The sequence below is a fragment of the Mytilus galloprovincialis genome, chromosome 3 (genome assembly GCF_965363235.1).
Source record: "Mytilus galloprovincialis chromosome 3, xbMytGall1.hap1.1, whole genome shotgun sequence".
NCBI classification, from domain to species: Eukaryota; Metazoa; Mollusca; class Bivalvia; order Mytilida; family Mytilidae; genus Mytilus; species Mytilus galloprovincialis.
The window spans coordinates 54,892,886-55,149,687 of NC_134840.1; the positions used below are offsets into that span (position 1 = coordinate 54,892,886).

General features: G+C 32.0%; 3 protein-coding genes across 14 annotated transcripts; 2 read left to right on the forward strand and 1 right to left on the reverse strand.

The window, feature by feature from the left end:
- The first annotated feature begins 4,240 nt into the window (after positions 1-4,240).
- LOC143068347 (hemicentin-1-like) lies at positions 4,241-170,603 on the forward strand. Of its 10 annotated transcripts, XM_076242320.1 has the most exons (58): positions 4,241-4,278; positions 8,703-8,811; positions 9,949-10,263; positions 11,008-11,319; positions 12,055-12,366; positions 100,704-101,015; positions 101,686-101,997; positions 102,733-103,044; positions 104,756-105,073; positions 106,476-106,781; positions 109,077-109,382; positions 113,523-113,828; positions 114,090-114,395; positions 114,659-114,964; positions 115,233-115,538; positions 116,609-116,914; positions 117,977-118,282; positions 118,593-118,892; positions 119,985-120,290; positions 123,058-123,363; positions 123,708-124,013; positions 125,123-125,428; positions 126,603-126,908; positions 130,819-131,124; positions 133,121-133,426; positions 134,575-134,880; positions 135,212-135,514; positions 137,317-137,616; positions 138,346-138,648; positions 139,257-139,556; positions 140,412-140,717; positions 141,274-141,573; positions 142,054-142,359; positions 142,899-143,201; positions 144,510-144,815; positions 145,525-145,827; positions 146,365-146,670; positions 147,293-147,595; positions 148,406-148,705; positions 149,287-149,583; positions 151,656-151,958; positions 152,615-152,920; positions 153,703-154,005; positions 154,201-154,497; positions 155,059-155,364; positions 155,955-156,257; positions 156,882-157,187; positions 157,948-158,247; positions 159,151-159,450; positions 160,402-160,656; positions 161,123-161,431; positions 162,068-162,316; positions 162,800-163,063; positions 165,817-165,939; positions 166,379-166,451; positions 168,382-168,432; positions 168,895-168,930; positions 169,310-170,603. In XM_076242320.1, exons 2-58 carry the CDS (start codon positions 8,739-8,741, stop codon positions 169,542-169,544), a joined length of 16,017 nt encoding a protein of 5,338 aa, XP_076098435.1. In that variant the 5' UTR covers positions 4,241-4,278; positions 8,703-8,738; the 3' UTR covers positions 169,545-170,603. The 10 variants fall into 10 exon arrangements, with proteins under 10 accessions (XP_076098435.1, XP_076098436.1, XP_076098438.1 ...); XM_076242321.1 differs by lacking the exon at positions 11,008-11,319 and having other exon boundaries at positions 4,242-4,278; XM_076242323.1 differs by lacking the exons at positions 9,949-10,263; positions 11,008-11,319; positions 12,055-12,366 and adding exons at positions 92,094-92,396; positions 97,531-97,848 and having other exon boundaries at positions 4,243-4,278.
- A 6,736-nt stretch (positions 170,604-177,339) lies between these two features.
- On the reverse strand, positions 177,340-192,667 carry LOC143068349 (uncharacterized). 3 transcript variants are annotated; one of them, XM_076242333.1, is made up of 6 exons: positions 192,627-192,667; positions 189,305-189,420; positions 188,307-188,502; positions 186,490-186,623; positions 185,580-185,683; positions 177,340-184,071 (listed from the first exon to the last, which is right to left on the reverse strand). In XM_076242333.1, the coding sequence occupies exons 2-6, from the start codon at positions 189,311-189,313 to the stop codon at positions 183,876-183,878; spliced, it is 639 nt and encodes a 212-aa protein (XP_076098448.1). In that variant the 5' UTR covers positions 189,314-189,420; positions 192,627-192,667; the 3' UTR covers positions 177,340-183,875. The 3 variants fall into 3 exon arrangements, with proteins under 3 accessions (XP_076098448.1, XP_076098449.1, XP_076098447.1); XM_076242334.1 differs by having other exon boundaries at positions 185,580-185,668; positions 192,594-192,666; XM_076242332.1 differs by having other exon boundaries at positions 192,594-192,666.
- Positions 192,668-192,901: 234 nt separating this feature from the next.
- Positions 192,902-223,617, forward strand: LOC143068348 (mitochondrial import inner membrane translocase subunit TIM50-like). Its single transcript, XM_076242331.1, has 10 exons — positions 192,902-193,318; positions 197,219-197,250; positions 201,155-201,176; positions 209,541-209,599; positions 210,161-210,280; positions 210,887-210,994; positions 211,684-211,782; positions 212,271-212,427; positions 219,963-220,066; positions 220,629-223,617. The coding sequence occupies exons 1-10, from the start codon at positions 192,928-192,930 to the stop codon at positions 220,716-220,718; spliced, it is 1,182 nt and encodes a 393-aa protein (XP_076098446.1). The 5' UTR covers positions 192,902-192,927; the 3' UTR covers positions 220,719-223,617.
- The last annotated feature ends 33,185 nt before the right edge of the window (positions 223,618-256,802 follow it).

Below are 256,802 nucleotides of genomic sequence, written 5' to 3' on the forward strand. Positions count from 1 at the left end.
AGCCTTCGTAATCCATCGTGTAGCCTTCGTGATCCATCGTATAGGTTTCGGCTGAGTTATGAAGCTTTAATACCCGCCTTCGGTTAACCTTCGTATGTCCATCTTTTGCTATCGTATATAATTTCGGCACCATCGTATAGACTTCGTTATTCATCGTACTTGCTTCGGTCACTTTTTGGTATTTTAACGAGATCGGGACCAACTTCGTACGAACTTACAATTTTCGCATTCGGGTGTCCATCGTATATAAAAATCGGGACAGTGTGACGCGGGCATTATGGTTGGGGCCTGTTATCTAACTCCCACGTGAATAGATATTTTTCGTATCACACCGTACGGAGTGTGATATGAAAAAGTGATATCAAAATTACGTTAATTTGATTGGCTTATCTCGTAAATTTCCAATATTTTCATTGGCCGTTGATCAGGTCATTATTCACTGGAAAAGGTCTTGACGGGACTACTTTTTTTCTTGACAACTGATTGTTTACCTCCGGTTTTCGCGATTTTCGTCTGCTTTATCGTCTGCATTATCTAATATAAATCTTATCATGGACGAAGAAATAAAGAAAGGAACCCGTGTACGGTTATGTAACGGAGCAAAGGGCATTATAACTGGCACAACTTCCAATTTCAATTTCCCTCTGTATGCGACAGTAAAACTACCGATTCTCACTCGTTATGAAACCTATAAGTCTCAAAGAAATATCTGCTGAACGTTAAATGGAAAGGAAGCCGATTTTTACGATTCAAAAGAAATTGGAAACAATGAAGTTGAAAAATTCTAGATCGAATAGCCTGAATGCTGAAAAATAACTATATTCGTTTAAAAACTGTCATGCAATGCGTGTAATAAAATCGTATTACTTCAATAGAAAACAGAGTCAAAACTTTTAAATGATATGTAGAATAATTATGTGCATCCAACATCAGCAATATGATAAACAAGATATACCAGTTTCTGATAATCAGTTTGGTTTGGTATCAGGTATTAACTGACTGATATGGAATAGTCGGCTGTAACAACAATACTTTTATGTGCATATATATGAAAGGTCTTTCTTTGTCTTATTGTTTTTCTAATGTTTTTTTAAAGGTCTTTCCGCTACGTTAGGAAAGACCTTATTATTTTTCTAATGTTTTTTTAAAGTCTTTCCACTACGTTAGGAAAGACCTGATTGTTTTTCTAGTGTATTTTTTTTCTCGAAAATGTAGGCGAATGAGGTCATTATGATAAACAGCGAAAAGTTTCATAGGGTATACTTGTCGTATATCAAACGAAAGGTCGTAGAAAGTACATTACGAAAACATCACTATTACAGGAAAGACCTTTCAATTGTTTTACAAACAATTGAGATATAAGTTTCTTTTTTTCCCTTCCAGCATTATTTTTGGCACGCCCTCCTACCCCTTCTATTTGAGTTACCAATACCATTTGAACCATCGATAGACCTCATCATGAACTTTTACCATCCTTTTTTCAAACACAACCAAATCACCCACCATGACAGCATTTTGTCCAATCACAGAAAGGATTTTCGAGCATGCGTATTCTGTTGCCATAGTTAAGCGTCCTTAAGTCCAAAGGGCACAAACCGAAACTATACCGACTACGTCGGAAAAATACTGAAATATATATATTCTAGCGTCGAAGGTGTATAATTATATTTTTTGTAATAGTTGTAAAAGAACGTTTTCTTTGTGACATAGTGTTTTACCTGAAATCGATATTCTATAAATTTTCAATAGAAATTTCGAAACATGGCTTAATTTTGTACTATCAAACAAAAACCTTTTACCCTCTTATCTCTCTCCCCTTTCTCCTTGATCACTTCTCCCTTTACGCTGTCCCCACCCCCAAACAGTGTTGCATACTGACAAAAGTTAAAAATAGATGTATTAATGTAGATGTACGTTTATGTCATTGGTGAATTAAAGCAGTTGTACGACTTTGCCCCCCGCAGAGCTATAGAAAAACAGTACATTAACGGGTGTTACACGGACTCTTTTTAGTTGTTACACGGACACTTTTTATGAATAGAATCACTCGTGCATGATCAGTGAGTTCATGGGCACTCTAACTTTCAATTAGATTTGAACTTTTTGATTCACCGACTTATTTCCTGTTTTTTTTTATTGAACACAATATTTACGTTAGCATAAATATCTTTTTTCAAGCATTTCAAGTAAAATATACTATTCATATCAGTATACTAAGGGATTAGACATGTAACTTAAAAAAGGGGAGGGGGGTATGGTTTTTCCTAAAAAAGATATTTTGATCTCAAATTTTACGAGAAAAAAATTATTATGGTCAAGCAGATGACAAATTAATGTTTTGCATGATTCCTGATTTTTCGAATACCGTAAATAGTGCTAATTTAAACAAAAACATTTGGGTGATAGCGTTGAAAAGTATATAGTTGATATACTCAAAAAAGAACATACCGCCCCCTTTATGAATCAAAATATTCGGTCAATAAATGTTTTATTCAATATATGGACATGAATAGTATTTTGGACAACACTTAAAGTAAAGAAATGATGATACTGATGTGTATATTTCAATAAAAATAAGACAGGAAATAAATAAATAAAAATAAAATCTTATCAAAAGATAAAATCCCTATCATATCACCAATGCACGATTGATCCTATAAACAAAAAGTGTTCATGTAATACGTCCAAATAAGCAGCAAATCTAGAAGAAAACCATTCGACTTATGTCATCAATTTTGGGCGGTAAGCTGCGATTGGATCATAATGTAACACGTGTTTAACTTCCGATCAAAACTAACAGATCTAGAGACGAGCATGAATTTAAACAAAAATTAAAGTATATGCCTGAATTTAAATAATATTAAGACAAAATCTATTTTTTTCATAAACATTTCATTCACTAATGAAGTAGGAAATTCATTCTTTTGATACATTTATATTGTTATCGAATTTATATCAGTGGCGGATCCAGGTCCAAATCAAGGACAAATAAAGGGGGCAACTGTATGTCCCCATTTAAATGATTGATCATAAAAAAAAAGGGTTGTTCCAACCCCCGGGAACCCCCATCACTGAATGTTAAATTCATGTATTTGGCAACAAACGTGCGATTTTTACGATTTTTTTAAGGGGGAACGGGGGGGGGGGGGGGGGTAATGGCACATTCTGCATTTTTTCATCAAAAATAAAGGTCACAGCCTGTTTATTTTAAAATGAATTAGCCTCCCCCCCCCCCCCTTTCCCCGCTATCTGTTTCATCCATAAAAATTAAACGTTATCCTACTTACCACTAAAATATTTCTTTAATATATTACTTTTTTACGAAGTTGCATTCTAAAAAGTCTTAAATGTGTACAACATTCATCTTTTACTTGAAATGGTTCTTTTTTTTATCAAATTATTATATTCCTGATTTTTTTTTCTTGAAAACAAATCTCGGTTGAAGGGAAATGAAAAAAAAATAAAGGAGTTTATACTGTAACTTACATTTACTGCTTTATGGCTATCTAAGTTTCTTAAATGTTTAGTCTTGCAAATTTATTATTACTTTTTTTGAAACGTCGTACAAGTCAGATAAAAAACAAAAGTAACAAAAGAAACAGGCCGGTAACAACTAGCCGAATAGTTTTTCTGCACTTGTAGTCAGGTCAAGGTCCTCGGCTTTCGCCTCGGACCTTGACCTGACTACTCGTGCAGAAAAACTATCCGGCAACGGTTGTTACCGGCCTGTTTCTTTGTTACCTTTGTATTTTATCTAATACATTTCACGTGGCGGTAAAGTGTTTCATATAATGGTGTGATTGAACGAAAATACCTGTTATCAAGTTTAACTTGTTATTCTTAATTGGTCATAATTGAAAATTAAGTTTGGTACAGGACTTTGTTGTAGAAGATTCGTAAGTGCTAGGGGATGGGAGGGCATTTTTTGCATTTGTTTTTAGTATTACTTACAGACATTAAGGAATTGAAATTTTTTTGAGTCATAATATCATGATGTAGCAATCTCATTGACAAATTATCGAAATATTCGCTGGACTGAAACAAACCAACTGTAATCAATCAAAAGTTTTGAACTTGACGACTTATATGGAATATGGGACTTTGTGTTATAAATTTTCGTTGTAGTTCGGCATTTTTTTTTTTATTTTACTGTCTATAGAACCGGTTGTGCAAGTTATTGTGGGCTTTGATGAATAAAGTCAGATATATTTTCATTTTTAGGATTGAAATATAATACCTTTGACAGCAGCAACATAGATCTATTCATTGGCATTTGATGTAAGAGTAACTTTGAATTTAAAAGTTGGAACATTTGTATACCAAAAAGGGCTACTTGATGCTTAAAATAAGCTTGTCTTTCGTCGGTTTTTATACGACCGCAACATTTTTTTGGTCGTATATTGGTATCACGTTGGCGTTGGTGTCGTCGTCGTCGTCCGAATACTTTTGGTTTTCGCACTGTAACTTTAGTTTAAGTGAATAAAAATCTATAACACAAGGTTTATGACCACAAAAGGAAGGTTGGGATTGATTTTGGGAGTTTTGGTTCTAACAGTTTAGGAATTAGGGGCCAAAAAGGGCCCAAATAAACATTTTCTTGGTTTTCGCACTATAACTTTAGTTTAAGTAATACTGAAATTTTGACACAAGGTTTATGACCACAAAAGGGTTGGGATTGATTTTGGGAGTTTTGGTTCAAACAGTTTAGGAATTAGAGGCCAAAAAAAAGGGCCCAAATAAGCATTATTCTTGGTTTTCACACAATAACTTTAGTATAAGTAAATAGAAATCAATGAAATTTTAACACAAGGTATATGACTACAAAAGGAAGGTTGGGATTGATTTTGGGAATTAAGGTCCCAACAGTTTAGGAATTAGGGACCAAAAAGGGCCCAAATAAGCGTTTTTCTTGGTTTTCGCATCATAACTTTAGTATAAGTAAATAGAAATCTATGAAATTTAAACACAAAGTTTTTGACCATAAAAGGAAGGTTGGGATTGATTTTGGGAGTTTTGGTCCCAACAGTTTAGGAATAAGGGGCCCAAAGGGTCCAAAATTAAACTTTGTTTGATTTCATCAAAAATTGAATAATTGGGGTTCTTTGATTTGCCGAATCTAACTGTGTATGTAAATTCTTATTTTTGTGTCCCGTTTTCAAATTGGTCTACATTAAGGTCCAAAGGGTCCAAAATTAAACTTAGTTTGATTTTAACAAACATTGAATCCTTCGGGTTCTTTGATATGCTGAATATAAAAATGTACTTAGATTTTTAGCTCACCTGGCCTAGAAGGCCATGTGAGCTTTTCTCATCACTTGGCGTCCGTCGTCGTCGTCGTCGTCTGTCGTCGTTAACAATTTTTCAAACATCTTCTCCTCTGAAACTACTGAATGGATTTGAATGAAACTTAAAATGATTGTTCCTTAGATTATCCTGCACAAAGTGTGTGCTTCGATTTTTGATCCGTCAAAAAACATGGCCGCCGTTACTTAAAATAGAACATAGGGGTCAAATGCAGTTTTTGGCTTATATCTCAAAAACGGAAGCATTTAGAGCAAATCTGACAGGGGTAAAAATGTTCATTAGGTCAAGATCTATCAGCCCAGAAATTTTCAGATGAATCAAACAAACCATTGTTGGGTTGCTTCCACTTAATTGGTAATTTTAAGGAAATTTTGCAGTTTTTGGTCATTATCTTGAATATTATTATAGATGAAGATAAACTGTAAACAGCAAAAATGATCAGCAAAGTAAGATCTACAAATAGGTTAATATGACCAAAATTGTCAATTGACCCCTTAAGGGGTAAATGTCCTTTAATGACAATTTTTCACAATTTGTTCATCATATTTGCTAACTTTAAAAAATCTTCTCCTCTGAAACTACTGAATGGATTTGGATGAAACTTAGCATGATAGTTTCTTAGATTATCCTGCACAAAGTGTGTGCTTCGATTTTTGATCCGTCAAAAAACATGGCCGCCCTTACTTTAAATAGAACATAGGGGTCAAATGCAGTTTTTGGTTTATATCTCAAAAACGAAAGCATTTAGAGCAAATTTGACAGGGATAAAAATGTTCATTAAGTCAAGATCTATCAGCCCTGAAATTTTCAGACGAATCAAACAAACCATTGTTGGGTTGCTGCCACTTAATTGGTAATTTTAAGGAAATTTTGCAGTTTTTGGTCATTATCTTGAATATCATTATAGATAAAGATAAACTGTAAACAGCAAAAATGATCAGCAAAGTAAGATCTACAAATAGGTGAATATGACCAAAATTGTCAATTGACCCCTTAAGGGGTAAATGTCCTTTAATGACAATTTTTCACAATTTGTTCATCATATTTGCTAACTTTAAAAAATCTTCTCCTCTGAAACTACTGAATGGATTTTGATGAAACTTAGCATGATAGTTTCTTAGATTATCCTGCACAAAGTGTGTGCTTCGTGTTTTGGTCTGTTTTTCTTATACTATATGCAATAGGTCTACTAAAATTGGTGTATAGAATGATTGTAAGGTGTACATGTCTAGCTGACAGGTGTCATCTAACCTTGACCTCATTTTCATAATTCAGTGGTCAAAGTTAACTTTTTTAGTTTTGGTCTATTTTTTTAATACTTTATGTATTAGGTCAACTATATTTGGTGTATGAAAATATTTTATGATCTATATGTCGGTTACGCAGGTTTTATTTGAACTTGACCTCATTTTCACAGTCCATTGCTAAGTTTTAAGTGTTTGTGTTTTGGTCTCATTTTCTTTATTTATAAACAGTAAGTCATATATATTTGTAATATTGAAGAATTGTTAGCTGTACATGTTTGCCTGGCATGGTTCAATATGTTCAATAAGGCATTGTTTACCAGGTGATCGATTCAGGCTCTTGAGAGCCTCTTGTTTATTATTGGCCCAGTTTTCAAGTTGGTCCAAATCGGGGTCCAAAATTAAACTTTGTTTTATTTCATTAAAAATTGAATAATTGGGGTTCTTTGATATGCCAAATCTAACTGTGTATGTAGATTCTTAATTTTTGGTCCCGTTTTCAAATTGGTCTACATTAAGGTCCAAAGGGTCCAAAATTAAACTAAGTTTGATTTTAACAAAAAGTGAATTCTTGGGCTTCTTTGATATGCTGAATCTAAACATGTACTTTTGCATTCTGGGCCCAGTTTTCAAGTTGGTTCAAATCAGGATCCAAAATTATTATATTAAGGATTGTGCAATAGCAAGAAATTTTCAGTTGCACAGTATTCAGCAATAGCAAAAAATCTTCAATTGCACAGTATTGTGCAATAGCAAGAAATTTCAAAAGCACAGTATTGCGCAATAGCAAAAAAGCTTCAATTGCACAGTATTGTGCAATATCAAGTATTTTCAATTGCACAGTATTGCGCAATAGCAAGATATATCTAATTGCACAATATTGCGCAATAGCAAGAAATTTTCAATTGGAGTTATCTTTCTTTGTCCAGAATAGTAGTTGAATCAACTTAAATCATTGTTTTATACAATATACAATGTATATTCACTTTTACTACCAACTGATAAATTAAAACAATCTTTACCATTCAGTGATTACAAGCACTTTTTTTACATTTTAATATTTTATGATGTATTTAAATGAGTAGTTATTGTTGCAAGCTGCATTAGAAATTTGAATTGAGATCAGTTTTGGAATAAGGGAAAGGGGCATGTGAAAAAAAATTGGGGAGAGGGGGGGGGTGGGGGAGGTTGTTCAATTTTTCTCATTTCAGATTTCATAAATAAAAAGAAATTTCTTCAAACATTTTTTTGAGAGGATTAATATTCAACAGCATAGTGAATTGCTCAAAGGCAAAAAAAAAAAAAAAAAAATTAAGTTCATTAGACCACATTCATTCTGTGTCAGAAACCTATGCTATTTAATCACAATCCAAATTTAGAGCTGAATCCAGCTTGAATGTTGTGTCCATACTTGCCCCAACTGTTCAGTGTTCAACCTCTGCGGTCGTATAAAGCTGCGCCCTGCGGAGCATCTGGTTTAAGTTTTAATTGCAAGACAGTTTTAGTAATCAGATTGCTCCTATGTATCATAATGTAAGTATATGAATATTAGAAGTTGTGGTATGAGTGCCAATGAGACAACTCTCCATCCAATTCACAATTTGTAACCATCATAGGTCAAAGTATGGTCTTCAACACGTAGCCTTGGCTCACACCGAACAGCAAGCTTTGAAGGGCACCAAAAATGACTAGTGTAAAACTATTCAAACGGGAAAACCAACGGTTTTATCGATAAAAAAAAAAGAAAAACGAGTGACACTTATGAACAACACCAACAAACGACATCTACTGAACATCAGGTTCCTGACTCAGGACAGATGCAAACAAATGCAGCATTAAAACATTTTAATAGGTACCAACCTTCGCCCTTATCTGAAACAATAGTGTAACATCACAACATAGAATAACACACTATAAAAGATCAATTGAAATGGATTTACTCAATTAAAAGATATACAAACACAATTAAACATACACTGAACAAACAAATTCGATCTATTACACATTGTAAATATAAAATCAATAAAATGAGGGGTGAATAAATAAAGGCAACAGTAGTATAACACGGTGAGATGTTAAACAATTTCAGAAAAAAAAATCTTGAACAAAAAGCCACCAAATATGTATGAATGTATTATTATTTCTAAATTTAAGATAATCAGAAATTGCCGGTTTTGGTAGTCTGACACAATGATGTGCACTACAAAGATGCTACCACTTATGATGTTAACAGTGATGTTCTTACAACCATCATATGCCCAAGGTTTGTTAGTCTAAAACATATCAGGTTTAGTGTGTTTGTGTGTCAGTATATAGGGAGAAGGTGAAAATGATGCTTATTTTTGGCCACAAGTATTACTATTTGTATTGATAACATGTTTAACTGCTTTTTAACGAAAAATTTAAAGTCATGAAGCAGCCAGCTTTTATTAACGGAGAAGGCATGAGTGCCCACAAAGGACGATCGATCATCGGCAATTTAAATGACATTGAAGTCGAACGCAATTGTCATATGTGGGATTCGAGCTAACAAACTTGTGTTGACAATCTAGTGATACAAATTTGATAACTTCTTTTCAATAAGATCAGGCACAAACAGTTATTGTAGAAAACTATTCCTCCGTCAAAATACCAGTAACATCCGCAATTTTTAAATCATGTTTTATTTCTTATCTTCATTTGTGACTTATCTGACTATGTACATCACTGTTACTCCAGGCTCGTTGCTGACGACAGTATCATTTAATGACATACAAAATCGTCTTCAAATTGATAAAAATTGCAAGTACATCTTGCAGGGGCAATCAAAGATACCAATTGTTAAGGATTTGAGTTGACACATAACACAAATTTTAATGTTCAACAAAGTTCAAATTTTCTATAGGCTTGTAGCCTATGCCAACTTTGACAAAACCATGAATTCCAAAATCTACGAAAATAAACCGTTTCCTAAATCCATGAAATTGAAAATGAAAAAAAAAAATGAATTAAGAGTAGTAAGAATGAAATAAAGATTCTTAGCAACTGAGTAGTTTTACGTTTGTCAAGACCTTCTTGATAATGTACATAAAATAAAATAAAAATCTGTCGAAAATTTATAAAAATCGCGATTTTGAGTCATACCTTATTAATTGAAATCATTTATAAACTGTAAATTTTAAAAGTGTTTCTTCTACACTCTGAGTCATGGTTTATTGACTTTGAAGTTATAGCATCATTTGCATGTTAAAGTATTGCCATTTTATTTCAGTTCAATTTCTCATTTGACCCTTTGATGCACAAAAAACTAAAATTTTAAATAGAATAAGGGGTAAATTTGCAATAAGATTATTTAAGTGATTACAGTTCAGTAAAATATTCTATAAATTTCTAAAATATGCAATCTTTCCTTCTGTTACAGCTGTCCCTTCAGTGACCATTACACAGACATTCTACTCAGTCAATTCCGGGAGTTCTGTTACTTTGGCATGTACTGTCTCATCCAATACAGCTGTAACAAGTGTTTCCTGGCAGAGAACAGTCAATAATGGTCAAATCACTACAATAACATCCAATACCAACAACAACAAATATAGTGGCAGTAGTACATCTGTTCCTTCACTCACCATATTCAATACAGATTCAGGTGATGCTGGAACATATAGATGTTTTGCTTCAAACAGTGCTGGAACAGGACAGAGTTCTAACACAGCAAGTCTGACTGTTACCTCAAATAGTAAGTAACTTTGTTATTTATTCTGTATTAATCTATGTTAAAAAGTAGTTATAATCAATATTTAGTACTGAATATCTTTTTTTTTATCCTTTTATGCACAACAATAACATTTAGAATAAGTTTCAATTCGGCAGAATAAAAAATATGTATTTCATCTCAACTTGACCACAAATCATATTTTCCTGCTATTGTGCGTCATTGGAATAGAATTTTGCATGTAGAAAGGATAATTTATAAAAGGATCTTTTAAAATTTGTTATGTACATTTCCTCGTCATGTTTTTTTTTTACCTTTTAAGAATACATTGTGATGTCACAACTTCCACAACATGCATAGAATGACATAAGATATCTTATGATGACCATAAAATTATATCTGTCAAAGGCAACACTGTTGTAGGTCTTATTGGTATTCTCTTGACTTTTCAAGATGTTATCAAATGACTTCATTTATGCAAAAGATATATAAAAGTCCAAAACATTTTTATTGTTATTTCTTCATAGACAGAAAATTATTAGTCTTTTCTTCATTGGTAATAAACATATTGTTATATCATCATTTGCATGTTAAAGTATTGCCATTTTATTTCAGTTCAATTTCTCATTTGACCCTTTGATGCACAAAAAACTAAAATTTTAAATAGAATAAGGGGTAAATTTGCAATAAGATTATTTAAGTGATTACAGTTCAGTAAAATATTCTATAAATTTCTAAAAAAAACTGCAATCTTTCCTTCTGTTACAGCTGTCCCTACAGTGACCATTACACAGACATTCTACTCAGTCAATTCCGGGAGTTCTGTTACTTTGGCATGTACTGTCTCATCCAATACAGCTGTAACAAGTGTTTTCTGGCAGAGAACAGTCAATGGTCAAATCACTACAATAACATCCAATACCAACACCAACAAATACAGTGGCAGTACTTCATCTGTTCCTTCACTCACCATATTCAATGCAGATTCAAGTGATGCTGGAACATATAGATGTTTGGCTTTAAACAGTGCTGGAACAGGACAGAGTGCTCAGACAGCAAGTCTGTCTGTTACCACAAATAGTAAGCAACTTTGTTATTTATTCTATATTATTTTATGTTAAAAAGTAGTACTGAATATCCTTTTTTTTATCCTTTTATGCACTACAATAACATTTAGAATAAGTTTCAATTCGGCAGAACAAAAAATATGTATTTCATCTCAACTTGACCACAAATCATATTTTCCTGCTATTGTGCGTCATTGGAATAGAATTTTGCATGTAGAAAGGATAATTTATAAAAGGATCTTTTAAAATTTGTTATGTACATTTCCTCGTCATGTTTTTTTTTTTTTTGCCTTTTAAGAATACATTGTGATGTCACAACTTCCACAACATGCATAGAATGACATAAGATATCTTATGATCTGACCATAAAATTATAGCTGTCAAAGGCAACACTGTTGTAGGTCTTATTGGTATTCTCTTGACTTTTCAAGATGTTATCAAATGACTTCATTTATGCAAAAGATATATAAAAGTCCAAAACATTTTTATTGTTATTTCTTCATAGACAGAAAATTATTAGTCTTTTCTTCATTGGTAATAAACATATTGAAGTTATATCATCATTTGCATGTTAAAGTATTGCCATTTTATTTCAGTTCAATTTCTCATTTGACCCTTTGATGCACAAAAAACTAAAATTTTAAATAGAATAAGGGGTAAATTTGCAATAAGATTATTTAAGTAATTACAGTTCAGTAAAATATTCTATAAATTTCTAAAAAAAATGCAATCTTTCCTTCTGTTACAGCTGTCCCAACAGTGACCATTACACAGACATTCTACTCAGTCAATTCCGGGAGTTCTGTTACTTTGGCATGTACTGTCTCATCCAATACAGCTGTAACAAGTGTTTTCTGGCAGAGAACAGTCAATGGTCAAATCACTACAATAACATCCAATACCAACACCAACAAATACAGTGGCAGTACTTCATCTGTTCCTTCACTCACCATATTCAATGCAGATTCAACTGATGCTGGAACATATAGATGTTTTGCTTCAAACACTGCTGGAACAGGACAGAGTTCTAACACAGCAAGTCTTTCTGTTACCACAAATAGTAAGTGACTGTTATTTACTCTGTATGATTTCATGTTAAAAAGTAGTTATTATCAATGTTATATTTGTTATTCTCATAGGATTTTGTCTAATGCTTAGTCCGTTTCTGTGTGTGTTACATTTTAATGTTGTGTCGACAGTCGTTGTTCTCCCCTTATATTTAATGCGTTTCCCTCAGTTTTAGTTTGTTACCCCGATTTTGTTTTTTGTCCATGGATTTATGAGTTTTGAACAGCGGTATACTACTGTTGCCTTTATTTAGTACTAAATATATCTTTTTTTTTTATCCTTTTATGCACTACGAAAACATTTAGAATAAGTTTCAATTCGGCAGAATAAAAAATATGTATTTCATCTCAACTTTACCACAAATCATATTTTCCTGCTATTGTGCGTCATTGGGATAAAATTTTGCATGTAGGAAGGATAATTTATAAAAGGATCTTTCAAAATTTGTTATGTATATTTCCTCGTCTCATGTTTTTTTTTTTGCCTTTTAAGAATGCATTGTGATGTCACAACTTCCACAATATGCATAGAATGACATAAGATATCTTATGATCTGACCATAAAATCATAGCTGTCAAAAAAAGGCAACACTGTTGTAGGTCTTATTGGTATTCTCTTGTCTTTTCAAGATGTTATCAAATGACTTCATTTATGCAAAAGATATATAAAAGTCCAAAATATTTTTATTGTTATTTCTTCATAGACAGAAAATTATTAGTCTTTTCTTCATTGGTAATAAACATATTGAAAAAATATTGCAGCCATTAATTGAAAAATGATAAGATATCTATAATTTTTTAAGAATCCTTAGTAAAAGTTAAGAAAAAAGAAAAAAAAAGAAAAAAAAGTGAAATAAGGGAAATACATTTAATTTATTGCTAATGTTCCCTGTCAAAATGTCTTTTTTTAGGAAAGTTTTAAACAAATGTATTAATAATTCACACTATTTATGACTGTCTAATTATATATTCTCTCCTTCCTTGTGCACATAATTTTACTGTTATAAAACCCTTTCATACATATTTGAGCATGCCCAGTAACTACTATGAGGTGAATGCAACATTTAAAAAAAAACATTAGATAAAATCAGTAATGTTCAATGAACAATACTACATAAAACTTCAGTGATTCCTCAAAAAAGTTATTAATGGGCATACTTTGAAATTGATAAAGGAATAATTTTATTCAATGTTCCATTTGCTATAAATTACAATTTTTTGTTCAGATTGGTTAATTATGATTTGTTTTGTATTTTTAGATGTACTATTCTTTAGTAAATCAATTATTTATAAAAAGTGGAACAGACTTTAATTCCCCTTGTTATCAGACTGTCCTTGTTTGCACAATTCATTATTAAATCTTCTTGTAACAACTGAGTTATTTCGTATCTTTTATCACATGTCTGGCGTTTATGTCTTACTTGGTATTCAGTAGTTGCATAAAACCTTTTATTATGTATTTATGATTGAATTAAATGTTTCCAGACAAACCTTTGTACTTACCATATGTTTCCAGATTCACCAACTGTAACCATACTCAATGATGTCATTAATGTGGTGCAAGGAAACTCTGTAACACTTGATTGCACTGTATCCTCCAACCTGGCACTAACTTCTGTTTACTGGCAGAGAAACACAAATGGTGCTATAACTACTATAAACCCTACTATAAACAATCCTAACAATAAATATTCTGGTAGTACCACATCAAATCCTGCATTAACCATTTTTAATGCTGACATTGTTGATGCCGGTGACTATACTTGTTTTGCTGTCAGCAGTGCTGGAACTGGACAGAGTAATATAGTCACAAGACTTACAGTTCTAGCTCAGAGTAAGCACATGCACACTTGATGTTATAAACATTAAAAAAATACTAACTTTTTTATTTACATAATTATGAATCACCATATACTCTCACATTGTCATTTGTTGTCTTTATATCACTTCTGACATAACCTAACATAATGGCAGTTCTAATTTCATAACCTGCTTTTATGTATCATCATTCTTGTGTTTATTTGCATAAATACTATCAAAGCTGAATATACTGATATTTTTTTAATACTGTAGTCTTTGTTTTAACTATCATTGCTAATTATTAAACTTATTAATTCCAAGTTATTAAACTTATTAATTCCAAATTATTAAACTTATCAATTTCAAATTATTGTCATTTCAGAAAATGTGTGTTTTACAAAAAACGAAACTATACAGTTTGACCAACTTATTTTTACATAAGTGATTTTGTTATGTAGTATACAAATTCAATTCATTTAATTTACATTTCCTTTGAGAATTCATTATAAAAAGACTCCCTTCCATATTTTCAAAATGAATATGAACAAATGATTAATGACTCAAACCTCTTTTCAAAATTAAATATTTTTGAGTTGGATTTTTTTTTGTAGGGGGGGGGGGGGGGGTTAGAGGAGGAGTTTAAGAGGTATGAATGTACCCTGATTTGCTCTTAATTGACTAAAAAGTAAGATCCCCTAAATACAGAACTTTGAGGAGAATTTAATACGGAAAGTCCCTAATTGACACAATGAAAAGTTTGAGATCTCAGAAACTATATTCAAGTGCTTTCCTGATTATTGTCATTGGCTGTCTTATGCTATATGTTAATGCTTTTGCTATATCTTGATGCTTTTGCTATTTGAAGAATTCAGTGTTTAGGCAGATTTTGTGTATTTATTGTCATTTTTTATTTTTATTTAAAACTTGACAATTTTGTTTAACTTTCCAATAGATTTGATTTACAAATTATAGTACTTGTGCTGCACTGGATCAGTAGAACTTCAAAAGCGTGCATTGCACTATAAGTGTTATGTATGACTCATGTTTTTTTATAACATGATAATGAAAAGATAGTAATTTGGCTTTGAAAAAAAATAATGAATTATATATAGTTGTATTTTCTTTATTTATCAGACATTAACATACATTTTTGGATGGAATACCTTTATTTGATCATTGTAATATTTATTAAACATTGATGATATATATTATTTTTTACACTATTACGTAAATAGAGTTCATAAATCATTTTTTTTACTTTCTCCTAGTATTAAATTCAATTAGAAAAAAACCTGTTTATAATATATTCTGAAAATTACTACCTTAATATATTAATACTTGCAAAATTTGAACAATTGATGATTATTTTGATTTGAAAATTCACTGAATTTTTACAGGATTGTGTACAGGGTTGTGCTTTTATCTTGAATTGGTTGCGTATTTGATTTATTTTGGTTCCTTTTTAAACTTTTAAAATATTGTACATTTCATCTCTCAAAAGGTGTACCAACTGTTGCTGTACAACAAGCATCCTATTCAGTGTCCACTGGTAACACTGTGACCTTGTCATGTACTGTGACATCTAACCTTGCTGTCACTGATGTTTACTGGCAAAGAAATATTGGTGGAGCCATAACACAAATTAGATCCACAACCAACACCAACAAATATAGTGGCAGCACTACTAGCACACCATCTCTAACCATCTTTAATGGAGACCAAAGTGATGCTGGGGTTTACACATGTTTTGCCACCAACAGTGTAGGAACAGGACAGAGTTCAACTACTACACTGTCTGTTACTGGAAGTAAGTGTTTTATATTGTTTTTTGAAAGATTTGCATGCTTAGTAAGTAGTCTGGTATCTTTAATGAGTTTGTATGCACTTTTTATAACTGTCTTTTCAAACTAACATTTGAAATATTATGTCTTTCCCTCTCTCAGATGGGAGATTAATGTAAAAAAATTGTAAAATGTTCATGTGCCTAATTCAATTTTTATAAAATGAAGTCAACAGTAAGAAATATTTTAATTAAACTTTACCCCATTGCTATTTTATACAATATCTAGGTCTGATTTATATATTTTTGACATGATCCAACACTGTTACCAGAGCTTTTTCGGAATAAAATATTTGGTTTGCAATTACATGTACTATGTACACAATCAGAATATTTCATAAAGATATAAATGTCTTTATTTATATAGGAATTTTAGTACTTGTGAATTCATTTTTAAATTTGATTTCAACTTCTAAAATATTTGCTTTACATCTTTGTAGTGCAATAAGAACGTTCTTGTAAATTTTTGATGTGCCAAAGAATTAAGTAACAAAATTATTCAAAGTTTAGCATTTAAGATTTTAAGATAAAGAAATAATTACAAATAGGAAGAGAAAAGACTTTAGGTTAAAAAACATACATGAGCTAGTTCGCAGAGGTTCTTTAATTTTTTTTGTATAACTGTGATAGATTTTTTGTATATGATGATAGTTTTTATACGACCGCAAATTCAATTTTTGGTCGTATATTGGTATGATGTTGGCGTCGTCGTCTGTGTCGTCGTCGTCGTCCGAATACTTTTAGTTTTCGCACTCTAACTTTAGTAAATGTGAATAGAAATCTATGAAATCTTAACACAAGGTTTATCACCACAAAAGGAAGGTTGGGATTGATTTTGGAAGTTTTGGTCCCAACATTTTAGGAATTAGGGGCCAAAAAGGGCCCAAATAAGCATTTTCTTGGTTTCCGCACTATAACTTTAGTTTAAGTAAATAGAAATCTATGAAATTTTGACACAAGGTTTATGACCACAAAAAGACGGTTGGGATTGATTTTGGGAGTTTTTGTTTCAACAGTTTAGGAATTAGGGGCCAAAAAAGGGCCCAAATAAGCATTATTCTTGGTTTTCGCACAATAACTTTAGTATAAGTAAATATAAATCAATGAAATTTAAACACAAGGTTTATGACCACAAAAGGAAGGTTGGGATTGATTTTGGGAGTTGAGGTCCGAACAGTTTAGGAATTAGGGGCCAAAAAGGGGCCCAAATAAGCATTTTTCTTGGTTTTCGCACCAAAACTTTAGTATCAGTAAATAGAAATCTATGAAATTTAAACACAAGGTTTATGACCATAAAAGGAAGGTTGGGATTGATTTTGGAAGTTTTTGTACCAACAGTTTAGGAATAAGGGGCCCAAAGGGTCCAAAATTAAACTTTGTTTGATTTCATCAAAAATTGAATAATTGGGGTTCCTTGATATGCCCAATCTAACTGTGTATGTAGATTCTTAATTTTTGGTCCCGTTTTAAAATTGGTCTACGTTAAGGTCCAAAGGGTCCAAAATTAAACTTAGTTTGATTTTAACAAAAATTAAATCCTTGGGGTTCTTGATATGCTGAATCTAAAAATGTACTTAGATTTTTGATTATTGGCCCAGTTTTCAAGTTGGTCCAAATCGGGGTCCAAAATTAAACTTTGTTTGATTTCATCAAAAATTGAATAATTGGGGTTCTTTGATATGCCAAATCTAACTGTGTATGTAGATTCTTAATTTTTGGTCCCGTTTTCAAATTGGTCTACATTAAAGTCCAAAGGGTCCAAAATGAAACTAATTTTGTTTTTAACAAAAATTGGATTCTTGGGCTTCTTTGATATGCTGAATCTAAACATGTACTTAGATTTTTGATTATGGGCCTAGTTTTTAAGTTGGTCCAAATCAGGATCCAAAATTATTATATTAAGTATTGTGCAATAGCAAGAAATTTTCAATTGGACAGTATTCAGCAATAGCAATAAATCTTCAATTGCACAGTATTGTGCAATAGCAAGAAATTGTCAATTGCACAGTATTGCGCAATAGCAAGAAATCTTCAATTGCACAGTATTGTGCAATAGCAAATATTTTCAATTGCACAGTATTGCACAATAGCAAGAAATATCTAATTGCACAATGTTGTGCAATAGCAAGAAATTTTCATATTTTCAATTGGAGTTATCTTTCTTTGTCCAGAATAGTAGTTGAATCAACTTAAATCATTGCTTTATACAATATACAATGTATATTATTTTTTACTACCAACTGATAAATTAAAACAATCTTTACCATTCAGTGATAACAAGCACTTTTTTTTACATTTTAATATGTATTTAAATGAGTAGTTATTGTTGCAAACTCCATTAGAAATTTGAATTGAGATCAGTTTTGGAATAAGGGAAAGGGGGATGTGAAAAAAAATTGGCGGGGGGGGGGGTTCAATTTTTTTCACTTTAGATTTCATAAATAAAAAGAAAATTTCTTCAAACCATTTTTTTGAGAGGATTAATATTCAACAGCATAGTGAATTGCTCAAAGGCAAAAAAAAATTTTAAGTTCATTAGACCACATTCATTATGTGTCAGAAACCTATTCTGTGTCAACTATTTAATCACAATCCAAATTTAGAGCTGAATCCAGCTTGAATGTTGTGTCCATACTTGCCCCAACCGTTCAGGGTTCAACCTCTGTGGTCGTATTAAGCTGTGCCCTGCGGAGCATCTGGTTATGGTTTTCATAAAAGACGAGACACATGATAACTTTAAGAGCTAATGATTTGAAGGATTTACCAGTAAAACCATTTATGCTTTTATCCTTTTTGGGGTAGAATTTTTTTAATGCATTACTTGAATATTGTGCTTTTACTTTGTAAATAAATATCTGTAAAAGTGCTAACAAATTACATCATGACAATCACCAAAAATTTATTTATCAGTACCCTAAAGTTATGCTTGTGCACAAAAAATAAAAATAATAATAAAGATAGAAAACCCAACAAGAACAGCACTTTAAGTTAAGATTCCACCATCTAGTAGTGTTTTTGTAGTGTTCTTCTTTTGCTTTAATATTGTTATTATTACTTGCTTGCTTACTCACTCTTTGCATGTGCAATGTTGTTTTTGACAGTGACAACTTTTAGAATTAAAACATATATATATATATGTTGTTGAGATGAGAAAATGAGAAAAAGGAATTAAGACGTTTGCTTGCATTGTAATCCACAAGTTTCCCATCTGATAATGCTTAGATTAACATGTGCTTTATTTTAGCTGTACCCACTGTTCAGATACAACAACCATCCTATTCTGCTATAACTGGCAACATTGTCATCCTGGTGTGCTCTGTGACATCTAACCTTGCTGTAACTAATGTTTACTGGGAGCGAAATGTTGGTGGTACCATAGCAACCATTTCAGCTACAACAAACACTAACAAATATGGTGGCAGTTCTGCTGCAACCCCATCTCTAACCATCTTTAATGCTGCCCAAAGTGATGTAGGAACTTACACATGTTTTGCCACCAACAGTGTAGGAACTGGACAGAGTACAACTACTACACTGTCTGTTACTGGAAGTATGTGATGTTATTCTTTATAGAGAAATAAATTTGTACCTGAGAAGAGGCATCTGTTATAAGAGAAATCATCTGTGACATTTTTCTCAAAATGACGATTTAAATATATAGGTCAATATTTCTTCATATAGGTATTTGGGATACTAAGGTGGTACCATATGACATATGATGTTTTTATGATAGAAGAGGGACATTTTGTTTACTGGTCTGTGGGTCTGTTCCTTCCTCCATCATCCCTCTGTCCGTCCATCTGTCTGTCCCACTTCAGATTAAAGTATTTGGTCAAGGTGGTTTTTGAAGAAGTTGAAGTCCAATCAAATTGAAACTTGGTACATATGTTCTGTATAATATGATCTTTTTAGTTTCAATGCCAAATGATCCCAAAATCAAGGTCCACTGAACACAGAAAATGAAAATGCTAGTGGGGCATCCATGTTCTATGGACAAATTCTTGTATTTCTATGTTTTTGTCATTGTAAAATTAAATATACCACTAAGAAATATCTATCATGTTTGCAATAATCTATACTATGCAAAGCGTATAATGCTCAGATAATATTAGAGTCTAGCAATTGATAAGAAATGTATTGGAATTCAGCTTTTGCATGATGAATCACTCAGTAGTTTGATCTATTATCACTTTGTATTTTTATATACAACCCTTAGTCTGTTGATAAGCAAATAATGCTGTATCTGATGCTTAACCTTTTCGTTTTAACATTTTAGACAATATTGACGGAATCTGACAACTAATATTTTAAAGAAGGCCTTTTTCTAAAATTTACTTTTAGCAGGACTGCTGCTTGTCATGAAAACTGTTTTAAAAAAAATTGTGAATCTGAAGGGTATCAAAGTTTGTTGTATGCTAGATATTTGCCTCTCTGTAGATATTTTCATTCCCTATTTTTCAATCTGATCGAACTAAAACGATCCTGTGTCAACTCTTCCCTTACTAGGATCTGGCAGTGCTCCTTTATGCTAATGTTCTGAAGACCTTACATGTTCCTTGGTTTACTCTTGATCCTACACACCTTCAAAAATTTAATAATGTAATTAATAACAGAATAGAAAGAAGAACAAAGAGTTTTCAGATCATTATAAGCATTGACAAAGGATCTGTATTTCAACCACAATTCCGTCCCCTATTCATGAATGTGACCTAGATTTGTTACCGGGTTTGAACTAATATCAGCAACACTGCAACATGTGGACCAGGATCTGCGTACCCTTCTGGAGCACCTGAGATCACCCCAAGTTTTAGGAGGGGTTCCTGTTGCTTAGTCTTTAGTTTTCTATGTCTGATTTAATGTGCTATTGTTTGTCTTTTTCTTTCTTAGCCATGTCATTGTCAGTTTATTTTCAATTAATGGGTTGAATGTTCCTCCGGTACCTTTTGCCCCTCTTTTCCTTGTCAATTATTTTCCTTGTTCTTTTCCATTTTTGCCTGAGTTTTGCAAACTATAATAGACAAAAGCTTTTAAAATAGCTAATATAATAAGGAGGAAATGATTTACAAATAGTTCAAACATCATCAAAATCTCCAATCTACTCCTTATTGCAGTTATTGTCTTTAAATTATGATTTTTTTCCAATTTCTATTATTTTGAAAGGAGCAGGTTCAGTAAGACCCCTTTTTGACCCCAAAATATAGCAGTTTTACAAAATTGTTAAAATGTAAACTTTTAGTTATTTATTGGGAACTAGAATGCTTCTGCTACATTAATATGGGCTGTTTTAGACAATACAATGCACATATATCGGGTACTAGCATCATCAAGTCATGCTTAATTACTGAAATCTTCACAATTTTAGCATTTTAGTTAAATTTTAGACGGTTTCCATCTGAAATGAAAGTGGCCGCATTTGTGTTCATTCTTAATATTGAAATGTAAGTTGTAATTTATGATAATACATAACATATAAAGGTTGAGGATGAACACAGATGTGGCCACTTTCATTTTTGACAAAAAAAACATCTGAAAAGTGACATATTTTGGCATATTTGATAGATTTTTCATATTTAAGCTATAATCGGAGCGTTTTGAATGACTAGATCAGTTAAAATCTTTTACATAAACTAATTAAATCACTTAAATAGACACTTAAGTGTTTAAAAAGTGTCCAAAATCTGTCGTCAGATGAACCTGAAATTTGAGGCCAAAAATCGGCCCTTACCTGACCTACTTCTTTGTAATATTTAGATTAAATTCTATTATCAAAATTGATTGACAAGACAAAATCTACATTTCAGTCAACATGACTCCTTATTGAAGTTATTGCACTTTCTTCATGAAGTTTTTCCCTAATATTCAGCATTTTTATGCCACATTTAAAGGCATTATATTTTCTGGTCTGTGCGTTAGTCCACCCGTCTGTGTGTCACGCTTCCGGTTAAAATTTTGGTTTAAGTTTTTGGTCAATGTAGTTTTTGATGAAGTTGAAGTTCAATCAACTTGAAACTTAGTACACATGTTCCCTATGATATGATCTTTCTAATTTTAAGCCGAATTAGAGATTTCCCCATTTTGACAGTGCACTGAACATAGAAAACAATAGTGTGGATTGGGCATTCGTGTACTGGGGACACATTCTTGTTGCTTGTTATCTTAATAATGAAATAACTTATTAATAGCAAATTGATCAATACAACAAGATCTACTAACAAATGTATGGCTGTAATCAGGAGTTGACACATTATTTGAGATATTGCAGTTTAATCATAATTTCAACCATATTTTGTCATGATCTGTAGGACCAGATCAACACTTAGGTCAACATAACTGAAATTGTCAGTTTACTCTTCCATAGAGTTACAGCCCTTTAATTACTAATTTTTGTCAAAAGTGACCTTTGTTGCAGACACAAGTGAGGAACACAGACTCTCTTAGCCTATAGATTTAGCTTTTTATTGCAATTTTAGTTTTAGAATTATTTTTATTGCTTTAACTTTTCCCCCTCTTAATATAGATACATTTGTGTATAATCATTTATGTACATTGATAAAGATTTTACAGGAGATAAATAAGAATAGATTCACTGATTACTTACCTCCAAAATATGAAGTCTGTATTTAACATAATGCCCTTCATTGCTAGGGGGTGCATAAGATTTAGAATAACTTTAATTTTTGTTAGAAATAAAGTCAAAAGTTGTATTTCACTGTTCAAAAGTCATAAATGGATTCAGAGAAAATAAATCCAGGTTACAAACTAAAACCAAGAGAATCATTTAGAAGTGGAAAACAATGAAATAATATTGTATTAAAAAGAAAATGGATCTTTAACTAAATGGACTTTTTTATTTCGATAGAATTCTTATATATAACTTTAAAATCACAAGCTATATACAAACAAAAATACCAAACTACGACAAAATTAAAAATGGAAAGTCCTTAATCAAATGACAAATTCAAACACTTAAACATTTCAAACAAACGGATAAGAAATTGTCCTCAGAGTTCTGTATTTTTGTTAGTTTACTTTATACAGGGTTTAAAAACCTAAAGTTTTGGTAGAATTAATTTCAGAGAAAGATAGAGATTGAAAAGTATCCAGAAGTTCATATGAGTTTTTTAGAATCCACAAATGGTTAATACAAATTCTACAAATAGAAACAGTTTCACAGTATTTTCACTGCAGACCTAATTTTTGTAAATCATGCATATATTTGATGTTTGTGTCTGCTATAACCAAATATACCATATAGGTTTTTCTCATTGTTGAAGACAGTACAGTTGCCTATAATCTCTTTTATCTACTGTAAACCAACAAATTTTCGCGAGCAATTTATTTCGTGACTTTCGCAAGAAGAAATATAACGCGAATATGTAAAACTTTGATTTTTTCTTATCTATATTCATTGGGACAATTTTAGAATTGCGAAATTAAATCGCCGCGAAATGGATTAGGAATGACTAAATGGGAAATAAACTATCCGCGAAAATAAGTTGGTTTACAGTACTTCATTTGAACTATTGTGGGTCGTTATAACATCTTCATGCCTTATATATCATGTACTGTATTACGACGCTAGATTAAAACTGACGAAGAAATGTAACACCCGGCCACCGAAAGCTTTCTTATTGTGAAGCCCAGGTGGTCGAGTGGTCTATCGCGCCGGATACAGTGCAAGCGATTTGGTGTCACGATATCTCAGTAGCATGAGTTTGAATCCCGGCGAGGGAAGCACAAAAAATTTGCAAAAGCAAAGGAGTAGGTTCAGTAAGACCCCTTTTTGGCCCCAAAATATAACAGTTTTACAAAATTATGAAATTGTTATCTTTTAGCTATTTATTGGAAAGTAGAATGCTTCTGCTACATAAATATAGACTGTTTTTGACAATACAATGTACATATATCGGGTACTAGCATCATTAAGTCATGCTAAATTACTGAAATCTTCACAATTTTAGCATTCTAGTTAAATTTTAGACGGTTTCCGTCTGAAATGAAAGTGGCCGCATTCGTGTTCATTCATAATATTGAAATGTAAGTTGTATTTGATGATAATACATAACATATATAAAGGTTGAGGATGAACACGGATGCGGCCACTTTCATATTTGACCAAAACCATCTGAAAAATGACGTTTTTTGGCATATTTGCTAGATTTTTCATATTTAAGCTTGAATCAGAGCGTTTTTAATGACTAAATCAGATAAAAACTTTCACAAAAATTAATCAAATCAATTGAAAAAGACACTTAAGTGTTTAAAAAGGGTCCAAAATCTTTCGTCAGATGAACCTGAAATTTGAGGCCAAAATCGGCCCTTACCGGACCTACTCCTTTACAGATCTAACATTGTTGGGTTGATGTTTAGACGAGTTGTATATACAAAATGTACACAGCCATGTACGTTTCACCATCACTGCTGGTGATCCGATGGATACATCTGTTGTAGAGTTGTCACTTGTTCAGACGTACTTATAAATATAATTATTTCTGTGACTGTATCTTGCATTAATTTGCAGTATCCTTTACAATAAAAATTTAACCTAATCTGTAACAATAACATTTTCATGCCGTATATATCATGAACTGATTTACGACGCTAGATTAAAACTGACGAGGAAAGGTAACATCCGGCCACCGAAAGCTTTCTTATTGTGAAGCCCGGGTGGTCGAGTGGTCTAGAGCGCCGGATACAGTGTTGGCGATTTGGTGTAACGATATCTCGACGATGGAAAAACAAAACATTTGCGAAAGCAAATTTACAGATCTAACATTGTTGGGTTGATGTTTATACGAGATATATATATATATATATATTATTTATCATTGCATTTTGTCAAATTCTTTTAAGTGCATATTAAATCATATTTAAATGAAATGTTTTAGATTTACCTGCAGTCACCATTACCCAGTCTTCATACTCAGTTAACTTCGGTGGAACAGTTACTCTTACCTGTACAGTATCAGCCGATCCTGCACACAATACTGTGTATTGGCAAAAAGTTGGCAATGGTGTTTCCCAATCAGTCACAATTGGTAACAGATATACTGGATCAACAGTTTCAAGTCCTTCTCTTACTATCTCTAGTGCTGTCCAGAATGACGAAGGATTCTATGTGTGCTATGCCACGAATATTGTTGGCACAGGAAACAGCCAGCAAACTTTCTTGGATGTTCAAGGAAGTAAGCAAAAAATCTTGAAATCCGTGTTTAATATGTCTAAAAATTTATGGTCATTTTTTGTTCTTCCAGGTATAAAAAGGTATACTGAGGATTCATTATTTTGTTAGTATAAATTTTTGTGGACAACAATCCTCCAAAATTCATATGAAGTGAAGGTAAGCAATAATATGCAACCGTTCGACCTTCAACAATGAGGAAAAGCCATACCGTATGGTCGGTTGTAAAAGGCCTCGAAATGATAATATGAAACAATTCAATTGAGAAAACTTACGGTCTAATCTATAATAAAACAGATTATGAAAATTAATAATGACAGACATGAACTACAACAACTGAACTAAAGGCTTTTGACTTGGGACAGGCACATAAGACAATCTTATTTTACAGAGATTTTTCTGTAGATTATACCTTTTCTAAAACTAAAACATTCTTGGTTATAATTCAAGAAACATTTACAAAGTGTTTTGTTTTGATTTGGTAAAAATATTCTTGAAAGTAAAGGAAACCAACCAATGTGATACATATATTTAGGGTCGAAAAACACAGAATTGCTTCAGGAGTAATATTAGATAAACAGAGAATTACAACTGTCAAAGGGTGTATGATTGGCGTGAAAATTATACTATATCTGTAAATAAAATTGAGAATGGAAATGAGGTATATAATATGTATGAACGGAAATATTTCTGTATAAATATTTCAGACCTAAATAAGTATGATTTGTTTTTCCAAGAATATATGTACACTGTTGGTATATGCATATAAATTGTCAAAAATGTAATTTTAACACACTGTGTAGTATGTAAATATAAAAATGGAAAAAGATTTTACAATGAAATAAAATAAACGCACTATTTCGCTGGACAAACCATATCATAGGGCGTGTATCTCTCTTTTCATTTTGCTGCTCGATGAATTAATTAGATGAAGTTCAATTGTTTTTGATATATTTCAGTATTGTAAGTTTGAAACTTCCATTGGCCATAATCACAGAGATATGAACGACTATTTCACATTATAAACTTATTCTTTATTTTTCCTAACCTATCTTTTTCTTTGAGACTATAAGGTTCTAAAGTATGGAACTTGTGGATTCAAAAGTGTTCTCTTCTTAATATAAATATATATTGTTCTTATCTAGAAGCATGAATCAATACAATATTTTGTTTTGGTTCTTTAGCTTAATGCATAATAAATAGTTTTACTGCTTCAGCTTACTGCATACATATAATGCTTGGGGCTTTAGCTTAGAACATTAATATTTTGTATGTGTGCTGTAGCTTGAAACATATATAATTTATATGCTTCTTAGTTTGAATTCTTTGAAATTTATATGAATTGTGTATTACGTATTGCTATTGATATATGTATGATTTTAAAATGAGTATATTAATCTGTACTGTACATGATATGTTATATATATGTGATATGCATTAATGTGAAGTATCTATGTCAGTTTTAAAAGCTCTCATGAGATTGTTTTGTATAGTTTTATATTTAGGTACAGAGGGTAGGTAAAGCTTTGGTTCGATTCTAGTATTTCTTTTAGAAAGAAGAGTTCCTGATAAATAATTTGTTCTTGCTTCCAGGTATTAAACTCAATCGGGAAAAAATATTGTTGAAAAGTAGTTTAAGTTACGTTAAATCTATTTAAGGAGGCTCGCAGGTACAAAAATTTCAACCAAAAAATAAATCTTTGTTTTTCCATAGCATATTTATTACACTATTAGTTATCTTTTTATGATATGGTACAAAAATCAAACAAAAAAATCGATTCGATTTGGCCCGAGATGACTTTTAAAATGTTAATATCATTGAAAAAGCTCCAAATGATCTCCCTTTGGTGCAAAAATGCCATTTTTTGGCATTAAAATTGAAATATCTCTTGAAAATCATCGGTGACCTATATTTTCCATTATTGTTTTCAAATAGACTGTCCATAAACTAAATAATTGTAAAATTTAAGCGATTTCTGTAATTTCTTCTTTTTTTTATTTCGATATAACCTCTATTTCTCCTATTAGTTCAACAGAAAAAAAGTACATAAACAAAAATGTATGCTTCTTTCGGAGGCAATAATGAACGGTGACCCCATTTTTTTATTTAATTTTTTTTATTAAGTATATGATAAAGTTCATTTATAAGAAAATATAGCGAAATCCTATATTACAAAAAAAAAAAATGATTTATACCCGCGAGCCCCTTTGTTTTTATAATCTTGAAAGGGACATGTATTCAAATCTTTTTTTTGTGGTATGAGTTGGGTATGTTCTTTTGGTATCTTTCGTCACTTTTCACATCAACACCAACAGTGGCAGTACTTCCGGCACACGAACATTACCATATGAAATGCAGCACAAAGCGATGAAGGAATTTACGCATGTTTGCCATCAAGTTGACAACAGTGTAGGAACAAAAGAGAGTATAGCTAATCAGCCGTCTGTTTCTGGAAGTAAGTACTATTGTTGCATGATTAAACAATATCTTAGTCTTTGCAGTAATGTCAATGGTTTTCTTTTGGTGTGCTTGCAAGTCACTTAATTTGAAAACAAAAAATTGTAGTGTTAAATTAAGTTACAACATGAAGAAATTATGCGATTCTTAAAATAATCAATAGAAAAAAAGAAGACACAGATTTTGCAAATATATACTACGGCGAAGAAAACATTTTTTTCAGGGTTTGTTTACTAGCATGTACACGAAGGTCTGTTAACAGAGGAAGGTGGGTTAAACAACGAAATTCTGATAAACTATACATGGGTGTGTAGTTTTGCCGCTATACATGTTCATATATTATTTTTGATTCAATTGTACTAGTTTAAACCGATCTCTGCGTTCACATTTAAAGTAATATCGGTTCAGTTTACATCGATTCAAAATAAAACTTACTATACTGGTGTTTTAGTTTAGACAGCTGGAAGATCGATTCAGAGCATTAACATTGGCCCTTAAATCGATCTAAAGTGAAATGATCTAGTTTAGATCGATCTAAATATCCTAGTGTTAACGGGGTCTTACTTTGTAAGCAATGCTCTGTATCGTCCACTCAAGCTGTAACAAGGGTTACCTGGCAGTCCGAAGTACTATTACTAGAATTTCATCCAATATCAACACCGACAAATATATCGGCAGTACTTCATATTCTCCTTCAATCAATGCAGATTCAAATGATGTAAGCCAATATAGATGTTTGGCTACAGACATTGTGGGAACTTCACAAAGTTCTACAGCTACAGGCAAATATCAGTAAAATCTCCAAGGGCTTAACAAATTACTGTAAAACAATTGATTTCAAATTCCGAACTGCTTAAATCTTTAATACAAACAGAGTAAATACAGCCTATATAATTCTCTTTTATTTTGTTCTCTTACAGTGGCATTACACAATTATCCTACTCAGACAAACCAGGAAGTACTGTGAGCTAAGAATTAATGTATCGTCCACCATAACAGTAACAAGTGTTACCTGGTAAAGCACAGACAACATTCAACACCAACAAATAGAGCGGCAGATCTTCATCTGCTCCTTCACTCACCATATCTAATGAAGATTCAAATGATGTTGAACATATATAGCAAAAGATGTAATAGTGTGTATTAAAATTATTTTATTTATTTATTAATAAATAGAGTTTGACTAAGCACAATATGCCTAGCTTGTTAAAAAAACACAGCAAACTATTCCATAATAAATATCACACATATACAATCCAATTAATGGATAATCGGATTTCACTTGATAAAGATATTGCAAAATTTCAAATTAACGAAACAACATGATTATTTCATAAAGTACTTCAATTGAGGAAAGCACGGATTCACCTTTTCCCTGTTCATATTTTTGTCCTTGATCCTAATCAAATGGCAAACGCTCAAACACATCAAACGAATAGCTAACAACTGCCATTGGTACAGGCATGACCAATGTAGAAAATTGTGGATTAAACCTGGTTTATAGCTGGCAAAACCTCTTAATTATATGATTAATATGGCTAAGCAATAGCTAATAATACATCTTGTAAAGCCTTGTCCTCACCAATTGCCATTATTTACTTATTTTTGTTGTTAGGAAAATGTATTGAAATGGTATTAGCAGTTATTTTGTCTCTTATAGTGAATACAAGTCAAAATGTTCGTGCAAAACCGTGAAAATGTAAACGCCAATGACTCGTTAAATCTCTTTATGAAATTCGTTTTTAAAAATGCAGAATAAAATTACCGAACTCCATGGAGAATTCAAAACAGAAAGTTCCTTCAAAATTTCAAAATCAAATGATCAAACACATGGAAAACAGCTGTCAAGACTTGGTACAGGTAATTTGTTATGTGGCAGTTTATAGATTAAATTATGGTTCTATATCTAATTAACCTCTCACTTTTATGACAGTCGCATACAATTCCATGATATCTATATCAATGATTGCGATGTTAAATAAGAAAAGATTTACACAAAATGTATTCATAGTTCAAGAAATTACAAGAAAATCAGAAATTAATTTTACATTCCAATGAAATCATTTAAGGACCGTTTTCTATACCCGACTACATTATTCTGAACCTTTGCAAACATGATTTTGATCTTGCTCCTAAATGCCACTGTCTTAGCCGGAAAGCTGTAAATACAGTAGAGTAAGTTAGAAAATTGTTCCCTTTTCGGCATACAAAGATAAAGTATAACAAAACTGGTCGAATTTAGCTTTCAAGGTATTCGTTTAGTATGAGCAAAGTCTAAAGTGTCACATCTTTTAAATATCATCAATATTTTCTACAAGAACAAAAAACAGACAGAATTTGCCAATTTTCACACAAAATTTGTTAAAAATATTGAGGGCATGTAAGTATCGCAAACATATCTGCTCTTGTTCTTTAAATAGACACATTTTGTGGTAAATTATTTAATTTGTACTTGTATTCGCTATATATTTGTGGGTCCGAAAATTGGGGACGTCGAAACTGCATTTGTTGTGACGTCGAGAAAACATTCTTAGTTAAAAAGTGAAGACCACAAGCACACATACACAAGTAAATCGATTTTTTACTTAAACGGTCATTATGATCTAAACTTGTATCTTTTGGGATATATGCAGTACTTGTAAGAATTTTTTGAATTCAATAAAGATTTACTCTTTTCATGTTCTTGTTCTTGTTCTTCTTCTTCTTCTTGTTCTTCTTCTTCTTCTTCTTCTTCTTCTTCTTTTTCTTCTTCTTCTTCTTCTTCTTCTTCTTCTTCTTCTTCTTCTTCTTCTTCTTCTTCTTCATCGTCGTCGTCGTCGTCGTCTTCTTCTTCTTCTTCCAAACATGTACTCTTCTTTAAAATCACATTTAGGTTAGCGACAAGGAAATCTTCACATTTTATTTTATTACTTTTTAAGTATTATCCTTGCAGTACCAACCTCTTTTACAAAACAATAGGGGTACAGTTCGACATCTAATAAAATAATATTTTCACGTCCGTATACTTTTGTTTTAATTTTATACCATAAGTACCATTAAAGCTTGTAATCAGCAAAAACAGAAAAAAAAACAGATTGAGCAGAATTAGAAATAAGACGGAAGTTTCCTTGTCGAAGTAATGTATAAAAAGTTAAATATTGTAGGTTTACATTGCCTTCTGGTAATACAGTCATGTCTTCAATGTTTCTTTGGTGTGTATCTGTAATTGTTGTCTACAACTACCGTTCTGTTCAGTCAGTAGTTGCTTAATTCAGAATTTACTCGTGAATACTTGTTGTCACTTGTATAAAATATTTTTATATTTTGATCTATTTTGAAATAACAATATACCACTTTTTATGGAACCATTATACTGAGTAAAACAAGTTTACCAAGATATCACATAATTACAAAACTGTTTCCCGCTCATAATAATCACAAGTAAAACAGAAACAGGTGACATTTTTCTTTCATTTGTTCTTTAAGGTGACGTCATCGTATGCATATTTAACAAATATAATAATAATTTCAATAAAATATGTGTTTTACTTCCTAAATGGTAATAACATTAGTGGTAAGCAAATAACATTAACGTCTTGCAGAAAATGATTTTATTTAGAATGACCTCGACTGAAGTCATTATTCGATGTGTGATACTTGTTAATGGTGTTATTGGTGTTTAAAAGTTAAATATAAATAGGTTCTGTTTCAGATTTGATTTTGGTAAAATCTGGCTACTTGGACTATAACTAAAATCGATAAAAAATAATGCATTTATCTCCTTTATCATCTAAAATATAACTGATTGAATTGTTTCATAATAGGTAAACATTTCTATAGAAAACACAAACTATTGGCGAAAAACCTTCTTAGATTTCTCTTTAAATCATCAAATCTCGAATTTCTAATACATTGATTTTTTAAAAAAAAAAACTATATGTTGTTGATGCATAAATTTTCGTTTGAATCGTGTAAAATATTGATAGGGTCGCCTACTTCGTTTTTAAGGTATGTATACATTATTCCAAGTGGTGTTCCATGTGAAAAATACCACATAACGTGGAAATAAGCGTAACGTCATCGCGTTGCAGGCCGTAAAATGTAAATTTTTGACATTTTTCAGTACCAACGATAACAGTTTATTAATAAAAATAAAATAAAATCGGTGAGTATTATGATTATCAAATAACAGAAAATCATGTATAAACAATATACAGTTTTTTAAGAAAAATCTGTGTATTTGAAATAACAGATTCGATGATTTTAATACATAATTAAGTAGGTTTTTCGCCGATGTTTTATTCTTTCTATACAAATGTTTAGCTATTTTTAAAGCATTCAATCAGTAATTTCTCAGATAATAAAAGAGATTAAAGCATCATTTGTTTTCTTTTCTCAATTATTAACAGTTCAACGAGCCAAGTTTGTATGCAAAATGTTTTGACCTTAACATAGACTGCTTCGGACTTTAAAAAGTTTATTTGCAACTGAATCGATCTAATATCAATTATCTGCATCAAAATTACCTACATTACCATAATACTGAAGATATATTTTTGTTTCAGATTGAATATGCAAGTAGAGGCGGATACAATGTTGAAGTAGATAATGATCAAGAGGATTTACGGTTGGTGTCAATCCTTAAAGGTATTGTTTTGCAATATTATCATTACAATTATACCTGCCTTAAACGTAAATGCCTGGACTAATGGTGGATTGGTTCTGGTAAAATGTAAATGTAAATATGTAGATAGTAATGTCGATACCTCAAAATGAGACTATTTGAGCAGGCTATTCTAACATCGGACTCGAACTTCATTTGAAGTTACTTTATTCCACATTGGCTAGAGGTAAAGGGGGAGGGTTGAGATCTTACAAAACATGTTTAATCCCGCTGCAATTTTGAGCCTGTCCCATGTAAGGAACCTCTAGATTTTGTTAGTTTGTATTTTTTGTTTTATATTTTAGTTTAATTGTATTCTTTAGAATTTAGTGTTGCGTTCATTTCGTTGTTATTGTCCTCTTGACTTTTTATACCTATGTCTGTCCTTCAGTCCATCAGTCCATCGGTCCATCAGTCCATCGGTCCATCAGTCCGACAGTCTATCTATCAGTCCGACAGTCTGTCCGTCCGTCCTATGAATATTTTTTTTCGCATCTTTCTCAAAACTACAATACAAGAATTTCTTAAATTTTGTTACAGATTTTATATAAGTCAGTTATACTGTGTGATGCGTTTCTGATTCATCACTCAACAACTTCCTTACCGAACACTTGTATCATTTTACACATGATAGCCAAGTTAAAAATTGTCGTCACACTTTTCTCAGGAACTACAATATAAGGATTTCTAAAATTGGTTTCAGAGTTTATATAAGTCAGCTATTAGTATACCGTTTTACGTCTTTTCAGATTCATCACTCAACAACTTCCTGATGTTAAGACGGAATAAACTGATACAAAACGTTTTTCAAATTTACATTTGTTTATTGTTCTTTTCTTATCCAGGCGAAGTATGGATTGGCTTTACCGACAGGCATAGGGAAGGACGATGGAGCTGGCAGATTGGGCTTCTAGTATTTATACCCATTAGCAAACTGGTGCACCAAATGGTGGTAGGGAAGAAAACTGTGCAAACTATTGTGAAAAGAATGCCACAAAAGCTATTATGGTTTGAATGATATACCTTGTACGGTTCCAACTGGATATGTTTGTGAAAGAAATTTAGATGATTAAAGCTCATTTGATACATCCATTTTAAGATTGTTTTTTAACATTTGATTTAACTTTTTTTCTACAAACACTGTCATTGGCCCTTCGTAAAGATTCAAAGCATGATGTCACCACTGGTTCGAGGTTTGAATACAGCTATCATATCAGATCGGAAGTGGTATTTTCTGAACAGGAAATGGGCAATTATCGACCTTATTTCAGGCAAAAGTATGCAAAATTCATATATTTACTGAATTAGTAAGAAGAAACCTATGATTGAACGCTAAAAGTAACATTATGTAAACCAGAAGTAGCCTCTTATCACTTATTTTGAAAATTGATGTGGAAAGAACAACTGGTTTTTAATTAATGATAATGTTTCTGACCTGTGCCAGCCACAGGAATAAGTGGCAGGGTTTAAAAAGAATCATAGAAAACGTTAGGTCTAAAGTTTAAAAAATGAATTCTATCGGATCTGAATCATAGACAACCGAAACCCAAGTACAAGGACAACAAAGCCAAATAATAGTTTGTTAAAGAATACTCACAGTTACTCACAGTTACTCACAGTTACTGAAAGCAGGCTCGAAGTGCATAACCTCTCGATATAGGGCTTAGTATAGTCGTCTTGTTTTACATACTCAATTTTAGCTGATGTATGTCCGCGTCATTTCATATACAAACGTGTTGATCTGAGGTACAATAACACACTCTTGTGAGCTTTATAAACGAATTTTAAAAAAATGGAGTGGAAATCAAAGTTTTCTTAAATTCTATTATAGTTACCACAATAAACTATGTTTGTAATAAACTTAAGTAAAAGTTTGACTTACTAACGATTTCTGTATCCCAGTTGTGATCTTTTATCAAAAAAACATTATGATACCATTGAAATCTTGAGAAGTCAATAAGAGCGTGCACATATCGGATCAAAGTGTTAAGCGTAAACAGAACACCAACATCAAGGAAAGGAAAACAAATAGGTCACTTGGATTTCATAAGCTTAAATATGTGTTTTAGCATATATAATGGACAAAAAGAAAAATATGAAGATGCACTGCAATATAATTGCCAGTGAGACAACACTCCACCAGAGAAAAAAATGACGTTTAAGTTAACAACTATTAAGTCACCGTACAGTCTTCATCAATGAACAAAATCATAGTCATCTATAAATGGCACCGAAATAACAAATTTAAAACACTTCAAACGAAAAATTTAAACAAACGACCTAATTCATGTACAAGGCAATGAGCGAAAAACGAACATGCAGAAGCAAACGACAACCACTGAATTACAGGCTATATGGCCACATACAGAATACAGAATGTAGCAAAACAACTGCATTCAATACTATCAGACTAAATTAAGGTGAAAATATTGCATTGATAACTGTAGTTAATCCCGGAATACGAAAGGTGTCAGACCACCAATTACTCCCTCCAATTTAGAACGTATGTACAAGAAGCCCTACTCTGACACAAAATAGTGCTTTTGGTGTCCTTGTTTATTTAAACTAACCAACAAATGTGCAGAAATGAAACTTTTTTTTTTTTTTATAATGAATTTTCTTTATTGTAACAAATAGACTGGCACAACATGTATGAACAAAGGTGTACAGAATGGCATTTTCACACAAAAGAAGTATTAGATAATAAAACAACAATTGAATATATATGATGGTGCAATAGTAGCTTGAAAATAAATAAATATCTTATAACATTGAAGTCTTACTTGTTCTTGCGATATGCATAAGTGGTGTTTCAATCAAATTTTAACATTTATTATTTATTCTATGATAGGGGCCCAGGGACTCCAGTATTTGTTATATTCCTCTACAGAGAGGTTTTTAAATGAAATGTATTTTTCTAAATTCAAGTGTTCCTTTAAATAGTTTTTTAAAGCATTTAAATTTGGCAAAACTTCTTGTAGTTTTGTTCGGTAGATGTAGTATTTTGAAAAAAGAATAATCTTATTTTTAACAAAATTCAATTTAACATTTTCTAAGATACCAAATAAAATAATCATAATATTCAAAGGCAGTTCAATATTTGTCATTTCAAAAATCCAAATGTTTAGTGCATGCCAGAGACTGGCGACCATCGGACAGCTCCAAAATAAATGTTCTATGGTCTCTGGTCCTTCTTTACAAAATGTACACATGTTGTTACTATTTATTTTCATCTTGTAAAGTAGTGAATTAGTTCCCAAAATTCTATGGATAATTCTATATTGGAACCAGCTAAGCTTAGTGCTTTTACTATATTTTGTACACGAAGTGTGTATTTTTTTCCAGTTAATACCAGTCATATTAAGATGGTTCTCCCATTTTTCCTTTGCAGCAAATGTAATATATTTTTCATTCAATATGTTGTACATGTCTTTTGAACCTTTTTTTGATTCAAAAAAGATACTTATGTTAAAAGGTAGTATTGCATGAATTTTTCTCTCGTTTACTTCAATATTTATCGTGTTTAACCACTCATTAAGCGAGTGTGCTATTCCATAATAATGTAAAATATTTGGCCTAAATTGATATAATTGTTGGAAATTTTGAAATGACATAACTTTGCCCTGGTCATCTAACAAATCTTGCACTGTCCAAATTCCCGCATTTGCCCAGTTTTTATAGTAGACTCTTGAACCACCAATTTTAAAGTTTTCTACCTCCCATAAAGAATAAGATAGAATTTCATCAATACATCTTGGTTTTCTAATTTGATTAAGGGTTTTCCAAGCATCAAAAACTTCTTGCCAAAATTTATTTGATGACCTTTTAATAGGCCCAATATAACTTATTTCAATAAAATTTATTTGCTCCACAATAGAGACTAATCTCACCCACTTTGAATTCGAATTATACAAACGTCTCACCCATGTAAGTTTTAGTCCCTGTATAAATGCTTTTAAATTTAGCATTTTTAAACCACCCTTATAATAATCTTGACATAAAAGGTCTCGCTTGACCTTATCTGGTTTATTATCCCAGATAAAAGCATACATTTTATTTGTTAAATTAAGTAACATATTCTCATCTGGACTAGGGATAGATAGAAACAGATGATTTAATTTAGCTATGACCAAAGTTTTTAAAATGGTAATCTTTCCAAAGGGGGTGAGATACTGTTTTGACCATTTTTTCAAAGTGTTGTCTATATTATCTAAAACTGGCCTATAATTTAAATTAATCATTCTATCTAGGTCGACTGAAAAAGTAATTCCAAGTAGTTTAAATGTACTGGAGCCCCATTTCAATCCCCACTTTACACAAATTTGATCCTGACTATGTTTTTTGCTACCTATCCAAATAACACTTGTTTTTTCTATATTTATCTTAAGTCCCGAGATTTCAGCATACAGTTGGAGAACACGAAGAGATGCATCGAGCGATTCTGGCGAGCCATCTAATATCAAGGATGTATCATCTGCATATTGAGAAAGTACAAACTCTGTATCATCTATAGTAATACCCTTTATCTCCCTACTATTTCTTACCAAAATGCCTAATATTTCTGCACATAGCAAGAAAATATAAGGGGATAAAGGATCTCCCTGTCTACAGCCTCTCTCTATAGTGAAGAATTCTGACAGACAGCAGTTTTGTGTCACCGCAGCTGTTATATTGTTATAGAAGGTTTTAACCCAGGATATAACAGATTCACCAAAATTAAAATATCTTAATGTATCATAAAGAAATGACCAAGATATGGAATCAAATGCCTTCTCAAAATCAATCAGCAGGAGAATTCCTGGAATATTATTTTCTTCAGTAAAATGTAGAATATCATATATCAATCGACAATTTTCGCCTATATATCTACCTGGAACAAAACCAGTTTGATCCGAGCTTATTAATTTTGACAAAACAGATTTTATTCTCTCTGCTATACAGCTTGATGCCAATTTATATGTAGAATTAAGTAAAGTAATAGGTCTCCAATTTTTAAGAAATTGTTTTGGTTTACCATCTTTTGGAATACATGTAATCACTCCCTGCCTCTGGGTGACAGACATTTGGCCCTTCCCATACCCAAAATTTATAGATCTAAGGACAAATTTACCAATATCAATCCAAAAAAATTTAAAAAATTCTGCAGTGTAACCATCAAATCCAGGACTTTTGTTCTTTTTTATCCTCTTTAATGCTGCAGTTAATTCAGAATAATTAATATTTCCCTCCAATAATTGCTTTTCATCCTCGCTAAGCTTTGGTATCTCGTCATAACAACATTCCCGTGTTAAATCAACCTTTTTTAAACAATCTTGTTTTCTATAAAGTTTTTCATAAAACACCTTTGTCTGATTTAAGATGTCTTTTTGTTCCTCCACTATAACACCATTTTCTAAAGTAAGTTTTTGAATAGTCTTATTAATATAATTTCTAGTCTCTAGATTTAAAAAAAAATTAGTAGGTTTTTCTCCTTCTTCAATCCACTGACTTCTTGACCTAACATATTGTCCCTGAACCTTCTTTTGTCTATACATTTTAAGTTCTGCTTTTTTCTGATCAATCTCTTCCAGATTTTCTACTGTTAGAGCATTTTCTTCTAATTGTTTTAATTTTGAAATAATTTCATTTTCAATTTTTATACACGCCTTTTTTTTATAAGAGGCATATGAAATAGTTTTGCCACGTATTTCTGTGAGTAGAGTTTCTAAAAATAACTGGTCATCAACAGTAAATTCAATTTCAGAGTTGTCAATATTTTGTAAATTTTCATCTCTATATATCTTGACGGCATATTGTTCTTTTACTATACTTATGAGGTTTTTTATCTCTTTAACATAGTCAGTATCATGAAGAAGGGAATTATTAAACTTCCAAAGACCTCTGCCTTTTATAAATTCATTAATCTTGAAAGAAAAGACCACAGGTGAATGATCAGACCTGTAACTATTATCAATTTTAACATCATTAACAAAGTGAAAAATATTATCAGAAATCAGAAAAAAATCTAAACGAGATTGTTTAAAGGGTTTTTTTTTCCTCCAAGTAAATCTTTGCAGATTGGGGTATAATTCTCTAAATGGATCAACTAGATTAAAGTCTTCCATTAGCTGTAATACTTTTTCTCTAGACTTTGGGTTGTTGATATTAACATAATTATGGGTATCAAGATTAAAACTTTGAATGAGGTTAAAATCTCCACAAAGAATACAAGATTGGTTATCAAATTCCTCAATAATGTCAGCCACCTTTTGATAAAAGCAAGGAGTGTCTACATTTGGCCCATAAATATTTACTAAAGTAATTCTTTGTTCTTCAATTGTAATGTCCAATCCAAGAAGATTTCCACCCTCATCTTTTTTAACTTTGTGAATTTGAAGATCAAAGTTTTCATTAAAAAAGATGGCCACACCTCTCTGATTGGATGTAAATGAATTGAAAAGGCATTCTCCTTTCCACTGATTTTTAATATTTAATTCATCTTGTTCTGTAAAATGTGTGTCCTGAAGACAATATACATTAAAATTCTTCGACTTTAAATAGTTCAAAACATCTCTCCGTTTCTCCTTTGTATACAGACCTTGACAATTATAAGAAATTATTTTAAGAATATCACCCTTCATGCATGCGTTTAGCTTTATCAATATTTATAACTCTAATGATTAGTGAGTATACATAAATATACCATGAAATTTGTGAAATCAACGGACTTTTAAAGTTCTTTTCCTTTAAAACTGTATAGTTTTTCCAGATCTGTGAAACCTTAAGACATATTTGTAATTTACAATAAATACATATATAAGAAAACATAAAATACAATAGCAAGACAAAGTCCAACATTAAAATCAAATACTAAATTTGCACTCTGAGACATTCACTGTTGTTGTATAGGATAGTCACTCTAAATGGTCTATGGGAGATAACTCAGAAGAAATTTCAATAAATACATTGGATTCAGATGGAAATTTAATTTGAGCAAACCCAACAGTGAATATCTGTATAGTTCATGTTATGTACATATTTTGAAAGATTATTTCATTCCTATAATTTCATATAACATTTAATTTTCTTACTGTCATTCTTTGGAACACACACAGATACTTTTCCATTATATGTGGTTATGGCAAAAAAGAAAAGATCACACAAGAAGCACAAGTATACAAATGTCCATTGTTCTGCCTTCAAATCTGATCCAGTCAGATTTGTCAATATTTTTATCATAAGATGTTGTCTTTATAACGCGTTCATTCATTTTGAAAAACAGTTTTAGTTAAATGAACTATTAGATGCATTCTAAATAAGCCTATTATGTACAATATTTCAAGACTGTCAGAGTTGATCAATTGACTACATGTAGATATTGGAATTTCTATGTTTGTCCTTTGTATTTATGTATTAAAACTCCCAAGTCAAATGCACAGATTTATATAATCCTATGTCTATTTAAGAAGGCAGAGATGTTTTATACTCAATATATCTCTGATACATTTGTACCATTAAAGATCAATATTCTTTATGATATTATGAGGTGCAGTTGTAAATATATAAGATTTATCTAAATATTAATATTTCTTGCTTAAAAGAACAGTGCGTAGTTGAGAGATGATTTCAAAAAATTAAAAACTCTGACTGACTTCAAATGTAGTGTCACTATATATATGTAGCAAAACTTCTGTATCACAGTGTAAATCAGATTAACGCATGATCAATATATCTTAAAAACTAACAAAACTATCTAACAGTCAAACACAGACTGCACATTCTGAGTGTGTGTATGCATATCTTATTAATGAGTAAGTTTCAGCAAAGATTGTGTAAAACTTACTACAGTAATGTCATTTCATTATAATGTACATGTACCATAAACACAACCAAGGAAAGATAATTTTAAACAAGCGTCTCATTCTTAAATCTGGAATAAACATCACTTTAAAAGTGGTCTGTTCTTTACATATTCTAACTTCAACTCATTTGTGTCAGTCTGTATTTGATAAAATAAAGTAAAGCATATAGCAACCACAGCATTAAGCACATTATAGCAGTTCAGAATAAAAGTAAATAACTAGCAATAGCAAAATTATAAATAACTATACATGTATAAGCAGCAGAGAATAAACATATAAATGAATAATAAAGGCAAAAATTTTAACTCAGCAAATTGGAAAATGAGTATATGTATATATAAATCAGAATTAGCATTTACATTGATATGTGTCTGCCAATATATTGCAGATAATCATGCAAGAAAGCATAGAGAACAAGCAAAACTAAAGTAATAAAAAGCAAATAACAAATAAAAAAAACACAAACCAAAAATTAAGTATTTGCATAAATAGATTATAAAGCTGGAATGAAATTCCCTATTCTATACTTACAATTTGGTATCAATTTATTAATGGTATCTGTGAAAATATGATGAAGAAAAAGGTTATACATGTACATGTATGTATTTAAACAAATAACTATGGCAATGGCTTATTGTTTTACAAGTAAAATTTTGTATAAAGACATGTTAATAATTAGAAAAAGGTATATTGTTTTGTATCGCTGATCATTCTCTTGTGCTCCATGGTTCAACTCTATTTTTACGGGTTTCAAGTGTCATATGTGCCCCGACATCTCGAATAAGTGTTTGCAATTTTTCTTTTTTGCGTATTTTGTAGGCTACGTGAGACAGAAGGAATCTTTCCTCTTTCATGGATACCGGTAGATCATCTAGAATACGAATTTGACTACCTTTTAAATTGTGGGCACTGGACATAATGAGTTGTTTATCTCCATAGTGGATTAATCGAACAATAATTGGTTTGGGTCCACTACCCCTTGTTGGTACGCGGTGAGCATTAGCAATCGGAATGGCATTTGCTTTTCTCTGTTCAATTTTTAAATTTTCACTAAACAACTGACGAGTAACAGAATAGATATTCTCGTCTGCATTACTGTCATCAATACCATAAATCATAACATTATATTTTCTTTCGTGCTTTTCAAGCAATGTAACCTGATCCTTTAACTCATTCATCTGGGTTTGAAGCTCATATTTTTGTTTTTGTAATTTTTCACCTTCAATTGCTTGTATTTGCAGATCCATACCTGCAACACCCTGTTCCAACTCTGTAAAGTCTCGTCTCAAAGTGGTTATTTCTACCTGAGATTCATCGTATTTTGTTTTCAGTACATTAACGTCAGTTTTCACTTCATTGATCATGCCTGTTAAATTATGTTCAACTTTTTTAAGTTGCTGTGAAAAGTCACTTACTTTTTTATCAACTCCCATTATGAGGCTTTTGAGCTCTTTAAAGTCAGCTGATGCCATATTAATATTAATATGTAATTTGGATATTCTTTAAATTGTATGAAGAGATGCTATATTAGGTTGCTTACTTTCAAATATTTTCACACACTTGAAACTACATGTAAACAGTTGCTACTACATGTATACAGTATTGTTCATCTATGTACGACACCGGAGTTTAGTCTAGATATATATGGTTCGTTTCTCAAAGTTATGTGAATTCTATAATTCATATCAAGTAGTCAAAAAAGTCAAGCGTAAATTACAAAAACACTTTCAATAGTCACGATAGTGTACATGTAACATTGGCATCATAGCGATTGGGAATATCATTGAAACTCGTAAATTATATCGTTTTTTGTACTGTATTGTTTTTACACGCACTGCATTAACTGCACATAAACATATCTAACACATACATATGTGTCTCTGCCCCTCTCAACAGTATAAATGCCTCAAAAACTAACTCTTATAAAAATATCATGGGCGCATCCATTACAGGGGCGACAACCTTTTGAAATGAAACTTTTTGTGAAAGAGAAATATATCTAGATCATTTTGAGCCAAAATTTACCTGTCTATGAGTTTGCATTAAAAATAGAGGATTAATGCGCTCCATAGTATACTAATTTAAGATTTCCAGAAAACCAGGGGTTATTTTTGGAGTGTCTCTGTTCGAAGGTCAGTTATTTTGTTAGAAGGCTTTAAAGGTATGGTGAGAATTGGCATGTAGAAAGCTGATACATGTACAATTCAGGATATACCTGGTTTCTATGAAGTTAAACTTAAGATAAAATATTTAGAAAGCTCTGAAAATAGCAAAATTTAGTTGAACAGATTGGGATTTTTAATTGGTGGTCTGACACCTAAAAGGAAAATGTAGTCTTAAAATATTATTAAAATTGTTTATTATCTGAGAATTTGGGTTTTATTCTCACACAAAAACACCGCTGGAAGACTCTACTTGCAAGACAAGAATTCGACCTCATTTTCGGTCTTTATGCACTTTATGATTTGGCCCTTTCAGGGTTACTTGTGTGCTGCTCATGTCCACTGTTGACCACTGTTTGAGATAAACGTCAGTTGAAAAGTGAAACTAGCGAAGACAACATCCAGAATACGGATTTCGTTGTTTGATTCAATCCGAAAAAAAAAAATACAATCTAATATACAACATTGTATTAGGTGTCAGAAAATCTATTTATCTATTCCAGTTAAGAGCATGAAAATAGCGCTACTCTAACAAATAAGAGTGCCTTTGGTGTCATTGTTTACTTAAAACTAACTTATGTACTTATCTAAGATTTCAAGAAAACCAGGAATTATTTTTAGCCGTAGTTGATTTCCGAACGGTCGTATTTTATAGAAGTTTTAGGCTTTAAACATTTGTTGGACATTGGATTATAGAAAGGTGGTAAATTTACAATTGAGGATATACATGGTATCTATAAAGTTAAACTTAAGGTAAAATATTTAGAAAGCTGTGAAGATTGGGAAAAAAATAGTTGAATATACAGGGGTTTAGGTGATCGAATGATGTACATTTGATTTTTATCTTTTAATCTATGACGTGTAACCCAAAGATTTATATTAGACTTTATATATATCATTGGGTATGTGAGACCAAATAGATCATATCTAAGAAAATCGACATTGTTCATCTAGTTATCTGTCTATTCTTATGTTCACCTGCCTGTTTATAATGGGTCACATGCCATTCGACAGTTTCGATTGGTCATGTTAATGGATTATTACATATAGCCAGTCAGGAAAACAAACGAATGCTGATTCTTTATAACGTTTCAATAATATGACAATGTATAATATTTTCGAGTGTCCTTTTTGTTCCGAATTACGATACAATATTATATATTAAATCAAATTTCAAAGTTTGGATCAATACCGAGGGCATTAATTTGGCAGCTCATTCTTCCTTTAAATACCTATTATACAAGGTCGTTTACATAAAAGGAATTTTCCACAATGAAATACATTTTTAAAATACCATAGTTTATGAACTTTTCTATTATATTTAAAATGACATAATCATCTTTAATTGTGTACTTCCTTTATTTTATGTAACTTAGATCTAGTTCTTAATTATTTCGCACATTTAAAATTTATAGTTAAATATACGTTACATAGAATAGGAAATAAATTCTTTTCAATATGAAACGGTGAAAGATAAGATCTCTATGACCATGTTATAACAAGGAACTGCAACATTGTTCGACCCGAGAGGTTATAAACTTCTGAAACAGGACCGAAACGTCGTCCGCCATCAAAAATAGATTGAAAAGAGTGTCTCCAGGTTATCAAGATATTATTTGATCTTATTGAAAAATGATCATAGTAAACGGAAGAATATGATTTAAAAAATATTTGTTTTCAAAAAACGTATACGTATGAAATGGCCTTCAACTTTTATCTGCTCTTTGGTCGGGTTGTTGCCTCTTTAACATATTCCCCATTTCCATTCTCAATTTAATATCGTTTAGAAATATATGACGAGGCATGAAACAAATGAACAGAGAAAACCAACAAACTAATTTATACTAAATGAACTGGATGACAAACGACAATCAATGACCAAGACTCGATTACAGGTTCCTGTCTTGAAATATGCACGTACTTTGACCTACCGGTATAATGGTTTACTTTCTACAAATTGTGACTTCGATGGAGAGTTGCTTCATTGGCACTTAATATAGCACCATCTTCTTATATCTACATAAAGAATGTTGCTTGGTTGACATTTTTCTTGGCGCTCAACCCTACCCTCAACTGGGAAAGTGGCGATACAACACAACATAAAACAAAATTAATGTTTTGACTCATCAGTTAGGTAGGTACTAAGTAAAAACAACAAAATCAAACAAGTAACAAGAAGACGAGAAACAAAATAAATATCCGAAAATACTCGCTATTACTGAAAGCTGTTCGAAGCCCAAATTTAGTCAAAAAACTAGTCATGTTCTCAATGAATCTATTTGATCTATTTTTCTCCGGCGGATTAAGTGCAAAAACTGTTTAAAACAGACTTACAAAAGCATGACCAAGTGCAATGCTGAAATATATGTGAGAATAGATATAGAACCATAAGTGATAACTCCTTGATAAGAACGCATTTTAGTTATATATTACACTATATACGTGCATTGAAAAAATAAAATTAATGGTAGTACCGATAAAGAGAATATCTAAGGATCTTACTACAATGTTCAATTTATATACTAAAAAAATCAAAAGACCTGTTACTTACTTACTTAATTCTCTTCGTGCTTTGATGCACATAAGGCCGACACTAGCTCTCTCCATAACACTCCGTCTTGTGCTTTCGTCTCTACTTCTCCCCATGCATACCAACCTCCTTCATCTCGCTTTTAACTGTTCTTCTCCATGTTTCTTTTGGTCTTACACTTTTCCTCTTGCCAGTTGGAGTCCATCTCAGTGACACTTCAGCGATGTTTGCTGGTTCCTTCCTTAAGACATATCCATTTCCATCATCTTGGTTTTATTTCATCTCTTATGTCTCTTTGTGCTGTTACTTTAAATAGTTCCTGATTGGATTTTTTGTTGGGCCAAACGATTTACATATTCTTCTCAAGCAGGTATTGTGGAATGCAGCCAGTTTGATGAAGTCAGTTTGTATAGTTCTCAAACATTCTGAGTCATAAGCAGTACAGATTTGACATTGCTGTTGAAAATTTTAAGTTTTGTGTTTCTGGCAAGGGATGACGTTTTCCAGATTGGTCTGAGTTGACATATAAGGATGTTCTAGCTTTACTCAGTCTTGCTTTGGTGACTTTGATGGTCTCATTGTCACTGCTTATTACACTGCCTAGGTATGTACAGTCTTCTTTTTCCTTGATTTAAAATGATCCAATCTTCATTGGAATTTTATTTGATTGGTCGTTGATTGATATGACTTCTGTTTTCTCTATGTTTATTTTGAGCCCCAGTTTATTTGACATAGTATTCAGTCTTGAAGTTTTCTTTTGCATTTGTGTTCTGTTGATGGATAGTAAGCAAATATCATCTGCAAAGTCTAAATCTTTAAGAAAGGAGCTGAGTGTCCATCTTGTTCCAGTGTTTCCATTTCCTATCTCATACACCAGTCAACAACTTTCAAGAAGAGAAGAGGAGAAATTATGCATCCATGTCTGACGCCTGTATCCACTGAGAACGAACCAGAAAGCTTTCCATTGTGTAATACACCACATTCATACTTGTCGTAGAATATCTTTATCAGCTTGACTATGTTTGATGATACTCTATATGCTTTTAGTATGTCCCAAATATATTCTCTTATTACACTGTCAAATGCTCTTTGGGAGTCAATGAAGTTTACTACTATTTTGTTCTGCCACTCTTTGGATTGCTCTATGATGTTTCGGAGGGTAAATAGATGGTCAATACAGCCTCTGTTATTTCTAAAACCTGTCTGTTCTTCAAGCAGCTTACTGTTGATAGAATCAGTAATTTTATCCTTGATGACTCTGAGCAATACTTTGCTAGGGGTTGAAAGTTGTGATATTCCTCGCCAGTAGTTGCAAAGTTTTAGGTCTCCCTTCTTTTGCAGTTTATAATAATGCCTTTGTCCCATTTAGCTGGTATTACTTCATCTATTCGTATGTTGGTAAATAGATAATGTAGTATTGCGCTTCTTGACTCTATGTCTGATTTTAGTAATTCTGCATTGATGTTATATATGCCTGGTGCTTTACCCTTTTTTAGTTGTTTTATTGCCTTTTGCATTTCATTTTTGTATACAGCTTCTGTGTCTATTTCAAGTGCATCTCCAAACGGTTCTATTCAGGATATTTTTTAAGTGTTCTGCCCAACGATCTAACTTTTCCTTGTCTGTAGTTAGTAGCTTCCCCTCTTTGGATAGTACTGATGCATCATTATTTATGGACTTTCCACAGAGCTACCTAGTGATTTTTGTATACTACACTGAGCTCTCCATGCTTTGACGCTTCTTCAGCTTCATTTGCAAGTTTTTCAACATAGTTTCTGCAGATCAAATTTTTTCCTGCTCAGCTCGTTCATCTTCTGAGCTTTCTTGCGCTATATATAGATAATGTTATCTCCCTAAATCTATTTCAGAATTTAAATTATTGAACGATTCTTTCCCCTATCGACCTTGAAAAGGGGATACAACAGATACAAAATAAGCATATACCTCATATCATAAATTACATCTAGAAATTGGATCGCTTGATAACAAAACTTTACGACAATGGAGATTTTTAATCTTCAAAATTGTGAACTTTCAATTTCTATGCAGCAACATTCAGGCGGCGCCTGTACATGGAGTATATATCTCAGAATTGTTAAGATTTTCAATAGCTTGCATTAAACATCCCTCATTTCCCAAAAAATATCCATATAAATTTTATGATGATTTCCAGGATAAAAGTTGGCTGCTTACAAAGTTATCAAACCAAGTGTTCGAAGGTGTGAAGTTGACATCAATCCTTACGGACGATCGTATGAGTTGGTTGACCGTTATGGAATATCTTTACAACGATTGTCAACATATACATTCCAATAGCCACAACCATAATCCTGTCCTCTTTACCTCGAATGTGACCTACCAAAATAGATTCATCATGGTGCAGGATTTGTTTAGCCTTCCGGTGCAGCTGAGATCACCACTAGTTTTTATTTGCAGGGTTCCTGTTGCTCAGTCCTAAGTTTTCTATATAGGGAGAAGAATCCCGCACGGTCACCCCGAAGGTGTGCTTCAGTTGGCCCCTAAACAAAAATGTGTACTAGTTCAGTGGTTGATAGTAATATTTTATTTATGAGTTTGAATATCACTTTGATATTTTTCGACTCTATTTGATATCATTTCAGAATTAGTTATTTCAAACAAACAACAAACAGAAGTTTATATGATCAATATCTTAAAAGGTACGGATTCTATTAACCGTATCAACATAAAAGGTACGGGTTCTATTAACCGTATCAACATAAGATGTACGGGTTATATTAACCGTATCTCACAGAAAAAGTACGGGTTCTATTAACCGTATCAACAGAGAGGGTACGGGTTCTATTAACCGTATCAACATAAAAGGTACGGGTTCTATTAACCGTATCAACATAAAAGGTACGGGTTCTATTGACCGTATCAACAGAAAAGGTACGGGTTCTATTAACCGTATCAACATAAAAGGTACGGGTTCTATTAACCGTATCAACAGAAAAGGTACGGGTTCTATTAACCGTATCAACAGAGAGGGTACGGGTTCTATTAACCGTATCAACATAAAAGGTACGGGTTCTATTAACCGTATCAACATAAAAGGTACGGGTTCTATTGACCGTATCAACAGAAAATGTACGGGTTCTATTAACCGTATCAACATAAGAAGTACGGGTTATATTAACCGTATCAGCAGAAAAGGTACGGGTTCTATTAACCGTATCAACATAAAATGTACGGGTTCTATCAACCGTATCAACAGAAAAGGTACGGGTTCTATTAACCGTATCAACATAAGAAGTACGGGTTATATTAACCGTATCAACAGAAAAGGTACGGGTTCTATTGACCGTATCAACAGAAAAGGTACGGGTTCTATTAACCGTATCAACATAAAAGGTACGGGTTCTATTAACCATATCAACAGAAAAGGTATCAACATAAGAAGTACGGGTTATATTAACCGTATCAACAGAAAAGGTACGGGTTCTATTTACCGTATCAACAGAAAATGTACGGGTTCTATTAACCGTATCAACATAAAAGGTACGGGTTCTTTTAACCGTATCAACAGAAAAGGTACGGGTTCTATTAACCGTATCAACATAAGAAGTACAGGTTATATTAACCGTATCAACAGAAAAGGTATGGGTTCTATTAACCGTATCAACATAAAAGGTACGGGTTCTATCAACCGTATCAACAGAAAAGGTACGGGTTCTATTAACCGTATCAACAGAGAGGGTACGGGTTCTATTAACCGTATCAACATAAAAGGTACGGGTTCTATTAACCGTATCAACAAAAAGGGTACGGGTTCTATTGATCGTATCAAAAGAAAAGTTAGGACGTGATATTCCAAGTTTTGATACAATTTCTATTGGTTTAGCTAAACTTGCGAAACAAATCTTTATATTGAAGTTGATGAATGTTTAAAGAAGTTTGTGCTAATGAAATCTATGACTTAATTATTTTTCAAACCAGGGTAATCTGAAATTAGGAAACTTATTGGGAAATATAACCACTGTTAGAAATTGGTAAGGAAACATCACTAAAAATAACGATAAGGAACAAAAAAATCGTCTCATTTGTCATATATTTTCGTATTCAGTTTCCCGTGTGAAACTGGCATTCCAAAATTTATTGATGTTACTGTTCGATTTAATTACAAGAACATATTTGCTATAATATATAATATAATATAATATAATAACGGTCGAAATTGATGACCATAGAAAACCCTACAATTAACTAGTCGATAAATGTTAATGCCCAAACGATTTAGAATATAGTTGTCTAGGGGGAAATGTTTAGCTCTATTCATCTAACTACACCTCATTAATATCATCACAGTTCTAGTGAGTATATCTCACTTGTTCATTACAGAAAAAAGCTTTATCTGAATTAAAACAAATAAATTTGCATTCAGACTTTGACAAACTTTTACCAATCTGCTTATATAAATGACTTTTCTCTCAAAAAAAAGGTTAGGGGGAGGGTTGGGATCCAGCTAACATGTTTAACACATTATTTATGTATCGAGTTGAGATGACCAATGATAATCTGTTTATCGCTATTTTACCGATTTCGACGTTGTCAATTTTATTAGCAACGTCACGTGCCTACTTAGTTTCTAGCGATACTTTTCCATCTCAAGCGAGTAGCATGATATGGAAAATTATCACAAAAAAAGATCGATGGGAAAATGCACCAAATAGCGATAAACATGTTTATCATATCGCGTTTCCGCTCTTTATGTATGAATATTATACAATGTTCTATTTGTTTGCAGTACTATAACTGTATTTAATGTAACTGTAATTATACAAAAAAATCTACAACTGATAATCTTCATTGCAAGAATGGGATTAGAAAAACATTCACAAATCCTGTTTAATATTATGATTTGCTGTGTGCTTTATTGGGTAGACAAATCATAACAGTCAACATGCAGTACTTATCAATAAATTCGAAAGATTTGTGAACACTCCAGAATAAGGCGTCACTGTTATTAACTCAAAACGTTCTTTTACAGTTGTAAAACATAAAAAAATAGTAGTTGCACGTCTACTCACTGTTTTAATAGAAAAAAGGTGTAAGATTTCTTGCGTAATTGAAGAAGACAGAGCAGAGTTAAACATTGTGGTGGGCAGTTGCAGTTTTAGTTCAGTCATATCTTTATGATATATTATTTGATTCATAATTTGTATCTCAAACTCTCATTTTAAATCTTTTTGTCGCAACATTGGCAACTTTACTGGAGTTTGCATGTAACAATTAGGATTTATACTCGGCGTCTGTAAAGTGTAAAATTAGGATTCCTCCTTTTGGTCATATACTTTCGCATATTATATATGAACTTGAATAGTATAACCACTTTAAGCGGAATGCTAACCCCGGTTTGACCAACTATCATGGATATCACGTAATTACCATACTTGGAGATTTTACTTTTAAAAAAGTGAAGCCTGTCTTTTGGAATTTTGAAATTCACCGTTCAGGTGTGAACCAAAAAAAAAGATTCACAGAAAATTTAAAACGTAATGTTATTTTTTAAGTTCTATGCTGAATTTAAATTATGTAAGGAAACGACCATTAAACTTCGAAAAAGGGGGGATACAAAATATTATGATCCTTAATTTGATGGAAAAAAAATATTCTGGTCATATTCTGTATGCAAATTCCCCCAAAACCTTATAGTGTTAAAGTTTGAAAAAATAATCTGATCCAAAATTAAATAAATTTGTAATAACAAAATCTGAACAAGAAAACCCCCTTTTGAAGTTGAATGATTGTTCCCCAGTGGCGAATCCAGCATTTTTTATAAGTGGGGGCCACTGACTGCCTATGAGGAGGCCCGCTCCAGTCATGCTTCAGTGATTCCCAATATAATCAACCAATTTTTTCCCAGAAAAGGGGGCGGGTCCCCTGTACCCCCATCCCCCCTGAATTCATATATGTTCCCTAATGAAACAAACTTGGACTATTTTATATCAAATGTGTGTCAATTAATACGCTGTAAAACGCAGATGTGCCACTTCGATCTGAGCATATTTTTTTGACAGCCGATCCGACGCAAAAGATGCAGACTCTGTATTTACTAAAAGATGCACGAAATTTGGCTTTGAACTGTGATGTATGAACTGTGAAAACTTAGTTATTATTTTTTTTTTGTGTATAAAAATCTAATTTTTTGTTTTTAGTGTTGTTTGTAAAAATTAGAATGTGCAAGCATTAATTAAGTCTATTTATAATGATTAATGATTTTAGATATATTATTGATATTTTTTAGTTATGTTATCACTCTTATTATCATATTCATTGGTTGATTTTATGCATTTAGTTTTTTGTGCTTATTTCTTGTAGTAAACCACTTACGATTACGGTTATGTCAGAAAACCCTGAATTCGATACGCTTGCTAAGACATGTATTGTTACAGTCCTAAGTCCATCTTAAATCATACCCCAGGGCTGATTTTATGACAGCTACAATAAACAGGCCCCATGTGAATATGATATTATCTCTTATATAGATTGAAGTTCAAGTTCAAGTTCAAAAGCTTTATTTACAGACGAGATAATTATACAGAAAACAAAAGCTCTATTGAAATTTTATATCGTCTTATTACAAACAAAACATTTAAAACATGCACGTGTTAAACAATTCAAGCATCGTTCATGTTCAAGTTCAAAAACTTTAGAATGCATTTCTTTCTAACAAAAATTTTGTATAAGTAGAAACAAATACATCTTAATCAGTGTTTACTGGCCCGGTTTGAACTTTCAACAATGCATGCACATGTTGTTGGTAAACAGACTTTTAACAAACGTAGAAACAAATACATCGTTTTATCGTGGTAAAGTTAGAAACAAATGTAGCGTTTGTTCTAACAAACGATGAACGAAAAACTGTAGACGTATTATTTAGCGAGTGGTTTGTCAAAGTGTATGTACACTTTGCAAACGCATGTTGGAAACAAATGATCAAAAGATGTGCGCGCTAAGCCGTTTGCATCGTTTGCGTTAAAAATAAAGAAAAACTTAAATAAACTTTAAAAATCAACCTCAATCAGGCAAGCGCTAGAATGTAATCTTCAAAATGTTGATGGTTTCTGTAACTACAAGAAGAAGAAGAAGAAATGCAATTATAGCACATTAAGCAGAAAATAAAGCATTAACAACTTGCAGGCATTGCATTGGCATGAACTACCATTCAAGGTTACAATAAGTTAAGAAAATTGGTTAAAATTGTTTTCATGTCTGAAACTCTGGGGTAGTTCATTCCCTAATTTTGCGGCTGTGTATCTAAAAGGATTGATGCCATAGCATGTTGTTCTCACCTGGGGCTGTTGACATGTATTTTTTTTATATCTGAAGGAATATTTGTGATTTTTTTTTTATATTACTAAAATGTAAATAAGATAGACTCTTTGGTGTATAATTTTTAAACTTTTACTATTGCTCGTAATCTTCAGACTTCAAGGATGGAAGTTTTGACTTGTGTTAAAGATCTTCATATGAGATATCTGTAATCTTCATAAACAAATCTCAAGGCTTTTTCTTGGATTTTTTTCCATCTTAACTGCGTTTTTTTTCACTACAAAAATGCCGGGTGACTGGGCAATGACTATAAGTAAGATTAGACAAAAATAAAAGAATAATAAATTGTAAGACGACCAAGTCTTTTCAGAATTAATTAAAAAATATATAAAGCAGTCTTTATCTTTATCTATATCTGGATTCGCTTTCATTTAATTGTAATCAAACCAGTCCAACATGTTATCCCTTTCTGAATTATTTTCACATACTGTATATCAAAATCAGCATAGGATAAGGTGTTGTTTTCTTGGATTTTTTTCCATCTTAACTGCGTTTTTTTTCACTACAAAAATGCCGGGTGACTGGGCAATGACTATAAGTAAGATTAGACAAAAATAAAAGAATAATAAATTGTAAGACGACCAAGTCTTTTCAGAATTAATTAAAAAATATATAAAGCAGTCTTTATCTTTATCTATATCTGGATTCGCTTTCATTTAATTGTAATCAAACCAGTCCAACATGTTATCCCTTTCTGAATTATTTTCACATACTGTATATCAAAATCAGCATAGGATAAGGTGTTGTTATCCGCATAATCTCTAATCATCGTTTTCTGTTTTGTGAGTAGCTCTGTAATAAATCTAAACAACTATTTGATTTTTTTTAAATAATAATAATTCATGCAGTCAAATGCCTTTGATAATTCCATCCATATTGCTGCGACAAACTTGTTATCGTCCAGTGTCTTTCAATCCTCAAAACTTTAAGGAGGGCAGTTTGACATCCAGAATCTGATCAAAATGCACTAAGACAGTTTATCAAAAATAGCACATTCGTAGAATTTGAATATACATTTTGTACTTGGCAACACACTAACTTAGCTATAATTTCTTTTCTCCAGCATATTGTTTTTCTGAAATAGAGGTCTAACTTATACCACCTTTAGCTTATCTGGAAAAACTGAAGTTTTAATACTGTTATTGATATGTGTTTTATAATATACTAGGATGATCAATAATAATATTAATAACATTACCAATATATATGTTTTGCCACATTTGAAATGAAGTTGCCGCATTTAAAATGAACAAGTTGTTAAATACCTCAGATACTTTATGGAGATCATTAATGATTTCATCATTTTTTGCAGATTGTAATAAAAGTTTACGGGTCGAGTTCCCTCCTTTGACAAAAATGGCTTGCTAATAGGCCAGAAATCGGTTGCTTTTGGACCGCCAATGCATTGTTAAAAAAATAAGTATCCACCGATTTCTTTTGTAACCAAGTTTATTTGCTGGATCTATGTTGGAAAAAACTATTATGCAACATTTTCTTTCTGCAAATGAGATTACCTTCGCTGGATTTGGCAACACTTTGAGGAATTTTGGTCCTCAATGCTTCAACTTCGTACTTTATTTGGCCTTTTCAACTTTTTTCTGGATTCGAGCGTCACTGATAAGTCTTTTGTAGACGAAACGCGAGTCTTGCGTATATACAAAATTTAGTCCTGGTATCTATGATGAGTTTATTTACAACCACTAGGTCGATAACACTGCTGGTGGAGATTTATTTCCTCGAGGGTATCACCAGCCCAGTAGTCAGCACTTTTTGTGCTGATATGAATTATCATTGATATGGTTATATTTATAAATTAACTGTTTACAAAATTTAGAACTTTTGAAATACTAAGGCTTTTCTACCTCAGGCATAGATTACCTTAGCTGGATTTGGCAAAACTTTTAGTAATTTTGGTCCTCAATGCTCTTCAACTTCGTGTTTATTTGGCCTTTTTAACTTTCTTGGATTCGAGCGTCACTGATGAGTCTTTTGTAGACGAAACGCGCGTCTGGCGTATATACAAAATTTAGTCCTGGTATCTATGATGAGTTTCTTTGCATGTCGTAATGTTTTGTTCATTAGAGGGGTACTATTTTGTATAAATGTTCTGGTCTTTTAAGGGACATGCTTATTGACCATTTTTTTTAAAAGATTTTTCAAAATTTTCATATGATGCATCAGTGTCAGCATGTTCAATTATAATTTCGGATTGTTCTGATTTATAAATCCTCCAAAATAATCTTTATGATCAAAATTTCTAAAACTTCTATAATTAATTGTAAAGACATGGATATTTTTTTTTTATCTTTGAGACTTAAAGTTCTCCTTTTATCGAATCTGATATTAAATTATGCACATCACTCAAGCCACAGTTAAAATGTGTTACATTTTGGCAATGTTTAGGCTTGTTTATCAGTATTACATCATTTAATGTTGGTAATGCGTCTTTAGAAAACCTGATGGCATTCTTTACGAAGTTAAATTAATTGCCACAAAGTCAGCTCTAAAGGTTCATGTGCGAAAAATATAGGCGAAAAATAAAGAAGGTGCTTTGCATCCACGCAGAAAAAAATAATATCCAATTATCCTTTGAAAAATGCTCTGGAGGTATGAAGTTTATAAGACCAAGCCCTTTTACTCATATGATATTGTTCTTTTGGATTAAATATCATGTAATAATTTACTACTTTATATTTGGTCAATGATTATCATTTAAATCATTGACCAAGTTATACAACTTTGCCAAAAGCTATTTAATTTAATATTTCTAAAGCTTAACTCTTTGTGAAATCATGTTTTATGTTAGCAGGGCGTCGCCCATTACAGCGGATAACATTTTTGCGTATTGATAGGTCATTTTAACGAAAATAATTGGACGTTTTGGCGCAAGAGTAGGACCCAGTTTACCGCCATTTTGAGGAAAAGTGAAATAAATGATTATTGCCCATTTTAGCAACAGATATTAAGGACTATTCATTTAAAGCAGATTAACTAACAAATTTATGTGATATGAAAATTGCACATTATAAAAATATGGTGTCTGTTAAATACAGCACTAAATGTAAAGAAAAGTTAGAGCACATGTCACAAGTCCGTTTTAGCCTGGAATTTATATAGACTGACGAGTGCTGTCCCTTGGTTTGATACCTACGCTCGACCAGATTTGAGACATTTATCAGTCTAGCAATGTATATCTCAGTTAATGTACGCAATGGGCTCTTGATATACTCTTTGAATATGACTAATGCTCATTAAATTGTGATAGGAGCTGTTCCCTCATTCTGTTCATCATGTATATATTGGAATGCAGACTCATCGATACTTTTATTTGTATTTGTATGTATGATGCTGTTTGTATTTTTTTTTTTTTTTGACAATATTCAACAAATCATCACATATTGCTACTTAATTTCAGTTTTTTTCAAAAACATTGTTTCCATTTTAAACCAAATTGTAAATTGCTTTACAAACTGTTGCTGAGCAGTATGGATGGAATAAGATGCAACTCTATTAAAAATTTCTTTTATGCAAAAAATATAAAGTATTTAATTGAATAATCAAATGCCCAATTGGCTTTTATGTAACTTTGGTGTAAAACAAGGTGATAATTCATCTCCGACATTATTTCTATTTTTATTGATGATCTAGTAGATGAAATCAATAAAGTTTGACATGGTATAACTATTGAAGAATCAAAATGGTCTTTACTTTTAAATGCGGACGATATCATCTTGATGACCGTGAATGAATTTGATATGCAAAAGATGCTCGATAAATTACATGATTAGTGCAAACAAGGGAGAGTTTTACTGAATACCGACAAGTGAAAAGTTGTACATTTCAGAACATCCTGTACAAAGCAAAATTATAGACAAATATAAATACCTTGGAGTTATTTCAATGAGAAAAAAATACTATACGTCAAACGCTGAAAATACTTGAAAAAATACCGCTGGTGGAAGAGCACTCGGAATTATTTAGTCAAAGATACACAGTTTCAAAGAATTTGTCATAAAGTCTTATGAAAAACTATACAGTTCTTGTTATGTGCCCAAAGTCGACTACTCTTCTTAAGTTAGGCGTTATGGAGAATTTAATTGTGCCGACACTGTTCAAAATAAGGCAATATGATACTTTCTAAGACTTCACAAGTTTGCTCCAAAGCTAGTTATCAACGGAGATGATAGATGGTTACCTTCAAAAGAACGTCGATGGTATAATATGGTAAGGTACCGAAACAGACTGATAGATATTGACAATACTAGACTTGGAGAAAAGGTGTTATGATGGGACTACGAACTATGTATGAACAATTGTTCATCTAGTGTAACAACAAAAATGTCTTTAGATGGTAATGATAATAACTTTCAACAAATGCTAAAATGTGATGTTAACAGTGTCAGAAACAATCTTATGAATATATGTTCTACAAGAGGGTATACGCATATACATATATTCCGAAACTGTGTATACACAGAACCTAAGATTGAAAACAAGACGTTTTGTTGGTGAGCCAGAATAATAACGAATTTGTGGAATGTGTGACTCCAGTCAAGTTAAATATGAATCAATCTCCGGCGCAGAGTTCATATCCGTTCCATACATGCTCCTCAATACTGCACTTAAGGTAGCAATAAACAGTTAGGAAAAAATATTAAAAAATGCCCTTATAAATTTTACCATCCCCTTTTCATCGCTTTCTTACAATATAAGGCTTACTGCTTGTGTCATATATGGGCATATGTATGTAAACAGAATCTTCCATAGATTTTATATCCAGTATATAAAATGGTAAAATATCATTTCTTTTGGGTGTATCTATGGCAACAATCTGCATTTATTTGTTATAAAATATTGCAAAAAGGGGGGAAAAGATGTCACATATTTCCCCAAAATTTGGCTCAAAGTAGAATTTTAATCGCTTGAAGACTCAAGTAATACCTTTTCTGAAACTGTGTACATATATCATTCAGCAAATCCAATGAAATCATATGTCTTTCGTCTCATTTTTTTGTAAAATTGCGTCAAAAACTTCGTGTTTTTGCAAACATTACATTAATTTCTGGACCGATGGCCGGTCTAGCTATGAAAATACGGATTGTCTAACAGAAAACAGCCCATAAAACATATAAAAAAAATCTTGATGCTCTTATAAACCATCTTTGAAGGCTTAATTAGCACTCAGCTGTCTAAAAATGAATTTTATTACACAATAACTTTCCTATTTGAAAAATCCATAGGGGCCAAAATGCGAAACTAAACTCCTAACTGTGTATTGCTACCTAAGTGGCACGGTAGTATTTGCATTCCAGTATTTAGGTTGTGTATCCGCTCTTTTTGTGTACCCTACTTAGGTCAATGTATCTAAACAGTGTGATTGGACAAAAAATACAGTATCAACTGAACATACTGTGCCAAACTGAGGGGTGAATCAGGTGTAAAAAAATATGAAATAATTTTACATACAGATGAAAATGAATTTTTGAGAATTTTTTTAAATTTTGTATTCACTGCACCATAAAAGACCTAAAAGTACCAGTGGCCTTAGGTTTTTAAAAATAGCAAAAAAGTAAACGGTCATGATACATATTTAATATAAAAAAGAAGATGTGGTATGATTGCCAATGAGACAACTATCCACAAAAGACCAAAATGACACAGACATTAACAACTATAGGTCACCGTACGGCCTTCAACAATGAGCAAAGCCCATACCGTATAGTGAGCTATAAAGAGCCCGATAAAACAATGTAAAACAATTCAAACGAGAAAACAAACGGCCTTATTTATGTAAAAAAATGAACGAAAAACAAATATGTAACACATAAACAAACGACAACCACTGAATTACAGGCTCCTGACTTGGGACAGGCACATACATAAATAATGTGGCGGGGTTAAACATGTTAGCGGGATACCAACCCTCCCTCTAACCTGGGACAGTGGTATAACAGTACAACATAAGAACGAACTATGAAAATCAGTAGAAAAAGGCTTAACTCATCAGATGGACAAAAATACAAGTGGACGTGGCCCGGTACTTATATACATCACGACACAAAAAGACACAATAAACAGATCTGAGAGTACTTGCAGTTATCTGACTTAAATTCATTTCTGAATAGTAAAATGAAAGTACTTCAGTTAACTGTGAATGTAGAATTTTTTGCAGTGTTATAAAGTGGAGAAAATTCTAAAAAGGCTAGCATTATCCCTTATGAGCCAGGAAATACTACCGTGCCACCTTAACTTTAAGGGGGATATATATTTTTACACTAAATCAATAAAGGATTTTTTTTCCCTATGCAATTTGTAAGTTTATCAATAAAAAGTTGATTAAGGGCAACTATGATAAAAACAAGCCTTAAATTCCACTCCTGAGAGTAAAAATTGCTGATTCAGCAAATTTTGCCTGATCTGTGGGTAATAATGTAAAAATTCATCTAGAAAGTAAAACTTCCTTATTTTTATGTAACTTGCAATACATTTTTAATTATAAATGCTCGATTTAACTTTTCGCAGTGTCTGACACATGTGCAATTATGCGACATTCTTCGGTTGCATCCTATTATTTTCACCGAAATAAATAAATTGCATAATTTATTATTTTTTTCAACACAAGTACAGCTATACTAGTTTCCTTTAGGTTTAGTTTGTAGTTTTGAGGTGACATGACACCAGTGGGAGCTTTTGGGGAACGTTAGAAAGTGGTGAAAATTCTAAAAAGGCTATCATTATCGCTTATGGGCCAGGAAATACTACCGTGCCTTTTTAATATTGAGTGTAGTGTTACAAAGTATTGAACGGAAACCGACCGTGCAAGGGCTGAAAAGCCAGTCAAGGTCGTTAAACACTTCCATATATTGAACGGAACGGATATGATCTCTGCACCGGAGATTGAATATGAATAACACTTTCTGGTTGAATGCCAATTTTACAGCGGTCTACGCAATCAACTATTCTCTGGATTTAGTGAAACCATGTTGAATTTGTATAACATTGAAAAGTTAAAAAAAAATGTCTGAATATCCTCGGAATCAGATCGATACTTAGAATAGTCATTAACAAAATGCAAACAACACATACATTGGAATAATTCAGATATGTATATACTGCCATATAGGTCCAGTGGGCAGGTGTAATTTAATTGGAATATTTCAATATTGTACTTATTTTTGTCATACACAATGTAACTATAATAAACATATTTGTATTGTATTGTAATGTATTGCATTGTATAGATGTTCTATTTTCAATATTAGTTATCAGACCATTACAAGGTTAAATAAATATTTAGAGTACATACTTATATGGTTGAACTGTTTCATTGAATTCATGTATTCGGCTATTAATTTCTGATGTCCATTGCGAGGAGATGAAATAAAAACATTTTATTGGTTATATACACAACTTGAAAGCATTAACATATTTTCTGAGCAGATATTTTAAAATACACAAAAATCAAAGCACAAACAAATATGCAGTGCATGTGTTTTCAATAAATAAGTTTAATATAAGGAGGAGGCATCCCTTCAAAAAACAAATTGCCATGTCAGGTGCAGTGTATATAGAACAGTAGACTAAAAAATTAACTTCTGAAATGGATTTATTTGTTGGGGTATTCAATTATTATATTATACTTTTGGGAACATCAGATTAGAAGGTTTACGAATAAGTAAAACGAAAATCTTTGTTACAAAATATATAATAGAATATGCTTATAGCGTTAAGTATGCGTGTATTAAATCTATTTGTTTCTTGATTCATAAAAGGAATACTTCATAAAGAGCTTACGAAGAATGTAAAGAAGCTCGCTATATATAGATGATGTTCTTTCACTAAATATATTTCAGAATTTGAATAATTGAACGATTCTTTCCCAGCGACCATGAAAAAAGGATACAGCAGATAAAGTTCCATATGCCTCATATCATAAATTACATTTAGAAATTGGATCGCTTGATAACAAAACTTTACGAGATTTGTAAGCTTCACAATTGTGAACTTACAATTTTTATGCAGCAACATTCAGTCGGCGCCTGCACATGGAGTATATATATATATATATATAGAGAGTCTATAAGAATCTACCAACCAGTAAACTTAATAGGTATTGGATCATCAAAATTGACAATACTACACAAACAGGAAAAATTATATGAGTCTGAAAGATTGTGTAACAATCTTTCAGACTCATATATATATATATATATATATATATATATATATATATATATATATATATATATATATATATCTCAGAATTGAAAAGATTTTCCATAGCTTGCATTACACATCCCTCATTTCCATTCTCAATTTTATGATGATTTACTGGATAAAGGTTTGCTGCTTATAAACTCTTATGAGTTGGTTGACCGTTATGGAATATCTTTACAACGATTGTCAACATATATTTTACAATAGTTGTAACCATAAACCTGTCCTCTTTACCTCGAATGTGACCTACCAAAATAGACTTATCCCCGGGTTTGTGCAGACATGAGCAACACGACAATTCCCACGTGTGGGGCAAGATTTGTTTACACTTCCGGTGCATCTGAGATCACCTCTAGTTTTTTTTTTCACAGGGTTCCTGTTGCTCAGTCCTAGACGTTACGCTCTTGACAGTGTTCGACTTCTGTACAAAACGTTAAAGCTTTGCACTATTTTTAATACATCTGGAATTTTGATGTTTAACTACTTTTTGAAAGAAAAAATAGACTGTAAACATGACTGATTATATAATTTTGACAAATACTAAGTAAACTTTATTTCCTTATAACCTTAACTTATTGAACGTTTATTTCAAATATTTGTCACTGACAAGCATGTCAATTGTTGCAAAATCCTTATCATCTATGATGTTCAGGATTCCGTCATCACAAGTATCTGAGTCTAGGCATATATATCGCGTGGGAAAAGCCGGTACCAAAGTTGTTTAGTGCTTTAAGAGTATAAATGATATCAACCCGCCTTCAATTGTAGTTTTCGAATTAGCGAATAATTTTATGGTCTTTCTATCCGTACTACCAACATCCCAAATATTTGTCTTTCGAGAAAGTTATATATAATGAAAAAGAATCCTCGTTCTGTCAATGACAGCAACAGCTACTATATATCCTCTCTTTGCTTGTTTGAAATATAATTTCAATTGCATCATCAGCTTTTGGAAAGAAAACGGCAGTTTTGAATTGTTCATTTTATTTAAAATTAAAAAGTGATCTACAGAGGTTCGGTATTATAAAAAACTTATTATTTATCAAAAACTTCGACGCCTTTAAAATCAGCACATGGTTTACAAAACTTTGAAGGAAGTCAAATTTTCTTGTTGATTTATTACCTTTTAAAAGAAATTATTAAAATTTATCTCCAAAAAATATATCATTACACAGAACGTGTCAAAATTAATGCTAAAGACACAAACATGCTAAACTTTTAACGGCAAAATAAAATCATATATATATATTACGTTACATTGACATTCCGTGCAAATAGTTATCAAAGGTACCAGGATTATAATTCATTACGCCAGACGCGCGTTTCGTCTACATAAGACTCATCAGTGACGCTCATATCAAAATAGTTGTAAAGCCAAACAAGTACAAAGTTGAAGAAAACGTTCAATTTGGACGTGGTAACATTTTGGGGAGACATGACATGGACAACTTGATGGAAATTGATGAAAAAAATAGCGTTTCCTTGACATTGAAGGCTTGAACAATTCTAAAAAAAAATCACATTTCAGTAGTTACATTTGTTTTCATAGCTTATTTGTCTGTAACAAAATTACAATACCCTAAATTATCATGGTACTGTAAAAAAAAATATTGCACAATGGCTCTATGGTAACATTTAAGGGAGACACGGAAAATACTGAAAAAAGAAATAAAATGAAAGAAGCTGTGCTAGAAATAAAAAATGTTTTCGAAAAATTCAATAAAATCACATTTACATGTAGAGGTGGTAAGCCTTTTCTATGATTTAAGTGAAAATCTTGTAATATCGAAGTGCTTGCTTTCATATTTGTTTACTCGAATTTTCAAATCTTACAGCTCTATGGAATTTCGAAAATGGTCACTAGATTGCGAACTAACATGCTATTTTTCGTAACCGTTTCACACCATGATTATGACCATACTATATCCCACCTGTACAAATTTCATAATAATCCATTTAGTCTTTTTATTTTTTCTTCGTTTATATTTGGATGGTTAGTTATTGTTGTTACGTCTTACAAGGCCAAAATGGCATTATGATCACCTTAATATTGCTTAATTATGTAATAATACATAACATTAAATTTATTAAAATCGAGTTTTATCTAATTTCGATTCAAACCATGAATCAAGACAAGTAATTATATAATAATACGCAGAATTGATTTATTTTTGTCCTACTTATGCATTAAGAAATGGTCAAATGGAATATATATATACCGAATACCGTGCGTAACGTACTAGACGTTTTCTATAATAGCGAGAAAAACCCCGCACCCAGAGGCGTGCTTCAGTTGGTCCCTTAACAAAAATGTGTACTAGTTCAGTGGTTGTTAGTAAGATTCGACTTATGAGTTTGAATATCACTTTGATATCTTTCGACTCTATTTGATATCATTTAAGAACTAGTTATTTGACTTAGTTCAAACAAACAACAAATAAAAGTTTATATGATAAATATCTTAATCGGTACGCGGGTTCTATAGGGTAATCTGAAATCAGGAATCTTACTTCAGACTTATTGGTAAATATAACCACTGTTAGAAGTTGGTAAGGAAACATCACTAAAAATAACGATAAGGAACAAAAAAATCGTCTCATTTGAATTTATTGAAAAACTAAGGATTTTCTTATCCCAGGAATAGATTACCCTAGCCGTATTTGGCACAACATTTTAGAATTTTGGACCCTCAATGCTCTTCAACTTCGTACTTATTTGGTTTTATAAATATTTTGATATGAGCGTCACTGATGAGTCTTATGTAGACGAAACGTGCGTCTGGTGTACTTAGTATGAAATTCAAAACAGTGTAGCTGTGGCCATTGATTGACACATTAAAATCATTCATTGACTGGGACAATTTAGGTGAACGTTTGTATGTAACGACAAATGCTCACTATGTACTTTTTAAAGACACTTAAACTATGGGGTCACCAAAGGTTCTCAACACCTAAATAAAGTAATTCGAAAAATTAATCAGAAATAACACGATATTTTGATTTATATCAATTATATAAATCAAAACACAAAGGTTATTCCTGATTAATTTTTCGAATTATTTTATAATTAAAGGCGTTAAGAAACCTTTGTTGACCCCACAGTTTAAATGTCTATCGTAGGTACGTCATGAACAGTGGTTGTTACAGACAAACGTTCACGTAAATTGTCCCAGTCAATGGATGATTTTGATGGGTCAATCAATGGCCACAGCTACACTGTTTTGAATTTCATACTAATTATAATCCTGGTACCTTTAATAACTATTGTCATATATTTCCGTATTCAGTTTCCCGTGTGAAACTGGCATACCAAAATTCATTGATGTTACTGTTAGATTTAATTACAGGAACATATTTGCTATTAAACGGTCGAAATTGATGACCATAGAAAAAATGTTAATGGCGAAACGATTTAGAATATAGTTGTCTAGGGGAAAATGTTACATTTCGGTTTTGTGTTTCTGTTGTGTCGTAGTTCTCTTATATTTGATACGTTTCCCTCAGTTTTAGTTTGTAATGCGGGGTTCACACATTGCCGATTATTGTCCCCGTTTGAGATATCCACAATTATCTGGAATATCCTATGATTGTCTGAACGTAGTTCGTAACAGATTCCTACTGGTCGGGAAGGGTCCGAATAGTTCGGCAAAGCACCCAAACAGCTAGGTGTGTCCCGTAACATTCGGGGAATTAAAAGTCAATGTCCCGAAAAGCAAAATAGTATTTTTTTCTAAAGGTAGACCACTACAAAATGTTAGTTTCAAATATGCTGATATTGAGTTAGATATTGTTGAAGAATTTACATATCTTGGTGTATTATTTTCTAGAACAGGAAGTTTCACAAAAGCAAAAAAGGCACAGGCTGATAAAGCAACAAGGGCTATGTACGATATTCTAAAAAAAGGAGAGATTACATAATTTGAATATTAAATGTCAACTAGAATTATTTGACAAAGTAGTTAAGCCTATATTATTATACGGGTGTGAAGTCTGGGGAATGGGTAACACCTCTGTTATAGAACGTGTTCATCTAAAATTTTGTAAATTACTGCTTAATCTTAAAAAATCTACGCCTGATTATGTGATATATGGGGAACTTGGCCGATTCCCACTGGATATTTTTATTAAATTACGTACTATTAATTATTGGGAAAAGCTTGTAACTGGGGAAAATAAGAAACTTCCTGTTATTCTATACAATCTTGTTACTGATAGTTATAATGGAGATATAGCTTGGTGTAAGAATGTAAAATCTGTGCTTGATAATTGTGGACTATCAAATATATGGAACTCTAAATATTTTATAAGTAAAAACTGGTTGTATGATACTGTTGAATTAAGATTAACTGACCAGTTCAGACAGACATGGTATGCTACTGTACAGAATTCTTCAAAAGCTCTAAATTATAAATTATTCAAAAATAGTATAAATTTCGAAACCTACTTTGATATATTAGATGACAAAAACATTGCTTCTTTTTGTAGATTTAGAACGTTGAACACAAAAATTCCTATCGAAATTGGTAGATGGCAAAACATTCAGAGAGAAAATCGTATTTGTACTTTGTGCAATTCCGGTGACATTGGCGACGAATTCCATTATATTTTAGAATGCTCGGCAATAGGCGATAGTAGACAACTGCTACTAAAGCATCATTTTGTAAACAGACCAAATATTTTAAAATTTCAAGATCTAATGAATAGTAGCAACCCGTCTAAGCTAAACAATCTGTGCAAGTTTATAAGAATTATTATTAAATGCCTAGAATCTCCTGGGTAATCATTTTATGTCTCTATTTTACATTTGTATTTAAAATTTATACTATGTTGATTTATTTGTATATGTCTCTGTACCATTGTACTTTGGTTTATGAGAATAAAGATATATATACGGGAAACTCAGCCGATTTTGTCTAGTCGGATTACAATCGTGACTATGTCGTAACAGATTCTGCTGTATCGGATCGAATTCCTAACAATATTATGTGTATTCGGGAACGGGAATGGGAATGATCTGGAGAAATTTTTCATTGCTATTTTTCTGCCGATTGAGTCCAGATTGCATCCAGATCTTGTTGATTGCGAACCGTTTTTGCCGAAACCGTTCCGAAACAGTTCCGTTATTAATTCTAAATTCGTCAATGATACCCACGTCAGAGTCCCGACAATTACAGAATACAATACGACTGAGACCAGACAAAGCCGTTTGCAATGAGATAGGGCGGACGTGATAGGATTACGTTCCGACAGTACCTGATCATCCCGAGGTTCATCGTCGGTTCACTGTCTTGTCACTATCTGATCTCTGTCGGATTACATTCGATAGAATCGGGACGCAGTCGTGACAGATTCGGTCGAATTTTACCTAGCAAAAGATACAAATCGGATTAGAAGCGGATTTAGAACGGGATTATTGGGATAAATTCGCTTGGAAACGGTTGAATATCGACGTTTCCTGAACAATATCTGATTGTTGTCGTGATTAAATATTTTTTTGTACAAATTTTAATTAAAGTTTGAATTTCCATCCACGATTCATAGGATCTTGGTCATACTTTTAATAAATTTTAATCGGGAATGGTCCTGTCGAGGACGGCAGTAAAAATCGTGAATGTGTGACCCCAGCTTAACCCGGATTTGTTTTTTCTCTACCGATTTATGAATTTTGAACAGCGGTATACTACTGTTGCCTTTCGACTCTATTTGATATCATTTAAGAATTAGTTATTTCAAACAAACAACAAACAGAAGTTTATATGATAAATATATATTCTGAGATATCTGTATGATCAACGATAATCTACAATTGTAAGCGCCAGAGGTTTAATATAACAACTTCTGAAAAAAATCAGAAGTTTATATGATAAATATATATTCTGGGATATCTGTATGGTCATCGATAATCTATAATTGTTGGTGCAGTACCTTTGAACAAGATTTTTCAGAATTTGTTATATTAAACCTCTGTGGTTGAGCGCTTACAATTATAGTTTTTGTCGCTTGAGCCGGTACGGTATGGACCCAAAAAAAAAGTAACAGAACATTTAAAAAAAAATATTTCTTAAGTTCTAGGGAAGCTATGCAAAATTTAAATTACGTAAGGGAACGACCATTTAAATTAAAAAAAAAACAAGGGGGATACAAAAATATTCTGATCCCTAATTTGATGAAAAAAAATATTCTAGTCATATTCTGTATGCAAATTCCCCCAAAACCTTTAAAGTGTTAAAAATAATCTGATCGATTGCGTTCAAAAATAAAATAAACATGTAAAAAAAATTCTGAATATGACCCCCCCCCCCCCCTTTTGAAGTTGAATAGTTGTTCCCTAGTTGCGGATCCAGAAATTTTTATAAGTGGGGCCCACTGACTACCTAAGAGGGGCCGCTCCGGCCATGTTTCAGTGATTCCCTATATAATCAACCATATTTTTTCCAAAAAGAGGGGCGAGCCCCATGGACCCCCTAAATTCACCTCTGGTCCCTAATGAAACAAACTTGTACTATTTCATAACAAATGTGTGCCAATTAATATGCTGTAAAACACAGATGTGCCACTTCGATCTGAGCCTATATATTTTTTTTTTGGACCGCCGGTCCGATGCAAAAGATGCGGACTCTGTACTTATCTTAAAGATATTTGCCTTTGAACTGTGATACATGTATGAACTGTGAAAACTTAGTTATTTTTTTTGTATCAAAATGTAACTTTTTATTTTTAGTGTTGTTTGTAAAAATTAAAATGTACAAGCATTAATTAAGTCTATTCATAATATTTTAGTACATGTAATATTATTCATAATATTTTAGTACATGTAATATTATTCATAATATTTTAGTACATGTAATATTATTCATAATATTTTAGTACATGTAATATTATTCATAATATTTTAGTACATGTAATATTATTGATATTTTTTTAGTTATGTTTTCATTTTTTTAATATTATTATCATATTCATTTGTTGATTTTTTTTGCATTTAGGTTTTTTGTTCTAATTTCTTGTAGTAAACCACTTACATAACGGTTATGTCAGAAATCCCTGAGATTCGATACGCTTGCTCAAACATTTATTGTTACAGTGTTTAGTCCATCTTAAATCATTCCACAGGGTTGATTTTATGACACCGACGATAAACAGGCCCATGTGAATATGCTAGGTTTTTTTTCGTTAAGAAGGACATATTTTAATAATATCAATATGATATTATATCTTATATAGATTGAAGTTCAAGTTCAAGTTCAAAAGGTTTATTTACAGACAAGACAATTATACAGAAAACAAAAGCTCTATTGAAATTTTATGTCGTCTCATTACAAACAAAATATTTAAAACATGTACGTTTAAAAGAAATCAAGTATGATACCCACAACAGAGTTACACAATACTGATCATTTCAATGAAGCATACATAAACAATATACATGACTTGAGCATTTAAAATATATGTTATACAAAGCAGAAATATTAAAAGTAACATAAGCAACTTATTATTAAAACATAAATAAAAGACTTTAAAACACATAAGGAATTATAGCAAATTGGTAAGCAGTAAAAAAACGTTGAAAATTAAAGCAAAATTATTTGCAAATTTTTGTTTTTACAAATGTGCCAAAACCTGCAAAGCTATTTTAGACAGAAGGAGACGTTTTTTATTTCGCTAATTTTTCAGACTGTAAATTTAATAAGTTCATGTACATAGTGTTTATAAAGTCCTTTTATTGTTTGATGAAATTTTTACTTTTTATCTCTCATAATTCTTTTAAGAATGGCATTGATATATATTTATGTTTTATGATATATGTAAATATTGTATTGTGTATATTAATGGTGAGACGTTAATAATCTATCTATCTATCTATCTATCTATCTATCTATCTATCTATCTATCTATCTATCTATCTATCTATCTATCTATCTATCTATCTATCTATCTATCTATCTATCTATCTATCTATCTATCTATCTATCTATCTATCTATCTATCTATCTATCTATCTATCTATCTATCTATCTATCTATCTATCTATCTATCTATCTATCTATCTATCTATCTATCTATCTATCTATCTATCTATCTATCTATCTATCTATCTATCTATCTATCTATCTATCTATCTATCTATCTATCTATCTATCTATCTATCTATCTATCTATCTATCTATCTATCTATCTATCTATCTATCTATCTATCTATCTATCTATCTATCTATCTATCTATCTATCTATCTATCTATCTATCTATCTATCTATCTATCTATCTATCTATCTATCTATCTATCTATCTATCTATCTATCTATCTATCTATCTATCTATCTATCTATCTATCTATCTATCTATCTATCTATCTATCTATCTATCTATCTATCTATCTATCTATCTATCTATCTATCTATCTATCTATCTATCTATCTATCTATCTATCTATCTATCTATCTATCTATCTATCTATCTATCTATCTATCTATCTATCTATCTATCTATCTATCTATCTATCTATCTATCTATCTATCTATCTATCTATCTATCTATCTATCTATCTATCTATCTATCTATCTATCTATCTATCTATCTATCTATCTATCTATCTATCTATCTATCTATCTATCTATCTATCTATCTATCTATCTATCTATCTATCTATCTATCTATCTATCTATCTATCTATCTATCTATCTATCTATCTATCTATCTATCTATCTATCTATCTATCTATCTATCTATCTATCTATCTATCTATCTATCTATCTATCTATCTATCTATCTATCTATCTATCTATCTATCTATCTATCTATCTATCTATCTATCTATCTATCTATCTATCTATCTATCTATCTATCTATCTATCTATCTATCTATCTATCTATCTATCTATCTATCTATCTATCTATCTATCTATCTATCTATCTATCTATCTATCTATCTATCTATCTATCTAATCTAATCTATCTATCTAAAAGAATTGATGCCATACCATGTTGTTCTCACCTGAAACTGTTCAAATGTATTTTAAATCTGAAGGAATATTTGTTATTTTTTTTTTATATTACTAAAATGTAAATAAGATAGACTCTTTGATGTATAATTTTAAATTTTGTATAGCTATTGCTCGCAATCTTCTAATTTCAAGGATGGAAATGTTGCCTTGTGTAAAAAGATCTTTATATGAGATATCTGTATAAATCTTCATAAACAAATCACTAGGCTTTCTCTTGGATTTTTTTCCCCATCTTAACTGTGTGTGTTTTTTTTTTCAGTACAAAAATGCCAGGTGACTTGGCAATGATCAATGATTGTCATTTTGATTAGACAAAATAAAATCAAAATTGTATCTGTAATCTTGTGTGACTCCAAGTAGCTTTACATAATTTTCACATTTTATTCTATTGCCTTTTAGATTAGAAAAAAATCATGTTTAAACGTTTGTTTGACAATTGCCAGTGCTTGAATTTTATCTGGATTAGCTTTCATTAAATTGTAATCAAAGAAGTCCAACATTTTAAGACTATCACTTTCTGAATTTTTTTTGACATTCTGTATATCAAAATCAGCATAGGATAAGGTGTTGTCATCCGCATAATCTCTAATCATCGTTTTCTGTTTTGTGAGTAGCTGTTTTATAAATCTATCAACTATTTGATGTTTTAGGGGATTAAAACGTAAAAAAAAAAACCTAAGCTAGTTGATTAAAAAAGCACGTTCATAGAATTTGAATATACTTGGCAACACACTTACTGGGCGATAGTTTCTTTTGTCTAGCATAGTTTTTCTTAAATAGAAAAATTGGACCACCTTATCTGGAAAAAAAATGAAGTTCTTTGTCTTCACGTTTACAGCATGTAATTTACTTGATACTAGATGTTCAACTACAGAATTAACATTAGTACCATTATTTTTTGCCACATTAATGAAGTAGTCGTTAAATACATCAGATACTTTATGTGGGTCATTTATGGTTTCCTCATTTTTGCAGATTGTAATACGTTTTTATAAAAAAAAAAAAAAAAAAATGCATATGATGTATCAGTGCCAGCATGTTCAATTATAATTACTAATTGTTCTGATTAAAGATCATCCAAAAAAAGTTTATGATCAAAATTTCTATAACTTCTATATTTAACAGGTTCATTCTTTTTTCTTGGGGACTTTAAGTTCTCCTTTTATATATGGACTGATTTTATGTTGTGCACATCACTCAAGCCACAGTTAAAACTTGGTATACTTTGGTATGGAGCGGTTCTCGTGATTTATACCAGAAACCGAAAATTGTAGAAGAAACATATAGATTTACCCTATATATTCAATGTAATTTAATACCCTCTCGGACCATTTTAAAAATGGATTTTTTTTTAAAACGAAGTCGGTGACATATACTTTTTTTTACATTTTCTGATGTATATTTTCAATATCTAATTGAGTTCTAAGTATAAAAAAAATCTATGGACTAGTTTATTTACTGATCATTGACCTTAATGTTGGCAATGCGTCTTTAGAAAATCTTGTGGCATTCTTTATAAAGTTAAATTTATTGCCACAAAGTAGGCTCTAAAGGTTCATGTGCGAACAATATAGGCGAAAAATAAAGAAGGTGTCTTGCATCCATGCAGAAAAAATACGGACGGTAGAACAAGATTTTGAAGAATATTTTTGATGTCTTATACATGTATATTGAATACTCTATCTTCGTTTCAATGAAACCGTACTACTAGATGTATTGTGGAGTTTTCAAGACTAACTGGTCAGATATATTTGAAGCGTAGGTTGGAGATTAATCGAAATGTAAAATAAAAATTAAAAGGTATGAACATTTAGGTATACATAAGTAATATCCAATTATCCCTTGAAAAATGCTCTAGGTGTATAAAGTTAATAAGACCAAGCCCTTTTAAGCATATGATATTGTTTTATTGGATTAAATATCATGTAATAATTTACTACTTTGTATTTTAACTAACCAAGTTGGTCCATGATTATCATTTAAATCATTGACCAAGTCTTACAACCTTGACAAAAGCTGTTTAGTTTAATATTTCTAAAGCTTAACTCCTTGTTAAAGCATGTTTTATATTAGCAGGGCGTTGTCCATTACAGCGGATAACAGTTTGTCGTATTGACAGGCATTGCCGCAATTTTACCGCAAATAATTGGACGTTTTAGCGCAAGAGTAGAACCCAGTTTACCGCCATTTTTGGGGAAAGTGAAATGATTATTGTCCATTTTAGCGACGGATATTAATTCAAAGCAGATTAACTAACAAATGTATGTGATATAAAAATTGCTAATTATAAAAAATATCTTGTCTGTTATTGACAGTACTAAATCTAAAGTAAAGTTATCTCACATGTCACAATTCCGTTTTAGCCTGCAATTTATATAGACTGACGAGTGCTGTCCCCTGACTCGATACCTACGCTCAACCAGATTGAGACATTTATCAGTCTAGCAATGTATATCACATTGGACGTACGCAATGGGCTCTTGATATACTTTTTCAATATGACTATATAATGTTTATTAAATTGTGATAGGAACTACTCCCTCATTTTGTACATCATGTCTATATTTGAATGCAGACTCATTGCTACTTTTTTTTATTTGTATTTGTATGTATGTTGCAGTATGTAGTTTTTTTGACAATATTCAACAAACCATCACATATTGCTTTTTAATTTCATTTTGTTTCAAAAACATTGTTTCAATTTTAAACCAAATTGTAAATTGCTTTACAAACTGTTGTTGGGCAATATGGATGGGTGAAGATGCAACTCTATTAAAAGTTTATTTTATGCAAACATCAAGTATAAAAAAAGGTGTAGAAAAATATGAAATAATTTTACATACAGATGAAAATGAATTTTTGAGATTTTTTTAAAATTTTGTATTCACTGCACCATAAAAGACCTGAAAGTACTAGTGGCCTTAGGTTTTTAAAAATAGCAAAAAAAGTAAACGGTCATGATACATATTTAATATAAAAAAGAAGATGTGGTATGATTGCCAATGAGACAACTATCCACAAAAGACCAAAATGACACAGACATTAACAACTATAGGTCACCGTACGGCCTTCAACAATGATCAAAGCCCATACCGCATAGTCACCTATAAAAGGCCCCGATAAGACAATGTAAAACAATTCAAACGAGAAAACTAACGGCCTTATTTATGTAAAAAAATGAACTAAAAACAAATATGTAACACATAAACAAACGACAACCACTGAATTGCAGGCTCCTGAAGTGTAAATTTTTATTAAACAATGAAATGTTTAATTGGCTTTTGTGTTACTTTGGTGTAAAACAAGGTGACAATTCATCTCCGACATTATTTCTATTTTTATTGATGAACTAGTATATGAAATCAATAAACTTGGACATGATTTAACAATTGGAGCATCAAAATGTTCTTTATTACTCTTATATGCGGACGATATAATTTTGATGACCGTGAATGAATGTGATATGCAAAAGAAGCTTGATAAATAGCATGAGTGGTGCAATCAATGGAGAGTCTTACTGAATGGACAAGTGAAAAGTTGTACATTTCAGAGCATTTTGTACAAAACGGAGTGAATTTCAATTCAGAATCGAAGGAAATATTTTTCAAGTTACATGGTTACCTTCAAAAGAATGTCGCTGGTGTAATATGATAAGGTACTGGGACCGATTGATGGATATTTACAATACTAGACTTTGTATAAAGCTGTTCTGAAGGGACTACGAACTATGTACGAACAATTGGTCATCTAGTGTAAGAACAATCATGGCTTTAGATGGTAATGATAACTTCAACAAAGATAAAATGTGATGTTAACAACGTCAGAAACAATCTTATGAATATATGCTACAAGATGGTATGAGATGGTATACGCATAAACAAACATTCCGAAACTGCGTTCAAACAAAACCTCTAAATCTACATATTCAACAGAATCGTATATCAAACTCAAATTAAAACGTAGTGAAAGATCGATACTGGTACAATTTATATGTGGTATTCTCCCACTAAGATTAGAAATAAGACGTTTTGTTTGTGAGTCAGAATAATAACCAATTTGTAGAATGTATATGACTTACTACGGAGCCCCTCTAGGGACATGCAAAGAAAACAAATTATATTGTGCGCACAATTTAAATATATTGTGCGCACAACTTAAATATACTGTGCGCACAACTTAAATATATTGTGCGCACAACTTAAACATATTGTGCGCACAACATAATATAGTGTGCGTTAAATTCTTTGACCTTACACATGGAACGGGGGTTCAATGTCTTCTTTTTAAAGTGACAGAACGGATAAATGCATAAGGTTTTCTTTTTGAAATGGGACTAGATTACATGGAAATACTCTAGCAAAAAATCATCAGTGCATTTGTATCGACTCCTGACATGAATACTGAATAAATTACGTTTATTTCGTCTGAAACTTGGTTTACCAACAGACGCGTCGAAAGCCTCCGAGTTTATTGGAACGGTTTGAAACATACTTGGCAATAGAGCGAGGACACTATCGAACCTATGTAGACTTTCTTGTAACAAATATACAACTATTATTTGCACTTATGCATTATACTTTATTTCTGAAAATCTCAAGATTTTGTTTTGATTGACACAAGATTGACATGTTCCTCAATTCACGACTTTGACTTTGTTATGCTCCGTCGACGATAGAGATGGCCATTATATTTAAAAGTCTTTACGTCTGTTCATCCGTCCGTCTCTGTTTATGGTAAATGATTTGGTTATAGTTTATGATGAAGTTTTAGTGTCATCAACTTAAATGAATAATGTAGTTTCTCTAAACATCTCATTGTAAAAGTGTAAAGTAAGTCAAATTCACTGACAACTGAATACACGTACACACGTTTTTTTATCATTAAAGATGATTATGTTTGTTCATGATTAAGTACGGTTTTGACCCAAAATGTACTGTTCGTTATTGAAATATGACGATGTGTTCAGTCTTAGAAATTCACCATGAAGTTATGATCAAATAGAGATAAAACTGAGTACATATATAAATCAAAAGATGCAATATGAGTGCCAATGAGACAGCTCTCCATCCAAATCATAATTTATTAAAAGTTAACAATTATTTGTTATAGTACGGTCTTCATTACGGAGCGTTGGCTCACACCTAACAGCAAACTATAAAAGGCCCAAAATGACTGTAACAAAACGATAAATAAATGAACCACACCAATAAACGACTACTACTGAATAACAAGTTTCCGACATAGAACAATATGCTAATTATGATTTAGAATTTTTTTAAGAGTTGTGTACAAATGGCCAAGCTATAGATTCATTCTGATTAAAAGAAAAGAGGGCAAGAGGTCACTGATAGTATCTATTTTTGATCGATTCCAATATACAATTTGATGTTTGTACTCATTATGAAACTGAAATGTTACGAAGAAATTTAGGAATAGTCAATGAAAAAGTATTCCTAAGTAGCATATTTTGAAAACAAACGAAACAATTTTGATTCAATTTTTCCAAATATGGTCTGTTTTGGGGCATCATTTATTCAAAGACTTGTGGGCCGATTGATCGCGATCGATGCGAGTACCAATGAGACAACATAATACATATACACCATACATGTAGCTCATACAAATACGGGTTATATTCTTCTCTTATATTTTATGATGGTATGATACGCAACCCGTAACGGGAGGGATTGTGCTTGATATTCAAATAATTAAGACAGTCATATTCTTTCAATCAGTTTAATTGAGGTGTGGAGCTGGCATCTCAGTAACTGCTAGTAGTCCTTTGTTAATTTATGCATCATTGTCATTTTGTTAAGTTTCATTTGTTACCTTTTCTGACATCGGACACGGACTTCTTTTAAACTGAGTTTTACTGTCGGTATTGCTGTTTTTTTTTTTATCTTCATTGGCTATAGGTACAAAAGGAGGGTTGAGATCTCACAAAACATGTTTAACTCCGCCGCATTTTTGTGTCCGTCCAAGGTCAGTAGCCTCTGGCCTTTGTGTTGGTCTTGGTCTTCTATGAATTTTAATTTTAGTTTCTTTTATATATTTTGGATAGATAAAGGAATATGTGGTATGAGTGCCAATGAGACAACTCTCCATCCTAGTCACAATTTATAAAAGTGAACCATTACAGGTTAAGGTATGGTCTTTAACACGTAGCTCAGGCTAACAACAAACAGCAAGCTATAAAGGGTCCCCAAAATTACTAGTGTAAAACCATTCAAACCGGAAAACCAACGGCCTAATCTATATAAAAAACGAGAAACGAGAAACACTTAGAAGTTTAGTATGACGTCCATTATCGCTGACTTAGTACATATTTTTGTTTATGGGCCAGCTGAAGCGCGCCTTTGAGTGCGAGATTTTTTTGCTGTATTGAAGAACTAAATGCATCTGAGAAACAAACCTTGTAAAACATGCTCGCCTTTATAGAATGAAATTCAAAACAGTGTGGCTGTGGCCATTGATTGACACATTAAATTCATCCATTGACTGAGACAATTTACGTGAACATTTGTCTGTAACGACCACTGTTCACGACGTACCTACGATAGACATTTAAACTGTGGGGTCACCAAAGGTTTCTTAACGCCTTTAATTATAAAATAATTCGAAAAATTAATCAGGAATAACCTTTATGTTTTGATTTATATAATTGATATAAATCAAAAAACATCGTGTTATTTCTGATTAATTTTTCGAATTACTTTATTAAGGTGTTGAGAACCTTTGGTGACCCCATAGTTTAAGTGTCTTTAAAAAGTACATAGTGAGCAGTGGTCGTTATATACAAACGTTCACATAAATTGTCCCAGTCAATGGATGAATTTAATGTGTCAATCAATGGCCACAGCCACACTGTTTTGAATTTCATTCTAATTATTTTGTTCATTAAATACATTTAAACTATACCTTTATTATCGTATCTAAAAAATAGACCAATTCTGAGATATTTAAAATTGACCAGTAAACCATGAAAATAAAGTCAAGGTCAGACAAATATATCGTCGCTGTTATGCAAAAACCTCGTATCTAAGGTTTTGATAATTTTACACCAGGCAGTAAAATCTGAAATCTTTTTTCGATTATTTAGAATTTAATATGTATGTTCCGCTGTATGCGAAAATATCTGATCTTCTAACCAATCAATTACCAAGACGAGCAAAAATTTCTGCACCTATATTGTATTTTCATTATTTTTAAGCTAATATATTAGCTTTGAGAACCTAAAATTGATAAAACTGTACCTGTAATAATGTCAGCTGCCGTGCAAAATTTTTTTCTTTTGAGATACGATATTTTTGCACAACAAAATGTCTCACCAATCCGACTACACTTTTTCGTCACATGTCAGAATTCGGGTTGATAATTGGTTAGAAGGTCAGATATTTTCGCATATAGTGGAACATACATATTTAATTCTAAATAATCGATAAAAAGATTTCCGCAAAATATTGAGATACGAGGTTTTTGCATAACAGCGACGATATATACATTACAATCATTCCATAAAACAAATAAAGTTCACTTATTCCTTATAATATCTGAAAAACAGACCAAACAAGAATCAAATAACACGAACCATGAATATAAAATCAAGGCCAGATTAATATTACTGCAAGATAGACAATTACACCGTACAAACATTCTGCTCGTAATATATATCTAGCTAAATGCTTATAGTATCCGAGAAATACACCAAAACAGAAAAAAAAATACTTTGCCGGACCGCTTTACCCTGGAAATGAGGTCAAGGTCAGATGACACATGTCAAGTTGACATTTAGACATTAAAATCGTTTTATACAACCAAATATAGAAGAACTATTGCATTTGGTATCTGAGATTTCGTCTAAACCACGAACATTTAACCTCGTTGAATGATCAATAAAATGAGTTCATGGTCAAGTGAAAACTGTTGTCCTAATTTTGGGCGCACACCATATCATATTGTGCGCACAATATGTTTAAGTTGTGCGCACAATATATTTAAATTGTGCGCACAATATATTATTTCGTGCGCACAATATATTTAAGTTGTGCGCACAATATATTATTTTGTGCACACAATATAATTAAGTTGTGCGCAGAATATATTATTTTGTGCGCACAGTATATTTCATTTTCTTTGCATGTCCCTAGCGGGGCTCCGTAGACTTCAGTCAAGTTGTATATGAATAACACTTTCTGGTTGATTTCCAATTTTGCAGCAGTCTACGCGATCAACTATTCTCTGGATTTAGTGAAACCATATTTGTATAGCAGTGAAAAGTTTAATTTATTTTTGTCTGAATATCCTTGGAAACAGATTGATACTTGTATCACCTATGCAACACGACGGGTGCCACATGTGGAGCAGGATCTGCTTACCCTTCCGGAGCACCTGAGATCAATCAAAGTTTTGGGTGTGGTTCGAGTTGCTTATTGTTTAGTTGTCTATGTTGTGTCATGTTTACTATTGTTTGTCTGTTTGTCTTTTTCATTTTTAGCCATTGCATTGTCAGTTTATTTTCGATTTATGAGTTTGACTGTCCCTTTGGTATCTTTCGTCCCTTTTTTTAGAACAATTATTTACAAAATGCAAACAACACATAAATTTGAAATAATTTACATATGTATATATACTGCCTTATATAGGTCCAATAGGCAGGTGTAATTTAATTGAAATATCTCAATATTGTACCCTATAATAAACATATTTGTATTGTATTGTAATGTATTGTATTGATTAGATGTTCTATTTTCAATATTAGTTATCCGACCAATACAAGGTTAAATAAATATTAAGAGTCCATACTTACATCTATACTTATATGGTTGAACTGTTTCATTGAATCCATGTATTCGGCTATTAATTTCTGATGTCCAATGCGAGGAGATGAAATAAAAACATGTTATTGGTTATATACACAACTTGAAAGCAAATTAACATATTTTCTGAGCAGATATTGATACACAAAAATCTAAGCACAAACAAACACGTGTGTGTGTTTTGAATAAATAAGTTGAATATAAGTAGGAGGCAACCCTTCAAAAAACAAATTGCTATATCAGGTGTATATAGAACAGTAGACTTAAAATTTAACGTCTGAAATGTTGTTGTTTTTTTTTGGGGGGGGGGGGTCTTCAATTATTATATTATTATACTTTTGGGAACATCAGATTAGAAGGTTTACGAAAATCTCTGTTGTAATTAATAGAATATACTTGTAGCTCTAAGTATGTGTGTATTTAATCTATATAGCTATTTGACTTTTATAATATGGTATTAAGGATTATAACCCAAAAAAACTAAAATTACTTTTTATAGTAATTTAATTAGTTATTACCTATTGTTTATAAATGCTTTTTCTTTTGTTATGAAACACAAAAACAGTAGAACCGTTCAACTAAGGTGACATATGGAGTATCAATAAAAAGGTGAAAAGTTGTGACTTTAACTCGTAAACTGTTAGACTGAAACATACAATAATGTCCACTATATGCAGATTTTCGTGCTGTGTTGTTTAGTCATATGCTATTTCTTTTTGTCATGATTTTAATAGTATGTCAGATGACGATACATTTGTATTTTTATTTAGTGATGAAAATGTTTACTTTAATACTGCCAAAATCTACTATGATATTTTACATAAAAGAAAATGTTTATTATATTCTTAAAATTTGTATACTTTTAAATTTTTTTATGTTTTATATTTTATGTGTGTATATATATATATATATGTAAATAATTATGTAAATGTATATACCATTTTTTTATAGTCTCTCATAACTCTTTTTAGAGTGGCTCTTGTTTTATATTAGAAATTGTAATATTATGTAAATGTTGGAAATTGTAATATTATGTAAATGTTTTATAAGAGGTGAGACTCAAATAAAATATTGTCTTGTCTGTCTACAATAATAAAAGATAAAAAGAAATTATCATTCAAGCTACCATATTTGACTGAACTCGTCCATCTCAGTTTTGTCTAGTTGACAGCTGTCATCTGACCTTGACCTCATTTTCATGGTTCAGTGGTCAAAGTTAAGTTTTTGAGTTTTGGTCTCTTTTTTTTTTACCTAACACTGTATGCAATAGGTCAACTATATTTGGTGTATAGAGATATTTTATGATGTTCATGTCAGTCTTGCATGTTTTTTTTTTTGCCTTGACCTTCTTATCAGGGTTCATTGATCAGTGTTAAGTTTTTTTTTGTGTTGGTCTGTTTTTCTTAAACTACCAACAATAGGGCAACTAGATTTGTTGTATGGAAGAATTGCAAGCTGTTCATGTCTGCCTAGCATGATTCATCTGACCTTGAACTCATTTTCATGGTTCATTGATCATTGTTTAGTTTTCTTGGTTAAGTTTGTTTCTTAGAAACTATAAGCAATAGATCAGCTATATTTAGTGTATTGAACGATTGTAAGGTGTACAGGTATTTTTTGCTTGGTTTATATGACCATGTTAAGTTTGTGTGATAGTTGTAGTTAAGCTTTATATTTAGGACTATCAACATGATATTAATGATAAATAAAGAAGGTGAGACATTTCAGCGTGTGCACCCTTGTTATGGTAATTTTCACTGGTTCTATTTTGTAGAATAGACTTCATAGTCATGGTTAGTATATTTTTTTTCTGATGGAACCTGCTATCTGAGACATGAAATATTTTTCTGTCGCTATCTACATCATAGTACCGAGGTCAAATGTTCCGTTTGCAGTGTAATGTTAATCAATCATCAAAGCACTAAAAAAGATTTCGTCTCTAAATTGTCAATTGAGGTTATATAACATTACATGGATACTTAAGCATTTTAAGAAGCGTCTTTAATATCTCCTTTGTTCTATTCAAACGGCTATTTTTTTCTTTCAAAAAATATTTCAAAACGGAGATTTCTTGAATGGAGAATAATTAAATACAGCTGGTATAATCACAAAAATAAAGGACCTAATTACACTAAATATAAGATCAGAACTAGTATTACGTAAATCTTTCCGCAAGAGCATTTAAAAACATTACGAAATAAATAATCCTTAGATTTAAAACGAAGTTGAAATACCTTATACCCACTACATTAAAGTTTCTTTTGAAAACAAGTATTGGATCTAGATCTATATATTGTCATTTGACACATTGTTTGGTGAAGGTATAGTGGGCGTGTATAGTCACTTTCAGGATCAGGTATTTAAATTCACAGTCATCGGGTGGTAGTCGGCTAGATCTAACCGGTAAGTTTTCTCTAAATTAATACAATCATTATTTTTATTAACGGAATTATATTTTTACATTAAAAATAAATCGTGAGCTATTGATTACCACTAGCAAACTATTATAGTCTTTGAAAATCTGAGATCTACGACTCCTTAAAATTGGCTTAATGCTTTGCAAAATTCAATGAAACTCAATCTGTGAGACAATAATGGAAATGAGTCTTAAAAAGTAAAGATGCTATCTTACTCTGTTGTAATATTTTAAGCTTTAGCATTTTTATAAGTTGGCTACATAATTTTGTAGTAAAAGCATTGCAAAGAGTTAACACTACAAACTTCCACCATTATCATCATCAATTGTATTGTATTATATGACTGTTACCATATACGAAAATGGGAGATGTATTTTGGCTTTTTAAAAATATATGAGATTCTAAGAAACAAAGGTAGAAAGTAAGCATATTACAAAAGTAAATATTGTCTAATTAATTACCATTGCCAGTGGTATAAATGGAATTTGCTGGATAAGATAAAATGTATACAGCTAATAAACAGTGAAAAGCAATACTAATATCAGCAAAACTTGATGTAACAACTTTGCATGGACTGTCTTGTTTATGTAAAGTATAATTTGAAGTGTGCTGCATAACGAAATGCATATTTAAACAAGTAATCAGCCATTTTCTCTTACTTGATCAAGTTTTTACTTTTGTAGTATTATGATTATAGTCAAATATGCATCTGTGAAGCATATGATTTTTAAGAATTTTAATCGTATTCGAATATAATTTTGTTTGTAAGAAAGCAGCTATTCAAAAGCAAGTTCAATTTAACAGCGTATTATTTCAATGATTCTACAAATATTTGATATTGGAAATATTTGTTGAAAGGAAGGAAAACCGGTTTTTAGGATTTAATAGACATTTAAAATTTTGTTCCGGCTCAATGAGTTTGCTCTATTTTAGTTTCACTGACCAGAATGCTGACAAATCAATTAAAATTTATTTGAACTGTGTCATTCAATATGTATATTTAAATCTCATTACATCAGAAGAAAACACAGAAGAACCTCCAAATAACCGATTAAAATCCAATGAAGACTGATTATGTAAACCCAAACTATGTTATATCATTAACAAGGTATAAATTAAATACAATCTGAGCAGGCATTGCTATAAAAAAATATTATTAACTTCAATTGTATTCGTGCTTGTGGCCATTATGATTAAACGGGAGTTTGATTTTTTTATTTCCTCTATTAGTTGAAAACTACACTTATCATGTACGATGATGTGTTATTGGCTAGAAACTTTAATATTTTGAATATATCAGCAAATTGGAAATCTTTAATGCAATAGTTTTTAAAGAGATGTAAGGCTGAATATCAATAAATGTAAAGGTATGTTGTGGGCAGGCTGGTTGTTCCTGATTTTGTATTTTGTTACTGAAATACTCAAAGCCTACGTCGTACTCAGTATTTTAACTCAAGCAGCAAAAAGAGCCATACATAAATGTTTGATCTTTTGACCCAATATACATGTATCTCGAAATCCATAGACACACCACGACCCGTACTCAGCATTTTTCCTTCACGTTTCTAAAAATAAAGCCATTTTACATGAGTACTTTTTTTTTATCTTTTTACTCAAAATATCCCAGAAGTCAATAAACAAACATATGTAAAGGCAAACTTAGTTATAAAACCAATCCAGTAACACATCAAACTTGTCTAAAAGTATGCATGAAAACCAGATTGAAATATCTTAAAAAGGGAATTTCTGTTATTGAATGCAATGCTAAACATTTTTTCTCTGAAGCTCTATTAACTGCTAAAGATATAAATCATGTCTTTTTCTAACACCGCATTGTAAGTATTTTTTGGACATGCTGTGTTTTATTTTTTTTATCATTAAATTGCAGAAATGAATAAATGCTAGATATATAGTACTTAAGTATTTGTTATTTGTATTTTATTGAATAAGTCGACAGTGAAATAGATAGTTATTTTGAATGAATATGAATAAAAGCAATCGAATATATACCGGTTATTTATCAAAAGTAAATTTATTGTACTTTTAGTATTACTCCCTACTATGTGTGTACTGTCAAAGTTAAGAATACATGTCTCGATATGTCTCAAAAATCTTTTGCCTCATTGTCACGGTAGGTGTACAAAAATGACCAACGTTAATGTTAGGATAATCAAAAATACAAATGTTAAGGTATCTTCTTATTTGAATTGTCTTTTTTAAATCATTAAGGCTGGCCAGAATTGAAATTGAATAAGTTTGTTCACATGATTTTGTGGTACTAGACATAGGAAGATAAATTTTAAATAATAACCACCTTACCTTGAATTTCACTTCTAGGTCTAACCATGAGTGTAATTGGTAATTTTCGGGCTTGAACGTGTTTTTTTTTAACTTCCAGTTCAACACTAGAGTCCACTTTTAAATTAAAATGAAAAAAACAACCTAGCATATGTAATGTTCAACGCTTTATAATTTTGATCACCACTTACAAACATTAAGAGACTGAAAACCGTATCTGTTTCATTCGGTTATACAACTAGTGCATGTATAAAGAATGTACCAAACACAACACAATTTGAGACATAAAATAACCGTATATTTATCATTGCACTAAAAAAAGTATTTTAAATAACTTTAAAAAAAAAAAGTTTCGATATTGCTGAAATGTAACTAGCTAATAAACTATACATATGTAATCAGGAGTCTGTATTTCTGTGGTTACCGTGTGTTGCTGTATATCAGAATTAGTATCGTTTATTGTCTTGTAAACATATATAGTTTGCTCTCTCGAATTGTTAAAGCATTTGTCATTTCGGGGCGTTTTCAGGCAAAGCTAACTAAGGGTTTGGTCATTGCTGAAATCCTTATATTGACCTTGAAATGTTTACTTCTACTTTATTTGGTCTCTGGTGGAGAGTTGTTTAATTCAGTGGCAATCATACCATTTCATCTTATATATATGGTTTAAATCAAGTTTTTTATATAGATTAGACCGTTGTTTTTCCACCTTTGAATGGGTTGACACCATACATTTTTGTGACCCTTTATATCTTTCTGTTCGATGTGAGCCAAGGCTACGTGTTGAATATCGTACCTTTTCTTTTACAAATTGTGACTTGGATGGAAAGTTGTCTCATTGGCACTCATACGGTCATACAACATCTTCTTATTTCTACAAATGTATTATGTATAGACAAATATGTTAGCTAAACATCAATGAGACAGCACCAAAACGACACAAGCAAATAATAACTGGTTATAGTCTGTTAATTTTATAGGCGTATTTACAATTTCAAATTCAGAAGGAAATAACTTCCTACAAAAGTAAACTAAGCTTAACTGTCAATTGGTCTACTGTCTCCAGGTGAAAAAGTAGCGATTTGAATAGTTATGTGTCGCAATTTAGTGTAAAATGTGTTGTAGTGTCGAGTTTAATATTTCCTTTATGACAAACAAATCACCTGTCCTAAGTCAGGAATCTGATGTACAGTAGTTGTCGTTTGTTTATGTAATATATACGTGTTTCTCGTTTCTCGTTTTGTTTATATAGATTAGACCGTTGGTTTTCCCGTTTGAATGGTTTTATACTAGTAATTTTGGGGCCCTTTATAGCTTGTTGTTCGGTGTGAGCCAAGGCTCCGTGTTGAAGGCCGTACTTTAACCTATAATGGTTTACTTTTTTAAATTGTTATTTGGATGGAGAGTTGTCTCATTGGCACTCACACCACATCTGCCTTTATCCAATTAGAACAGATTGTAATACGCCGGGATTAATACAAATAATTATTCACATGTTTTATCAAACAACAGTAAAAGATGAAAGAATTTATAGACGATAATCAATAGCCAATACAAGCAGAATTATTAGCTTCACTGTAACTTAATAATTATATACAATGTATATATTTACCATGTTTTATTATTTTTTTATTTCGTGAAACTATGTTAATTCACCAAAATCATTGGAGTTTAAACATCTAGTTTTCATTGTTTAATATTATAGTTATCAATTACTTGTCTTAAATGTCCCAGACTTTCATTGATACTCTATTTACTACTATATATTGATTGTGTCCAGTGCTTAAATAAAGTGCTTGCTTTCATATTGAATCTAGCCCCAGGGTCAAACTATAATGGCTTTTAACCATACATTATGTATGGAGGCGTATATATATATATAAGTGCCACACATGTATTGTTCTTCACTATATTCTCCATGTTACGTCTTAAGTTAAATATCGGCAAACCATGTGACCTTTAACGAATGAGAAAAAAGATGTGTAATCAATATATATTTTTTCATTCGAATGGGGGAAAAAATCTAGAGCTTTGAACTGATTATATGTCACACACACAAAAAAAGTATTATTTTGTTCGCTCTTCTAAAAAAAACAGGTTGACAGTCACTCATCTTAACAAACTTCAATCATAATAAGTGACAAATTTCTAATGTATTGACCTTTGGGGTATTTTCAGTATTTGTATTTTCTTAAGTACTTATACCTTCCATTTTAAAAATTTATACGTTTGAAACATGTTTGCGGACATTTAACGCCCCATAGAACTGGTTCTGAAAGTAACGGTGGGCGTTGTTGAATAGAGTAAGACAGATTTCTGTTTTGGTAAACGGAGTCGGATTTCTATATAATTAATTTTAAAGCGGTGAATAACAAAGTTATATTAGTTGGTTTTCTTCTGACACCAAAATGTATTAATCAATTATAATCACTCAATACAGAAGCCAAAAATTGGGACGTTTATATCTTATAAAAGGCTCATTTATACATACAAAAATCTCGTGTTTAACTGATTCGTCAGATTTTCCCCCGATACCCACATGTACGAATCAATTTTAGTTACACATACACAAGTAAAACAAATTGGGACGTTTATTTTATATTAAGTGCTCATTATGCACAAAACAATCTCGTCTTTAACTGAATTAAAGTTTACGTCCATCTAAACATTGCATGGCAATTTTAGGTTCCCATCTGTTGTAGAGTTGTCACTGGTTCAGACATACTTATAAATATAATTATTTCTGTGACTGTATCTTACATTAATTTGTAGGATCCTTTACTATAGATCATTTAGCTGATCTGTAAAAATAACATCTTCATATCATGTACTGTAGTACGACGCTAGATTAAAACTGACGTGGAAAGGTAACACCCGGTCACCGAAAGCTTCATTTTTGAAGCCCAGGTGGTCGTGTGGTCTAGCGCGCCGATTACAGTGCAGGCGATTTGGTGTAACGATATCTCAGTAGCATGGGTTCGAATCCGGGCGAGGGAAGAACAAAAAATTTGCGAAAGCAAGTTTACAGATCTAACATTGTTGGGTTGATGTTTAGGCGAGTTGTATATGTATATATATATATATGTATTACTACTTTTTAGGTTAAAGTGCTGCAAAAGAAAGAGGTCAGAAATTGTCATTTTCGATAGTCTGACAAAATGGTGTGCACTACAAAGATGGTGCTGCCACTGGTAGTGTTGATAGGGATCTTCTTACAACCAACGTATGCCCAAGGTAAGTCATACCAAAAAATACCGTGCAGATTTAATGTGTTTGTATGTATATGTTACAGTAAATCGTATAATCCATAAAATTATCAGGGGAATGTATAATCACTGGTAACTGTATAGTAACTAAAGTTTTAAGGAATTATGTATTATCACTATAGAAAAAATATAAAAGATTATGCTATAATAACTGTAATGAGACGTTGAATAACAGTTTAATAATTTTTCTATAAATCATCCAAAACATTTTTGTAAACAAAGATATTAAAATTTTAAAGCACAATTTTCAATTGCAAATCATTTATTTTTTAAAAATCAGGGACGATTGTCGTTGTATTTCATAACAATTCTGATCCATCGTGACTCGCTTACTTGTTGAAGCATAATGAAATCACTGATAAGTCACAATTGTTTGAAGTGTTTTAAATTTTTTCCTAGAAAAGATATAAAATGACGTGGTAGAAGTATTGTTTAAAAATGTATGCACATTCTATAGAAATTTAAAGGTTTTAAAGATTGATGGGTTATTTTTGATAATAGAAGTGGAAGCTGACACTACATCCTTTCTACATGGTGTTGCTAGTTTGGGTTACCATTAGTTTCTTGGTGTGCCATCCGTCCAATAGGTGTAGATTTGTCAGACCCTGAAGTCAGACCGCATGTAAAGTGGTGCATTTTGTTTACATCCTTTCTACGTGGTGTTGCTAGTTTGGGTTACCATTAGTTTCTTGGTGTGCCATCCGTCCAGTAGATGTAGATTTGTCAGACCCTGAAGTCAGACCGCATGTAAAGTGGTGCATTTTGTTTACATCATTTCTACATGGTGTTAATAGTTTGGGTTACCATTCGTTTCTTGGTGTGCCATCCGTCCAGTAGATGTAGATTTGTCAGACCCTGAAGTCAGACCGCATGTAAAGTGGTGCATTTTGTTTAAAAAAATAATGCAACCGTTCCGAAGTAAATAAAATTGAGAATGGAAATGGGGAGTTGTCAAAGAAACAACAGCATATAACAGCCGAAGGCCAAACATAAGGCTTCAACGCAGCGATAAAATCCCGCACCCGGAGGTTGGCCTCAGTTGGCCCCTAAATAAAATTATGTACTGGTTCAGTGAAAATGAAACATATAAATGATCTAAAACTAAAAAAACATACAAGACTATCAAATGCCAGAGTCTCCTGACTTGGGACAGGCTAAAAAATGTGGCGGGGTTAAACATGTTTTGTGAGATCTCAACTCTCCCCCTATACCTCTAGCCAATGAATAAATGCTGTCCGGCAGACACACTTACATGTTCTGTTTATGTCACTATTGGTGTGATACTCTCTAAACGTTTTTATGTTTAGCTTTATACTCTCTTGACCTCGAGCGTACGCTATGAAGTTAAGCGCGTTAATTAGTATCGCCATCCTTTTACCCAATCGGTATCACTGTTGATGGACACTACGATATAAAGGGAAACTTCCAAGACTCAGTTGCCAAAGTTTCGGCACGTGTTTCAACACTTTGTCTTGTAAAATAAAAGCTCATAAAGTTTAAAATTGTACTCAGTTAATCAGGAAAAATGTGTCTTTGATACATGTTTCTATTTTTTTGTGTGGGCAGTTTTTGATTGTAATCTCTCAAGCGATCTTTGTGTGTTTTTCTTTGGTAGTAGATGATCATATAGATATGTAGAGCCCAGGTGGTCGTGTGGTCTAGCGGGACGGCTGCAGTGCAGGCGATTTGGTGTCACGATATCACAGTAGCATGGGTTCGAATCCCGGCGAGGGAAGAACCAATCTAACATTGTTGGGTTGATGTTTATATATATATAGTCACCTTATAGTAAACAATCGACAAAGAGGCATATATATTGAGCACGTGTATAACATGTATAATCAGACAATAGTTTATTTCAGTGACAGATCCATGCGTATTGCGATCACCGGACGTTTACGAGGAGGGTCACGCTAAGGTCACTTTGAATACGGAAAATATGTCGGCGAATTGCTTCCTGGAAGCAATCAATTAAAAAAAGTTAACCACTTCTCTCGGGAAAAAGGAAGAAAGACCATTCACAATTTGTCTTACATTTGTTTTTCTCTCTTTTAATTAAAAAAAAAAAATATTCTTTCACATGTAGAGTTCATAAGATAAAAACATTCCATTTGGACACCCCCCCCTCCTCCACCCCTTTTTTTGTGTTTTGTGCTGTCTATTTCCAACCTTCAAATTAAGGTTTCCGATTAAATCAAAACCTTGCTTTCTAACCGATCTATTCATGTACCGGACAGGAAACTTAATTTATTTAATAAGAAAATCTACAATGCCGTTATATACATGCATGTTGTTTGCTGGGAGTCCCCGCCCAACAAAGAAAACTCCAAGATACTATATTCCTGCATCACGTGATTTTTACCACGCGGAGCTTACATGAGAATAAATACCTAATATGGAAAGTGAAACTACACTTCATAACATAAAGTTCGAAGGCACATAAAAGAAAATAAAGGGTTTTTTTGGCAAAGGATGCCGGGTTAATCCTCTCTATGTTTGAAATATACACGAAATATTTGCCACTGCCCTTTTTTTCTGTTCTATGAATTCTAACTCTGAGTTTTCATGTCAAGAAATCCTCGATAAAAATCCCGGTCGACCTCCTACGGCACCCATTAGTAGTTAAAGAATTAATTTCATTCAACAAATTAATTTACGATCTTCATGTAAGTGTCGTTTAGAAGGTAAACGGACAGAAAGTCACAGGACAAAAAGTCACAGGACAAAAAGTCACAGTCACTGTGACTTTCTGTCCTACATTCATTTACAATACGGCAATATACCAAATGGTCAATTATTAATCATCCATGTAATTTGCTTCATGGATATTTTCAAAATTAAAACAGAGGCAATTTCTTGGCATGAAATGTGGACAAATTAAAGAAAAAAAGTATATGTACATAAGTTTAATAATGACAACTATTCAACTTTGTTATACAAAAAAATATGCCGGATCATTTTTTATTATTTGAGGTTTCATATGACTTTAACCAAACATAAAGCTCATTTTATAACCCCGCTAAATCTGTCTCTGGTCTACGTTTGGAAATAAGTGGCGGATCCAGAACTTTTCATAAAGGGGGCTCTGACTGACCTAAGGACAGGGGCGGATCCAGCCATTTTAAAAAGGGGGTTCCCAATCCAGGATAAAAGGGGGGGTCCAACCACATGTCCCCATTCAAATGCATTGATCGTAAAAAAAGGGGGTTCCAACCCCAGACCCCCCCTGGATCCGCCTATGGAACTGAGTGCCGTACAGCGGGGGCACGGTCTAGTCCGAGATAACTCTGACGTCCAACGGTTATTATGCCAGTCCCACGGCCCCAGCTTCTCTGGCAAAACAGCCGTTGGACGTCAGAGTAATCTCGGACTAGGCACGGTCATAGTACCGAGTTCATGACGCGGAATATTGACTGCCGTCTTTGAGTTTGCTTATTAGAAAATAGATTTCCGGTTGGTGAAAAAAGTGTTGTAGATAAAATTAATACGATGCACATAGCTGCTTTTTGTTCACAGCAAGCAGAGGTCAACCAGGATCACGGTCATAAAAGACACAAAACGTACAGAGCATGTATATTATCTGAGGGTGGTAAAGGGGGGTACTGAACACGGAAACACGGGAAATAGAAATTGAAAAAACGTTGCACGAAAAATAATAAAAATTTGGAAAAACGAAGCACGAGGAATAAAATCGTAAATATTAAGGAAAAATTACCATAAGTTATTACTCAGTCGTTCTTGGAGATCATGCAGCCTTTATTAATAGACATGGAGACCTTACGGTCAACTTTTAATAGCGTCCGCTACTTGCATCTTATTTGAAAAAAAAAAAATTCATAGAAATTTGATGGACTTCATTGATACCATACATATTGCAAAAGTAGAATGGTAACAACATAGATCAATTACAGCTTTTACATTAATGCTAGCAAGACAATTCTTTGTTTGACTTGCTTGCTTTGTTTGTATCAATGTTTGCTCATGCATGGCAATTAAGATAGGCGGGGCTTCAGCTTGTATACATCATACTTAAATTTTATTGGACGTTACGTTTGAGGTTAAGGACACTTAATTTTAAAACATCACATGACAAATATTTCACATGTTTCATCACCTGTAAAAATACAATAATTGGTCAATGAAAGAAAAATTAAACTGTTTTCTTGAATGATGATGAGAAACTACACTTCCACAGTTTTGCGCCGAGTGAAAAAAAAAGTTATATATTTTTATGACATTGACCTTATATTGTTTTTCTTATAACATATCAATCTATTAGTTCAGTTATTTCCGTATCTGCCCTTCCATTATGTAACTCAAGAAAAAATTCCAATAAATGGGTAACAATTGTATCGGAAAGAGAAAATCGAGTCCACCTTTTTTATGTTAGGGTGTGTTTGAGATGAATATTTTGTCTTGAAAACGTACAAAGAAAGAGTATTTGATACATCATCTCGCTTCAGATTCTATCATTTTTATCATGTTTATATAGCAAAGCTACAGGTTGACTTTAGTTGGATGATGAAAATGAAAAAAAAATAATATTGGCTTCCATTTCTACAATTGTGAAAATGAACTGCCGTAATGGGGAGATAATTTTGACGAAGTAGAATCCTGCCTGAGAATATTTGTCATGTGATGTTTTAAAATTCAGTGTCCTTAACCTTAAACATAACGTCCACTAAAATTTAAGTATGATGTATACAAGCTGAAACCCAGCCAATCTTAATTGCCATGCTTAAGCAAACATTGATACAAACAAAGCAAGCAAGCCAAACAAAGATTTGTCTTGCTAGCATTAATGTAAAAGCTGTAATATTAGATTACACAAATTTCAATAGGTATTCAGTATAACACACTGACTTTTTAATCAAATGCGGGACATGCACGAGAAATTAAGAGCACAGACAGGAAACACGGAAAATAAATAAGGGTAAAGACGAATCACGCAAATTGAGCCAAACAAACATGAGAAAACGAGAAATAAAAGGTCAAAACACCAAAATACTCGAAATAAAAAGGCTGAAAACGTTCACTGTTACTTGACCTTAATTGAAATTATAATATTGTCAGAGACATGTGTTATAGGGGGTCTCATTGGGGGGTTCCAATCCCAGATCCCACTTACTGTTTTGTCAGATTCCTGTATCCCGCTTACACTATGTACGTAAGCAATTCTCATTTTTTCGTCATTTCCCGGTTCCCGCTACACCTTTTTTTCCCGTTTTCAAAACACAATAATTTGACTTTTACGTATCACGCTTACAAAAAAATCGGCAATCCTGCGTCACGCTTAGACCCCAATGAGACCCACATTATAGGTCTCTGATATTGTTATATAGGTGGGGTGGGGGGGATGTCCTGATCCGAAAATCCGGGGCTTAAAAACACGAAATCCTGAGGTCCAGAATTTAAATAAATTTAAATCCTGTCATCCCGAAAATATGTGTAACCGTAGAGCATGAATTTCATTACAAAAGCTTGTTTTCACCAGGACTCAATCCCGGGATCTCTGTTATGGCTGACTAAGTATTTACATTTCATTGGTACCACATGTTCTAAGGTAAGCAATCCTGTCACACTTACCCCACCTCGTCATACCATTATGACTCTCACACAAACATACCCTAGCTAGAATTCCTCTCTAACCACCTTGTTTTTTTTTGGTTGGGCTCCAATGTATCTGGAGAGGATGCATTTCATCACAAAATTGCTTGTCTCCACCGGGACTTATACCCAAGATCTCTGTGTTACAAGGCAGGGTGTTAACCAACTGAGCTAAAGAAGTACTTCCTTAGCTCAACCGCTTACGGGTAACAATCCTGTCACACATGAAATGAAACATACATATTTAGTCAAAGCTTTTTTTTATTTAATTTCTTGCTTTTTTGTTGTAGTTCCATCAGTCTCTATTCCACTGACATCTTACTCTATAAATGCTGGAGGACAAATAACATTAGCTTGTTCAGTAACGTCATCATCTGCACTTAACCAAGTATTTTGGCAGCGAACTGTGAATGGATTTGTTACCAATATTTTTACCAGTACAAATACAAACAAGTACAGTGGTTCTACTACATCTGTACCAGGACTTACCATATTGAATACAGACAGCAATGACCAGGGCACATACCAATGTTTTGCAAGTAATGCCTTTGGAACTGGACAAAGTTCTACTATTGCAACCTTGACTGTAACCAGTAAGTATGCTTTCTTTATATTAAACTTTTTATGCCCCACCTACGATAGTAGAGGGGCATTATGTTTTCTGGTCTGTGCGTCCGTCCGTCTGTCTGTTCGTCCGTCCGTCTGTTCGTTCGTCCGTCCGTCCGTCTGTCCCGCTTCAGGTTAAAGTTTTTGGTCAAGGTAGTTTTTGATGAAGTTTAAGTCCAATCAACTTGAAACTTAGTATACATGTGCCCTATGATATGATCTTTCTAATTTAAATGCCAAATTAGAGTTTTGACCCCAATTTTACGGTTCACTGAACATAGAAAATGATAGTGCAAATTTCAGGTTAAAGTTTTTGGCTTCAGGTTAAAGTTTTTGGTCAAGGTAGTTTTTGATGAAGTTGAAGTCCAATCAACTTGAAACTTAGTATACATGTGCCCTATGATATGATCTTTCTAATTTAAATGCCAAATTAGAGTTTTGACCCCAATTTTACGGTTCACTGAACATAGAAAATGATAGTGCAAATTTCAGGTTAAAGTTTTTGGTCAAGGTAGTTTTTGATGAAGTTGAAGTCCAATCAACTTGAAACTTAGTATACATGTGCCCTATGATATGATCTTTCAAATTTAAATGCCAAATTAGAGTTTTGACCCCAATTTTACGGTTCACTGAACATAGAAAATGATAGTGCAAATTTCAGGTTAAAGTTTTTGGTCAAGGTAGTTTTTGATAAAGTAGAAGTCCAATCAACTTGAAACTTAGTATACATGTTCCCTTTGATAAGATCATTCTAATTTTAATGCCAAATTAGAGAATTTATTCCAATTTCACAGTCCTTTAAACATAGAAAATGATAGTGCGAGTGGGGCATCCGTGTACTGTGGACACATTCTTGTTTAGTAACTGTTTTCTTGTTTACCAGATACTGCTGAGTGCCACATTGACCCACCTATCATGCCTATGAATCAATAATTATTATAATTATAGACTCAATTAAAGAAAGGATATTGTATAAATTGTGTATCAATACATGTCACAAAATGATTAAATCACTTCACACACATGAAAAAAACAAACAAAGGAACAGTAAACTTTATTGCTGTTTTCATCTCAAAGTCACAGTGGCTCCTTTAAGGGAACATTATATATAATTAAGGTAACATTCTCACCTTACTGAAATTTCAAGCATTTCTTGAATTTGAAATTTTAAGGTTTCTTTAACTGGACTGAATACAATTACATGTAAAATATTTGCCTGTAAGCAAATGAAAGTCAATTAAACTGTACTTATCCCAGCTTGAATGTTAAGTGGATCAGTACAAATGGACAATTATAAAGAATTACAAGATGTAGTTGTAGGCAATTAAATATACATTTTATCTTTGTTAATTTTGTTTGTCTTCTCGTTGTTATTTTATCTCCTCTTCTCTTGAGTACCAGCTTTTTTGCATATTTTATAAAAAGTTGTACATTTTTCATGTATTTTTTGGAAGGGAAGGGGGCGTGTTTATCACACAAGCAATAACATGGCTTTGGATACACTATTAAACCATCTTGTTAACTGAGATACCATCAGCTTTAAAGGAAATACATAAAGTGTTGTAATCTGTGATAGAATCAGAATTCATTATATTTTTAGATGTTAAAATGAACATCTATCTGTATAACTGATCAAAAGTTCAAAAGTGAAGCTTTGGTTAATAACTTTATTCAGAAATCCTAGCTTAACATCCCATTAATGCCATTGAAATGTTGGGGAATTCTTTTGTATGCATGGCCTGTCTGCCAATTAGAAGGTTTAAATTTTTCTAGTTTGTGTGTCCTCAGAGTAAAGGCATAGTGACATGAAAGAGAAATCATTAAAATTTTTGTAAATAAAAAAAACTCTATCCTTTGAATGTTAATTATATCTAGGATATAAAATTACCAGGCTTAGGGAAAATTGAATATTAAGCACTGTACTACAAAAGTAGTTTATGCATATATATATATGTCATTTTCTTTTCTATAGGATATTGAATTTCTCATCCAGTTTGACAGAAATTACAAAAGTTTTTTTACCTCCTTGTGAAAGTATCTGTTTCAATGATTCCTATTACCAAAAAAAGTAATATTAACCATGGCATCTCTCAAGAAAGCTCATGTACTGTCATGACTGTGCAATTGTAAACTAAGGATTTTCTTATTCTGGCAGGCATAGATTTCCTTAGCCGTATTTGGCACAACTTTTTGGAATTTTGGATCCTCAATGCTCTTCAACTTTGTAATTGTTTGGCTTTATAAATATTTTGATATGAGCGTCACTGATGAGTCTTATGTAGATGAAATGCGCGTCTTGCGTACTAAATTATAATCCTGGTACCTTTGATAACTATTTATGGTTATCTTGGGGAAATATTTGCAAGAAGTTTAGGCTTTCATATAATTGTGATCCATTTGATTATGAAAATTAGTTTGTAAACAGATGAACAGTTTTTCATTACTTGATATATTTAGATGCAGGAGGTCACAAGTTAAAAAAATTAGAAAATAAACCAAATTAAATCTATGCCTGGATACCTATGAAAAAGGAATGTATGTGATAATTTTAAGGTCTGTTAAATAATAACTCATTTTTATCTAGATGTTAGTCTAGATGTCACAGTCTGTTCTTTTGAAGAGAAATTTGGCCTTGTAAAGAAAGCAAATAAGAGGTCAATTGGAGCAAACCTATTATAGTAGAATTTGTTTTTTATTATTAAACTTGAATACATGCTGTGTGCTTTGTAGAAACTTCTATTGTTGAATAAATCAGGACAATTTCTTTATAGTTCAGTGGATGAGGAAAATATTGTGCTTACCTGTCATTCATAACTATGTTCATTAAACAACTGGCCGGAGGCAAAATGAACTCCCTTTTACATCTCATTTATGGACGTAATGATTGTTTATTACAGCTGATTATCACAGTTAAATATACAATACCCAAAACTATACAATATCATGTTAAATTTATTTACTGTAATTAAAAAAAAAAGCTGCAAGCATCTTTATTTTGGCATTTCAAATGAGTTATAAGTTCACCATGACAAGCGTAAGCTATTGTAACCATGTCATCTATTATCATATAACCAGCACACGCTTTTTAAAAATGTGTCTGATGCCCCACCTTCCAACCAAAATATCTGAAAATAGAACATAGGGGTATAATTATGTGTTGTCAAGATTGAATATTACTATACAGAAAATCTGACACAGCAGAAATTTTTAAAATGTATCTATGAACTCTCCATTTACACCAAAACTGTCTTAAAGGAGTTTTTATTGCCCTTTTATCATTTTTTTTCTCCAATTTTGCCAGTATAAATCTTGAAAACTATATAAAAAGAGACAAATTTTAAATTGCCCTTAAAAGTACTAGCGCATCTTTCCAAAATGATGGAAATTATTATAAATTAAGGAATGTATCTCCCTCATGCAAAGCTCTGATTCCTTTCACAGATTTGGCTATACTTTTTGGACCTTTTGGATTAAAGCTCTTCATCTTTTATATAAGCTTTGGATTTCAAATATTTTGGCCACAAGCATCACTGAAGAGACATTTGTTGTCGAAATGCGCATCTGGTGCAACAAAATTGGTACTGTTAATTTTATTTCCATCTTCTCTAGCATTGAGCGAGTGCAAACTATTCAATAAGGTAAAACACACATTTTTAATCTTTACTATGGTACTGAGGTATACTATATATGACTATATATATGCCAGTACTGCCAATCTATGGGAACTTAAAACTAAAACAATAAGTTTATAATTCCTTCACCATGGGTAGGGACTTTTCTTGGAAAAGACATTGTTTGTTTCATTGAAATGTTCTGTAAAGGTAAATTTAGTATTTCCACTAACCAGTAGATTTAAATCTTGGAAAATCCACAAAATGTTGTGGTGTTATAGAATATTCAAATTAAAAGAAATTCATTCATGCACTGAAAGACATTTTATTACTAAATATTTTACATTTAAAGGAAAAATGAAAGAAAATAAAAGATGATAACAGCTAGCATACCTGAGGCTAAAAAAATCTTTATATTGAACAAAAAATTTCCCCAGCTCTTTAATTTTTTTAGGTGAAATATTTTTTATGAAGTATTTTGAAGTCTGGCTTTGTTAATAGACTTATAGATATGAATAGTGCAGAATTTATTATTGACATTTATTGGAATAAAGATTGGTACAAACTCGTACATTACTAATGTAAACAAAATATTATTCAAGGACATATGGAGATGTCAAATACCTTAGAATTACTTTATGCATTATGAAATTTAACACTAAGTTACTCAAATTTTGAGGCAGAATGGGTCATGTGACCTGTTTATTACAAAATATCTTCAACCAGAAATAAGAACTTATATTTATATATATTCATGTAATACTTAGAAAATCTCAATAAAATATTTGTTAATTAAGAAACAGTTAGGAAAAAGTAAATGTTACTTTGCTTGATTTTTGATCTGATTTTTGTTGAGAAAAAAGTTTGGATTTTTAATTTTAGACATTATATTTTAAAAAGGACTTTATAAAAAAACATAAAATAAACTGTCTATCCTGTGACTATGGTTAAAGTAAGAGTATAAACAATTTTTATACATAAGTGACTTTGTAAAGTACATAGATATAGATATATTTGTATACACATAATGAAATGTTTGATTATTTGAAGATCTTCACAGATCATAACACCTTGATCTTTGACAATTAAGTACACACAATTAGTAGCAGGAAAGACAATACAAAAACAGGATAGAACAAAACATTGAAAGTCAATAAACAATCTATTAATTCACAGAAAGAAAATAACAGAAGTCTTGTTCTTGAAAACCTATATAGTTCATAATCTTTTTAGTATAACCCAAACTTCTTTGGAAAATGAAATACTGATCATCTATCAAAGAATAATTTTGCAGATATTCTTGTATGATTTCATAAAGATTTGTATAGTTATCAAGGTGTATTGTTTGTCTTGACTTTCTTATAAAGATGATAATTAAAAAAACTAAGATCTTTTATTTGATTATGCAGTTTCAAACATCATTGTTTTTTTTTAAATTACCATTATCATTGAATGTGATAAAGTTACAAAAATTGATGAAATTAGGTTTAACCTGTTTATTATTTTTTAGCGCCAGGCACACCAACTGTGACAATTCAACAGTCATCCTACTCTGTAAACAATGGAGGATCAGTTACATTATCGTGTTCTGTATCATCCACTTCAACTGTAACAAGTGTTACCTGGCAGAGAACAGTCGGAAGTACTGTCACAACAATAACATCTAGTACCAACACCAACAAATACAGCGGCAGTACTTCATCTGTTCCTTCACTTACCATATTCAATGCAGATTTAAATGATGCTGGAACATATAGATGTTTGGCTACAAACAATGTGGGGACTGCACAAAGTTCTACAGCAACAACTCTGAATGTTATTACAAATAGTATGTATTAAAACTGAGATTGAAATGAAAAAATCCTGCAACATTGGAAGTCATGGAAAGTAAATGATATTCCCCACTAGCTATGAAGTTGCTTTGTCATATTTTTAATTATTATTATCATACCCTATTACCAGCTATTGGTATTGCAGATGCAAATGGTAACAAATATACAAAACTAAATAAATTTTCAACATTTTGTTTCAATTGGATGAAAACCATAGTTGCTAGAAGCAGGTGTTGATTAAGATTTGTTAACTCTAAATAATCCTCTTCTGAAAGTTACTTGAAAAAGGCAAAGTTTTTTAAATGATGAATAACTCTAAATAATCCTCTTCGGAAAGTTACTTGAAAAAGGCAAAGTTTTTTAAATGAAGAATGGCAGAGCTTAATTTTATGCTGATTGAGTTCATTAAAACGAAGTGGCAATGATGCCACATAAGTTTGAATTGATTCAATACTGCATTGTTAAATATCATTTTAATCGTTTTCTCTGAAATGGTTGTGTCAAAGCTAATTAAGGAATAGCATATATATATAAGGTCAATTACAAGAATTTGTCATTGATAAAAAGGATCATTTTATTCAGAATTATAAAATGTTCCTCAGATCTTGCCTGGTGCTCCAACTCCAAATTTTTCTAGACATGACAACCTAATGCATTGGCATTTTGAAGTTGGATACATTTCCCTTGAGTCATATGGGAAATCTTTAAAACAGAGATCTAGTATGAAAAAATGAAGTTGATAGGATTAATGCAATGAAACATAAGACAATATCACCATAGCCAGAAGTATTTCTTAATTCTGCTCTTCTAACAGTGCAAAGAATTCAAACTAAAAAAATATCTGTAAAAAAACCAGGAAAATGATGCCTTACCTACATGAACGAGATCGAAAAGGTTTGATCAGTTTAAGGAATGGTCATTGGGGATTTTTTTCATAGATCCATTTAGAGATAAACATGTACAATAATTATTGTGTTTAGTTTTATCAATGGTTGAGTAATCGTTTTGCATACTTTACAGTCCTATCTAAAGCCTCGGTCACACCTTACCGGATAGCACGAACAGAAGCCTAACGGATGAAAATAAAAGTTGTCCGTTGACAAAATTGTTATCCGTTGGGAGTCCGTTGATGTACTGAACGAATAAAACGGACGTGTAAAGGATGCATTACAGACACACACCGGATATGCATCGTTAGAGAAACGGAAACGTACCGGACAGAACGGATGTCGAACGTACATCCAACGGACGAGTACCGCATAAAACGGACACCTAACGGAAGCGTACCGGATAAAACAGATGAACAAGATTTACAGAAAAATCAAAGGTGACAATAATAATACATGTAAATCACATAAATATTCAAAATGTTTCTGTGTAACTGGTTTTGGTTTGTTCTTCAAAATTCCGACAAAGGGCAGTGTCTGGCTTGAATAAAAACTGCTTTATTGTGAAGACATGCCTATACTCTAAGATCGATTATGAATAATAAGAATTCATGAACCATAAGAAATCTGACATACCAATAATTGGCATTTCTGACGCGAAATTTTCAATTGGCATTTATCCGTTTCAGATCCGTTCATTGTCCATTTTATCCCTTATACGTCCAGTAGAAGTCCGTTTTTCATCTGTTCAACATCCGTTTTATCCGTTAAACGTCCAGTGGAAGTCCGTTGGTGAATTTATCTTCCAGACCTCCAACGGATGTATAACGGACACGTTACGGATACAAAACGGAAACGAAACGGATGAGTACCGTACAAAACGGACGTTCAACGGACATTTTATCCGTTGGACGTCTGTTCAAAGTTTTGAACATGCTCAAAATTTTCCACCGGACAGAACGGACGTCAACGGATAAAACGTACGCTTAACGGACATGCAACGGATATGGACGGACGTCTAACGGATAAGAACGGACGTCTGACGGACATGAACGGATTGAAAAAAAGTTATCCGTTAGTCGTCTGTTCGAGCTATCCGGTAAGGTGTGACCGAGGCTTAACACTATTTTTTTTTATTGAAGATTCAGCATTATTTTTGAAGGCATCATTCTTTCTTTGATACATTTTTGACAAAACTATCTAGTTTTTTTTATTATTAAAGTGCAGAAATTGATAAATGCTAGATATATAGTACTTATGTATTTGTTAATTGTATATTATTGAATCAGTACACAGTACATATGAAATAGAAAGTAATTTTGAATGAATATAAATGTAAGCATTCAAATAATACTGGGTATTTATAAAAAGTAAAATTGTTGCATGAACTACTGATTTCAGTTTTGCCCTTACTAAGAGAGATTATTTTCCCCTCCTCCACATTCATCATCTATTGACATTGAAAGGTGTGCTTAGAGTAAATTTCCAAATTTGTGACCTAGTCAGTTTAAGGTAAACCACTAATGGTAAGACAATGATATTTGGTATGCATTTGATAATAATTTGCTGGTATCATTTTCATGAATATTACATGTCCCATCTACATTATCATTGTTCATTGATTTTGTATAGTATGCATAGTTTACATATTAAAATGTTTGTTTAGGTTAGTTTTAAGGGAATCACTCATAATAAGTCTATGATATTTGATAAGCAGTTGTATTGGCATTGGCATTGCTCTTTTCTCATAAAGAGTGTTTCCTCTACACTCTGAGTCATGGTTTATTGACTTTAAAGTTATAGCATCATTTGCATGTTAAAGCATTGCCATTTTATCTCAGTTCAATCTCTCATTTGACCCTTCGATGCACAAAAAACTTAAATTTTAAATAGAATAAGAGGTCAATTTTGCAGTAAAATTTTCTAAATATTTCTAAAAAATGCAATTTTTTGTTCTGTTACAGCTATCCCAACAGTGACCATCACACAGACATTCTACTCAGTCAATTCAGGAAGTTCTGTGACCTTGGCATGTACTGTATCGTCCACTACCACTGTAACAGGTGTTACCTGGCAGAGAACAGTCAATGGTCAAATCACTACAATAACATCCAATACCAACACCAACAAATACAGTGGCAGTACTTCATCTGTTCCTTCACTCACCATATTCAATGCAGATTCAAATGATGCTGGAACATATAGATGTTTGGCTTCGAACAGTGCTGGAACAGGACAGAGTTCTAACACAGCAAGTCTGACTGTTACCACAAATAGTAAGTTATGTTAATATTTATTTTGTATTATTTTATTTCTTGAAGTAGCATACATTTGTATAACTCTGTATTACTGTTAATTCCAAAATGATTGCATGTAATTATTATTCTGAATTTTTAAAAATAGACAAAAATGTTCAATTAATTATTACTATTTAAAGAATAAAAGTGTGGATATAGATATATGCATGAAATATCAAAGCATGAGTTCGTTTTATACATAATAACCCAGTTGCATTATTCACATTAATAAAAACCATGCAATAATTTCTGATTTAGTTCTGAAATACCTTATTTTATCCTTTTCTGCACAACAGCATTTTTAACAAAATTGAAATGATTTTGTGCAATGAAATGATTTAAGTAGTTTCAGTACAGTATTAAAACAATATTTGATCTCAACTTGACCAAAAGTCTATTTCCAGCTATTGCTGTCAGTCTTTATAATTGCATTTTTGCACATTTTCATTTTCTCTTCAATTCTATTTGGCAGTCTGAACACAATTTTGTTGGATAATTGCAAGCAATAAAAAAATCTTTTAAAATTTATTGTGTCAGATAAAAGCAAATTCTTCCAGAGGGCATATTTAGAATGTCCAAACTCCATAAAAACTTTATTTCACACAGAGTCAAAAATTCCTATGGAAATATTTTGTTTGTTTTGTTACAGCTATCCCAACTGTGACCATTACACAGACATTCTACTCAGTCAATTCAGGAAGTACTGTGACCTTGGCATGTACTGTATCGTCCACTACCACTGTAACAGGTGTTACCTGGCAGAGAACAGTCAATGGTCAAATCACTACAATAACATCCAATACCAACACCAACAAATACAGTGGCAGTACTTCATCTGTTCCTTCACTCACCATATTCAATGCAGATTCAAGTGATGCTGGAACATATAGATGTTTTGCTTCAAACAGTGCTGGAACAGGACAGAGTTCTAACACAGCAAGTCTGACTGTTACCACAAATAGTAAGTAACTTTGTTATTTATTCTGTATTATTTTATGTCACACAATATCATATATAGCACTTTATTAATATAAATTCCAAAAATATTGTGTTTACTCATTATTGCAATTTTTGTTTAATTAAGTTTTCATGTTTCATGTTTCATGTTTCATTGCAATTTTTGAAGAATGGACAAAAATACTCAATTTAAGGGAAAAAATGTCCATACAGATATAGGGATAAACTATCAAAGCATGTTGTAGGTCTTATTATTGCGATCATCACCCAGTCAAATTATTCACATTAATAAAAACCCTGCCAACATTTCTGAATTGATAGTATCTAGATTTAGTTCTGAAAATGACTGAAATGTCTCATTTTATCCTTTTCTACACAACAGCTATATATGCAGAAGTTGAAGGGATGTTTTGCAGTAAAAGGATTTAATAAGTTTCAGATCAGTAGAATTTAAAACAATATTTTAAAATAGCTTGACCAAAGGTCTATATCCAGCTTTTGTTGTGTGTCATTGTAATTACTTTTTGCTCATATTTATTTTCTCTTTAATTCTATTTGGCAGTCTAAACAAAATTTTGTTTGATAATTGCCAGGAATGAAAGAATCTTTTAGCATGTATTGTGTCAGATAAAAGCAAATTCTTCCAGAGGGCATATTTAGAATGTCCAAACTCCATAAAAACTTTATTTCACACAGAGTCAAAAATTCCTATGGAAATATTTTGTTTGTTTTGTTACAGCTATCCCAACAGTGACCATCACACAGACATTCTACTCAGTCAATTCTGGAAGTTCTGTGACTTTGGCTTGTACTGTATCGTCCACTACAGCTGTAACAAGTGTTACCTGGCAGAGAACAGTCAATGGTCAAATCACTACAATAACATCCAATACCAACACCAACAAATACAGTGGCAGTACTTCATCTGTTCCTTCACTCACCATATCCAATGCAGATTCAAATGATGCTGGAACATATAGATGTTTTGCTTCAAACAGTGCTGGAACAGGACAGAGTTCTAACACAGCAAGTCTGACTGTTACCACAAATAGTAAGTAACTTTGTTATTTATTCTGTATTATTTTATGTAAAAAGTAGTTATAATCAATATTTAGTACTGAATATCTTTTTTTATCCTTTTATGCACTACAATAACATTTAGAATAAGTTTCAATTCAAAATATGTATTTCATCTCAACTTGACCTCAAATCATCTTTTCCTGCTATTGTGCGTCATTGGGATAAAATTTTGCATATAGGAGGGATAATTTATAAATGGATCTTTTAAAATTTGTTATGTATATTTCCTCATCTCATGTTTTTTTTTGGCCTATCAAGAATGCATTGTGATGTCACAACTTCCACAACATGCATAGAATGACATAAGATATCTTATGATCTGACCATAAATCATAGCCACCAGAGGCAACACTGTTGTAGGTCTTATTGGTATTCTCTTGACTTTTCAAGATGTTATTGAATGACTTTATTTATGCAAAAGATATAAAAAGTCCAAAACAATTTTTTTAGGTCCTTAGTATATTTTTATGCAATAGCCTTTGCTCATGGTTTTCTTAGAACCAGTGTTTTTATAGTTCGTAAACAGTTAATGTTTGTAACTTGATAACACTTACTTCTTTTCTTTTATTTATGATTATTTTCGTATAATTTAATTTTGGATGTAGTATGTCTTTTGAAAGGCTAAAAGTTTTTGGTCTATCAGCTCATTGACATGAATTTATCATGTGACCATGATGTCATCAAATTTTTTTCATGATTTTCTCCTTAAAAATGGACTTTACAATTTAATTATAAGAAAGGACTGTAATATTTTTTTGTCTATTTGAATTAACCTACAAAATGTTGTGTACACTATTAAATAACTGGCTATGATTGTCATTAAGTGTGCACCACATTTTTGATGTTATTTCTTCACAGACAGAAAATTATTACAGTCTTTTCTTCATTGATAATAAACATATTAAAAAAAAATATTGCAGCAATTAATTGAAAAATGATAAGATATTTATAATTAATTAGAATCCTGGGTAAAAATTACGAAAAAAAAAGTGATGAAAGGGAAATACATTTAATTTATTGATGATGTTCCCTGTCAAAATGTATTTTTTATGAAAGTTTTAAACAAATGTATTAATAATTCACACTATTTATGACTGTCTGAATATTATATTCTCCCCTTCCTTGTGCACATAATTTTACTGTTATAAAACCCTTTCATACATTTTTGAGCATGCCCAGTAAGTACATAATGAGGTGAATGTAACATTTTTAAAAATAAAAGCAAAAACAAAAAAACAACATTAGATAATTAGTAATGTTCATTGAACAATATTACACAAAACTACAGTGATTCCTCAAAAAAGTAACTAATGGGCATACTTTGAAATTGATGAAGAAATAATTTTATTCAATGTTCCATTTTCTATAAATTTCAGAAAAGTTTTGTTGAGATTTGTTAATTATGATTTGTTTTGTATGTTTAGATGTACTATTCTTTAGTAAATCATTTATTTATAAAAATTGGAACAGACTTTAACTCCCCTTGTTATCAGACTGTCCTTGTTTGCACAATTCATTATTCAATCTTCTTGCAACAACTGAAGTTATTAAGTATCTTTTATCACACGTCTGGCGTTTATGTCTTACTTGGTATTCAGTAGTTGCATAAAACCTATTATTTTGTATTAATGCTTGAATTAAATGTTTACAGACAAACCTTTGTACTTACAATATGTTTCCAGATTCACCAACTGTAACCATAACCAATGATGCCATTAATGTGGTGCAAGGAAACTCTGTAACACTTGGTTGCACTGTATCCTCCAACCTGGCACTAACTTCTGTTTACTGGCAGAGAAACACAAATGGTGCTATAACCACTATAAACCCTACTGTAAACAATCCTAACAATAAATATTCTGGTAGTACCACATCAAATCCTGCATTAACCATTTTTAATGCTGACATTGTTGATGCCGGTGACTATACTTGTTTTGCTGTCAGCAGTGCTGGAACTGGACAGAGTAATATAGTCACAAGACTTACAGTTCTAGCTCAGAGTAAGCACATGCACAATTGATGTTATAAACATTAAAAAAATACTAACTTTTTTATTTACATAATTATGAATCACCATATACTCTCACATTGTCATTTGTTGTCTTTATATCACTTCTGACATAACCTAACACAATGGCAGTTCTAATTTTATAACCTGCTTTTATGTATCCTCATTCTTGTGTTTATTTGCATAAATACTATCAAAGTTGAATATACTGATATTTTTTTAATACTGTAGTCTTTGTTTTAACTATCATTGCTAATTATTAAACTTATTGATTCCAAATTATTAAACTCATTAATTTCAAATTATTGTCATTTCAGAGAATGTGTGTTCTACAAAAAAACGAAACTATACAGTTTGACCAACTTATTTTTACATAAGTGATTTTATTATGTAGTATAAAAATTCAATTCATATAACTTCCATTTCCTTTGAGAATTCATTACAAAAAGACCTCCTTCCATATTTTCCAAAATGAATATGAACAAATGATTAATAACTCAAACCTCTTTTCAAAAATTATTATTTTTGAGTTGGTTTTTTTTTTTGGGGGGGGGGGGGGGGTAGAGGAGGAGTTTAAGAGGTATGAATGTACCCTGATTTGCTCTTAGTTGACTAAAAAGTAAGATCCCCTAAATACAGAACTTTGAGGAGAATTTAATACGGAAAGTCCCTAATTGACACAAGAAAAGTTTGAGATCTCAGAAACTATATTCAAGTGCTTGCCTGAAGTCAGGATTATTATCATTGGCTGTCTTATGCTATATCTTAATGCTTTTGCTATATCTTGATGCTTTTGCTATTTGGAGAATTCAGTGTTTAGGCAGATTTTGTGTATTTATTGTCGTTTTTTATTTTTATTTAAAACTTGACAATTTTGTTTAACTTTCCAATAGATTTGATTTACAAATTATAATACTTGTGCTGCACTGGATCAGTAGAACTTCAAAAGTGTGCATTGCACTATAAGTGTTGTGTATGACTCATGTTTTTTTTATAACATGATAATGAAAAGATAGTAATTTGGCTTTGAAAAAGATTAATGAGTTATATATAGTTGTATTTTCTTTATTCATCAGACATTGACATACATTTTTGGATGGAATATCTTTATTCGACAAGTGTAATATTTATTAAACATTGATGATATATATTATTTTTTACACTATTAAGTAAATAGAGTTCATAAATCAATTTTTTTTCTTTCTCCAAGTATTAAATTCAATTAGAAAATAAAACTTGTTTATAATATATTCTGAAAATTACTACCTTTATATTTTAATACTTCCAAATTTGAACAATTGATGATTCTTTTGATTTGAAAATTCACTGAATTTTTACAGGATTGTGTACAGGGTTGTAACTTCTAAAATATTGTACATTTCATCTCTCGTAAGGTGTACCAACTGTTGCTGTACAACAACCATCCTATTCAGTTTCTACTGGTGGTTCTGTGACCTTGGCATGTACTGTGACATCTAACCTTGCTTTCACTGATGTTTACTGGCAAAGAAATATTAATGGAGCCATAACACAAATTAGATCCACAACCAACACCAACAAATATAGTGGCAGTACTACTAGCACACCCTCTCTAACCATCTTTAATACAGACCAAAGTGATGCTGGGGTTTACACATGTTTTGCCACAAACAGTGTAGGAACAGGACAGAGTTCAACTACTACACTGTCTGTAACTGGAAGTAAGTGTTTTATATTATTGTTTTTTGAAAGATTTGCATGCTTAGTAAGTAGTCTGGTATCTTTAATGAGTTTGTATGCACTTTTTATAACTGTCTTTTCAAACTAACATTTGAAATATTATGTCTTTCCCTCTCTCAGATGGGAGATTAATGTAAAAAAATTGTAAAATGTTCATGTGCCTAATTCAATTTTTATATAATGAAATCAACAGTAAGAAATATGTTTATTAAACTTTACCCCATTGCTATTTTATACAATATCTAGGTCTGATTTATATATTTTTGACATGATCCAACACTATTACCAGAGCTTTTTCAGAATAAAATATTTGGTACACTATGTACACAATCAGAATATTTCATAAAGATATAAATGTCTTTTTTTTATATAGGAATTTTAGTACTTGTGAATTCATTTTTAACCGGATTTTTGTGACAAAAATGTCGGTTATTGATTTTGGGATGTACGGCGGGCGGTCGGGGGGCGGGCGGCAATCAAATCTTGTCCGTGCATTAACTCATGAACCGTTCAACCAAAGCTTTTAAAATTTTAATATGTTATTACTGACAACTATACGAAGGTCAAGTTCAATAATGGCGATTTTGACTTTTACCGTTCAGGAGTTATGGTTCTTGAAAGGCGGCAATCAAATGTTGTCCGTGCATTAACTCATGAACCGTTCAACCAAAGCTTTTAAAATTTTAATATGTTATTACTGACAACTATATGGAGGTCAAGTTAAATAATGGCGATTTTGACTTTTACCGTCCAGGAGTTATGGTTCTTGAAAGATTGAAAAATGGAGTTTTCAGTCGTGTCCGTGCATTTACTCATGAACTGTTCTACCAAAGCTTCCCAAATTTTGATATGTTGTTACTGATGACAGAATGGAGGTCAAGTTCAATAATGACGATTTTGACTTTTACCGTTCAGGAGTTATGGTTCTTGAAAGATTGAAAAATGGAGTTTCCAGTCGTGTCCGTGCATTTATGCATGAACTGTTCTACCAAAGCTTCCGAAATTTTAATATGCTGTTACTGATGACAAAATGGAGGTCAAGTTCAATAATGACGATTTTGACTTTTACCGTTCAGGAGTTATGGTTCTTGAAAGATTGAAAAATGGTGTTTCCCGTCGTGTCCGTGCATTTTCTCATGAACCATTCAACCAAAGCTTTTGAAATTTTAATATGTTGTTACTGATGACTAAATAGAGGTCAAGTTCCATAATGACGATTTTGACTTTTACTGTTCAGGAGTTATGGTTCTTGAAAGATTGTAAAATGGCGTTTCCATTCACGTTGTTGCATTTACTCATGAACCATTCAATCTAAGCTTTTCAAATATTATTATATCAAAATGTTGATACTGATGACAAAATGGAGGTCAAATTTGATATTGATGATTTTCACTTTCACCATTCATCAGTAATGGTTCTTGTGATATTGCCAGGACACAAATAAATGTAAATAAATCCGGTTTGCTGTCGTTGTGACAGCCTCTTGTTGAAATTGATTTCAACTTCTAAAATATGTGCATTACATATTTGTAGTGCAATAAGAACGTTCTGGTAAATGTTTGATGTGCCAAAGAATTAAGTAACAAAATTATTCAAAGTTTAGCATTTAAGATTTTAAGATTATGAAATAATTACAAATAGGAAGAGAAAAGACTTTAGGTTAAAAAACATACATGAGCTAGTTCGCAGAGGTTCTTTAATTTTTTTTGTATAGCTGTGATAGATTTTTTGTATATGATGATAGTTTTTATGGTTTTCATAAAAGACGAGACACATGATAACTTTAAGAGCTAATGATTTGAAGGATTTACCAGTAAAACCATTTATGCTTATATCCTTTGTGGGGTAGAATTTTTTTAATGCATTACTTGAATATTGTGCTTTTACTTTGTAAATAAATATCTGTAAAAGTGCTATCAATTTACATCATTACAATCACCAAAAATTTATTTATCAGTACCCTAAAGTTATGCTTGTGCACAAAAAATAAAAATAATAATAAAGATAGAAAACCCAACAAGAACAGCACTTTAAGTTAAGATTCCACCATCTAGTAGTGTTTTTCTTTTGCTTTAATATTGTTATTATTACCTGCTTGCTTACTCACTCTTTGCATGTGCAATGTTGTTTTTGGCAGTGACAACTTTTAGAATTAAAACATATATATATGTTGTTGAGATGAGAAAATGAGAAAAAGGAATTAAGACGTTTGCTTGCATAGTAATCCACAAGTTTCCCATCTGATAATGCTTAGATTAACATGTGCTTTATTTTAGCTGTACCCACTGTTCAGATACAACAACCATCCTATTCTGCTATAACTGGCAACATTGTCACCCTGGTGTGCTCTGTGACATCTAACCTTGCTGTAACTAATGTTTACTGGCAGCGAAATGTTGGTGGTACCATAGCAACCATTTCAGCTACAACAAACACTAACAAATATGGTGGCAGTTCTGCTGCAACCCCATCTCTAACCATCTTTAATGCTGCCCAAAGTGATGTAGGAACTTACACATGTTTTGCCACCAACAGTGTAGGAACTGGACAGAGTACAACTACTACACTGTCTGTTACTGGAAGTATGTGATGTTATTCTTTATAGAGAAATAAATTTGTACCTGAGAAGAGGCATCTTTTATAAGAGAAATCATCTGTGACATTTTTCTCAAAATGATGATTTAAATATATAGGTCAATATTTCTTCATATAGGTATTTGGGATACTAAGGTGGTACCAACTTATGACATATGATACTAAGGTGGTACCAACTTATGACATATGATGTTTTTATGAAAGAAGAGGGACATTTTGTTTACTAGTCTGTGGGTCTGTTCCTGTCTGTTCCTTCCTCCATCATCCCTCTGTCCGTCCATCTGTCTGTCCCACTTCAGATTAAAGTATTTGGTCAAGGTGGTTTTTGAAAAAGTTGAAGTCCAATCAAATTGAAACTTAGTACACATGTTCTGTATAATATGATCTTTTTAGTTTCAATGCCAAAATCAAGGTCCACTGAACACAGAAAATGAAAATGCTAGTGGGGCATCCATGTTCTATGGACAAATTCTTGTATTTCTATGTTTTTGTCATTGTAAAATTAGATATACCACTAAGAAATATCCATCATGTTTGCTATAATCTATACTATGCAAAGCTTATAATGCTCAGATAATATTAGAGTCTAGCAATTGATAAGAATTGTATTGGAATTCAGCTTTTGCATGATGAATCACTCAGTAGTTTGATCTATTATCACTTTATATTTTTATATACAACCCTTAGTCTGTTGATAAGCAAATAATATTGTATCTGATGCTTAACCTTTTCATTTTAACATTTTAGACAATATTGACGGAATCTGACAACTAACATTTTAAAGAAGGCCTTTTTCTAAAATTTACTTTAAGCAGGACTGCTGCTTGTCATGAAAACTGTTTTAAAAAAAATTGTGAATCTGAAGGGTATCAAAGTTTGTTGTATGATAGATATTTGCCTCTCTGTAGATATTTTCATTCCCTATTTTTCAATCTGATTGAACAAAAACGATCCTGTGTCAACTCTTCCCTTACTAGGATCTGGCAGTGCTCCTTTATACTAATGTTCTGAATACCTTACATGTTCCTTGGTTTACTCTTGATCCTACACACCTTCAAAAATTTAATAATGTAATTAATAACAGAATAGGAAGAAGAACAAAGAGTTTTCAGATCATTGTAAGCATTGACAAAGGATCTGTATTCCAACCACAATTCTGTCCCCTATTCATGAATGTGACCTAGATTTGTTACCGGGTTTGAACTAACATTAGCAACACTGCAACATGTGGACCAGAATCTGCGTACCCTTCTGCAGCACCTGAGATCACCCCAAGTTTTAGGAGGGGTTCCTGTTGCTAAGTCTTTAGTTTTCTATGTCTGATTTAATGTGCTATTATTTGTCTTTTTCTTTCTTAGCCATGTCATTGTCAGTTTATTTTCATTTAATGGGTTGAATGTTTCTCTGGTACCTTTTGCCCCTCTTTTCCTTGTCAATTATTTTCCTTGTTCTTTTCCATTTTTGCCTGAGTTTTACAATAATAGACAAAAGCTTTAAAAATAGCTAATATAATAAGCAGGAAATGATTTACAAATAGGTCAAAATCATTATCAAAATCTTCAATCTACTCCTTATTGCAGTTATTGTCTTTAAGTTATGATTTTTTCCAAATTTCTATTATTTTGAAAGGAGTAGGTTCAGTAAGACCCCGTTTTGGCCCCAAAATATAGCAGTTTTACAAAATTGTTAAAATGTAAACTTTTAGTTATTTATTGGGAACTAGAATGCTTCTGCTACATTAATATGGGCTGTTTTAGACAATACAATGCACATATATCGGGTACTAGCATCATCAAATCATGCTTATTTACTGAAATCTTCACAATTTTAGCATTTTAGTTAAATTTTAGACGTTTTCCATCTGAAATGAAAGTGGCCCCATTTGTGTTCATTCTTAATATTGAAATGTAAGTTGTAATTTATGATAATACATAACATATAAAGGTTGAGGATGAACTCAGATGTGGCCACTTTCATTTTTGACAAAAAAACATCTGAAAAGTGACATATTTTGGCATATTTGATAGATTTTTCTTGTTTAAGCTATAATCGGAGCGTTTTGAATGACTAGTTCAGTTAAAATCTTTTACATAAACTAATTTAATCATTTAAATAGACACTTAAGTGTTTAAAAAGTGTCCAAAATCTGTCGTCAGATGAACCTGAAATTTGAGGCCAAAATCGGCCCTTACCTGACCTACTCCTTTGTAATATTTAGATTAAATTCTATTATCAAAATTGATTGACAAGACAAAATCTACATTTCAGTCAACATGACTCCTTATTGAAGTTTTTCCCTAATATTTAGCATTTTTATGCCACATTTAAAGGCATTATATTTTCTGGTCTGTGCGTTAGTCCACCCGTCCGTGTGTCACGCTTCCAGTTAAAATTTTGGTTAAAGTTTTTGGTCAATGTAGTTTTTGATGAAGTTGAAGTTCAATCAACTTGAAACTTAGTACACATGTTCCCTATGATATGATCTTTCTAATTTTAAGCCAAATTAGAGATTTCCCCATTTTCACAGTGCACTGAACATAGAAAACAATAGTGCGGATTGGGCATTCATGTACTGGGGACACATTCTTGTTGCTTGTTATCTTAATAATTAAATAACTTATTAATAGCAAATTGATCAATACAACAAGATCTACTAACAAATGTATGGCTGTAATCAGGAGTTGATACATTATTTGAGATATTGCAGTTTAATCATAATTTCAACCATATTTTGTCATGATCTGTAGGACCAGATCAACACTTAGGTCAACATAACTGAAATTGTCAGTTTACCCTTCCATAGAATTACAGCCCTTTAATTACTAATTTTTGTCAAAAGCGACCTTTGTTGCAGACACAAGTGAGCAACACAGACTCTCTTAGCCTATAGATTTAGCTTTTTATTGCAATTTTAGTTTTAGAATTATTTTTATTGCTTAACTTTTCCCCCCTTAATATAGATACATTTGTGTATAATCATTTATGTACATTGATAAAGATTTTACAGGAGATAAATAAGAATAGATTCACTGATTACTTACCTCCAAAATATGAAGTCTGTATTTAACATAATGCCCTTCATTGCTAGGGGGTGCATAAGATTTAGAATAACTTTAATTTTTGATAGAAATAAAGGCAACAGTTGTATTTCACTGTTCAAAAGTCATAAATGGATTCAGAGAAAATAAATCCAGGTCACAAACTAAAACCAAGAGAATCATTTAGAAGTGGAAAACAATGAAATAATATTGTATTAAAAAGAAAATGGATCTTTAACTAAATGGACTTTTTTATTTCGATAGAATTCTTATATATAACTTTAAAATCACAAGCTATATATAAACAAAAATACCAAACTACGACAAAATTAAAAATGGAAAGTCCTTAACCAAATGACAAATTCAAACACTTAGACATTTCAAACAACACATAAGAAATTGTCCTCAGAGTTCTGTATTTTTGTTATTTTACTTTATACAGGGTTTAAAAACCTAAAAATTTGATAGAATTAATTTCAGAGAAAGTTAGAAATGGAAAAGTATCCAGAAGTTCTTATGAGTTTATTAGAATCCACAAATGGTTAATACAAATTCTACAAATAGAAACAGTTTCACAGTATTTTCACTGCAGACATAATTTTTGTAAATCATATATTTGATGTTTGTGTCTGCTATAGCCAAATATACCAAATAGTTTTTTGTCATTGTTGAAGGCAGTACAGTTGCCTATAATCTCTTTTATCTACTGTAAACCAACAAATTTTCGCAAGCAATTTATTTCCTGACTTTCGCAAGTAGAAATATAACGCAAATATGTTAAACTTTGATTTTTCTTACCTATATTCATTGAGACAATTTTAGAATTGCAAAATTAAATCGTCGCGAAATGGATTAAGAATGACTAATTGCGAAATAAAGTTTCCGCGAAAATAAGTTGGTTTACAGTACATCATTTGAACTATTGTGGGTTGTTGTTTAAATGGTAATATTACCACAACTCCTAAATTTTATATTATTTCATGTTTTAGTTTATATCAGTCAGTCAAAGGTATGAAGACAATTCAAAATTAATAATTATAAAAGGAAAAGATCTGTTTTTAATTATATTTATTTTGTGTTTCATTGTAGCTGTGCCAACAGTTCAAGTTCAACAACCATCATATGCTGTCAACACTGGTAGCTCTGTGACCTTAGTGTGTACTGTTACATCTAACCTTGCTGTCACAAACGTTAACTGGCAAAGAAATAATGGTGGAGGCACAACACAAATTACATCTTCAACCAACACCAACAAATATAGTGGCAGCACTCCTGGAACCCCATCTCTGACTATCTCCAATGCAGACCAAAATGATGTAGGAACTTACACATGTTTTGCCACCAACAGTGTAGGAACTGGGCAGAGTACAACTACTACACTGTCTGTTACTGGATGTATGTTTATATATAGTGTTAAGTAGTAATCTATTTGATACTAAGCTTTCCTAATTTCTTACCTACGTCTAATGACCTCCACTACTAAGATGATAAATAAGTTATAAAATTGAAATTCATAAAAAAAATACTGAATTTAAAAAGAAAAAAAGTCTCTACTGAATTAATTTTATTTATTGAGTTCTCTTGTATATCTCTTAAATTATTTATATTTTAAAATCATTGAATGTAATATTTACATAGTATTATCATATATTATAGCTGTACCAACTGTTCAAGTTCAACAACCATCCTATTCTGTTACTACTGGTAATACTGTAACCTTGGTATGTACTGTGTCATCTAATCTTGCTGTCACTGATGTTTACTGGCAAAGAAATATTGGTAGTAGCATATCACAAATTAGATCCACAACCAATACCAACAAATATAGTGGCATTACTACAAGCACACCATCTCTGACTATCTTCAATGCAGACCAAAATGATGTAGCAACTTACACATGTTTTGCCACCAACAGTGTAGGAACTGGACAGAGTACAACTACTCAACTGTCTGTTACTGGAAGTAAGTTAATATTTAATGTACAGTATATATCTATTTGATATTAAGTTTTACTAATTTCTTACCTACGCCTAATGACCTCCACTACTGAGATGATAAATAAGTTATAAAATTGGAATTCATAAAAAGAATACTGAATTTAAAAAGAAAAAGAGTCTCTTACTGAATTAATTTTATTTCATTGAGTTCTCTTGTATATCTCTTCAATTATGTATATTTTAAAATCATTGAATGTAATATTTACATAGTATTATCATATATTATAGCTGTACCAACTGTTCAAGTTCAACAACCATCCTATTCTGTTACTACTGGTAATACTGTAACCTTGGTATGTACTGTGTCATCTAATCTTGCTGTCACTGATGTTTACTGGCAAAGAAATGTTGGTGGTAGCATATCACAAATAAGATCCACAACCAACACCAACAAATATAGTGGCAGTACTACAAGCACACCATCTCTGACTATCTCCAATGCAGACCAAAATGATGTAGCAACTTACACATGTTTTGCCACCAACAGTGTAGGAACTGGACAGAGTACAACTACTCAACTGTCTGTTACTGGAAGTAAGTTAATATTTTATGTACAGTATATATCTATTTGTTACTAAGTTTTACTAATTACTTACCTACGCCTTATGATCTTCACTGCTAAGAGAATAAATAAGTTAAAAAAACACCTCGAATTGATAATAGAAAACTGAATTTAAAAAGAAAAAGAGTCTATAACTGAATTTATTTTTATTTCATTGAGTCCTCTTGTATATCTCTTGAATTATTTACAATTTGAAATTGTTGAATGAAATAATAAACATGATATTATTATTTAATATAGCTGCACCCACTGTTCAAGTTCAACAACCCTCATATTCAGTCACCACTGGTGGTTCTGTGACATTGGTATGTACTGTGACATCTAACCTTGCTGTCACTGATGTTTACTGGCAAAGAAATATTGGTGGTAGCATATCACAAATAAGATCCACAACCAACACCAACAAATATAGTGGCAGTACTACTAACACACCATCTCTGACTATCTCCAATGCAGACCAAAATGATGTAGCAACTTACACATGTTTTGCCACCAACAGTGTAGGAACTGGACAGAGTACAACTACTCAACTGTCTGTTACTGGAAGTAAGTTAATATTTAATGTACAGTATATATCTATTTGATACTAAGTTTTACTAATTATTTACCTACTCCTAATGATCTTCACTGCTAAGAGAATAAATAAGTTAAAAAAAGCACCTGGAATTTATAACAGAAAACTGAATTTAAATGCAGCACAAAGTGATGCTTGGGTTTACACATGTTTTTCCACCAACAGTGTAGGGACAGGTCAGAGTACAACTACTACACTGTCTGTTACAGGAAGTAAGTGTTCTATGTATTATAAAGTATTATTTCTTTTAATAGTTTTACTGATTTCTAACCTAGCATCAATACCTTCATTGCTAAGAGGATAAATAAGTTAAAAAATTGATGTTTGAATAGAAATTTGAATTAAGAAAAAAAGGTGTATGTTTGAAATAATGTTTTAATTTGTTGAGTCTCCTTATGTTGTTTACAATGTCAAATCATGGATTGAGATATTACAGCACATTTAATTGAGTGTGTAGAAAAAGGAAGAACTTTTGGTTTGCTTGCTTGCTAGCTGAACTATGAAATCATTATAAGCTTACATTTTACCTCCCTTTGTCACTTTTTAATTTTAATCACTTTCCGCAGACATCTGTTCATTTATAATAAATTCAAAGATAATGTCTATCCTTATTATATATATAATATTAACATATATTATAAGAATATTAATGTTGAATAAATAGATAAAATCAATGAACAGTATAATAAATTTTACCCATGTAAATGATCAAGTTATAAATGAATAGAGTTTGATTGAAATAATGTTGTCAAAAAAAATCCCACCTGAAACAAGTTTGTGAGTTAGCTTATAATTGATGTAAGTTTTTAAGCGATAATCTATTTTTAAACTGACTTGTAAAACAGGTTTCACAATATATGTATACACTATCCCTACTTTTGATTGGTTCTCTGTTTAAGTAGTGACGCTGCCCAAAGAAAGGTAGAACCTTAGATAATACTGATTTCTTGGTTCAGCTAGCAAGCAAACAAACCAAAAGATTCTACCTTCACCTTCATATCCTAGTATATGTGCTGTAACATGGTATCATTATTCATTATAGCTATACCTACTGTTACTGTTCAACAACCATCATATTCTGTTACTACTGGTAACACTGTAACCTTGGTATGTACTGTGTCATCTAACCTTGCTGTCAATGATGTTTACTGGCAAAGAAATATTGGTGGAGCCATAACACAAATTAGATCCACAACCAACACCAACAAATATAGTGGCAGTACTACTAGCACACCATCTCTGACTATCTCCAATGCAGACCAAAATGATGTAGCAACTTACACATGTTTTGCCACCAACAGTGTAGGAACTGGACAGAGTACAACTACTCAACTGTCTGTTACTGGAAGTAAGTTAATATTTAATGTACAGTATATATCTATTTGATACTAAGTTTTACTAATTACTTACCTACGCCTTATTATCTTCACTGCTAAGAGAATAAATAAGTTAAAAAAAGCACCTGGAATTTATAACAGAAAACCGAATTTAAATGCAGCACAAAGTGATGCTTGCGTTTACACATGTTTTTCCACCAACCGTGTAGGAACAGGTCAGAGTACATACACTGTCTGTTACAGGAAGTAAGTGTTCTATGTATTGTAAAGTATTATTTCTTTTAATAGTTTTACTGATTTCTAACCTAGCATCAATACCTTCATTGCTAAGAGGATAAATAAGTTAAAAAATTGATGTTTGAATAGAAATTTGAATTAAGAAAAAAAGGTGTATGTTTGAAATAATGTTTTATTTTGTTGAGTCTCCTTATGTTGTTTACAATGTCAAATCATGGATTGAGATATTACAGCACATTTAATTGAGTGTGTAGAAAAAGGAAGAACTTTTGGTTTGCTTGCTTGCTAGTTGAACTATGAAATCATCATAAGCTTACATTTTACCTCCCTTTGTCACTTTTTCATTTTAATCACTTTCCGCAGACATCTGTTCATTTATAATAAATTCAAAGATAATGTCTATCCTTATTATATATATAATATTAACATATATTATAAGAATATTAATGTTGAATAAATAGATAAAATCAATGAACAGTATAAATTTTACCCATGTAAATGATCAAGTTATAAATGAATAGAGTTTGATTGAAATTATATTGTCAAAAAAAATCCCACCTAAAACAAGCTTGATAATTAGCTTATAATTGATGTAAGTTTTTAAGTGATAATCTATTTTTAAACTGACTTGTAAAACAGGTTTCATAATATATGTATACACTATCCCTACTTTTGATTGGTTTTCTGTTTAAGTAGTGACGCTGCCCAAAGAAAGGTAGAACCTTAGATAATACTGATTTCTTGGTTCAGCTAGCAAGCAAGCAAACCAAAAGATTCTACCTTCACCTTCATATCCTAGTATATGTGCTGTAACATGGTATCATTATTCATTATAGCTATACCTACTGTTACTGTTCAACAACCATCATATTCTGTTACTACTGGTAACACTGTAACCTTGGTATGTACTGTGTCATCTAACCTTGCTGTCAATGATGTTTACTGGCAAAGAAATATTGGTGGAGCCATAACACAAATTAGATCCACAACAAACACTAACAAATATAGTGGCATTACTATTGGCACACCATCTCTGACTATCTTTAATGCAGACCAAAGTGATGTTGCAACTTACACATGTTTTGCCACCAACAGTGTAGGAACTGGACAGAGTTCAACTACTACACTGTCTGTTACTGGAAGTAGGTTTTCCCAAAACACTTAAATAAGATCAATTAAATAATAGTGTTGTAATTTTTCCTCATATGTATGTTGGCTTTTTAGTATATAAAATATCTTTTATTTGGTTTCTTAACTTTCTTTCAACATTTCTTGAAAAGAAAATAGTGAAATTAACATTTACAGTACCAATGTTTATTCACTATATGTGCATAGGGAACCTTTTTGTTATATCATTTTGTCAAAGATATAACGATAATCCAAAATAAACATGGGGAGAAGGAAAATTTTTATGATTTAATGATCATTTATATTTGTTATGTTTCATTTTAGCTGTACCAACAGTTCAAGTTCAACAACCCTCATATTCAGTCACCACTGGTAGCTCTGTGACCTTGGTGTGTACTGTTACATCAACACTCACTGTCAACAACGTTTACTGGCAAAGAAATAATGGTGGAGGCACAACACAAATTTCAACAAACACCAACAAATATAGTGGCAGTACTCCTGGCACACCATCTCTGACTATCTTTAATGCAGACCAAAGTGATGTAGCAACTTACACATGTTTTGCCACCAACAGTGTAGGAACTGGACAGAGTACAAATACACAACTGTCTGTTACTGGAAGTAAGTATAATGCAAATGTTCTTGAAATTTTATTCTGATAGGTTATAGCTATGATATTATTTTGATATTTTGATAATTGATCAGATGTCAATATTGCATTTGCAGACAATATGTTTGGACTTTTGAAATGCAATTGAATACATTTTATACTATGTGTATTTCTCTATAATGTTAATATGCATGCACTATCCAAAATATAGCTTCATGGAAGTTTCATATAACAGTAAAGAGAAATGTTTCTTTTTGGTATGCAGTGTCATTTATCAGACAAATAAGCATAAGTGATGTGGTTTCAAATTTTATGATACTGTGAAGGAACTTATTCGTGGGGTACCAATTTTTCGTGGTTTTCGTGGATGACTTTATCCACGAATTTAAGTGTCCAATGAAATAAAAACAACTATTGTCCAAATCAAGACATGGAAAGATCCCCATGTAGATTTGACTACTGATATGATCTAGAGAATATAGTGAATAACGCCAGTATACTTTAATAGCAGTCACAGAACTACAACTGCATCCAGGATTTTACCTATTTAATCTTTAATAACCTAAACTGTACAACTTTAATTCTCATAAAAAATATTTTTTATTGATGAATGTCAGATTTCTGGTATTGATATGCTAGTATGATAAAGTGTTCAATTTATATCCTCATAGTTCGTGTACATATGTGAAATAATCATTTCATGCTGGACTTGATTTTGATAAGAATTATTTGACAATTCAAGATAGTTTATAGCATTTGTTTATGTTACTGATTTCTTTAGGTGACATGTTTATGGCCTAATTAATACCTTTGATGGTTTTTAATCTGTTGGACACTTTATCTTGAATTAATTAGTGTTGTCACTACGATCTACACAGGTCAATGTTTACTTTGTAATTTCCTTCAATCCAGACTATTTGTAACCTTCGTTTCTAAAGGCTTCAATTATTCAACTTTTTCTTTTTTTTTTTGGCCAGAAATTTAAAAACCCATGAACATGTAAATATTGCTCAAACCACGAAAATTGATACCCACGAATTAAAGTACTTTCACAGTAGTAGCATTTCAGTGGTACAAGAGATTTTGTAAAATTGTTTTTTCAGCTCCACCTACTGTTACTGTACAACAGCAATCATATTCCATTACAATTGGGGAATCTATCACTCTTGTTTGCACTGTAACCTCCAATCTCCCTGTCACATCAGTACAATGGGAAAGAAATATTGGTGGTTCTGTAACGACTATAACAAGCACAACCAACACAAATAAATACAGTGGTAGTACTCCTACCACTCCATCTCTGACAATATCTAATGGAGCACAAAGTGACTCTGGAGATTATACATGTTTTGCTACCAACAGTGTCGGAACAGGACAAAGTACAGCGACCACACTGTCTGTAACAGGAAGTATGTGTAGATGTGTAGACTTTTACATATTCCTGCAGTATTTATAAAAGCTTATATCCCTGTTCCAATCACACTTGCTTTAATATTGTAGTAGCACTATTAGATCAGGCTTTTTTTTTTTTTTATCTCAACTGGCTGAAAGGTGAAGTGAGCTTATCTCATCACTTGGTGTAAACGTCATTTGTTGTCATTGCTGTCTTCGTTGGCTTTTAACCCCTACAGCGTATGGAGTAAAAAGTGCTCCCCTTGTCCTCCTGTATGTCCCAAGTACATAACTGTTCTTTAACTGTAGGTAGCCTCAACCAATTGTATGTGAAAGTTAAAATGTGGGTGGCATCACTTTTAGCGTTCTAGAATTATGCCCCTTTACAAGTGGAAAAATGACTGTACTTTACTAAAAAATAGTCTCTTAAAAATTGACACTATCTATTTAAATGGGCTCACTTATTTCTATCTTATTGTTTTTTTTTGTACATAAAAAAGAAATGGGCTTAAAATATATATTTACAGTTGTACAATTTGTTAAAGATTTATTATAACTAAAATTAATGAAAATTTGTCATTAGAAAAGGAAATGATACTAGATGTTTTTCTAAGGTTTGATAAAACAATAAGGTTAAGTTGCTATGTAAAAGTTTGTTATCATCAAATAATTGTTTTTTGTCTTTATCAGAACCGAGAATGCTTGTTTTAGTTGTAATTGATTTTTATGAACATTTATATTTGGTATGCCCTTGAACATGAGATGCACTAGAACTTTAAAATTATTCATTTGTTTTAAGGAAGGCAGTAATTTTTATTCAAATTTGCCATTTTCTATTCAAATGTTGTTATTTTCAAAGAGAGATTATAGTGAGATATCACTGATGAAAGAGCCTTTTAAATATTTAATTTTTACTTTTTCTATCTGTCTCCATTATTTTAGCTTACCTGGCCTTTACTCATCACTTGGCGTCTTTGGTTCGTCATCTTTGTCTTCTGTTTTCCATTAAGTTTTACCTAAATCTTCTCCTCTAATACAACTGGGCCAATAAATTTTAACCACAATATTCATTGGGGTATTTAGTTATCAAAATGTGTCCAATGACCCTACCTTCCAACCAACATGGCTCACAATAGAAGATAATGATAAACTGCAAGTTTTGTATATTATCTTGAAAACCGCTGTATACCTATTTTAGACACTTATTATGTCTGTTTGTTTTGTTCACACATTGTTATCAATATAATGGAATTTGATAAAACTGTCATCCAAGTGAGAGATTTAGTTAGCTTTAAAATTAGGTTTAATCCACCATTTTCTACAAAATAAAATGCCTGTACAAAGTCAGGAATATGACAGTTGTAATCCATTCCATTGGTGTGTTTGAATTTTTGATTTTGCCATTTGATTAGGAACTTTCCTTTTTAGCTCACCTGGCCCAAAGGGCCAAGTGAGCTTTTCTCATCACTTGGCGTCCGTCGTCGTCGTCCGTCGTCGTCGTCGTCCGTCGTCGTCGTCCGTCGTCGTTAACTTTTACAAAAATCTTCTCCTCTGAAACTACTGGGCCAAATTTAACCAAACTTGGCCACAATCATCATTGGAGTATCTAGTTTAAAAATTGTGTCCGGTGACCCGCCAAACCAACCAAGATGGCCGCCATGGCTAAAAATAGAACATATGGGTAAAATGCAGTTTTTGGCTTACAACTCAAAAACCAAAGCATTTAGAGCAAATCTGGCGGGGTAAAATTGTTTATTAGGTCATGGTCTATCTGCCCTGAAATTTTCAGATGAATCGGACAACCCGCTGTTGGGTTGCTGCCCCTAAATTGGTAATTTTAAGGAAATTTTACTGTTTTTGGTTATTATCTTGAATATTATTATAGATAGAGATAAACTGTAAACAGCAATAATGTTCAGCAGCGTAAGATTTACAAATAAGTCAACATGACCGAAATGATCAGTTGACCCCTTTAAGAGTTATTGCCCTTTATAGTCAATTTTTAACCATTTTTCTAAAATTTTAGTATTCTTTTAAAAAAATCTTCTCTGAAACAACTGGGCCAAATTTAACCAAACTTGGCCACAACCATCATTTGGGTATCTAGTTTTAAAAATGTGTGGCGTGACCCTGCCAACCAACCAAGATAGCCGCCATGGCTAAAAATAGAACATAGGGGTAAAATGTAGATTTTGGCTTATAACTCTAAAACCAAAGTATTTATAGCAAATCTGACATGGGATAAAATAATCTATTAGGTCACATAGACCAAGGTGAGCGACACAGGTTCATGAGAGCCTCTAGTTTAATTTTCCTCAGAGTTCGGTATTTTTGTGATTTTACTTTTTGGATAGAGAAAAGCTGACAAGTGTAGCAATGTTTAGAATATAATTGTCTTGTGTGAACAATTATTTTTTTAGGAAGTTTACAAATTGATGGTATTTATTCACTCCACAAATATGTGTCAAAACTCAGCGGTTTTTTCTAAAATTTGGAAGTTTTTGCATCTTAGGGGTCTTACAATCTTCTTTCCTTGTGATGTTTCTATAATGGAAGGACCATAAGCAGAAAGGTTTACTATTTACAAATTGTGACTTGGATTGAGATTTGTTTCATTGACACTCATACCACATCTTCTGATATCTATTGTTAGATTGATTGATTGATTGTTGGTTGCTTAATGTCCAGTGGCAAATATTTCATGCATATTTAGGACGACCTCTATTGTTAGAAGAAAAAGATCTGTGATTTGCTGATCAATTGTGTATTTGTGTTTCATTTTAGCTGTGCCAACAGTTCAAGTTCAACAACCATCATATTCAGTCACCACTGGTAGCTCTGTAACCTTGGTGTGTACTGTGACCTCTACACTTACTGTCAATGATGTTTACTGGCAAAGAAATATTGGTGGAAACATAGCACAAATTAGATCCACAACCAACACCAATAAATATAGTGGCAGTACTACAAGCACACCATCTCTGACTATCTTTAATGCAGACCAAAGTGATGTAGGAACTTACACATGTTTTGCCACTAACAGTGTAGGAACTGGACAGAGTACAACAACTCAACTGTCTGTTACAGGAAGTAAGTAGTTTTGTTATAATGATTAATCTCACTCTTTTGATTATTATAAGAAGTTTTGATTTTCAGATAATTGATCAGTTGTCAATGTTGCATTTATAAAAATGTGTTTGGACTTTGTCAATTAAAGGCATGCCATGCTGTGTTTATGCCACAACACAATTGAATGGCATCCACTATCTAAATAAAAAGCTACATGGAAGTAAGCTATATTATAGTGTAGTGAATTATTCCTTTTTTGTATCAGCGTCATTTATCAGACAAATACACACTGGGGACCAAGTTTTATATTTTATGATTGTTGTATTTCAGTAGTAAAGGTGTTGTAAAAATTTATTTTTTTTCAGCTCCACCTACTGTAATTGTACCACAGCCATCATATTCCATTACAATTGGGGATTCTATCACTCTTGTTTGCACTGTAACCTCCAATCTCCCTGTCACATCAGTACAATGGGAAAGGAATATTGGTGGTTCAGTAACCACTATAACAAGCACAACCAACACAAATAAATACAGTGGTAGTACTCCTACCACTCCATCTCTGACAATATCTAATGGAGCACAAAGTGACTCTGGAGATTATACATGTTTTGCTACCAACAGTGTTGGAACAGGACAAAGTACAGCGACCACACTGTCTGTAACAGGAAGTACGTGTAGATGTGCAGACAATTACATATTCCTGCAGCATTTATAATAGGCTAAAACCCATGTTCCTATCACACTTGCTTTTGTAATAGCACTATTTGTTTAGGCTTTATTTTACATAGGAAAATTGAAAAATATAGACACATAAATAAAATACAGTAGTGTACCGCTGTTTGAAATATAGTTTTTATAAGCTGTATAATTTTTGTTACAAGCATACTTATGTCAAGTTTATTAAAACCTAAACAAAACACTAGAGTTTTCAAAGTTACGGTACAGTACAATATACCACATCAATTGAATTTTTCATTCTCATGCAAATTCTGCAATTCTGGGAGAACATAATTTTTTAACTGTTTCGGGTTTATCTATAAATGCTTAGATTTTAAAAGGGAGATTATAATTTGTCATTTTCTTTGGCTTCATAGTTGTCACTTTGTCAGTATAATGCTTTTCCTACAGCTTTGTTTAGATTGAGATGAAACCAAATATGTCCATAAAGTAGCCCAGTGTATGTGGACATTGTATATCTATTTTTAGTTTATTTGTTATTCACTGCTAATATATCCTGTAAAGACATCATTGTTAAGATTTCAACAGAGATTGGGGTCTATCATTGAACTCTGTAGGCTCTACATATTAAGATATTTAGATGCTTTTTGATTCATAGATTTTAAATACTCTAATTAATTTAAAACACATTATTAAAGAAATTATTTGTTTTTCAGTGCACAAAGCCATTAAATGAAGACTGAAATAAAATTAATACCCTGATTTTGACAGTTTCAAATATACTGCATATTTTTACTTTGTAAATCAAACATATATGATTTGTAACAACAAACTCTCAGAATTTTATCAAAATCCCATGTCAAGAGGAGAATATCAAAAGATGTGGTTATAGGTAAATTAACAGTTTCTTTTTTTTTCCTTAAATTTTTATTAAGATTAATATTAAAATTATGAATGATATAAATAATGATAATGCCACATGCAGTGAAAAAGTTTGATTAAACTATTTCTATATTTGTAATTTGCTGTCTTGTTGTCTACAGTAAAGAAAAGTTGATTATGAAAAAATATTAATTACCTTGGATAAATAATGTTTCAGCACCACCTACAGTTACAGTCCTACAACCATCATATTCTATTACTGTTGGAAACTCTGTCACTCTGGAATGTACTGTTACCTCTGTACTCCCTGTAACATCAGTACAATGGCAGAGAAATGTTGGTGGTACTATTACTACCATCACATCAACAAGTAACACCAACAAATATAGTGGTAACACTGTTACCACACCATCTCTCACTATTTCTGTTACGGCCCTCAGTGACACAGGAGATTATACATGTTTCGCCACCAACAGTGTAGGAACAGGACAAAGTACAGTCACAACTCTTACTGTTACAGGAAGTATGTGAAAACACCTTCTTAGTTCCCATGTTTACTTTTATCCTTACCACTTCATTCACAACTGCCTAAACATTTGTTTTCTACTTCTGTTTTTAATTCAGAGGAATCATAAATTTACATATACTTATTTTCTTGCATTCACATTGACTTTTATCCAATTTGTTATGTCACAGTTGCATGCTTACTTTCAGTTAATTGCATTCACCTTGCATGTCCAAAGCTATCACATACATTTATTTTTTATTTAGTTTGCTTATTCCCCAGAAGCATTTCATAACAGTTCATACAGGTAGAAGAGTGTTCACTTCTACACCCAAAATCATTATGTATATACTTATCTTTCTTTGTTCGCAGTGACTAATATCCAATTTTCAATGCTACAGTTGCATGAATACCTTTGGTTTAATGCACCCACCTTGCATGTCCCAAGCTATCACATTCATGTTTTATGTTGTTTATAGAATGTTTTTATATTTTTCTTTAATATTTGTAAACAGTTTCTGAATCTTTTAAAATGTAATTGCATCACAGATTATTATTATATGGATTGATTGATTTGCTGATATGGAGCAATTGTCAGTTAATCAATCAATCAATCAATCAATCAATCAATCAGTTAAATAATTTATTTTATTGATATTTATCTTCATTGATGATTTTCAGAAATGACTTGGACACTTAAGTTTTTAAATTCTTTTTAATTATAATGTTTTTAATTGCTATGAATTAGTTTGCAGGAACTACATGTGATAAATCAGTGATATTATCTATAATTTGCAATTACTATCAGTTTGATGACTACTTTTAGGCCTTGCCCCCTAGGTCATTGTCAAGCAACTTTGAAATAGTTAGCAATTTTACTATCCATCAAGTTGTCTTTTCCTGAATTTCGTGTGAATTGCCGAAATATATTCTTGTGTGAACATTTATTTTATTTTGTTAAGTAAATTCCACGTTGTTTTTTTTTTTTTTTTTTTTTTATCATTTTCCATGATTATTTATAGTGTTTTGTTATTTAAAGTTTGTATGGTTGTACTTTTTATTCAGTCTGCATGTTAATTTATCTTAATTTATTAATTAACTGAGAGAAGTAGTAGAAAGAGGTAGAATCATTTCATCCATAATGGAAATGTTTTGTCGGCATCTAATAACTTTCATTTAAATCGTGTTTCAGCACCACCTACAGTTACAGTCCTGCAACAATCATATTCTATAACTGTTGGTGACTCTGCCACTCTGGAATGTACTGTTACCTCTGTCCTCCCTGTAACATCAGTTCAATGGCAGAGAAATGTTGGTGGTATTATCACTACCATCACATCAACAAGTAACACCAACAAATATAGTGGTAACACTGTTACCACACCATCTCTCACTATTTCTGTTACGGCCCTCAGTGACACAGGAGATTATACATGTTTCGCCACCAACAGTGTAGGAACAGGACAAAGTACAGTGACCACTCTTACTGTTACAGGAAGTATGTGAAAACACCTACTTTTCATATTTGCCTGATCACACCTGATTATTATTACATATATATATGTTATTCAATGGAATCACATTTACATATTTACCTACCTACCTGCTGTGACTTATATTTCCATTTGTACAGTCACATTTGCATTTATTCAGCATATGTTATTGTTTACCAATGCTTCTTCCCGGCCTGTCGTCCCATTCAACTGTATTATATCTTACCTCATATATGATGATGACAATTATGATATTGGCACTTGAAAAATCATATCCTTGCAGTTTATTTTACTTTTATTAAGGTTTAAATCTTTTTATCTGTTTTAAAAAGCATGTTGAGGTATGCTACTTACTGAAATCACTTATTCACCATTGTGGATAGTAAGTAAATTTTTGATTGTTGTAATATTTTGTGAGAATACATGCTTTTAATAACTTGTCATATCAGTGAGAGGCTTAGCTAGCTATAAAACTAGTTAAAATCTACCATTTTCTACATAAGTAAATACTTCTATCAAGCCAGGAACATGGCAGTTGTTTTAAAATCATTGATGTGTTTGAGATTTTTAATTTAGATTTAAGTAACCTCTCACACTTTTCGACAAAAACATGAAATTTATCTTCAGCAGGTAGTGACGTAATGTGAAAACACCAACTTTTCATATTTGCTTGATCACACCTGATTATCATTACATATATACCTGTTATTCAATGGAATCACATTTATAAATTTACCTACCAACCTGAAAACACTAATGTATTTTATTTTATCTTATTTTAACATCATAAATTCCTTCAATGAAACAAAGTCTTTTGTAGGTTGAAGGTCACCTATTTATTAAATTGTCATCTCTGATCTTAAATTTTCTAATTTATTTTCAATGAAGGGATTAATTGCACAACAATTTTCTTTTTTTATGCCCCACCTACGATAGTAGAGGGGCATTATGTTTTCTGGTCTGTGCGTCCGTTCGTCCGTTCGTTCGTCCGTTCGTCCGTTCGTCCGTCTGTCCCGCTTCAGGTTAAAGTTTTTGGTCGAGGTAGTTTTTGATGAAGTTGAAGTCCAATCAACTTGAAACTTAGTATACATGTGCCCTATGATATGATCTTTCTAATTTAAATGCCAAATTAGAGTTTTGACCCCAATTTTACGGTTCACTGAACATAGAAAATGATAGTGCAAATTTCAGGTTAAAGTTTTTGGCTTCAGGTTAAAGTTTTTGGTCAAGGTAGTTTTTGATGAAGTTGAAGTCCAATCAACTTGAAACTTAGTATAGATGTGCCCTATGATATGATCTTTCTAATTTAAATGCCAAATTAGAGTTTTTACTCCAATTTTACGGTTCACTGAACATAGAAAATGATAGTGCAAATTTCAGGTTAAAGTTTTTGGCTTCAGGTTAAAGTTTTTGGTCAAGGTAGTTTTTGATGAAGTTGAAGTCCAATCAACTTGAAACTTAGTATAGATGTGCCCTATGATATGATCTTTCTAATTTAAATGCCAAATTAGAGTTTTTACTCCAATTTGACGGTTCACTGAACATAGAAAATGATAGTGCAAATTTCAGGTTAAAGTTTTTGGCTTCAGGTTAAAGTTTTTGGTCAAGGTAGTTTTTGATGAAGTTGAAGTCCAATCAACTTGAAACTTAGTATACATGTGCCCTATGATATGATCTTTCTAATTTAAATGCCAAATTAGAGTTTTGACCCCAATTTTACGGTTCACTGAACATAGAAAATGATAGTGCAAATTTCAGGTTAAAGTTTTTGGCTTCAGGTTAAAGTTTTTGGTCAAGGTAGTTTTTGATGAAGTTGAAGTCCAATCAACTTGAAACTTAGTATAGATGTGCCCTATGATATGATCTTTCTAATTTAAATGCCAAATTAGAGTTTTTACTCCAATTTGACGGTTCACTGAACATAGAAAATGATAGTGCAAATTTCAGGTTAAAGTTTTTGGCTTCAGGTTAAAGTTTTTGGTCAAGGTAGTTTTTGATGAAGTTGAAGTCCAATCAACTTGAAACTTAGTATAGATGTGCCCTATGATATGATCTTTCTAATTTAAATGCCAAATTAGAGTTTTTACTCCAATTTTACGGTTCACTGAACATAGAAAATGATAGTGCAAATTTCAGGTTAAAGTTTTTGGCTTCAGGTTAAAGTTTTTGGTCAAGGTAGTTTTTGATGAAGTTGAAGTCCAATCAACTTGAAACTTAGTATAGATGTGCCCTATGATATGATCTTTCTAATTTAAATGCCAAATTAGAGTTTTTACTCCAATTTGACGGTTCACTGAACATAGAAAATGATAGTGCAAATTTCAGGTTAAAGTTTTTGGCTTCAGGTTAAAGTTTTTGGTCAAGGTAGTTTTTGATGAAGTTGAAGTCCAATCAACTTGAAACTTAGTATACATGTGCCCTATGATATGATCTTTCTAATTTAAATGCCAAATTAGAGTTTTGACCCCAATTTTACGGTTCACTGAACATAGAAAATGATAGTGCAAATTTCAGGTTAAAGTTTTTGGCTTCAGGTTAAAGTTTTTGGTCAAGGTAGTTTTTGATGAAGTTGAAGTCCAATCAACTTGAAACTTAGTATAGATGTGCCCTATGATATGATCTTTCTAATTTAAATGCCAAATTAGAGTTTTTACTCCAATTTGACGGTTCACTGAACATAGAAAATGATAGTGCAAATTTCAGGTTAAAGTTTTTGGCTTCAGGTTAAAGTTTTTGGTCAAGGTAGTTTTTGATGAAGTTGAAGTCCAATCAACTTGAAACTTAGTATACATGTGCCCTATGATATGATCTTTCTAATTTAAATGCCAAATTAGAGTTTTGACCCCAATTTTACGGTTCACTGAACATAGAAAATGATAGTGCAAATTTCAGGTTAAAGTTTTTGGTCAAGGTAGTTTTTGATAAAGTAGAAGTCCAATCAACTTGAAACTTAGTATACATGTTCCCTTTGATAAGATCATTCTAATTTTAATGCCAAATTACAGAATTTATTCCAATTTCACAGTCCTTTAAACATAGAAAATGATAGTGTGAGTGGGGCATCCGTGTACTGTGGACACATTCTTGTTTATTTAAGTATTACCATTGTAATAGTGTGAATTTTGTGATTTCTATCAAATGAAATACCAACCATAATCTTTGGAATTGCCAGCCATTAAAGACTAAATAAATTTATTCATTTTTCTCCTTTTTTAATTGGACTCTAGTGGTGATAGATTGGTTTAACTCTACTTATAAATCATAACTGGGCCTTTTTATGATTTTGTTTTTGTGCGAAATCAAATGGTTTTATTGCAAATTTTTATGTCACTACAAAAAATTTAAAATATATCTATACATTAAGCACTTCCTATTAGTACCTTAATGCTTATTTTCTTTCCTTCCATACATGTAATAAGTATCACTTGTATAGAAAATCAACAGACATTTATGTAGTAGCGTTCATTATTTTATTTTGATTAATTTTATGTTTTTATTATTTGATTTAATTACATTATTTTGTTTTTATTGATTCATCAAAGCAGTGCTAGTATTAAGTTTTATCATATTTAATTGTCTCAGTTTTTCATTTTTCATGTATATAGTTATGATTTGAATGTTAGTGAAAAGGGCAGTAAAAAAAATTCTTGTAATGTTCTTCTTATAATGGTCTTCTAACTAAATCCAGCAAACTGAAAAATATCAAAGGTAACTTCGTAAACCTTGTGAGCAGTGATACTTCCTCTTATGAGTTTTTTGATAAAGAGGTTCTCTTATTAATTTGGCCCTAGAAAAACAAAATTAGACAGACCCATGTTAATTGCTTAGAATTATGGACAAGACACAACTTAAAATAATTACATTCATATAAAATTGTTTTCAGTCCTTTAAATATTTGACTTAAACTGTTTTCAGCACCACCTACAGTTACAGTCCTACAACCATCATATTCTATAACTGTTGGTGACTCTGTCACTCTGGAATGTACTGTTTCATCTGTCCTCCCTGTAACATCAGTTCAATGGCAGAGAAATGTTGGTGGTATTATTACTACCATCACATCAACAAGTAACACCAACAAATATAGTGGTAACACTGTTACCACACCATCTCTCACTATTTCTGTTACGGCCCTCAGTGACACAGGAGATTATACATGTTTCGCCACCAACAGTGTAGGAACAGGACAAAGTACAATCACCACTCTTACTGTAACAGGAAGTATGTGAAAACACCTACTTTTTATATTTGCTTGATCACACCTGATTATTATTACATATATACGTGTTATTCTATGGAATCACATTTATATATTTACCTACCTATCTGCTGTGTTCACATTGGCTTATATTTCCATTTGTACTGTCACATTGGCTTATATTTCCATCTGTACTGTCACATTGACTTATATTTCCATTTGTACTGTCACATTTGCATTTATTCAGCATATGTTATTGTTTACCAATGCTTCTCCCGGCCTGTCGTCCCATACAACTGTATTTGTATTATATATTACCTCCTATATGCTTATGACCAAATGTGATATTTATAATCTGAAAACCATATCCTTCAGGTTTATTTAACCTTTTTATTAAGGTAACTTAGATCTTTTTATCTGTTTTAAAGCATGTTGATGTATGCTACTTATTGAAGGCACTTATTGTGGATTCATTTTTTGGTGGGTATCAATTTTCATGGATTGAGGAAAACATGAAGTTTCGTGGATATTTGATTTTGTGGTTTTGCCTATCTCTGGATGCAAAACCTATAGAAAATTTGTAATTCGTTGAACATTTGAATTGGTGTTTCAACTGTACCCACGAAACCAACAAAAATTGGTATCCAACGAATAATAATGAATCCACAGTATTCATCATTGTGGATAGTAATGTATTTGGATTTTTTTATATTTTGTGAGAATACATGTTTTGAATAACTTTTCATACAAGTGAGCGGTTCAGCTAGCTATAAAACTATAATCTTTGGGATTGCCAAGCATTAAAGACTAAATAATTTTATTCATTTGTCTTTCTTCTATTGAATGAAACTTCATTGTGAAAATACCCAGAATAACAAATAGTTATTTCTGACTGAGTTTGAAGAAAAAAAGTAAATCATGTCTATTTATCATCTTGCCTACATAGAAAAGTTAGACATATAGCTATTTTGTCATCAATATTGTCAACATTTTGGGTTCAGTTTGTGGGTTAAGATTTTCTAGACAATCATTACTTTGTCAAACTTTCTTGGAAATTTTTCAAACATGGACAGAAGCTTCTTCACAGAAAACAAAAACCATCATCTCAATCAAAGCTTGTAAAATATTTGTTTTCAAATTATTATATGTGTTAGTAAATTGGCTAACTATTTTTGTTTTGAATTTATCATTTTTATAGTCTGTATTTCATGTTTTAGACATAAATAACTATATATAAAATTCATGGAAGTTTACAAAATTTGTTCAGAACCTTCTTCATGATCAGGACATAGTTGGCAGAGGAAAAGTTATATTTTTTCTATCTTCTGCTGATAAATGAACTTCCTGTTTAGATCCCCAAATGATTTATCTTCTTAAGGCTTGTACATCTGTCTCAAACTGTTGCCTTTCTTTTAGTTTTAACTTGACATAAGCATTCACCACAATGGTTTCTTTGCAAATTGTATGTCACTACACTGGTAGTAGTTTTTGCATAAACAATATTTGTATAAATTAAGCACTTCCTATTACATGTAGTACCTTAGTGCTTATTTTTAACTAAGAATCACTTCTAGAGGAAATCAACATACATTCATGTAGAAGCTTTCATTATTTTATTTTATCTTTTTATTATTTAATTTATTTACATTATTTTGTTTTTATTGATTCATCTAATTAATATTAAGAGTTATCATATATCATTGTCTCAGTTTTTCTTTCCTCATGTATACAGTTATATATTTATGATTTAAATGTTAGTGAAAAAGGGCAGTAACAACAATTTTCTTCTAATTAGTTGCAACAAATTGAAAAATATTAAAGGTAAATTTGTAAACCTTGTGAGCAGTGATACTTCCTCTTATTATGTGTTTTTGATAAAGAGGTAATTTAACCCTAGATTTTTTTTTAGACAGGCCAATGTTAATTGCTTGGAATTAAGGACAAGACACCTCCTAAAATAATTACATTCATATCAAATTGTTTCCAGTTCGTTTAATATTTGATTTAAACTATTTTCAGCACCACCTACAGTTACAGTCTTACAACCATCATATTCTATTACTGTTGGAAACTCTGTCACTCTGGAATGTACTGTTTCATCAGTCCTTCCTGTTACATCAGTACAATGGCAGAGAAATGTTGGTGGTAGTATCACTACCATCACATCAACAAGTAACCCAAACAAATATAGTGGTAACACTGTTACCACACCATCTCTCACTATTTCTGTTACGGCCCTTAGTGACACAGGAGATTATACATGTTTGGCCTCCAACAGTGTAGGAACAGGACAAAGTACAGTCACCACTCTTACTGTAACAGGAAGTATGTCATCGAAAAAGAAAACTCAATTCTCTGTTTTTTCTGTTTAACAGTTGACCTGATCCTGACTCCTTTGTTTTATAACTCATCTTATTTATCATACCATTACCTCACCTGGAGCATCTGTATAATTTGTTCTTAACTACCACTACACTATAGGCCATGTTTTAATTTACAGCATGCAAAGCCTCTAATAAATAGAAAGATCATTTTCTTTCACAATTCTCCTTAAACTTTGTCCTATATTCATGCTACTAATTGTTTCTAAAATCTTTAACTGTCCCAAGTTATTATCTACTATTGGTGAGGCTTAATTCATTATCTTGACTATCGGTTCCTGAACTATTTTACGGTCTCAAAATGTCTATTTATAATTGTCAAACCTTAACTATCTTCCCAAATTTCCTTTCTAATGACTGAATATTTTAAGTCACACATATATATATATATATATATATTTGTCATGGGTATTGGACAATGGTAAAGGACTGATCTTTTTATCTAAATCTGTTTCCTTAACTTCTTTTCAATGACTTCTGACTTCGCCTGAGGCAGTCTGAGACTTTCATGTCTTGCACTTTCAACAATGATTATTGTTCTTATCACCAGGTTTGCTTTAAAATAAAAAGCTTTTCACATAAATAAAGTTTGTGGTTTCCACCAGTTTGACCATGTCATTGTAAAGGAAAGAAATTTTCAATGTAGTCTACACTTTTTGTTTAATGAAAATATATTTTTCTCAGTAAGTAAATCATTTCTAGTTTATTGTTTTATATTGATTGGACAGATTGATTTCTTTTTAAATTGTGAAAAACTTTGTGCAGCAAACAAGTGAGATTGAAATAGATGAGAAATTGGTTTCCATGCAAAGATTTGACAAGCATTGTTATCATCTTGTTCTTTATGACAAAATATAAGTAAGTTCTTGCATGCTGGTAAGTAGATTTGTATTTTTGGAAATAACATTTTGGGAGTAAATCCATCAAAAAGTGTCTATTGCATACAGAACTGAGGTCTGCATTATTACTTTAAAGTTTAGGATACAAATCTTTTATTGATTTTTTTTTATTGATTTTTAGCTCCACCAACTGGGGTAGAAGAAAAATTTCTATGGTTTAGTGATAATTATGTTTGTTATGTTTCATTTTTAGCTGTACCAACAGTTCAAGTTCAACAACCAACATATTCTGTTACCACTGGTAACTCAATTACCTTGGTGTGTACTGTGACCTCCAACCTTGCTGTCATTACTGTTTACTGGCAGAGAAATATTAATAATGTAGTAACAACTATCACAACAACAAACAACAACAACAAATACAGTGGTAGTACTGTTTCCCAACCATCTCTTACCATCTTTAATGCAGCACAAAGTGATGCTGGGGTTTACACATGTTTTGCCACCAACAGTGTAGGGACTGGACAGAGTACAACTACCTCATTGGCTGTTACTGGAAGTATGTGGTTTTTTATAACTGATTACCAATTTCTTGTGCAATTTGTATCAGTTCTCCATAGTTTTGGGAGGTATTTTCTGATGTTTGTTTCAATGAAATACTGAAAAGTGTATAATAACCTTAACTATTTTCCATATATTTCCATGATAAAAATTTACATACATATAAAAATTAGCTACAAGATATACATAAAAAAATCATGGTTCAGTTATTAATGCAAGTGAAAAAGTAGATAAAATATGGGTCTGTGCATTCAATACAGTTTTTCAGATGGTTAATTTAGTAGAAAAATACATCAGGTAAATACCTTATTTTTTGCCATTTTTTTCAGGTATTCCTGTAGTGACTGTATCACAGCCAAACTATAATGTTGTCATAGGTAACACTGTAACATTGGAATGTACTGTTTCGGCAAATCCTTTCCAAACCAGTGTTTCCTGGCAGAAAATTCAGAATGGTGTTACAAGTAATGTCAATACAGGACTTGTCGTTAAGTATTCTGGTTCCACAGTAAACAATCCATCCTTGACCATAACTAATACAGATACAACAGATTCTGCAAACTATGTTTGTACTGCTACCAACAGTGTTGGAACGGGAACCAGTTCTCAAACTTCACTATCTGTTACTGGAAGTAAGTCATTTACTTAATAAACAGCTGCGCCATGAGCGCATGATACGCCCGACATCTTATGTGGAAGTCTTATGCAATAATCATAAATAGTTTATGAGAAAGTTTTAAGCAATGACCATATATTGTTTTAGAGACACGGCGGGACATGTGAAACCCCCCACCCTGTTTTTTTTTACAAAAACTAAATATTACCAAAATAAAATTTTGAATCAAAACCAAAAAGTATACAGATCTTTAGATTAATATATCAAAGAAGTGTTTAAAGTTTTAAGCAATAATCATAACTTATTTTTGAGATACGGCGCGAAATGTAAAAAACCCTCCCCTGTTTTACAAAATACTCAATAACTCAAAAATAAAATTTTGAATAATCACCAAAAAGTATACAGATCTTTAGATTAATAGAACAAAGAAGTGTGTAAAGTTTTAAGCAATAATCATAAATCGTTTTTGAGATACGGCACAACATGTAAAAAGAAAACTCCCCCTTTTTTACAAAATACTAATAACTCAAAAATGAAATTTTGAATCATCACCAAAAAGTATACAGATATTGAGATTAATATAACAAAGACATGTGTAAAGTTTTAAGCAATAATCATAAATAGTTTTTGAGATATGGCGCGACATGTAAAAAAATCCTCCCCCTTTTTTACAAAATACTCAATAACTCAAAAATGAAATTTTGAATCATCACCAAAAAGTATACAGATATTGAGATTAATATAACTAAGAAGTGTTTAAAGTTTTAAGTCATAATCAAGAATAGTTTTTGAGATACAGTGCGACATGTGAAAAAAACACACCCCTGTTTTAGTTATAAAGTGCCGTAACTCAAAAAGTTTAAATCTTATTTTCACCAAAAAGTATACAGATCATTTGACCATCATAAGAAACAACTATATTAATTTTCATGAAATTTGGATAAGTCGTTCTCAAGTTACGGTGCGACATGTTTACGACGGACAGACGGACAGACAGACAGACAGACAGACGGACGGACGGACGGACGGACGGACACCGGACATTTGTATACCATAATACGTCCCGTCAAAATTTTGACAGGCGTATAAAAATAAATCAATATTTCTCTTTGAATATTAGTTTAAATTATTCAGTTCACCAATATCAATGTTTAGTTCTATTCAACAGCAGCAGGAATTGTTATCCATAGTAAGTCCTCAAATAACTATCTCTGTTATTGCAAGTTTCCTTGGTAGATCCTTAGAAAACAGTGTCTGTTATTGCCTGTTATCTGCAGTAAGTCCTCAAGAAACTGTCTTGGTGTTGTTCATTCTTGTTTGTCTTTTGTTTGTACCTCTATATTTTCAGAGAAGTTTGGCGATTGTGGTTTGTTTTGTTCCTGTGATTCTTTATGTATTGTGACATTTAAAAACACATCCCAAATATAGAGAAAATCACAAGAAGACACCTTATGTTGTCCATTGGTAATTTTGGTTGTTGGGTTACTGTCTCATTGACAAATACCCCACACCTTCTTTTTTGAATAGGAATGGGCATGGTAAATTGAATGTCTAGTTTAAAATACAATCAGTTGCACATTTAAGTAAAACATGAAGTTTTCTTGCTGAATTAACATTTGTTATTTATTGTTTATTGTGGTGTAATGGGTTGCGTTAATTCTAACTGATGTAAATTTGAAATCTCTTGAAACTGATATTTTATGTTGAAATTATTGGTTTTTCACACAAGAGTCATCTTATTTGAAAATCGTGGTTTTATAAGATGTACAGAATTTTTTGTATTTACCTCATATATACATGTCTTGTATTTTCTTACAGGTATTCCTGTTGTACAAATACCCCAACCATCATACACTGTTAATCTTGCACAAACTATAACAATTACATGTACTGTAACTGCTAATCCTACACATACTAGTGTCCAGTGGCAGAGAACACAGAATGGTGTCACTACAAACATTGGTGTCGGATCTGGTAAATACAGTGGCGGAACTGTAAATTCACCATCACTTAGTATCAACAATGCTGACCTGAATGATATCGGACAATATGTTTGTTCTGCTACCAACATTGTAGGAACTGGAACCAGCACAGCTACTACTTTAAATGTTGTTGGAGGTATGATTCAAAAGTTAAAATATATTATTAAATTAAACCAGTGTTTCACACTATGTAGTGTCAAAAGTAGGAATTGAAAAAACCTTTCCTCAGCTTTTTTGTTGTTTTTCATTTTCCTTGGGATGTATGAGAGAGGGGAATGCTAGGGGAGGGTTAACAATATAGTTACTATAAAAGGAAGTATTATTGAATAAGAACTTGAAAATTAAGATCTGTAAAGAAGGTTATTAGATCATTCATCAGGATAACATACATCACATCTGGATTCCCATCTGTATGGCATAGGCAACACTCCATTATTGAGGCATTTATTTTTGATATGAAGTTTGATGTGACTGTATTACAAGATCTCTCATTGTCTTTTAATCTATAAAAATAGCTGAATTGACTGCTTTAGTTAAAGAAGACATTTTCCGAAAAGGAAACATGTGGGATTACAATTCTGACATTCAATTGTTAAAGGCTATTGATCTTAAGTTACTTGAGGGTCAACTTTTTTATTAATTCGGTGGATATGGTTCAAACTCCTAGATTTGTACTCTAACGTGTAAGTTAAGAGTCATAATGAGGGCTTTTGTATATTTTTGTAGTGATTAGAGCATGAACTTTTTTGATTCCCTCTAAAAACAATGTGAATATATTTTTATAAAAGAGAAATTTAATACAAATACTGACTTATAAAAAAATCCATAATAACAATTTGATTAATATAATACTTAAATGTTATAGATCCACCAACAGTTGTTGTACAGCAATCAGCATACAGCGTGTTAGTGGGTAACACTATTACATTAGTATGTACTGTAACATCTACCCCTGGAGCTACTTCAGTTGTTTGGCAACGTACCACAAATGGTGTTACAACAACAATCAGTTTAGCAAATGCTAATAAGTATAGTGGCTCTTCTGTAAATGTCCCATCTCTGACCATCTTTAGTTCTGCTGAGAGTGATGAAGGAAGTTATGTTTGTCGGGCAACAAACCAGTTTGGAACTGGACAGAGCACAGCAACTACACTTACCGTTACTGGAAGTAAGTAAAATACTTTAATAGAAACTTGATTTAGGCAAAACAAAAATAAATGTTGTATTATATATCTTTTTTGAATTTATTCATGGTTTCCTATGGATTCGTGACGTTTTTTTTTTTTTTTATGCAAATATCAGTTAAATGAAATTTTGTTATTGAGATACAATGTAGACATTAGCAGGCTTGATACATTGGAATATATTAAGGTTGTTTCTAAATATTTTAACTTTAAATATTTCCTTTTTTTGAAGGTTTTATTAAGGGAGTTTAAAATGTTTTGCATATGAAATTTCCATTAATTTTTCTGTATTATTTTGTTAAAGTTTTATAATGACTGAGTTGTTGGTAAAAGTTACTATTGACCAAGTATTACATAGACATTAATTATTGATGAAAAACATTTAACATTATTTGTTTTTAAAAAATGTGAATATTCTCTAAATGGAGATTTTATTTGAAAGTGCAGAACTTCAATCCAATTGACTGAAATTATAATGTCTTCATGTAACTTAAAGTTGTCTGAATTTAGAATCTGGGAATTTATCTCTGATAAAAGTATGGTGTAGACTCAGATAATGATTTTAATGATGCACATTCATATTTTTTCACAGGTATCCCAGTAGTACAAATTTTACAATCTACATACCAAGTAAACTTTGGCAGTAACAGAGTATTGGAGTGTACAGTTAGTTCAAACCCTGCCCACTCAACTGTACAGTGGCAGAAATTAGTCAACAATCAATTTCAGCCAATCAACTTTGCCAATAATAAATATGAGGGATCTTCTGTTTCTGTCCCATCTTTAACAGTTAATTCAGCTGACTTAAATGATGAAGGATTTTACATTTGCACAGCTACTAATAGCTTAGGAACAGGACAGAGTTCCCAGACCTTCTTAGATGTCATTGGAAGTATGATATTCGTTACAATTTTTCATGTAGAAATTATTACATGTATTTTATGTTGCAATAACTAAATGTCACAAAAAAATCAGAATTGTGTAAAATTGAGAAAATATTCAACTACAGACATGTAGATTCCACAACTGCAACAAGTGTATTACGATATTTCTCCACTCCAGACAGTTAAATTTTAATATTTAAAACGTGAGGCTTGCCAAGCTTTTTAAATAATTAAAATTTAACTGTTGAGAGTGGAGATATATCGTAATACACGAGTTGCAGTGGTTGAATCTGTTTCTCTTATGATTTTTATTCTTTCTTTTCAAAGATTTGAGGAAAGTTGTGTACTTTTGATGCGACATCATCAGGCATGGTCACCTTTTTTCATGACGCCACAATAAAAGAAAATTCAGCAGAAAACAAGAAAATTTAACATCACAATTAAATTTCAACCAATCATTTGCCGAGAACAGATTTTTCACTAGTGAGGAGAAATATTTTTCTCACACCGGTCAAGAAATGTGAAAATAGCACAAAAATTAGAGAAAAACAGTTCTGTATTTCAAGGGTAGCGTCTGTTCCTTGATTATTTGGATATCATGACAGTTCACAAATTCAGATTAGTATTACTGGTGATATTATGTGCACAGGCTTTGTTATGTTGTGAGAACATTATAAATACCAGATCATAATCATAGTTTGTTGGCAACATGATGTAGTTATATTTTGAAAATGATGTTCATAATTATGTATATATTAAAAACAAAAATCAAAAGCAGGGCAGTAATTTATATTTTATAATTTCTTAGGACTTTTCCAGCTTATTTTAAATGTCCAATTATTTTGTTTTTATTTATACTTCAGATATTTTAACTGTTACAATTCAGCAGTCACAATATGCTGTAACCATTGGTCAGACAGTAACCCTGGGATGCACCGTGACTGGTTCCCCTGCTGCTACCAATGTCTATTGGCAGAAAACAGTAAATAATGTTGTTACAACCATTAGTAGTAGCACCAACACAAATAAGTATAGTGGCTCCACTGTAAGCACACCATCACTGACCATTGTCAATGCTGACCAGAGTGATGAAGCCACATACGTCTGCTTTGCTACCAATGGTGTTGGACTTGGTCAGAGTACACAAACTTTCTTGGACGTTACTGGAAGTAAGCTATATTTCTTGATTGTTCTAAAAATGTTTTTGAATTTGTTCAAATATTTTTATTATAAAAATTTGAACTTAATACATGTGATGTAAGATATAGCATGTTAATATTTGTTTTTTAACAATGGCTACAAGCCATGTCTAAAGAAAGAACAATGTTAAACCCACTTGATCTGTAGAATAATATCTTCATATATTTATCAGCCTCTCTACAGTTTTGTAAAAAAAAATGTGAATGAAATAACTTGAAATAAATTTTTTGCCAGATTAAAAACTAAATATTGGAGGAATCTCACAATAGTAAAGTACCAGTAATAGACTTTAAAAAAACAAACTTATTTGAGGTTAAAGTCATGTGTTAAAATAATTAAGATGGTTTAAGTTGTTTTATGTTAACAAGGTTACAGACAATAATTTGACTGATTGATTGATGATCGCTTTATGATGTATCAGTGGACAGTAATAAGAGATTGAAGACATGAAACCTGAAAGAAAGCTGAATAAACTGAAAAGAAAACTATTAGTTTAAATTAGATAATCTATTTTGTTTTATTTAGATGTACCATCTGTACAAGTTCAGCAGCCTCAGTACAATTCAAACTTTGGTTCAACTGTCACTCTGGTTTGTACTGTTACCGCCAACCCTGCTCATACTACTGTACAATGGCAGCGTGTCATTAATAACCAGAGAAGTAACATCAACATAGGTCTGGCCAAATACACAGGATCTACAGTCAATACACCAACACTGACCATCAACAATGTGGAACTAAGTGATGAAGGCAACTACGTCTGTACAGCAACTAACAGTATTGGTACAGGAGAGAGCACACAAACATTCTTAGATGTTGTTGGCAGTAAGTTTTATAAGTTGAAACTAATGGTATCATAACAAAAAAGAGCTCATATCTATTATACATGTCTGACTTAAATATTTAGAATGTTGACATCTGTTCTCTATGTTTTCTAGTCCTATAATTAGATGGAAATCAGTACGATTTTGTCCAGTTTCGCAAAATCTCTGCTTTTAACCTAATTGAGATGTAAAAATCAACACTTTGAAAAAGACCTTTGTTGAACATAGTTCTATTTATCTTTCTCACATGTCTTTTTATCAACTTCAATATTTTTTTATCTTAAAACAATGAACTTAATAATTGGGGCCAAATATGACCTTTACCGATCTTTTTTTAAAGTGAACTTTATAAAATAAATTATCACATGAGAAAATAAGTATAGAAGTTTGACATACTGTTTCTGACACCAAATAATACACACATTTTATGATAGATATTGTATACAGCAATAGACTCTAACTATACTGGTTTATATTACAGACACCTTAACTGTACAGATTCCACAGTCTACATACTCTGTTCTTCTTGGTCAATCACGAACACTGGAGTGTTTGGTATCAGGATCACCATCAGCAACATCTATCTATTGGCAGAAGATTCAGGGTGGTACAACAACAACTATAAATAGTAACACCAATACAAACAAATACTCCGGAGGAACTGTTGGTACACCATCTCTAACTGTATTGAATGCTGTGCAGAATGATGAGGCTAATTACATCTGTTTTGCCGTTAATGCTGTTGGAACTGGCAACAGTCAACAGACTTTCTTGGATGTTACAGGAAGTATGTTTGCTTGTTATATTAGGCAATACCAGTTTTTTTTCCATGTTTATTATCTGTAAGTCTTGCCATGACATCTAATTTTGTAATGGTTGAAAAAAAGCATCCCGTTTGAAAGGTTTTACATTACTAATTTTTGGGGCCCTTTATAGCTTGCTGCTTGGTGTGAGCCAAGGCTCTGTGTTGAAGGCCGTACCTTGACCTATAATAATTTGCTTTTATGAATTGTTATTTGGATGGAGAGTTGTCTCATTGGCACTCATACCACATCTCCCTATATCTATGTATGTACTGTTGTAGTATTTCATCATATGTGTACCAGTAATGGTTAAATATGAAAAACTGAATCTGGGAACAAAACTGATAATCTAATCACGTAATCAGTAAACTAAACTGATAAACTAAATCAGAGAACAAAACTGATAATCTAATAAACTGAATCGGGGAACAAAACTGAGATGTCAAACATTGTTGAATATTTATTAGTTTGTATTCCTTCTTGCATATTTATGAAGTTAAGAAATCTTAATTTATTATTTCAGATGTACCATCAGTTGTTATTGGACAACCCCAGTATTCAGTCTTGATTAGTAACACTGTGACCCTAGGATGTACAGTGACAGCCAACCCAAGTCACACTACAGTTTACTGGAGGAGAGTTATCAATGGAGCCCTTACAGATATTACTGTTACAAATAATAACAAATACAGTGGATCTACAGTCAGCTCTCCATCATTAACCATCTTCAATGCTGATAATTCTGATGAAGGAAATTACATCTGTTATGCTGATAATTCCGTTGGAACTGGACAGAGCTCTCAAACTTTCCTTGATGTTTTTGGAAGTAAGTGATGATTTTATTAAACAATGCAGATATTTTTTGGGGTGGGGGATTTATAGACATGCACATATCCATCTGCAACACTTAGGTATATTTATTTTTCAAAATATACAACTGTGTCTCTTTAATTACAAAAGTAAATGTCCCTGTGCTGGGATATTATTTCATGACTTCCCATTTTATTTTATACATGTTTGGAAAAAAAAATGTCTTTTAATTCTTATATCAAACAAAGAGTTACTTGACTGCAAAAAAAGGATCTCCAACATAATGAAGTTTTTCTGAGATAAAATCAGGTACAGGCTTCAATATTTATGCAATTCTATAAAGTCTAATGCAAAGATATACAGTGAAAGAGAGGCAATTGATACAATAGGGACATTCAAACTCAAAAGTCAAAAATAAAATGACACCATGGCTAAAAAGACAAACAGACAAACAGCAGAACACAAAATGGATGAATCGAATCAGTATCATAATATATTTACCAATAATTGAACTATAGTATTTTCTTTTTTTATGTCCCATTTATGGGCATTATGTTTTCTGGTCTGTGTGTCTGTCCGTCCATACGTTCGTCTGTCCGTCTGTATGTTTGTCCGTGTGTCGCGCTTCAGGTTTTAGTTTTTGGTCGAAGTAGTTTTTGATGAAGTCCAATCAACTAGAAACTTAGTACACACGTTCCCTATGATATTATCTTTCTAATTTTAATGCCAAATTAGAGATTTTCCCCCATTTTCATGGTCCACTGAACATAGAAAATGATAGTGCAGATGGGGCATCCGTGTACTGGGGACACATTCTTGTTTTTGTGTAACTCGAATAATTCAAGCCCTTTCCGTGTCCGATTTTCTCCCACACGAGGGCTTGAACTCCTTATGATCATTGGCCGCATCGCCTGCTCTCTGTGAGAGAGAGCCAATCGGCGGTGATCAGGATAATTAGTCTGCGCAACTTTCTTGTAATTGTCTTTACCAAACTCGTGTGTTCAATTAACACAAATCCGATAATAATTAATTAACATCAATTAACATCAGTTTACATCATTTAACATCAATTAACATCCGGAACTCCTCCTTCTTTAGCTGCCAACTTAGTAAAAAATTCCCATATTGCATAGCGGTGTGAATTTTCCGGTTGACGGTCTTTATCGAGGAAGACGTTCAGGCGTTAATGTAGTCTTCGTAGATCAGGGGAATATAATGACTGAATTATTCGGGTTAGTTTTTGTGGTCATTTTCAGTACACTTGAATGTCATCTCTGATGGTTTTTCCTCATCATTAAAATATGTTTTTTCTTCTTTAAACTAGATGTACCAGTTGTAACTGTATCCAGCTCATCCTACAGTATCAATCTAAATAACCCTGTCACGCTTGGTTGTACTGTCACAGCCAACCCAGTTGAGACATCTGTGTACTGGCAGAAGATTAAAAATGGTGTGACCACAACAATTAATTTCAATACAAACACCAACAAATATGGAGGATCTAGTGTACAGAATCCATCATTACAAATCTTTAGTGTAGTGGAAGATGATGAAGCCACATATGTCTGTTTTGCTGTCAACAGTGTTGGAACTGGACAGAGTTCACAGACCACCCTTACTGTTATTGGAAGTATGTATAATTTGAAGTTGGGGCTACCTCAATCACTTATATCATCTTGAAAGAGGAACAAGCATCTGCATGTGATATACTGTTTTAATTTGTTTGGATCCCAGTTGACTTTCATTGTTCCATAGTGATAAAATAGAATTTAAATATGTCCTATTGAATGTTTTGACCTAGTAGAGTAATCAGTACCCTATTGAACCATAGAAAATATTGCACCATATCAATTTCCAAAAATGCTAGTTATTTACAGAGAAGTAGGCTATTATAAATATATCACAAAGGTAGACTCCCATACATGTCCTAAATGCATAATTTCCAAAAATACAATCCACTATTTTCCATAGCACCATACTTTTAAGAGCATAATTTTTTCAGTACGACAAAAAACAAGAAATGCATTGATAAAATAATGCACCTGGAATACATTTTTATTGTCTCATAAGTACATGAAGTACATATATTGTTGAAAAAGTAAAATCACAAAAATACTGAACTCTGAGGAAAATTCAAACTGAAATTCCCTAATCAAAAGGCAAAATCAAAAGACAAAACACATAAAACAAATGGATAACAACTGTCATATTCCTGACTTGGTACAGGCATTTCTTGCAGTTACCAGTATTTCATAAGGACCTAGATTCTAACAATTTTAAAATTAGAGTTCTATTTGCAAATCTGATAAAATTCTTAATCATATTTATTATATTTTCAGGTATCCCTTCAGTTGTCATTCCACAAAACCAGTATCAAGTCAATTTTGGTAACACTATAACATTGCAGTGTCAGGTAACAGCTACCCCACAACACACTGTAGTAGAATGGAGGAGAACAATAAATGGAGTCACAAATACCATTTCTGTTACAAACACCAACAAATACAGTGGTTCTACAGTTGCCACTCCATCCCTGACAATATCAACTTCAGCAAGCAGTGATGAAGGGTTCTACACATGTTATGCTACCAACAGTATTGGGACAGGCAACAGTCAACAGACATATTTAGATGTTGTCGGAAGTAAGTTTTTTATGATTTATGTCTCAATAACAAAACATGGTGCCACAAATTGAATTGCTCAATAAATATTTTTTATAGTTTCTTTGATAGATATACAAATACATCTAGCTTTAAAAAGTTATAAATAGATTAACAATGCTTGCATCTTTGATAACTGATATTATGTCAGCTTTCTTCCATGTGGTCACTGTTTAAATGATGATTGAAATTAAAGCGACCTGCTGGTTATTATGAAAATATGAAGATGTTGTTTGATTGCAAATGAGACAACTCGCCATAAGAGACCAAATGACACAGAAATTAACAACTAAAGGTCACAGTAAAGTACAGCTTTCAACAATGAGCAAAGCCCATACTTGCTGATTTTGCCTTCTTATTTTAAAATATAAATTTAAATATAACTTCTTGTGTTTAAACAGTTAAGCAAAAACTTTTATATACAATGTTATTGCTATTGTTTTTAGATATTTCTAACTAAATAAATCATTTTTAATTAAAGCATTCTTATTTTCACGAGAAATATGCGTATATTTCCAGCTCAACCAACAGTAACAGTACTTTCCAACCAGTACTCAGTTATCTTAGGTAATACTGTTACATTGGAATGTCAAGTTGTTGCCACACCTCAACACACCTCTGTACAATGGACAAGAGTGGTCAATGGTCAGTCAACAAATATTAACATGGGAACAGGAAACAATAAGTACAGCGGATCCACAGTGAACGGTCCATCTTTGACAATCTCATCAGCAGCTAATTCTGACGAAGGCTATTACACATGTACTGCCACCAATGTTGCTGGAACAGGATCCAGTCAACAGACATACCTTGATGTAACAGGAAGTAAGAAATGATTTTCTTGTTCACACTGTAAACCAACTTATTTATCATGGATGCCAGTTCATGGTTTATTTCTAAACATCTTTTGGGTGTTTATACAACAGAAATTCAAAGTTTAACATTTTCATGACTTGAGATTAACCATCGTTTTTGTCCTATCAAAAATACTTTGTTCTAGAAAAATTAGTTGATTTACAAGTATATACACTTATGTGCAGCTAAAATGACTTTAAGGTACATGCAATGAATGCTTTTTTCCTGATATTTGTAAGTTATATATGATAGCAATTTATATCATGGTGATAATTTGTTAGCAATATATAGGAAATAGTTCTGTAGATGTGGATTTATCTTAAATGAAACTTTTAGAATTTTTGTAATTGATATGTGATCAATCACTGCTGAGAGAAGACCATACAGAACTATGGTGACATTTAATTTCCTGAAATATTTATTCAACTTCTTGTACAGTCTCCAAGATGATTGTAGTTTCTCAAAAAGGGTATGTTTAGGTGAACAATTTTTTAAGAAACTTAATTTTAATTTTTTAATTTTTATAGATTTGACATTAGATTTTGATAATTGAGTAAAGATGAATATTTGATTATTTATTACATTTTTATAGATTTACCACAAGTGGTTGTTTCTCTGCCGCAATATAATGTTGATATTGGATCAACTGTCACACTTGGATGCACAGTGACTGCCAACCCTACTCACACTGTGGTGTATTGGCAGAGAATTGGCAATAATAATGTCGGAACCAACGTTGACATGAACAATAATAAGTACAGCGGTTCAACAGTCAACAGTCCATCACTGACAATCAATAATGCTGCTTTAAGTGACGAAGGAAGCTACAGATGTTATGCCACTAACAGTATTGGTACTGGACAGAGTCAAAATACTTTCTTAGATGTTGTTGGCAGTAAGTGTTTTTACTAACAATTTTTGATTGTCCATTTGTTTGATGTTACCAATTGGAGAATTGCTGACTATAGAATTGTTTACTATAATTGATTAATGTAGAATAATAAATTATTGAGATTATTTTTCTTCTGCAAAAAATTGTCAAGACTTAAACCAAATTTTGGGAAAAGAAACATGCCTTTTTGTCACTTTTAACGTTAGGTCATTCACTTGTATGTGAGATTATTTTTAATTATTCAGACAAGTTTTGTATTTAGTAATCTTTGGGCTTGACCAAATAGTTGATTTACTGTATCATTGGTTTCTTAACACTGAGGTTGTGAATTTGAAACCATGCATGTGGTAGGTGTGTTCTACTTCAATTTAATTGACTAGGATTGGTAGTTTTCCTGCCAAATGTAATTATTCTGTGCGCTCTAGTTTCACCACCAACAAAACTGACCACTAATAGTACCAGCACTGAGGGTCATCTTTGAAAACCAGCAATCAATCCCAATCAATCATTTAGTAATCTAATTTTTATCAATGATATCTCTACAATAATAGAGGGGGCTAAAAGAATAGAAGTTTTATTATTGTTATTGGATATGATATTTTCTATATGCAAAATGTTTGGAAAAGGGATTACAACTAGAAAACAAAGGTTTCTAATGGGAAAAGGAGAGGGGTTATTGAATGTTTACTCCTTGATCAGTAAGCACTCTAATTTCTGGTAAATTAACTGTTCTAATATTGTGGGAGTGGGCCATCCATGTACTATGGACACATTCTTGTTTACTGATATTAATTACTGCATATTTTTTTCCAGATACCCCAGTAGTAACTGTTCTGAGCAACCAGTACTCTGTGAATATTGGGGCCAGTAGAACTCTTGAATGTACTGTGACAGCATCACCCACTCATAATAATGTATATTGGCAGAGAAACATCAATGGGGTATCTACCACAATTACTATTAACAACAATAAATACAGTGGTTCCACAGTTAGTAATCCTTCACTGACCATTAATAATGCTGATAATAATGATGAAGGATTTTACATTTGTTTCGCTACCAACAGTGTAGGACTTGGACAGAGTGCCAACACATTCTTGGATGTTCTTGGAAGTAAGTTTATATACAATTACAACCAAAGCAATACATATTTTAACCAATCTTAATGCACTCATCTTAGACGGGAAACATTATGTCTGTTCATCAAAGTGTATATCAGTATGATAACTCAAATATCATCCACTTTTTGCAGAGCTGCTAATTTTTTTCTTCATTCCATGAAATCCATCAATTGTAATTTTGAAGACATTACATGTTGAAATCAGGTGAAAATGATTTTTTTGTATGAAGTCACATGAAGTAAAGTGTACTTATATAAGCAATACTAATTCAATAACCAAATACACATGTAATGAAAAATGATTTATTTTGGAAGATATATAATTTCACAATTTCAATGATGATATCTCTTTGCAAGGTTTTATATTTTCTTTTTCTTGCTCATGATTCTAATCTCCTTTAAACATCAAATTAACATACGAAGATATTAAAATTCACAAAATTTTATATTCATTAAAGAATTAAACACTGCTTTTTATTAAAATTTATTGCGGTGTAAAAATGTTGACTAAAGTACATTTTGTTTGAAACACAGAAGTAGAGTATATTTAACAATGTTTAAATGTTTTTTCCAGGTACACCTTCTGTTGTCGTACCTCAGCCTACATACTCAGTTAATTTCGGAGGAACTGTAACTCTTACCTGTACAGTATCAGCCAATCCTGCACATAACAGTGTATATTGGCAGAAGGTCGTTAATGGTGTTTCTCAACCAGTCACTATTGGTAACAGGTATACTGGATCAACAGTTTCAAGTCCTTCTCTAACTATCTCCAATGCTGTCCAGAATGATGAAGGATTCTATGTTTGCTATGCCGTAAACAGTGTTGGTACAGGAAACAGTCAGCAGACCTTCTTGGATGTTCAAGGAAGTAAGTGAAAAATGATGAAATCAGTGTTGAATATATGCAGTGTCTCTTAATGTGTTAACAGGAATAATTCAGTCCCTACCTGTAATCGATCTCTCCTACTTGCAAGGGCCTGAAGTCCTAACATGTGAAAAAAACTCTTCATGAATCCTTGATTTTGAATGGTGCCCTGTAGAAGAGGTGACCAATCAGCAATCAGCATAATTTTATTGAGATAGGTGAATCGTGAGCTAATTCTAAATGATTGATTGAAGATTTTTCTTTGTCTATGCATTCAGGTGTTAATGAAGTAATCATGGATAAGCAGAATATAACCACTGAATTATTAGGGTTATAAATGTGTATATATGATACTTTGTTTAGTGCAGGCATACTAAGAATTTGTTTATTTTCTTTTATTTCAATTTTTATGGATGGAGACAAATGACAAATATTTTGAGGGTCCTGAATTACATGGTTGAATCATAAAATTTTAGTTCTGATAAAGAGGGGGGGCAGGACCTTTTTCAGGATGTCTGAATCAGGTGTTTTTAAGCCCGGGATGTTGGGATTGATCCTTTCTGGATCCGGGAATACTTTTTGAGTTTCGGGATGTCAGGATTTGAATTTTTTTTAGTTCGGGACCTCAGGATTTCATGTTTTTAAGCCCTGGATTTCGGGATCAGGACCCCTCTGCCCACTCCATTCCCCCCCCCCCCCCCCCCCCAATAAAGTGACCTAAATTGTATTTTTTTGAGTTTTTGAATTTTCCTCCTATCGCACAAATACTTTTGAATCCACAGTATACCAGGTAAAAACACTTAATTGTGTACTTCATTCTTAATTAATTATACCCCACGCAACGAAGTTGCGGAGGGTATAATGTTTTTGACCCGTCCGTCCGTCAGTCAGTCCGTCCGTCAGTCGTCCGTCCGTCCGTCAGTCATCCGTCCGTCCGTCCGTCAGTCCTGTTTCTTGTCATCGCAACTCCTTTCAAACCACGAAACAGAATTTCACGAAACCTTTTCAGATAATAAGGACATACTATGTAGTTGTGCATATCGACGGGAAATTGCGATTCAATTTTTTTTCTAGGAGTTACCCCCCTTTGAACTTATTTACTTTAATGCATTACTGCAACCGTTTGTCATCGCAACTCCTCTCAAACCACACAACAGAATTTCATGAAACCTTTTCAGATAATAAGGACATACTATGTAGTTGTGCATATCGACGGGAAATTGCGATTCAATTTTTTTTCTAGGAGTTACGCCCCTTTGAACTTATTTACTTTAATGTACTACTGCAACAGTTTGTCATCGCAAATCCTCTCAAAGCACACAACAGAATTTCACGAAACCTTTTCAGATAATAAGGACATACTATGTAGTTGTGCATATTGACAGGAAATTGCGATTCAATTTTTTTTCTAGGAGTTACGCCCCTTTGAACTTATTTACTTTAATGTATTACTGCAACCGTTTGTCATCGCAACTCCTCTCAAACCACACAACAGAATTTCACGAAACCTTTTCAGATAATAAGGACATACTATGTAGTTGTGCATATCGACGGGAAATTGCGATTCAATTTTTTTTCTAGGAGTTACGCCCCTTTGAACTTATTTACTTTAATGTATTACTGCAACCGTTTGTCATCGCAACTCCTCTCAAACCACACAACAGAATTTCATGAAACTTTGTAGATAATAAGGACATACTATGTAGATGTGCATATCAACAGGAAATTACGGTTCAATTTTTTTTCTAGGAGTTATGCCCCTTTGAACTTATTTGCCTCAATGTACTTCTGCAACAGTTTGTCATCGCAACTCCTCTGAAAACACACAACAGAATTTCATGAAATTTTGTAGATAATAAGGACATACTATGTATATTGACAGGAAATTATTATTCAATATTTTTTCTTATACAATTTTTTTTTCTTATACTTATTTAATTTCTCCAATGACAATGTGGGGACGTGGGGTATGTGAGCGTGCTCACTAAGGTTCTTTAATTTTTTTTAGAATTGCGCCTTTTTCTTAATTGATAACCAAAACAGAGAGCTAACGATGGATTTTATTATATTTGTAGATGTACCTGTTGTTCAAGTGCTTCAAAACACATACAATGTTCAAGTTGGAAATGTTGTGACCTTGCAATGTACAGTGACTGCAAACCCTACACACACTTCAGTACAATGGCAGAGATTGGTTAATGGTCAAACAACAACCATCAACCTTGGATCTGTTGGCAAATACTCAGGATCTTCTGTCAACACACCGTCTCTTACTATAAACAATGCTGCTAACTCTGATGAAGGCTATTATATCTGTCAGGCTACTAACTCTGTTGGTACAGGTCAGAGTTCACAGACCTACCTTGATGTAACCGGCAGTAAGTATTGAATGTAATTGAAACTCTGAGAAATGCTATATTGGTCATCCAAACCATTAGTTCAATAAAGAGACATGTTATCTGATGATATTCACACTGAATTATTGAAACTTCGTTAGAGATGACCAGTAATGTGGTAGTTGGGCAGACTGGTGTTAAATTCCATTGGTCAGACATTTTTTTAATAAATGAGGATTATATCTTTAAATTAGAAAGAACCCAGCTATCCCTTTCCTTGGTAATGGAGCCTCTATGTGGTATTATAATTGAAAAGTTTGAAAAATTTTGAGTCTACCGTATGGGTCCAATTGGTTGTTCATTTCTTTGTCAATTGGTCTCTAGTGAATAGTTGTCTCATTGGCAATCATACCACATCTCCTTGTCATATAATAATAAAATTTGAAGCTAATAAAAAAGGATATAAAATTTGAAGCTAATAAAAAAGGATATAATTGTTGTGTTACAATTTACAACAATTTACTGTTTTTAAAGAAAGTTGCATTACAATTACCAATAAATTGATTCTTTTTAAAAGTGTATTACCATAACCAAAAAATTGTTTCTTTTTAAAAGTGTATTACATTATAACTTATAAATTGTTTCTTTTTAAAAGTGCATTATAATTTTTATACCAATTACTTTTTTTCTATTCAAAGGTATATTAACAGTTGTCGTTGCTCAATCACAGTACAGTGTTAATTATGGAAACGCCATCACCCTGGTATGTTCTGTCAGTGGAACACCATCGGCTACGTCTGTGTACTGGCAGAAACTGAAAAATGGACAAACAACTACCATTAATTCCAACACAAATACAAACAAATACTCAGGATCATCTACACAAAATCCATCACTTACCATCAATAATGCTGATGATACTGATAGTGCTACATACACCTGCTTTGCTGTTAATTCTATTGGTCTTGCAAACAGCCAGCAGACATCCCTCTCAGTTGTTGGAAGTAAGTATTATTAAAACTTATACATTTTATTTTATTTAGGTTAATTTACTTTATATGACTTCTCCATTACTGAATCTGATGTATTAACAAAATCATACTCAAACTTGTTTGTTTTGATTGGTTAACAACATTCTTGACAGTGAAGGATATCCAGATGTGGTAACAGTATATTATGTTTTACAAATATTTACAGTAGAATGCATTGCGTGTGTAGGTAAAGTTAGAACTTTTGGTTTTGTATTGTTCACACATGCTTGTAAAAAGTGTACCTTATAGTTATATTTATGTATGTTCTCTATAACTATGTAATTGTAGTTTTATGAGAAATAAAGTATTCATTTTGATCTTTTGTGGATAGTTGTCTCATTGGCAATCATACCACATCTTCTTTTTTATATTCGTATATATTCGTATTCGGTTAGTTTGCTTGTATTTTATCATTTTTTTAAACCTTTTGATGTTTTTTATGGATTGTTACGAAACTTGGACAGAATCTCATCTTCAACTTCAAGTTCAAAATAAAATATCTTAAAAAATGTTTGAGTTTTATTTAAAATGTACAGTCAACATTCCACTTTAACACTGATACAACGGAATCCTTTACCAATTTTTGAAAAAGTTAGATCTGGAATGGAGGTTATAGTTTGACCTACTGTATGATGAAAAGGGGCTACAAACACCTTGAACTGTTTTCTGGAATGTAATTAAGAGAAAAACACATACAAAAATTATGTAAAGAAAGATCTCTTCTATTAACATACATATCTCATTTATGTTCACAGATCTGCCAATAGCCACAATTGGTTCAAATCAATACGCTATCATTGTTGGAGGATCTGTAACACTAGGATGTAGTGTTAGTGGCAATCCTGCTGTCACTTCTGTACAATGGACAAGGGAAGTTAATGGACAGAATCAGAATATAGTCATTAGTGGTAATAACAGATATAGTGGTGGTACCGTCAACTCACCATCCCTGGTCATCTCTAACGTGGCCAATAGTGATGAAGGATATTATAGGTGCTCAGCTACAAACATTGTTGGAACAGGAGTATCTCAGCAAACATTCTTAGACATAACTGGAAGTAAGTCAACAATTATACACTGTTAATTCACAAATTATTGAGGCTTTTTATCATTTCGCATAATGATACTTTAATATTCACCTAGTATAGTTTTAAGCTGCATTCATATAATAATTGTGTGCTTTTATTTGTGATTTTATGTTGAGGAAGAAAGACTTCAAGGTAATAATTATAATCTTTTTTTATCCTTTTAAGGCATACCAATTGTCACTGTTCAACAAAGCCAGTATAGTGTTACTGTTGGAAACAGTGTGACCTTGACTTGCACAGTGACCTCTAACCCTGCACATACCAGTGTTAAATGGGTAAAAACATTGAACAATGCAAACACTGATGTAGAAGTGACCGGCAGGTTTAGTGGTGCTACAGTCAATGGACCATCTCTGACCATTAGTAACTCAGTCAATTCTGATGGTGGATATTATACATGTTATGCTACAAATAGTATTGGAACAGGACAGTCACAAAGTACCTTCCTGAATGTCATAGGAAGTAAGTCTTATTTATTATTACTTACATTTAAAACTTCCATCATTATTTTGAACTTTTTGCAATGGTTACAGAAAATGGACCAGTTCTTGAAACAGAAAATGAGATATGTATGTTAATAGAAGAGATCTTTCTTTACATAATTTTTGTATGTGTTTTTCTCTTAATTACATTCCAGAAAACAGTTTAAGGTGTTTGTAACCCCTTTTCATCATACATAGAGTTGAACCATTTCTTTTTAATCAAAGGAATATATTTAACTATCTTAATATGAAATTTATTTGTACATGCAAGGCTTAGAATAGAATATATCATTCTGCTACAATATCATTTCTGTTTCAAGAACTGGTTCAAATAAAATTTGTTTTGAGACAAAATATATGGCTATTCTCTTTCAACTGCAATTCTTAACATCTTTTAAAGTAAAATACTTTTGGTTAAAACCATCATTTTTAATTGATTTGGAAACAAGACCAGTGCTCCTATATAAATCCCATTTCTCTTTCATTTCCCAAGTCCAAAAATAGATATACAAAACTATATGATACACTGATTTATTTGCAGATGCTCCACAGGTTAATATTCTTGCTCCCACATATAGTGTTAATGTAGGAAGTTCCGTTACACTCCAATGTTCTGTATCAGCCAACCCTGTACACACATCAGTCTACTGGAAAAAGATAGTTAATGGTGTTGCCCAAGATATAAACATGGGCACAGCTAACAACAAATATGGTGGTTCAACAGTAAGCTCACCATCACTGACCATTAGCAATGCAGTTGTTGCAGATGAAGGATACTATGTATGCTATGCAGAGAATTCTGTAGGAACTGGCCAGAGCTCTCAGACCTTCTTAGATGTCATCGGAAGTAAGTTGTTTTACAAAATCAGAAGGGTGTCCAAGTTATCACATAATCACAAATTTTTGCGGATAAAATCACATAATCATTAATTATTTTTGAAATAAGATATTAAATCAAATAATCATAAATAAAGTCCTAAATAATCAAAACCTAAAGAGGAGGCTGAGACGTATATCTTTTTACAAGTACTGTCAGGATTGTTTTGCAATGTTTTTATTATTGTGAAAACTATACCTGGATAAGTTTTGAAAAGTAAAGTCTCACATTTTGACTTTTGAAAGCTTTATTTCTATGGAGTATTTTTCGAAATCTCAATATTTTATCTCTCATTTTGTCCATTATTCAACATACCACATGGTACCAATATTATCTTTCAAAAATTAATATTAAAGTATTAAACCTCTATAAGCTGTTCATTGTTTTCTATGATGTTGGAAGCAGGAAACCATTACTAATTTGATCTTGAAAGGACCACTGAATAGTATTAGTAGTGTAGCATATTTTTGTGGATTTTAGGAATATAACAAAATTCACATCCAAATGACGGTATAACTCTATATTTGATAATATAATTACTATTTCTATTTGTATTTCAGATGCACCTATTGTCAATGTTCTTCAAATATCGTATTCTATCAACATTGGAAGTGCCATTACATTGGGATGTACAGTCACATCCAATCCTGCTCATACTAGGGTATTCTGGCAGAGGATTATAAATGGAGCTGCACAAGAGATTACTGTGACCAACAACAACAAATATAGTGGATCAACACTGAATACTCCATCTCTCACTATAACTGGTACCACAGCAGCTGATGCTGGCAGTTACAGATGTTTGGCTGAAAACAGTGTTGGTACAGGACAGAGTCAGATAACTGTTCTCAATGTAGCTGGAAGTAAGTTTTAACAGTTACTATGGATTCATATTTATTCATTGGATAATATTTTCCATTGATTTTGTGGGTAAAAGTGAACCACAAATTTGAATTTTTCAATGAAGTAAAAATTTTCTGCAGGCTTGATGGCAGACTTTGAAAAAAAACACTCAATAAAATGTCTAAGCTTTATGTTTTTCTCAATCTAAGAAAATTGGTACCCATGAAAATAAATGAAACCTCAGTATGGCTAAGTCATTATAGTCCATGGCCTAGGCTATGTGCACTTTACAGTTTATAAGAGAAAAAAATAAGATTACCTGGCGTTATCACTAAAATTTGAAAAAAAATACTATTCGACATATAAATCAGGTAAATTGAGGTAATATGATACAATTTTGATATTTAATATGTGCTTAATGATCAACAGAATTATGATGATTTTGAGATTCTACATGTTTCATACCCCAGGCAATTTGAAAAAAAAAGGTTGTTTCATGTGAAAGGTCCTGATAAGGTTTTTTGAAACATTTATTAATGTCAGATCCTGTTTTAATATAGTACTGACTTAGTCCATAGATTGTATCTTTCAATTCCCCTATATAACAAGTGAAACTAACAGAACATTATTTGTAACATTTTCAGATGTTCCAACTGTTGTACTTACTCAGACATCATACACTGTTGGTTATGGTGACACATTGGTAATTGGATGTACTGTTACATCCTCTCCTGCTCATACCAGTGTATACTGGCAGAGAATAAGTGGTAATGGTGTCACACAGACCATCACTGTACAAAACAACAACAAATATTCTGGTTCTACCGTACAGACACCATCCCTCACTATCTTAACTGCTGATGGTAATGATGTCGGAGAGTACATTTGTTTTGCTACCAACTCTGTTGGAACAGGTCAAAGTTCAAGAGGAGTTGTAGCTGTTACAGGAGGTTAGTACTTATTTATTTATTTTTTTTTTTTTTTGGGGAGGGGGGTGCTTTTCTTATGTGTTAAGATAACTCTTATTAGTAATATTACTATGATTTATGAAGAAAAGTTTAATTAATGGAGTAAATAAGTTGCTGGTATGAGCTAATGTACAGTAACTAGTGTTGAACGGCAACAGTTTGTAACTTACCTGTACATTAGCATATTAAGGATATTGTAAATTAATTGATATGATGAACTGGAACTTGGAAGCAAAAAATATATTTGACTTTATAATATCAGATTTGTGAAAGAAAAGTGTAAAGATTTAAAACATGAGAATCATTTAGGAACATGGTATTTTTAAGCACTTTATAATGTTTATGAAATTAAATTAAGTATCTTTTAAAATTTGTAATACAATATGACTGTAAGATCAAGATACAGTATTTAAAAGGTAAGTATTAAGATTGAGATGACATTTTGACTGTAAGATCAAGATACAGTAGTCAAAAGGTAAGTATTAAGATTGAGATGACATTTTGACTGTAAGATCAAGATACAGTAGTCAAAAGGTAAGTATTAAGATTGAGATGACATTTTGACTGTAAGATCAAGATACAGTAGTTAAAAGGTAAGTATTAAGATTGAGATGACATTTTGACTGTAAGATCAAGATACAGTAGTCAAAAGGTAAGTATTAAGATTGAGATGACATTTTGATAGGGGAACATAACCATATGTGAAGTTATCATTAATTTTTCTCACTCTCTCTTTTAACAGCTGCTCCAACTGTCAGAGTTTTAAAGAGCTCCTATAGTGTACAAAGAGGTAACCCCATCACTCTAGAATGTGAAGTCACTTCCTCTCCAACTCATACAAGTGTTTACTGGACCAGAATAGTCAACAGCAATACTGTTACTCTCACCATGACAGGAGCTAAATACGGAGGTTCAACTATTAGTTCACCATCATTGATCATATTTAATGTGGAGGACAGTGATGAGGGAGCTTATATCTGTCATGCTACAAATGGAATTGGAGCCGGTCAAAGTTCACAGACTTTCCTCAATGTCGAAGGATGTAAGTAAAATGTTATATGAAATTACAAATGGTTGTGATTTTGATATTGATTGTCCCATTTGGCACCTAGAAGAGTCAGAGAAAGACCTCAACCCCAACCTCCAAAATTATAAAAAAGTGTATGTATATATATTTAAGGATGTACTTAGGTGAGGTTTTGGAATTTGTGTCAAATGTTCGGACTCCTTGGTGTTTTTCCATACAATACAATGTAAAATATTTTGCCCCATAACACCCATTAATTTTTTCATATAAAACTTAATAGTTCATGAAATGTCATTTACCAAAATTTTAGAAGATTCTTAATTTTCTTTCTTTTGTTTTGAGAACTAATAATACCAATGAAAATATAAGGTAAAAGTCAGAGTCAGCCTTTTCCCGCCATATTTTAAATCTCAAATATCTCGAAAAGGAGGTCCATGACCTGTCAATATTTTTAGCTTATTTTTATCCTTAATTGATGCTCTACCAGTTTATAGTATTAATTTTAACTTCTTAATTTATTAATTTTCACCTAACCTCACCTAAGTACATCCTTAAACCATTTTCATGCTTGTTGTCATTTTTGGACCCCCTTGAATACTTCAGTGTCAGACATTTGTCTTTGGAAATGGACTTGTATATGTGTTTAATGGTATGATGAGACATAAAGACATTAATAGTCTGCAAAGTACAAAAATTTAAATAAGCATGTTTTGTAGCAATGGAGTTAACTACTTTTCCTTTAGTATCCATTGATCTGGAAAAAATAAAAGAAAAAAATACCGAACTCCAATTAAAATTGTAAAACAGAAAGTCCTTTTATTAAATGGCAAAATTAAAAGCTCAAACATTCCAAAGTAAGGAAAACAACTGTCATATTCCTAACTTGGTAAAAACAAATATTTTGTTTAAATTTTTCAGATGTACCATCTGTATTAGCCAGCATTAAACCAACAGTTAATGTTGGAGAGTCTGTTGTTATTAACTGTGTTGTCACTGCTGATCCTAAAGAAACTACCATCACATGGCAAAAGGTGGTCAATAATGTTCCTACAACCCTGTCTATAACCAGTAACAATAGATACTCAGGTGGAACTGTCTCAACACCAGCTCTTACCATCTCTAATGTAGAAGACAATGATGAGGGACAGTATATATGTCAAGCTACTAACACTGTAGGAACTGGATCTAGTAACCAAGTCTACTTAGATGTTGTTGGAGGTAAGAATCATGTGACATTTAAGGAGGCACGCAGGTATAACAATTTCAGAAAAAAATTAAGCATTCTTTTTTTTTATTACACATGTTATTTATTACTTAATTAGTTGTTACTTTATCATATGGTTAAAAAATCATTAAAAAAAAATCAATTCGTCTTGGCCCCCAGATGACTTTAAAAATGTATATATCATTGAAAAAACTCCAAATTATCTCCCTTTGGTGCAAAAATTCCATTTTTTGGCATTAAAATTGAAAATCTTTTTTAACTCATCGGTGACCTATATTCCTTATTTTTATTTTCAAATAAGCTGTCCTTTAACTAAACTATTGTAAAATTTAAGCGATTTCTGTAATTTAGTTCTTTTTTTATTTCGATATTACCTCTATTTCTCCTATTAGTTCAACAGAAAAAAAGTACCTTTACAAAAACGTATGCTTCTTTTGAAGGCAGATTGTGAGGGTTAATGAATGGAGACCCCATTTTTTTTATTTGATTTTTTTTATCAAGTATAAGATAAAATTCATTTATAGAAAAATATAGCAAAATCCTATATTAGGGAAAATGTTTTATTAACTAAGATGACGATGAACATATAAGTAAGGCATTCTTTCAATGAATAAGTGATGAATTCTTACAACAGATTAGTAAGACTTTTTCACAACAGATTTAGGAAGACATTTTTACAACAAATCAGTAAGACATTCTTACAGTAAATAAGTAAGGCATTCTTACAATAAATTAATAAGACATTCTAACAACAAATACGGAAAGGCATTCTTACAAAAAATTAGAAAGACATTCTGATGTCAAATTAGAAAGGCATTCTAATAACAAATAATTAGTAAGACATTCTAACAACTAATTAGGAAGGCATTCTGACAACAATATTTGATTTCAGATATTACATGTTATTTATAAAAAGTTAAAGTTTGAATTATAATAATTTTTAGAGCCTCCAAGACTGACCTATGTAACACCAAGCAGAATCACAGTGACAGAAGGTGACTTAATCCTTGCCACATGTGTCAGCACAGCTAATCCAACACCTACATTCACCTGGTATAAAGATAACAGTGTTCAAACTTTCGCAACTGGTGATAAACTGAGGATTGACATCTCTGCCAGAACTGACATGGGAACTTACACCTGCCGTGCACGTAACAACTATGGTTTAGATGAAGCAGCTCTTACAGTTGATGTTCAATGTAAGTTGTTCAAAATTTAAAAAAAATATAAGAAAATGCTTTTACAGCTGGTTTTGAAGTTGTATATGTAAACATTTCATGATCAAATGAAGTCGAAACAGGATGGTTGAAGCATTGGCAAAATTTTCAGGAAAATTGATGCATTTTATAAATAACTATGTAGGTAAATGCTTTATTTCTTTGTATAGAAGACTGCTTTTTACTGAAATATTTAAGTAGACAAATTAAGTAGCAATTCACAGTAAAGAAATAACAACATTATAATTGACACCCATAAAGTTATGACCATCCTCTTTTTGTGACTTTCTACCAAATAAAGCTCTATATTTGTGTCATACATGTGCATATGTATGAATTCAATATCTATCATAGATTTGATTTCTTAAAATACTTGAAATGGTGAAATATGAATTTCTTTATTTTTATTATTTTGCCATTGCAACATTCTCAATTTATTTCATTACAGATAAGCCTGATGTTACTATTTCAACCTCAACTTCCACATTTAACGGTGTCGGTGGTGGTTCTGTCAACATCCCATGCACACACCTTGCTAACCCTGCCGTAACAGCAGTTAGCTGGAGGAAGGTGTCTGGTGGTGTGACCGAGACAATTACAGTCGGTGGAAACAAATATGCCGGAGGTGGATTATACCAGTCTGGTCTTACAATCTATAATCTACAGGCTAGTGATGTTGGTACATACCAATGTTTGGCTACAAATCTGGTTGGTACAGGAGAGAGTGAAATCGTCACTTTGAACATCAATACTCAAGGTTAGTGTAAAGTAAATGTTGGAAACATTTTTATATTATGTATTGTCATAAGACTTCTGTTGTTGAACTGTCATGTTCAGTAATTAGGCTACTGTTGTGGTTCTGTCAGATTCAGTCATAACAAAGTTATATTATAATTCAATTCAATAGTGAAGACTTCTCTCAATTTTTTTTTGTATAAACAAAAAGATAGTTATATAGAAAAAAAATTAAAATAAGGAAATCTTAAAGTTATCAATTATTGTAAGAATTCATTATAATTTTTAATATAAATAAGAAGATGTGGTATGACGTCTAAGGAGTTAACTCTCCATTAAAGTCACAATGTTTAAAAAGTTAACAATTAGAAATCAAAGTGCAGCCTTCAACACTGAGCCTTGGCTCACATCGACGAGCAAGCTATAAAAGGTTCCCAAGATTACTAGTGCTAAACAATTCAAACAGGAAAACCAGCAGTCTAATCTTTTTAAAAAAAAAAAGAAACCAACAAACAGCAACCACTCATCAAGCTCCTGAATCACTAGTTTACACGTCTTGTTTTTTTATCTTCGGTATAAGGAAAAGTGAAACTGAGTAATACAATTTTATGTATATAAATTATAGCAATTCACTGACTGGTTATTTGTATTTTTCCAGCTGCACCTTTCGATGTGAGAATTAATCCAGTATATGTGGATGTTATTGCTGGAGCTAGTTTCGATGCTACCTGCACATCTAAGGGAGATCCTGCTCCTACTTTTGCTTGGTACTATGCTGACAGAATGATTCAGACAGGACCACAACTGACTGTTACAAGCACTGTCAGTACTGATGGTGGACTGTATACCTGTGTAGCCACTAACTCACAGGGAATGGCCCAAGCTAGTATGGATGCTAATGTTAGATGTAAGTATTACTTCTAATTTGTATGAACTAGTATGATAAATCATATCCTTTTAAATCTGTATCTTATAATTTTCAACCATATCCCCATGTAAATTTCAATCTGTATTTTTCATTAATTTATAAGATAAACATATTCTACCACTTATTCCTATTGACAAATACAGGTATCTACTGTTGAATAGGTAAATTATGACATGGGTCAGTTAAAAAAAATGATATCCTTATCAATGTATAGATGTGATAGTTTTGTTACATGAGTCTTTAACTTAAATCAGCTGATGGCTTTGTTATATGTACAAATAAACTTGACTAATGCCATCTGAGATATTATTATTCTGTTATAACGGCTCCTTTTAAAGAGTGAGACAATACTGCTTTCTCTTTATGCAAATTCTCAACTCACCAGATAATATGGACATTTTATTGATCCCAGCAATAGAAACTGTTTTATAAGTACATGTATGTGAAAATTGCCTTTTGTAGTTGCACCAATCAGTACAGTCACAACAACAGAGTTCAAGAGGACTCTTGGTGACCCTGTTACTTTACATTGTGCCACTAGATCTAATCCTGCAGCCACAGAGTGGTCTTGGACAAAGGATGGAACAACACTACTCAATCACTACTCTGATACATTCTTGGTAGATATGGACAGTCTACAGGATGTTGGAACGTACACTTGTATGGCTAAGAATACTGTTGGACAGTCATCTCTTATAGAATTCCATGTTAAGGAAGGAGTAAGATGTATGTATCCTTTCATCCCCTCCTATGTACATATTCCATAATTTCTCATTACTTGATTATATTGAGTAATGTGTTCTTTGTATGTTTAATTGTAGAAAATGTATAAATTATTTATGTTTCTGAAAGAAAAGAGAATGTATTTTTATTATTGAGGTTTTACCATTCCTTCAATACTTAATTTAATGCACATTTAAGTTATCTTTTTTTTTTATGCCCAACCAACGACGGTAGAGGGGCATTATGTTTTCTGGTCTGTGGCTCCGTTCGTCTGTGCGTCCGTCTGTGCGTCCGTCCGTTCAGGTTAAAGTTTTTGGTCAAGGTAGTTTTTGATGAAGCTGAAGTCCAATCAACTTGAAACTTAGTACACTTGTTGCTTATGATATGATCTTTTTAATTTTAAAGCCAAATTAGACTTTTGACCCCAATTTCACAGTCCACTGAACATAGAAAATGAAAGTGGGAGTTTCAGGTTAAAGTTTTTGGTCAAGGTAGTTTTTGATGAAGCTGAAGTCCAATCAACTTGAAACTTAGTACACTTGTTGCTTATGATATGATCTTTTTAATTTTAAAACCAAATTAGTCTTTTAACCCCAATTTCATGGTCCACTGAACATAATAAATGAAAGTGGGAGTTTCAGGTTAAAGTTTTTGGTCAAGGTAGTTTTTGATGAAGTTGAAGTCCAATCAACTTGAAACTTAGTACACGTGTTCCATATGATACTTTATAATTTTAATGCCAAATTAGATTTTTTACCCAATTTCACGGTCCATTGAACATGAAAAATGTTAGTGCGAGTGGGGCATCCGTGTACTTTGGACACATTCTTGTTTTTTAATTTTTAGCTCACCTGGCCCGAAGGGCCAAGTGAGCTTTTCCCATCACTTTGCGTCCGGCGTCCGTCGTCCTGCGTCCGTCGTCGTCCGTCGTCGTTAACTTTTACAAAAATCTTCTCCTCTGAAACTACTGGGCCAAATTAAACCAAACTTGGCCACAATCATCATTGGGGTATCTAGTTTAAAAAATGTGTCCGGTGACCCGGCCAACCAACCAAGATGGCCACCATGGCTAAAAATAGAACATAGGGGTAAAATGCAGTTTTTGGCTTATAACTCAAAAACCAAAGCATTTAGAGGAAATCTGACATGGGGTAAATATGTTTATTAGGTCAAGATCTATCTGCCCTGAAATGTTCAGATGAATCGGTCAACCCGTTGTTGGGTTGCTGCCCCTGAATTGGTCATTTTGAGGAAATTTTGCTGTTTTTGGTTATTATCTTGAATATTATTATAGATAGAGATAAACTGTAAACAGCAATAATGTTCGGCAAAGTTAGATTTACAAATAAGTCAACATGACCGAAATGGTCAGTTGACCCCTTAAGGAGTTATTGCCCTTTATAGTCAATTTTTAACCATTTTTCATAAATATAAGTAATCTTTTACAAAAATCTTCTCCTCTGAAACTACTGGGCCAAATTAATCCAAACTTGGCCACAATCATCTTTGGGGTATCTAGTTTAAAAAATGTGTGGCGTGACCCGGTCAACCAACCAAGATGGCCGCCACGGCTAAAAATAGAACATAGGGGTAAAATGCAGTTTTTGGCTTATAACTCAAAAACCAAAGCATTTAGAGGAAATATGTTGTGGGGGTAAAAATGTTTATCAGGTCAAGATCTATCTGCCCTGAAATTTTCAGATGAATCGGTCAACCTGTTGTTGGGTTGCTGCCCCTGAATTGGTAATTTTGATGAAATTTTTGCCGTTTTTGGTTATTATCTTGAATATTATTATAGATAGAGATAAACTGTAAACAGGAATAATGTTCAGCAAAGTTAGATTTACAAATAAGTCAACATGACCGAAATGGTCAGTTGACCCCTTAAGGAGTTATTGCCCTTTATAGTCAATTTTTAATCATTTTTCGTAAATCTTAGTTATCTTTTACAAAAATCTTCTCTTCTGAAACTACTGGGCCATATTTATTCAAACTTGGCCACAATCATCTTTGAGGTACCTTGTTTGAAAAATGTGTCCGATGACCTGGCCATCCAACCAAGATGGCCACCACGGCTAAAAATAGAACAGGGGTAAAATGTAGTTTTTTGCTTTTAACTCTGAAACCCAAATCATTTAGAGGAAATCTGACAAGGAGTTAAATTGTTAATCAAGTCAATATATATCTGCCCTGAAATATTCAAATGAATTGGACAACCGGTTGTTGGGTTGCTGCCCTCCAATTGGTAATTTTTAAAGAAATTTTGCTGTTTTTGGTTATTATCTTGAATACTATTATAGATAGCTATAAACTGTAAACAGCGATAATGTTCATCAAAGTAAGATCTACAAATAAGTCCACATGACCTAAATGGTCAATTGACCCCTTAAGGAGTTATTGCCCTTTATAGTCAATTTTTAACAATTTTCATTAATTTGGTAAATTTATGTAAATTTTTACCAAATATTTTTCTCTGTTCCTAATGGGCAAAGTTCATTACAGATATAATTGTTAGAAGCAAGAATGTTCAGTAAAGTAAGAACTTCAAACACATCACCATCACCAAAATACAATTTTGTCATGAATCCATTTGTGTCCTTTGTTTAATATGCACATAGACCAAGGTGAGCGACACAGGCTCTTTAGAGCCTCTAGTTCTGGTTTTACGCCATGTTCTATATATCAGTTGCTCTGCACATCTTTAACACCATTGAAAAAAATTGTTATTACATGCTGATGTTTTTATTATTTTTTAGCAACCGTAGTTACTGTAGAATCATCTGAAAAACTGACAGCAGCAGAAATAGCAGCTGTTGTAGTTGGTATCTTACTTGCCATTGCCATCACTGCAGTTATCATCATCTGTTGCTTCACAAGAGGTCAGTAATTATATAGGCTCAAGGTCACTAATGAATTATGGGTAATAATATGTGTAACATGTTAAACTGCTTCTTTTATCTCATTTGTTTGCAGGTTGAAAACTTTTTGAAAAAAATATATTGAAATAATTGACACATTTTTAAACAAATAGTTTGAAGATAAAACTAAAATCAACAATATTTTTCATTGATCATGTTAATACATTCTGGGATCATTATAGCCAAATAAAGAGTAAAGAAAACCTGTATGGTCAATTAGAATTTTTCTTGTTAAAATGTAAAATGAGTTTTGTACTGTAAATTATTTTGTAAACTTTTGATTTTTATGGCATAAACACTTAAAGTTGTTATCTTTCAATCTGATTTGGTCAACCTGGATGCCAATAAGTTCAACATTTTTGTAAGTTGTATTAAAGTAAAAAGTTTTTATTATTACTAGGATTATGTGCAAGGAAAGCTTCTCCTAGGATGATTGAGGAAGTACCAGTCCAGAGACCAATGACTACTGTCAAGTAAGTACATTTTTTTAGCTCACCTGGCCCGAAGGGGATTTTTCGTAAATCTTAGTAATCTTTTACAAAAATCTTCTCCTCTGAAACTACTGGGCTAAATTAATCCAAACTTGGCCACAATCATCTTTGGGGTATGTAGTTCAAAAAATGTGTCCGGTGACCCGGCCATCCAACCAAGATGGCTGCCACGGCTAAATATAGGACATAGGGGTAAAATGCAGTTTTTGGCTTATAACTCAAAAATCAAAGCATTTAGAGCAAATCTGACATGGGGGTAAAATTGTTTATCAGGTCAAGATCTATCTGCCCAGAAATTTTCAGATGAATCGGACAACCCGTTGATGGGTTGCTGCCCCTGAATTGGTAATTTTATGGAAATTTTGCTGTTTTTGGTTATTATCTTGAATATTATTATAGATAGAGATAAACTGTAAACAGCAATAATGTTCAGCAAAGTTAGATTTACAAATAAGTCAACATGACCGAAATGGTCAGTTGACCCCTTAAGGAGTTATTGCCCTTTATAGTCAATTTTTAACCATTTTTCGTAAATCTTAGTGATCTTTTACAAAAATCTTCTCTCTGAAACTACTGGGCTAAATTAATCCAAACTTGGCCACAATCATCTTTGGGGTATGTAGTTTAAAAAATGTGTCCGGTGACCCGGCCATCCAACCAAGATGGCTGCCATGGCTAAATATAGGACATAGGGGTAAAATGCAGTTTTTGGCTTATAACTCAAAAATCAAAGCATTTAGAGCAAATCTGACGGAGTGAAATTGTTTATCATGTCAAGATCTATCTGCCCTGAAATTTTCAGATGGATCCGACAACCGGTTGTTGGGTTGCTGCCCCATAATTGGTAATTTTAAGAAAATTTTGACGTTTTTTGTTATTATCTTGAATATTATTATAGATAGAGATAAACTGTAAACAGCAATAATGTACAGCAAAGTAAGACCTAAAGATAAGTCAAACATGACAAAAATGGTCAGTTGACCCCCTAAGGAGTTATTGTCCTTTATAGTCAATTTTTAACAATTTTCATAAAATTTGTAAATTTTTACTAACATTTTCCACTGAAACTACTGGGCCAAGATCATTATAGATAGAGATAATTGTAAGGAGCAAGAATGTTCAGTAAAGTAAGATGTACAAACACATCACCATCACCTAAACACAATTTTGTCATGAATCCATCTGCTTCCTTTGTTTAATATTCACATATACCAAGGTGAGCGACACAGGCTCTTTAGAGCCTCTAGTTTTTTAAAGTAGTGAAAGTTAAAACAAGGAGTAGTAAAAGTTAAAACAAGAAGTAGATGTTGAAACAAGTAGTAATAAAAGTTAAAAGAAGGAGTACAAGTTGAAACAAGTAGTAGTAGAAGTTAATAAAGAGTAGCAGAAAATGCTTATCTGCATTTGTTAAACGTTGCTTAGGACTGTGTAACTTATTGTAAAAAAATATATTTAGGAAGGTTAAGCTTCTATTGAAATGATTACAATTATATATAACCACCATTTGGATTGATTTTTTTATCATGGCCTGCCATTTCTTAGTGAGTAACAATATTCTTTCCTGTCTGTATTGTCTTTATGATGTCAAAGAAAATTTGTGAATGTAAGATCCCCTGCAGAAGTTTACTTTGAATTGAATGAAACTCAACAGAATAATTTCTTACTTTCTGTACTTTATATGCAAGACATATTTAATGTTTTTGTGACAAAATATGGAGTTTTCTATACCTGTATAATAAATGCAAAGTCTCTCCCATTTTTTAGAAAAATGGAATGAAATATGACATTATATTATTTGATCAGATTTTTTTTTTTTTTTTAAACATTTCAAGGACTTTGCACTGAATATATACCTAAAGGAGTAAGTTAACATAAATTGAAAATCTATTAATGTGTTTTCCACTTTTTTTAGGGATCCAATTTACTTTAAAGACGTCAACTTACAAATGGTTCCTCAGTACAAGTAAGTATTTATATTTTATATCAATATTACCATCTTGTGATCTCATTGGTTCATTAATCAGAAAATTGTTTTGGAAAAGTGAGCCCTGATTACCTTTTAATGTCAAATTATGAATATATGAGTTATAATATTCCAGAAATATTATAATATTACCATGTTTACACTAAAACAATTAAAGAGCCAAGAACTGTCTACGTCCAGTTTTTTTAGTAGAGAAACTGTAGAGGTGATTACTTCACAAAACACCAAGGGTTTATGCTTGAATAGACAAGCTTCTTTTTAAACATGTAAAAAAAAACCAACATTATTTAAAGTTCAATTGTATTATATTCATGTGGATTCAAGACACTATACAAATAAAAGATGTCTTAGACAACTAATCCTGTCACCCAACTCTCTTCCAAAGACTAAAGGAACTCCAGATTTTAGTATTTCTAAATTGTGCCTTTTATTCTTTTACAGGACTATTGAATATGTACAACAAGAACCACAATATTTGTAAGTATCAAGTTTATCAGTCTTTGTATTTCTACAAAATATATGTATTAAATAAAAGTAAAATCACTGTGGATTATGACATTTTGTGGAGATTTTTTAGAGATTTAAGAAGTTTTTTTACTCAGCAAATGCATATGTGTAGGTTAAGAATAGAAGCAATGAATGCAACTTTGGAAAAAAGTTTATGGATAAAAAATTCTTTGACTTTTAATTTTTTGGTTAAAGTCAAAGGTATTTTCATGTGTTTCTTTGAAATAACATAGGACAACTGGCTAATAAACATGAAGTATTACCCAAAATCTGTTCTTTGATGACAGCTGACATAAATTGATGGTTTCGTTATCACAGAAGATTATAACTTGTAATTTATGTATTTTAGGCAATATGACTCTCCCAGAATGGCACAGACACAGTACCTTCCAGCTGTAGAATATATGCCTGATTACGATGAGGAACGCAGAAGGAGAAGGAAGAAGAATAGGAAAGCAGAGCAGGTTGTTCTCGAGGAAAGAGTTGTATCCGGTGGTGATGTTTACCAAACAACCAATGGAGGCAGCAGCGTTTACCGTACCGTAGATCGTTCAGGAGATGTGTATATAGATACCGCACAGTAATCTCATTAGACAGTTTCAGATAGAAGCTGTTTAACAGCAGTTTGCAAAGACTCATTGAATGAATGAACATTTTCGAATTGTGGTAGTGGATGAATTCACGACCGATTGTGCATTGAGAAGACTGCTTTGCTGTTCAAAATGATTCCATCATGAGTTGGCCTTGTTCAAAATTTATTAAAGTTTTTCAATGAAATTTATTTTCTACAAATTTGATTAATTAAAAATATGTTCTTTTTTTCTTCTCAATTCATTTGAAAAAGAAATTATTTTGTTAATATATTTACCCTTTCAGAAATTATTTGAATAATGTTTTAACCCTTTTAGTACAAATTTGATTAATTTTTAGATATATTGTTTTGTTTGTTTTGTTTTTGATAAGTTTATTTGGGTATAGATCATTCATTGAACCAAATTAAGGTCCGAAAGACAGATAAATTTGAATGTTATGTTATGATATGTTATGTACATATATATATATATATATTTAGTATTGTATAGTAATCATAGTTATATGATGTATATATAGTAAAAGATAATAGATCTTGAATATGTAACACATAGTCAATAAATGATATATTATCAAACATTTTTTATATACATTTACACAATTATATATATTTTTTATTTTTTTATTGACCAGTACTTATCGCATTGCATTTTAACATTTCTTTTTATATTTAGCATTTACAAAAATTCGAATAAGATTAAAAAATTATTTTTTTTTAGATTCATCCCTTTATTTACAATTTCAGTAATTAAATGTGGTCATTGTCTATGTTGTATTTCAAACAAATCAAAAGTCATACTTAACTTACATAATATACATATGGAATTATAGATTTAATAGCATAAAAGAATATGAAACTTGCTTGTTGTTGAAGGCTTTATATTGTTGAAAATGTTATATTCTTCACAGAATACTGACTGAACAATCAAATCTGTTACAGACTGATCTCTTTTTTTATTAAAAAGTCATAATGTCTTTGTTATAACATTCTATTGATATTCATTTGTTGTTATTAATACATTACAGGTATTTTTTAATAAATTTATACTCATTTTGTAGTTCATTTTCAATTATGTTTTCCATTACAAGTCTGCATATATAAATGCTTAAACAGTTCTTGTCTCACCTCACCAAAGTGAAAAAAGCAAGTCTAAGATGAACAGTTTCCTGCTGTGGCTCACTCAGTCATGGTTCATTGACTTTAAAACTTTTGTATAGTTTTCATATAAAAAAGATGTAGTATAATTGCCAATGAGACGACTCTCCACAAGAGGCCAAATGACACAGATATTCACTGGAAGGCCTTCAACAATGAAAAAAGCTCATACCTCATAGTCCGCTATAAAAAGCCCAGAAATAACAAATTTAAAACAATCAATCAAAACAAGTAAACTGACGGCCTGATTTGTGTACAACAAATATGTAACACTTCAACATAATGTCTGGGTAGCATGTAAAACTCACCCATTCACGAAAGGATTCAGAAAATTGCTGACACAGGTTTACGTTACAGAAGTCTCATAAAAGTAGATTGTTGTTAAACCATCTGGGCAGCGTAACATGTTGTAGTAAATGTATTATCAGGAGGTGATCCAGCACGTCCTTCCAGCTATAAGGACAAAGACTTTACTGATGCGATAGTGTGATCCATGATTGAATGAATTGTTATAAAATATAGTTGACTTATCACACTAAGTACAAAATGTATTTTAGAAACACAAAATCACAAAACCTTAAGGTTCATCATAACAAATGGACAAATATGGCCGTATTTTTCACCTAAAAAAATATTCTGTGTACAGACTTACCTGTGCTGTTTGGAAAGTTTTAAGGCCTAGCATCCACTAGATATATAAAAGTTAAATGCATTTTGTGTTTAAGAAAGATAAAATCTTTCTTGGTTTTTGGTGGGCATTTTTTTTTCCTTGTTACCTTGTTACTGAGTGTTTATCTTCCTCCTCTAGCAAGAGCTTCGCTTTTATAGCGTACTTCTTATTTGCACCCTATCCCTTAAACACGGGCACTCATAAAATTAGTAGACGTAGTTATTATAATTTATAACAGTAACATATATACAGCATGCGGACTAATCCATCACCATGTAAACAAAGTTAACTATATATATTACACAGTCCAATCGTTCATAACCGGTTCACTATTTATATCTCCATATCACATATTTCTACATATATAGCACTCCTGCCCTCGCATTAGCGTTTACTGTTCAAACACTATCCTCATTATCTTTAAAATCTAAAATATTTCCACTGTTCATTTGGTAAGCAATTATTCCATATATAACATGCATATAAAGTACTTAAAATCTAAAACCACTTGATATCTTACAAGCCTTGGATACGAGTTTTCAGTTCAAACACTATCCAACTCTTAAAATTGCAGAATAAGAATCTCTATATAAATCCTGACACAATCAGGTAAAATGCGGATCATAATGCATATATGTATATCGAATTGTTATCTATTATGTATTATACTTTGGTTTTTCTTTATACCGCCTATACTGAGAATAAATTTACTCCGACATTAATAAATGTTTGTGATATAGTTTGTAACACAGACCTCTGGTTAATGTCTCTATACGGACCTGTTCCTTATAGGTAAGAAAATGGTATGATGTGCAGTCTATAATTAGATGTAAAAGATTCTCCTTGTCATCAAATAGTTTTTGTATTAGCAAAGGTGGCTTATTACAATCTACGAGAAGAGATTTCAGCTCTTGGATAAAGCGATTTCTTATGCTTGACAGCTTTTCACATTTAAGTATAAAGTGAGTCATATCTTCTGGTTCAATGTTACATAATGGACAGTTTGCTGAGATAAAGTTTTTTGAAAATCTAGACCTCTGATACTGAAGAATCATTATTCCGGTGGCAATTTTAACTTTAATAGCGGCCATATTAACGGAATACGGGTCAGTCCCACTGCTTTTCCAAATATTATGCACTGTTCCTATGTTGGAATCATTAAAATTAATATATTTCAAGGATGACTTTTCTTTAGCTTCCTTCTTTAAATTTTGTAAAAAATGATTATTTATACAGTTATTCACATGTCTATTCCAGCTTATTTTTGATGGTGGATTCTCAATGATATCATAAGGTGATGGCAATCCATAAATTACAGTTAAATTGTGTAGTTTTGTAAACCAACTTCCAGATTTTTCATCTTTCATAGCTAATTGTCTAAAAGCAATTTCTCTTTCAACGGACTTATCATTTCTAATTATATTTCCAAATGTTTTCAGAATTTTCTTATGAATTTCTGCCTCTATAGGAATACGCCCTAATAATTATAAAGTTGCAGCTATTGATGTGCGTGTGGGCAAGTGCTGAATTTGCTTTAATAATTGTCTAAAGAATAATTCCATCTTTTGTATATCTGTATTTGAGAGCGATATGACATCTAAACCATATAGAAGTCTAGGTATAACATATATTTGTATCAAGTGTACAGAAACTTTTGGATTGACTCCATTCAAACCGTGTAACCCAGCACCCATAAGAGACTATACAGTTTTTCTTGCAGTAGTAATACACTTGTTCACAACTTCTTTAACCCCAGCATTTTTAGTTATATTTCTATCTATTCCAATGTGAACTGCAGATTCAGAAAGTGTTACTGATTTACCATTCAACGACCAAGACTTTGGCGATTTATCGTTATATACCAAAATAGTAGATTTTTGCTCACTGAGTAGATATCTCAATTTGTTTGCATGATCTGCCTGTACATTTAGCATTGTTTGTAATTCATATGGATCTGTAGAGATTAAAGCAACATCGTCAGCTACTGTTGGGATACCACAATAAATGGGTCCTATACATGCTCCTAATTGATTTCTTTCAAAAGTTTGTAAAAGTGAATTTATAAAAATCTTATAGGCTGTCGGTGGCCAGATACTGCCTTGTCGTACACCTTGTTGTTCCTCTATTGAATTTGAAAGCAATCCTTTCCATTTAATTTTTAATTTTCCTTTCTGCAGAAGGTGTAAAAATAAACAAACACATGAATTACTTTGATATTGTCCACTCACTGACTCAGATAAACTCTTTAACTCACCTATAGTTGTAAGATAATGAAACACAAAATACATTTAACTTGAATATATCTAGTGGATGCCAGGCATTAAAACTTTTCCAACTTCACAGGTAAATCTGTACTCATAGTAGTATTTGGCATGTAAATACAGCCATATTTGTCTGTTTGTTATGATGAACCTTAACCTATGAATAATGAGAATGAGGTCAGTCCTTTTCACCTAACAATCATTCTTTACACCTAATATAGTTGACCTTTTATTCAGTGACCTTATAAAAACTTTACATCAACAGATGAACCAATGAAATTACAATTCAAAATCAAATGAAATCTGTCAGAAAATTTAACACCTCAGTACAATCATTCTATACACAAAATATAGTTGAACTTTTGATTATAGCGACTGAAAAACAGACTTTATTATGTGAACTGAATGTCAACTGATAAACCCCTAAAAATAAGTTCAGATGAATCCTATCAGGAGGAATTGTACACCTGTTAATCTATACACCAAAGATAATGGACTTTTACTCAGTGATCAGAAACTGACAAACCCCTTCCTTTCAACTCTGGTGGATAGTTGACTCACTGGCAATTGTACCACATCTTGATTTTAAATTTATCATAAAATATGAACTTCAACTGTAAAAATTAGTTCAAGGTCAGAAGGACATGTACACCTTAATTCTATTCTACAGACCACATGTAGTTGACCCTTTATCAATCTACTAACCAGGTGCTCCGCAGGGCGCAGCTTTATACGACCGCAGAGGTCGAACCCTGAACAGTTGGGGCAAGTATGGACAAAACATTCAAGCGTGATACAGCTCTGAATTTGGATTGTGATCAAATTTTTGACATTACATGGTTTTTTTTTTACACAAAACAAATGTCAAGATTTTACAAATCAATTAAAGATTTCTTCTTCAAACTTTTTAAATCTAAAATTAAATAGTTGACACAGCATAGGTTTCTGACACAGAATGAATGTGGTCTAATGAACTTAAAAGTTTTTTTTTTGCCTTTGAGCAATTCACTATGCTGTTGAATATTAATCCTCTCAAAAAAATGTTTGAAGAAATTTTCTTTTTATTTATGAAATCTGAAATGAGAAAAATTTAAACCCCCCCCCCCCCCCCTTTTTGTTCACATCCCCGTTTCCCTTTTTCCAAAACTGATATCAATTCAAATTTCTAAAGGAGTTTGCAACAATAACTACTCTTTTAAATACATCATAAAATATTAAAATGTAAAATAAAGTGCTTGTTATCACTGAATGGTAAAGATTGGTTGGTAGTAAAAGTGAATATACATTGTTTATTGTATAAAACAATAAAAAAAAACTTCATCAGCAACATTTTATATTGGCAAATTTCCAATGAAGTTATTTACATAAAGTTATTGGCAAATAAAAATAGAAAATGACATCATAGTCATGTCTGGCAAATGTCCAACATACATTATCTAAAAACATTTTAGATAAGATAAGGAAAAAAAGCTTCATCAGCAACATTTTATATTGGCAAATTTCCAATGAAGTTATTTACATAAAGTTATTGGCAAATAAAAATAGAAAATGACATCATAGTCATGTCTGGCAAATTTCCAACATATATTATCAACTACTATTCTATACAAAGAAAGATAACTCCAATTGAAAATTAATTGCTATTGCACAATATTGTGCAATTAGATATTTCTTGCTATTGTGCAATACTGTGCAATTGAAAATTTCTTGCTATTGCACAATACTTGATATGGAATCCTGATTTGGACCAACTTGAAAACTGGGCCCATAATCAAAAATCAAAGTACATATTTAGATAAAGCATATCAAATAAGCCAAAGAATTTAATTTTTGTTAAAATCAAACTTAGTTTAATTTTGGACCCTTTGGACCTTAATGTAGACCAATTTGAAAACTGGACCAAAAATTAAGAATCTACATACACAGTTAGATTTGGCATATCAAAGAACCCATTTATTCAATTTTTGATGAAATCAAACAAAGTTTAATTTTGGACCCCCATTTGGACCAACTTGAAAACTAGGCCAATAATTAAAAATCTAAGTACATTTTTAAATTCAGCATATCAAAGAACCCCAAGGATTCAATTTTTGTTAAAATCAAACTAAGTTTAATTTTGGACCCTTTGGACCTTAATGTAGACCAATTTGAAAACGGGACCAAAAATTAAGAATCTACAATTCTACATACATAGTTAGATTCGGCATATCAAAGAACCCCAATTATTCAATTTTTGATGAAATCACACAAAGTTCAATTTTGGACCCTTTGGGCCCCTTATTCCTAAACTGTTAGGACCAAAACTCCCAAAATCAAACCCAACCTTCCTTTTATGGTCATAAACCTTGTGTCAAAATTTCATAGATTTCTATTCACTTAAACTAAAGTTATAGTGCGAAAACCAAGAAAATGCTTATTTGGGCCCTTTTTGGCCCCTTATTCCTAAAATGTTGGGACCAAAATTCCCAAAATCAATCCCAACCTTCCTTTTGTGGTCATAAACCTTGTGTTAAAATTTCATTGATTTCTATTCACTTTTACTAAAGTTAGAGTGCGAAAACTAAAAGTATTCGGACAACGACGACGACGCAGACGACGACGCCAACGTGATAACAATATACGACCAAAAAATTAAAATTTTTGCAGTCGTATAAAAATTAAATCTTTGTTGATGAATGGAGTGACCTAGCTTGAATAAGCTTTTATCACAGAGATATGTCTCGCCTTTTTGTAATTTTGATAATGCATATGTTAAAATTAAAATAGCAATACTTTAACATGTAAGTTATGCCAATTTTCAAAGTCAATGAACCATGACTGAAGATATATGGCTAAACAATCTCCATAGAAATGAGATGTGATCAATGCTAATACAACTGCATACCAAATACCAATTATTTATTGTGTCTTTCCCTTTTAACAAATCTAAACATAAATATTAACTTGCAAACTACCAGTATGCAAAAGTTTCAAAGTCAGTGAACCATGATGAGGGGTGGGGCTATATAATATCCATGGAAATGAGACTTGCAATTGCCAATAATTTTCATACCAAATATCATTGACTAAATATTAGTAGTTCATCTTAAACTGATCTAATCACAAACACGTACATTTTAACTAAGCAAAAGTTACAAAGTCAATAGACCATGACTGAGGAGGCGGCACCAAATATTTTGCCGGGGAATGAGATGTGCTACTGCTTATATAACTGCATACCAATTAACATGGGCCTATCACTAATGGTTCCCCTTGAACTGACCTAATCACAAACGAATAAATGTAAGTGAGCAACAGTTTCAAAGTCAATAGACCATGCATGAGGGGACAGAGCCAAATAATCTCAATAATCACAAACAAATACATAGTTGATGACACTGACGACGCCAGAAACAACATACCTTTGTCTTGCTTTTTGGCAATGTCAAGCTGAGACTAAAACACTTTTTCTTCTTGGATGCCTTTTCTGTGCTTTTTGAAAAAGTTTTTTGGTTGCTGTGTCATTAATGTACACATGATAATCTCCTAATTCACATTTAGTGATATACAGCATGCAAGTAGTATAAAAATGAGAATGGAAATGGGGAAAACCAGAACAATCAGCATGCAAGGAGTATGCACATTAGTTATCTGCCGAAAGTACCGTATAAATTCCATACAAACAATTGTGGAGTAAATAAACACATATAAATATAACAATATATTCTACAAATTCTTTTATTCTGTGACTGCAACAATAAAAAAAATAAACAAAAACAAAAACAAAAAAATATAATATTATTTATGACTTGTAATATCTGAATACATCAGATGTTTTAAAAAAAAAGTTTAAATAGTATTTTAGCAACAATGCACAAAAAAAAAGAAACACCAATAAGAGATTTTGTTTGAGTCCTTGACTGTTCACATGTGTTTTAGTCATTTCATAGCTCCTAATGATCTAGTAATAAAAAAGGGTCCTATATAAAAATAAATCATACATATATTCTTCATACATGAGACCAATTTCATATAATTTTACTTATCTAGATTTTTTAAGGAACCAGATTTTATGAAACTATAGTTTCACAAAAAAGCAAAGAACCCTTTAGATATGTGCATGAACAAGTATTTGGAAAGATGAAAGAAACTTTACCATGGAAGACAGAATGTTTTGCTTCATAAGGTTAAAGGTAATGAATGCATGTAGGTATGAACCCTAACATAATTCATTCAAATTTTACAAGCAATTTTAAATGCATGCATTTCTTGATATGCAGAGTAAAAGCCATTGAGTATCATTAAGATGTAAATGTATAGAATGCATGTAAATATTACAAAAATCATAAAGTCATATTTCTTTTACACCCTGTCCTTTATATTGTTTCAAGATGAGATTTTACTGTCACTTTTCATCAATGCAAATTTTGTAGGTAGTCATTTAAGTGAATTTGACAAACAGATAAGAATGAAATTTTGATGCACAATGCAGTCAGGATTTAACGTTTTCATGGGCTTTTATTTATTTAAATCTTTGGATTAGATTCAACTGTTTATACTTTAAATACCATTTTTGTTACCCTTACATATATTATGACAATAAAAGAAACATTTGATGGCAAAAACTTCTGTTTATAACCTGTAAACAATACACTGTACTGTTACAAAGACATGTATAAATCTCACTTTTAATACATTGCCTTCATAAATATAAAACGATAATATTCAAAATCGACTAGAGAACTTTAAGATTAACAAATATACAAATATAGACATAATAATGACTAACTAATATTAATTAGTCCTGTAGAGACTTCAAAGACTTCAAAAAATCATGAAAGAACAGAAAGGTTTAAGGGAAATTTAAGGTGCAAAAGCAATTCAGTTGGCTAATCAAGTCGAAAATACCTGAATATTAATGCATCACTTTGATGTCATGCTTTGAAGCTATGGTAAAAATGATTCATTCTCCTATAAATATAAGATTCATTCTATGAAATTTCAAAAATAAGATATCATAAATATAGACAAAAATTCATGCTCGATTTAATAGCATGTTCAGCATCATACAAACATTACTTTCACTTACTTACAACAAAAATTATCTTGGTGTCTCAATATTATGACATGATTTTGAAACATGAGCTCAAATATTCTTGATCAATACCTGTTGACACACACACACACACACATATATATATATATATAACAATATTCAAAATTTAATGCACAACATACAATATGTAAAAAAAAACCTAACAAAATATGTAAATACAAGATAAAATATAAATATCAGTTCTATTGCACTTATTTGAAAAAAAAAAATAAAAATAAAAAATGTAAAGTAAATGTAAACTTTTTAATGAGATTCAATTGGCCTCCAAGTTTATAAAGTTATTTGCTGATTTTTGTTTTTAGACAAATTTGTAATATATTTGTCCCATTAAACAAATCATGTTTGCATGAAATTGACCTGTTGAAAAGTCAATACTTTAATGTGTATCAATTTTCTTTTTTAATCCTGAACTTTTTAAAAATAATATTGTGATTTCCACAATGTATACTTATAAATTATCGTTGATCATCTCAACAAGATCGATTTTCTCGCATGAGCTGGGACGGACAAAGTGAAAAAAGCAATCAAGCTAAGATGACCAGTGATAATCTGTTTATTGCTATTTTATCTATGACGACATGTCAATTTCCTTAGCAATGCTACCTGCCTCCTTAGTTTTTAGCGTTAATTTTCCATCTCAAGCGAGTAGCATGATATGAAAAATTATCACAAAAAAGGATTAAAGGAAAAATGCACAAAAGAGCGATAATGTGTTTTATTCATGGTGTTCCTTTCCATGATATTCACTGTATTTTATTCAAAACTTTTGTTTTACACAAATGTAAAGCCTTTAATTTAATATAAAAGAAAAGAGACTTCTCTAAAATATATATATCAATATAAGAAATAAGATGTGGTGTGATTGCCAATATATGCTCAATATAACGAGTTGTTTCATTGACACTCATACCACATCTTCTTAGCTATATCAAAACAATAAAGAAAAACAAATATGTCAGACAACAACTAATGAGATACCTCAATATCTTAAAAAAGTGAGATACCTCAATATCTTAAAAAAGTGAGATACCTCAATATCTTAAAAAAGTGAGATACTTCAATATCTTAAAAAAGTGAGATACCTCAATATCTTAAAAAAGTAAGATACCTCAATATCTTAAAAAAGTGAGATACCTCAATATCTTAAAAAAGTGATACCTCAATATCTTTAAAAAGTGAGATACCTCAATATCTTAAAAAAGTGAGATACCTCAATATCTTAAAAAAGTGAGATACCTCAATATCTTAAAAAAAAGTAAGATACCTCAATATCTTAAAAAAGTAAGATATCTCAATATCTTAAAAAAGTGAGATACCTCAATATCTTTAAAAAGTGAGATACCTCAATATCTTAAAAAAGTGAGATACCTCAATATCTTAAAAAAGTAAGATACCTCAATATCTTAAAAAAGAAAACAACTATATTCAGATTATCAATGCGGGGAAAAAACTCATGTAAATAATAGGTTAATTTGTTCAAACCTAATACCATTTCTTTGCACAAACTTAATGCTTGTGATATTCAAATTCTCCTAAATATAGGTCTCCCCACATATTTCATGCAGTTCAATAGACATTTTCATGCTAACATGGCCATGGGATGTATTTTAGAACTTTCTTAAGGTAAATACCTTTTCATTAAAAAAATTAAGAAAAGGTCTATAACATACAGTATATTAAAGTAAAGTTTAAAGTCTGACAAATTTTACACCAAAAAATAATCTTAACAATCTATTCTAACAAAATAATCTACCATTAACAATGATCTATTTCAAAATATAATATTAATGATAAATCTGTTCTTTAAATATATTATGCTTTATATGAGTTGATGAAACAAGAGGTCCTATGGAAGATCTGACTTGACGATATTTCTTGCTCTAATTTCTCAAAGATTAAAGCCTAATTATCTCCCCCTGAAGCTGTCTGGCTAGAATTATTCATCTTTATGCACAACTACAAAGAATTGCACTATAACAGATGGAGGGACTGTGTATGTTGACTGAAGAAGATGATTAACATATCAAAAGATAATATGGTCAACTTGAAATGCAACTTTAATTATCATCATATTCCAGAAAGACTTTTGCAAAAGTCTCTTTGATTAGTACAAAATATCTCTTTTCACTTTTATTCATTGTTGCATTACAACCTATGATCCAATGCTGCATACACAAACCAATATTATCATCAATATCCTTGATAAACAATTTATCACAAACAATGCTTTATAATGTTGAAAACTAGAACTGCTAGTGAATACACCTAAGAATGCACCAGCTCCTAAACTGTTTATTTATTGAGATAAGTTTGATTTGTTTTCTCCTCTAAAGACATGCAAGACCAGGATCCAATTTATATGGGACAATATCCCTAATGCGCCTTGAAATGAGGAACTCAAAAGTCACGTGTAAACAAAAAATCTCTGTGTAGTGATATTTGACACATTTCTATGATAAACAAATGACTGAGCTGAACCATTTGTGTTAATTTAGAAAGTAAGGGAACACAGAATAAATGTGTAAAAACTATGGAGCCATTAAATGTGTTCAAAGTATTAAATTTTTAAAGAACTTATTGTGTCAAAAATGGGATTTTTTACCATGAGGAGCCACATCGCAAAAGGATACTCGGGGTTCGCTAATTTACGGAAAAATGAATCACACTTCGTACCCCGAAAATTTAACCACATATGTAAAAATGTCTCAGCTTCGAAACAAGCCATCATACATATACAAGTTTGTGATATGGGCTGAGCAACAGAAGAAAACGTTACCATTACCGCCTATGTAGAAACAATTGCGCATATTGCCCCATATGTACATCCTGTGTAAGGTTTCATCAATATCTGTCAAGCCATTAAGGTGGAGTTTTCCTTACAAGGCACATGAACAGATAGACAGATTAACATAATTAAATTTACTTTACCTTTTTAATATTGCACATACCACTGTAATTTCTCAAACTTTGAGTTTTTCATTACAAAATTAATATATTCATGAAAGGCACAGAAAATTTTTGTTCTATACATATAATAATTGTACTTAGTGAAAGATCTAAGAAAAATTCTAAACTTTCGTTGGGTGCCAGTAGGGTACTCCTATTTTTTTTACATTTTGAAGGCTTCTTTCTAGAAAAACCAACAGTAAAATATTAACATTATCTGACTGTAAGTGAATACAAAATATTCAACCTTTAAAATTACAAGACAATAAAAACTTATAAACAGCTTATAATTGATAATCAATGTGTTTAACTATTATGAAGAATGCTTTAACCCTTTGGCTTAGAAGGATGGTGTTTCATTTACTTATTAATTTCTTTGAACCTGTGGTTTGTTTTACTGTGATCCTTATGGTTAAAAAGTCAACGAGGACATACAATTTCTTTGCTTTTCTCTAGTTTTGACATAGTGATAGTAATGGTGACCATTTTTTGGCTGGTATTACAAACTAAAAAAAAACAAAAAAAAACATTTTTGTATCCTGAAAAATCACCACAATGTTTGACTGTACATGTACAACAACTAAAAGTTAAAAGAGAACAGATCAGTAGTCTCAACTATAGACAGAATATTTTTCATATTTTAAAACGCTATAACTCAAAGAATCATTTTCAGTGGAGAAGTAGCATATTCCACAGTACGGTGAAGTACTGACAATTTAATCAAAATCAATCTTTTCAATTTGCTCTGTTATATTTGTTTGTTGCTACATGTAAGATCTGATAACATCCCACAATGGGTCATGCTCAATGATCTTGTAGAATCCAATAAAAACATTCCCTGCATAATTTGCAATATTTCTTAACTGTCAAAAATATTGATGGATGAACTGAAATATTTGAGAATATAGTCAGGGAATTCTGTTTCCATACCATTTAATAATGAATCCACAGTAATCAATATAAAAGTTAAATTTTGATTTAGTATATTTGCAGGTAAAACAAGAATGTGTCCATGGTACACGGATGCCCCACTCGCACTATCATTTTCCATGTTCAGTGGACCGTAAAATTGGGGTCACACTTTAATTTGGCATTTAAATTAGAAAGATCATATCATAAGGAACATGAGAACTAAGTTTCAAGTTGATTAGACTTCAACTTCATCAAAAACTACCTTGACCAAAAACTTTAACCAAAAACTTTAATCTGAACTATGCACTATCATTTTCTATGTTCAGTGGACCATGACATTGGGGTCAAAACTTTAATTTGGCATTAAAATTAGAAAGATCATATCATGGGGAACATGTGTACTAAGTTTCAAGTTGATTGGACTTCAACTTTATCAAAAACTACCTTGACCAAAAAATTTAACCTGAAGCCGTATGAATGGACGCACAGACCAGAAAACATAATGCCCCTCTACTATCATAGGTGGGACATAAAAACCAATCTGTAATCAAACTGATTGGTTAATTAAAAATTTTGCATACAAGATCATCTGAACATGCTCAATTATGGGATGTTTTATCATAGGAATACATAACAGAGCAAAGTAAAAGATATGATTTTGATGAGACTGTATCACTAAGAGAATACACTACACACTGTCTTAATGAATACTACTTCAATGGTACACATAAAAAATATATAAATCTAAAACATTTCTTTTGACAACCATTAAAATAAATTTGATAATTAATTCATATTTATAATTTACACAAGTTACATAAGTTACTTTTTGATATGTTGCTTGTAATACTTGTAAATGAGTTGCTGACAGAACTCATGATGACACATAATTCATGTACATAAACAACATAACAAAAATTGGTGTGCATAAAAAATATATATCCTGTAAGTGATTGACAAAGTCAAATAGCTTTATGCTGGAAAACTATGGTCAACTCAACATTTCCTAAGTTTTTATGTTTCACCATTTGTTACAAATCTTATCCAGATTAAGGAATAAACAAAATTACCTTGAATAACAGAGTATGATTTTTTTTCCCCTACAGGTGACTTTTTAAATTATCATAACCTCTAGTCCTATTTTTAATTTCTAATGTCAAATTATTGATGATGAACTGATATTCCTTTACAATAAACACCGAAAAATGATGAATTACAACAAATCATATAACATATTGTACTTGACTTTTCCAATCACTCAGGCTTATTTTTATATAAGAATCATCATCCTGGTTGCCTTTCTGACATTTCTACATCACTGATGGAATGTTGTGAATCTTCTATTGCCTCTTCATAACTTGGTGGAGCCTCGTTTTCATCAGGACTTACAACTGGTACAACTACAGGGGGCTCTATACAACTGGTATCTGTAGCTTCTGTATAAGATGGTGGAGGCACACTTTCTTCTTGGTCTGGGTCCCTGTTGTTAATATACAGAAAGTCAAACTCTAGTTACATCATGCTGCATATATACTTGACTTGTGGAACAAGAGTGCACAAGCTGAAATGTCTCGCCTTCTATACTAATCATTGATATTATGTTGATAGTCCTAAGTATAAAGCTAAGCATTATTACAACTGTCGCATAAACTTAACATTAACCAAGACAACTAAACAAAGACCAATGAACCTTGAAAATGAGGTCAAGGTCAGATGAACCATGTCAGGCAGACATGTACAGCTAACAATGCTTCTATACAACATATATAGTTGACCCATTACTTATAGTTTAAGAAAAATAGATCAAAACACAAAAACTTAACACTGTGCAATGAACCGTGAAATGAGGTCACGGTCAAATAAAACCTGCGAGACTGTATCTGAGATATGGACTTGACCACCAAAACTTAACCTTGTTCACTGATCCATGAAATGAGGTCGAGGTCAAGTGAAAACTGTCTGACAGACATGAGGACCTTGCAAGATACGCACATATCAAATATAGTTATCCTATTACTTATAATAAGAGAGAATTCAACATTACAAAAAATTTTACTTTTTTTTCAAGTGGTCACTGAACCATGAAAATGAGGTCAAGGACATTGGACATGTAACTGACAGAAACTTCGTAACATAGAGCCTCTATATACAAATTATGAAGCATCCAGGTCTTCCACCTTCTAAAATATAAAGCTTTTAAGAAGTGAGCTAACGCTGCCGCCGCTGTAGCCGCCGCCATAGCTGCCGGCACCGCCGCCGCCAGATCACTATCCCTATGTCGAACTTTCTGTAACAAAAGTTGCAGGCTTGACAAAAATACAGCAGATTACTTAAAGAGACCATTATCAAATATTGCATTTATTGAAGTAGGTCAATTAGATTATCTCCCCTTAAAATGTGGGTCAGTGATTATGTTCCTTTAAGTTCTTCCTAAAGTGTTCTTGAACTATAAAATGTTTTATCAGTAATCATATATCTGAATAAGAGGAGTTGTGCTTACTTGAGACTGTTATCACATATTGCAATATTGAAGTAAATAAATTTGGATTATCTCCCCTTAACATGTAGGAATAGGGTATATTCCTGTATGCACATTTTCGTGTATTGTTCTACATCAGTGTGGAGTTTCATCAATATTCATTTAGCCATTAAGGAGGAGCTGAGCTTACAAGGCACACAGACGGACAGTTGAACACACAGGGTATTTCCTATATACACCCAATACTTTGTTTGAAGTGAATTTGAAACATTAAAATTGTTCAATTTTGAAATCAAGAATTTTTCGAAACTGATTATATGTGAGGATAAATGATATTTAACAGCATCATATCAATTTATTACCATTAGCTTTTCTATTCAAAATACCATCTTGGGGTAAAAAACTTACCAGTAAAATGTACACAAATAATTGTGCTCCTATAACCTATTTATGCTTTAAATTATCTCCCTTTGTTATAAGCATGCAGTTTATTATTTTTCTGTTCTTACCTCCAAGCATTTCTAAATTGTAAACTATCCATTATAACTGTAATAGCACCACCTTCTCCATTGTCTTCTTCTAAAACAACCCCTACTGTCTGAGAATTAAAATTCTGTAATGATTAACATTAAATATATAGCCTGTAATTATACACAATCTGGTCATGACAACAGTCTAAAACAACCCCTACTGTCTAAAAATTAAAATTCTGTAATAATCAACATTAAATATATAGCTTGTAATTATACACAATCTATATATAACTTATTTCTCTTAAACAAAAGTACAATGGTATAGAGACATACAGCTTACAAAAGTACACAATCTAACATAAACAACAGTCATGTTACTCAGTACTCATATTGAGTGGCATGCAAGCAAGGTTAAAAATTATTTCTAATCTGGTATTTTAACCTTTATAAAAAAAAATGTTGGCAACCTCTTTATTGTTAATTTTTTTTAAACAAAGCTGATTGATACAAATATATGTAATTTATTTCAAGAACTAGGCCATACATAATAAATTAACAAATTATGGGTTTAATGTAATTAAACACAAAGACTGCTATTCAAATTGCTTTCTGGTGAAAAATAATAGAGATGCCAGTGACTGGGAAAGGAAATTTAAAATGGTTTTATTGTCAAATAACAAAAGATTTGTATGTTACAGTTCCTAGGGCCATCAAATACATACAGTCCATGAACCCTGCCTTTTCCAGTCATTGTGATTGTCTATTTAATGAAAAATTATTTTTCACATCTTCAAATTAGTTCATTGTACAAATAAAATCACACTTGTAAACTTTTTTTTTCAAATATCAAATCATTTATTGAAGCACCATTTCATAAACATGAGAAATGTGCAGTTAGTAGCTCATTTGAAATACTGTAAAAATCTATATTTGTTGTATTTCTCACCTGTTGTTCATTTCTACTTTGGGCTATATGTTTCTTTGCTTGTACAAATCTTTGGATAGCAAGGAGTATTAATATAAAGGCTAAACCAAGAAAAACTGGTCCTGTTACTCTATTGCCAAATATATCCCTGAAGGCTAAAAATTAAAAAAAAATCAGACACTGCTTAATTCTGTATCATGGCACAATTAAGTACTGGAAAACTTCTTTACAAATGCATTTGAAAACCACAAATGAATTTTTTCCACTCTTTGCAACTTAAAAGTAATGTTTAAAAAGTAAAATACAGTTAAACACATATGATACTACATTATGTAATATTTTTTTTTATACATACTGGAATCAGATAATTTCAAACATGAGGATTAAGATAAGATGTCCTTTTGCATGAGAATTTCAAATTCCTGAGCATTCAGTATCAAGAAATTTTAAACAATTCTGTCCATTTTGTTGTTTATTTAATTACATATAAATTTTGTAACTGTAAATTAGCATTTATGTTTAGTACTGAAATCTTATATTTTTTTAGATAATGGTGTGTTGTTGTGTTGCTGTTTAATGGTCATCCACCATACAAACCCTCATATTTATATGAAAAAGAAATAAGCATGAATAAAATGAGATATTGGGGTCAACATCAATCATTGAGAAATGAAAAAATTCTAAAACAAAATCTAATGACCCAAATAGATGATAATGATGAATGGCTGCTTATTAACATGCATACTGAGGATGTGTTAATGTAATATGAATATTAACAATAACAACATCAACAACAACAACAATACTTTATTTTAAGAGGGTTACACAGTTAGCTACATAACTAATCTTCCCTGAGGCCCTCATCATGAGAAATCAAACAAAATGCAAACATATACATTGCATACAGTAGTATAAAAAGTCAAGTATGATAATAATGTTCAATACAACTTGAAAAAATGTGATGAAAAAATAAACATGATGACAGTTTTCAATATTATTGATACAGCTAGGTTGATTTCAATAAATGCCCTGTTATTTTGTATTTGAAAGAATTAACATTTGTAATATTTTTTAACGGTATTGGTAAATTATTCTACAAGAATGGTCCAGAATACATAAAAGATTTTTTGAACAATTCTGTTTTTGGTTTAGGGAGTATGAGGTTTCCTTGAACAGCATTTCTCAAGGGGTATGGATTTCTGTCTGAAAAGAATGGTCCAGAATACATAAAAGATTTTTTGAACAATTCTGTTTTTGGTTTAGGGAGTATGAGGTTTCCTTGAACAGCATTTCTCAAGGGGTATGGATTTCTGTCTGAAACATAATGAAACTTGTTAGTAAGATATGATGGGGCATCATTTTTAATGCACTTAAATGTCATCACTAACTTATGATATTTTATTCTCTGTTCAACTGTCATCCAGTTTAATTGTTTGAATAAAGGTGCAGAAGGAGCAAATGGGTCTGTTTCTAGTATTAATCTAGCCGCCCTCTTTTGTAATTTTAATATCCTTTTTAAACCCTCACTGCTACAACCACTCCACACTATACAACAATTAACCCGCTCTGTACAAGGCCGACGCACTGAGCCAGAATTTCTAAGCTGCTACTTCATCAGATAAGAGTCTGCACGAAGACATGTCACCTTAACCAGATACATTATTCTGAATCTGAGATGACTAGCCTTGGCTCTTACTCCTTAATGCCGTGTGCTTTGCAGAAAAGCAACAAATACCAATTTTAGTCTTTGGTTTGACTCTGCTAGGGTTCAAACCCACAAACTCCCACACTCAAGGAGAGACCCAATGTTTCTTGTAACTACATGGAGACATACTTACCAAGCCAGGTTAGTATACTGCCAACCAAAATAAATACAACAGCCACAATACAGAGAATGATGGCTCGACGTAATGTCTGTTTTCTATGTTGTACAAGACCAAAAAATGTGTGTAGTCCAGACCTGGTGTTATGAGCCCTAGCCACACCAGAATGTGTGTGAAACATAATAATTACACTATTTGTCTGCATCAAGTCCTAAAATGAAAAAAAAATATATATACAGTCACATCAAAACTTTACCGTAATTGACAAGTATTAGAACAAGCAGCAAAAGATCCTTTTTTGAGGAATTTTCTTGTTCATTTTGTCTTGACATTCATTATTAAATGCACCTTTATTCACATTCTAAATTTTCAGTACAAATTCGATTCACTACATGTACAAAAAAGAAGATCTGACACAGATGTAAAATTTAACTGTTGCAATGATGCAGGTTAATTGTTTTGAAATTAGATTTTTCATTAACAATTTAAATACATGTAAGCACGTTTTTCCTTGTATCAGTTCAGCTAGATATATTTAGCCTACTCACAGTATTCTTTTTTGTTTTCTAGAGGTGTGCCTGAGGTGTGCCTGAGACGAAGGTTTTATATATACCTCCTATATATATACTTATATATGAAAACTGTTGTTTCTTATTTGTGTTTGTAACTATGTATACTGTCATGACTGTATTGTTTATTATATTTGTAAAAGAATAATATCATAATGATATTATATTATGCTCCTTGTGAGTCCATTTTATGGAAATAAAGCATCTTTTTCTTCTTCTTCTTCTATCTTAAACTGTTACTGTCCAGAATCTTTGTACACTGACATGTATTAGTTTTCAGCTGACCCTATCATTAGGGTTTTATTATAAAAATCTAATTGAACAACATAAACTTGACTGTAAATTGGATAAATTCATTGTAAGTTAAAACTGTTCAGTGTGAACTATTTTTAGTAATGGTACGATGTATTAAAAATGGGAGACAATTCAATATATTATACTTACATTACTCATGCAATCATTTTCAAATTAAAATTAGTTCAGCTATATATAACACAGTTTCCAGTTTAACAATTCCATCTCTACCATGATAAACTGTTTTAAGGCATGAATCAAAAGACCTGAAACAAGAATGTGTCCAAAGTACACGGATGCCCCACTCCCACTATCATTTTCCATGTTCAATGGACCGTGAAATTGGATAAAAAATATAATTAGGCTTTAAATTAGAAAGATAATATCAAAGGGAACATTTGTACTAAGTTTCAAGTTGATTGGACTTCAACTTCATCAAAAACTAACTTGGCCAAAAACTTTAACCTGAAACATGCACTTTCATTTTCTATGTTCAGTGGACCGTGAAATTGGGGTCAAAAGTTTAATTTGGCTTTAAAATTAGAAAGATCATATCATAAGGAACATGTGTACTAAGTTTCAAGTTGATTGGACTTCAACTTCATCAAAAACTACATATTGTACCTTGACCAAAAACTTTAACCTGAAACATGCACTTTCATTTTCTATGTTCAGTGGACCGTGAAATTGGGGTCAAAAGTTTAATTTGGCTTTAAAATTAGAAAGATCATATCATAAGGAACATGTGTACTAAGTTTCAAGTTGATTGGACTTCAACTTCATCAAAAACTACCTTGACCAAAAACTTTAACCTGAAGCGGGACAGACGGACGAACGAACAGACGAACGAACGAACGAACAGACGGACGGACGAACGAACGAACGGACGCACAGACCAGAAAACATAATGCCCCTCTACTATCGTAGGTGGGGCATAAAAATAATCAATGTTAAGTGTGATAATTGTACAGATGACTGTGCACATAACAGTTTAAGAGAAAAAATAAAATTGAAATTGATTGATGTTGCCTATATTTTGTACCTACATCATTAAGCAGCCTACCAGAAAAATATATGACATATATATGTTTGCCTGATCTGACACAATATACAGAATGTACTAATATAAGAGATTTCGCAGTTACTGTCAGCTTCATCATATTCAGTATTAAATATTTGGTGATGTTTAAATTAAGATTTTAGAATTTAAAAATAGAATTTATGGAAACTGTATGTACATGTATATATCTGATGGGAAAATGAATCTGTTTGACTTTATAGTATAAAATTGATAAAATTTAGGACTTCCCAGAACTACGTCAGATTTATGGAAATTGGTAGCCTCTGACTGAAAAACTCTGAACTGCTAAAAAAATTAACCAAATAATTCTAATCATAAATAAATACAAGTTTTATCAAAAAGTAGATATATTTTTTCATATAAAAAGACCCTTTTTTTAATAAGTTTAATATATTTCATTTGAAGTGTTTTATAATGTTTTGTTAATAAGGGAATGCAATCTGTTCCATTTTTTTATTACCCTATTTGCATTCTGTATCATTCTGTGATGAAATAAATGCGATTTTAACAAATTTGTAGTGAAAGAATACAAGTTTGATACACTGGCATCACTACAAAACTTGCTCTTATTTTCATACCTTTCTATACACTAACCAACACTTATTTGCGAGGACGTTTTGAAAACATGTCCAATTCCGTATCATATCTTTATTAGCTATGACCCCGACAATAAAATAGACTACAATTAGGTAGTGTCAAGTCCAGTCAATATATGTTCCTTAAGCCTTCAATAAGGAAACATGATACATGTACATGTAAAAAATGTACACTTATTGATGAAACTGTTCAACAACAACACTGTTAATCATTACTACAAAAACATAAGTATGCCTTCTACATGTTCAATTTTTTTTAACAAGCTTTAAGGTTGTCATTGTATGAAGACCTTTTCCAATCATGGTTGATGGTGATGTGCAGAAAATGACTTCTCATATTATGAGAAATAGCACATGTATATGATAATTGGTACAATCCATCAATTTGTGGTTATTCCCTAATCTGTAATGCTGTAAAAAGGAGAATAACAATAACAATTCTTGCTAATTGATAATAATGGTAATTTTTAGTGCATGACGATAAAATAATCAAATGATTTCCCAAAATATTGACGTCATAATGCTGAAGCCACCATTTGCGGTTGGACTTTGAGAGCATAATTTGCTCTCAACTTTGAGACCCAATTTAGCCATCAAATTTTCATTGAAGGCTTATAAAAATTGCATATATAAAAATTCTTACCTTTAATGTGTTTGTTTGATCAAACTATTTCCAATTAATCCCTACAGAAATAATAATATAAGTAACAATTCCATCCGAGTCGGGAAAATGTCGACTGCATGTTTTAAAACGTTTATCTGATTTCTTTTTAGGAGATTATAAAATAATTTTTACACCAAACTCAGTAAAATTTTACAGACCCTAATTTCTGGAACCTTTGTTTTACATTATCCGGAAATTCAGGTCTGTCAAAATGTACCGAGTTTGGTTCAAAAATACATTTTATACTCCTATAAAGGCCAAATAAAAAAGTATGTGTGGTTCCAGTTACATCTGAAAAAAAGTTAGGGTAGGTAGGTAGGGATTTTTTTTTATTTTATGTTTTTTTTTTTACATTGGGAGGAACATTCTGACTTTAACAGTGCTTAATGAAAAATGACAATAAAATCTTTAGGGTAGGCTATTTTTAAGCCAAAAAAGTAGGGACGGTAGGGTTACTGGAACCACACATATATTTTTATTTGGCCTAATATGAAGCATCTTAAGGATAAATCAGCTAAACGTTTTAATAAAGCAGTAAATTCCCTCTCAAAGTCCAACTGAAAATGTCAGTTTGGCTTTATGACGTCGAAGTAAGGCATCAAAGAAAAAAAATATAATAGCCTTTCAAGACGTCATAATTATTTGGACTATACACCTTATCGCTATTCCCGGCTGACCCGTCCGCTTGAACTTTTGACGTCAACAACAATCACTTTTCCATTGTGGCGTCAGACATTTTGTTTTATGACATCAAAATTTTACGGGAACCTGTGTGATTTCCAGCAATGGCGGACAAATAGCGATAAGGTGTATTGGACTAGGTAAAATTTAAATCAATTTGACGCTGAAAGTAGCCTCAAGTGACCATTTGATGCTGAGGTTAAAGGGCATTACTAACCTCATAAAATGGTCAGCTGCAAAAGTTTAAGCCTAGGCTAAGGGCAAGGCTAAATGTCTCTGGCTAAAGTAAAGTCAGTAACATGCCTAATGGTAGGATTTGACAAGAAACAGTTTAAAGGGTATGTTATTTTTCATTTAAATTTTATATGTCACAAATTTCAACCGTCTTTAAATTGACATCCCGTGCAAATTGGTTACCTGTCTGTTATTAAATGTATACGTTCTTCTTACTTTTGCCGTTTTGGCTTGGTCAAAATTTCAACCGGAAGCCTTTAAACTAAAAATCGCTTTAGAACGGGGAAAACACGTTTCAATTCCGGAAATGATTCCATTCAAAACTTATTCAGAATTTCTATCTTAAATATCAAGGTGAAAATATATCTGAATTTCAGGGGTGGCGATATTAAACCGAAATTTATTTCTTTAGTTGCCAAATATCTTCAAGTTGAGCTAAAGTATATTGATATGAAGTGTGGCGAAATAAAGGGACGAGTTACCTGGGACGAATTAGTACCCATAATTCAGTATAAACATGTCAGCTCTCAGGAGAACTCACACATGTATTTTAAAAACATTTATTCGTCTACAGCCACATAAAACATATTCACGCACGTTTTGTGCAAAATTTGATGGAGAAAATGTTGTTTTAAAATGGACGAAACGAAACTCGTATCCTGCCATAACAAATATACCATGTGTTTGTTGTTATTCCAAACAGACGAGTTCTGTGACTGATGAATTTTTGGGGAAAGCTGCGCCTTTCGATGCTCCTACAGACGCCGAAGAAACTAATAAAAAGAAAGAAGACGATAAAAAAGAAAAAGAATCTAAATGGAAAGGACAGAAAAATGCTTGGAAAATAGGATTAATATCTCTTGGAGCAACTGCCTTACTTATTGGTGGCCCCTTTGTTTATTTAAGGGGTAATTGCATCATAAACCCAAATGAAATACACCTGATCACTATTTATTCCATTCTGGATAAGTTCTTAAATTACACAACTTTTTCATCCAGTTGAAGCTATCTGGGACCCTGTTTAAACAAATTTCACCATGCATGATACTTTTTAATGAGAACTGTTTAAACTACTGTAAATACTTCAAACACTATATTTTTTTTCTTCAATTTTAATTTCGAAAAAGTGGATCATACTCTATCAAAGTTTCTAGATGATTGATTTCTAAAGTTTTTCCTCCCTCAGCTCACTACTGATGACCTCTATTTTCGGCGGCCTGACCCAAACAGGAAGTTGTATAAATGACTGTTTTTCCCCGATTGGACTAAATAGCGATAAGGTGTATTGGGTTTACTTAAGGTTCATCATAACAAATGAACAAATATGGCCGTATTTCACCTCTAAAACTACTCAGTGTACAGACTTACTTGTGAAGTTTGGAAAGTTTTAAGGCCTGGCATCCACTAGATATATGAAAATTACATGTAAATGCTTTTTGTGTTTCAAAAAGATAAAATCGTTTTGGGATTTTGATGAGCATTCCATTTTTTTCCTTCCTGCAGAAGATGTAAAAATAAACAAACACCTGAACTACTTTGATACTGTCCACTCAGATAAACTCTTTAACTCACCTAAAACTGTGTAGATATCTATTGTCCATGCCAATCAAGGACAATCAATGCAAGACAAGACAATTTATTACAACTTAGGCACATCATATGGTGCTACAAGAGGATAATAATTATACATTAACAATTACATATATACTTATGCATTTACAAGCAAGAAACACAATAAATAACTACATGACATGATATAATCATGGAAGTATTATATTGACAGGAACTACAACGATTAATTAGCATTTATTTATAACCCGGGTAGCCCTGTAGAAAAGATATGGAAACTGTCTAATTAGTACGCTGTCGTTAATTTCTTTTGTGACTATCTGCGATGCCGCGGTCATAAATTGACCAGAGATACTTCTTATCAATCACGTGGTTTTAATCGAGACAGCTTCACAATATTACCTGTCGGAAAACACCTTTACTTATTTCAATGCGTCGGTAGACCTTTATTCGTGAACAACTTATTTAAACAAATCGACTGATGCATAAAAAATGAAAATCGGCCCAGAATTAATTATTCTACAACGATTTGAAATAGAGAGTGACATTATTTTATTAGTTTGTGGGTGAAGTTTAAATCGTGATTAAGGTGTGTTCCGGTTACCGCCGGTTAACAATAAATATATCTGATAAATATTAAAACTATGAAATTTAGAGTGATATATATGGTTAAGTTACTGGATAATCCTGGAAAGTAGAAATTTCCAGTTTATAATACGAAAATTAATCGAGCAAGTACCAATCATCAAAATACAGCAGAAGAAAACAGAGATCTAACTACGTTATATAGCTAATTATGTAATATATTTTTGTCCTCTAAAATATGTTATCACTATCCGACCAAATGAAACCGTCCAAATGATACTGGTAAATATTATTGAACAGTCGCACAAGAATTTGTATAACGTCACTATACAAATCCTTGAGTCGCAGTACTAAAAAAAAATGTCAACTAATCGGGGTTCAGCTGAACATTCGTAAATACCAACCAATGATCTTACCCTGGATTTAGAGCGAAGCTTAACAATTCCTACATTTGTCTAAAATCTCTTTGATCTTTTGATTTTATCAGAACGATTATTTCCAATCGTCTTAAAAATGCAGGAAATGTGTGCCACTCAGTGGAGTAAACAGTATTTATTATATAATCACAACTTGCGATATATATTACATATAGTCTAATTTCTACCGAAAAATAAATCAATAAAAATGGGGCATTTATTCAATAAATTTGGTACAAATTTCCATCGTCAATGTGTTTTTCTATAGAATTAATGATGACTCGCATTAATCCATCAATCACTCAATCAGCACACATATGCAGATGTAAGGTAACGGAATCTGCCGAGGTTTGCCAATGCTGTTTCCTGAGAATTTATCACAACTTTCGATTTCTTCGTTTATTTCCGTAATCCCGAAAGCAACCGAGAATGACAATATCGTAGGGCACCACACCCTGGTGTGTAAATAACGTGCCATGTTTCAAGCTAATTAACATGTCATTAAATTGCGCGCGGCATCGCAGATGAAACGTTTGAAGTCGGGTCGTAGTAGTTCCTGTCAATATAATACTTCCAGGATATAATATAGGCAATAACAGTAAAAAAAATCAATAAAAAAAAAAAAAAAAAAAATTGGCCCGAAATTTTCATTTTACTTATGAACTCAAAATCGTTCAATTTTTTTTATGTCATGTTTTGAATTCCCACATCTGTGTAGAAATCTACAATGTACTTCCTTTTTCTGGTCTCGTTTGTATGAAACTTTGAGTAAAATATATATTTATCAGTCTAGTATATTTCATTTTTAATAATTCCTTGATATGAAAAAACCTTACCTGATGATAGCGTTTCTTTGTTTACATACGTCATAACTTAAATAACGTCACAACTAAAATCCCTAACAACAGAACCAAAATCAGAAACGTTTTTTTAACAAATATTTAAGTTACAAAAATACAATTCATACAGAGGTCGTCCCCATTTACAGGTAATGCCTGCCTCATATTACAATAAAACTGAAATATATATGGTTGATTTGTTTGCAAAATTCTTAATTGCCACGTGGCAAACCAGTTCTTACCTGAAAAGGGGGCATCTCACAGTTATATCCCAACTTAGATTATTTTTACATACATGTATTCTACAGGAAGGAAAAAAAAGCCCAATAAAATGCAAAAAAGATTTCATATTTCTGATATGCAAAATACATTTAACTTTTATATATCTAGTGGATGCTAGGCCTTAAAACTTTCCAAACTGCGCAGGTAAGTTTGCACACAGAGTAATTTTTTAGTTAAAAATTTGGCCATATTTGTCATTTGTTATGATGAACCTTAACCATTTAAGTTAGAAAAAATATATTTGACTCTTGTGTATAAGAGAAAAGTAGTTCACCTACCCAGCAACCAACTTTTCTACCTGTAGCAAGTTTAGGCCTTCAGCAATTGTCTGATTTTAGTCTTACTGTAGAGGTCAAGAGCAATTATACCTTATATCCTAACAGTGAAGACATAATTTTTCAATCAGTTTAATTGAAGTCCGGAGCTGGCATGTCAGTTAACTGCTAGTAGTCTGATGTTATTTATGTATTATTGTCATTTTGTTTATTTTCTTTGGTTACATCTTCTAACATCAGACTCGGACTTCTCTTGAACTGAATTTTAATGTGCGTATTGTTATGCGTTTACTTTTCTACATTGGCTAGAGGTATAAGGGGAGGGTTGAGATCTCACAAACATGTTTAACCCCGCCGCATTTTTGCGCCTGTCCCAAGTCAGGAGCCGCTTGCCTTTGTTAGTCTTGCATTATTTTAATTTTAGATTCTTTTGTACAATTTGGAAATTGTCACTGTTTGCGGGGGATTTCACCCATGGAGGCTCCCAAGTGGAAATTTTGTAAGAGCAATTTTGTCCACTATTTTAATGAAAACAATTAATTTAACAATGGCTATGAGCTTGTTAAAGCATGAAGAAACCAAAAAACCACATTAAAATATATATGAAGGCCCCCTTGAAGGTTTTGTAGGACTATAAGAACCATCTTTCACGTAAAACCCCCATGGGCATTTTGAAAAGTTGGCAGGTATTTGTATGCAAGTTACTTTTACAGTGTATGTGGACATAATTATGAGTATATGTATATCTATCCAAATTTAAGTATAACTACATAACTACATGTACTGAAGGATTAGATCATTTAACATTTGAAATTCTAAAGAACTTTCTCTTATTTTTTTAGGAGCACCTCTGGTGGATCCAGGAGGGAAAGAGGTAAAATTCTCCATTTAATATTTTTCTGGATAAATAATACTTCTGTGTAGACAAAATATTACATAACATTGGTGAATGCCAGCCTGCAGTGGTGGAAATATTTTGCTAATAATTTTCTTGAAAGACAGATTTTATCAGATTGTAAGAATAATCTTTACCAGTAACTTATTGACAGTCAAAACAGACTTATCAGGGCCTTTTATAGCTGACTATGCGATATGGTCTTTGCTCATTGTTGAAGGCCATATGGTGACCTATAGTTGTTAATATCTGTGTCATTTTGGTCTCTTGTGGACAGTTGTCTCATTGACAATCATACCACATCTTCTTTTTTTATAAGATCTATAATGTAGATATAAACTAAGATAATCAGTAGCAAGGCTCCTGAATTCATGATGTTCTAATTGATATGTGGCAGGTTTAAACTAGTTTTGTTAAGACTTGCTCTGTCCTCTCTTAGAAGTGAAATATAAAAAGTGACAGAAAAAAAGAACACCTTTAATTCAAATTAATACAGGAAGCTAGTAAAATTAGACAGCTTTTTCGGTTTAATTTCAGAAGAAGCTGATTTGAATTAGGCCAAATAAAAATATATGTGTGGTTCCAGTAACCCTACCGTCCCTACTTTTTCGGCTTTAAAATAGCCTACCCTGAAAATTTTATTGTCATTTTTCATTAAGCACTGTTAAAGTCAGAATGTTACTCCATAGACTCAATGTAAAAAAAAAATTCCTACCTGCCTACCCTAACTTTTTTTCAGATGTAACTGGAACCACACATACTTTTTATTTGGCCTTACATAAATAATACATCTATGCACTGCAAGAGTGCAATTAACTATTTTACTAAACTTGCACCTCTAAAAGTGTTGCAAATAATGTATTTCTTGTTAATTGGTAGCAGAAATTAAAATGATGGTTTTTGATTATTGCAATTTTTTTAATTTAAATTTTTCACATTGATGAGAGCAACATTTTATTTTTTTGGAGAGATAGGTCAATTTCCCATAAATCATAATTAGTGTCACTTGATAATGAGGTGTATTTTGGAAAAGTCTTTCAAATAATCTAAAATCCACAGTAATACAGCTTTATTAAAGTATCATTATCTTAGTTATCTCCCCTGATATTACAAAGTTTGAAAAAATTGATTCAATCGGAAAATATTCTATACTTGAAAAAATAACAATTCTAAAATATTATAAATATAAATTTCTCATCACTTGGCGTCCGGCGTTTGTTGTCCGTCATCCCTAAACTTTTACAAAAATCTTCTCCTCTGAAACTACTGGGCCAAATTTAACCAAACTTGGCCACAATCATCATTGGGGTATCTTGTTTAAATATGTGTGGCGTGACCCAGCCAACCAATCAAGATGGCCACCATGGCTAAAAATAGAACATAGGGGTAAAATGTAGATTGGCTTATAACTCTGAAACCAAAGCATTTAGAGCAAATCTGACGTGGGTAAAATTTTTGTTTATCAGGTCAAGATCTATCTGCCCTGAAATTTTCAGACAAATCGGACCACCGTCAGGGGCCTAGCTACCTAAGGCTCGACTAGGCACGTGCCTATACATAAATTTGCCGATTATACCCCCTTTGGAAAAAAAAATTAAAAAAATTAAAAATTTTAATATTAATGCGTATTATTATTTATACATGACCCAGTCGAATCCCGATACTAGTATCCTGGTTAAGTACGATAACTCGTGCATAGGTAAACAAAATTTCAACATGGATAAATTTGTTGTTCATTCGGAACGAAAGAAAGATGAAGAAGAGAGTCCAAATTGTCAGACTAGGACTGTAACTTACGATAGTGGAGAATCATCTAAGACTGAAGTTTCTCCAACAAGTAATACATCGTCATGTACACAACACCACCCCCCTTACCCAGATATCGGGTCTTTACAACACCAACAAACAATACCTGACAACAAGAAGATTGCTATCTTAACACAAAAAAGGACGGAGAGTCACAGCTTTAAATTTCCCGCACGGAAAGTACTGTATATTCATCAATATTGTTAGCAGAGTATGCTGAATGTCTGAATAAAGAAAAAATTTTGCGGAGTTTTGTATTTGATCAGAAAGCGGTCTTGATCATGCTGCTATGAGAATATACGGTCCGTCCTGCGTCTATGACATTGTTAACTTGTTGCGTAATTACTTGAGGATACCTGGCTGTATTATATAGGAAAGCAGTATATTGATTAAGACCTTACTTACATTCAGCGGGTGCCATCAAGTAATCACTATGTCCGTCTCTCCGACCGTCAATATCTGTCCGTCAGTCCGTCCACACTTAATATCGTAAGGTAGTTTAAGTTGACCAATTATATATTTATCAAAATAAAACTTACAAATAACATTTGTTACCACTCTAATGCGCTCCCTTTCGATTTTGAGCAATTTTCAGCGGCGATTACTAGTTTTCTTTGGTATGGGGACTTCGGCAATGCATGACGCTGTGACGGTTTTCTAGTTTTAAAGTGATGTTTGCCAACGAAAATATATTCTTCGCACTGTCTTTGGATGCAAACACATCTGTTATTTTCGTAACTTGTACGTTTTAGTTTATTTGGAAAGAACTTGGAAAAGAAGATTCCAAGCAACTTGGCTCAAAGATTTCCACTGGATGCGGTACTCGATATCCACAGACTCCGTTTTCTGTGCATATTGTTTCCTATTTACAAGTGTAGATGCTAAGGAGAAATCCATCTCTTCATCATATACACCGACTCCTCAATGTTGATGTTGATGCAAGTATAACTAATTTTATAGGCAGAAAAAAACGTCGACTTGACTTTGAGTAAATGTATCATTGTCTTTGTGTATGAAACTGGATCTGAAAGTTATCAGTCATAAAAGTTCAGATATATTAGATTTGTTTAACCAATTTTTGCCCAAATTTGAGTTAAAAGATTCGTTCAAAAAAGTTAGAAAAAATCTTTTCCTTTGACCCTCTGTGGGCCTAAATCTAAAACTAGTATGATCTACACTGGGCATATTGTAATAATTTTTTTTTTCTTTCAGATTTTTGATTGTACACTACTACGTTAATTCAGGTGTTAATGTAAAATTATTCATAATTCTTCGAACTTTTCTTCATGAATATTATCATGATAAAAACCAGTAAATATGATATTTTAGTACACAAAATTATGCAACTAAAATGCTAAAACTGTTTTCCGTCGGGGGCTTCGCCTCCCTGAACCCCCTATCAGGACTCTGCCCTGGACCTGCTGGGGGCCTTGAGCGGCCCCCTGACCCCCTGCCGATTTGTGCCTACAGTTGATTTGATACCTAGCTACGCCCCTGCCACCCGTTATTGGGTTGCTGCCCCGAAATTAGTAATGTGAAGGAAATTTTGCAGATTTTGTGTAATTTTCTTGAATATTATTATAGAAAGAGATAAACTGTAAACAGCAATAATGTTCGGCAAAGTAAGATCTACAAGTAAGTCAACATGACCAAAATTGTCAGTTGATCCCTTAAGGAGTTATTGCCCTTTAAAGTCAATTTTTAACAATTTTCATAAATTTTTGTAAATTTTTTAAAACATTTTAGAAAATATTTCCCACTGTAATTACTGGGCCAAGTTCATTATAGATAGAGATAATTGTAGCAACAAGAATGTTCAGTAAAGAAAGATCTACAAACACATCACCATCACTAAAACACAATTTTGTCATGAATTTATCTGTGTCCATTGTTTCTTTACACATAGACCAAGGTGAGCGACACAGGTTCTTGAAAGCCTCTAGTTTGTGTAGTTGTTAATAATGTGTAATATTTTGCAAATAAGATTAAATTGAAAAAAAGACTGCTTACATGTACATACTCTTGATTCGAGTTATATCATTGACATTAATTTCTATATTCTGTTTGTTTTTTTCAGATTGAAGATGAGTTTTCTCAATGTAAGTATTCTTTGTTGTATCTAGTGATTATTTTTTCTTTGCAGATTTATAACAATTAGTAGTTTTTCGTAGGCCATTACAATGTACCAAAATTACTGATAAATTAGTCTGTTCATTAGTTCTACCCTACCATTTGACAGAAATAGATTGCCATATGACAAACAGAAATAAAGTTGAATACATTCGAATACATTGAATACATTTGTTTGATGTGCTAGCAACACAACTTTTCAATTGAGAAATAAAGTTGATTACATTTGTTACATTTGCAAGCAATATAACTTTTCATTTGAGAAATAAAGCAACACAAATTGTCAGTAGAGAAACAGAGGTGAATTCATTTGTTTGATTTGCTAGAAACATAAAAGAGGGACGAAAGATGCCAGAGGTACAGTCAAACTCGTATATCGAAAATAAACTGACAACGCCATGGCTAAAAATGAAAAAGACAAACAATAGTACACTTGATACAACTTATAAAACTAAAGAATAAGCAACACGGACCCCACCAAAAACTGGTAGTGATCTCAAGTGCCTCGGAAGGGTAAGCAGATCCTGTCAATAACAACTAAACAAATAACTTGTCAACTTCAAAATAAAGTTGAATACATTTGTTAGATGTATGAGAAACACAACTTGTAAATATTTCTATTTTTGTCTCGCTTGACGGAGTCAAAAAGCGAGACATAGGTATGCTGTTTCCCGCGGCGGTGTCAATAATGTATTAGTTTGTGATCAGGTCTAGTTTATGGTGAACCACAAGTGGTAGGTCAAAGATATTTGGTATGCAGTTGTATAAGTATTTGCACATCTCATTGCCATGGAGATTATTTGGCCCCGCCCCCTCAGTTATGGTCTATTGAAATTTTGCTTATTTTTCATGTATTAGTTTGTGATTAGGTCAGTTTATGAAGAATCACTAGTGGTAAGTTACTGATAATTGATATGCAGGTCCAAGACCACAATTAATTCTTTTCTTTTAGAACATAAATGTAAATTAAAAAAAATCCCACCTGCGCTTTCTCAATGAAATTTTTATACGACGGCAAAAATTGAAAGTTTTTTGGTCGTATATTGGTATGATGTTGGCGTCGTCGTCGTCCGAATACTTTTAGTTTTCGCACTCTAACTTTAGTAAAAGTGAATAGAAATCTATGAAATTTTAACACAAGGTTTATGACCACAAAAGGAAGGTTGGGATTGATTTTGGGAGTTTTGGTCCCAACATTTTAGGAATTAGGGGCCAAAAAGGGCCCAAATAAGCATTTTCTTGGTTTTCGCACTATAACTTTAGTTTAAGTAAATAGAAATCTATGAAATTTTGACAAAAGGTTTATGATCACAAAAGGAAGGTTGGGATTGATTTTGGGAGTTTTGGTTCCAACAGTTTAGGAATTAGGGGCCAAAAAAGGGCCCAAATAAGCATTATTCTTGGTTTTCGCACAATAACTTTAGTATAAGTAAATAGAAATCAATGAAATTTAAACACAAGGTTTATGACCACAAAAGGAAGGTTGAGATTGATTTTGGGAGTTGAGGTCCCAACAGTTTAGAAGTTAGGGGCCAAAAAGGGGCCCAAATAAGCATTATTCTTGGTTTTCGCACCATAACTTTAGTATAAGTAAATAGAAATCTATGAAATTTAAACACAAGGTTTATAACCATAAAAAGAAGGTTGGGTTTGATTTTGAGAGTTTTTGTCCCAACAGTTTAGGAATAAGGGGTCCAAAGGGTCCAAAATTGAACTTTGTTTGATTTCATCAAAAATTGAATAATTGGGGTTCTTTGATATGCCGAATCTAACTGTGTATGTAGATTCTTAATTTTTGGTCCCGTTTTCAAATTGGTCTACATTAAGGTCCAAAGGGTCCAAAATTAAACTTAGTTTTTTAGTTTGATTTTAACAAAAATTGAATCCTTGGGGTTCTTTGATATGCTGAATCTAAAAATGTACTTAGATTTTTGATTATTGGCCCAGTTTTCAAGTTGGTCCAAATCACAGTCCAAAATTAAACTTTGTTTGATTTCATCAAAAATTGAATAATTGGGGTTCTTTGATATGCCAAATCTAACTGTGTATGTAGATTCTTAATTTTTGGTCCCGTTTTCAAATTGATCTACATTAAAGTCCAAAGGGTCCAATATTAAACTAAGTTTGATTTTAACAAAATTTGAATTCTTGGGCTTTTTTGATATGCTGAATCTAAACATGTACTTAGATTTTTGATTATGGGCCCAGTTTTCAAGTTGGTTCAAATCAGGATCCAAAATTATTATATAAAGTATTGTACAATAGCAAGAAATTTTCAATTGCACAGTATTCAGCAATAGCAAGAAATCTTCAATTGCACAGCATTGTGCAATAGCAAGAAATTTTCAATTGCCACTATTGCGCAATAGCAAGAAATCTTCAATTACACAGTATTGTGCAATAGCAAATATTTTCAATTGCACAGTATTGCACAATAGCATGAAATATCTAATTGCACAAAATTGTGCAATAGCAAGAAATTTTCAATTGGAGTTATCTTTCTTTGTCCAGAATAGTAGTTGAATCAACTTAAATCATTGTTTTATACAATATACAATGTATATTCACTTTTACTACCAACTGATAAATTAAAACAATCTTTACCATTCAGTGATAACAAGCACTTTATTATACCCCACGCAACGAAGTTGCGGAGGGTATAATGTTTTTGACCCGTCCGTCCGTCCGTCTGTCAGTCCGTCCGTCCGTCAGTCCGTCCGTCCGTCAGTCCGTCAGTCCTGTTTCTTGTCATCGCAACTCCTCTCAAACCACACAACAGAATTTCACGAAACCTTTTCAGATAATAAGGACATACTATGTAGTTGTGCATATCGACGGGAAATTGCGATTCAATTTTTTTTCTAGGAGTTACGCCCCTTTGAACTTATTTACTTTAATGTACTACTGCAACAGTTTGTCATCGCAACTCCTCTCAAACCACACAACAGAATTTCACGAAACCTTTTCAGATAATAAGGACATACTATGTAGTTGTGCATATCGACGGGAAATTGCAATTCAATTTTTTTTCTAGGAGTTACGCCCCTTTGAACTTATTTACTTTAATGTACTACTGCAACAGTTTGTCATCGCAACTCCTCTCAAACCACACAACAGAATTGCATGAAACCTTTTCAGATAATAAGGACATACTATGTAGTTGTGCATATCGACGGGAAATTGCGATTCAATTTTTTTTCTAGGAGTTACGCCCCTTTGAACTTATTTACTTAATGTACTACTGCAACAGTTTGTCATCGCAACTCCTCTCAAACCACACAACAGAATTTCACTAAATCTTTTTATATGAAAAGGACATATTATGTAGTTGTGCATATCGACGGGAATTTACGATTCAATTTTATTTCTAGGAGTTACGCCCCTTTGAACTTATTTGCTTCAATGTACTACTGCAACAGTTTGTCATCGCAACTCCTCTGAAACTACACAACAGAATTTCATGAAACCTTTTCAGATAATAAGGACATACTATGTAGTTGTGCATATCGACGGGAAATTACGATTCAATTTTATTTCTAGGAGTTACGCTCCTTTGAACTTATTTGCTTCAATGTACGTCTGCAACAGTTTGTCATCTCAACTCCTCTGAAAACACACAACAGAATTTCATGAAATTTTGTAGATAATAAGGACATACTATGTAGATGTGTATATTGACAGGAAATTATTATTCAATATTTTTTCTTATACAATTTTTTTTTCTTATACTTATTTAATTTCTCCAATGACAATGTGGGGACGTGGGGTATGTGAGCGTGCTCACTAAGGTTCTTTAATTTTACATTTTAATATTTTATGATGTATTTAAATGAGTAGTTATTGTTGCAAACTCCATTAGAAATTTGAATTGAGATCAGTTTTAGAAAAAGGGAAAGGGGGATGTGAAAAAAAAAATGGGGGGGGGGGGGGTTAAATTTTTCTTATTTCAGATTTCATAAATGAAAAGAAAATTTCTTCAAACATTTTTTCAACAGCATAGTGAATTGCTCAAAGGCAAAAAAATATATTTTAAGTTCATTAGACCACATTCATTCTGTGTCAGAAACCTATGCTGTGTCAACTATTTAATCACAATCCAAATTTAGATCTGAATCCAGCTTGAATGTTGTGTCCATACTTGCCCCAACCGTTCAGGGTTCAACCTCTGCGGTCGTATAAAGCTGCGCCCTGCGGAGCATCTGGTTACAGTATGTTGTGCTACTTTTGGGACAAATTATATCAAAATTATAGAAAACTTCATTAACTGTAACTCAAAATATGGACAATTTTATGTTTAGGGCGTCTTGAAATCTTTTGACAGCTTCCGAAGTGCTAATTTTTTGGAAAGTTTGCTATAGCTTGCTATAGCTACTTTCCATAGGCGTCGGCCTCAACTTCCAGTGAGACAGACTATCGCAATGTTCTGCTCCAAGATAATGTAGTACTAGTGTTCGAATTCTGGTTCTTGGATATTTTAAGTTGCTACTCTTTTGAAAAGATTACAGCTTGAATAAAAAAGGAATAAATTAATGTTTACCGACAATTCAGATGAATTTAACTTCATTTTGCAAATAAGTATCACAAAACTCCTTTGCGGATCGGCCATTGGCTGAAGAAAATCAAAAGAAATCTACGCGAGGCAGCGTTTCATTCATGAATATTTCGTTTCATTCATGAATATTTCATGAATGAACATTTTGCCGCACTATTTTTCACTATGTACGATATTTACAACTGTTTATTATTGAATAAGTAAAAGCCCGAGAATATCGAAAGAGTCCGGTATGCGAGAACAAGTTGATGTTTGACCAAGTTGTCGGATAATTGACAAGTGATAATGGTTTGAATTATTTAACAATACACAGGTGATAGAATATAAAATAATTGATAATTATATGGCTTATGTCTCACGCTAAGAACATGTAAATAAGGTAAATACCGGCTTTAATAGAAAAGTGCATTGTTTTTGTCTAAACTGACATCGATCTGAAAGTTTTGATGCCAAACATCAGGAACATATATATTATTATGTTAGATATACTGTTCCCAGCAAACATCATTTGTAAACTTCTGTTATTTGAATACTAACTGTTTCACATTCCAATGTGGATATGAGAACCTTCACTTGTTCAGCATGCTCAAGTGCATCAAACTGACAACAGACATCAGAAAAAACGTTTTAATGACAATAAGTATCAAAGCATCAGTATAATTTAAAAGCAACCAAGTCATCATCTACTTCTTAGAATATTATAGTTCAGTGTATCAAGACCGAGATCAAGCTAAAGACAAGTGCTGTAAAAAATGATTTAATAGCATTAGTCACGGGCCATGTACATTGTACTAGCAAACTGACTTTCTAAGTGCTTAACAATGCAGTAGCGGATCCAGAACTTTTTATCCTCACACTTTATTCCTGGGGCAGTAAAATTCTTTAAGATTGACCTACATGTATAATTAACAATGTGTCGTCCTAAGACTGATGCAATGATTACTAGTATATCAAATAAATGGCTCAAAACAAAAAATTCAAATAACATTGCCTCAATGGTGATTACACAGCAGAAACTAAAACGTGTTGTAGGGTTATAAGCACCTCAGATCAACATTGTATGAATCTAGTGTATATAAACTTTTTACTCCTGAGGTCATACTACTATTGTTATGCCCCCACCATAATGAGTTGTATCCTTGTTTTTTTCTATAAGTATGTACAGTCAGGGGACTTACTTAAATGAGTGATTTTTAAATCACTTATTTAAGTAGCAAATTAGAAATTTTGTCATAAATTGTGATTTTGTAGTTATACTAAAATTTTAAACACATAGGTTTATATAATATCTTTTCATTAGTAAAATTGAAAAAAATGAACTTTTTTCTTCTTTTAAGTAGAAAGGTTTATGCCTTTGGTGCAATAATTTAGCTGCAAATTCTATTTTAGTGGATTAAATGCTATAATAATGGCCTAACTTAATGAACTGATACTTTCTTAACAGATTTTTCCCAGCAGTGGGAGTATTTTCCCTGTAAAGTTCAAGGTTTCAAAAATGTCACTGTTCGGGGTGTTGAAATTAGTGGGGGTTATAAGAATAATGATACTTAAAGAAGTGATTTTTTTTAAGGAAATTGAGGTATGATACTTAAACAAGTGATTTTTATGTCATTATCCTAGATTCAGTACAAGGTCATCACCTGACATGACCTGGTCATCCTAGACAACACAGATGTTGGTTTTAGTAAGTTTAGAAACATAATTAGTCCCTGGATCATTAGTATTCTATATTTAAAACTACAATAAAATTAAATCACTTACTCTAGTGATCAATTTGTACTACTTAAATAGGTGATTATTAAAGAAAGAAAACTCTAACTTGCAACCTTTATGAACATAATGTTTATACTTGAATCAGTGATTTAATAATCACTCATTTAAGTAAGTCCCCTGACTGATGTACGTCCCTTACTTGTACGTACATCCATACATCCCAAACTTGATTTCTGTTTTCTTTCTTTAGTTTGCCTGAACCAAATTTTATGAAACTTATACGCAATGCTTATAACCACAAAACACAAGTCAAGCTTGAATTTTGTTGGCGTCACTTCTACCATTCTTGGTGTAAAGGGGTGAAATTTTCAGTATACCCTTATATATAAGTTTGACTTGTAGCTTTCTTCGGTTATACATTTATCAGGTGAAATTAAAACGGTCTTAAGTTTTAGAAGTATAAACAAGAATGTGTCCATAGTACACGCATGCCCCATCTGCACTATCATTTTCTATGTTCAGTGGACCGTAAAAATGGAGTAAAAACTGTAATTTGGCATTTAATTTAGAAAGATTAAATTATAGGGAACATCTGTAATACTAAAATAACGAGGTCCAATTTGTCAGCAGTAATTAATATTACCAATAATTGATAAGATCCAGGTTGACGGATTCAAACAGAAAGATTTTGAAAGCAGAGAAAACTGTGCATCTTATATACTGCATGACTTTATCAGATGACAATACCGATACTAAAATAAGGCTTACGCATAGTTATATACTTTAATTCAGTCACAGACCCAAGATATCACGGGTGTGTTCTAGTGTGTACTAAGTTTCAAATTGATTGGACTTCAACCTCATCAAAAACTACCTCGACCAAAAACTTTAACCTGAATGGGACAGACAGATGAATCATCGGGACGGACGGACGAACGGACGCACAGACCAGAAAACATGATGCCCATAAATGGGGCCAAAAAATGAATTTTGGAAATTGCTGGCAAGACAATAGTTTAGTTTGAAAAATCAAAACTGTGATTAAATACATATTTGAAATACACGTCTATAACCTACATGACCTATTTGAAATAATACACATATATAGTTGCAAACTTTCCAGAGGTGCTATCCAGCACTTTGATTACCTTATTCAGCTGGACCAAATCACTACTTTAGTTTAAAATTCTGGACCCAAATTTTTTTACAGTGCAATTTAACCCCCTACTTGCAATTTGAGGCATAAAACATGGAGAAATAAATCTGGAAGGGGTATAAAAAATATTACAAGTAACCCACGGTCAACACTAGGGACTATATTTTTGGACAACGAAAATCAAGGGACGACAATTGTGGTCTCCGACCTGCAGTTGTGTAAGCATTGGCACATCTCATTGTGATTAGGTCAAGTTTATGGTGAACCACTAGTGGTAGGTCAAAGATATTTGGTATGCAGTTGTATAAGTATTTGCACATCATATTGCCATGGAGATTATTTGGTCCCACCCCCTATGTCATGGTCTATTGACTTTGAAATTTTGCTTAGTTTTCATGTATTAGTTTGTGATTAGGTCAGTTTATGGAGAACCTCTAGTGGTAGGTCAATGATATTTAGTATGCAGTTGTATAAGCATGGACACATCTCATTTCCATGGAGATTATTTGGCCTCACCACCTCTGTAATGGTCTATTGACTTTAAAATTTTGCTTAGTGTACATGTATTAGTTTGTGATTAGGTTTGTTTAAAGGAAACTAATTATGATAAGTCAATGGTATTTAGTATGCAGTTGTATTAGCATTGGCACATCTCATTTCCATTGAGAGTTTTTAGCCATGTACCTTCAGTCAAGGTTCATTGACTTTCATTAATTTAAAATTTGCATTATCGAAATTACAAAAAAACGACAGATATCTCTGTGATAACAGTTTATTCAACATACTTCTTTAAACTTTAAAAAAAAGCGAAAATATCATTTTCTTATGGGGAACAAATACTTTTGATGGGTTATCTTAAAGAATACATGTACATTATTAATCTTATTTTTTTTTCATATGTTTTTTTTTCAGTACCATTAGCAATAGCTTATTTGAAGAGATCTTGGCTTGAATTGAATAAAGAAAAACAGGTAAAAGTTTTTATTTAATTATTATTTGTTAGTTGGATACCACTATTATATAGCTTTCATATTTCAAATTTAAACCTTAATTCATCCTTCTTAAGCATGTTATACATCTACTGTTGTTTCCTAACTTAATTAATAACCACTAAAATATGTGCGGTGTTGAAGATGACAAGGTTTTTACAAATAACTTTGATGCAAATTGTTTTAAATTCAATTGGTGCAGCAATTGACTTTTTGATATATATTTCAACTTTAATATCCCTCTAAATGTTGATCATTGTCAGTTAATCAGGTAATTGATTTTTCGATAGTATGAAAGGGTATAAGTTTTCTCTACTGTGCCTCCATAACTCCATATTTAGATTGGCTATTTTGAATTTCACAAGGTATGTAGAGTAAAGCTAAATAGTTATAGGGTGTCTAATGTAGTCACAGTATCTTTAATTTGCTAATGACCTTACTACATGTATAATTCAATCTTTAGCTTTTCATTGACTGAATCTTTCATTAAATACTAGCTTAACTGGTAAACAGTATGTGTAATGATTCATATTTTTTTCCTAGGCAATAATTGAACCTTCAAGAGAAAAACTTCTACCTGATCCTGTAGAGTACCCTTATTATCAACCACCATATACTGTGGTCATGGAGATGAATGATGTATTAGTTCACCCTGATTGGACGGTAAGTGTTAAAAAAAATTCCTGCAGAAAAAAAACCAAAAAACGTTGCATTATTATGCTGGTATTCAGAAGTGTGCTATCACAGTTTAAGTTAGTTTTGTTTTTTTTTTCAAATTCGAACTGGAGGTAACTACTTCTGAGTTTTTAGTAAAGGTCTATATTTAACTGCTTGTCCAGGAGAAAAAAAATGAAAAAGTAGTAATGATAGGTCATTCTGATGTGCACTTATATCTATATGAATAATAGATTAAAATGTGATAGAACATTTGTGCTGTGTGGTATAAGCATATTTGTAATATATAAATCTTTCCTTTCATAAACTGTTGATTTAAAAAAGATGTTTTTTCGTGGGTACAGTGGAACCACAAATTTTACTACATATCGAATTGCAAATTTTCTAAAGAAATGTGTGCAGACTTTGCCAAAACCACGATTGGTACCAACGAAAATAAATGTATCCACAGTATAACAAATCAGGATAAAAAAACTCAAAAAGAACATTGTTGTACAACCTTGTGAACAGGTTTGTAATGTGAAATTTATATTTTTGCACAAAAAAAGTGTAGACAAAAATATCATTTTTATAGAAATAAATTTACAATTGCAGTATAACACTGGATGGAGATTTAAGAAGAGACCACATATAGAATATTTTTTACAAAGTATAGCAGCACCTTTGTATGAAGTTGTAGTATATACACAGGATTCTGGTGCAGTGAGTATAGATATAGACTTTTGTCTATGATATATTGAGAATGAAAAGATGGTGTATTTAATATAACAGTACTGTATTTTAAAAGATCACTTTTGACTGCCAGCTCTTCAAACTCAGTACTGTTATTCATTTTGTAATGCATTAGAGAAGCAAATCTAAATAACTTGCAAAAATAGGCATAAAATCCCAAAACGAAAATGTGAGAAATAATTTGAATGCAAGAGGTATTTTTCTTTTTGATTGTTTTTTTATTAATCAAAATGTTTTTATAAAGTGTACCAAGAAGTCAATGTGGTGCCTCGTTCCTTTATAGTTATGATTTGACAACTGTTATAGGGTAAAAATGGTAGCAAGTGAACTTTGGTAATTTGAAGCAAACCTTCTAGACATGTTCAAAAGGCAGCCATTTTGATTTAAAGAAGCTGAAAGATGGAAAATCAACCATTTCACTATTTAAAATAAACAGATACATGTAAACTTACTTTGAAAGATTTAATTGAATTTTCTAGCAAGCAACACCAACAAAAAAGTTCATTTTGATCTACAGTGTTGTTCAAAATACTACATCAATTATGTGCTGCCCATGTTCTACAATTGGAATTAGAACATTCAAAGTGAAAGAAGAATGTCATATTAGAAGGTATAATCAACATAATCATTGGATAAATACTTGCATATAAATATTTCAGAATGCAGATCCTATTCTATTCAATTTAGACCAGAAGGGATACATTAATTACAGATTATATCGTGATGCAACAAGATACACGAATGGACATCATGTTAAGGTTAGTAAATTAAACTTATAATAATTTCCAAGTTTGTTGGCATAGATATGATAGGGATGAATGGTTTCTCATGCTTTTGGTTTGACCTTTATACCTTGACTCTGGTGTGGGTGTTAAACTGCATTTACCATGTTTCTCTGTCAGTTTGTTCCTCCATACCTTTCATTTATCACTCAGTGTCTGTACAAAGGAATTACTTTTTATATTGTTGAGTTGTACAGCATGTACAGTGTTAGTGATTTCAGATTTGTCATTCAGGTCACTTCCTGTTTGATGAAACTTTAATTATAACTTTTTACAGCTACTAAGCATAGAATTTTTGTCAAAGTCTTTTACTAGTAACAAAAGCATTATACTTCCCATAACATCTAAGCATCATCTTGAAATGGAAAAAAAAAAAACGTTTGGTTAATGTATTAGACCACCCTTTTATCTAGAGGCACAAATCATAGTCATTTGTTAGTGAGTATATATGTTTTAATTTGCAGGATCTTAGTTGTCTAAACAGGGATTTATCAAAAGTGATCTTTATAGACTGGAATGAAAAGTCCTTCTCTCTGCAGCCACGGAATGCTCTCAAAGTAAACAGGTGGACAGGAGACGATGATGATAGGTCATTGATAGACCTAGCTAACTTCTTACAAGGTTTGTATGTCATATGAGATCTTTGTATGTATGTGTAGATTATGATAGACCTAGCTAACTTCCTACAAAGAAAACTGAACTGAAAATGTAAAAGTGTTGTTTTTTAGCTCACCTGGCCCGAAGGGCCAAGTGAGCTTTTCCCATCACTTGGCGTCCGGCGTCCGTCGGCGTCCGTCGTCCGTCGTCGTTAACTTTTACAAAAATCTTCTCCTCTGAAACTACTGGGCCAAATTAAACCAAACTTGGCCACAATCATCATTGGGGTATGTAGTTTAAAAAATGTGTGGCGTGACCCAGCCAACCAATCAAGATGGCCGCCATGGCTAAAAATAGAACATAGGGGTAAAATGCAGTTTTTGGCTTATAACTCAAAAACCAAAGCATTTAGAGCAAATCTGACATGGGGTAAAATTGTTTATCAGGTCAAGATCTATCTGCCCTGAAATTTTCAGATGAATCCGACAACCCGTTGTTGGGTTGCTGCCCCTGAATTGGTAATTTTAGGGAATTTTTGCTGTTTTTGGTTATTATCTTGAATATTATTATAGATAGAGATAAACTGTAAACAGCAATAATGTTCAGCAAAGTAAGATTTACAAATAAGTCAACATGACCGAAATGGTCAGTTGACCCCTTTAGGAGTTATTGCCCTTTATAGTAGATTTTTAACCATTTTTCGTAAATTTTAGTAATCTTTTACAAAAATCTTCTCCTCTGAAACTACTGGGCCAAATTAAACCAAACTTGGCCACAATCACAATTGGGGTATCTAGTTGTAAAAATGTGTGGCGTGACCCGGCCAACCAACCAAGATGGCCGCCACAGCTAAAAATAGAACATAGGGGTAAAATTCAGTTTTTGGCTTATAACTCAAAAACCAAAGCATTTAGAGCAAATCTGACAGAAGTAAAATTGATTATCAGGTCAAGATCTATCTGCCCTGAAATTTACAGATGAATCAGACAACCTTATGTTGGGTTGCTGCCCCTGAATTGGTAATTTTAAGGAAATTTTGCTGTTTTTGGTTATTATCTTGAATATTATTATAGATAGAGATAAACTGTAAACAGCAATAATGTTCAGCAAAGTAAGATTTACAAATACGTCAACATAACCGAAATGGTCAGTTGACCCCTTTAGGAGTTATTGCCCTTTATAGTCGATTTTTAACCATTTTTCGTAAATTTTAGTAATCTTTTACAAAAATCTTCTCCTCTGAAACTACTGGGCCAAATTAAACCAAACTTGGCCACAATCACAATTGGGGTATCTAGTTGTAAAACTGTGTGGCGTGACCTGGCCAACCAACCAAGATGGCCGCCACAGCTAAAAATAGAACATAGGGGTAAAATTCAGTTTTTGGCTTATAACTCAAAAACCAAAGCATTTAGAGCAAATCTGACAGAAGTAAAATTGATTATCAGGTCAAGATCTATCTGCCCTGAAATTTTCAGATGAATCGGACAACCTGTTGTTGGGTTGCTGCCCCTGAATTGGTAATTTTAAGGAATTTTTCTGTTTTTGATTATTATCTTGAATATTATTATAGATAGAGATAAACTGTAAACAGCAATAATGTTCAGCAAAGTAAGATTTACAAATAAGTCAACATGACTGAAATGGTCAGTTGACCCCTTTAGGAGTTATTGCCCTTTATAGTCAATTTTGAACCATTTTTCGTAAATCTTAGTTATCTTTTACAAAAATCTTCTCCTCTGAAACTACTGGGCCAAGTTCATTAAAGATAGAGATAATTGTAAGCAGCAAGAATGTTCAGTAAAGTAAGATTTACAAACACATCACCATCACCAAAACACAATTTTGTCATGAATCCATCTGCGTCCTTTGTTTAATATTCACATAGACCAAGGTGAGCGACACAGGCTCTTTAGAGCCTCTAGTTTTCATAGCCCTCTAATTTAAATGGCTAAGTTTCCATTTTCAGACTTATTTTTATTATGCCCCACCTACGATAGTAGAGGGGCATTATGTTTTCTGGTCTGTGCCTCCGTTCGTCCGTTCGTTCGTCCGTTCGTTCGTCCCGCTTCAGGTTAAAGTTTTTGGTCAAGGTAGTTTTTGATGAAGCTGAAGTCCAATCAACTTGAAACTTAGTACACTTATTGCTTATGATATGATCTTTTTAATTTTAAAGACAAATTAGACATTTGACCCCAATTTCACGGTCCACTGAACATAGAAAATGAAAGTGCGAGTTTCAGGTTAAAGTTTTTGGTCAAGGTAGTTTTTGATGAAGCTGAAGTCCAATCAACTTGAAACTTAGTACACTTGTTGCTTATGATATGATCTTTCTAATTTTAAAGCCAAATTAGACTTTTGATCCCAATTTCACGGTCCACTGAACATAGAAAATGAAAGTGGGAGTTTCAGGTTAAAGTTTTTGATCAAGGTAGTTTTTGATGAAGTTGAAGACCAAACAACTTGAAACTTAGTACACATGTTCCATATGGTATGATCTTTCTAATTTTAATGCCAAATTAGATTTTTTACCCAATTTCATGGTCCATTGAACATGGAAAATGATAGTGCGAGTGGGGCATCTGTGTACTTAGGACACATTCTTGTTTTTATCAGAATACATGACAGAATTAATCAAAACCATATAAACTTTTTTTTTGTCAATTTTTTCAGTGACAAATTGCACATGGTGATTTCTGATAAGCTGATATGCATAATATTGGAACCAGACTTGAGTGTTGAAATTATATTCATGTTCATTTTCTTTGTGCAAACTAATATTTTTCTTAATCCAATATTGGGTTTTGTCAGTGTACTTTTATGAAACTCTTGTGTATCTAAGATGTTGATATGGTTCAACTTCTGTGTGAATCTTTTTGGAGATCCATTTTCAAATTTGATCAAGTGACAATTTTTTTGTCGATCCTGCGACAAAAAAAAAGCTCGACATAGGGAAAATGATCAGGCGGTGGCGCTGGTGGTTAGCTTATTTCTTAAAAGCTTTATATTTTAGAAGGTGAAAGACCTGATTGCTTCATACTTTGTATATGGATGCCTCATGTTACGAAATTTCTGTCAGTCACATGTCCAATGTCCTTGACCTCATTTTCATTGTTCAGTGACTAAAATTTTTTGTAATATTAAATTCTTTCTTATTATAAGTAATATGATTACTATATTTGGTGTATGTGCGTACCTTGCAAGGTCCTCATGCCTGTCAGATAGTTTTCACTTGACATCGACCTTATTTCATGGATCAGTGAATAAGGTTAAATTTTGGTGGTCAAGTCCATATATCAGATACTATAAGCAAAAGGTCTGGCATATTCGGTGCATGGAAGGACTGTAAGGTGTACATGTCCAACTTGTAGGTGTCATCTAACCTTGACCTCATTTTCATGGTTCAGTGGTTATAGTTAAGTTTTTGTGTTTTGGTCAGTTTTTCTTATACTGTATGCAATAGGTCTACTATATTTGGTGTATGGAATGATTGTAAGGTGTACATGTCTAGGTGGCAGGTGTCATCTGACCTTGACCTCATTTTCATGGTTCAGTGGTCAAACTTAAGTTTTTGAGTTTTGGTCTTTTTTAGCTCACCTGGCCCAAAGGGTCTTCGTCTGTTAACTTTTACAAAAATCTTCTCCTCTGAAACTACTGGGCCAAATGAAACCAAACTTGGCCACAATCATTATTTGGGTATCTTGTTTAAAAAATGTGTCCGGTGACCGGGTTAACCAACCAAGATGGCCACGGTGGCTAAAAATAGAACATAGGGGTAAAATGTAGTTTTTGGCTTATATCTGAAAAACAAAACCATTTAGAGCAAACCTGACAGTGGGTTAAATTGTTCATGAAGTCAAGATCTATCTGCCCTGACATTTTCAGATGAATTGAACAACCTGTTGTTAGGTTGCTGCCCCTGAATTGGTATTTTTAAGGAAATTTTGCTGTTTTGGTTATTATCTTGAATATTATTATAGATAGAGATAAACTGTAAACAGCAATAATGTACAACAAAGTAAGACCTAAAAATAAGTCAACATGATCAAAATGGCCTTTATAGTCAATTTTTAACAATTTTCATAAAATTTGTAAAATTTTACTAACATTTTCCACTGTAACTACTGGGCCAAGTTCATTATAGATAGAGATAATTGTAAGCAGCAAGAATGTTCAGTAAAGTAAGATCTACAAACACATCACCATCACACAATTTTGTCATAAATCCATCTGTGTCCTTTGTTTACTGTGGATTCATTTATTTTCGTGGGTATCAATTTTCGTGGATAGAGAAAAAAAAGACATTTCGTGGTATACGTAAATTCGTGGATCGCTGATAACAAAAACAAAAAAAAAAATCAGATACGTAATTCGTGGATTTGTTTTTGATTTAGGAGATCATATAACCTCCTTGGTTTTATCAATAATAAAACAAACAAAAAAGAAGGAATTCATTGAAAAAGTTTTGAATTGTCAAAATCCTCGCTTGGTCATTTTAGGTTAAAGTGTTCATTGAAAACTTCTATTACAATAGTGGACAGAGACAACTAATTATTTGTTTGTTTTACAATTTATAAATGCTTGTCGGAATTCTATAAGGCAATCAAAACTTTATGATTGAAAGCTCATTTCCCTAATCACGATATAAAAACAGTCATATAAGTAAAAGGTGTGAAAATAAATGTTCCTGTCATAAACAATATTATTTACGGGCAATATCCCCGTACTTAATCCTATTGATTTTTAATCACTAGTAAACCAAACTATGACACGATAATTAACAACTTATTTTCCATGAACAGTTTTAATCAATTTTAAAAAGTAAATTATCACTGATATTCGATATATTTATTATTGATTTAATTAAACTACTTGTATCTTCTTTCAATAAAAAACACGTGTTATGTTACAATGTTTATCGCTAGTCAACACTATACTAAAACTGCATAACATAACCAGAAATAAACATCCGATTCCATACACATTTATCGGGATTATTCTTCGTTGAATTTTTAAATTCGTGGTTCGCTGTGACCCACGAAACCCACGAAAATTGGTATACCACGAATAAAAATGAATCCACAGTAATATTAACATAGACCAAGGTGAGCGACACAGGCTCTTTAGGGCTATTTAGAGCCTCTAGTTTTGTAATTCAGGAGTTATTGTCCTTGATTTCTTTAAGGATCACATTTTAAATTGTATGAAAAACCACGTTTCCTGTCATTTTGACAGCCTTTTGTTTCTGTAGATATGTATTTGAAATCTTTGATACATTTACAAGATTTGGTAACATTATTATTTTGATACAAAGCTTTTATAGACCAACGGCACTTAAAATTGGAGTCTTATAATACTGTGTGTAGCTAATTACAGGTACTCAGTGTACTATGAATTAAGGTGGTACCCAACACTTTCACTAAAATTAATTTGGCTCGTTTAATTTTCATAAAATTTTGTCAAAGTATTTACTTTGACCCTTTAACAAAAATATAAAAAATTCAAAAATTTTTAACCAACCGTTTTGTCAGAAAAATTACACTGGTTATATAGCAGTTTGACAAACACCAATTTTGATCATTGAGAAGCTTAATATTCCCTTTACAACACAACGTAATTAAAACGTTAAGCTGACTTTACAGAGTTATCTCCCTGTAGTGTTAGGTACCACCTTAAATTACATTTGATAATCATTGTTAACTGATGATGTACTGTTATCATGCTGCCCTTGATTTAGCCCTTTATTCAGAAAATGACTTTCATATTCTTTAAAGCCTTATCACACGTCTGCTCAACTTTGTATAATTTTAATAATAAAGACCCGCATTAATTTTTTCTTGGTTTTACACTATTTGATTTAAAGCTTAAGACAAGTATTCATTATTATTGTTTCTGAAGAGATAATAATTGTAATTAAAATGTTCACTGAAATTAGTGGTTAATTATGGCTTTCCTAAGGAATAGTTCATTAGGGCTTTTTACATAATTCATTGATTTCAAACACTATTTATTGGAAGGATATTACATGAATGAGATAGACAAGGTTGTACAACAACGATTCATAAATTAAAATATAATAGTCATTATTATTGCCTGTACCTTGAAACGTGATCAATTATTTATTTAGCATTGCTCTTTGATATTTGAAAACTAATTGAGTATTATTTAATGATGTTGTTTACCTTTAAATTTGACGGTATTCATGGTATTGTGCACGTCATATCTTTATTTAATTTCCGTAGCTTTTAAAGATGAACAAGATATGCAATTTATTACACAGTGCTTGCAGATAAAAGTGAAAGTAGCATGCAGAAAATGACATAATCATCAACAGAGGATGACATTTATCTTTTGTTGATTAGATTTTATTAATATCTGATTTGTATTATCAAGTTGACTTGGTGGATATATAGATTTTATGTTGGATGCTATTTGTACTGATTTATTGCTTCATGGTAGAAAAACATGAAGAATGACAATTTTATATTAGAAATGTTATTTTTACACTTTCACTTCCTCTATTTTAATCTGCATTCTGCTATTTGTTAACATTCTAACATTCAATAACAAGTTTAAATTGATGGAGAAAATTTGATTTTGTTTTAAGCTTTAAGCTCTTTTCAAAGTTAGAACTTTCCTGTGGTTTAACCTTTTTAATTCCACTATTTATAATTTAGTGTTAGAAAAAGAATTTGTCAAAACAAATCTGGAATTCTTTAATCAATATCTTGCCTGTGATTAATAGTGTGAATGAAATACATCAACATTAAGTAAGAACTTAACTGCCTAGGTCCATAAAAAAAATGTGCTGATATATACCAGGTAATTGAAATTTGGTATACAGTTATATAAGCATTGATTTCATGCAGTTATACAGAATGTAATAAACTGACCTGTAGTCATACTCCACAGACTTCGTTAGTAATTCAACAGTTTTATAGGGGCATTCTTTAATATTTTCTCTTGTATTCAATTCGAAAAAAAGATTATTATGCCCCTGCATATCTGAGGTGGCATTAATTGTTACACGTCTGTCCTGTCCAATCTGATCCATTCCATGTCTGTTCCATTTGTTTGTCCTCTAAATTGATTTCTGTTCTCTGCCTCAACCAAATGATATAAAACTTATACCCAATGCTTATTACAATAGAATACAGATCAAGTTCGAAATTGGATGGCGATACTCTACTGTTTATGAGTTAGTTATGCCCCTTATAGATATAAGAATTGCTGAATTTTTCATTTCCATTCTCTAACTTTGGTTTGCCTCATCCAAATTTTATGAAATTTAGGCACAATGCTTATTATCACAATACACGGATCAAGAACAAAAAGGTCTGAACTATGTGAATCCTGCATCTGTATGTGGAAGTTGAATCATGTTTATTTACAAGCGGGAGCATCTGTGGCCCATTGACACTATTTCCATTTATTAGTATTTTTATTTTGACACTTTGTCTTTTAAGTATGGCTAGTGTACAAGTAATCATTTCTTCTTAAGTGTAGGACTTAACACTATTTCTATGAAATTATACAAGACTTTCTTATTTACATTTTAGCAATTGCTGCAACTAAAGTAGATGATGTTCGAGAAGTTTTAGACTATTATAAAAATTTTGATGATCCTCTTGAGGCATTTAAAGACAACCAAAGAAAATTACAAGTAAGTATTACTTATTGCATATATCAAGAAAAGGTACAGCAGAGATTAAAAAAAAATCCATCTGTATTTTGAAAGTTGGTTTTCTTATTATAGATTATGCTTGATTATACTTATAGCAATTCTGTCCACACCATAGGATTGAAAACATTTTTATCCTCTAATAAATTGATTGGACATTGACCTGAAATATAACTGATTAAACTATATCAAACAATTATTAACAATAGAAACTTATTAAATCTTTCAGAAGTAACAAGGGTAGATATACAATCTCATCTGTAATAGGATACTTTATAGGTATTTTAAAAGTGCCTTCTTTGGGTACCATATATGATTTAATGGAACAGCAATGATGAGCAGATGTAAATATAAGATGGACTAAACCCACTGGTTCCCTCAACAGTCACTAAAAGAGTTATATAACAATGATCTACTGGTTAAAACTCTTATACTAAAAGAGATTATTAGTTTACCTACTGAATTAAGTTATTGTTAGAGAAGATAGCAGATCTTGTATAAAAATCATTTCTTTCTCAACACCATTTCTTAATTTTTATTTCAGGAAGAACAAGAAAGGCAGTCAAAGATAATGCAGGAAAGAGAAAAGAAAAAGCCAACCAATTTTGGACTAAATTTTCTTGGCAGAAGATAATTAACTTTGTAAATAGTTAGGTTTATTGAGTCAATTGTACTTGATGTCGTATGTGACTTACAATAAGTTGAAAAAATGACTATTTCTTAGAAAAAGTATGTTGTGATGTTTTTTTTTAATTCACTTGTGTAAACTTTGTTTTATGATTCAGAATTCTGTCTTTTCTCTTTGTAAATGAGCTGGCTACATCCCAATTTCAATAGTATTGTCAACTTATCGCCAATGAAGCTTTAATACAGGTCTAAAAAATCTCTGTATATGTTTTGTGGCTGTGTCATACTTGTTAATGTGATATCACAAGTCAAACAAAGATGAAATCAATGATTATTTATATAAGAAGTCTATATAGATATGATGCCAAGCTAATGACATAAATATAGATTATTACATTGATACAAGTGGATTATCGGATTTATCCAATCGAGATAGTTAAATTATCAATTTTAAAGTCCGAGCCTCGGCGAGGACTTTTAAATTTATAATTTAACTATCAAGATTGGATCAATCCGATAATCCACGAGTTACTATGTAATAATCTGTTTCTCTAATGATTAAAAGAAAATTTTTCCTTTTTCTAAAAGAAAATCCCCTTCGAGTGCCTTCCACTTTTGAAGTTGGCAATTTCATTAACACCTGTTAGAACATTTTGATCATTTCAGGGAGCTGAGACAGGTTATGACCCTTTGACTCAGCCACTCATCTTCTGAGATCACCGGCAACCACACGTTGATTAAATTTTTTTATACAATGGCTTCGGAAAGGGATATATTTCCATAGAATTAGAGAAAATTGTATACATAAGGACTGGAATCCAAATAAGTAGATGTGACAATGATATATACATGGACTGCACATAACATTAAAAAAAATAGCAAGTAGTAAAGAATTCCTTCTCAACGAATTATAATTAGGGAATTACGGTATAAACTTAAAAGTCATATGAAAGTGATTACAAACTTATAATGACATATACGGCAGAACCAATTCCTCATTAACAAATAAAAGACTAGTTATATTCAACTTCAATTTTTTTCAATTAACAAATCTATTGGTATGAGTAAAAAAAATTATATTTGAAAATGCATGACCAATCAGTTTGCATACCCATTTTCTCCCCTTATGAAAATATGTCTAATCCCATGTTAAAACTTTATCTAAAATCATTGTTTATTATAAATATTAAGATTTTTTGATATCACTATAATCTGGACTGATATTTAATAAAACATATTTGCAATAATACAACTGCTTAACTTAAACCTATATTTTTGCATGAATAACGTCAATGAAGAGAAGCAGATATTTGAGTATTTATGAGACTGTGTTGCTGTCTCATTGACCTGTTAACATGGATATTTTTGTTGGTTGTACTTTCTTGATTTCAATGTCTAAACTGTTTATGTGATAATTGAATTCACTGATCAACAATAAATTTTTCACTTAAGGAGGCTCGAGGGTATAAAAATTTCAGATAAAAATAAACATTTGTTTTTCATTACAAATTTTATTTATTACCTTTAGTAGTTGTTACTTTATCCTATAGTACAAAAATCATTCAAAAAATGAATTCGTTTTGGCCCCAGATGACTTTTAAAATGTACATATCATTGAAAAAATCCAAATTATCTCCCTTTGGTGGAAAAATGCCATTTTTTGGCATTAAAATTGAAATATCTTTTTTAACTCATCGGTGACCTATATGTTTTATTATAATTTCCAAATAAGCTGTACTTAAACTAAACTATTGTAAAATTTGAGCGATTTCTGTAATAAATTTCTTTTTTTATTTTGATATTACCCTGATTTCTCCAATTAGTTCAACAGAAAAAAAGCACCTTTACAAAAATGTATGCTTCTTTCAAAGGCAGATTGTGAGCGCAAATGAATGGTGACCCCATTTTATTATTTTTCTATTAACTATAAGATGAAGTTCATTTATAGAAAAATATAGAGAATTCTTATATTAAATAAAAAAATGATTTAGACCCGCAAGCCCCCTTAACATCAATATTATAACTTCCAATCATGTCCTCCTACACTATATATAGCAGTCAAGCTTTTCTCTGAGGTAAATTGGATATTGCAACATCATCAAAAATTTGTACAGGAAGACTGAGTCGTGTGCAAAATGCATGTTTCCTGATCTTGCATATAATAGTTACAAGAGGTGTTCAATTCCTACAGATAAGGATTGTTAATGGGAATCAAATAATTCTATCGTATTTCAAATCTGTGTCAATGCAATCCTTTAATGACTTATTAAATCTGCCCACCTTAATCAGCACTTGTTAACACAGTGTGCATGTACTGTGGTCTAATAAGTATTGAAAAAAATCACAAAATTCATTAATTGAAAAAAATATTAGACATTTTATAATGGAAATATGAATGGTTAATAGAAAAAATATTAGACATTTTATAATGGAAATATAAATGATTAATAGAAAATGACACAATCAGTTAGTATTCTAAGATATATACACGTACCACTTATTGAAATTAGATAAATATTTTATGAGTTATCTACATAGAAATGTGCAAATTTTCAACTAAATAATGTAAAATTGATTTTACGTAGGATGACAAAACTTCCTTTTCCCTACACAATTTTTGACTAAGTTTTACTTTCAGATTCTAATTGTTAATAACAGAACTTCTCAGCTAAATATTTTTTGCATATATAGAATTATAGTACAAACTAAATCTTAATTTATATATGCTCACTTTGGCTATATCACAATGAGACTTGTACAAAAATGTTCAGATTTTAGATGAGGCATGAATGAGAGGGGATTACCTGCTAATGATCTTTGTTATTTATGAATATTGTAAAGTGATGTTTTGTATACATGTATATAATTAATATCTAAGCCTAAAACAAATAAATGACTTTATAGAATTCTTGTTTTTCTACAGTATACACTCATGGCTTTTTACCTTACCTTATCCAAAATGACCATTTGAGTTATTTATTGACCAGGTTTGTACAAACACTATTATAGCCATTGATCCACCAAAGGTATATTTTTCTGAATATTTTACTCTAATAGACAACTTTTGAGTTCGATGCTTTTCTGTCAAAAACTCTGGTTTTAGTGAACGTCATTTGTGCTTTTAGGGGCGTCGTCAATGTTGAGGAAGTGGTTGGAAAACTATAATTCTATATTGTACGAATTATTTAGCAAACTGAATTCTCAAAACTGACAATCAGCACTGCTGTCATTAGAGAATTGTCATTAAGTACCTACAGAACAACAATTATTTCTAGTTTATCCTGCACAATGACGATCACTAAGACGCTTGATGAACATTAATAGTGCAGGGATACAGGCGACCCCCTCTATCTGGTAAATGACGTCATAAAGTCGCGTATAATTGAAGAGTTTTTTCCGGTGACGGATGAACTTGAAAGTGGTCTATTAGCTTGCTCGATCCACTTAAATAAAAAACAAGATTGAAAAAAAAAATTCATTATTTAAGGGCAATGACTCCTACAAAGAGTGACAGTCTACTAACTATTAGCAAATTTGACTTGTTAGTAGATCTTTACATGCTGATCATATTTATATGACTGCAAAATTTGTATGCGTCCATATAATGCTATGATGTCGGTGGCAGCATCAGCCAAAGACTCATTTGGTTGCCAGACAATAACTTTAGAGTTTCAGTGAATGGATCTCTTTGAAATTTTACCAGAAGATTTAATACCACAAAAGGAAGGTTAAGATTCATGCTGGGATTGAGATTGGGGGTAACTACTCAAAGGGGAGTTAAAAAAGTTTCAGGGGATTTGTTTTTCAATATATTTTCGGGGGTTCATAAATTTTTTCTTCCAAATTTTTAAAATTTCAAATATTTTGAAAGGTTTCAAGTAGAAATCTTAAATGGCACAGTATTGTGCAATAGCAAGAAATCTTTAATTGCACTATTGCACAAAAGCAGTTTTGCACAATATCAAAGTATTGGGCCATTACAAGAAATCTTTGAAATTTGAAAATCTTAATAAAGGGCATACAGCCTTTTAGGCCAGGTGAGCTAAAATATTCCTCTTAAATATCATTCTTTAATGTTGCCATAGCTCCCCATCAGGGATAATAATTATGATGTTATAAGGCAATTGTGAAAAGATGTATTAAGGGAAGTTTCCTACCATAAGTAGGTTACTATGATTTCAGGTTCATTTCCTGTGTTTAAGTTTAGTTTAATTTTTCAGTGATCAAAAGGAGGTATACACCCTCAACATTTCCCTCTTGAACTGTCTGGATCACTAATGTCTTGAAGGGTCAGAAAGGCTCCAATCAAATATAAACCGACTGTTCAAGGGCTGTATAGCCAGTCAAGGTTGTTAAAAAACTTCCATCGTCAACAAGTATAAATTGACAGCAGCTACATTCCAAATGCTTTATAAGAAACTGTGTGACCAACATATCTCATTACTTTTTTTAACCGATTGAAGGAAGTCAACTGCCCAGGACCAAATGACTCGACCAAAGGATGCTGCTTAAATTGATACAGTAGTATGGTCAAAAATGGCTTATGTCCAAAAGGGGCAAATTCTATTATAAAATAATGAAGTCCTCTGTTTAAAATTATTGTTAAAAGTTAAAAGCATCTATTCACTTGGAACTACAGTGCAGAATAATAAATCATCCGGTTCCATGGAGGAGTTGACATTCTATTTGTATTTTTTACCATATTTCACCATAACATTTGACAGGAAATCTATCACAGCGTGGATCTTAATGTGATACATGGTTTGACAACAGGTTTGATTGAATTCCACCTTACAATTACGTAACAAGATAACACATTGATTGGGACTTTCTTGGTAACTAATTTATAAACAGTGTTATCTTTGTTTTCATATAATTCATTCTAGGATTTAGATAATTAACAAATCGAACTCAGTCTAGACATTCATTTATAACAATCATTTCAACATGCAGGATTGAATTATAGCCAATATATTTTGTCCAAATGACAAGAAACCTTCCTGTAGTATTTGATTTCAGACTAGTTCAACAGCATTTGAATAAGCTGATTTTACTACATATTTTACAGCAATGTTGTTGGCTGATAGGGACTAAGGTACTTAAAATCATATATGTCATTAAAGTATTGTTTGTTAGGTGTCTAGATATTTTTAAGCTCCACTCAAAACAGCATTATGTTTTTCGGTCTGTGTGTCTGTTCATTCTGAAATATATCAGGGTCTCCACAATCATAGCAAGTCAATTTTTTTAAATATTTGATATCATTGATATTCCTAAGTCCCATAATCATATATTACAGGACCTCCACGATTCAATTTAAGATATTCTTTAATAATTATGGAGATACATCATTGCTTCATGCAAGACCTTCACATTACAAATTAAGATATCCTTCATTCAAATTGTTGAGATCCTGAAAAAAATTTGTAAAATTCAATGAAGCTTTAACAAAAGTTATTGATTTACGGAAAACTTTAACCTTTTATAGATTATATCTAAAAGTAATATGAAGAAAATAAATGGTGAATGTGTCCATGGGACACAGATGATGCCCCCATTGCATATTACATAAAAAAGAACAAGACCTCAAGATCCGTAAAAGTGATGCTACCCAAATTGTACTTGATCTGAGTTTTGTGGTGATAAGCAATGTATATATGTAAGCCTCAAATTTATATCCTTTCCGCAAATCTATGTCCTTTTTTATATTGCGTCATAGATGTTCCAAATCTATGTCCTTTATTGTCTCAAATCTATGTCTTTTATTGTCTCAAATCTTTGTCCTTTATTGTCTCAAATCTATATCCTGTATTGACTCTCACATCTATGTCCTTTTATTGACGTAAAACATAACAAAACGTCATCAAGTATATGACGTCACTGTATAAAAGGAATATATTTATCTTTTTTATTATCCTAATACTTTTTATATATCCATTCATTATTAATATAAATGGCCAGGTTCAGTTTAAATTAAACGCCAATAAAAAAAAACATTGCCTTCAAATACTGCAATGTATTCAGCGTTATTATTTTTTTTTTACCAAATATGAAACCCTGAATGCACATATTAATCTGCCTATGTAAATTTACTGTGTTTTTATAAAATTTAAACAAGAAGATGTGGTATGAGTTCCAAAGAGACAACTCTCCATCCAATAAACAATGAAAAGTTAACAATTACAGGTGTAAGTACGGCCTTCAACACAGAGCATTCACTCACACCAAACAAACATTGTACAAGTGTTTTTTATGACAAAAGCAAGGTTAACATTTTATCTATTTTACACATGGTTTAAAATTGCTTCATGATTTGTTTTTTTTTTATACTGGAGGAAAATCTGTTTTAATAGTGGACTGGTGGAATATTTTTAAAAACGTTAACTAGAGATTTATCCTCTTGAAATGTTTTCTGACAATTATCAGGATATCTTAACTCCTACTATTGGGGAATATTTACAATTCAAATCAAATCCAGCCATGAACAAAAGGACTGCAGTGTTGATATCTGGTTTCTGGAGAGAAGGAATATGCGAAACCATAAAGAATGATTCTTCTCGGGGAAAGATTTTTGTTATTCAAGACATAATCACAAGTTTCACATTTGAACTAAATAGATATCAGCTAAGACCAAACAATTAATATATTTGCTATTGTCATTCACAAATATTTCAATTAAAATTATAAAACATGTTTTATTTTAAGCATTTTAGAATGATTTTTTGATACTAGTATTCAAGGTAAAACATAGATAAAGTGGTATAAATGTCAATGAAACAGTGATATGAACAAATTCAAAGACTAAACAAAGTACGTTGAAGTTGCAAACAAATATATATTCTTTACTGTCTTTTTAGTAAAATAAATATGTGTAATTTCATAAAGTTGCACATGGAGAAAAAAATTGGAAAAACATTTAAAACATAACACAGATTTAAGGTCTTATCTTTTTTAATGGACACAGATTTATTTAATCAGACACAGATTTGAGGCCTAATCATTTTTTACGGACATAGGTTAGCGATTGACGTCATGACAGGGCATAGATTTAAGAAACGGACACAGATTTGAGGTAGTACAAATGTGAGGTTTACATATATGTTTCATAACATTAAGTTGAGGCAAACTTCAGCTAGAAAACAGAAAAAAAATTCAGCAATTTTCCATTTGTATAGGGGCATAACTGTAGGTATGGTAAATATGACATCACCAAAATTAAAACTTGATCTGTGTTTTTTGGATATAAGCATTGTGTACACGTTTCATAACTTTTGGTTGAAGCAAGGTAAAGTTAAAGAACAGAAATGAAAACTTCACCAATTTTTCCATTTGTAAAGGGGCATAACTCTAGAAAAGTAAAAGTGATATCACCGAAATTCAAACTTGATCTGTGTTTTGTGGTATGTGATAATGAGCCTTGTGTTTAAGTTTCATATTATTTGGTTGAGGCAAACTGAAGTTGGAGAATACAAACGAAAAATTCAGCAATTTTTCATTTGTAAAAGGGCATAACTCTAGAATGGTAAGAGTGACACCACCAAAATTCAAACTTGGTTTATGTTATGTGAAAGCATTGTGTATAGTTCCATAATATTTGATTGAGGCAAACTAAAGTCAGAGAATGGAAACTAATCATGGGACATACTTATGTATGTACAGAAAACCTAGGGTAAAATTTAAGCTATTGTGGAGGCATAAAAAATGAAAAATTGTGCTCCTGAATCTGGATGCTGTCTGTTAATCATAGAAAAAGATTATGTCTAGGTTTTACACAATTACACAATTGTTTTATAAAGTTTGATGTTTTACAACACTTTTAACAACAGAGTGAACCTAAATGTTTATGCAGCAGATGACCTTTGCAGATGACAGAATGCAGGATGGCTATGTTTCTCTCTTTTGATATATAATGTTGTAAACCTGCCAAAAATTAACTTTCATACCAAACCTTTTAAAAAATAAAATTTCTATAAAGCAAACTAGTTTATCAATTGTCCTTGAAATTAAAACTAGAGGCTCTAAAGAGCCTGTGTCGCTCACCTCGGTCTATGTGCATACATGTATTAAACAAAGGACACAGATGGATTCATGACAAAATTGTGTTTTGATGAAGGTGATGTGTTTGTAGATCTTACTTTACTGAACATTCTTGCTACTTACAATTTTCTCTATCTATAATTTAGTTACACAGAGCAAAATATTTTGTAGAAATGTACAAAAATTTATAAAATTAATGAAAATTGTTAAAAATTGACTATAAAGGACAATAAATCTTTGAGGGGGTCAACTGACCTTTTAGGTCATGTTGACTATTTGTAGATCTCACTTTGCTGAACATTATTGCTGTTGACAGTTTATCTCTATCTATACTAATATTCAAGATAATAACCAAAACAGCAAAATTTCTTTAAAAATTACCAATTGTGGAGCAGCCACCCAACAACCCATTGTCCAATTCATCTGAAAATTTCAGAGCAGATAAATATTGACTAGATAAACAATTTAACCCCTTACAGATTTGCTCTAAATGCTTTGGTTTCAGAGTTATAAGCCAAAATCTACATTTTACCCCTATGTTCTATTTTTAGCCATGGCGGCCATCTTGGCTGGTTGGCTGGGTCACCGAACAATTTTTTAAACTACATACCCCAATGATGATTGTGACCAAGTTTGGTAAAATTTGGCCCAGTATTTTCAAAGGAGAAGATTTTTGTAAAAGTTAAGGAAGACGGACGACGACGGACGACGATGACGGACGCCAAGTGATGAGAAAAGCTCAGTTGGCCCTTCAGGCCAGGTGAGCTAAAAAATGTGTCTTTTTTTTTAATTAAACTTGTTTTACCCAGCCAAATTTTGTATGTGCCTGTCCAAAATTAGGAGTCTGTAATACGGTGGTTGTTATTGTTTATGTGGTAATACTATGTGGTAAGAATTTGGTCCTAGTTGAAGGCCTTACAACAGTCTATATTTGCAAAATTTCTATGTCATTTGGTCTCCAGTGGATAGTTGTCACATTGGTAATCATACCACATCTTCTTGTATATTGTTGTTATACTTTGTGGTTATATCATTGTTGTTCAATCAAAGAATTGGTCTATTTTTTTTCACAATATTCAATATGAAAGAAAAAGAGTTGTCTCCCTTTTATAACAGTTTTAAGTCTTGATCAAACTTTATACTTTTGTGAGCTAATTTTTCAACAGATAACAGTTAAGAAATTAAAGTACATCAGAGTAAATTTCATCGATATTATGGACAAATAAAAGTTTATACAATTATCTTACCTAAAAAAAAGTGATTAGGATATAAGATGCCATGATTTTATAATTCTGTGAGCTTACTTTCAGTAACTGCTAGTTATATTCTTTATGATTGTTTTGTCTGTAAATGTGTTTTGTTGTCTAATTTGTAGATTCATTAATATTCGTTGGATACCAATTTTCATGAATTTTGTGGGTATAGGGGAACCACAAATTTAAATGTTCAACAAATTACAAATGTATGCAGACTTTGTCAAAACAATGAAATTAAATATCCATGAATATCAAGTTTCCTCAAACCACGGAAAACAGAACCCATGAAAATAAATGAATATACAGTATTACACCTATACCATAGTTTTTTTTTATGCATATATAAAAAAGAAGATGTGGTATGATAGCCAATGAAACAACTCTTCACAACAGACCAAATGACACAGAAATTAACAACCATAGATCACTGTACCATCTTCAAATGTTTTTCCATGTATCTTTTGTAATTCTGCTAACTTAAAAAGGAGACAAAATGACATATGAACCTGATGTTCAGCAGTTGTCGGTTGTTGATGTGGTTCACAAGTGTTTTTTATTTCTTGGTTTTTTTTATATAGATTAGACCATTGGTTTTTCCATTTGAACGGTTTTACACTAGTCATTTTCATGGCCCTTTAAAGCTTGCTGTTCGGTGTGAGCAAAGACTCTGTTGAAGGCTGTACTTTGACCTATGATGGTCTACTTTTACAAATTGTGAACTGGATGGAGAGTTGTCTCTTTGACACACTTGCCAAATCTTCTTATATCTACAGACGTCAACAACTATAGGTTATAGCATGTATATGGGCCTGTCCAAAGTAAGAAACCTTGTCATTTATATCAAAGTGTTTGTCTTTTTTGGAACTTGATGCAAATGGCAGATATTTGATAAACTTTGTTATAATTATTGATAGTTATTCTATACTGCTAGTGATAAAGAGCTTGAATATTTCACATAAAAGATATCTCATTTTATTCATGTGAATTAGTAATGGCAATACATGAACAAATTAACAAATATTTTGTAAATTTTTTGTTAGTTTCTTTTCACCTCAGTAGTTGACATTATGTAAAATGAAATAATTTAACTGAAATCAATAAAATATCCAACAGAAACGGACTGTAAATTAGCACCTTTCGTCAGAAATGCTCTAAAATGTCAATGCTATGAAAACAATATCTACGAACATCTTCATCTGCAATCACTCGAGTACATCATCTGAAAAAATAAAACATATATCTTTCTGATAAAATACATATTTACCAGGCATTATTTGATTTTTTGTTATTTTTATCTTAGAATTTGTGATAAACAAATAAAATTTTGCATGTTTTCAAATTTGAATTGATGTTTCTTATGTAATAGCACTATTATTCATAATAAATTGGGATGTACCTTGCATTTTGGATTTGCATCTTTATTCACCTGACAATGTTCAACCAAGCCCAAAATAAAAAGGTGCAATACGTCTCTGCCCTTACGGTTTTAACTGTTGATTTTTTTAACCCCCTCCCCCAAGTGTACGTTTTATACACTTTGGAAAATGGTTGACAATTATGAATGACCCCTAACACTGTACTCCTCTGCTCTTTTAAATCCTAGCTAAAACAGAATATGCATCTTTAAAAGTGAGGTTCAAAAACAGGTAAAACGGGAGGGGTCAAACCACATTTCTCCTTTAAAAATATTGATTGTAAAAAAAGAGGGGGGTTTCCAACCCCCCAAACCCCTATACTGCAATCACTAATATATGGTACATAAAAGCTAAATTTTGCATTGTTGGTGGTGGTGGTATCAATTTCCAAAATTCCTCATTTCTGTACTGAATTCTATTAATTTTACTGTTTATGGTATATAATGAAAATAACATTTCTGGCTTACTCGAGCTATATATTCAACCTTGAGATTCTTTAGAAAAAAGTACTTCTAGCTTTTCATATTGCCAGACAAATTTTCCTAGTAATTACGCCCATTAAAAGCCAGACAGAAGAGATGAATCAAAAAGTATAATCAATAATTCTAAGAAAAGGAAGTGGTTATGATTGGTTCTCCAATATGATGTGATACCTTCATATACTTACTTACTTTATACTTAGGCATCTAGCAGGTAGGTACTTTATTTTTTCTTTTGAAAAAAAAAACCGTATATTTGAAAATTTAGACTTATTTTTAATAACCATTACTTTTTTCTTCTTTCATTTACAGATTTTGAATAAATGAGTTCTTCTATATTCTGTCAATCCAATCTTCAATTATTCTTTTAACTCTTTTTAATTTTATAAGATTTAGCAAACATAAATGTATACATATATTCATATAAGATGTGGTAAAATATCTCTTTTGTAAGGTTTCCCCCCGTCAAATTAACCAAAAAATATTTGAATTTGAAATGGGAATATAACAGTGTACAATTATAGCCTTTGTACGAGATGGATACAATGATATCTTGACCTGAAAGGAGTATATTGACTGGGGACAAAGTCTGAGGACAATATACTTCTTTGGTAGATATATCCTGTATTTACCACATACAAAAGCTATAATTGATATATTATTAATTTCTGACCATATTTGTATCAAAATAGACTATTCTCTTCTTTTTTAACATTTAATTTGGTTGGAATTTTATTGATATTATATTGTATCTTTGACAATAACAACATACTAGTAATTTTAATTCATTTTTATGTTTTTTCATACTTGAAAACTTTGCACCTTAAAGTGAACCAATTTGAAAAACAGGGCCTAAAATTAGAAAAATAAATACATGGTAAGATTTGACTTAGCAAAGAACCCTAATAATCTGATATTTTATGCAATCAAGCAAAGTTTAATTTTACACCCTTTGAACCTTATTGTGGACCAAATCAAATACAGGGCCATAAACTAAAAAAATCCCTTTTCATCCTAATTTCTAGATGATTTTGGCTATAACCTCTTTAATCAATTCCAACCCTTGCGGTACAATTTCATAGAGATCATTTCACTTATACACACTTTGTTGTCCTGTAACAAGAAAAATGCTTATTTTTTACCCCTTTTTGCCCCTAATTCATGAATAATTTTGACCAAAAAAACAACAATATCAACCCAAATTATTCCATCAGTGGCATTGAACCTAGTAGAACAATTTTATAGGGAACCATACACTTGTACTCGTTGATAAACATACACCACGTCCACTTGTATTTTTGTCCATCTGATGAGATAAGCCTTTTCAACTGATTTTTATAGTTTGTTCTTATGTTGTACTGTTACACCACTGTCCCAGGTTAGGGGAGGGTTGGGATCCCGCTAACATGTTAAACCCCGCCACATTATTTATGTATGTGCCTGTCCCAAGTCAGGAGCCTGTAATTCAGTGGTTGTCGTTTGTTTATGTGTTACATATTTGTTTTTCGTTCATTTCTTTTACATAAATAAGGCCGTTAGTTTTCTCATTTGAATTGTTTTACAATATCTTATCGGGGCCTTTTATAGCTCACTATGCGGTATGGGCTTTGCTCATTGTTGTTAATGTCTGTGTCATTTTGGTCTTTTGTGGATAGTTGTCTCATTGGCAATAATACCACATCTTCTTTTTTATATGTAGTAGTACAATGTATAAAGCAGCATATCAGTTTCTAGAAAATGGACATAACAAACTTGAGACATACATACACATACATACGAATGGACAAGAGTAAAACTTTATAACCCTACCATATCTTTGGCAGGGCATAAATAAAATATGACTAGATTATTGATGTGCATTGCTCAAAAGTGGCTAGGATGGAAAATATTGTCCTGCATTTTTATTTAGTTGAAATCTCTGTCCTGCCTTTTTTAAACATATATTTTCATCCTGCCTTTTTTTACTCAAAACTCCTGTCCTGCCTATTTTTTTTCAAATTTCATCCTAGCTGTCATTTACTGAGAGTACTCTCAGATCTGCACTTAGTGTCTTTCTGTTGTGTGGATGTTTAAGTACCAGTCCACAATCACTCTTTGTTTTTGTTAGATGGCATTACCTTGTACATAAATTATGCCGTTAGTTTTCTTGTTTTACATTTGTCATTTTTGGGGTCATTGAGCTGACTATGTGGTGTGTGCTTTGCTCATTGTTGAAGGCTGTAAAATGACATACAGTTGTTAATTGTGTTGTCTCATTTGCAATCACATCACATCTTCTTATTTTCATATTCAAATTCTGCAAACCTGTATTTGTTCTTACTGTAAGAGTAATAATCCTTATAGTATTCACCTACAGACATACAGTAGAAACTTTGTATAGTCCATATTTTAACAATCCAAACATTATATGACTACAGATATTGAAGTTTGAGATATATAGTGTACCTAGAAACCCATCTGTTTGAGCAATGTTCAATCTTTTGAAATATCTGATTCTACAAAAATGACATTTAAATTTTCTCACTAAGGAAATTTTTCTAGGCACTGAAACTTTTCCTAGATTTTGGTCTAAACCATAACATTCTAACCATCTCCTTAATGTGAAAAAATATCTTATGGAGTCATCTTGACCTAGCAATTGAGTTCTAAGTATCTATTTGGCATTTCAATAACTACATAAGAATTTGTCAATTTTTCCTTGTTTAAGTACTTTTATCACAAAAAACATTATCCAAATGGTCTGTTTTTCCTCCTGGAAGTAATTTTATCTAACCAATGATACAATTTTCCTTGTTTGAAGTAATTTTATCTCATAACAATAGTGTCTATAGTTTATTTTTCAATTCCATCTTTAACTTGTATCTTAAACATTTCTATATAGTTATGAACTTAAAATAATATGACATATTTCCATTCACCACCGAAGTACTCTTCAAATTAGTTAATCAATAAAAATATCATTCCATAGTTTGGGTTTTCAGATGGTAATATACATTCTTTAGGTTTATTTTATACTTCTAGAGAATGAATTACCGGTAAGCAGAAATTTAAATTTTGTAACTGTTTAGACAGTACACTTAACATAAAAAAAGTACATGACAAATAACAATAAATTCTTAATTTTTATTCTCATATAAAAATTAAAAACATTTTACAGATGGAATTCACTGTATATTGTTTTTTAAGTACAGTAAATGTAATTTTTTGGGATGTGATTATGATTCAAAGACCTACTCCTGCATTAACTGATACTGGTTATTTCTTTTTTACACCCAAGATAATCACAAAAAATATTGAAAAGTGACATAATGACTATTATTAGAATAAGTCTCCAATTATTCATCCTACTAATTATTTGATCACTCATTAAATCAGATTTCCAGATTTATTCATTTCCTTGAACACATAGGTGGGGCAACGCCCATTGACTCAATATTTTGTATTATTGAGATACAGCTCTTTCATGTGGACACTGTTATAGTCAAAACTCAATTAATTTTCAATAAACAAAATTTCAATAATTACTGCAAAATTGATCTGTCTTTTAAGTTTTTCCAAGTTCATTAAGTATTGTTTGATCATTTTTCTCATCTAAACAAGGTGTGTATTTTCATGTCATTATTTTGAAAATAAGTCTTTTTTTACCTTTATAAATATTTATTAAAAAAAAGTCACATTCAACCTGAATTACTTCCCTTTGACTATCAAAATAAAAGAACATAATTTCAAAGAAAACAGAATTCTCATAAAGTCATTTGTATGCTACATGTATAAGTATCACTATTTTTTAATATTATTTTTCGGTTGGTTGAAAACTCTTCATGAAGTTTAACCCGCCACATTCTTTACATCAGGAGCCTACTGTTCAATGGTTGGCAATGCCTGTCATATCTTTTTTTATTTTATTATGTTTAAGCAAAAATCAGGCCCTGTTTTCACTTTTGAATAGTTTCATATATTTTTTTAACCCAGTTTCTTTTTTAGTCTAGCTATTATGTGGTATGGGTTATGCTCACTGTTGTAGTCCATACAGACAAAATTCTCAAGTCATTAGGAATATCTTTACTAAACTTGGTATGATAATAATGATTTTGGGGCTAGGTTTTATTGATTCAACCTTCATCAGGAACAATCAATCTAAAAAAAATAGAAAGAAAAGAAATACTGGAATACTGGAGGAGCTTTATGACCAAAATTGACTTCAAAATGCCAAATATAACTAAGGTCATTTTTTCCTAAGGAAATTAGAAACTAAGTTTGATAATATATTCTAATGACTTACACTTAAGAAAAGGCCTGATATAAATTATGAGCGATAATACCATCTGGGGAATAACAATTTACCAGTAGCCATATAGCTGTATAACCAAGTACCCATAGTAGAAAATGAAAATAACACTTCTATTATTGCATGCTTTTTATTTAAATGCTTAAACTTTATAAAGCATAGCAGCTGTCTTAATACTTGAATTCTTTTGGAGGTATATGACCAAAATATCTAAGGTCAACTTAATTGCCTGAGGCAATTCAAACATCTTCTTTTTTTTTTTTAATTTATAGTTCTAAATTTATCAACAGTGATTGAATTAAAGAGAATATTGTTTTACATTGATTTAGGACTATTGAGCTGATGATACCCTACGAGACTGGACAATATGAATCCTATTTGGACAATCTAGAGGTATATTGTCGTTTTGAGTTAGCTGTTGTCGCCATATACTGATTTTTGTTTCTCACTTGATTTGCTCTGAATTCCATCGACAACTTCTTTCTTATCTCCCTTGTTACATCAGATCCAGCCATTTTAAAAAAGGGGGTTCCACTACCTATGATAAAGAGGGGGTTCCATCTATATGCCCCTATTTAAATGCATTGATAGTCCAAATAAAGGGGGGATCCAATCTACTGCAACCCCTGTATGGAACCACCATTGAACAGTATTTGACTAAAGTAAGTGCAGCAAATCACATCTGCAAATCAGAAGTTATTCATAAAAAACCTGGCTTTTCTTTACCTTCCTTTTTAAAGATATGCATATGACATATTTAGAATTGATACATTTTGGGTATTTAACAGAACTAGACTTTTCCTTGCAAGTTAATCCATATTGAGCGTTAATTATAAACTGACCCAAAATAAATAACCAGTGTATATTGACACTACATTCTGTCACTTATGACCTCAATTTAACCTGAGAATGTAATACAATTCAAAGTCTTTCAGATAAAAATTTGTTAATTATTCAATTATTATTAATAATTTAAGAAAACATTTTAAAGTCTAGTGATTCTGGATCAATTATACAACGGACTGACATTAATCCAATAACAATTCATATGTTTTAGTATAATAGTACTTTATTGATGGAATTTTAAACAGACTTGTCGATTTCTTAATTTATTGGCGGAAACAAATCGTTGCAATACAAAATTAAAATTTCAGGATATTAACTTTTAAAATACAGAATTTAATTATTTCAATGTTAATAAAGACCAAACATAAATAAACAAAGAGACTCTGATGTTCACATATCAATTGTATGTTTCTAGTGAATTTCTAATCTCACTACAGTTCTTATTATGTCTCACTCAGTGCTCTTCACAATTACCGGAAATTTGAGCACATTTTCTTTAATTTTGTCTACTCAATGTCAACTTTAAACATCTGAATAGTTGTCCTCTTTACACTCCACAATAAGGTTACAATGGTCCTCAGTTTGTCAAGGGTTACTAAAAAGTTCTTATAGAAATAAAGAGTCATAGTGATATATAACATTACTCTGCTATTCAAATATATATATGGTCATGTCAATAGTTATAAGTTCAAGGATATAGTTATAACTTATAACCTTTATATATCATTGTTGTGTCAAAAAGTCATTGATGTTGTGAAATATCACTGGTACTGTGGATTCATTATTTTTCGTTGGATATCAACTTTCGTTGATTTAGTAGGTACAGGTGAACCACGAAATTAAATGTACAACAAATAACAAATTTTCCATAAGCTTGTCTGCAGACTTTGGCAAAACAAGAAATCAAATATCCAAGAACATCCAAGTTTTCCTCAATCCACGAAAATTGATATTTATGAAAATAAATGAATTCAAACTATATCATATTAAGAGGATAAATATCACAAGTATATCACTTCAGTGGTGAAGGAACATTGATATATCATTAAAAGAAGGTATAAAATGACAGCAATTTCATGACAAAGCACTGTCTTGACTTGTGCTGAAAAAATGAACATACCCTTAGTTACAATCAAGAGCATGCTGTTTTTTCTGGAAATGAAAAGTACCAAAACAGGTACTTCAGATCCCAAGTTCCCAATGTCACTTTTACAAGCCTCAGGTCACCAGGTCACTTTTAAGCAAATTGTAGTAAGTCTTTTAAGTAAGGGTTAGAACATTTTCAATGGTCACAGGTAACATGTCTTTCTAAATGAAATGTCAGGTTTCAAGGTCTCCTGCCAAACTGTCAAGGCTACACTACAGCACCTGGTTTGCAGGTCAGATTTGACCATTTTGGTGCCACTACAATGACCACCAGTCCTTCCTATATCATTTAATTTAAAAATTACCAAAATAATGAATTATTCATATTTTGAAAGTTGCACTGATGCATATGAGCTAAAAATAATTTGGTATGTCCTTTTTGACAAGGCCTGAATTATTTTGGTGTTACAACTTTAACATGTATGGCATAGAAGAAATTAAATACAAAAGAAAAAACTAAGAATATTGGGTATCCATCAATTACACAAAATTTGTACATGTGCAGCAAAAATTACACAAAAAATAAAGGAAAAGCACTTTAATTAATTACTGTTCTTCATCTCAAAGTCACAGTGATGCCTCCAAGACTGATCACTTCAGATCATCATGATGCCAAGGTGTCTGATAGTTTCATTTGCATGGTTATAACAGTTTCTTTCAGCATCACAACCAGGGGCGTAGTTGCCGTTAGACACTTTAGGCACGTGCCTACACATAATTTTTTTCATAAATATTTTTTTTTATTAAAAAAAATAATAAAAAACATTATCTGTAGATTAAAGCCAGCGAAGTTGTCAAAACTCTTTAATTATCGAATGTCATGTGTACACTAGTTTCTCATCCTTAGTGAATGGAATATTGGATAGCAATAAATGTTTTTACGATTTTACTTTGTATAGAAACTATAAACTAGAACTTTGGTTCAGATCATTTCACTTCTATCAACAAAAACTTGAATGAACCTCAACTTAGACACATGAGTTTTTTAAGGTCTTTCCTCTAGGCGAGGAAAGACCTTATTGTTTTTCTAATGTTTTTTTAAGGTCTTTCCCCTACGTGAGGAAAGACCTTATTGTTTTTCTAATGTTTTTTTTTTTTTTTCTTTTTTTTTTTCTTCCAGCATTTTTTTGGTAAGCCCTCCTACCGCTTCTATTGCAGTTATCAATACCAAATTTGAACCATCGATAGACCTCATCATGAAGTTGTACCAGATGAACTTTTGTAGGATTTCATGATCCCCTTGAGAAGTTATCTCCCTTATATTGATTTTTTTCAACATGGCCCCCCCTCGTTGTTTTTAAAGATATCATGACTTTATTTGGACAATAGGTAGATCTAATCATGATGTATTACCAGATGAGGCTGCAAAGGATTTCATCATCTCCTATGAGAGTTATATACCCTTGAAACAATTTCTTTCCTTTGCATTTTTCTCAAAAAGTATTAGAGATAGAATCGATTTGAAAATGGCAACATGTACAGGAACAGATGACAATGTTAATACACATGTACAATCATTTTGTTATTAACCCTTATAAGGAGTTATTCCCCTTGAAAAATTGTACATAATTTTTGAAAAATTGTATTTCGAGAACCAGATGTCGTAGAGACTTGGGACCTTCACCAATACTCTTTAATGCATGTGACCTTTAATATGCAGTCAAGGTCAAAGGTCACTGAGTGCAAAAAATAAATTACGCTGCAATTTCAAGCTTACATATTAGGAAAACGATAAGACTTTGCTGCATACATACAGCGTGTAAATTGTTCCTCTCGACGAGCTCTACATTTTATACAGTAAGCCCAAAAATGTCCGACTGTCTGTTTAAAAGTTACAACGGGATGATTCTTAAAAGTGTAGTTTTGTGTGTATATCTTTTTAAAGGTAACAGGTATCAACCTACTATCAACTGCAAAGATGATCAGTAAGACAAGACCTTCAGTTTGAGGTCAATGTCAGGTCATGATGAAATTTCACCTTGACCTTCACAGTATACTATGACCTTGACCTTGTGATAGTTGAAAGGTCAAGTGGTCCTGAGTTGAATGGTGCTAGTCCCATGTCTCTACGACTTCTGGTTCTTAAGTTTGGTATTGCATCATTTATTTGATGATTAATTGTGACCTTGGTGAACTTTGAAATTGTCCCAATTCTTTTTCTCTAATGTTGTCCTTCAACTGTAGATCATTTATCATTTAACAGATTTGAGATATCTATTGTCGTTTTAGAGATAATGCAGTTCGAAGTTTTGCGAGCGGCGGCATGTATTTCTGAATCAACAACAGCTTACCACTTAAAATGTTTTAGAAAATGTAGAGGTTAACATAGTTATATGTTTAACCAAATGCCAAAAACATTCCATGGATAAAAAAACGCCAAAAATTCAATTTGAAATTTTCATGTTTTGCATTGACTTAGTTAGTTTCATAACTTCTATTTATATAGTTGATATTGCATCATTTTTTGCACTTTGTCAAATGGGGTCATCTGATATATCAAATTGAAGGTCTTAATAAACTCTACTTATAAATGAAAATTTTAAACACCCTTTTCATCCAAGGGGGACGGGTGGGGTCATTTAGTGCAAAAAATTAAATTTCTCAGATGGTAAGGTTGTCGCATATCAAATGAAAGAACATGAAGTGTACATTTCAAATTTCAAATTGACGTCTCCCAAAAATGGGTTGGATGGGGTTATTGAGTGCAAACATTAAATTTTGTTTTAAGATAGAGTTGTTGTATATCAAATGAAAGGTCATGATGTGTACATTTGATATATCAAATTCCCGACCTCCAAAAATAACTTGGATAGGGTTATTAAGTGCAAAAATCAAACTTTCTAGAACATGGTGTTGTTGCATATCAAATAAAAGCTCATCTACACTATGTTACTTATATCATACTATCCGATCTCAAAAAAGTAGGCGGATGAGGTCATTAAGTGTTAAAAGAGAAAAGTTTGAGAAGGTATGCTTGTCGTATATCAAACGAAAAGTCGTACAAAGTACATTCCGAAAACATCCATTTTACTGGAAAGACCTTTCAATTGTTTTACAAACAATTGAGATACTAGTTTTCTTTTTTTTTTCCTTCCAGCATTTGTTTGGCACGCCCTCCTACCGCGTCTATTGGAATTATCAATACCAAATTTGAACCATCGATAGACCTCATCATGAACTTTTACCAGATGAACTTTTGTAGGATTTCATCATCCCCTTTAGAAGTTATCTCCCTTTTATTGATTTTTTTCAACATGGCCCCCCCCTAAATGTTTTAAAAGATATCATGACCTTATTTGAACAATAGTTAGATCTCATCATGATGTATTACCATATGAAGCTGCTAAGGATTTCATCATTCCCTATGAGAGTTATGTCCCCTTGAAGCAATTTCTTTCTTTTGCATTTTTCTTAAAAATCATTCCAGATAGAATCGATTTGAAAATGGCAGCATGTACAAGAACAGATGGCAATGTTTATCAACATAAACAATTAATTTGTTACTAAGCCTTATAATGAGTTATTCCCCTTGAAAAATTGTGTTCAATTTTAGAAAAATTGTATTTCAAGAACCAAAAGTCATAGAGACTTTGGACCTTCACCCAATAATCTTTATTTCATGTGACCTTTAATATGCACCCAAGGTCAAAGGTCACAGAGTGCAAAATAAAATTACGCCGCAATTTCAAGCTTACATATTAGGAATACGATAAGACTTTGCTACATACATACAGCGTATAAAATGTTCCTCTCGACGAGCTCTATATTTTATATAATAAGTCCAAAAATGTCTGACCGTCTGTTCAAAAGTTACAACGGGATGATTCTTAAAAGTATAGTATTTTGTGTATATCTTTTTAAAGGTAACATATATCAACCTACTATAAACTGCAAAGATGATCAGTAGTTCAAGACCTTCAATTTGAGGTCAATGTCAGGTGATGATGAAATTTCACCTTGACCTTCACATTATACTATGACCTTGACGTTGTGATATTTGAAAGGTCAAGTGGTCCTGAGTTGAATGGTGATAGTCCCATGTCTCTACGACTTCCGGTTCTTAAGTGTGGTATTGCATCATATATTTGATGATTAATTATGACCTTGGTAAACTTTAAAATTGTCCCAATTCTTTTTATATAATGTTGGCCTTCAACTGTAGATCATTTATCATTTAACAGATTTGAGATATCTATTGTCGTTTTAGAGATAATGCAGTTTGAAGTTTTGCGAGCGGAGGCATGTATTTCTGAATCAACAAGAGCTTACCACTTAAAATGTTTTAGAAATTGATGAGGTTAACATAATTATATGTTTGACTAAATACCAAAAACATTCCATGGAAAAAAACACCAAAAAATTCAATTTGAAATTTTCAAGTTTTGCATTGACTTTGTAAGTTTCATAACTTTTATTTACATAGTTGATATTGCATCATTATTTGCACTTTGTCAAATGGGGTCATCTGATATATCAAATTGAAGGTCTTAATAAACTCTACTTACAAATGAAAATTTTAAACCCCCTTTTCATCCAAGGGGGACGGGTTGGGTCATTAAGTGCAAACATTCAAATTTCTCAGATGGTAAGGTTTGTCGCATATCAAATGAAAGAACATAAAACGTACATTTCAAATTTCAAATTGACGTCTCCCAAAAATGGGCTGGATGGGGTCATTTAGTGCAAAAAATAAATTTTCTTTTAAGATAGGGTTGTTGTGTATCAAATGAAAGGTCATGATGTGTACATTTGAAATATCAAATTCCCGACCTCCAAAAATTAGTTGGATAGGGTTATAAAAATTGCAAAAATCAAACTTTCTAGAACATGGCGTTGTTGCATATCAAATGAAAGCTCATCTACTCTATGTTACATATTTTAATTAGTTGTTGTTAGTTTTCAACTAGCCTTCCACTATGTCTTCACCCGACTTGCCAATGTTGGTTGTCTGTTTGGCTGTGCAGGATGTATTAAAACGCAATCACGTCTGGTTAGAATGGGGACAATAAATCTGATGCATAGTTGTAGAGAGAATGCAATTCTTTGAGGAGTTCGTAGTTGGTCTACTGAGAGGCAAAATTTCTGCTCCTATCCAATAATCCCTTATTTTCCAATGCATGGTTTTGTTTTTTTTTTCCAGACTTTCGTCCTGGACAACACCTATTACAGGTCCTAGCTCCAAGTTGTATTTATTATAAATTTGGGTTTTTTTTGTCCTGAACTTGCATAGATATTTGACACTGGATGTTTAAAAATCAATCAATCAACTGGCTTCCAGTAATTTTGAGTACTCTCAGATCTGCGTGGAATGGCCACAATTATTCAAATTCCTATGCAGGTAGGGATTTTACAGTAGAGGATATAAAGAAATATGAATTTCTTGAATTTTGTTAGGCATCGACTATGTGTGTATGTGTTTTTGTGGCTAGGGTGAAGGTTTAAGATTCAAAAGAATGATGGTTGATGTCTAGCCAAAAGGATAGTTTTATTATATATAGAACATGTAATATCAGTGTTTACTTGCCTATTTTTTTTAATGAAGGATCATCAATATGTACTATTAATTAAGTTAAACGTATATATCAACCAGAACGGAATTAGATATGATAATACCAAACAGGGTGTACAGCTTAATTAAATGGATAGTCCATACGCTGATCTACACTGGGCAATGCATATTGTAAATATTTTTTTTATATATTATGCGTTATTTAATTCACCAGTCTGATAACAGTACATAATTCATAATTCTTTGTACTTTACATCATGTAATTATAATTATCATAATTGAATAACTAGTAAATTTGATATTTTTGTACATAAAATTTTGCAGCTAAAACGCTGAAAACCGTTTTCCGTCGGGGGGCTTTGCCCCCTGAACCCCTACCAGGGCAGAGCCCTGGATCTGATGGGGCCTTAAGCGGCCCCCAGACCCCCTGCCGATTGGTGCCTACAGTTGACTGAATACCTAGCTACACACCTGACAACTGATAGAGCTCTCAAGCAAAAGTTTAATCAAGACATTTATATAATAAAAATCCTGTCCGAAATTCATGAATTTCATTAGTGCTTGTCTTTTTATTCAGATTTGTTTGGCATTTGAAGGATCTGGTGCATTAATTGATTACATTTTAATTTCACAATAAGATTATTAATAGATATTTCATCTGATTACTGTTGGTGTTGTTTGGTTTTTATATATTTTTACAATGTAAGCATATACTAGTGTGGGACAATTTCCCTATTTACTACTTTGTGATTTTCTTTACACAAAATCATTTCAAAAACTCATACATCATGAAAACTGTAACATTTATATAAAGGAATTAAATGACTAGATTGGCATCAATTCTAATAAATTGTGATAAGAACCTTAATTTTTAATCATTCCAAATACAGACAAACTTGAGTGACTACTTCATCGCAAGAACAATTAACTGAGTATAAAGACTGGTAATATGATTAAGTAGATATAAAAGATTGATTACATTGAAGTACCTATACTGATCCTGATCAAATTTCATATCATGATAAAAAATATTAGTCAGGCCAATTTGGCCAATCAGAAGAGATAACAGTAAATCATAAGTCATATTTGTCAATACTACTTCTGATAATGTTTACTTAATTGATCACAATTTGATTTTGTCTGGGATTTATAATTAAAATCTGTAGTGCCATATAGAGATGAAGTGAAGGGATGAATTATTGTCTCATTATATTGAGGAGCAAAATCATATTATTAAACTGATTTGACAAAATTGTCTTTTATAATTCTATAATATGCTAGCACATTTTTCTTGATTCAGTATAAAACAAATGAATTCTGATGTTATCTGTCCAGTCTATTATTCTTCCTGCTTTATCTTTCTAAATAATATGCCTACTCTTTTTTAGCAGGTTTAGAATTCACTATATAATTTGAATATAAAATCTAATGTGCAATAGAAAGGGATTGTCATAGCAATATTTTGTTTCGAAGAGCCTTTATTGAGCAAGTTAATTCACACCAATATATACTATAGTAACAACTTGATATAAAAAAAATCCTGCAAATTGCAAAGAGACTTTAGTAAAGTAAATCAATTTAACCAAAAAAAAAAAAAAATTGCAAAAAATGTGAAGTCTTGAGCATTGGTATGCACCTGTAATTGTTAACTGTAAAATGCAGCATTTTACAGATAATTTAGTCTAAGTTGCATGATTTTTATACAACCGCAAGATTTGAAAAATTTTTCGTCGTATATTGCTATCACGTTGGCGTCTGCGTCGTCGTCCGAATACTTTTAGTTTTCGCACTCTAACTTTAGTAAAAGTGAATAGAAATCTATGAAATTTTAACACAAGGTTAATGACCACAAAAGGAAGGTTGAGATTGATTTTGGGGGTTTTGGTCCCAACATTTTAGGAATAAGGGGCCAAAAAGGGCCCAAATAAGCATTTTCTTGGTTTTCGCACTATAACTTTAGTTTAAGTTAATAGAAATCTATGAAATTTTGACACAAGGTTTATGACCACAAAAGAAAGGTTGGGATTGATTTTGGGAGTTTTGGTTTTAACAGTTTAGGAATTAGGGGCCAAAAAAGGGCCCAAATAAGCATTTTTCTTGGTTTTCGCACAATAACTTTAGTTTAAGTAAATAGAAATCAATGAAATTTAAACACAATGTTTATGACCACAAAAGGAAGGTTGGTATTGATTTTGGGAGTTTTGGTCCCAACAGTTTAGGAATAAAGGGCCCAAAGGGTCCAAATTAAATTTTGTTTGATTTCATCAAAAATTGAATAATTGGGGTTCTTTGATATGCCGAATCTAACTGTGTATGCAGATTCTTAATTTTTGGTCCCGTTTTCAAATTGGTCTACATTAAGGTCCAAAGGGTCCAAAATTAAACTTAGTTTGATTTTAACAAAAATTGAATCCTTGGGGTTCTATGATATGCTGAATCTAAAAATGTACTTAGATTTTTTATTATTGGCCCAGTTTTCAAGTTGGTCCAAATCGGGGTCCAAAATTAAACTTTGTTTGATTTCATAAAAAATTGAATAATTGAGGTTCTTTGATATGCCAAATCTAACTGTGTATGTAGATTCTTAATTTTTGGTCCCGTTTTAAAATTGGTCTACATTAAAGTCCAAAGGGTCCAAAATTAAACTTAGTTTGATTTTAACAAAAATTGAATTCTTGGGCTTCTTTGATATGCTGAATCTAAACATGTACTTAGATTTTTGATTATGGGCCCAGTTTTCAAGTTGGTCCAAATCAGGATCCAAAATTATTATATTAAGTATTGTGCAATAGCAAGAAATTTTCAATTGCACAGTATTCAGCAATAGCAAGAAATCTTCAATTGCACAGTATTGTGCAATAGCAAAAAATCTTCAATTGCACAGTATTGTGCAATAGCAAATATTTTCAATTGCACAGTATTGCACAATAGCAAGAAATATCTAATTGCACAATATTGTGCAATAGCAAGAAATTGCAATTGGATTTCAATTGGAGTTATCTTTCTTTGTCCAGAATAGTAGTTGAATCAACTTAAATCATTGTTTTATACAATATACAATGTATATTCACTTTTACTACCAACTGATAGATTAAAACAATCTTTACCATTCAGTGATAACAAGCACTTTTTTTACATTTTAATATTTTATGATGTATTTAAATGAGTAGTTATTGTTGCAAACTTCATTAGAAATTTGAATTGAGATCAGTTTTGAAATAAGGGAAAGGGGGATGTGAAAAAAAAATTGGGGGGTCAATTTTTTTCATTTCAGATTTCATAAATAAATAGAGAATTTCTTCAAACATTTTTTTGAGAGGATTAATATTCAACAGCAAAGTGAATTGCTCAAAGGCAAAAATTTTTTTTTAAGTTCATTAGACGATATTCATTATGTGTCAGAAACCTATGCTGTGTCAACTATTTAATCACAATCCAAATTTAGAGCTGAATCCAGCTTGAATGTTGTGTCCATACTTGCCCCAACTGTTCAGGGTTCAACCTCTGCAGTCGTATAAAGCTGCGCCCTGCGGAGCATCTGGTTGGAGTTGAGGTCACAACAGTTTATGAATTAGGGGCCAAAAAGGGGCCCAAATAAGCATTATTTTTGGTTTTTGCACCATAACTTTAGTATAAGTAAATAGAAATCTATGAAATTTAAACACAAGGTTTATGACCATAAAAGGAAGGTTGGGTTTGATTTTGGGAGTTTTGGTCCTAACAGTTTAGGAATAAGGGGCCCAAAGGGTCCAAAATTGAACTTTGTGTGATTTCATCAAAAATTGAATAATTGGGGTTCTTTGATATGCCGAATCTAACTATGTATGTAGATTCTTAATTTTTTGTCCCGTTTTCAAATTGGTCTACATTAAGGTCCAAAGGGTCCAAAATTAAACTTAGTTTGATTTTAACAAAAATTGAATCCTTGGGGTTCTTTGATATGCTGAATTTAAAAAATGTACTTAGGTTTTTAATTATTGGCCTAGTTTTCAAGTTTGTCCAAATGGGGGTCCAAAATTAAACTTTGTTTGATTTCATCAAAAATTGAATAAATGGGTTCTTTGATATGCCAAATCTAACTGTGTATGTAGATTCTTAATTTTTGGTCCAGTTTTCAAATTGGTCTACATTAAGGTCCAAAGGGTCCAAAATTAAACTAAGTTTGATTTTAACAAAAATTAAATTCTTGGGCTTATTTGATATGCTTTATCTAAATATGTACTTTGATTTTTGATTATGGGCCCAGTTTTCAAGTTGGTCCAAATCAGGATTCCATGTCAAGTATTGTGCAATAGTAAGAAATTTTCAATTGCACAGTATTGCACAACAGCAAGAAATATCTAATTGCACAATATTGTGCAATAGCAATTAATTTTCAATTGGAGTTATCTTTCTTTGTATAGAATAGTAGTTGATAATATATGTTGGAAATTTGCCAGACATGACTATGATGTCATTTTCTATTTTTATTTGCCAATAACTTTATGTAAATAACTTCATTGGAAATTTGCCAATTTAAAATGTTGCTGATGAAGCTTTTTTTCCTTATCTTATCTAAAATGTTTTTAGATAATGTATGTTGGACATTTGCCAGACATGACTATGATGTCATTTTCTATTTTTATTTGCCAATAACTTTATGTAAATAACTTCATTGGATATTTGCCAATATAAAAAAGTAAAATCACAAAAATACTGAACTTAGAGGAAGATCAATTGGGAGAGTCCATAATCACATGGCAAAATCAAATAACAAAAGGCATCAAAAACGAATGGACAAGAATTATAAAATGTTGCTGATGAAGTTTTTTTTATTGTTTTATACAATAAACAATGTATATTCACTTTTACTACCAACCAATCTTTACCATTCAGTGATAACAAGCACTTTATTTTACATTTTAATATTTTATGATGTATTTAAAAGAGTAGTTATTGTTGCAAACTCCATTAGAAATTTGAATTGATATCAGTTTTGGAAAAAGGGAAACGGGGATGTGAAAAAAAAGGGGGGGGGTTAAATTTTTCTCATTTCAGATTTCATAAATAAAAAGAAAATTTCTTCAAACATTTTTTTGAGAGGATTAATATTCAACAGCATAGTGAATTGCTCAAAGGCAAAAAAAAAACTTTTAAGTTCATTAGACCACATTCATTCTGTGTCAGAAACCTATGCTGTGTCAACTATTTAATTTTAGATTTAAAAAGTTTGAAGAAGAAATCTTTAATTGATTTGTAAAATCTTGACATTTGTTTTGTGTAAAAAAAAAACATGTAATGTCAAAAATTTGATCACAATCCAAATTCAGAGCTGTATCACGCTTGAATGTTTTGTCCATACTTGCCCCAACTGTTCAGGGTTCGACCTCTGCGGTCGTATAAAGCTGCGCCCTGCGGAGCACCTGGTTTATTAGTTGTTATTGTCTTTGAACTAGCTGTCAGTTAACTGCGAGTACTCTCAGATCTGTACATAGTGTCTCTTTGTTGTTTGGTTGTACAAGTACCCAGCCACGTCCACTTGTATTTTTATCGATCTGATGAGTTAAGCCTTTTTCAACTGATTTTTATAGTTCATTCTTATATTGTACTGTTAAACCACTGTCCCAGGTTAGAGGAGGGTTGGGATCCACCTAACATGTTTAACCCCGCCACATTCTGTATACACGTGCCTGTCCCAAGTCAGGAGCCTGTAATTCAGTGGTTGTCATTTGTTTATGTGTTACATATTTGTTTTTTCATTCATTTTTGTACATAAATTAGGCCTTTGATTTTCTTGTTTGAATTGTTTTACATTGTCATTTCGCGGCCTTTTATAGCTGACTATGGGATATGGGTTTTGCTCATTGTCGAAGGCCATATCATCTGACCTATAGTTGTTAATTTCTGTGTCATTTTGGTCTCTTGTGGAGAGTTGTGTCATTGGCAATCATACCTCATCCTCTTTTTTTTTTTAATTCTCCACTCTTTACCATAAAAATCAAAATAAGCTTTCTTCTTTTTGAAAAGAAATCAAAGTACAAGGTTTATATAGACTACCGTAGCTATATCTACCATGGTCCTATTTGTAAGACAATTAATTGGACTATGTTGTGCAAGATCAAACTCTAGTTTATTCTTGATTTGTAGTAACAAGATGATGACTTAGGTTAAGTATAACCTTGGATATAAAGCAAGGTGAATCTCCTCTTCCATTCAGATTATTAAGGTTGATGAGGATTGACTAAGTCTTTATCCATTTGACAAGATCTTACCTAGGTAACATTTCATAATTTTTCATTTAGGTTGATGGGTGGCTGACATTTTAATCATAGCTTGACTTTTTACCTCAATTAACATTATTCACACTTTCACCCATCATTATTAATATAAGCTGTTAAACCCTAGCTCTTATGGTCCTTTGGATAGACATCAAATAAAACTAGAGGTTCTAAAGGCCTGTGTCGCTCACCTTGGTATATGTGAATATTTAACAAAGGACACAGATAGATTCATGACAAAATTTTATTTTGGTGATGGTGATATGTTTGTAGATCTTACTTTACTGAACATTCTTGCTGCTTACAATCATCTCTATCTATAATGAGCTTGGTCAAGTAGTAACAGTGGAAAATGTTAGTAAAAATTTACAAATTTTATGAAAATTGTTAAACATTGACTATAAAGGGCAATAACTCCTAAGGAGGTCAATTGACCATTTTTGTCATGTTGGACTTATTTTTAGGTCTTATTTTGCTGCACATTATTGCTGTTCACAGTTTATCTCTATCTATAATAATATTCAAGATAACAACCAAAAACGGCACAATTTCCTTAAAATTACCAATTCAGGGGCAGCAACCTAACAACGAGTTGTCAGATTCATCTGAAAATTTCAGGGCAGATAGATCTTGACCTGATAAAAATTTTACCCAATGTCAGATTTGCTCTAAATGCTTTGGTTTTTGAGATATAAGCCAAAAACTGCATTTTACCCTATGTTCTATTTTTAGTCATGGCGGCCATCTTGGTTGGTTGGCCAGGTCACTGAACACATTTTTTAAACTAGATACCCCAATAATGATTGTGGCAAAGTTTGGTTTAATTTGGCCCAGTAGTTTCAGAGGAGAAGATTTTTGTAAAAGTTACTAAGATTTACGAAAAATGGTTAAAAATTGACTATAAAGGGCAATAACTCCTTAAGGGGTCAACTGACCATTTTGGTCATGTTGACTTATTTGTAATTTTTACTTTGCAGAACATTATTGCTGTTTACAGTTTATCTCTATCGATAATAATATTCAAGATATTAACCAAAAACAGCAAAATTTCCTTAAAATTACTAAACCAGGGGCAGCAACCTAACAACGGGTTGTCAGATTCATCTGATAGTTTCAGGGCAGATAGATCTTGACCTGATAAAATTTTTATCTAATGTCAGATTTGCTCTAAATTCTGTGGTTTTTGAGATACAAGCCAAAAACTGCATTTTACCCTTTTGTTCTATTTTTAGTCATGGCAGCCATCTTGGTTGGTTGGCGGGGTTACCGGACACATTTTTTAAACTAGATACCCCAATAATGATTGTGGCCAAGTTTGGTATAATTTGGCACAGCAGTTTCAGAGAAGATTTTTGTAAAAGATACTAAGATTTACGAACTAGAGGCTCTAAAGAGCCTGTGTCGCTCACCTTGGTCTATGTGAATATTAACCAAAGGAAGCAGATGGATTCACGACAAAATTGTGTTTTGGTGATGTGATGTGTTTGTACATCTTACTTTACTTAGCATTCTTGCTGCTTTCAATTATCTCTATCTATAATGAACTTGGCCAAGTAGTTTCAGTGGAAAATGTTAATAAAAATTTACAAATTTTATAAAAATTGTTAAAAATTGACTATAAAGGACAATAACTCCTTAGGGAGTCAATTGACCATTTCGGTCATGTTGACTTATTTGTAAATCTTACTTTGCTGAACATTATTGCTGTTTACAGTTAGTTTATCTCTATATCTATAATAATATTCAAGATAATAACCAAAAACAGAAAAATTTCCTTAAAATTACCGATTCAGGGGTAGCAACCCAATGGGTTGTCTGGTTCATTTGAAAATTTCAGGGCAGACATATCTTGACCTTATAAACAATTTCACCCCATGTCAGATTTGCTCTAAATGCTTTGGTTTTTGAATTATAAGCCAAAAAACTGCATTTTACCCCTATGTTCTATTTTTAGCTGTGGTGGCCATCTTGATTTGATGGCAGGGTCACCGGACACATTTTTAAACTACATACCCCAAAGATGATTGTGACCAAGTTTGGAATAATTTGGCACTTTAGTTTCAGAGGAGAAGATTTTTGAAAAAGATAACTAAGATTTACGAAAAATGGTTAAAAATTGACTATAAAGGGCAATAACTCCTAAAGAGATCAACTGACCATTTCGGTCACGTTGACGTATTTGTAAATCTTACTTTGCTGAACATTACTGCCGTTTACAGTTTATCTCTATCTATAATAATATTCAAGATAATAACCAAAAACAGCAAAATTTCCTTAAAATTACCAATTCAGGGGCAGCAACCCAACAACGGGTTGTCCGATCCATCTGAAAATTTCAGGGCAGATAGATCTTGACCTGATAAACAATTTTACCCCATGTCAGATTTGCTCTAAATGATTTGGTTTGGTTTAATTTGGCCCAGTAGTTTCAGAGGAGAAGATTTTTGTAAAAGTTAACGACGATGGACGACGACGGACGATGACGGACGACGGACGCAAAGTGATTGGAAAAGCTCACTTGGCCCTTTGGGCGAGGTGAGCTAAAAATGGTTAAAAATTGACTATAAAGGGCAATAACTCCTTAAGGGGTCAACTGACCATTTTGGTCATGTTGACTTATTTGTAATTCTTACTTTCCTGAACATTATTGCTGTTGACAGTTTATCTCTATCTATAATAATATTCAAGATAATAACCAAAAACAGAAAAATTTCCTTAAGATTACCAAACCAGGACAGCAACCTAACAACAGGTTGTCAGATTCATCTGAAAATTCATGGCAGATAGATCTTGACCTGATTAACAATTTTACCCCATGTCAGATTTGCTCTAAATTCTTTGGTTTTTGAGATACAAGACAAAACCTGCATTTTACCACTTTGTTCTATTTTTAGCCATGGCGGCCATCTCGGTTGGTTGGTTGGGACACATTTTTTGAACTAGATACCCTAATGATGATTGTGGCCAAGTTTGGATTAATTTGGGCCAGTAGTTCCAGAGGAGAAGATTTTTGTAAAAGTTAACGACGACGGACGCAAAGTGATGAGAAAATTTTAGCATTAATGTCATCATACATTAATCTTATCCCTATACAGTGTTATCAGTAGGCCCAATAAAAAATATTTTCATATCAAATCTAATTTTGTTATTTCAATATGCTGGAAGTCATTTTGAATACAAAATAAGGTTATCAAACAAACATTTTAATGGGATCCTAAATAGATCATTGTTTATCAGTTTCACAGAAGTTTGACCTCAAAAGAACTGTTCAGATTTGTATAGAAATGTTGTCCAATCGTTTATCTTTAGATTTTTATAATAAGGAATCATTAATTTAATCCTTTGTTTGGTTTCATATTGGAAGTAAAGTAGCAAGAGTCTGAATGCTTTGAAAAAAAACGTGTTTGCACCTAAGTCTCCCTGAAATAATGTCAGTAAGTGTATCTTTACTTAAAGGTAGAATGTTGAATAAATTAGTTAAATGGTTGTAGTCCTAAATGAAAGTTATGCAGGAAAATTTAATATCATTTCATGCCCTGTTACAATATTGTCAAGGATGAACTCTTGCCAGTAAAACTGTCTACAAAATTATTACTGATCTGCATGTCTGGAGCTAGACTGATGTAGCATGTCTGGTGCTTATGGCTAATTGTCTAAATAAGTACATGAAACTTCCAATTCCAGCTAATCAATAGCAGAAATTTTCATTAGAACATCAAATATTGTCTTAATTTGCCTGGAGATTTAATATTTAAAGCTGTATGGAAGAAATAATGCCCATGTTTAATTCATTAAATTTTACATCATTAATTTGCAATAATTGTCTTTTCCTATTTATTTTATAGCAAATGCAGTTATAAAATGCTGGAGGGTAAAACTTGAAAATAATTAAAACATGAATAAGAATGAAACAAAAGTAACCAAAAAACAAACACTTTTAAAGCAGAGCTTTTTTAACAATGTAACAGAAACTTTTCAATTTTAATTCTTATACAAAGATTAGTGAAAAGCTGTTAGTTTGTATACAAAAAAAGAGTCATTTCAAGATGAGTAACAAATTGGTATCATGCAAGCTATTATCTCGAAGTCCAGACAAATTTAATCCTTCTAAGAGGAGAACGGTCCAAATATTTATTTATGGGAAGCTTCCATGCCCTTCCTGTTTATATTTGGTCAGTAAATGACTGACATATATTCATCCCACAGAATAATTTGATATGAATTATCAGTGTCATCACCGACACCTTTCTGTGGTAATTGTCACCTGACCAAGGCATGGCCACTTCAGATACCATACTGAAATATTTACTCACGGTTTAAATGCTATAATAATTAACTATAGGAGACTGTGGTAAACTGAACACTTAAACATTTGGCTCCATTCTTAGCGCTTCAAAAATGTCCTGATGCTTATTTCATCATGGATATATAAAACCGACTTTCTACAATCATAATGAAAATGCCTATCAATAATTTAGTCTGACAAACTTTCAAAAAGAATAAAGTGCTATTACAACCCAACATTGCACTATTTTCATCAAAAATATACACACAACATTTGAAAATTGTCAAATTAATTTATAATTGAAAGTTCTATAATTCTTGATTGACTAAATTGAATTTTCAAAAACAGAAGAGAGCATACATATACATGTATATAAGTTGTGACAGTGTTAAAAAATTTCAAGAGATTCAGTGAAATCAAACTACGAAATATATGAAAAGTTGCCTTATTACTGATGATTGACATCCCATATATGTGGGACAATTAATCTGAAAATCATCAAAATTGAAAAGTTGTCGTTTTTTTTATAACCCAAAACTTGTACAAAGGAGAAGAGACTATTGTAAATTCCATTTTTGGCCCAAGAAAGAAATGATTTTAAAACTAGTTCTAATTTGACTGTTAATTTTAAAGACATTTCTTACATATTTTCTTTTTGATTTGGAAAGTTTTTCAAATTAAATTATGGATATTTTTTTTTATTATGACTGTTAAAGTCAGTTTTATATATATGAAAGTTTGAATCTACTATTGTTCCCTGTTAACAAAATGTATGGTAGGAAACGTTTAAATTAGCCACTTGAAAGTCACCCTAAACATATTATCTATGTAAGTACACCTTGGTATGTTTGGATGGATGGACAGAAGTTTGATATTGTTTAATTACCATATGAATCCAGCCCAATCTGATAACACTTTATCTTCAAACAATTCTTTCACCTTTACCTGTCACTTTTATCCCCAGGTAAAAATCAGTTATTGCTGGTCAGGTGTTTCTAAGTTTTGTATTTTATTCTTAACTAATCAGTATCTTTAGAAAATATTCAAGCTTTTAGACATTTGGTTAAATAGAACTATAGGCTATCCTGAATCCCTCACCTAGGGAATCCCTAGTAAGGATCCTAGCATCATAACACATTTTTAAGATAATAGCCAAAAAATGCAAAAATGGGCAAGTACACCTACAGATTTTGAAATGTTTGATCATTGTAGATCATGTATTGCTTGTCAGTTTTACTGTTTATATTCCCTGTTAAAAATAAGGAGATGTATACATTGTAGTATGATTGTAAATGAGACAACTATCCACCATGCACCAAATGACATAGATGATAGCGTTAATCACATCCATACGATGGAAGACTCCAATATATACTTCTTCAGGTCTCACTTTAATCTTTTGGATTATAGCTCTTCATCTTTTATATAAGCTTTGGATTTCAAATATTTTGGCCACGAGCATCACTGAAGAGACATGTATTGTCGAAATGCGCATCTGGTGCAACAAAATTGGTACCGTTGATTTTATTACTACCACTGGGTCGATGCCTCTGCTGGTGGACTATTAGTCCCCGAGGGTATCACCAGCCCAGTAGCCAGTACTTCGGTACTGGCATGAAAATACGGATTTTTTGTGTTATTAAAATTTGCTGTTACAAAATATTAGAAATTATTATAAATTAAGGAATGTATCTCCCTCATGCAAAGCTCTGATTCCTTTCACGAATTTGGCTATACTTTTTGGACCTTTTGGATTATAGCTCTTCATCTTTTATATAAGCTTTGGATTTCAAATATTTTGGCCACGAGCATCACTGAAGAGACATGTATTGTCGAAATGCGCATCTGGTGCAACAAAATTGGTACCGTTGATTTTATTACTACCACTGGGTCGATGCCTCTGCTGGTGGACTATTAGTCCCCGAGGGTATCACCAGCCCAGTAGGGCATGAAAATATGGATTTTTTGTGTTATTAAAATTTGCTGTTACAAAATATTAGAAATTATTATAAATTAAGGAATGTATCTCCCTCATGAAAAGCTCTGATTCCTTTCACGAATTTGGCTATACTTTTTTGGACCTTTTGGATTATAGCTCTTCATCTTTTATATAAGCTTTGGATTTCAAATATTTTGGTCACGAGCATCACTGAAGAGACATGTATTGTCGAAATGCACATCTGGTGCAACAAAATTGGTACCGTTGATTTTATTACTACCACTGGGTCGATGCCTCTGCTGGTGGACTATTAGTCCCCGAGGGTATCACCAGCCCAGTAGCCAGTACTTCGGTACTAGCATGAAAATACGGATTTTTTGTGTTATTAAAATTTGCTGTTACAAAATATTAGAAATTATTATAAATTAAGGAATGTATCTCCCTCATGCAAAGCTCTGATTCCTTTCACGAATTTGGCTATACTTTTTGGACCTTTTGGATTATAGCTCTTCATCTTTTATATAAGCTTTGGATTTACTATATATTTTGGCCACAAGCATCACTGAAGAGACATGTATTGTCGAAATGCGCATCTGGTGCAACAAAATTGGTACCGTTGATTTTATTAAACAGG

Coding starts and splice junctions, on each gene's coding strand:
- LOC143068347 (XM_076242320.1), top strand. CDS start 8,739: ATGATGTGCACTACAAAGATGCTACCACTTATGATGTTAACAGTGATG. Junction 101,016..101,685: donor TCTGACTGTTACCACAAATA/GTAAGTTATGTT, acceptor GTTTTGTTACAG/CTATCCCAACTGTGACCATT. Junction 125,429..126,602: donor AACTCTTACTGTTACAGGAA/GTATGTGAAAAC, acceptor ATCGTGTTTCAG/CACCACCTACAGTTACAGTC.
- LOC143068349 (XM_076242333.1), bottom strand. Junction 186,624..188,306: donor CAGTATACTAACCTGGCTTG/GTAAGTATGTCT, acceptor TTTAATTTTTAG/CCTTCAGGGATATATTTGGC. Junction 185,684..186,489: donor AAAGTAGAAATGAACAACAG/GTGAGAAATACA, acceptor TAATCATTACAG/AATTTTAATTCTCAGACAGT.
- LOC143068348 (XM_076242331.1), top strand. CDS start 192,928: ATGTCAGCTCTCAGGAGAACTCACACATGTATTTTAAAAACATTTATT. Junction 209,600..210,160: donor AATTGAATAAAGAAAAACAG/GTAAAAGTTTTT, acceptor TTTTTTTCCTAG/GCAATAATTGAACCTTCAAG. Junction 210,995..211,683: donor ATACACAGGATTCTGGTGCA/GTGAGTATAGAT, acceptor TAAATATTTCAG/AATGCAGATCCTATTCTATT.